General features: G+C 43.0%; 3 protein-coding genes and 1 non-coding gene across 8 annotated transcripts; 1 reads left to right on the plus strand and 3 right to left on the minus strand.

Moving 5' to 3' along the window:
* Nucleotides 1-3,320: 3,320 nt before the first annotated feature.
* On the minus strand, nt 3,321-17,342 carry HINT3 (histidine triad nucleotide binding protein 3). 2 transcript variants are annotated; one of them, XM_050949949.1, is made up of 5 exons: nt 16,894-17,342; nt 15,304-15,421; nt 12,663-12,732; nt 11,381-11,507; nt 3,321-5,046 (listed from the first exon to the last, which is right to left on the minus strand). In XM_050949949.1, exons 1-5 carry the CDS (start codon nt 17,044-17,046, stop codon nt 4,999-5,001), a joined length of 516 nt encoding a protein of 171 aa, XP_050805906.1. In that variant the 5' UTR covers nt 17,047-17,342; the 3' UTR covers nt 3,321-4,998. The 2 variants fall into 2 exon arrangements, with proteins under 2 accessions (XP_050805906.1, XP_050805905.1); XM_050949948.1 differs by lacking the exon at nt 3,321-5,046 and adding an exon at nt 7,483-8,880.
* Nucleotides 17,343-28,773: 11,431 nt separating this feature from the next.
* NCOA7 (nuclear receptor coactivator 7) lies at nt 28,774-188,658 on the minus strand. 4 transcript variants are annotated; one of them, XM_050949522.1, is made up of 16 exons: nt 188,346-188,658; nt 137,983-138,112; nt 107,507-107,760; nt 76,171-76,250; nt 74,803-74,910; nt 73,133-73,246; nt 70,800-70,925; nt 68,446-68,630; nt 65,090-66,102; nt 63,834-64,002; nt 49,881-50,028; nt 35,913-36,038; nt 35,471-35,623; nt 34,651-34,746; nt 33,827-33,900; nt 28,774-31,138 (listed from the first exon to the last, which is right to left on the minus strand). In XM_050949522.1, the coding sequence occupies exons 2-16, from the start codon at nt 138,030-138,032 to the stop codon at nt 31,003-31,005; spliced, it is 2,832 nt and encodes a 943-aa protein (XP_050805479.1). In that variant the 5' UTR covers nt 138,033-138,112; nt 188,346-188,658; the 3' UTR covers nt 28,774-31,002. The 4 variants fall into 4 exon arrangements, with proteins under 4 accessions (XP_050805479.1, XP_050805477.1, XP_050805478.1 ...); XM_050949520.1 differs by having other exon boundaries at nt 65,090-66,135; XM_050949521.1 differs by lacking the exon at nt 188,346-188,658 and adding an exon at nt 188,018-188,239 and having other exon boundaries at nt 65,090-66,135.
* A 12,202-nt stretch (nt 188,659-200,860) lies between these two features.
* Nucleotides 200,861-200,932, plus strand: TRNAE-CUC (transfer RNA glutamic acid (anticodon CUC)). The gene has a single exon. It is a non-coding gene; the product is annotated as a tRNA-Glu (tRNA).
* Nucleotides 200,933-215,067: 14,135 nt separating this feature from the next.
* HEY2 (hes related family bHLH transcription factor with YRPW motif 2) lies at nt 215,068-230,164 on the minus strand. Its single transcript, XM_050949835.1, has 5 exons — nt 230,000-230,164; nt 227,966-228,044; nt 227,777-227,860; nt 225,033-225,114; nt 215,068-222,802 (listed from the first exon to the last, which is right to left on the minus strand). The coding sequence occupies exons 1-5, from the start codon at nt 230,080-230,082 to the stop codon at nt 222,132-222,134; spliced, it is 999 nt and encodes a 332-aa protein (XP_050805792.1). The 5' UTR covers nt 230,083-230,164; the 3' UTR covers nt 215,068-222,131.
* Nucleotides 230,165-288,358: the final 58,194 nt, after the last annotated feature.

A 288,358-nucleotide genomic window follows, 5' to 3' on the forward strand; every position in this document is an offset into this window, starting at 1 on the left:
ATTACAGTTTAGTTGCTGGTACTTACTTTAGCATTAATCTCAAGCTCTGTTCTCAGTGCAGGGGAAAGGAAAATTTACATTGGAGCTTAAGGGTATGCCTAGACTGAAACTGGAATCTGTAAATTCCAGCTTGAGAACACAGCCATTCTAGCTATGATCAAGTTAACAGGTTAAAGCATATAGCCACCTTGGCTGAGGGGCTACTCCCCCAACTATGATCTCAAGAGACTGTAAGTGGGTACTCAGGCAGCTATCCCACCTGCCTCCCATTACACCTCCACCCTTTTTAGCACACTAGTTCAGTCAGAGCTAGCATTGGTATGTCATGTCAAGCTGGAATTTACACCTTCCAGCTCTAGTGTAAAATATGCTCGGTCACAGGACCTGCAAGAAGGTGGTGTTGCTGAATTGCTAGAAGAGCTTTTGATGTTCTGAGTTTGTGACCAAAAGGGTGGTTTTATTCTCTTAGGAGCCAGGGCTAGGAAACCCCTTCACACCCTAGGCCCCTGCAGGCATTAGTAGAACTATAAACATGAGGAAAGCTGCTTCAGTCTCCAGGCTCCCACAGGGGTCCACAAAGGAACAGTGGCTGAGGCAGCTGAGACCACTTCCCAGGCTTCCATGGAGCATACCCATGAACAGAGGTAGCTAGAGTGGTGTTCATTTCTTAGGGGATGAGGGAAGCCTTTATTTCAGTGCTATTAAAGAGGGTTGGAGAAACAAGCGGGGGAGAAGAGAAGGAACAAGCCTATCCACTGTCTTACTAAAAATTAAACCCTTATAAATATCCACAAGGAGCAGGAAGCTTTAAGAAATCAGGAGACTAAAAGATTCTATCAGAAAAAAAATTATTACTTTTTTATTTGTTATTAACACTGACAATGCCCTTTTCAAGAAGCAAACTTACTACTTCCAACAGGTCCACCATGAACTTAGTCAGCCCCCAAAGGAAACAAAGTGAAAATCTACACTGAGAAGTACTTCTCCATGTCTACATTGGCAAGCTTACAGCAGCAGAGCTGTAGCGATACAGCTGTGCCACTAAGATCACACGTGTAACCACATTATGCCAAAAAGGGAGAGCTCTCCTGTTGACATAAAACCAGCTCAACGATTGGCGGTAGCTAGTCGACGGGAGATGCTGTCCCACCAACATAGAGCTGTGCACACAAGTGCTTATACCAGCAAAACTCATGCTGCTTAGAATGTGTTTTTTCACACCCCGAGAGAGAAAAATTGTGCCGACGTGCTAGTGTAGACATGGCCTAAGAAAAGCAGTGTGAAGTTCTGTTTGTCTCAATTTCTGTAGCTCCATTTACAATTAAATGTTAACAGCCAGCCCTGTAAACAATCTAATCAGAATCAAGATGGCTTCTTTCAATCTTGCACATCACAAAAAGGTTTTTGCAGGCAAAATTATGCCCTCATTATACCCTTACAACCCTATTGTGTTGAGTGAGGTTTGCACACATATAACTGGCTAGAATTTACAAAATTCCATTGATGCTCAAGATGTAATAAAATCTAACTCTTGATATGAGGTGCTGATCTTTCAGGAGGTAAAAATTTATTAACTAAAATTGAATAGGCAATTCTAAATATACACAGCTGAGTAAGGCTGTCCTGTTTATACATTGTCTCTTTCCAGAGTAGAGTCTCATTTTACAAGTACAGTTGGGCATACACTGTACACTAAATTCCCAATTTAATTTTACCCTGGGAAGAATGACAGTATGGGCAAGGACCCGTCTAACAGGGCAACAGTAGTGTCTACTGCCACACACAAACTTGACTATGACTCAGCTATAAAGGTTTAGTCTTTAGTTGGTGAAAAGGTCATTCAGTCTTTGACCTTAGTATCTACCAAAAACAGGGAGTCATTGTTAATTATGGTGTTCTTTGTGATGTAAATACCCATCCCCTATGAACTTGATTAAAACTAAATCTTGTTTATGTAAGCCACTGAACAGCCATTAAATGACAATGTGGTTTTGCCATACCAGCCTAGACTGAATTGGAACTAGCAACCCAGAAGTGAAACTTTCTGTGTCCCATTAACAGTTTCCAGCACCATCTGTCTCACTAGAGTTTCATTCTAAGCACTGAATGTGACCCTGTCTACATTTTCTATACCAGAGTTAAGATACTTTTCATTTTCACATTTTAGCAGCACTGCAAAGGTATGACACCTAAGAATAAAACAGTTAAATTCAACCATCTACCTCTGACAGAATTATAAAATATTCCAAGAAGCCTATATTAACATTTACTACTTCTGTTTTTTATTAAGCTTTTCCACAATATTTTAAAACTGGCTCATAAAAGTAGCTTGTAATGATGCATATCAGTTAAGTATAGTTACATAAATTAACTCACTACCACAATATTCATGAGCAGTATTTTTAACACTGTTTTTAAAAAAGATGTTAATATATTGGCATCCTAGTATTTTAATCAAGTCAGGATGTGTGAGTTGACTCCCTAATTATTGAAAGGAATGAGTCAAAGTCTTCCTAGCACCATTCTGAAATAAACCAGACTCCAAAGTACTGTAAGTTACAAGCCAATCCCCTGTAACAAGAGGATCAAGACACTAACACTGCATCTATATTTGGAGCTGAAGATGCGTTTCCCAGCTCCGGTAGATGTACCCATGCTAGCTTTGATCAATCTAGCATGCTAAAAATAGCAGTGTAGCCAGAGTCACACTGGCAGCAGCAAGTGGCAGCATGGGCTAGCTGCCTTGACAAGGTAACGACTGGGTGGGATACAAGCAGGACAGCTAGCTCATGCCACAGCTCAGGCCTCCCCTCCTACCATAAATTACATTGCTATTTTTAGCATGCTAACTTAAGCAAAACTAGCACAAGTATGTCCGGGAACCACACCCTCAGCTCCAACTGCAGAGATAGCCTAAGTGCAATGTCTCAGAGAAAAGATAGATAGAAGTAAGCTCTTTATGGCAGGGAATTTTGTTCTTTGGTCTGCATATTCTTAACACTTCAAGTACTATATACAAGTAAGGTGTTACATAAATAAACATTACAAAACATTGCATCAGTAAGGCAACAGGATCCGCGGCAAGCACTTCAAGACTTCTCAGAGAAACCTGCAGGTGCAATGGATAACCACTACCATGACTGTTAACACGCAGATGCTAAGGGCACTGGTTTCAATTAGGTAAATGCAAAATGGTTTCATAGAAACAAACAAGACACCAAACAAACACAGGATAAAATTATTGTCCTGAAATTTTATCTTCTTTTCAAATAATCTGAATTAATTTGGTGCTTATAAAAATGAGGGACCAACAGCACAGTGCAGACAGGCCCTCTGAACACCTCCTCATGCAACTCTTTGACACCGCATCACATGAATATTTCAGATTTGGGCTTTGCCTGAGTCCCAGATATGCCAAAATCTATCAGATTATATCGTAGTTATGTGTGGTGAGCTCAAGAACAACAAGACCCACCGTCAGTGAACAATTTATCTTGTGACCTATAATAGTTAGGATTCAAATTTAGCCATGGCATAAGTAAATCCAAGTGACATTCAGTAGAACCATATGTTAGGACTTGTTTACCCAGTGTGTTTGTCTGCAGAGAAGGAAGTAAAATTCTAATGCACACTACCATATCGCAAACTAACTGGCCCATGTGAACCTCACTGGCATGCACTAAAACAGTGGTCCCCAACCTTTATCATCTGGCGGGTGCCGGACGACGAGACATCGAGGACCATGGCCGGCAGACAAGCATCTGCCAAAATGCCACTGAGAAGCGGCAACGTCAAGAGGCGTCACCACTGAAATACCGCCGAAAATCAGCGTCAATGCCTCTTGATGACGCTGCTTTTCAGCGGCATTTCGGCAGCAACTCCTCTTGACGTTGCTGCTTTTCGGCGGATGCTTGTCCGTGGGCCAGTAGGCAAGCGCAGATAGATGCCCCAGCGGGAGCCATGGTGCCCGCGGGCACCGCGTTGGGGACCACTGCTTTAAAAGATCCCTAGTGTGTGTGAATGTAATACTGTTTGAAACAGGACTACATTCACACACACTAGGGATCTTTTAGTGCATTCCAGCAGGAGCCACACAGGCTAGTTAGTATGCAACAGAGTAATGTACACTATAATTTACACCCCGCTCTTCTAGTGCTGACTAATGCACTGTGTAGACAAGTCCTTAATCTAGGTTCTAGTTTAAACTTGATTCCCAGAGGCAAGTGTGTTAATTCAATCCATCCAAACTCTTGACAAGACTTTTTAAAATGTACAGTTAAATTATTTAGAGAATTAATATTCAAGACGAGTAACAATCTTAATCCAAGTCCATCATATAAACATTCCTACACACATTTAAACTAAATTCTATGTTCTAAAGCATCATCATATTCTGGGCTCAATACGTTATGTTTAGCACTTGCTCCAGACCATTACCATGCAAGATACAGTGATGGTTTAGCACCAAAAAACAGTAGTGCCTATCCTTAGCACTGTACCTACTAAGAACTAGACATCACCAGCAAGTACCACATGACTCATGCAAGTACTAAAGGAAACCTGTCCGTTTTAAACACTACTGCATTCCCCAATTTTTTTTTTTAAATAAAAAAGCTAGATTCCACTTTTAAGCATTCAACTTGGTACAGTGTACATGCTATTACTAGTTACTGTTGAAAACTTTCCCAGTTTTAATACATTCAAACCATTACTGTTTATACTCTGTTTTACTAGAACTACTGTTTTATATATTACTCTATTTTCCAGTCAAATATTTTGCATCTATTATCAGAAAACTTGAGTATACATACATTAAGAATTAGGTAGACAATGAAAAGTTTCTTGCCCTGAAGGAACAGGCATTCAATTCAAGCTTTTCCTTTTCTTAAAAAAAACCAAAAAACCTAACAAATAGTTGCACCAAACTGTATAATCTTAATCAGAGTTCAAAGAATAAAATCTAAATTGATTTGTGATCCAGAACTAGGCAAGGTGCTTTCAACTGGCAGCATTTTCAGTCTGCAGTCTTTCAATCAGCTGTTCAGCCTGCAGGAAAAAAAAAAGCAAGATATTAACCCTATGACCGATCGATCTCCAGTTTAATAACTAGTCTTCCATAAATCCAGAATATCCCACTGAAAAACACATTTAGCCCTGGACTACACTTTGAGTTCAGGTCAAATTTAGCAGCATTAGATCAATTTAACCCTGCACCCATTCACATGAAGACACCATTTTTGTTGATTTAAAGGGCTCTTAAAATCAGTTTCTGTACTCCTCCCTAACAAGGGGATTAGCGCTGAAATCAACCCTGCTGGGTCGAATTTGGGGTGGTGTCGATGCAATTCGATGGTATTGGCTGTCCCAGAGTGCTCCACTGTGACTGCTCTGGACACCCAATGACTGGAAGTTAGCTAATGTAATGCCAATATTTAAAAAGGGCTCTAGAGGTGATCCCGGCAATTACAGGCCGGTAAGTCTAATGTCGGTACCGGGCAAATTAGTCGAAACAATGGTTAAGAATAAAATTGTCAGACACATAGAAAAACAAACTGTTGAGCAACAGTCAACATGGTTTCTGTAAAGGGAAATCGTGTCTTACTAATCTACTAGAGTTCTTTGAAGGGGTCAACAAACATGTGGACAAGGGAGATCCAGTGGACATAGTGTACTTAGATTTCCAGAAAGCCTCTGACAAGGTCCCTCACCAAAGGCTCTTATGTAAATTAAGCTGTCATGGGATAAAAGGGAAGGTCCTTTCATGGATTCAGAACTGGTTAAAAGACAGGGAACAAAGGGTAGGAATTAATTGTAAATTCTCAGAATGGAGAGGGGTAACTAGTGGTGTTCCCCAAGGATCAATCCTAGGACCAATTCTATTCAATTTATTCATAAATGATCTGGAGAAAGGGGTAAACAGTGAGGTGGCAAAGTTTGCAGATGATACTAAACTACTCAAGATAGTTAAGACCAAAGCAGATTGTGAAGAACTTCAAAAAGATCTCACAAAACTAAGTGATTGGGCAACAAAATGGCAAATGAAATTTAATGTGAATAAATGTAAAGTAATGCACATTGGAAAAAAATAACCCCAACTATACATACAATATGATGGGGGCTAATTTAGCTACAACGAGTCAGGAAAAAGATCTTGGCATTATCGTGGATAGTTCTCTGAAGATGTCCACGCAGTGCACAGAGGCAGTCAAAAAAGCAAACAGGATGTTAGGAATCATTAAAAAGGGGATAGAGAATAAGACTCAGAATATATTATTGCCCTTATATAAATCCATGGTATGCCCACATCTCGAATACTGTGTACAGATGTGGTCTCCTCACCTCAAAAAAGATATTCCAGCACTAGAAAAGGTTCAGAAAAGGGCAACTAAAATGATTAGGGGTTTGGAGAGGGTCTCATATGAGGAAAGATTAAAGAGGCTAGGCCTCTTCAGCTTGGAAAAGAGGAGACTAAGGGGGGGATATGATAGAGGTATATAAAATCATGAGTAACATGGAGAAAGTAGATAAGGAAAAGTTATTTACTTATTCCCATAATACAAGAACTAGGGGTCACCAAATGAAATTAATAGGCAGCAGGTTTAAAACAAATAAAAGGAAGTTCTTCTTCATGCAGCGCATAGTCAACTTGTGGAACTCCTTACCTGAGGAGGTTGTGAAGGCTGGGACTATAACAATGTTTAAAAGAGAACTGGATAAATTCATGGTGGTTAAGTCCATAAATGGCTATTAGCCAGGAAGGGTAAAGAATGGTGTCCCTAGCCTCTGTTCATCAGAGGATGGAGATGGATGGCAGGAGAGAGATCACTTGATTATTGCCTGTTAGCTTCACTCCCTCTGGGGCATCTGGCATTGGCCACTGTCAGTAGACAGATACTGGGCTAGATGGACCTTTGGTCTGACCCGGTACGGCTAGTCTTATGTTCTTAACTCAGATGCACTGGCCAGGTAGAAAGGAAGAGCCCCACGAACTTCTGAATTTCATTTCCTGTTTGGCCAGCGTAGCGAGCTGATCAGCACAGGTGATCATGGAGTCCCAGAATCGCAAAAGAGCTCCAGCATGGACCAAATGGGAGGTACTGCATCTGATCGCTTTATGGGGAGACGAATCCATGCTATCCGAACTCCATTCCAAAAGATGAAATGCTCAAATATTTGAAAAAATCTCCAAGGGCACGAAGGACAAAAGTTATAACGGGGACCCGCAACAGTGCCACATGAAGCCTACCAAAGAACCAGAGAGGCAAATGGCCACTCTGGGTCAGAACCCCAGACATGCCACTTCTATGAGGAGCTGCATGCCATTCTAGGAGGTGCCCCTACAACTACCCCACCGTTGTGCTTCCCTCCTTCCCCACCCCCCCTCGGGCTACCTTGGCAGTTATCCCCCCATTTCTGTGATGAATTAATAAAGAATGCATAAATTTGAAATAATAATGACTTTATTGCCTCTGCAAACGGAGATCAAAGGCAGGAGGGGAGGATAGTTGGCTTACAGGGAAGTAGAGTGAACCAAGGGGGCAGGTTTTCATCAAGGAGAAACAAACAGAACTTTCACACTGTATCCTGGCCAGTCATGAAACTGGTTTTCAAAGCTTCTCTGATGCACAGCGCACCCTGCTGTGCTCTTCTAACCACTCAGGTGTCTGGCTGCACGTAATCAGCAGCCAGGCGATTTGCCTCAACCTCCCACCCCACTATAAACATCTACCCCTTACTCTCACAGATATTGTGGAGCACACAGCAAGCAGTAATAGTGATGGGAATACTGGTTTCGCTGAGGTCTAACCAAGTCAGTAAACTGCGCCAGCAAGCTTTTAAACGTCCAAAGGCACATTCTACCACCCTTATGCACTTGCTCAGCCTATAGTTGAACTGCTCCTTACTACTGTCCAGGCTTCATGAGCCATGGGAGCAAGGGATAGGTGCGACCGGATGGTGCTGTCAACTGGGAGAGCAGCCTGAGGCAGAAGACTCCAGCTGGCATGTTATTCCAGGCAGGACTGAATCTCCATTAGACGAAACTTAAAGAAGAGAATGACCTGGAGTCATTCCCATTTTTGTCCAGGTGCCCCCGACCGACCTCACCAATGCCGGCCAGGAGCACCCACGGGACAAAGATGACGGCTAGCAGTCGTATTGTACCATTTGCCATCCGCAAGGCAAGGCAAGGGGATGCTGCTGTGTAGCACTGCAGTACTGTGTCTGCCAGCAGCAGCCAGGAGACATACGTTGACAGTGAGTTGAGCGGGCTCCATGCTTGCCATGGTATGTCGTCTGCACGGGTAACCCAGGAAAAATGGCGAGAAACAATTTTTTGCCGTTGCTTTCACGGAGGGAGGGAGGGGGGCCTGATGACATGTACCTAGAACTACTTGCAACAATGTTTTTGCCCCATCAGGCATTGGGAGCTCAAACCAGAATTCCAATGGGCGGCAGAGACTGTGGGAACTGTGGGATAGCTTCCACAGTGCAATGCTTCGAAAGTCGATGCTAGCCTCAATACTGTGGACGCACCCCGCCAACTTAATGCGCTTAGTGGGGACACACACACAATTGACTGTATCAAATCAATTTATAAAAAAATCAACTTCTATTAAATCGACCTAATTTCGTAGTGCAGACATACCCTTAGTTTAAGGTGAATATGTAACAGATACATTAAGCAGAACAGTGAGTGCTTCTTGCTTCACATGGCCAGGATGTAAACCAGAAGTTAAATCTGCTAGAGCAACAGAGTCACTAGTTTTCTCCCTCCACCACTGGAAGGTTAGTAGGTCAGCAGAAAAATGAGAAAGTTTTGAGACAATTGGGATGATGACTGGTCAAGTGTGGGTCACCCAGGCATGGTGTTTTGGAAACCTAAGAGGAGAAGTATACTTAGAAACAGCTGAGTTATGAAAGCTGGGGCACAAGGAGCTGGTACTGCTGTTGACTTCATACTTGGACACCTAGCCAAGCAAAGGTAGGGCAGCCTACGGGTGACTCATCAACATGGAAGGACAATGTGGAGGGGGCCCCAATTGAGACATAATGTGGAATTTACTAAAGGATTTCTAGGGATATCCAAATTCCTTTAGCAGACTAAACTGGGGCACATTAGGTATTAGGCATGAGGAGCCCTAAACCTATTTTAGATGGCCCTTAAGAGCCAAGCTAGAAGCAACTCGGTTGACAATTGTAATTGGGAGCCTAGGGTATTTCTGACCTTTTCTGCCAGTCCTATTAAGTTATCCTTTTCATTTGAACATGCGTCTGAGGTCTTACTGAGACTCGCTAGGTACCGGAACCTAAAAACGCAAGCCACTTAAGTGCCTCAACACTTGCCTTCAAGTCATTAATATACTTGCTAACTGTTATGGGACACCAGACCTCTAGCATGTTACCAAGCTCACCTGGTGAGGACAATTAAACAAGGTTAAATACCTATACAGTTCATTTGCTATTAAAGTTACGTAATTAAATTTTGAGTTCTATAATTTAATGTAATTCTGAATCTTGATTTCCATTCTTTCAAAATCAAGTGTCAAACATTCAAGTATGTTTTTCATTTTATGTTATTTGTATTTATCTTTATAATGTCATCTCAGAAAATTAAAGGGGCCCTCTCTTGGCTTTTTATTCACCTTTACAGATCCTATGTCCCAGCAACACTCCCTTAAGCCTAAGGCAAGGCAGGGATTTTTCTAGCACTTATGTGGAGGGTCTGTCTCACTTAACAGGATAATGCTGCTGTACTAAAAGTGCAGATTTTTCTCTTTATTCAGCACAGCTGTAGCCCAGAAGCCTTCTCCACCCTGCCCTGCCAGCATGCCTCAATCCTTATAAGATAACTTCTCAAGATTAGTGAATTATTCAGTCTCCATGCTCTTACCCCTCTCAGTGGAGATTTGGCACTATTTGGTACTTTTGCTAAAACAGAAAAAATTTTGTGAAGTGGACATTTGTGGACTGGACTGAGACCAGGAAAACAGCACATAAGCAATTGAACAGCAGCCATCAGGTGGGAGTAACTTTTCACTCAAGCAGGACTGAACTGGTGAAATGCTATGTATCCCATTAACAACTGAGAGAGGGATAGCTCAGTGGTTTGAGCACTGGCCTGCTAAACCCAAGGTTGTGCGTGGCCTGCACTGGCCTGCTAAACCCAATCCTTGAGGGGGCCATTTAGGGATCTGAGGCAAAAATCTGTCTGGGGGTTGGTCCTGCTCTGAGCAGTGGGTTGGACTAGATGACCTCCTGAGGTCCCTGCCAACTCTGAGATTCTATGAACAGTCTCTTAGACTACCACACTGCTCACAAGTATTTTTTCTTGTTTCCAAGTTCTACTATATTTGCATTTTTAATATAGGCCATATATTAGATCTAAAACTACACAGTAATTTGTACTACTCATATTTTAACACCACATTTGCCTTAAAAAGGAAAAGGCTGTAAACGATCAAGTAAAGCACACTGAGTTTTACCTTGACATTTGCTCAAGGAAGGTATAAGTAATCCTGAATTAAAAATTATACAAATGTCTTCTCAAAATAACTGTTCAAACAGTAGTTTTAACATGGATAACTAAAGATTTTTGCATTGTATTATACATTTCAAACTAGAACCCTGCAATCCTTCCTCTGCAGCACAGGGCATTTGTGGGTTAACTAGAGTAAATTGTGGATTCTCTGTAACTTGAAGTCTTTTAATCATGATTTGAGGACTTCAGTAACTCACCCAGAGGCTACAGGTCTATTACTGGAGTGAGTGGCTGCAGTTCTGTGGCCTACAACATGTAGGTCAGATCAGATGATCACAATGGTCCCTGATGGTCTTAAACTCTATGACCCAAACCCAGTGGGACCTGACTACAAGTGTTAGGTTAGATCTGAAAACAGTCGAAACATCTGAGGCTTGTGTTGAGTAGGCTCTAATCTCCTTCTCCCACCCATGAGGTCGGTGCACCAACAGCTGCTTGCCCTGTTCTTGCTGCCCACTGACACCTAGCTGTGCTGTGTATGAGGATTGGGAATTTCTATGACTCGTTGGCACACTCACTCTACAGCACAGCAACTGTCCCAACTTCATCAGAGATGGATTGCAGGCATGGAGAAAAGCAGCGCTCACATATTGAGCTCCCAGGATGTGGGGGTAACAATAATTCAGGTTTAGAGGGAAGTGTTGGATTCAAGTTGGGCTGGGTCTGAAAAGAACTCTACCTCTGAGGCCTGGGTATGGTTTAGGTTGGCCATGGGGCACATCGGATTTGGATCAGACATTAAAATTAGGCCCGAGCAGATCATTATTTCAAATCATTTGAAAGCTTTCACATTTTATTCTTGCAGCTGGAAACCTACCAAACCAACTGTGCTGCACTTACCGTGATAAACCAATAGGAATTGATTCTGTATATCATCCTGGACAAGAATCCCAACTGACTGGCTGGGGCCAGGACATGAAGATGTAAGTGAGATATTGAGCAGAATGGAGGCCAGTGGAATCCCATCCTTGAGAAGAGTGGGGGAGGGGAAAAAATCAGTTGCATTAATTCAGACAGAGGCTAGAACACCTTGATACTGTGTCACGGGCTGATTGTGTTGAACTGTAGATTTTTGTCTGGACTACCAGAATTACTTCACAGATCTAGCAGCAAACACAAATATTTATGTGACCAAACGTTTTTATTTTTTTAATTTTCACCGCTTTTCCTCCCACAAAGTCATAAAATTGAAATGACAGAAGCTACAATATGTGTTAAGGGGTATTTTTATTTGTTTAAGTCAAGGATTCATACAGTAACATTAATACCCCTTCCTTCACTCAGGCTGTCAAGACAACACCTCAATTTAGGGGATTATTTCTCACTTAATGTTGGCAGTTAAATTATTTTCCTATTAAGAAAAAGAAGATTTTAACATACTACCAAAAATGCATCACATCTAACAGTGAAATCAGAAATAAGCTGTCTCCTAAATGAAAGGTACCCTCCAACTTCTTCAGCCACAAAAAGATGTGCCTATCCATTCTGGGAAACATGGTTCAAGCCCAAAGTATTTAAATATGGTTTTAATGCACTTATAATATTTGAAACACGGTTTTGCTTGTTAGCATGGCAGGGACCCAACTCTTTTCAAATTCTTTAAAACAGCATTTGAGACTAGCATAAGCTCAACCACATTCAAACTCATCTCAAATAGAGACCCAGGGTTCCATATGGATAGGGCCAGGAAGTTCATCTCTACTTTGGACTCCAAAGCATGCTACTGGCACCTGGTCAGGGCAGCCTTTTGAAGTTAGTTTAAAGTTTTCCCCAAGGCCTGGCCATAGACAAACCTCAAACTGCAACACTATTTTGTTACATTCAACATGTTCTAGAAAACAAACAGGAAACTAATTTCATATAGAATCATGCTATATTTTACCAAACAGTCAAATCAAATTAACTCTGCACTAAAAATGTATCAGTGGAAGAACAGTTTATGGTCCCATGTCTGTGCATTCTACCAGAGAGCTCATGCTGTATTTCAAATTCTAATCAACTCTCAAGTCCATTTCTCTCAGACAATTAACAATGCCGCCCTTGCTACCACTATCAGACAAAGTACAGTTGTAAAAAAAAAGTCAGTTGTGTACTAGATATATCCAGAAAGCAAGTTATATACCTTATATCGTTCAGGTCAGTAAAATTATTTTGCTGAAGGATGTTCTTTCCAGCTTCCATCATTTTCTCCACTAAGTAGAAAAGAGGTTAAATTGACTGTAAACTCTAAATGTAATGCACTAAATGCCTCTAAATAACGAGAAATCTAAAAAAAATGGGTACTTCTCTGTAACAGCCCCAAACTCTTCCATAAAATTGTTTTGTAAAATACTATTTTAAAATTTTTAACAATTTAGTAGCAGGGATAAATTGGAAAACTCATGGGATTGATAATTAAATACAAACCCTTCACTGATTTGTATCTAGTGCAGATTGCTAGATGTGGCTGTCTGATGATGAAAGTGAAATGCAAAGTTGGTGTCCATCCACTTTAGTGGTCAAACTTCCACCATCAAAAAACTTCCACCCATATTTTGGCACCATTTTTGGCAGCTTCAGCAAGGCCAAAAATTTATCTTCTCATGCCTAAAACCTCCAGGCCAATGCTGATGAATATTAGTGGGTCAGAATGAGGAAGTATTCTCTGTTGCCCCCAGTGATTATCTGTTTTATAGATAGCTGCTGGACTTCAATCTCTAGGGCCTAGCATTTTTCTTAAAAGTCTGACAGCAGCAAACAGGACAAAGGCCAGCCTACCCTAGTACTCCAAGCTGCACTGGTGTTAGTGAAACAGTAAGAGATGTTAAGAAAAAATGCCAGAATACACAAGGACTAGGACTGTTAATCCAGAATCTTTCAGATTCATTTTTAAAATTCTTGGATTTTTTTTTAACGTTCTTGAAGTTTAACTAGGTTGAATGAGAAACTCAGGACAAAAATTAATGTTCACGTTAACAAGAATAAACATTTCATAGTCTCTCTCTCTGATGCTTAACACACACAGCTAATCAGAACATTTCTTGAAGACTAAAGCAATCATGGAGCGTGGCCAGGATTTTTTAAACTAGAAAATCTTTGACATTTTATGAATACTACAAGCTGATTAAAAAAACCAAACCAAACCAAAAAGAGTAATCTGTTTTCACTGAAACTACACCTAGCTTTAGAAACTGTACTATCTTTCCAACATCATTAATAAACAATATCCCAATTTAGCCCAGGTAGTAAAGCTAATAATAAAATACCTTCCACATACTTATTTCTTCTCTCCATTCTCCAAAGGAAAAAAAGGTTTTATGAAAAGCACTAACAAAGATTCTCAAACAATTTAAACTACATCTGCAACTTCAAACAAGAAGAAATAGCTATATTCTTGGATCTTAGGGCTTGTATATACTGGCAAATTGACTGACATAGCTACAGTAGAATTATTAACCCAAACAGAGTATCCACACAGAGGAGTTATATCACCATAGCCACAGCAGAATAATTATAACTATTCTGCTATAGCTATGCCTGTCAAATTCCCTGTGTAAACAAGCCCTAACATACTACTATCCAGTAATCCTCTGATACTGGGATGGAGGAAAACCAGTGATCTCTTAATAAAACAAAACAAAAAAAAATTGACTTTTTAAATTTAAATCAGCCTTTTCAAATTTAATTTTTAAAGGGTTATTAAAATAATTAAATACACTTTGACAATGTATGTCAAGGCCTTTACCTAAACTTAATATAATCTTTTAAAATAATTGAAATAAATATTCAAGCAGTACATATTTGCTTCCATAGTTTTAAAGAAAAATCAAACCACTGAACTGGTGGAATACATTCATTAATTGCTAGAAGCAGGGTTTGAAAATGTTCTAAGCCAGCTTTTGACAGCATTTGACTCTTCTGCAAGTGCAGAGAGAATATTTTCTACATTTCAGTTTATTCAATTTGCTCAATTCAAGGACTAGTTCATTCAAAGTTGAGAAACCAATCAGAAGCTGAAAAAAAGCAGGAAAGCATGTTTTCTTCTTCCAATCTATGAATAAAAACTAGGTGTGAAAGGATGGTACTTACTAGTTCTAAAATCCTGAAGGACATGGTGACCAGTGCCAATCAGTTCAATGCACTAACTGCAGATACTCGGTTTTGTGTGTAAGAAATCCATTTTAAATGCAAAATTTGTTGTAATAGGCTTTTTTTTAAACAAATGCAGCACAGTTAAGGTTGTTTTAGTTAAATAAAAGTATTTTAAAATATTGTTTGTGCATTTTTATTGAATTTCAATTTCCTTCCAAATACAGTTTGACAAATCAGAAGTAAAATGTATCATCTAGTAAACAAGAAGTGAATCATTCACTAATTTCTAACAAAGAAATATAATAATTAAGAATCTGAATAAATGTGTGATGTCATATATTGAATAAATGTATAGATATAGTGTATCCTTCTGGTTACTATGAAGTACCAAATCATACCAATCTTTCTTTAGGAAAAGAATTCCCAAAAGTACACCTGCAAAACTAGATTTAAATCAATCACTTAAAATCAGTGCTGTTTGCTGATTTAAGTCATGATTAAAATCTGATTTAAAATCAATCTACCCTGACAGTATTACCCATTCCCAGAATATATCTTTATCCACAAAATAAATAATACTGAAAACTACAATGCAATTGACAATATACTGTGGCATGCATCTCTACAGGAATAAACAATGATTCACAACTGTTTTCTTTTGATTCATGCAATAGCCTTAGTTACAGTCTTACCTAGTGGTATGTGCTCTTTCTTTAGAGTCTTGCAGTTTCCCATATGCTCTATTGGCACTACTAGATAATGGTGTGGGGCCCCAGGTCTGATATCTCTAAAACAGACTAGGCCTTCAGACTAATGGAACAACAACAACATATTAATCTCTTATTAAAATTAACACATTAGAAAACAGAAGACAACATAAAATCACTTTTTCTGGACCAACTGGCATTCACACAGTGGAGCACTCTATGGTTATTCAAATCACATTATAGTTCTATAAACTGTAGCATTAGCTTCACAAGTATTTATCTCAGTGATATACAAGATGTATATTGGAATTAGTCCACAAAAAGCAATAATGCTGGTAAATAGTTACATCATCAGCCACTCCCCATCCAGGCCTCCCCAAAGTTCAGATGCTCTCCTACTGTAAGGATACTGCTCAGAACAGTGAGAAATTTTGAGTGACTGCCTTTCTGATGAACATTTCACTAATATCTCCATCATATTAGTGTAGGAGATCTTCCAGCTTTTTAGCTATGCTGGCCCCAAACCCACAAGTAACTCTGTACAGGCAGACCCCTGTGTTTACTTAGAGTCCCATGCAGGTTCAGGACCTAAATTTGTGAATTACTGTATTAGTCCAGTACCACAACATTTAATCTACAGAATGATTATGCATAAAACTAAGAACCTGTCATTTACTGACACTGGGAAATTAAATTTTCCCTATAGAGTAAGTGAAATGATAAAGAATAAACCAGACATTTTAATTCAAATGCACATTTTTAGCTACATTTACTGCCCCAAACCCCAGCCCTACCTCAAAGTTAAGATTGAAAAAAGTTTAGTTCGACCCTCATACTCTACTGTTGGACCCCACCCATCCTACTTTCTGGGCAAGGCAGGGAAGAATGATTTAAGCTAAGCCAGTTTAAATATTGTTCCAAGCAGCAAGACACTAACAAGCAGCAGATGAAGATAGCCCCTGAACTGACTAGTCAGCTAGAAAAAACCGTAGATTAGGTGAGTTACAGATCATTCAACTAGAACTATTGAGATTTGGACAATCCCAGCATTGGCTCTGCAGCACAGACTGCACATCTTTATGTGCTTGTTACTGTTCAGTAATGAGGAGAATGGAGAATAATCTATAAAGTCATGAATCACCACACCTTCCGCAGTGTTTCTGCTCAGTCGAGTCTGGGGCACCCCCTGCTCTTCCCTTGGGAGCCCCTGGGCTCTGTTTCCCAGACCCATGAGAAAATTCTCCTTCTCTCAACTGCGGGATCAGCAGCTACCACTGCTCTTCCCACGGGGACGGGTCAGCAAAAGAGGAGACAGACCCCAGGGTCTGCCACATTGCCCTAGCCAGGTCCCCGCCGCCCGCCCCGGGCTCGCCGCCGGCTCACGCCCAAGCCCCGCGCTGTCACTGGCGGCTCTGCCGGGCGATGCCCGGACACCCCGGTTTACACACGTTCCTCTGTGGGGTTCCCAGCTCCTCACAAGGCCTCCGGGCCGCAGGGCGAGGCGCGGCGCGGCGCGGCGCGCGGGGGCAGCGCTCAGAGGCCGGCAGGGAGGGGTCGGTGCTCGGCTCCCCTCACCTCGCAGGGCAGCAGCGCGGTGCCCGGCTCCTCCCGACGGCCGATCCTGCAGAAGACGCACTTGCCGTCGTAGCCGCCGCCATCACTGCCAGGGCTCGGGTCCGCGGGGGGCTGCGCAGCCTCAGGGGCAGCGGCTCCGTCCTCCCCGGCCATCGCTCAGCGCTGCTACCGCCCGCGATCAGCACCTGCCGCCCGGAGCCCGGCGCAGCCGCCGAGTCGCCTACTACAGCGCCCCCTGCCGGCCCCAGAGAGACTCAGCCACCCCCCACCAGCAGGGCGGGGACACGTGACTCTGATTGTGCTCGTGAGCAGGCGGGGCAGCAGGCGCGCGGTGCTAACGGCACTGAGACCTAGAGGCGCGCGCGCGCTAGGCGGCTCCGGTCGTCTCCCTCTCGTTCTCTGCGGGGGCGGGGCTACGGGCTCTCTGGGCTCGGCCGTTCTGCTCCAGCCTCGGGCCGGGGGGCTGATTCCTCTGCCGCGCGGAGCCCTGCTAGCAGCGCGTGCCCCAGCCTGGCTCAGCCAAGGGCGGGCGGAGGCGAGACGCTGGCAAGGAGCCTGTGCGTGGCTGGCGGCGCAGCGCTTGGGGGCGGAGAGGGCGTCGCCGCGCGCAGATCCCAGCGCAGGGGGCGGGGGCGCGTAGGAGCGGGGCGCCGACGGGGGTGCGCTGGGCCCAGGGGTGTCTCTGGTCACCCCCCCAATGCTGTGGTTACCGGGAGGGGGCCCTGCGCGAATGGCTCACACAGCGCGCTGTGTCTGCGCTGTTGCAGGGCACGTTTCGGACACGCGCAGCGTTTGGGAAAAGCTGAGGAAGGCGGCGCCCGGGAGAGCTGGCAGACAGGAGAAAAGGCACAACTGGAAGCGGTCCTGCGGCAAAGGAAAGGCAGAGGTAGCAGCAGGCCGGTAATGCTCTGAGCGCCAAACAATGAACCCTGCCAAAGAGAACAAAAGACGTGTCCAAGTCATAGACTATTAGGAGTGGAAGGGAGCTCAGGTCACCTAGTCCAACCCCCTGCTCAAAGCAGGACCAACCCCCAGATTTTTACCCCAGTTCCCCAAATGGCCCCCTCAAGGATTGAACTTACAACCCTGGGTTTAGCAGCCCAATGCTCAAACCACTGAGCTATCCCCCTACCCTGGGAAAACAGCAGAAAGGCTGAGGTACAAAGCAAGTTATAGCCTGCACGGGTCGTAGGAAGGCAGTAAGAAGAGGTTCATTATATACACTAGGAATGAGAGCAAGATGAAGGAAGGTGGAGGTTTGTTACTTGGTGGGGAAGGAGAGTTAATAACTGATGGCATAAAAAAGGCTGAAGTATTTAAGGCTGATTTTGCTTCAGTCATTGCTGACAACGGTTAACAGTGACCACATACAGAAGTGATGATCAATAAAGGGGAAGGCATGCAAGCCAAAATAAGGAAAGAACAGGCTGAATATTTAGATAAGTTAGCTGTATTCAGATCAGTAGAGCCTTTGATGAAATTCATTTTGCATAAGGAACTAAGGAAGCAATCTCAGAAACATTAGCAATAATCTTTGAGACTAGGTGAGGTCCTAGAGCAAGGGATCTCAGCAAAATTTTGGTGGCCTCAGAGTGTGGTCACCAACTCTTGCTGGTGTCCGCACTGACACTTTTTTCCTAAAATTTGTTTTTCCTAAAGTTAATAAAGTAATAAATACATCCAAATCGTAAATTATTTATGTAAGGTTTTGGGTTTTCCTCTGCAGACTCAAAAAAAAATGTAGTTCTCTCGCTTAATTACTGGACCTAACAGAATTGAAACAGAAATAAGGTTGTCATAAACAGACAGTTAAGGGTTAATGCCTCTTTTACCTGTAAAGGGGTTAAGAAGCTCAGTGAACCTGGCTGACACCTGACCAGAGGACCAATAAGGGGACAAGATACTTTCAAATCTTGGTGGAGGGAAGTCTTTGTGCTCTTTGTTTTGGGGGTTGTTCACTCTTGGGACTAAGAGGGATCAGACATTAGTCCAGGCTCTCCAAATCTTTCTGAATCAGTCTCTCATGTTTCAAAATTGTAAGTAATAGCCAGGCAAGGCGGATTAGTTTTATTTTTGTTTTCTCAACCTGTAAATGTCTCTTTTTTTGCTGAGAGGATTTTACCTCTGCTTGCTGTAACTTTGAACTTAAGGCTAGAGGGGGTTCCTCTGGGCTATACGAATTTGATTACCCTGTAAAGTATTTTCCATCCTGATTTTACAGAGGTGATTTTTACCGTTCTTCTTTAATTAAAAGCTTTCTTTTTAAGAACCTGATTGATTTTTTCCTTGTTTTAAGATCCAAGGGGATTGGATCTGAGTTCACCAGGGAATTGGTGAAGTCCCTCAAGGCCACCCAGGGAGGGGAGAGTTTTGAGGGGACAGGAAGTGCTCCAGACACTAAAATTTCTGGATGGTGGCAGAGTTACCAGATCTAAGCTAGTAAATAAGCTTAGAAGTGCCCATGCAGGTCCCCACATTTATACCCTAACGTTCAGAGTGGGGAAGGAACCTTGACAAAGGTGCTTTGCACGTTCTTGTCTTTTTTATTATTCTTTTGCTTTTTTTGGTAAAAGTGGTTGTACAACAATTCTGATGTAAAATTAAAAATGTTTTGACATAATAGAAGTCCAAATAATAATAAAAAATCTGCAAATTGTTTCTGAAATGAAAAATTTCCACCTGACAAAAAAAGATTAATCCAATAATAATGACATTAACAACAAATATAATCCTATTATATTGTATGTTAGAAATACAGTGTGACAAAAGTTCTGGGTTTTACCACATTTGTTGTGTGGCTCAGATTACTTGCAATAACAACAGCTTTTTGAAAGGAACGGTTTGCAGGATATTGGATCGCCTGTGAAATTAGAAGAGAAGCTTAGAAGTTAGCATCAGTGAGGCACTTTCAGTACTTGTTTATCAGGAAATGAAGTGCACTGAATGCCCTGTCACACAGCACCATAGTAGAAAACAGGGACAAGAAAAGCAAAGAAACTTTAGCTAGGGGCTTGTAGGTGTCCTCAAACAAGTACACGTTACTCCATAACTCCTGTACTGTAACAGCAGGCTGATAGAAGTATGTTTTCATTCTTGAATCATTGCACATTTTCAGCGTGAGGAACTTGAGATTCCTTAAATCCAAGGAGTCAAAGGAAGCTAATCTATCTTGCAAGGCAGTTTGTAGCCAAAAAATCTGAACCAGAATTGCTGAATGGGCCAGTCACGAAGGTGTACAGTAACTCCTCACTTAACGTTGTAGATATGTTCCTGAAAAATGTGACTTTAAGCGAAACACTGTTGAGCAAATCCAATTTCCCCATAAGAATTAATGTAAATAGGGGCTTTAGGTTCCAGGGAATTTTTTTTCACCAGACAAAAGACTATATTTTTTATATATATATATATATATATATATATATATATATACACACACACACTATGTGTATATGTTTTAAACAAACAATTTGATACTGTTCACAGCTATGATGATTGTGAAGCTTGGTTGAGGTGGTGAAGTTAGAGGCTGGGATATTTCCCAGGGAATGCCTTGCTGCTAAATCAGTGGTTCTCAAACTTTTATACTGGTGACCCCTTTCACATAGCAAGCCTCTGAGTGCGACCACCCCCCATATAAATTAAAAATACTTTTTTATATATTTAACACCATTATAAATGCTGGAGGCAAAGCAGGGTTTGGGTAGAGGCTGACAGCTCGCGACCCCCCATGTAATAATCTCATGAACCCCTGAGAGGTCCCAACCCCCAGTTTGAGAACCCCTGAGCTAAATGATGAGCTAGCACTCAGCTGAGTCCTCAAGAGTTAACACGTTGTTAATGTAGCCCAGGGATCAGCAACCTTTCAGAAGTGGTGTGCTGAGTTTTCATTTGTTCACTCTAATTTAAGGTTCCGTGTGCCAGTAATGCATTTTTACGTTTTTAGAAGGTCTCTATAAGTCTATAATACATAAATAAATAAGTTTAAGAATGTTTAAGAAGCTTCATTTAAAATTAAATTAAAATGCAGAGCCCCCTGGACTGGTGGTCAGGACCTGGGCAGTGTGAGTGCCACTGAAAATCAGCTTGTGTGCCGCCTTCAGCACCCGTGCCATAGGTTGCCTACCACGATGTAGCCTCACACTCTACAAGGCATCAGGAATGGAGGGGAGGGGAGATAGCATAGCAGACAGAGACAGACACACAGCTTGTGTACGGGAAAGAGAGAGAAATACACACTGCCCCTTTAAGTAAGCTTACCCACTCTTAAGTGCATTATCTTTTTAAGTGGATCAGGAAGTTGAGAGAGCAGCTGCTGCCCCAGGCTCTATCTCTCAGTCTGTTTTCCCACCCTGCTCTATATGGAGAAGGGGTAAGCAGAGGGCAGGAGCAGCACATGGCAGTGGGGGGAGTGACAGCTGCAATTGCTATCCTGCTGGTAGCTGCTACACAGGGATCTTAGGGGAACGGGGAGCTGATGGGGGGGCTGCCGGTCCACCCTGGTTCCAAGCCCCCACCAGCTAGCTGCAACAGACTGCTCTTCCTGCAAGCAGTGGACAAAGCAGGTGGCTACCAAACGACGTTAGAAGGGAGCATTGCACAACTTTAAAGGAGCATGTTCCCTAATTGATCAGCAACGTAACAATGAAACAATTTTAACCGGGATGACTTTAACTGAGGAGTTACTGTACTGACGGAAAAAGTTTCCCTCACTGAAACAATTTTCAAGATCCTCCAAGAGGATACTCAGGTATTCGGTTGTACCTAAGCCAACTTTTTGCTGTGTATTCCAACCGACTAAGCTCATAAAAAACTGAAAAGTCCATTCCTCTTGTAGGTGCTGGACTGTCAGTGACAGTATTGAAATAATTAATATATTTAGGATGACAATCAAATATTGTTAGCTGAGGTTTCTGAAGCTTCAGGTTCAAGGAAGCAAGCTTTGGTAAAAATTCTTTCAAAAAGAGCAGGCAGCCATGCACTTCTGGATCTTGTAGTTTTCAGGACAGTTCAGGTGAAATTTTATTCAAAACCTCAACAAGCTCTTCCCAGAGCTCAAAGAGCCTCTGTGCGCTGTCATTAAAACTAAGCCAGTGGACTGGGTTGTAATTCAGCAGCACTTTGTGTCTCTTCAGCCCATTTCACACAGAGTTGCAAATCTTTACTGATACTGCTGGTGTTGACAGCATTGATCCATTTTTTCACTATGGATTCAATCTCATCCATACTTTCCATTGAAGCTTTGCTGGTAAATACTTCTTGGTGGGCAAAACAAAGAAACAAAAAAAGTTTCTCAGTGCACCTTTCCTGGAAACAGTTCAATACTCTACTCATGCAGTTTGCATTGCTGCTGCCCCATCAGCTGTCGAACTGCAGAGATTGTCAAAGTTAACACGGCACTCCTACATTCTCACCTGAATACATTCAAAAATGTATTGGCCAGTAGGCCTATTTCTGAGGCAGCTGACATAAAACACCTTCAGAAAAACAATGGCAATCACAGTCAAAAAGTGAATGCATATGATTAGCTCTGGATTCTTCATGACATCAAGGCTCTCATCCAAGCACAGACTATAGAAAGGACTTGCGACTTTTCCAGCTATTTCATTTTGTAGAAAATTCACCAGATCGCTTGTGCTCCTGTAATGTTTCATTGCTCAGTGGTGAGCGTTCATCAGGTTGATCAAAAACCCTGTATCCTTGATTCTCTTGCAGCACTTTGTCAAGTGCCATTAATTTTTCTTCTTTACTGCTGGTGGCAAACAACACATCATCGACATACCTTAGGACCCTCTCTCTGTCTTCCAAGAAGTCTCACATTTTTGTCACATGGTGATTGCAAATAGCTGGCGCACTGTGGAAACCTTGTGGGATGGGGCAGAATGTATATTGCCAATTCTTGAAGGTGAATGCAAATTTGTACCAGGTTGACTTGTGCAGTGGGATCAAAAAGAAAGCATTTGATGACAAGTCTAAAACTGAAAACCATCTGGCTCTGATGTTATGGTAGCCATTATTTTATTGAATTTAGCTACAACTGGAGTTAAGCGAGGGATTAATTTATTTAACTCCCTGTAATTTAAGTGAGCCTCCAGGTTTTCTGGTCAGCCTTTAAGACTGGCCATACAGGTGAATTGCAGATGCTTTCAGCATCCCTTGGTACACTAGCGCCTGGATGGTTTCAGTCAACCCTTCTGCTGCTGCTGCAGGGTAGTGGTATTGGTGCTGAGGTTTCAGATTGGTGCCTTTCACGATGAGTTCAGCCTTAATTTTCGTGCATTGCAGCTTACTGCTAGCAAAGGCCTCTATGTGTTGAATAGCCACTGCTTTAACTTCAGGTTCCCAATTTGGATTGACCAGCTTCTCCAGTGCCTTCAGTGCTGCTGCATGATGGGACACAGGTATGATTTGGCATCCTTTACCCTCTGGGTCTCGCATTAGTCATCTGTTTGGCAGATCCACTATCACCTTCATTTTTGAAAGTACATCCATTCCCAGGATGCCACTGCCATCCAGCTGTTGGATTCCAAATGTTGTCTTGATAACAAACAGACTGATGTTGCATTCAATAGGTTCAGAGAAAGAAACTATGCTCTCTTTACCATTGAAACCTTGAAGGACCTTTACCTCTTTCACAGGTAAGTTCTTAGCTTTGGTTCAGATTGGATGCCCACTATTGAGATGGTGGCATCAGTATCATCGAGCATCCTCTGCTCAGATTCTCCAAAATCTCCCCTTAGAACTACAGATGTTGTTGGTCTTCCCCATTGATCATTCCTGATTTGTGCCACCATCAGGGAAGAAAGGGGATCTTGGCCTCATCCCAGTAGACTGGGTTCTTCCTGCTGCTGCATCTGGGAGACTGCCTGGCCCTTTTTGTGCTTTACCAGACATTGTAGCAGCTCTCCAGTAGCAGCTTCTTCCACAAAAGCTTCCTTTTCTTGAGAGCTGCCCGTCTGGTCTCTTGTAACCAGAACTTTTCTTGGGAACCTCTTTCCTTTGACTACCTCTCTCAGTCACTACCACCACCTTTTTGTTGGTACCGTGCATGGGAAAAGCTTCCCGCTGAATTTTATAAGCCTTCTTTAGTTGATCTTCTATTTCCCTTAGGGAGATAGTTCTGTGGTTCCCATTGTGACCTTTAGTGCAGGGGTCAGTCCCTGCAGGCAGCACCGCCTCAATGAACTCCGGAGTGTCGCATGACATAGCCCCAGCTATCCAGCCCAGCATTTTTTTTTTGGTTTAAGTATTTCTCAGGCCACTCGTGCTCTCTGCCTTTTGGAATAATACCGGCCTATCAGGTTCCGGTGTGGAAAATAGAACCTGAGCACACCCTCATGTAACTGGAGCGAGGTCTTCGTATCAGCAACCTGAATGTCAACAAGGAGGGAGCCAAAGTCTTCTCCTTGCATGCACTCCTTGATTAGAGCTGCTGCATCCTCCTACTTAATTCTGAGAAGGAAATTTACTTTAGTGAGCCAGTCAAGAAATATTTCTTTATTGAGGGGGCCTAAGGCTTTCCCCATTCCCCTTGCCTGCTCCAGGGTATATGGTTTTATTTCATGCTGCATTTCAGTCGACCGTGATGACCCTGGTCCATAACTGACTATGGTGGTGGTCACCAAGGCCAAAGGCAGGCTTCTTCCATCTTTGGGTCTCTCCATCTCCGGCGGTGCTGACGTCTCTGCATGACATACTGTTTTCCGAAGAACTTCTTCCCCTTGAGATTCGTCAGAGCGGCTGCTGTTTGAGCTTGACTTTTCTGGGTTCTTCCTTAGAGGGTCCTGACTGATAGCATTGAGAAGCCCCTTGGCTTGCTTTAGCTTGTGTTCAAACTTTCTGATCCTTTCCTGGCAGTAGTTGTGTTCTGCCTCCTGGTGCTGGTTTTGGCTCTGCTGGAGTTCTCTCATCAACTCTCGAATCGCTGCCTGCAATTCCTCTTGTTTAATTGTCAGTATGGAGATTTTTCCTTTCTCCTTCTTGGAGACGAGGATGCTTAATTCCTGAACTTGCAGATCTAGTCTGCCTATCTGGGTCACATACCCTTCATTCTGAGCCTCTAGCCATTCCACCCATTTTTCCAACTCAGCATCTCGGGCCTTAACCTGGTCTTTTAGCTGGGCTATTTCAATTTCCGCAGTACCCATTGAGCTCCCTACTAGCTACATATAGTCTGTATATCGAAGCCCTTTTTCTTTCCTTTTTTGTGGGCTTGGGCTTGTCCACTACAAAGCCCTCCCATTTACTACACAAGGTGGCATAAGTATCACCTCCCTTGAGCAAACTCACCGCCCAGGGGTTCTTTCCCTTTCCAAATAAATGCACACACGCATCCAGGGAATTTTTATTTATTTGTGGCAGCCATCCATTCTCCCAACATGTGCGAGTGCTCATCACTGCAGGCTGATGAAACCCCACAAGGCACTTAAGTCTTCTGCTGAAATTCCTAGGACAGCAGTTGCAGTACCCAGCAACGTCTGGCATATTACCAAAAGCACAGTGCTTTTACCAATACCAGTTCAAATCCACTAAGCAGATGGGATCAGATTCTGCTTTAAGTGAGGCTTGCCTTTCAAAGCCTGCTTCAATCAACAAACAAATAACTGCTGCTTTCTGAGACTGCAGTGAATTTTCAGCTCCATCTCAGAGCTGGGCTCTTTGGCTGCAGTCCTTTTGTAGAGCTGAGTGCGTTTCTGGAGTCTACTTCACTTGCTCCAACAAGTGTCCTCCTTTTAGCAGCGCACAGGACCACTCCCTGATAGTGCACAGGGTAAGTGCAATGGGGCACACCAGGCTCTACTCAAACAGTACCACTAGGCCTCTCCCCTGCAGCACACAGGCTCGCTCTCAAGGGGGTTGTAATGATGCACAAGGCCACACACACACAGCACAGAAGGCTGTCAGCACTCAAGGCTGCTTCACTGCTTCAGCACACAGGCCCGAAGCCACCCCTCCTGGACCTAAGCCAGGCAGAGGCTTGGTCCCGATAATCGAGACCTGCGACCAGTGTTCCCTCTAATTTTTCCCATGCATGTCGCAATGAATTTTGTTATGTGCACCATTATAGAGGTGACAAGTGATATATCACCTCCATATTGGTGCACGTAACAAAATTAATGTGGTGGAGGTGGGGCTGAAGGGTTAGGAGTGTGGGAGGGGGCTCAGGGCTGGGGCAGAGGGTGGGGGTGCGGAGCGTGGGGAGTGAGCTCTAGGGTGGGGCCGGGGATGAGGGGCTTGGGGTGCAGGCTGCCCCTGGGCTATAGCAGGGAAGAGAGGACTCACCCCAGCTCTCTCCCTGCAGCAGCATCTGGGCTGGGGGGGTGGAGGCGCCTCACCCCCGGCCCCGGCCCGGCCAGGGCTGGGTTGGAGCCAGAGGAGGGGCGCCTTTCCCCCAGCCGTGGCAGGTCCAGGGCTGGGTGAGGGGCATCTCTTCACGCTGCAGCCGTAAGGGCCTGTGCGGTGCTTAATAGGCTGCTGCACGTCTGCGCTGCTTAGCAGGAACTTAGCCTGTGACCCCCTCCTAGACTCAGGCTAGGTAAAAGTCAATGGCACACAGGCCACCTCTCAGCAGGCTGTCACAGCACCCAGGCCCTACCCACTACCAATCATTACCGGTACTTGTGATCAGTGATCCAACACTGCCAGTACTTGTGGCCAGTGTTCCATCCACACAGCCTGGGGGCTGCAGTTAACAAACCGAGGAAATAAACTTAAAGCAAAATACTAAAAATCAAGCAAAGGGGGTCCTGCCACAGTCACCAAATTTATTGAAGACTTTTACTTGGACTAGACTAGATGACATAGAAGTGGGAGGGGGTACAAACCTGTGATGTCTATCATTGGTGCTTGACAGAAACCTGATGCACAGGTAAAATGCAAACACAAACAGTTTATTTAAAACAAGGACACCAGTACTAATAACATACAAACAAACCACTCTGTCGTTAAACCAGAGGGCCTTAAGCCTAGGAACTGCAAAAGGTATACACATGGTGGGTAAAAGATGTAACAAAAGATTTAACATATCACCATATTTGCAAGAACAGAGACAGGAACATGGGATACCACAGAGGCAGGGATCGATGAGGGCACCAGGATATACCGAGATGGATCTTCAGATGGAACACCGGTAAGGCAATCTTCAGGTAAGCTGCTGTTCTCCTACACTTGTGTCATCTGGGTGGATGTATGTGGACACTAGCCTGATAAGTGATGGTATGCCAGGTGAGTGGGAGCAATGCAATTGCAAATGGAAAACGGGCACTGGTCTGCCACTCTGATTGGCAGCAGCCGCAGGATGGGTGAACCAACCTTAAATACTCTATTACAAGGCAGATTAGGATCATGTGATTTTACCTTTTCCCGCCTTGTGGAGAAAAAGGCACCAAACCTGGCAACAAGAAGGGCACCAAAAATGGAGGGACAACCAACACCCCTTGATTCCAAGATGGCTAAGTAGGGGAAAACAATAAAAACAGAAAAATTTCCTACAAAACCACCTTTGCGGCTTTCTGCTCCTGGAGCTGATGGATGCTGGCACAAGATAGAACAGCTTGGAAAATACAAGCCAATCTCTACAGAGAATCTTCCCACCAAAATCAGACAAGAAAGTAGTTTTAAATTGAGACACTTTGAAAAAGTTCACCTCTGAAGATTATTCTAAGACATTTTCTTGCAAGATCCTAGCTTGAACAGAAACTGGGAGCTAATTTAAATGATTCCCAACACAAAAAACTGTGGTGTGCAACAGCTAAGTATGCACAAGTACAACTAGCAACTCAAATATTAAACAACGTAGAAAATTCAGTTAAGAAGTAGCAAACACACTATATAGCTGCCAGCCAGCAAAAATGCATGGAAATTAAAATCTTAATCATCCATCACACACACTTAAGGAAACCAAAATAACCTTCAACTGTATTCCTGTAGTGATTAAAGCATACGATTCTGAAAGAGCTTTCCATCCATAACAGTTTCAGAATCCTAGTAACATAAAACACTTGACTATTTTACTTCTTGTTACAGTTCTGCAAATTCTGGTAACCATTAAGTTTATACGAAGATGTAAATTTATTAAAAGAGGGTATGCTCATTCTGAGACCTCTGAGTTTCTCCAGTCAGACCAATAATTTGACATGCCTGATCTTTCTGAAATTAAAGAAAAAAAATGTCCAAAAGAACCCCAAAACAACCAAAAATAAAACAGACATCGCAGAAGAGTTTTTCTAGTTTTAATTTCAGGCCTTCTTCATACACTATAAAGCAGCAAAAAAAAGCACAAGTTCCTTTGTAGATTACTTTCACGTTACTAATATCATTTTTAGCTTTATTTTAGTTATTTTTTGTCTGGAAATAAAAGTATTATATTTTGCAAAGTCAGATGGTAAGTTGTATGTGTGCTGCCATTTCATATCTTGAGATCTGTTAGGACTCAGGAATATCATGGCCCTTCTCAAAAACATGAAGTACTTGTAACATGGTATGTGGGCACATACAAAAGTATGAATAAGCAATGCAGAATAAGGCTGATGAGATCCTTAAATTAACTGTTATATTATTTTCATTATTTTTTTTCCCCTAGCAAAAGGAAAAAGTGTTTTTTTCTTTTTTTGCACAGCTTTTCTTCTTGAAGTCCCTTCATGGGTACACTGAACCAACCCAAAGTTAGAAAACAGCATACCAAAATAGATCAGCTTCCACCATCTACTCCTGTATTCTGCCTCCGCTACGATCTGTACCTTTGAAATTCTCAAGGAGGATTCAGCTACTATTGTTACCTGAAGCATTTGTGCCTTAAGGAAGGGCTCATATTATTCCCTCATTTTTAGGAGTATTCAAGGTTTGTAAATAAATGTAAAAGGGAAAACATCCAAAATAAGTATCTGAATGCATAAACTCCTTTATTGAAATATTGTGATAGCACTGCATTACATATATTCAAGATTCATAGTTTAAAGTGTAAAGGGTCACAGAAGTTTGAATGAACAACACTGCTGAATATAGAACACAGCGTTTAGTTATGCTCTGACAAATACAGAGTAATGGAATAAACTGTAGTTAAGTAAGAGAGATAGGTATGTAAAATGACAATTTTTTTGCTTGTTACTAGTAAGTGGTATGCAACTGGCCAAAATGGCAGACATTATTAGACATTCCTAGAATCTCTCAAAGCACTATGCTATTAGCAGTTTCTGAAATATCTTACAGCTAAATCCATCAGAACTTTTTTTTTTTTATGGATAGGCCAAGTGGAAGAAAACAGTGTTAATAGCGTATGTGCACTGTGTTACAGACTTCTTATTTTTACTGTGTCAGTTTTTAACTGCATGGATCCTCTGTGTGGACTTAAGACTGATTGATGCTTTTGGGAAAAAAAACAAAAACACAAAAAACCCCACACACTTAGCATCTAAGTTGTTCCCTTTTATTTCTGGAGGATGGGAGAAGAGGGTGAAGAGTAGTAACTAACTGGAGTTGTACTACTTCAGTGGAATATTCCGAATGTTTACAGTGCTTTTATAAGCTTGGAAGTGCAACACCAGTTCTAAAACCTGACTTCTTTTAAGATTAATTGGATTCAGTATGATGTGGTTACATTTTGCTTTGAACTCTAGAAACAGGACAGATTCCTTTCCTACCAGCAGAAATTACCATTTAAATAAATTTTTTTAAACAAAAACACCCACAAAGCTATGTTTTTTGACAAGGCAGAATTGGTCACATACCATAAAGAAAAATGTATTTTCTTATTTCCTTCAGTTACCTTTTGTATCTATCGATGTTTTCACAGCACTACCTGGATTAGAGTTCAGCTCTGCCTTTCGCAAATGAAATGTCCCTCAAGAGAAAAAATTCTGGTCTGTATTTAAATGCCACTTCATTAAACCAAAAAATAAATAATTAGTTACTTGTAAAAGCATAAGTTAGCCTGTTGGTTCAAGCCTTTTTCAGGAAGGAAACCAAATATCAATTGCCAAGAAAAACAGTTATTATATCAACATAATATGGCCTACTTGGGAAAGAACATTCCTTCCCACTTTTCACATTATATTTCCCCCCCCCTATTAAAGAACAAGATTTTTTTTTTTAAAAAAGGGTAGGGTAAGACTCATGAAACAGAGCTAGTTTTCTGTGCCACCAAACAAGTGGCTGAGAAAAACAACCTGTGTTTCTTTTCAGACATTTTCTTAGTGATGAGTATAAACATGCTGGGGCAGATCCTGAGCTGGTATGAACTGTCAAAGCTCTAATGAAGTCAATGAAGCTATGACAAGTTACACTAACTAAGAATGTGCCCTGCTGTTCCATATATTGCCAGTAGAACACCCAATTAATAGGAAGATGGCAGCAGAGTCAATAATGAATGCCGACAGCACCCACCTCCCTCCCACCATCTGAAAGAAATCCAGAATTATGCACTCAGTGTTTCTGCCAGAAAACAAAAACCCTAAATTAGGGCAACAACAACAAAACAGAAACAAAGTTTCATTTACAAAATAAAAAAAATTATAAAACTAACTTTAGAAATCAAATGGATTTGTTGCTAACACATATGAAAACTACGTCAACAGTATTTTTCTGTCAAATTCTGAGGTTTTAAACATTAAAAGGAAAAAAACATACCTAATAAATTTTAAACAAATGTACTATACAATAACAATAAATAAAAAAGATTTAAAAAAAAACAGTCCCTTTTAAGTGCTGTGTTCATCTATTATTTAAGATGATTATTGTTTTCATGGCAAACAGAAAGTATGTTGTAGAGTTTCTTTTTGGTAGCACTTATATGTAATATAAATACACATGGAATGTACTATATATATATTTTCCACAGTTACAGAAAATAAAAAAACAGTTTTAAACAAATTCATACATCATAAATGTCTTCATAAGCATCTTGTTTCCTTATTCAAGGACTGTTGGTGGGAAGAGAGTAAAAACACTAACTTTTGTTTTCTCCATTTCTGCCTCTTAAAATTGGGTCTTAATGTTTTCGTGTAGTCGTGTTCTGCTACGATAGCAGAAAGAAAGTGTTGCGTTGTGAGGCAGCCTGTGCTGAGGATTTAGCTTTCAGCATCCTCAGTGAACCCAGTCCATAAGGCAAGCTGTATTTCACTCAAATGTCCATACTTCCACATCTTGTATTATGAAATCTTCTTTCTTGGATAGGATGTCATTATTGAAGGTGCTGCAGGAGTTGCTTCGCCCATGATACAAATCAACATCTAGCCATAAACCAAATCGACCACTAAAAAAAAAGAAAAAAATTGTTAAAGTTTGAACTTTATCTGCAGCAGCTAAGCCCACATCCTTATTAGCTGGAAACAAAACAAAAACCCCGCAGCTTGGGCAAAACACATTTACCTTCTTGTAACTGTTGTTCTTCGAGATGTGTTGTTCACATCCATTCCAATCAGGTGTGCGCACACTGAGTGCACGGTTGTCAGAAACTTTTACCTTAGCAACTCCCATTGGGTTGGCTAGAGAGCCCCTTGGAGTGGCACCTTCATGGCGCTCAATATATGACCCTGCCAACCCAACCCCCCCTTGAGGTCCTTCTTGCCGGATACTCCCAACAGACAGGAAGGAGGTGGGTATTGGAATGGATGTGAACAACACATCTCCAAGAACAATTACAAGAAGATGAGTAACCGTTTTTTCTTCAAGTGCTTGTTCACGTCAATTCCAATCAGGCGACTCCCAAGCTCTCCCCCGAGGTGGGGTCGGAGTTAAGAAATCACTGATTGGAGAACCTCCCTGCTGAAGGCGGTGTCCTCTCTAGCATGCTGGGTGATGGCATAGTGGGTGGTAAACGTGTGCACCAAAGACAAGGTTGCTGCTCTGCAGATCTCCTGGATGGGCACCTGGGCCAAGAAAGCGGCAGATGAGGCTTGAGCTCGTGTCGAGTGGGCCGTATTAGCTGGAGCTGGGATCCTGACAAGGTTGTAGCAGGTATGGATGCAGTCCGTGATCCAGGAAGAAATGTGTTGTGAGAAGATGGGAAGTCTCTTCATCTGGTCTGCCTGAACCAACCTACCTGTGCTGCTATGGGGCATAGCTCAGTGGTTTGAGCATTGGCTTGCTAAACCCAGGGTTGTGAGTTCAATCCTTGCGGGGGCCACTTAGGGATCTGGGGCAAAATCAGTACTTAGTCTTGCTAGTGAAGGCAGGGGGCTGGACTTGATGACCACCTTTCAAGGTCCCTTCCAGTTCTATGATAGGTATATCTCCATATTAAAAGAAAAAAAAAAGTGGGACAGACGATTGAGGATGTACAGAGAAGGATCTGGGATATTGATGGTGTCCCTTCAAAATCCTTGTTTGGAGCCTGACAATGACTTGGTTGGGCCCTGACCCTGCCCTGAAGGGGGGTATGAAGGCTTGCACCTGTGATTTCTGCTCTTTCGCCTATAAAAGCCTGCCTCGGTCAAGGAGGATATGGACATTGCTGTTGCAGTGGCTGGGGCTTAACGTGCTTGCACTGGATTGCAGGGGTATGCATCCCCAATGACTTCATGATCAACCTGGAATCTTTCAAACTGTGCAGCTTGAAGTCAGTCTGCTCTGAAAAAAAGCCCTGCGGCCTTGAAGGGAAGGTGCTGCAGGGTTTGCTGCACTTCCGGAGGTAGCTCAGACGCCTGGAGCTATGATATTCCTGAGGAGCGGGTACAGGAAGCTAAATCTGTCGAGTCCGGGGACGCCTGCAGAGAGGTCCGTGCAACTGCCTTCCCTTCCTCGACAATAGCAGAGAATTCCATTCTGGAGTCCACCAGGATCATGTCTTTGAACTTCAACATGGTGGTCCATGAACTGAAGTTGTACCTACTGAGGATAGCCTGCTGAGTGGCTATCCTCAGTTGTAGACTGCCCGTGGCATAGACCTTTCTTCCGAAGAAGTCCATCCTTTTCGCCCCCTTGGATTTGAGGGCTGGCCCCTGCTTTCCTTCACGCTCCTTCTCATTGACTGCTGACACAACAATCAAGCATGGCTGTGCATGTGAGAATAAATACTCATATTTCTTGGAAGGGATGAAATATTTATGCTCGACACGTCTAGCAGTCGGCAGGATTGAGGCTGGGGTCCACCACAGAGTTTTTATATTGTTCTGCACCATCTTGATTAGGGATCAGCCTCCTGTGATGGACCTTCAGGAGCAAGAATGTACATCATGGGGTCCTCAGTCTCGACAACCTCCTCCACTTGCAATCCCACGTTGTGGGCGATTCGCCTGAGGAGGTCTTGGTGCACCCTGTGATCTATTGGAGGTGGCCCCAAAGTTGATGCCCCTGCTACAGTCCCTGCTCTTCCTAGCTGTGATCTTAAGGGCCAAACAGAAGGAACATTTCTGGGACATGTGGAACTCCCCCAGGCAACAGACACACTTGGGAGTGCCCAGTGCTTACTAATATAGCCTCCAAGCAAGAGAGGCAGCATCAGAAGCCTGGTGAAGCAGGCATGCACTGCCAAAAGAAGACAAGTCTCCCCCGAGGGAAAGGGGGAAAAACCACCCACAATCATCTCACCAAAACTAACTATGGTAAACACTAAGTACAACTATCTGTGCAAAGCAAAGAGAAGGCCAATTACGCTCTAGATGGACATGCTAGGTGTTCCATAAGGCTGAGGCAGTAGAGAAGGAACTGAGGGTGGTTTGCGTGTGCATCCCTCTGTAGCCTTAGTCTCTGCCACCAGGAGGCATAGGGTGCCTGCGCAGGCCAAACGGACACCACTGACTAGAAATCTCTGATTATGGGCTCGGGAGGCGTATCTGCGCCTGAGGCGGAGCACCCATAGGGAAACTATTCAAAGAAGGATAAATTAATCTATTGGACTAACCAGTTTTAACTTAACTTTCACACTTACATGTAACAATATCCCTTCTCTCCCAAAGTGTAGTCAATTATAGGATTTCAAAACCAAAAACCACACACTTACCCTCCACCTCCAAGTTCTAGAGAGCCGATATCTCCATTGATAAAGTAGGTGTTTTCTCCAGACCACTTAAACACCTAGAAATGCAAGACCCAAATTTGATTATTGGGAATATAATAAACTAAAAAAGGTAGGCTGGGGAATTATTCTGGGTAATTTAATGTGTGCGTGTCAAGGAGAAAAAAAAATAAAGCAGCATGGTTCATATCTAAAAAAGACACCAAATTGCTTTAAATTTGACATGTGTCCAATCAATACGCCTTTCCTTTTCATAGACTTCTTTAATATCTTCAGTATTTAAAAATTAAACAGTCTATTTACATTTTAAGGGTGTCTCACAGTTGCCCCATTCTTTAGTTTCTTGTTACTATGGCCTAAGCACTATGTGAAATCGTAAACTGCTTCTGTAGTTGCCACCTCTCTGGTTTTATGAGTGTTCCATGGTTTATTCATTACATCTTCCCACACAATCAACCTAGAACCCTCTTCTTACTCTCATGGAAGAGACTGGTCCAGCTTCTCCAGCCACTTTTGCTGAAAGTATTGCAGTTTGGTAGCACTGAATGAAGAGTTTAGTGATTAGCTGCATTCACAAGAAGTTTGTCACACACCTTCAAACTGATGCTTCTTTCTCTGACCAAGAGAGTTAGTCCAATAAAAGATATTACTCCTCCCACCTTGTCTCTCTAATATCCTGGAACCAACATGGCTACCTCAACACTGCAAAAGGTTCTCATGATAAACATGCTGTATCAGTAATGTTTTGTCAAGCATGTTTCACAAGTGGAGCTCCTCCTAGCCTTGGGTCCCCTCCCCCAACAAGTTACCTTGAAGTTTGGACTAAACGTGTAGAGGAAAGTTTCGCCTGTGCCGTAATAGTGGTCACTAAATCTGAAAGGATGTGTTGCATATGCTCCAAATATCTGTCAAAACAAAAATGGTTGTGTTATACTTGGAAGACAATTTGCAAAATTCAAAAGGAGAAAGGCCTTTCAAATATAGTTTCTGACAAATAACTGCACTGATGTTTTAGGTAATAAAGGCTAATTAGTAAAATAGGGGGGGCGGGGGGAGAGAGAGGGAAAGGATTGCTGATCTGGTGTGTGGGTTGTCCACATCCCTTTTTAGTTTTAAAAGCCACATGGCTCCAGATATGGGGATTCTAGAAGCTACTGGAGAACTTCACACCAGTCCCAAGGAGGCTCTCTGCTATTTTATAGCAGATTGATAACTCTGAATTCTGCTAGTGACTGGGATGGATGCTTCGAGAACACTATTACAATTGCAAAGCATGCTCCATAGAAATTTTGAATTGCTATAGAGATTTTACCTCTTTTAGTACTAATATTTTCCTGGGTTTGTATTTAAAGATAAATATGCTAATTTAACAGTACTAAGCATAGTATAACATACATCTTGTCTTATTTTGACTCATGCTATTCCATATAATTGAATTTGGCTGAAAACTGCTGCTTTGCTAACAAGCGTATGCGACTCTTAAAATTGTATGGAATACCCATGTGAAGACTGCACTGCAAATGATAAAGATTATAAATAGATTAAACATAACTATCATAAGGTCTTCTTAAATGGGGTCACTCCAATCAAGGAGACCCCAAAATAAGTGCACTATACTCAAGTCCTAACCTGGTTGTCCATATCTTTGATGACAAGGAGGACTGGACTGTCAAGAGACGCTGATTTCCTGTACAGAGTTTTCAGGCTGGTTCCATGCTCCAATGTGCTATATGCAAGCCGCCATGGATATCCCTGCACTCTTGCTGGCAGACAGCGGGCAAGCTAGGAGCAAAGAAAAGAATGGTGTAAACATTTAATTATATAGGATTTCTCTCTCTTCATCTCAAGTCGACAGCCAGTCGAGTACTGCAATAAGCTGTGCCTGACACCTAGACACTACAGAGATGGGTATTTACAATACACTCAAAATAAAAAGCTGAAGCACTGTGGTTAGAAATTTAAATTTGCGAGTGTGCCAATATAATTTAAAATGTAATGGTTCCAGTGTCAGCAGGGAAGAAAATGAGAATGTGGGGAAGGGATCAAACCAAAACTCCATTACTAATTATACCTGTTCTATGTGCATATTCTCTAGGAGCGCACTGTGGTGCTTTAGGACAGGTAAAGAGTCATCATCATCTTCCTCATAGTAACTGCAAATGCTCTTTCGACGTTTTGCCTCTTCTACAGTGATAATCTGAGACAAGGGGACACAAGTATTATAAATTTGAGTCAACTTCTGGGTTTTCATTAACCTTAAACCTGAAAGAGTGAATTAAACTAATGAAATTAAGTTAGTACCAGGCCCAGATCTTGTACACTGTGAAACAGCCCCAGAAAACTAGTATATCATATGCAGGACCACCCCAACGTAAGGGGATACCCCAGGGACAATGTTACATAGTGAATAAAGAAGTGTTGTTGACCCTGTCCCACAGTACCAAAATCAGGGGTCACCTGATGAAATTAAATAGGCAGAAGATTTAATACAAACAAGAGTAAGTACTTTTTCATACACCACAATTAATCTGTGGAACTCATTGCCATGGGATTTTGTGATGGCCAAAAGTATAACTGGGTTAAAAAAAAAGGAACTGGATAAATTCATGGAGGATAGGTCCACCAATGGAAATTAACCAAGATGGTCAGGGATGCAACCTCTTGCTTGGGGTAACCCTACACTCTGACTGCCATAAACTGAAAGATGGAGTAGATCACTCCAAAATTGTGCTGATCTGTACACTCTCCCTGAAGCTCTGGTACAGTCACTGTCAAAAGACAAGATACTGCTTCAGACCAATAGTCCATCTAATCCAGTATGGCAGCTCATATATTCTTATTCTATGGGTAGCACAGGAAGCATGGACATGTCTTCCTTATGGACTGACAATCCCCTGTTGCTGTATTATCCCCTTGAGGCCATTACGTGGTGGAGTAACTAAGCTATGTTGGGGAACTAGCCCGTTACATACTTAGTTCAACGTCAAAGGAGTGCAAATGCCACTTCCTCCCGAGAGGCACAATGCGCATCTGGGCCACGGGGCTTGGGATGTTCTCTCAAATATGAAGGACACAGAAGCTTCTTCATTTTCCTTCCTGCAGTTAGTCAAGCGCAGTGAACTCTTCTCAGATGCTAATACATAACACTAGTTTAAATAAAGCTTTAAGTTTCACTTCCCATTATTCAAGTATCAGAGGGGTAATGGTGTTAGTCTGGATCTGTAACAAGCGACAAAAAGTTCTGCGGCACCTTATAGACTAACAAGACGTACTGGAGCATGAGCTTTTGTGGATGAATACGCATGTGTCTGACGAAGTGGGTGTTGACCCACGAAAGCTTATGTTCCAATACGTCTGTTAGTCTATAAGGTGCCAAAGGACTTTTTGTCATTTTTTACTTCCCATTTTTGCTAAGCTAACAGCAGCCCTTTCTTGCTTATTTACCAAGAAATAAACATTTATTTATATAAACTGAAATAAAACACCACAACAAAGAACCAAAAAGAAAGTTACATTTGAGCAAAACCTGAAAGAAAAGCACATGCTCTGAAAGCTGCATCATATAGGCAAGCTCTCAATGAAACTATGTGCTCAGTCAAGTATTTAGTCCCAAATCCTTTCTAGTGTAAGTTCTTTCTTGTCTATAAAATAGTAATTTTGGGAAACTGATGCTTATTTCAACAAATTTTAAGAATTTATTCCAAGGTCAAAGGTCTCATGGTATGATTTTTTTAAATACATTTTCAGTTGAAAAACTATCCAATAATTCTTTGGAAGTGTGGAGAGGGATGGGTTACTGATAGTTTTTAAATCTGAGTGTGCTACAACTTTAAAAACAACATTGATCCATATAAAGACTCATTAGTCAGATCTGGATTCAAATGTTCTTCCTATAGTTAGAAGGAAAATACCATGCCCCCAGAACTCCATTGCCTGTTCCAATGGGGCTATAACTTTAGTGAAAACTGACTGCAGAGTCTGTGGCTTCAAATTTATCAGTTATCTCTAAACCACCCTCTCTATACAAACCTATTAGCCTACAATTCCCGCTCTGATGACCTGGAATAATGACCCTAATCTTTGTGCTGAGTGCTCTACAGCCAACTCATAGGTGCAGCTTGAGGCTATCTTTACAGTGCTATGCAAAGCCATTCCCCTCCAGCATCAATTCCCCCCCCCCCGGCACAAAAGCTGTTGTAATTTGCAGAAGCTGCCAAGAATTTCCAAGAAGCCCTCTCCTCCTACTTTAGCCACAGGTAGAAGCTGCCGGGACAGCTATCTGCCACTAGAAGATCCCCCTATACTGGGGCAATTTTCCTCATGGCCAGCTTTGTACCAGTGTTACTCAAAGTGGCTGCATTGCAGTGTGGCATCTACTCCAATATGTTTAAAGCTGTTCAAGGCAGTGGTTCTCAACTAGGGGTATGTGTATCCCTGATGTTATGCAAGGGTCTTTAGGGGGTACATCAACTCATCAGGATATTTGCCTAGTTTTACAGTAGGCTACATTAAACGCACTAGCGAAGGCAGTACAGTAGAACCTCAAAAGATATGAACACCACAGTTACAGACTTACCGGTCAACTGCACACCACGTGGAACCGGAAGTAATCAATCAGGCAGCAGCAGAGACCAAAAAACAAAACAAAACAAACCACACCACACCAGCAAATACTGTACTCATAGACTCATAGGTCAGAAGGGACCAATATGATCATCTAGTCTGACCTCCTGCACAAGGCAGGCCACAGAACCCTACCCATCCACTTTTATAACAACCCCTAATCCAGGACTGAGTTATTGAAATCCTCAAAATTGGTTTGAAGACCTCAAGCTGCAGAGAATCCACCAGCAAGCGACCCATGCCCCACGCTGCAGGGGAAGGCGAAATACCTCCAGGGCCCCTGCCAATCCGCCCTGGAGGAAAATTCCTTCCCAACCCCAAATATGGCGATCAGCTAAACCCTGAGCATGCGGGCAAGATTCACCAGCCAGCACCCAAGAAGGAATTCTCTGCAGTAACTCAGTTCCCATCCCATCCAACATCTCCCCGCAGACCACTGAGCAGACTTATCTGGTGATAATCCAAGATCAATTGCCCAAATTAAACTATCCTATCATAACATCCCCTCCATATACTTATCAAGCTTAGTCTTAAAGCCAGATAAGTCTTTTGCCCCCACTACTTCCCTCGGAAGGCTGTTCCAGAACTTCACTCCCCTAATGGCTAGAAACCTTCGTCTAATTTCAAGTCTAAACTTCCTAATATCCAGTTTGTACCCATTCGTCCTCGTGCCTACATTAGTACTAAACTTAAATAATTCCTCTCCCTCCCTAACGTTAACCCCTCTGATATATTTATATAGAGCAAGCATATCCCCCCGCAGCCTTCTTTTGGCCAGGCTAAACAAGCCAAGCTCTTGGCTGCAGCCAAGGGGGAGTTGGGGGGGTGAGGTCAAGGCTTCTGCCCCACAGGAGCATGAGGGCTCAGGGCTGCAGTCCGGTGGTTGTTCCCAGCTTCTGCCCCACGGGGTGTGTGTGTGTGTGTGCCAGGGCTCAGGGCTTTAGCTACAGGGGGAAGAACCTGTTTCAGCTCCACACTCCTCCCTCCTGTAGCTAAAGCCCCGAGCCCTGGTGCCTGCCCCCCCGGGCAGAAACTAGGAGTGGACCTGTGGGGAGCCCCAAGCCCTGGCACTCTCTTGTGGGGCAGAAGCTTGGATGGGAGCTACGAAGCTGAAGCCCCAAGCCCCAGCCCCCAGAGAGACTGAAACTGGGAGTGGAGCCGCAGGGCTTAAGCCCCGAGCCCCAGCGCTCCTCCCAGATCTAAAGCCCTGAGCCCTGGTGCTCCCATGGGGCATAAGTCCTGAGGGCCACTCCCCTCTCCTCCCTTCCTAAGCCCTGACCACCTCCCACCCCGCAGCTGCAGCCCCAGCTCCCTCGTGGCTGAAGTCCGTAACATTCGGTTGAGAGTTACAGAACATTTCAGATATATGAACAACTTCCATTCACGAGGTGTTCGTAACTCTGAGGTTCTACTGTACAAACTAAAATTTCATACAGACAATGACTTGTTAATACTGCTCTATATACACTGTACACTGAAATGTAAGTACAATATTTATATTCCAATTAGGGATGTCAAGCAATTTAAAAAAATTAATCACGATTAAATCGCACTGTTAAACAGTAATAGAATACCATTTACTTAAATATTTTGGATGCTTTCTACATTTTCAAATATATTGATTTCATTTACAACATTGAGCACTGTACACTTTGTATTCTATTTATATTTATTTTTATTACAAATATTTGCACTGTAAAAAACCAAAGAAATAGTATTTTTCAATTCACCTAAGTACTGTAGTGCATTCTCTTTATAATGAAAGTTAATTCTACATTTCTAAGTTCATGTACAAAAAATAACTGCATTCAAAAATAAAACAAATGTAAAACGTTAGCGTCTACAAGTCCACTCAGTCCTCCTCCTTGTTCAGCCAATCGCTCAGACAAACAAGTTTGTTTACATTTATGGGAAGTAATGCTGTCTGCTTCTTGTTTACGATGTCACTTGAAAGTGAGAACAGCTGTTCACATGGCATTGTTGTAGCTGGTGTCGCAAGAAATTTATGTGGCAGATGCGCTAAAGATTTGTACGTCCTTTCATGCTTCCACCACCATTCCAGAGGATATGCATCCATGCTGACAGGTTCTGCTCAACAATGATCCAAAGCAGTGAGGACCAATGCATGTTCATTTTCATCATGAGCCAGATGCCACCAGCAGAAGGTCAATTTTTTGTGTGTGTGTTTAGGTTCTGTAATTTCCGCATCTGAGTGTTGCTCTTTTAAGACTCCTAGCAGCATGCTCCACAACTCCTCTCTCTCAGATTTTGGAAGGCACTTCAGATTCTTAAATCTTGGGTTGAGTGCTGTAGCTATCCTGAGAAATCTCACATTGGTACCTTCTTTGCGTTTTGTCAAATCTGCTGTGAAAGTGTTCTAACAATGAACATGTGCTCCTATAACTGTTATAACATGAAATATATGGCAGAACGAACGTAAAATAGAGCAGGGAACATAAAATTCTCCCCACCCTCTAGGAGTTCAGTCACAAATTTAATTAACACTTTTTTTTTTTAAAATGAGCATCATCAGCATGTCCTCTGGAATAGTGGCCGAAGCATGAAGGGGCATGTCAATATTTAGCATATCTGGCATGTAAATACCTTGCAACACTGGCTACAAAAGTACCATGCGAATCCCTGTTCTCACTTTCAGGTGTCATTGTAAATAAGATGCAATAAGCAGTATCTCCCGTAAATGTAAATAACTTGTTTGTCTTAGCAATTGGCTGAAAAAGAAGTAGGACTTGTAGGCTCTGAAGTTTTACATTGTTTTGTTTTTGAGTGCCGTTATGTAACAAAATAATAAAAAAAAATCTACATTTGTAAGTTACACTTTTACTATAAAGAAATTGCACTACAGTACTTGTATGAGGTCAGTTGAAAAATACTTTCTTTTGTTTGCCATTTTTACAGTGCAAATATTTGTAATAAAAAATAATATAAAAAGTGAGCACTGTACACTTTGTATTCTGTGTTGTAACAGAAATCAATATATTTGAAAATGTAGAAAAATATCCAAAAATATTTAATAAATTTCAATTGGTATTCTTTTGTTTAACAATGTGATTAATCACGATTAATTTTTAATCAGTTTTTTTTTTTAGTTAATTGAGTGAGTTAACTGTGATTAATCATTAGCCCTAATTCCAATTGATTTATAATTATATGGTCAAACTGAGAATGGAAACAATTTATTAGTAATAGTGTACTGGGACATTTTTGTATTTTTATGTCTGATTTTGTAAGCAAGTACTTTTTAAGTGAGGTGAAACTTTGGGGTTTGGAAGACAAATCAGACTCCTGAAAGGGATACAGTAGTCTGGAAAGGTTGAGATTTACTGGTTTAAGGGATATGAATTTTCTGCTTTGTCCTTTCTTCTCATTAACTGTAGTCTCCCCGGAACTAGTACTTTTTTACATTTTTATTTTTGAATATTATGAGTGACTCCTCTCCCCCTCACTGTAATCAAAACAACCCCCCACTAAGCTTTCATAATGCCTCCAGGTTTCTCAAAGCTTTCATAATGCCTCCACGTTTCAAAAAGAAAGAACTCATACTAAGTCTACTGGCCAAATATGTTTGTAGTGATGTATAACTGAATTTGCAGAGGCCAGCAGCGGCAGATTGTTTCTTCTTAACAAGTCCATCATCAATTCCTATCAGTCAGGAATAAAAGTCAAGCCTCTCCTACCACCCAAAAAAGGGACAGAAATCCAGTTCTTAAGAAGTTAAAACAGAAAGGCATTCAATAACCCTCCAAAAGTTCACCTACTTGTGTCACACGAGATTAATTAAATATCTAATGCTGTAGTCCAGGGGTCGGCAACCTTTCAAAAGTGGTGTGCCGAATCTTCATTTATTCACTTAATTTAAGGTTTCGCATGCCAGTAATACATTTTAACTTTTTTAGAAGGTCTCTTTCTATAAGGCTATAATATATAACTAAACTATTGTTAGGTATCAGAGGGGTAGCCGTGTTAGTCTGGATCTGTAAAAGCAGCAAAGAGTCCCATGGCACCTTATAGACTAACAGACGTATTGGAGCATGAGCTTTCGTGAGTGAATACCCACTACATACAACAACAGATGCATCCGACGAAAAGTTTTTTAAATGTTTAAGAAGCTTCATTTAACATTACATTAAAATACAGAACCCCCCAGACCAGTGGCCAGGACCCGGGCAGCATGAGTGCCACTGAAAATCAGCTCAAGTCAGACCAAAACAGCAATGAAGAAGTCTGCATTACCAACCATTTACAGGTCAGTTCAGGTAGCATAAACATTAAAAACCACACAGAGATCTGAACTGCAAAAAGGTTTTTTAAGTACTGCCATTTTTAGGAACAAAGAAGCAAGCCCTAGCATGCAGAAATACCAAGTAAAAACATATTTTAGTTTACCGGTACAGAGATAGAACATAGGACCACACCATTGTATGCAGTCCAACATACCTGCACAAAAGGCTCCTGGTCAGGTCTGACACAGTAAACAATCTGAATATCCAAAGGTATTTTTCGTACTCTCATTGTTATAGAATTTATTTTCACTATATCAAACTTCTCTTCTGTACTGCCAAAGCTGTTTCCTACACGCTAGACAAGGCAGCTACTGCTTCTGCCACGCTGTGATAATATTGCTTATACACTTCCCTGGTACAGTCTTACTTTCTGTTTCCCCAACATGAAGTATAAGTTTCACAAAGGATTATGACCAAATTAGGACTTCACTCAAAGCCATTTCCTGGTAGATCCACCTTCATGTGTAAAAGCTGTAAGGCCTTTTTTTTTCCTTTGAACCTTTGGAACCATTTCTAGCTATTTCCTTATTACCACCAGCACATATTTAAAATAGAACAATGAGAGTTCTTCATGACAGGAGCAGCGGTTTGTCTCCTGTGCCTTGTGGTAGGCGTTCTGCAGCTCCTTCACTTTGACCCTGCACTGCAGAGTGTCCTGGTCATGGCCCCTTTCTGTCATGCATCCTGAAATCTGTCCGTAGGTATCATAATTCCTATGGGTAGAGCGCAGCTGGGACTGAACAGCCTCCTCTCCTCAAATGCTGATGAGGTCCAGCAGCTTGGAATTGCTGTAAGCGGGGGATTGCCTGGTGCGTGGAGCAAGCATGGTCACCTGGAAAGATGTGCCAAGACCACTGCACGCGTCACTAAGCAAACAGGAAGGGGACTTTCAAAATTCCCCAAGGAATATAAGGGGTAGGGCTCATGGCTGGTCACTGGAGGGCAGGGCAGTAGAGTTCAAACCGATGACCAGAGGCAAGAACAGACTGTAATTGACCAGTGTCTCTACACTGGCACCGCAGTGCGGTAGCCCTGGCACAGAAAGCTCTACGCCTCTCTCTGCGGTGTTTTTTTACAGCACTGCAACTGGGCAATTTTTGCACACTAAGTGGCTTGGCATAGCGTACGCACCTCGGGGTTACAGCACAGAAAGCTGCTTTACTGCACAGAAACTTGCCAGTGTAGAGAAGGTCTAAGTTATTCCATCATTTCTTCCTCTCTTCAGCTTCCCTCAACCTCTCTCTTTCTGTCCTTGGGTTTATTATCCCTCCCCATCACCTCTACTTACACATCATGTGCTTGAACTAACAACTTCACAGTGAAACTTACCGTATATACTTGTTCATAAGCCGAATATTTTTGGTAAAAAAATGACACATCAAAGAACGGGGGTCGGCTTATAAACGGGTCTACACCAACATTCGAGGAACTCTATGGAATTGAATATCTAATGCAGGGATCGGCAACCTTTGGCATGCGGCCCGCCAGGGTAAGCACCCTAGCAGGCAGGGCTGGTTTGTTTACACCTGCCACATACACAGGTTTGGCCAATCGCAGCTCCCACTGACTGTGGTTTGCCGCTCCAGGCCAATGGGGGCAGTGGGAAGCAGAAGCCAGGACATTCCTTGGCCCATGCTGCTTCCTGCCGCCCCCATTGGCCTGAAGTGGCAAACTGCAGCTACAGGATGCTGAGGGGACTCCATGCCTACAGATACTTCAGGTAAACAAAACATCCTGACCTGCCAGCGGCTTACCCTGATGGGCTGGGAGCCAAAGTTTTCCAACCCCTGAAATATAGGGTCAGCTTATGAAAGGGTCATACAGTTTTTGCTATTTTTACCTATCCATTTTGGGGGTCAGCTTATAAACGAACGGGCTAATGAATGAGTATACATAGTAAGAATGATTTGAAATCCACTGACTGTACACTCAGCCCTGTACAAGGCAGGGAACAAAGTCATAAGTTTCCCTTTGCAGAACTGAAATCTGTTTCTTTATACAGCATTTACGCTACAGATTGTAAAGTGGAAGTTATCAACAATTACAGACGGGCGACAGTTTTCCAATGTAAGCCCTACTTTCCATCCCTTTCTCTAACTTTTGAACAGAGCAACTCATTTGTTTGCAGATAGGAATACTTAAAATAGGAGAGCTGTACAATTTTTCTAGAGATGTTTGAAATTTTACTATTTAAATTCTTAAATACTAGATCAATTTTTTTTAAATTAAAATTAAAACTTGGTGCTGGAAGGCTAGCAGTTCTAAGTGCTACACTGAGCTGTGTTCTGGAATTAACAGAAGCTGGGGATGGCAGACTTGGATAATCATGGAGGAACACTGAACAGGGGGTAGGGTGTATTCTACAGGCTCCAAGGAGAAGAGGCTCCAGGCTCTGATATTCAGGGTACTTTGAAAACCAGCAGATCTCCTAAGCTCCAGTCAAGCAAGACTCCTCCTCTTACTCCTGGGGGAAGTCTGCACCAAAATATTAAAAATTATGCACCATAAAATTAAAAATTCTGTGCACAAAATTTTAAAATTCTACAAAATTCCATACATTTTTGTCAAAATAATGCAATATAATCATGCCAGTTTCAATTACTTTGGTAATTTATTTAAACTACAATACAATGGATGGAAAATGGGAGTGGGGAGCACTGGAGGAAATCCCCAACCCCTCACCCCTTTGTCTAATAGTAATATAGCTAGGTTTGACCCTTTATTTCTAGCTATTAGTCAACAAATATATGCAGCCATATGCTCAGTGTTATATCACAGGCAACTGAAGAGCAAGTAAGGGCTGGGGCATCAAACTCACAATTTATATTGGCTACTGACCATCTCCAGAAAGGTAAGTACCAAACAGTTCACGGAGCACATTTTTATAGGATTTTTTTTCAGTCCAAAAATTTAGACCAGTTCTAATCACTAACGCACTATAAGCATTTATACAGCCATACTGTCCTTTACACCACTCGGGCAATGTGAAGGAACCTTAAAACTTTTACATCTGTTTTATGCTCCTGGGGGAATTCACAAAGACAGTGGGAACAATTCAGTAAGCAGGAAGGCTGCTACATTCTGTTCTACCCCACACCTACCTCCTCAGAAACACCCCAAAACTCTGCCTCTCCATGCCAAGCGTGCCACAATAGCGAGTAAGAGGGACAAAGTGTCTCTCTCCCTCTCACACACATGACTGCCCAGCCCCCACATCCCCTCCACTGTCCTAGTGGTGATTTCCGTCTCTACCAGCTGCCCCAGGTGCCTGAACCAACCTACCTACCTACCTGCCTGCGCTGCTGTGGGGGCACATAGCTCAGTCGTTTGAGCACTGACCTGCTAAACCCAGGGTTGTGAGTTCAATCCTTGAGGAGGCCACTTTGGGATCGGAGGCAAAATCAGTAGTGAAGGCAGGGGGCTGGACTTGATGACCTTTCAGGGTCCCTTCCAGCTCTATGAGATAGGTATATCTCCATATATTAATGACTGCTCTTGTGGGCTTCCATTTGCTTCCCCATCAGAAGTCATTTTTCTGCAGGGAAGCAAAGAAATCTGCGAGGAACATGAATTCTGCGCATGCACAATGATGCAGAATTCCTACAGGAGTATCCTCTGTACACCTAGCAGTGGGAGAAGCGGGCACTAGGGATAGGGAAAGAAGCAAGTCAAGGAAAGGGGCTGGCTGGAGAATGGGAATGAGTCTGCAGTTTGGTAATGAGAACCAGCTGGAGTCTAGAATCAGACAGCTAGGAGTGGTTGGGAAACCAAGGCCAGGGACGATTTGTGGGATCTGGGAACGAGGTTGTCTGAGAAGCAGAACCATATAGCTAGTGAGCAATCTCCTGGGGGGTGGGAAATCTTTGCATTATCAGCAAAGCTTTCAGAAACATTCAAGTTTTCACTAGATCACTCACTCTCGCCTGTCACCCACTAGATAGTATACAGAAATTTTCTTGAAGCAGAAGCCTGACATGAGATGAAATAAGAAATTAACAAAAAATAAATACAATGAATTCCAAACTAAACACTATGTTAATTTGCAAGTACATACCAGTTTATGAGATTTAATTCAGGATCAGCCCCTATGTAATATCACAGCCATGAGATATATTTATCATGGAAACTATCTTAAGTTCATCATCAAAAGCTAAGATTTAGGAGATAGTGAATGACGATAATGGAAACAAAGATTATATAAAAAACAAAATCCATACATGCTTTCTAGAGACTGAACTTGGTTAACCCGTTTAAGTTATCTGTCTAAAAGAAGTCTCTTCTCACCTAAAATGTCTTTTATAGTGCTCCCAACCAGGAAAGCTTGGGATCCTTTTTTCATGAATGTAATCATAGAATCATAGAAATGTAGGATTAGAAAGGACCTACTCTAGACCCCAGCACTAAGGCAGGACTTAGTATTATCCTTCCAGTCCATCCTGACAAGTGTTTGTCAAACCTGTTCTTAAAAAATCTCCAATGACAGAGATTCCACAGCCTCCCTAGGTAATTTAGTCCAGTGTTTAACTTCTCACAGTTAGGAAACTTTTCTTAATATCTAATGTAAGTCTCCCTTCCTGCAATCTAAGACCATTCCTGCTTGTCCTGTCCTCACTGGCTAAGGAGAACAATTTATTACCCTTCTCTTTAGAACAATCTTTTACATACTTGATGACTGTGCCCTCAGTCTTCTCTTCTCCAGACTAAACAAACCCATTTTTTTTTTTCAATCCTTCCTTGTAGGTCATGTTTTCTAGACCTTTTATCATTTTTGTTGCCTCCTCTGGACTTTTTTCAATTTGTCCACGTCTTTCCTGAAGTTTGGTGCCCAGAACTGGACAAAGCTCTGCAGCTGAGGCCTTATTAGCACAGAGTAGAGTGGAAGAATTACTGCTTGGGTCTTGCTTACAACACTCCTGCTAATACATCTCAGAATGATGTCCCCCCCGACCCAATAAATTAAAAAGGAGCAACAATTTTACATTGTTGACTCATATTTAGTTTGTGATCCACTGTAACCTCCAGATCCTTTTCTGAAGTACTCCTTCCTAGGCAGTCAATTCCCGTTCTGTACATGTGCAATTGATTATTCCTTCCTAAGTAGAGTACTTTGCGTTTGTCCTTATTGGATCTCATCCTATTTATTTCAGGCCATTTCTCTAGATAATCACATTGCCTGATTATTTCCTAAGGTGCAGGATAAGAAGACGTCCTTTTTGCCGTCTCCTTCTCATGTGCTCACATCCCATTTTTTGTACTTAGAATCAGGGTGATTCCCTGGTGTGACTTCATGCTGAATTCACATCTTTATGACGACTTCCATTGTGTTGGCTTGTAATGCTTAACTTACACACGAACTGAAGCAGGCAGGTAAATATACATCCCTGACCTGGCAGAAACACATTTTTAAGGCCTGCCTTGATTCACAGGCTTTTTTAGAAACAGAATTTTTTAAATACTTATAAAACTTTTTATGTAGTATCTGTACATACATTTCACAATGATATTAATGATCAGTGGCTTTCATTAAAGATCCTACATGACATCATTTATGAATAAACAGATGAAAGCAGTGTACAAGATATAGTTTGTCAGGCTTGTTACGTGTCATTGTTACAGTACAGTGAACTCTTTGTCAACTGATATTGAGGTGTTCTTACGGTTACAATGATGAGAATCAGAAACTAATATTACAAGTTCTACCCTTAGCACAGAGGTGGGCAATCTACAGCCACCTCCATGGCACCGCAGGCCCCGCGCCACCCCCGGAAGCAGCCAGCATGTCCTTGCGGCCCCTGGGGGAGAGGGGGGAAGAGGGCTCTGTGCATTGCTCTCAGCTGCAGGCACCGCTCCTCGCAGCTTCCATTGGCCGGGAACGGGGAACCATGGCCAATGGGAGCTTCGGAGGAGGTTCCTGCAGGCGAGGGCAACACACAGAGCCCTCTGCCCCCCGCTTCCCCAGGGACCACAGGGATGTGGTGCCGGCCGCTTCCAGGAGTGGTGTGGGGCCAGGGCAGGCAGGGAGCCTGTCTTAGCCTCGCTGGCACCCCGGAGCTCCTTCAGGTAAGCGGTGCCAGGCCAGAGCTGGCACCTCTGAACCCCTCCTGCACCCCACACCCCAACCCCCTGCCCTGAGTCCCCTCCCACAGCCCAACCCCCTGCCCTGAGCTCCCTCCCACACCCCAACCTCCTGCCACACTCCTCCCACCCCAACTCACTGGCACACCCACACCCTTCCTGCACCGGGCCCCTTCCTGCACACCACACCCCCTTCCACAGCCCTACATTCATGGCCTTGTATGCAATTTCCCTACCCAGATGTGGCCCTCAGGCCAAAAAGTTTGCCCACCCCTGCCTTAGCACCAAATCCACAAAGTCTGTTGAACAAAAGCCATGTCCCAAAGACCAGCACTCAGACCGCCTTAACTCTGTTCCAGTAATGCAACACTCAAAATAAAGTTCACTTATGCTTCACAGTTATCTGTTCAGCGCAAAGTCTTCGCCCAGAACACTAAAACTTTAATACTTTATCTTCCTTATTCTTTTTCATACAAACATTGTGAAATGGTTGGCCTTTCACACATGCATGTACAATCCACAGACCAGAGATACATCAGCAATGCTGTAAAAGTATTCATTAATGATTTAAAACAGATGCTCAAGAAAGCACTATACTAAATGATATTCTCCTCCTTGGAACTTCACTGAAGCTGACCTGTAAGTGCCTTTTTTGCAACATTTGCAACTATTGTAACATTTGTAAAGTTTCAAATAAGTTCTCTCTAAAAGGCTATGAAATATGGTTTAAAAACTTGTTATGTAAATACTTCCTGCAACTATTATACATTCTATTGATTCTGCTGGAATCAGAAAGTTCCTTGCCTGGCCACTACCTTGACCACTAGAGGATGATAGGAAAGGAGAGCTGTAGGGATGAGAGTAGGTATGTTGGACAGCTACAAAGCCTGAGACACCATAATACAAGGAGTAAGAGTCCTATCAGTAAATAAAGTACCAGAATGTTAGAAAAATTAAAGGAGTGTGTATTTAGATGCTCAGTGGATGAGGCACATTCCCTGTATCATTCTTGAATCTCTGAAAAAATAGAAGACACTTACCTCCCAGCTTTTAGTTGATGGCTCACTGAAGAAGTTGTCTATCATATCAAGCTCTTCCTTTTCCACCACTACAAAACCTTGCTCTTTGGCATCTTTTCCATATACTTCTGGTGACCACTGAACAAAAAATGTATACAGATGATCTACCCTGTGAAACAAAACAAGAGGGGACATGGTATTCAGTTTTCCACAGAACTGACATATGGTATGCAAATGTCACTCAATGGCAAAGAATGAACAACAATTCAAGTTTTTGTCTATATATTTCACACTCAAATGAATGCATTGCACATCTACTGCTCCATACAGCATTTTGAAATTTCAGCTCATGTCATCTTTGTGTTTTTCCCACATTTTACACATGAGGAAACTGAGGCACAGAGAAGCCACGTGGCTTGCCCAAGGTTACACAAAACTTGTGTGTCAGAGTCAAAGACAGAACTTCCACTTCCCAGTCTTCTTTAGTCACAGAATTTAAAGCCAAAAGGAATCAATCATTATGATCATTCAGTATGACCTCCTATGTAAAACACTGGCCAAAGAACTTTTCACCCAATAATTCCCACATCAAGCTCCTTACTTATGGTTGAGCTATAGCGTTACTTTTTTCATTAGAAAGACTTCACAACAACACTGTCCTTCCTCCTTTTATCACAGTGGAAATGATCAGTTGTTGCTGGTTTTCTGAAACTGACAGTATAATAACAGCATCCCGAGGTAGCTGGAGAGCTAGCTCGTCACCGTCTTCCTTTGCTATTTATTAAATATGCCTGAAAAAATTATTGCAGTGTATAAAAATGAGCAAGTTATTCTGTGACCTATTTACACCAAAAATTTTTTGTTGTGATGGTGTTAGAAATAATGCAATCAGAACACACCCTCTCACTAATACTTTCCTGTCAGTAGGGTTACCACTTGCCAGAGGCCTTTACTATTGGTGAAAGTTAAAGTCCTAACTAGAGAACATGCCTATGAAGTTATAAATAATTATACTACATAGGAATATTGTCAACTAGCACGATATTTTACCAGCAGTTTTGATTACTCCTTAACAGACAGACAGTAAAATAAAAACCAAAGATGAAGGGCTCTATTTTTTCCTGGGAATTTATCAGAAGTTATTACTACAACAACAAAAATTGGTGAAAAAAATATTAATAATTCTTCTGGGTAAATATTGGGGTATATTTTTGTGGATGAAAGGACATGTGTGGTGGGGGGGAGTATTCAGTAGATTAATGCTTTAATGAATGGAACTCAATATGGTTTGCTACAGAACTAAAACAGAACTCAAAACTCAACGCCACCTCTGAGTTTAAGAAAATAGATTTCTAATCCCCAATTAAAAATTTTCATTAGAACGAACAATGTACTGTTGTAGACTTAATACTATTAGCCCTATAAATATTTACATTTAATAATTGGGCCACACCATTTGCAGTGCATACACCCAACTTCATGCTTTTCTCCTGTTTTTGTTTTCTTAAAACTTGATTACTTCCTGGTGTTCTGAAACATACTCTAAAATGGAAAGAAAATGAAAATCTGTATCAGCGTGTCAGATCTTTAAACCGTTACCTGCTAACCACTTAAAATGTGTCACGAGTGGGCATGAGATTCATTTAGATGTACATGCACTTCATATATATTATTTTGACAGATATTGATGTTTATTTTTAAGCTTTTTTTATTTTTATCAACTGAAATTTCACAGTTGCAGAGTTGTCAGCCAATTATTTTATGACAGAGACATTGAGATTTAAAAACTTTAAAGTTTTATAGACAATTTGTGTATTAGCAGTTAACGTCACATGTCAAAAATATACAAAGTAAATATCCTTAAAATCAATAAATACTTTTTTACTAATCACTTGCTAAACCATTTGTAACAAGCCTAATTAAATAGTCTAAATCACTGTTTTTCCCCCCAATACAGTCTTACTTTGCCTAGCTATAAATTTCAATCATTATCAAAGGAAATATTTTTTCACCGATTTGTGTGTATGGTGAAATCAATATTTATCAACATTTACCAATACAAATCTAATCCATCCAAGCCTACTTAGAAGTTTCTTTTTACATTACAAATCATTTTAGGATTTATGATGTATGCATGTCTGATCTTGAACATTTTTATAAAACACCAAATAAGCAACATCAGTAATTTCATCCTAAAGTGTGAACACTGCAATAAAACACCTGTGGTCAGGGTAGGTCAGTTGACTCAGGGGCTTAGGCTGCAGGGCTATAAAATTGCAGTGTAGATGTTTGAGCTCAGGCTGGAGTCTGGGCTCGGGGACCCTCCAAGGCCTGAGACCCCGCGAGGGGCGAGGCTCCCAGAGCCTGGGCTCCAGCCTGAACTTCTACACTGCAATTTTATAATCTCACTGTCTGAGCCAGCTGAAAAGGGTCAGCGACAGGTGTTTAATTGCAGTGTAGACATTTTCTTAAGAGTCAGATTCTGCTGATGGCTACTCCAGTGTAAATCCAGAGTAACTGCATTTCAGATAGTGGAACTACACTGGTCAGAATCTAGCCCTTAATCACTTAAATTATCAACCTCCAAATTCTAGACACATTAGTCCCCAATTAGCATTTTGTGTTTAACCAAAAAATTATACCTATAAAAAGGGACACCAATAGTTCGCTGCAAATGCTCTCCCAGATCTCAGCTACATCTTGGGCCACTGGTTCACTTTGGACCCAGAGATTTGGCTGCAACTCCCCACACCCCCAAGCAGAATGAGAGGTGGGTTTTTGTTACATCACAGACACTTCCTTTCCCTATCTCCAGAGGGGGAACAAGCCTACTCCTCTCTTCTTCTCCCTGTCAGCACAGACACTAGCTGCACAAATCCACGTTCCACTGGAGGCCTGTTTTTACTAAATTTAAGTTCTCATTTTAAAATTTTGTAAAAAGTGACTATGGTTGCAAAAAACAACATTCCAAAGGCAAGGCCAAATCCAGTGTAATCTTTCAGAATCTGTGGACAGCCTGTAACAGTCGCCCAGAGATGTATGCAATGCATGGGGGCAGGTAAGAAGAGTGTGTGTGGAGGGGAGTTTAACTCTGAAGTTTAATGGCAATTTACAATGTCCATTATTAACTATTTCACTGCTCATCACCACAGCAGAACTATTTAGCTAAGGTGCTTCTCCAAAGTGGTTGGATAACAGAAATTAGCGATGCAAAAAAGGGGGTGGAAAATAAAAGTTATGTGCACTACACAGACTGAGCAAATCTGGGGATGATCAACTGTAATCAGCGAGGGGAGCTTATGGAAGGCTTATTCTCTAGCTATTGAGGACTCTATTCTCTGCAAATCTGAAGTCACTTGATTAACTCAAACCGTTAACAAAATCTGCTTGCTTATAAAAATATCAAGCTGTGGAGAGGAGCTTGTGACTGTCATAATGGCGGAGGAGATAAGGCTTTTATTTCTAGTTGCAAGATTTTTTCCCATGGACAACTTCAGCAGAATGATCTTTCCCACTCCTGACTTGCTCAGGAAACAGGAATGTAACAATGATCTCTATGCTGAATGGATCAGAAAGTTTCCACATTCATTTGATCAACAGTTTTAAAATTTCCAAAGGTAGCAACAAAATGTTCAAGTTCCTTACAGACTCGTTTTTAGCTTAACCTGTAGAAAACAGTCACAGTTGAGCTAGACATGTCCGACGTGCAATACTCTGATCCAAAGTTTGGGAAGCTAGCTAAATTTCTACTAATCCCTGTGAAGGGACTAATATGCAGAGAGCAACTGTTGTGAAAGCATGTTTGAAAGTATTTATGTTTGTGAAAAAAAATTCTATGAGAGCTAAACAAATTTCACACACTGTAGACCCAAACCAGATTCTATAATGTATGTGACAACCTCAAAAACAAAGCCAGACAAGAGGATGGACTGAGAGAACCAGTACGAGCCATTAATACCAGTTTCTTAAAACATTATACTGTGCATGTACTGAAAAGTGCTTACAGCACTGTCTACTTACAAAACTATGTCGTTAGCATTTGCTAAAATCCCATGTACATTTAATGTAAATTAGGTGCAGTCCTTGTACTAATGGTAGGGTGCACCCATGGTGCAAGAAAAAGTTTTGCATCACTGACCTATTTAAGAGGCAGGCAACTGTGGAGAGGTTTTTTATTTTTTTTAATTATTATTTTGACTAAGGCCAGTTTTACTGTCTAATTCAGTCATCTGCTTTTCAAAGCAAGGTCCTTGTATTAGGCAGTCACTACAAGAAAAGGAGGTCAGTTGTTCAAAAGATGAAATGACGTCCCTTTTGAAGGTAACTGAAGAAGTGATATAAAACACATCACCTCTGCTTCAGTGCATTATAAATGTCAAAATGGAGGAATTTGCAGTTCTTACTTTCTAAAAATTATAACTGACAATTTCCTAACTCAAAAAGTGTGGTATCCAACATGGGGAAATCCTATCTTAGACCTAACTTTGCAGATAAAGAGGACGTGATCACAGAACTAAAAGTTAACGGTTGCCTAGATGCATGCAACGGTGACTGGATTACATTTGTATGTGCACAGAGATAGAGTCTGAGCCAGGAATATATATACTTAGTGCTTTACAAGGGCCACTTCACAAAAGATGAAAATTATAAGTCAGATCAGCTAGGAGAAAGAACAGAAAAATGTTAGTGATAATTGGGAACTGTTCAAGAATGTTTTACTAGATGACCCAAAGGCAAAAAACCCAAGAAAGAAGGCTATGCTGGTTAAACAAAAAAAACCAAACCAACCCCCCCGGACCCATACGCTTGCTTAGAGGGGAACTGAACGCAGCAATAAAAATAAATATATAACAAATGGAAAAAAAAGGGAAACTGATAGCAGTGATTATACATTAGGGGTGAGAAAATGTAAGAAATTGACAGGGAAGCAAAAAGACACAAGACAAAATCCAGGGCCAGCAGAGTTAAGGACAATAAGGAGAGGCATACAGGAAAGAAAGGAATCCTGACAATGGTACTGGTCCATTATGTAGAACTGTCACTAATAATGCAGCAAGGCAGAAGTATTAAAAAATATCTGTGTTCTGTATTGGGTAAAAAAGCTAATGTTTTCATATCATATGAGGATGATTAAATAACTCTACATAAGTAACCTAAGGGCATGTTACACAGTAGCTACTGAAGTTAAACATCTTTAAATCAAGAGATCCAGATAACTTGCATCCAAGAGTTTTAAAAGAGCTGCCTGAGTAGTACTTTTTAAATAGGTCTTGGAACACTGGGGGAGGTTCCAGAAAACTGGAAGAAAAGCTTATGTTATGCTAATATTTAAAAGGGGGAAAACAGGACAACCCACGTAATATCCCCAACTTCAATCCTGGGAAAAATAGTGGAATGGCTGATATGGGACTCAATTAATAAAGAAGGGCAATTGAATTAATGCGGATCAGCTTAGGTTTATAGAAAAATATCTCAAACTAACTTGGTATAATTTTTTATAAGATTTTTGATAATTAATTTAAATCAATAGCCTGATGTTATATACTTGGATTTCTGAACGGCATTTGACTTAGTACTGCACAACATGTTGTATCGTTCTAGTTTCTTAATCAAAAATCAACAAGCACATATTCAATTAATTAAAAACTGGCTAACTGATAGGTCTCAAAATATAATTGTATATAGGGACAGTCATTGAGCAGGAGCATTTATAATTGGTTCCTGCAGGAATCAATTCTTAGTCCTATGCTATTTAATATTTTAGCAATGATCTGGAAGTAAATATAAAATCTAGAGCTGGTTGAAATTCAGAAATGTGGGAAACTCCAACATTTAAAAAAAAAAAAAAAAAAGAAAAATTAGTTCAGAATCACAATGAAAACGAAATTATAAACTTTATTACAAAAAAATCAGTTGGGTTAATCAAAATGGCCTATTTTGATTTTTAAAAATATTTAACTTTCTTTTTATTATATTTTCTTTTATATTTTTATAACTTGGTAACTGGTTTTGAAATAATTGGTATAAATTGGTTTGGTGGTATTCTAACTGACCATCTGTCATTTTTATTCTAATTATTTGGGAACTGGTACTGTAACTGATTAACTAAAAGGAGTTTTTAAATGAAAAATCAAAGTATTACATTTCACCTTTTTCAGAACAGAACGTTTTGGCCCTAACAAAATGCTTTGTTTCAATTTTTTTTTTCCTGAAACCAAATTTCACTGACATCAACACATCCCCATAGAATGTTTAGTTTTCCATGAATCAGCACTTTCTAAGAAGAAAAACACTGTGTTGGAAAATTTTTGACCAGATCTAATAAAATCCGTCACTGATGAAATTTGTGAATGACAAAGATTGGGGAGCAGTAAATAAGGAAGAAGAGAGGTCACTGATACAGGGTGGTCCATCTTGCTTGGTAAGCTTGGCACAAGCAAATAATATGTATTACAGTACAACTAAGGCAATGTCTACACTAGAGAGCTTATAGTGGCACCGCTGTACCGATGCAGCTGCACCGCTGTAAAATCTCTGGTGTACCCACCCGGTCTATGCTGACTGGGGAGAGCTTTCCTGTTGACATAATTAAACCACCCCCAACGAGTGGCAGTAACTATGTTGGCAGGAGAAGCTCTCCAGCCGACATAGCGCTGTGCACACTTTCTCTTATGTCAACATAACTTATACTGCCGGTTTGGGGGGGGAGGGGCTTCCATACCCCTTAGCGACATAAGTATTGCTGACGTAAGTGGTAGCATAGTCATGGCCTAAATGTAAGGGCATACATCCAAGAACGAAGATGCAGACCATACTTGGGCCTTGTCTACACTGCAGAGTTTTGTCGGCATAAGGCAGCTTTTGGCAACAAAACAGTGGAGACGTTCACACTGCAATGCCTGGCGACAAAATAAAACCACCTCGACAAGAGACAGAGCTTTTTGCGGCAAAGTTAATGCAACAAGATGTCAGTATAGACCAGTGATTCTCAACCTATTTATCATTGTGGGCCACACATGCAGCTTTTTATGTATTATATGGGCTGCATCCACACAATATATATACTACCTGTATGGCCTTGAGGCTGTCACGTGGGCCACATCTGTGCGCTGACTGGGCCACAAGTGGCTTGCAGGCTGCAGGTTAAGAACCACTGGTGTAGACACGGCCGTTTGTTATATCGCCAGAGCTGGCCTCCCCTAGTATCCCACAATGCCTGCCGTAACCGTTCTGTTTTGAACTCAGCTGCCCTGCAGGCATATGCCCCTCTCAAAGCTCCAGGAAGTTCTGACAGCTGAGCATGCCTCCAGAGTCCTCTCCCCCTGCACTAGGAACACAGCAGCAGGCAGTCTGCTGCTGGGGGAGGGGGCGGCAGGGACTGCTGTGCTGTGCAGAGCCAGGGAGGGAGGCAGGAGCTGATGGCTGCCCCCATCTAGCTATGCAGTCATGCAGCCCTCCCTTTTCAAAGCTCCAAGAAGCTTTGACATTCCTCAGTGTGGAGAGCTCACAGAGCTGCTGAGGATGTTGCTCCCAGCAGCTGGAGAATCACAGAACCACAGGCAGGCAGGCAGAGTGGGCTGCTGATGCGGGAGGGATGGTAGAAGAGACTGCTGAACTGTGCAAAGCCGGGGGCTGATATGTATGGGGGAGGTCTACACACTTGGTTTCTGTCTCTCCCCACACACACACTACCTGTCACATACTATTTCCCCCCCACCCTCCTATGCCCCACTTCCATTGAAAAGCAGCTGCAATCTACTAGGATGCCCTTGGAACAATGCAATTGAGAAACCTGCATCATGTGACACTGTACCTGCCCCATGAGGCATAGCAAACCATTCCCAAAGCACCCTGCAGCAAGTTGCACAGTGGGATAGCTTTCACAGTGCACTGCTCTCTGTGTCAATGCAAGAGCTATTAATGTGGATACGCTCTGCTGACACAAGAAGCATAGTGTGGACATGCAACAGTGGTTTAATTAAAGTGCTTTAATTAAAGCAGCATAACTTTTTCTACAAAACTCTGTAGTGAAGATGAGGCCTTACAGGATGGGCTACTCTATCATGGGAAGCAGTGACTGAAAAATACTTTAGTGTAATAGTGGATAATCAGCCGAATGCAAGCTTGCTGCGCAATGCTGTGGTTAAAAGGGCTAACATGATCATTTGGAATAGGAAATATTAAGTACAAGTAAGGATGTTATATTACCTCTGTATTTGGCACAGGTGTGATTGCTACTGGAATACTGTATTCAGTTCTGAAATCCACAATTCAAGGATTTTGAAATATTGGAGAGGGTTCAGAGAAGAACCACAAGAATGATTAAAAGGGTTAAACAAAAAATGCCATATAGTGAGAGAGACTGAAGAAGTTCAATCTATTTAGCATATCAAAGAGAAGGTTAAAGCATGACTATAAGGGAACAGATATTTGATAAAAGAGGGCTCTTTAATCTAGCAGACAAGATCCAGTGTATAACAAGATCCAATGGCTGGAAACTGAAGCTAGATAAATTCAGACTAGAAATAAGGTAAAAAAAAAAAATTAACAGTGGAAGGACTTTAAGGGCTGTGGTAGATTCTCCATTACTGGAAATTTTAAAATCAAGATTGGATATTTTCCTTGAAGATATTCTCCAGTTCAAACACGAGTTCATTCAGGGAAGTCTCATGGCTTGTGTTATAAAGGAGGTCAGACTAGACAATCACAGTGGTCCTTTCTGGCTTTAGCATCTATAAAGGATATATGAAAGTGAACATCCAAGGCACCCACTGGCTGCATAACTAGAACACACTGCAAACCTAATGTATCTTTTACTTGGTATCTTGCCTATCTGGAGTTCCAAAGGGCACTGGACATCGGTGCTGGGATTACCCAACAAGTCCAATCCTTAACTTTATCCAGTCTGCTCCATTAATCATATGAATAATAGGAAAGGGAGGGAAATTTTGGGTCAGCCTCTCCAGATGGCCCTAGCACCAATGTCCAGAGTCATGTCAAAATCCAAATGGATCCCTGTCACACCACCCATGATGTACAGTCCTGGTGTATTTGACATGGGACCATGTATGATTCTAGACCATTGCTAGTTAGAATGGAATTCAACTTGTTTGAAATTATTGAAGTTGGATCTCTTGCAAGAAACCACTAATCTCCTCTCAACTGACAGAATGTCACAGTTTGTTTACAGCCAGGGTTCCCATGAACAAAAGACAAACCAGCTAGAATCTCATCTTTTAAAATCAACTGTGTTGGAAACAGAAATCGCCTGTATTCATCAAGCACCAAAACCTATCACCTCTCTTTCCTGAAGCTACTGTCTGCATCAAACATAACAAGTGAGTGCCAATGAGAGAGAGCCTGATTCCTGGATGCTGATAACAAGGCAAAAAATAAATCCATACATTTGCCTGGTGAAAGGCTACTGCAGGTAACTGACAAGGTTTACTTTTTAACATGGAAACTACTCTGAATATTGTAGTAATTAGAAAAAAAATTAGTGTAGCATGCACATGTCTGTTTTGAATTTGTAAGTGTATATTTGGCAGTTCTGGATTCAAGTCTGATATGTGCACTTTAGTCCCTGTAAAGCAGAATTTAAAACAAAAATGAAGAAATTATTGAATAGTGTTTCACCTTGAATCATTTCATACTAGTCTTCCTTAATCTGTGTATCATTGGTTTTTAGTTTAAGGTATGTATGGAAAGTGGTGAAAAAACATTCTACAGTTGTGTTTATTTTCCAGCACTAGATATTTTTCCTCTTAATGCCTTTAAATAAATAATTTTAAGAGTAGCTCACCAAACAGTGTAATATCCTCAAACAACAACTGAGAATCAATTCAGAATTGTAATTCTACAGATTCACTTAGCTCCAGCAAAATATAAAGCCCTATAATACAAGCCCACTTATACTTACTCTCCAACGCTGTAAGCAACACCCATTGTGAGGTCTACCAGCAAGCGAATTAGTTACTCTCAGTCACTGTCCAAAAGCATTAGAGCTACTCTGCCAGCCAGCAGCACAAGAAGTTCCCTTATGTAGTGCAGCTGAGACTTCTTTAATGATTACATCTTCCCAGTTACGTGCTGGAGACAAGGACTGCTGCGATTTTGCAATCAAAGGAGCAGCCTTGGAGTCACCGATTAACTCAACTACATCATCAGGGATAATGGGGAGACGTATTTTTGGGACTTTCTGTAACTTGTAAGTCATGTTTTGCACAAGAAGGAATACACTAGAAGAATTAAGACAGAAGACAAGGTGGATACATGATTCATTACAGTTTTGTGACCCCACAGGAAGCAAATACTGGGTTCTGCACATATTTTTTTTAAAAGTTGTATTAAAAGCTATTAAAACAGCTAAAACTAAGGAATAAATTTTTTTGTGTCTCCACGACTGATGTTTCAGGTGGCTTACAGAAAACACTGAAAAACAGATTAATTCAGACAGGTATATGATGGTATGATACCAAATTTGAAAATCATGAAATAACTTTTTGCACGTGACTTTAGCACTCATGAAAAGTACCAGACTGAAAGACCTGGGTGCCTGCACTAGGTATGCACACAGCAAGTACTACACTAGGAGGGGCAGTTTAAGTCCCCACTATCTCTGCAGCACTGAAATGCAGGCACCTGTGGGGCTAATTACAACAGTGGTTTAACGCACACAGCAACACTATATGGAAGTTTAGGATGGGGTGAACTCAAAGTTGAAACAATGGGGGAATTTAACTAGACAGAATGCCTGGGAGCATGGATACTGATTTCACCACATTCTGGCTACAGTTGCTTTGTTTTTTTGTTTTTTTTTTTAAATTATTTATTCCAAATGTACACTAAGATGTCACACAGGTTACTACAAGGGTGGCCAACCTATGGCTCCGGAGCCACATGCGGCTCTTTAGTAGTTAGTTGTGGCTCCTTGTATAGGCACCAACTCCAGGGCTTGAGCTACAGGCGCCAACTTTCCAATGTGCCAGAGGTGCTCACTGCTCAACCCCTGGCTCTGCCATAGGCCCTGCCCCCACTCCACCCCTTTCTGCGCCCTCCCCTGAGCCTGCCGTGCCCTTGCTCCTCCCCTCCCCCCCCAGCCTCCTGCACGCCACGAAACAGCTGATTGGGAGGTGCTGCAGCAGGGCTGCCAGTGGTTGGGAGGCGCAGGGAGCGGGGGGCGAGAGCTGGTGAGGGCTGCTGACGTATCACTGTGGCTCTCTGGCAATGTACATTGGTAAATTCTGGCTCCTTCTCAGGTTCAGGCTGGCCCCCTCTGGGTTACTATGACTGGGTTGCATGGGGGAGAATTCGGTTTCACTGGTGGCAGGTTGAGAGGGTTTGTATGTGGCTATTGAGCCTATACAGGTTGGGTTTGGGGTTTTTTTGTACATTTGGAATAAATAATTTCATCAGCACCTGAAGTTTTATAACTAGACAATGCTTTTTTTTGATCTATGGAAAGAAACAAAAACAGCCCTACATGATCTGCTGTTCACAGCTTTCCCAAGGAACCGCACAGTGAAACAGACCTGATTATGGACAGCACTGAAACTGTCAAGGTTTTGAATAGCAGCTCTGAAAGTCACCAATCTTGTTGATTTCACTGTGAGGGTCTTTGACAAAGACCAGCAGCAGAGGTATTGGAGCTGTCAGCCTGCAGACTCAGTGGCAGCAGTTCACATTTAGAATGATTTCTTTGTAATCACAAGGGCTAGAAAATTAGTTTAAAAAAAACAGCTTAAATTATACATGGCCACTTCACTCACCAGAAGAGTTTTCTACTCCTCAGTGACAAGGATGCAAGTTATTTTTCTGGTCATCCTACTCAGCATACAGACCTAGGAATATGGCCTTGCACCTACCACCTTAAAAGCAATACTGGCCTTGCATTAAGTTACAGTATCACTCAACCTCTGAAGTGCTGGCTCACATTTTAATCTAGAATTTTCTTAATCTACAATTTTGTGACCCCACTGGAAGCAAGTACTGGGTTCTGCACATAGCCAGTGAATTAAAAGCTATCTTCAACTACAGCTCAAACCACTATAAATTTAACTACTACCAACATTCCAGCTGGATTAAACCTTCATCTCTGAGTCAGCAAGTTCCACACCTCTGCTCTGCTTAACTAACTCCTTTCTAAAATGCACCCAGGGATCAGACATAGCTAATTTTATCTTTGTTTTTTGTATTCTGAAACTACTGGAAGATTAGGAAAATATGATCTTTAAAAAATGACTACAGCTTAAACCCCCTGACTGATATTTGCAACAGTGTGATAATTCTCTCTCCTTAATTTTTTGATCATCAATAGAACTAACTGAGCAGCTCTGCATATTATGCGAGTCCATTATAGCAATACAATTGCAGAATACTAGGGGGTGAGGGGAGGAAGAGGGTAGGAGGGTTGTACGTGGAAAGCGGCAGCAGCTGGAAAAAAGCCCTCTCAAAATATAAGTCTGAAAAAGGCCTACCATTGCAAAGATCATTCAGCAATAAGAAATGAGACTTTAGGTCACTGACTGAATTAAAGCCTTATTTCAACAAGTCTGATGAGCAAATACAGCCAGTTATGTTCTTTTGTCCATCAGTGAAAGCTAGATGTTACTGATACAGTGAAATGCAGGTAAGCAGTTTTAGCAAACTGGTCCACATCTGTCAAGAAGAAGAAAAATCAAGAGCATGGCTTAACGGGTGATTTACTTTGAAAAATGACCTTTAAAATAACTGGCATTGCGGGGTTCTGCATTTATTGCTGCTCACTGACCTACTAGCAAATTACGCTAACTTGCTGCATAAGAAGATAATTTGTGCCAACCCCACAAACTCAATCTGGGGAGTTTAAAGAAAAAACAAAAAAAACCAACACATTGGCTTCCTTTTGGCTTGTACATCATTTTAGTTGTTAGAGATCCTGCAAACCCAATTCTGCCCTAATTTACACCAAAGAAGCACCATTGACTTCCATCCATATTTTGACATCTACGTAAATTGTAACTGCTCAAATGGAACTGACAGGTAGAGCTTGAAATTGAACTGAAAAAATTCTATGTGTAAGCCTAAATAGATCCAGCTCATTCTCTCACATAATTGTGTTGGCTCCATGCTGTTAACAAAACTTTGGTTGGATGACACTGCCCACCTTCTAAAGCATTTGACAGACAATCAGTCTCCAAGTAGAAACTGGGAACAGATGTGAGTAAGAAGATGGCATTTTTACATAACCGCATTGAAATGCAGACCTCAGTATTGCACTCTTGAGCTCTGATGGAAGCAATACCCTTTGAAATGCCCACTTTTGACAGGATTTCTCTGCAGCAGCCACATGACTATCTTCACAAGCTATAAATTCCAGTGGAATAAATAATATTTTAACAGGCTAGAAATTCAAGTGAATCATGATGCTCTAATGAAGTCTCTGGAACTTATTCTATGGCTCTTAGAATAAGTTTAAGCAAGAAATTATTCAACTACTATACACAATATATCCTTACAGCAGAGTAAGTTGTTCTTTTCACAGTGGTCTCCTTCAATTCAGAATACAAGAAACAAAGGCTCAGTGAAAAAGAAAAAAACTAAATCTAATTCCTGTACACAGGAATCCAACCCTCCTTTGTTGAACATTGTTTATTACAATTTATACTCTTCTAAACAATGGAAGCAGAAATAACTGAACTTCTTTGACTGTCACTCCTTCATCCCCACCTCCCAAACACCTCTCTGCTCATATGCTGCTAAGGAGGAGTATGCTTTCCTTTGCGCTTCCAGTCCCTCTTCACCCCATATACTTCCCCTGCATCCTCAAGAACATCACACAGAATCTTTACCTCCTAGCATTCCTGCTGTATTTGGGCTCTTGGGCAAACTTTGGTGTGGGATACAGGATGTCAGGATTTGCCCCTAAAATTGCTGATGTGGTTGATAAAATTAATGAAGAGACAAATGCGTTTTGTATCATGCACTGCAGCCTACCTTTCCCGAGGAACAGCAAACCAGTACTCCGGCTGCTTTCTCCTTTTACCATACTGCTGTGCCATGGTAGTGCTTTGAGTAACAAAGGACTTTCTCATGGGCTTGCCCACTTTGATACACAGGAACATTGGAGGGGTCTTGCTTTTCTCCTCTTTTGAAGGAAGCATATCTGAATCAGAAACAAAAGGAATGATAGGCTTCCAGTACAGTACTGGTAGCTTAGATACAGACACAAAGATCAATCTCCTTCTGGGAAGGAATATTCAACACTCTTGAGTTTACCACATTCACCCTTGGAAGGCTTGAAGGCCACCGTTTCCATAAGACAGATGCCCAAGAATGGTCAGTGGCACACAGCTCTTTTCCAAAAAGGGGAGATTTAATTTCCCTCCTCTTCCCCCCACAGACACAATTTGTGACCTAGACTATGATTCTCCTCTCACCTTCAAGAGAATTCCACATTTTCCAACGTTCTCCTATATTTCATCTATAGTCACATAATAGTAGAACAAACAGAATGGTGACTCAGCAAGACTGTGCTTATACTGCTGCTCAGCAGCACATCTTGGGTGGTCCAGCAGCACAAAAAGGACTAAGAAACAGTATAAACATGTGCACGCCTGTATGCAAGCACGCACACTCACTCTTTTGAGTCATTATGTTGCTATGTATCACTCTGGATTTTTACACATTAGAAGTACATTGGCAGTCTTCAGTGAAACTGCAGATCATGTAAATACATAGCAAAATAATAGTAATCTTTCAGCCACTGCGTGTCAGTCAACACTATACATGGATGACATTTTATTGCACTTCTGGCTAAAATGTTATGAAAAATAGTTACTAAACATGGACAAAGCACGCTAGCCATATGTCAAACTTAGGAGGGTGGTGAAGCACTGGAATGGGGTACCTAGAGAGGTGGTGGAATCTCCTTCCTTGACAAAGCCCTGGCTGGGAATTGGTCCTGCTCTGAGCAGGGGTTTGGACTAGACAACCTCCAGAGGTCCCTTCCAACCCTGATATTCTATGATTCTTTGAAACTCAGTAGCCCAAACTATTAGAAGAGATTCTTTTTCTCATACATTACTTCTGGATTGAGAATTTGTATGGTCAAGTTATCGCCTGGAGATTTATATTGTAAAATACCAAACTACACTGAAAAGGAAATAAATAGGAAGATCATCCTAGTGAGCACTGAATTGATGCTGCCCAGCTCCCACAATTAACAGAATAAGCATAGACAAGAGACCCACCTTCAATTGGTACTTGAATTCTCTGTAACAGCCACAATCTGATTTCTGAATTATTGTCCAATGGTGTTTCTTGACACACATTGTCCAAAGATGGTACTGATGAAGATTTCACAGACTCTTTAAGATCCTTTTCCTCCACTGCATCCAAACAGACTTCCAGTGAAGGCTCTTTCCTTTCAATGCAGCTTGAATCCCCACTTTTAACTTTAAGAAGTTTGTTAACTTGGGACTCTGAACAGCTAAGTGTGAGGTCTACGCCTGCTGCTTTATTATTTTCACCTTCACCGATTCCAGCCTCATGCAGGTTTTCAGAAGACTGTGACCCATCTTTATCTTTACTGAGGTAAAACTCAATAAGTTTGTTTTTATCTAGCTCCTTCTGAATGTCCAGTGTAGTCTCCACCTTACCTGTCGGGGAAATGGCACACTTGTTTACTTCTGGCATGACATCTTGCTTCTCGCATGATTCTGAGTCTAGATCAGCTTTGGGTTCAACATCATTCTTTGTGCCCAAGGAATCAAATGCCAGTAGGTCCTGGACTTCTGAAACAGATTTGGTTACTTGCGACCTGGCTTTCCCCAACTCCTTGGGGTCAAAAGAAAAACTCTCTGTTACTGCATCTGTTCTGTCTAATCTGGTATTTGTAAGAGATGCAGTCTCTTGGAGTTCAATGAAGTCATCATCTCCTCCTTCTATAAGGGAACGTTCTTTGGTTTTGGAGTCTGAAGCAGCTTTTTCCCCAGAAGGTTCCTTGGTATGTGCCCCTACAGCGGACCTTTCAGATGCTTCAGCAGAGGCCATGCCATTGGGAGGTTCCAGTGACTTAGCCTCCATTGAAATAGTGCTGTCAGAAGGCTTAAGAAGTTCAAAATCTGCAGATTTCTCCTTGTCCAAAGGTTTCATTAATTTGGAATCATCCCCATTTTGCTGCCTCTTTTCCTTGCTCAGGGACTTGAATTTGCTGAAAGGGTTGATATCTTTCTCAGAGGAAAGGTCTTCCCACTCTCCCGGCCTGTACAAAGGACAAAGATCCTTTGGAATGTCACTGTCAGGAGAAATGGTGGATGTAGGTGGAATGTTAAAAACAAAATAGAAACGAAACAAAATGGCAAAGAAAACAACTTAAATATGTGAAAATGATTTTAAATGACAAAACCAAACCAAAAATGGCTTCCTTGAAAATAAAACGTAAGCCAGCTGAAATACATGGTATGAAAATGAAGAAACTGTGGGAAGTATAACTTTTAAAAGAGGAGTAATACTGCAGCATCTCTCTCTTGGGGGAAAAAATGGTACATATGTAACTAACATTGTATTCATCATCAAGTATTCATAAGGCCTGCTGGTGTAAAATGGCATTGCTTTACTGAAGTCAAAGGACCTGCACTGATTTGCACCAGCTACAGATCTAGCCTTGTTTATTCTTCTTTTATAAAGGATGAGAAGTGTCTGGGACAATGCTCCAGACTCCTGCAGCATTCCTGCTTCTTTAACTAGTAGAAGTTAATTATTGAAAGTACAGAAAACCACAGAGAGAATCTCCTCTACATTTTTTAAGCACTTACACAACTTTAGAGCTGTAAGTGCCTTAAAAAGCTTAAGTTACTTGTTACTCCCCCAATGCTAAACTTGATCATTTGACTGCAGAATTTCCCCAAAAACTGTAGGGATTGGTGGAGCAACCTATCAAAGAGCATGAAATTAGGAAAATCTTGGAAATAAGGACATATAGCTCAAGATCTTTATTTACTTTGTTATTCACACAGGTCAAGTTTAAAGAGCCTGAGAACAGATAATGAAAGCTTATATATTTTCCCATGAAGATACACTGGGATGCAAAGTATGGTATAGCGGTCTAAACAGCTAAGACAGGAAACCCTATGACTAAGGATCACATTATGCCACAGATTCTGTAACATTCAGAGACCTCTGTCACATTTTCCACTTCAGCCCTAGGGCCCCGGAGATCTGAGTTGTCGTGGGCAGGCCCTGGAGCCCCAAGCCACCCCATTATTTTTAGTAAAAGTCACTGACAGGTTGAGGACTTCTGTGAATTTTTCTTTATTGCCTGAGACCTGTCAGTGATTTTTACTAAAAATCACAGTGACAAAATCTTAGTCTTACCTATGACTATATAACCACTATACATCTCTCCAGGGCTAGCTGCCTTTGTTCTGCATGGCTGAGATGTTATGACTAATTTTTTTGTTGGGCAGGGCAGGAGAGGGAAGATGACACGTTTACTTAAATGGTGAAACCCTGTTACCTCCATTGAGAAGACAGGTTGTTTTCTAGAACAGACCTGTGGACAGTGTTCATCATCAAGGTATAACTGACAAAGTGTAAGTGAAAATACCAGGTAAGAAAACAGTGCTGTGTATTAGAAGTAATTAAATGGGTTATGATCTCTTATTCCTACATAAGAGGACTGATATTTTGGAGGTTTGTGGGAGGTAGTGCTGCAACCAGAAATGTTTAAAAATACCTGTTCCATTCACCAATATAGTCACAATAGCAACAGCAAGCAATCTGAACGAAAACTAATCAGTAACATTCTGTAGTCACCTCCCTTCCATTAAAATTGTGGAACACTTTCTGGGGGTGCCTCAATCAGTTGTAGAAACTAACCAGCAGGAATAAATATCACAAACCTAAACATTACATATGGTGTGCCATCTTTCTCTCTGCCTTTGGACATTTTCACTGTCCTGTCTGTTAGGTTTTGATACCGACTACATGTGTCTCCTTTTCTGCTGTTGAAAAGTTTATTTTCCTTCATCTTTTATAGCAGTGGCTCTCAACCTTTCCAGACTACTGTATCCCTTTCAGGAGTCTCATTTGTCTTGTGTATCCCCAAGTTTCACCTCACTGGAAAAATACTTGCTCACAAAATCAGACAGAAAAATGCAAACATGTCACAGCACAGCAGTACTGAAAAATTACTTACTTTCTCATTTTTACCATGGTATATAAATATTGTACCTACATTTCAGTGTACAGTATATAGAGCGGTATAAACAAGTCATTGTCTGTATGAAATTTTAGTTTGTACTGACTCCACTACTGCGTTTTATGTAGCCTGTTGTAAAATTAGGCAAATATCTAGATGAGCTGATGTACCCCCTGGAAGACATCTAGGTACCCCCAGGGCTATATCTAAACCTGGCTGAGAACCACTGTTTTATAGGACATCATACCTTTCTGCCTTTCTCCAGCTCTCTTTCCTTTAAGGCACTGTTAATGGTCTCTTCCCATGAACTTTATTACCACTCCCACCAAACCTCTCTTTTCTTGTTCTGTTTTCCCCTCCCCAGCTGATAAGATGTAAACACAATCAGGAAAGAACACTCCTTACGATGGCAGCGCATCTTTAATCTTCATGTGTGAGATATCATTGTAGAGGGCTATTGAGACAACCTCCTCCATAGGGCAGATGAGCCCATACTCTTCACAGCCATTCTCAATTACCAGAGGATCCGACTTATGTGGGTCAAACATGATGTTGTTTGGAGTCACTATCATGACACCCCCAACTACACCCTAATAAAAACAAATAAAGAGAGAGTTAACACATCAAATCTAATCACTGACCAGAGGTCACTTTAATGAATAGCTCAGTGTCCACCTTTAAGTTATTTGCCTAGTATAATACTCTCTCTCATGTCTCTTTATATCCCTGTGGGGCAATATTTTCTAACAGAACTCTCTGGCCCCCAACTGCACTGGGCCAGGTATTATAAAGAAGGATAAATAAAAAGAGAACTCTTTGGAACACTCAAAATGCTTAGCTGACAAGAACAGTGTTATAAAGAGGATTCAAGGTACTTAACTTTCATCCCTGGTTGCTATAAACTGGAGCTGCAGCTTGTTAATTAACCAGAAGAAAGAAAAGATTATTTTTTTTAAACCCACCAGCAACTTTTTATTTTGGCTACACCTGCCTGGTAAATCCGTGCTAGCAGCCCTACCTCAACCTGCTGGCACGGATTTCTGCACACATACAGGGCCTCCCAGTTACAGGGACATGGAGATGTTGCTGTACTGACAGCAGATGAATCTAGGGTTCCACATCCCCTTTCTTGAGAGAGCAGTCTGCTACATAGAAAATCTTTTCTTGACCTATTTTACAGGCATCCAACATGGTGATTCCATTCTCCACCCTCCAATGGCACCACTGGCCAAGCTGGCAATTTACACTGCTGTGGAAACAATTTTTAACTCTTGGAAATGACTAGTCCTGGGTTGGATGAATGACTGTCCCCCACAACCGGACATGGGGCTCATGGATGGGGCCTTTTAGTAACCTACAATCATGACCAAAATTGTCAGTAATACTGCATTTGATCAGAAGTCATTTGACAGACAGCTGTCATAGGGCCCAAATGACCACAAGATTAGCCTGCATAACACTGCACGCATCACTAAGAAAAAGGCTAGTCAACCAGCAAGTCATGCCGGTGCAGGCTAGGAAGCCAGAGGAAGAGATACAACAACAGATCGATACTAGGGAGCATGTGTTGCCTTTCGTTTGTGGAGCAAAGGCAAGATATACTTTTCACATCCTTCTTCTGTGTGATCTGTGTGTATAGCAGGAGGTTCTGCCATTCAGACGCACAGGTATCGAAGTCACTGTTCTCAATACAGACAGCAGAATGCCACATATATAGGCCAAGTTTTGTATTTGGGCCAAAGGGGAAACAGGAATAGCTCAGACTCTGCTTGAAGATATATTGCCAAGACCAAAGTCCACACTGGACTGCTGAGGTGTGAAGCTGGTTTTGGCTCATAAAGCATACGTAGGCGTCAGAGAAACTGACAGTTATATAATTTGAAATGGAATCCAGTATCAAAAAAGCTTTACACAAGAAAGCACTGTGTTGTACAAGTTTCTGCACAAGACACACTAGTATTCTGCTACTTTCTACAAAAACTCCAAGTTGGTTAAATGCATATTCCACATCTGTTCAGAAACAGAAAAAGTGAGAGCCCTGAATGTAAATCGTATACAAAACAATAGGACAAAAGGGAAAAAAGCTAAGTTGAAACAATTAGTATCTCAGGTGTTTCCTGTTGGCTCCAAAGAACGTGAAAACTCAAGTGTATAGACATCTTTTATAGGAGACGTAAATGAGAAACAACGAGAGTAGATAAGAAAATAAATAAGTGTAGGAAAACAGTTTTCAAACTTCAGGAGTAAGAGAACTAAGATCTGCCCTGATCTTGTGCATTTACCCCTAGAGAGAGTTCAAAGCCAGTTCAGGTCACACATATACTACAACAAACATTTGTCCATTTTATAAAGTGATCCTGTAATTTGATGGAACTTGGCAGTCTCTGTTCAGGCATTTTGTACATCGTGATTAGTGGAACTATGAAGTGCAATACTGTCTGTACAGGTGTCTTGCAAGCAGATGGGTGGGGCCCCCAACATATCTTCAAAGGAGACCTTTCTAGTAAAAGGCTGTAAAGGAGGAGGAGATGGGTGGGAAGGAAGAGCTATTCTTCCATCAAGCAGTCACTGTAATAGGTAAATGGACGTAAAGAGCAAATATGTCACTATAGTGTGGAGTTAACAAATAGAATGTCCAGAGCACTTTCTTACGTTATGCTTGGCTCCCAAACCCGCTGTTAGCCTCTGACTTACACTAACAACAAAGTTCACTCTCTAAAAGGATCTCAGATCAGACACAAGGCCCAAGCTCCACTTACCTTACCGTCTGTGAAGTAACGGCAGTTCATTTTTAAAAATTTGACAACTATTGGTTCATCTTCCTCCGAGGTAGATGACAGGACTCGCTCAATTGGTTTGAAGGCCTTTCTTGCCAAGTCAGCATCCTTTAAAAAGCAAACGCCTCAGTGCAAAACATCAGGACCAGTTTCACAGACATTTTCATTCTCAGATTTTGAAAAGTTAAAAGACCAAGGTGCATTAACAATTTTCCTTTTGGTTTAAAGGAAGAACACAGCCAGATATATATTTCATACTCCACCAGCATGTCTCCACATTTTGTTTATAACATTATATAAAAAAAAAAATCTCCAAGTAAATGAGAGAAGAAATTAAGACAAAAACAAAACCGCCCCCTACAAAAGTTTCTGATTAGACACCTAAGTTAACCACACTAAGGCCTAAGTTCCCTGTAAACTGCGCAGCCACGCAGTAGCCTATTTAGCGCCACGCAGGGGCTTAGGGAACCCACCTGGGAGCCTGCCTCAGCCCGGGGAGGGGCCAAATCACCCTGCAGCACAGACCTACCGCAGCCAGATCAAGCCCAGATACAGCCCCAGGCGTGGCCGGGGTGGTGTTGTAGTTAAATCTCTGATAATTTTCACATGACTTTACATTGTGCCTCTTCATATAACCTTGCAGTGGGTCTACCCATACGTGACCTCTGTTTTCATGAGACTTTGTACCAAAGCCTCATATAGAAATCTTGTATTAATGAGCCTTGGTATATGGAAACTTTGTATCAAAGCCTCATGTAGAAACTTTGCATTGCCCTTGGTATAATGTTATAGCCCCTAAGGATAGAATAAGATAGAACAAAAATGTCTTTTTGCTAGCAGAAGAACAAGATCTCCCTCCCCCACCAACTCCCTTAATCAATTGCCCTGTTGAATGAATGAGGTGTGAATGAGCAAGGCATAGAAGGCAGCACCTCCAAACATCCTCAACTGTTTGGGGTTGAGGGGCTGGGAGCCAGACCCAAGGACAATAAAACCTGTCAAGTGGGCTCACTAAAGACAAACAGACATACTGAGGGCCTCGGGGGTTAGAAGCAAGCACCTTCTTTTGGAAACACCCTCTTTGCAGCATTGGAACAACACCCAGAAGAAAGCAGGACAAAGAACCAACGGACACAAACACAAATTTTGAATCCGGTATGGATTTGCATAAGAAGGAAGCTGCTATAAAGGTGAAGTGTCTTGCAGAGGACCCCGGGTCTCGTCTTGTCAACATGGGAGCATCTATCTGGATCAGCAGAAGCCTGCCTCCACTCCCTCCCCCATCTAACTCGCCTGGCCAGTGCAGTTAGGGGGAGCAACTAATTGGTAACAACAAGACGGAGTGTGCTTGTGTGTGTGTGAGTGCATAAGTGTGATATATATACGTATACATCATATGCTTATGCTACAATGTTAATTAATACATGTATTACTAATAAATGTGGCATTTTGCCTTGTTCCCCCTGAAAAGATCCTGTGCAGTACTTTAAGTACAACAGTGTGGCCTGGCCAGCCCCAGGCGCAGCACGGCCCGACCCTGGAGCATTCCGGTCCCAGCCGTGGCACAGCCAGCCTGCCAGGGCCGGGCACCTATCCTGCAGCCCCTGCCCCCCGAGCTCCCACAGCAGGGACAGGCACCTCTTCCCCACAGCGCAGGTGCTGCTGCGAGGAGAGAGCACTGGGGGTGGGGACAGGAAGAGTCCTCTCCCCCCACAGTAGCCCCAGAGCACGCTCCTGCATCCTAAACCCATCATCCCCAGCTGAAGCCCTCACCCCCTGCACCCAACCCTCTGTCCCCACCCAGAGCCCCTCATCTCCAGCCCCACCCCAGAGCCTTCACATTCCTTCACCTCAATCCTCTGCCTCAGCCCCCTCCCACAAAAACCGCCCGGTCCCACCCCCACCACATGGATGTTGTTATGTGCACCAATATGAATGTGATGTGTCACACCTCCATAATAACAAAATTCAATCCACACATGGGTGGGAAAAATTAGAGGGAACGCTAAGGCCCAATTCTTCAATTTGATTGACATGGAAAGACCAATGAACACAGCCCCACTGACTTTGATGGGACTCCATTTTCATGGATCAGATCATAGGACTGAGGGGGGGCAAGGGGGGATTGGTTTAATTGTGTAAACACAGTACAGAAACATCTAAACTTCCAGGAACAACTGGCTCAAACCCATCAGCTGCTTTTAATGCCATTTTCTACAATGCCTCAATTGCAACCTCATCAAAAAATAACTATTTAATAGAATTTAGCCTGAGTTTCAAAGAAACAGTGTTCTGTAAACACAAGATTTACTTACAGGAAGTTTATCATATTCAGCATCTGATGATGAAGGAGAAACAGGTGCACCAGGACTGGAAGACGCTAACCTAGAAGCACTGGAATAGTGGTCAGTATCTGGGACATAGAGAACCTGCACAAAGATTACGTTCAATATAAATAACTTATTTGAAAAGAGTTACATATAGAAGAAAAAGAGAGACATATGTAATATAAACATAAACACTATGGCCCTGATTCTGCAATGAGATCCATGCAGGAGTCCCAGCAAAGACAATCTGGTATTGACCACACACATCTCACTGCAAAACACATTCCGGAATAACTTCTATCTCTAAAATTCTATTTGTCAGTCAGCGGGGTTCCATATGAATCTCACTGCAGGATCAGGGTCTATATTTTGTTTTTTGAGAAAGGCAGCAGCATACACCAGTTTTGAAAGAATAACCTCCCTTACCTTGTAAACTACAACCTAGTTACAAGATGAACTAATACAGAAATCATCATAGTATAGTTTATAGAAGTTAATGCAGCAGATGCCTGTTATAAAGGCAAAAATTGGACCCAAAAAAAGAAGCCACTGGAGGAAGAAACAAATGTAAATTTTAGAGCTAGAAGTTACAGGAAATTATGTTTTACAATAAGATGTCTCTTTTCCAAACCATATTTATGTCAGAGGGAAAAACTCTTCTGAATTAAAGAGAAAATATGTAATAGAACACTGTCAGGTACCTTGGAAACTTTTTATTAATAAAAATAAATCTAAAGTCAACAATTTTTTTAATAAAAAAATTAAGCCATGTTTTATTTGGATTTTCACTCTTACAGACTTTCAAGCGTTTAGTAGCATAAGACCCTAAAAATAAAGCTGCAGAGTCATTTGTCAATGTCAAAGCCCAAAGAAGTGCAGAAAGAAATACACTTCAATGGTCAAAAAGAAAAATTAAAACTACATAACTTTTTAAACCCACAGTATTATTTACGAGTACAGACATTTACAAAAAACATTTATTTTTCTTTAAATAATAAAAACTTAAGGCGTCCCTGTACTTGAATTCACTCTGCTGCTGAGTGACCACAGGCAAATCACTTTACCTCTGTGCCTTGGTTTCCCCAAATGATACTTGCTTACTTTATAAGTTGCTTTGAGATCTACTAATGAAATGTACTTTATAAGAGCTAGATATTATCATCATTAGAGCTGGCCAAAACTCAGGATTTCTGGTTAGCGAGAAATTTCAGAATTTCGAGAACGGGCTTTGTTCTGACTCAGAAGAAATCAAATTTTCAAGATTTCTTGCAAATCAGAAATTCTGGTGTTTTCAAATCTAACTATGCTCCCAGGACAGCAGCTGCTCACTGTTAGCAGTGGTGAAGCTGACAAAGATGTCAATTTCACTCAGCAGCTGCTGGGGGCTCCCAGAATCTAAGGTTCTTGGGCAGACCTGCCATGCAGATTGCCTCTGGGACAAGGAACCCAGGGTTTCTTATTCCTGGGCCAGCTGGCTTCCTGGGCTGCCTAATTCCCAAGTAGGCCTAGACTAATTCTTGCAACCATCTGAGCTATACTGCCCATCACAATCATATATTTCTGCCTAACAGACTCATTAAGTTGCGGGGAGAGGGGAGAGTCTTTAAACACATAGCAAAGAATCACAATTTCTGAGTATTTAAAACTTAAAAAATTACCTGCCCTGGAACAATTGTGTGTGTGAACAGCCTATTGAGTTCCACAAGTCGGTTTGGAGTGATGTTAAATTTCAATGCTATGCTGTTTAGGGTGTCCTGACTTCCAGCCTGAAGAAAGAAAACTGGATGTTTAAGATATAGCAATAATCAAGTACAGAATCAGTATAATAGTTTATTTAAACGTTATCGGGTAGACCAGTTGCAGGGTATGGACTTGGTGATCTAAAATATTTTCTATCGGTCTACTTTTTGGGACATGACACAGTTAATTATAAGACAACATCTACTAAGTTAGCAGCACTTTTTCCACTCTATAAAACAGAGAAAAAAGAACAGTTACAATCCCTCTCTCACTGCTTCATCAAACTTAGCTAAATAATGTATCACTACAACTTAGCTCCTTCCAGTTATAACTGGTTAGGAGAGACGAGGAGGGGGGCACATTGTGCACACATTATATATATATTTGACATTCATTACTCTTTCATCCATTCTAGCAGTTAAGATTCAAGCCTATTCTCAGCAGGCCTGGTGGAAACATAGCATACTAGCACATGAGAGCATCATGTTAAGAGTTCCTTCCCTTCCTGAATCTGTAGGGAAAAGGGACATCACAATATGTCCCTGGCACCTTTCAGAAAGCTTTCTCCCAGAACACAACTAATCACTTCTGATACAGAGGCAGTGTATATCAGTGGCATTCCAAAAAGGAAACACTGGCATCTCATGACCAGGGTACAAACATATTCCTGCTAGAGGGCCTAGGCAACACTTAACAGGACAGAACTATGAATATGTCTACACTACCTGCTGGATCGGCGGGTAGCGTTCGATCGGGGATTGATTTATCGCATGTAGTGTAGACGCGATAAATCGATCCCCGATCACTCTCCCATCGACTGCTGAACTCCAGCGAGACGCGGAAGCAAAGTCGAGGGGGGAGCCACGGCCGTTGATCCAGCGCTGTGAGGACCAAAGTAAGTAATTTTAATTTGATGTAAGATACACAACTTCAGCTACGAGAATAGCGTAGCTGAAGTTGACGTATCTTATATCGATTTCTTCCCTCTCCTCCACCAGGGTAGGCCAGGCCTATTTCTCAGAGGAAGAGGACAGGTATTACATGGCCACACTATGGAAATGGAAATACACAAGACAGGCAGCTGGGAGAGGGTGGGTGATGCCTAAGTTGGACGATGGTTGTGGGGTTGAGACCAATTTCCCTTCCTACACATAGAATATTTTGAGGATATTTTTAAAAATAATTAAAGGGTTTCTATATTAGTTTGGTTTCTTTAGATTCTCATTAACCTCGACAACCTCATTTTAAACATTAACAAACGACCTAACTGTGCACCCAGTACTTACAGTATATTCTGTAGTTCCAAGGGGTTTCTGAGTAACCATTTTCTTCTCTTTCTTTTCATTGGTTTTGTTTTGATTGTCATCTGAGGAACAAACAAGTCATTTAAATTAACCAAGTATCAAACCGTTCACCTGTCAACATTTTTCAAGTGAGGATACTTACAGTACACGTGGGACATAACTATGGTTTGATCACATACAACAGTGACACTGCAAAAAAGAGACACTGTAGTTGTCAAGCCCTGAAAAGTATTATATGGCCACCAAGACTAAATCAATACTGTACTAGGTTCCGATTACAATTGTAAAGCCTTTTAAGGTCAACTTATACTCTACTGCATCCCTGTAAAAAATCTTTGTGGATCCTTCCCTTAGTTAATGAAGAACAATTTACTTCTGGGGTAAAGCACATGACTACACGACTTGGGTGATCTCCAGATAAAAAGAGCTAGCATGTGGTCGTATTCAGTAATTCTTCATCAGCAGGTTTATGAAAAATCAGATTAAAACGGAGACCTAACCAATAATACTTAATATTTGAAATACTATTTTCATCCTCAAAATATTTTACAAGCTAAGGCTCTTGTAGACACTTACATGAGTTAATGGAGCTATTCAGGTGTGTGTGTGTAAAACTTTGCAGGATAAGAGCTTAATTCATTAGAATTCTCAAATTCAGTGTTAGGTAGGTAGGTACAGCAAGTATTATTATCCTTATTTTTTGCAGAGAGTTTAAGTACCATGCCCAAAATATGAGAGACACAACAGGTATCTGTCAGTCAGTTGCATGCCCACAGCTCTTACTGACGTCAAGGATAACTGAGTAAAGGTACTGGAGGATAAATCAATGGGACTCTGCCTAGGTTGATCCCTTTGGAGGACTGAAATTTGATTTTGAAAACAAGTATTTTTTTCTTAACTACATGGTTTATTTCTTTGGAAAAATAAAGTTACTGCTCAATTACTTGGAAATAGTCATGCAAACACTGCAGCTACGTAAGAGATAAACCACCGTTTACTAAATATACACAGCTAAATGATTAGATAATTGTATTGATTGTAAAGGTACTGTCAGCAGCATGTCTTTTCTTGCTAATCTATACTCATGAGCAAGTGCTAAAACCAAAACATGGTAAACACAGCATGAATAAATCGGCCGCTAAAAAACAAAAAGACCGTAATGATTTATCTGATGCATCTGGGAGTTTTGGATGTGAAGAAACAAGCCACATCATCGGCACACAACATGGGTATTAATTTTCACATTATGCCATTACTACAAAATAATCTCTGTACATGTTTAATGGAAACCAACAACACACATTTAGCAGCAAAGATACAATTATCTGCTATTAGAGATAGCAAATACACCCACTCACTTAAGATTTCAAATTGATTCAGCCCCTTAACCTCCTCCCCCATATTCTAACAAGTAAAGTGACCAGCGGAAGGAAACAGGAATCAAAGACTGCATACCTAGCAAAAGGTAAGGCTGTCTGTAGTCAACACACCAGGAGAAATGCTTGTGAACAGAAAGACTGTGCATAACCTCTAGCGGGTTGTTCAAACTGCTTGGATCACAGGCCACAACTTCAGGTAAGGACTCACAGCTGTCTCCATTTGCCGAATTGTACCCAGAAGACAAAGTCTCATCGCTTTCAACACTGCTGCATTCTTGGGGAAATTTGCATACAGCTCTTTTGTCTGTGGCAGCCGCAGCAGCGGGAGAAGGGCAGATGTTGCAACATTCACCTGGATCGTGGACACAACAACACTCCACTGCAAACATCTCCGGGCGGGGAACGAGGGCAAATTACCTAATCACACGCAATGTGTCGATAAGAAACGTGGTGGCTCATACCCTGCAAAGAAATGGTGACTTCTGAAAAGCACAGGGATCCTGCTGTTCTGTTGCTTGTCCTGCAATCTTCTAGAAAGGACACGTCTCTTTTCTTTCCCCGCCTCCTCCTCCCAAGGCAGCTCGGCTGGGGACAGGCAGATCCAGCAGAGCTTCTTGCTGCTCTGAGCTGTGGGGGTCTCTCCCTTGCAATGAACCCTCTCCCCTACAGACGGAGGCCTCTCTCCAGCAGTACGTGCTTGTTGCTCGAGGAACTAACGCCATGAAAAGAAGCTGCTCCTGCCCACCCTCGTCCCTTCTCCGAGCAGCATGAGAAGCGCTGGCCGGGGGCAGGGCAGCTGAGCTCTCCCAGTGCTCACTGGGGAGGGGGCTTGCTCTGCGCAGTCCAGTTTCAACCAGACTAGAGCAGGAGCAGAGCGAGTGCTGGCCTGCACGTACCGCCCCCAGCCCCAGGATTGCAGGTTTTGTCTCGAACAAAAGTATAAGGGCCCTCCCTGGTCTTACACATGCAGCACGTACAGCCCCAGGCACTGCAATAAAGCACAGGAAGGAGCAGGGTCAGTAGTGGGACAAGGAGCACTTTGTCTCCCTCTCCACTCAGCAGCCACTTGTGCAGGTAGTCTGACACTATTCTTCACAAATCAGTTTTAACAACACTAGCAGCTGTTTTTACCAACCCACTAAAATAAATTCCTGCTTTGTGATCTAACCCCACAAAGAGGCCTAAACATTAAAAGTTTAAGCCTGTTTAACAATATCTTTTTCTTTAAGGTAATCAGTGGCTGATTTATTTGTTCCATCCTGCTTTGTGATTTGGAGAATAGGTAACCAAATACTGCAAAGCTGGACTTCTGGTACTTTATATTAATATTTTAGAGTGCTTGTGAAATTTAACCTACTTGTAGGAGGGAAAAGACCAAAGAATCCTAGCACAATAGCATTAACTTCAAAAAGAGAAACTATACAAAAAAGAGCAGGCTAGTTAAACAAATTAAAAGAAACACTCATAAGAGTTAAATGCCTGCAAGCTGCATAGAAACTCTTTAAAAACACCATAATAGAGGCTCCAGCTAAATATATCCCCCTCCCCTCCAAGTACCCAAAATGCATGGTAGCTTTGGCTTGTGTGACTGTTTATGTATTTACTTAGTAGGGTTCCAAACAGCTGTCTGATGCAATACAGAAAAGTGAGCTAGATACTTGTTTTTAATTTAAAAAGCCTAAATAATGCAAACAGTATGGAAGCTTTGCAAAAGTTCACAAAATCAGTTTAGGCTAAATATAGATTCTAACTGAGGCAAAAAAGACACTGTCAAAATTAATTATACCCAATTTTTCAATAACTATTTTAATTGCATCTAGCACCTTTGCCAACACATATGTTCATCTTTCCAAGTGCAAGAGAAATAGCATACACGAGAATAGACCTTATATAAAATTATTTTATTTTAAATAAGTTTTAAATTTAATCACCTTTATAGTCTCCTTTCTTCTATAAGATGGACATTTCCAAAGAGATAAGTTGCATGACTTATATGACCCAGTACTTAAAATATAAAGATTGCCAAATAGCCTCGTTTACAAGAAATAATGGGACGTATGTTATAAACTGTCTGAGTTTCTTCTTAATGTTGCTAGTGAATTCACATTGAGTTGCTGGTATGTGTTTGTTAGGGCTTTTGTAACCAGTTGTTTTTACAGAATTTGAGGATACACTCCCTAAGGTGATCATAGCATTTTAGGCCTGAAAGGGACTTTGAGAGGTCCTCTAGTCCAGTCCCCTGCACTCATGGCAGGACTAAGTATTATGACAGATACCTGTTGACTCTGTCATATTTTGGGCATGTTACTTAAACTCTCTGCAAAGAATAAGGATAATAATACTTGCCGTACCTACCTACCGAACACTGAAGTTCTAGGTCTTTGTTACCGAGGTAATTCCATGTTAACTTCCTCAAAAGTGGTCGTTTGTCTTTTTCATTTTGATATTTTCAGGGCATGTGGCATAGAACACTGAATATTTTTTTTAAAGCTGCTGGTTTGAGCAGGACTCTTCCAGAAAATGACATGAGCCCAGGATGACATAAAACAAATCTTATTGGGCCATGTTATCAGAATTGAAGGCAGGGCTGGCTCCAGGCACCAGCTCAGCAAGCAGGTGCTTGAGGCGGCCGAGGGGAAGGGGCGGCACATCGGGCTCTTTGGTGGCAATTCGGCGGAAGGTCCCTCGGTCCCCCTCGGAGGGAAGGACCTGCCACCGAAGAAGAAAGTGGCGCGGTGGAGCTGCTGCCAATTGCGATCATGGCTTTTTTTTCTTTCTTTTTTCTTCGCCACTTGGGGTGGCAAAAACCCTCGGGCCAGCCCTGATTGAAGGTAGTTTTCACAACTGATGTGCCTGAAGACCCTCGGGGGAAGGTGCTGCAAGGCAGAGTAAGCTATAGTCACCACCCATCAAAATTAAGGAGAAAGCTGAGACCATCACTTTTTTGAGATAAATGAAGACTGATGGTTCAGAACCCCAGGACTAATTACCTCCAGGGAAAGAAGTCATGACATCAATACACGGGCTACACCAGCTTTTGGCCAGTCTCCCAGCACCTGAAAAGCCCTCTACTGTGAAGTACTGTGCCAGCTACAACACCATCTACTTCCTTGACTGCAGCTATAGCTCCTGACCCCTGAAAGTCCAGAAGACTGCAAGTGCAGAAGAGTTTGCAAATTCCCTGTTATCTTTTTCCTTTTGTTTTCATTATCTGGGGGCGTCCCAACATTTTCATTAGTTTAGGATGTGAAGGTCTGGTTGTGTGTGGATGTGTGCCTGAGTGCCTGTAACGCCCTCACAGGGAAGGCATCAGAAACAAAGATTCCCTCCTCCTCTGGTTCAAAACAACACTAACTGCTACCTCTTAAAAGATATTTAGTAATGTGTATTCCGTATTCCATGTAAGCATCCTAGGAAACTTAAGACTGTCAGCTGAAAATTGTTGAGTACGATTTGTCAAACTTCTGCTTACCAGAGTGTTCTGCTAAAAGTCTGTAATCCTGACTGGGCGATTGGAAGCAGGAGAGAAGTTTGGAAATCAGCTTAGACATTAAACAATAGTTTGGCTTGAATATTAAAATAGCCAACCCCCTCCAAGCCCTGATTTGAATAACAGCCTCCTCCTTAGACTGTCAGTAAGGACTGATTGTGAGCCCCAGCACTGTTAACTTTTTTTGGGACACTCCTTGGGATCCAGAGAAGAGGGATGCCATGAAAAAGAGAGCTATGACCGAGTTTTCTGAGTAGTGGAGGAGAGAGATAAACACAGCCATTCCCATCCAGGCATGGACTTGAAGGACACCATTCAGGTCATGGTCAGCCCTATTAACTAACAGATAGTAAATCTAATAAACACAGAAAATACTTTGTGTAACTATGACCAATAGTAACAGACCTCTTTTGTAATAGGCATATTTATTAGTCTTCACTGGTTGCCTGTCCATAGTATGTAATATGGAAATTTGGAATAGGGACATTAAAAAAAAATTGCTAGAAGAAAACCAGGATCCTTGCTTTTGAAGAATTCATTTGCTCCTGCTACTTATTCCCTACCTAAAATGACAATCCCTCAATTGTGATTTCATAATCAGTTTTGATGACAGAAAAAGTATTAAGACATCAGGTACGGAATTAAATAACAGGAACAGATGAACACTTAAAGATTCAATTTTCATGCTTCTGTCCTTAATAATAAAATTGGGAATTGGCAGAGAGAGCAAAGACTAGAAAGAAGAGTGAAGCTATCTAGGCAAAACAGTCTCTAAACAGATTTTCAAAGTTTTCCACCAGGCATCAACAGGGCTGCAAGTACTATATCGGGTGTGATGGAATGGGTGGGGAATTCTTCCTTGTTGTGGGCTTCATGCATCTTCTCCCCTGCCTACCTGGGAAGGGGCTGGGCTAGCACAGCCAGAGGCACTGCAAACCCTAAAGAAGGCATGGCTGAGTGTGGTGGGGCCATGCTCATATCACCCCTTGTACATCTGCTGGAGGTTCGTGCTGATGGGAGCCCATACTGCACCTCTAAAAAAGGTGTGAAAACTGCTTCTTACCAAAGGCATGATCCATGCCTCAGTGCCCTCATGCTGGCAGTGTGCCCTCCCGCAACTTCATCTATCATCTCAACTCTGGCTCTGAAAGCCATAAAAAAAGGGCCCATATCTTTGTGCTTCTAAACATATTTCAAAAACAAATGTGAAATCTTTAGCCATATTTTCTTTGTTTAGGGCTATTTATTTTTACCCTGCAAATACAGTAACTAAGTCGAGATAAAATCCTTAGAACAACCCCCCACCCACTTCATTTGACAGTTTTTTGCCATTTAATTATTGCACTTCCACTGGTGGAAAATATTGGTATGTAGGCATGAGCTATTGCTGTACCTTGCGTACACAGCTTAAAAAAATTAACCTTTCATCTGAAAACCTGAGGTTGTTTTAAAGAAATCCAACTAACCTAAATCCCAGGGGGACCTACTAGTGTCACTTTAGTGTACTTGTAACCACACTTATATGTTTAACTTCACAGAGGTCATAAATTGAACTGTGCACAAAAATATTTGTATATATATGTTTTTCATTTCCCCCATCACCACTACCCTCATTTCTCCCTGAAGGAACCAAAGTTTTCTTCTCTGCGCATGAATTGAGGACAATAACACTTGTGTCCTGTTTGCTCCAGCAGAGGTCCCAGGCACCTAGTAAATATCAGATGGTGGAGTTCAGCCAGGCAGTTTCTAGGCAACTTCTTCATCCCATGGTAGTATGGGCAATCACTCTTTTTTGAGTCAAATAGTATTTCAGGCTCAAATAAAAAAGGCAACCAGCATCTGTCCTTTGAACTTGGACATTTGCTTAGTGCTGAGATGATACATTCATGTTCTCAGGTTTTTCTGTAGTGCCTATTTGCCCAAAAGTTGGTGGCTCAAACATCTGAGAATTCTAAGATGTTAATACCATTTGTTAATTTGTGGTATGTGCTGAATAGCATTTGCAGGAAGGGGGAAATTGGGCGTGGAGAGGGAGCCATCCACAAATCCAACACACATTGACAGTAGCAAAATAACAAGAAGCAAAATAAAAGTATATAGAAAATGACTATTAATAAAGAACAATGAGAATGAATGTTCAGAGAAAAAAAAGCAGTAAGAGAGATCAGCTAAAAAAAAAAAGATTGTAGCAAAGAACTACTGACTCCTTTATGCCTCTATCTTTGAATTTATACATAATTCCTGAGTTACCTGGAAGATTATTCTGTTTTTTCTTTTCTGTGCTGTGAGATCCTTAAAAATGTGCAAGGTCACTTTTTGATGGTATTTTGGTAAGTGAGAATGAGTGCTAAATGAAAATGATGCTAAAAGAGCAACTATCATCCTGGTAGCCTTGTGGAATTATAGTAGAATATTACTCCAGCAACTGAGTAAATATTTGTGTAAATGGAGAAAAAGCCAATAAAATGCTGAGCTGTATACACAGAAGTATCATATCTGGGTGCTGTAATGTACTATAAACAGTACTTTCTATGGGTCTGTTCCTGCTCCCAATGAGAGCTAGACCAGTTTCTATATAGCTTTGTCTGTACTCGGTTTTTCTGCAGAAAATCTCCCACCTTTGCTATCACCCATTCAACATTCTGGACAGTGGTACTTAGTGCTCAAAGCCTTCAAGGATTGATTTTAATCAAGAAAAGTTAAAGGCATTAAATAATGATAGCTTAGCTAAACTACAAATAAGGAATGGATGCATGATTGCAGTCCACAAGTATTTGAAGAGCATGAACACACAGGGGCGAGATGAAATGATCCAACTATAACACTAGAGGTAATGGGATAAAACAGAGTTAACAGCTGAATCTCAGGAAACATTCCTTATCAGTGAGCTCCTGTTTAGAATATGAAACTGCACAGTCTCCATGAGGATGTGGTACAATAGCCATCCTGTGAGTCATCCTAAAAGAGACACAGAATTTAAGAATATAGAAAGTAGGGAGCAATCCTCCTTCGGCCAAGGTAAGCGTGGGGGAGACATGCGAAAGGGGGAAGATGCATAAGATGACATAACATGTCTTTTCTATCTCTAGGTTCTAGGATGTCATAGTAGGTTAAAGCGATACTGGCATGTGGAGGGGGTGATTTCATTGTATGTCTGTGGGGGTATCATCATACCTACTGTTGGCTGTTTCAAGTGGAAGTGGGAGGGTTTGTTTATGAATTCTTTCAGCACCTTTATTTTTTTTTCTAGACCCCTGTAATTTAAGTGTCTTCTGCCGCCACTTCTCTCCCCCGCACCCTGTCCCCATCTTGATTCCTGTATGTTTCTTCTCTGTCACCTTGTTCTTTCCGCTCTCTCTTGCAGAGGGTAGCTGAGGCTGTGTGTGGGCTGGGGAGTAGATCAGGGTGCAGGCAGGGGTAGCTAGGGGCTGTACACGGGCACAGGTTAGCTCAGGGTGCAGGCAGGAGGTAGCTAGAGGCTTTGTGCAGGCAGGGGGTAGCTATGGGTTATGTACAGGCAGGGGAGTAGCTAGGGAATGCACAGACAGGGGAGTAGCTCAGGGTGCAGGCAAGGGGGTAGCTAGAGGCTTTGTGCAGGCAGGGGAGTAGCTAGGGAATGCACAGACAGGGGAGTAGCTCAGGGTGCAGGCAAGGGGGTAGCTAGAGGCTTTGTGCAGGCAGGGGGTAGCTATGGGTTATGTACAGGCAGGGGAGTAGCTAGGGAATGCATGGACAGGGGAGTAGCTCAGGGTGCAGGCAAGGGGGTACTCAGGTTGAAGGATAGTTAGGGGCTATGTGCCAGGAGGGTCTGTGGCAGCTGCTCCCGGAGGGCTCTGCTGGCTCTGGAGCAGGGTCCCCCCACCAGGGTGGCTCTTACTGGCGGAGCTGAGGAGCAGCCGCAACCCCAGCCACCAGCAGCAGATGTGGCAATGCCACAGCTGCCCACCCCATGGCACTACCAACCAGAGAAGCAGCTGGCCCACACTGCCTGGCTCTGGCTTCCCACCTACAATGTGGCCGGAGGGGGGCTGAGGGAGAGGAGGAGGTCTGTGGGGGTGGAGCTGTCCCTGGACTACCCCAGTCTGGGTAAAGCAGTGCAGTTTGGGGGGCCAACACCCTTGTGCCCCCCCAACTCTGCCCATGGGCTCAGGGTTTCTGTCCATGGGGAGCGCTGGGGCTTGGGGCTTCAGTCACACATGGCTCCCAGCTCCAGTGTGGGAGGAGAGGCAGACTGGGGCTCCCGGCTTCAGCCCTGTGCTGCTCCCAGCTTCAGGGGGTGCTTCCAGAGCAGGGCTGCTGACTTCAGCCCCAGGCCACTCCCAGGGCTCCCGGTTTCAGCCCCATGGGGGGAACCAGGGCTTGGGGCACCTGGTTTCAGCCATAGGGCTCTGCAGTCCCCCTGAAAGAGCTCATGGCCCCTCAGGGGGCCACATACCCCCGGTTGAGAACCACTGGACAGGGTCATTTGAGAAAGTACTTGGTTTTCAGGCAAAACCTTAGCAGAACATCTAATCCTATTTTAATAGCCTTTTACATCTAATCAAAGTATTTTTTCATTAGCAGAGCACTTTATAAAAATTAAAGTAATTAATCTTCTGCACTTCTCTGAGGGAGATAACTGAGGCCTGGTCTACACTACACGGTTATATCGATGCAAGGCACCCTAGTTGTGCATGTGTCTCCCACCGCTGTGAGCTCTGACATAGTAACATCACCTTCCCAACCGGCATAGAGCCATGGCCAATGTACTTAAGTCCATGATGTGCAAGTGTAAACACTGCTTTAGTTATGTCAAACCTAACTGTCCTCCAGCGTCTCCCACTAACCTACTCTGGTCACCATTTTGAACTCCACTGCCCAGTGGTCACGCAGACCAGAAGTCCCTGTCCACCCTTTAAAGCCTCACAACATTTTGAAATTCCTTTTCTTGATGGCCTGGCTTGATGGGCACACCTAGGTTGTGCAGAGGAAGAGGAGAGGCATGGGGGACAGACAATCAGGGGATCCAGCTGTGCCGCAAGCCAGGACCAGTTTTTGACTCCACTGCAGTCCAGGCAGTCGAACCTGATGCAGGGGAAGGAACCTTGGGTAAATGTGTAGGTACATTGTCAGATGGCACTCCCAAAGCAGCAGGACACATCTTTTGACTTTTCATGACTTTACTCATGCTAGAAGAGGAAGTGGTACAATCAAGAAAGGCAGAGTTGCTATACCTCTATCCCGATATAACGCTGTCCTCGGGAGCCAAAAAATCTTACTGCATTATAGGTGACACTGTGTTATATCGAACTTGCTTTGATCCACTGGAGTGCGCAGCCCTGCCCCCCCGGAGCGCTGCTTTACCGCATTATAACCCAATTAGTGTTACATCAGGTTGCATTATATCGGGGTAGAGGTATACCTGCTTTTCATTCTCCTCTAGAGTTGGGCGGGGGGGAACAAGCAGGTCAGTTTGTTTATGTACACAGGGATGTCCCTTGAATCTCCTGAGAGAACTTGATGAAACTTTCATGGAGATACTCTGCAGTCCTCTGCTGAAGGTGTCTACGGAGGTCTGCTTTCTTTCTTCCTCTGTGGTAGGATACTTTTCTGTACCATTCAGTGATACCTGAAGCAGGTATCATTGCAGTAAACAAGTTAGTAACCTATGGCTCAGGCATTTTGGGATGCCAGCAGCTCCTGTGCTCTCCCTGCCTTTGTGACTCTCAGGAGTGCGATATCAGCTAAAATCACCACCATATGTGGAAAACGGGGCCAGTATTCAGTGCCATTGCTCTCAATTATTAGACTCATACAACCAAGCAATTCCCTCCTCATTTCTCCTATCCTTGGTGGGCCATACTCACCATGGCTAATGCCATGACTGCCACCGTGCACAAGCAATCCCAAGCAGAAGTGAGACTGTAGTGCTTAATACTTGACGGGAGCGAGGGGAGTGACTTCAAAATCTTAAGTTTTACTTTCTGTAGTGAATGCACTGACAGTGATACCCCTTTGTTTCATCTTCAGCTGCTACCACTGCGGCCTTCACCACCACACAACGCCTGAGCCAGATAAGGAAGAAAAAGTCGAGGACTGGAAAACCTCTTCAGCAAGATCCTGCAAGCCAGTGCTGCATCAGACCATGAGCATGAACACTGCAATCAGCATGAAAAAGGAAAGAGTGGTGAGGAGACAGGAGTCCCAGCAGGAAAAGGAGAGAGAGATGCACCAGGACACAATGGGGCTTCTCAAGCAATAAGCACAGATGCTGTAGACTCTGGTGGACCTGCAGATTCAACAACCCAGTGCTTGCCTCCCTCTGCAGCCCACTGAGAACTGAATATTGGGATCTCTGTATACATTCCACATGGCATCAGGGGTCACTGCACTACCCCTACCACTCCACTCCAGGGAACATTAAAGACAATCACATCTTCACATACACTAACCCCTGAAAGCCATGATTGGTGTACATGTTGCTAAAATGGACATAATGTTTTTTCCCCTTCATAAGTTCTGTTCTCTTAATTTATTAGGTTTTTAGGGTATTTGTTTGAAAAAAACCCTGTGATTTTAATTTATTTTGTTCCAGAATAAAATTCTATTTGGAGCATAATTCATCTTTATTAGTACACAACATATGCTGCTGAGCGCTCAGCAGTTCTGAAAATATGTACCTCTTACTCCACAATGTCACACCGCTAATAGGATCATTCACAAACAAAATTAATAGGTGCATTGACAATGTTACATTCCTACATGTACAGCAATCACCACACAATTCCTACCAGGCTACAAAAGCGCAAGGCCAAGTAGAGTATACTACAACACACACTACTGTGGCTTGCTGTTAAAATGGTCTTTCAAAGCCTTCCTGAGCCTTTGAGCTCTTCTAATAGCCCTTGTTCAAATTCAGCAGACAGCCATTCCACCTCCACCCTGGTGGAAACATTTCCCCCTTTGCTTTACATACATTATGACAGACACAGCAGACAGCGATAACCATTGGGATATTTTTCCCACTGAGTTCCAATATTGTGAGTAAACAATTCCAGCAACCCTTCAAACAATCAAAAGGACATTCTTTGGTGCTGTCAAGATGGCTGGTATATGGCATCATGAGTAAAGGGTAGATTGGGTCCGCCAGGATCACTATTGGCATTTCAACATTCCCAATGGTAATCTGACAATTGGGAAATAAGTCTCTGCTTGCAATTTTCTGAACAGTCCTGTGTTCTTAAAGATGCAAGTGTCATGCACCTTTCCTGAGCAGCCCACACTGATATCAGTGAAGCATCCCCAGTGATCCACCAATGCTTGCATAACCACAGAAAAGTAGCCCTTTCTGTTGATGTACTCTGTGGCAAGGTGGTCTAATGTGAAAATAGGTATATGCCCTCTATCGCTCCACCACAGTTTAGGTGCCCCATTGCTGCAAATCCATCCACTACTTCCTGCATGTTGCTCAAATCACATCCAGCTGGATGTGATTAATGGCCCTGCACACTTGCATCACAACAGCCCCCACGGTGGATTTCCTGACTCCAAATTGATTCTTGACTGACCAGTAGCCATCTGGCATTGCAAGAGTCTACAGTGCGATAGCCATTCGCTTCTCCACTGTCAGAGCAGCTCTCATTTTGGTGTTCCTGCCCTGGAGGACTGGGGCAAACTTGGTGTTAGGGTGTCCAGATGTCCCGATTTTGGGGGCTTTTTCTTATATAGACTCCTATTACCTCCATCTCCTGTCCCAATTTTTCACACTTGCTATCTGGTCATCCTACTCGGCGTACAGATCTAGGAATATGGCCTTGCACATCTGAAAGTTCTGCAGCCACTTCTAATCATCCCAAACCTGCATTATGGTGCGATCTCACCAGTCAGTGCTTGTTTTTCACCCAGGAGTGAAACACCCAGGTGTTTTTCCACCACCTGAAGCTGCTCTGTGTATGCCACCAACAGCCATGAATTGGTTCTCGCTATGTCCAACAGCAATCTGTCCTCCAAGAATTGTCATGTTCCCCACTCATTCAGTTCTTACAGCTCTTCAAATATTCCAGGAATGTGCGCCCTGTGCTTCCAACGCTCATAACAATAGTGCAGAGCTGTGCAGGCTCCATGCTTCTGTCAGAGATGGTGGACAGTGAGGAGGGCAGAGTAGGTTTGTAGGATTTTGAAAAAAAAAAATGTGAAAATTATAGGATACAGGTACCCTTATGGGATGGAGACAGTTGCAAACAGGGAAGTTGACCCCAGGTTTCCAGTCACCCCTGCATGACTTGTTTTGGCCCTATTATGTAAAAAACAGTGTGCTGGATGGTGATGAGTTGCACATCACATGGGATTCCTACCCATGGTGTATTGCACTCTACAAGCACTTCTGGTGAGGAAATGCACTGCTAGTACAAGGAGCCAAGTATGCATGTGCATAAATGATATATCAACTATGGCGGCTGTATGCCAACGTAACTTGTGTAGATATGTTTGTAGTGTAGACATGGCCTAAGTATGAACCCCATTTTACTGATCAGGAAGCTAAAGCAGGGAGTAAAAGTCTTGTCCACACCAGCCTACTTCTAGCAAACATTTCCCACCGTTGCTACAATTAGTACAGGTGAAAGCATGAGCACTAGCTGAAATAAGCTTTTGAAGATGCAGATGTTTAAGCCCACTTTATCGAACCTGCTCAGAGCAGGTGTAACTGAAATGGCATTGGGAATGCCAGTTGCTGTTGCATATTGGATAAAAATTTTAAAAGCACCTAGGCTCTTAAGTCACTTGAATGTCAATAAAATTCAGGTTCCTAGGTGCCCAAGTTTCTTTTGAAAATGGAACTTAGGAGTCTAAGGCACTTAGGTGCTTTTGAAAATTGTACTCCTTTGTCTACTCTACCACTGGATGCAATGGTCGGAATACTAAAGATTCACTGGTGTGAACAATATTGGAAAATGTTTGTCAAAACCCAAGCATACAGAAGGTCTCAATCCTGCACTTATGCATGTGCTTAATTTTAAGTGCCTGAATAGTGTCATCAAGACCAATAGGACAGCTCAGGTGCTTAAATCTAAGCAGGCTTAAGTGACTTGCCCAAAAACATAGAAATAAGAGCTGAGATTAGAACTCAAGATGGCTTTGTCTAACACTGTTTAAGATTCAAAGGTCTTACTTTGCTAACTAGGCAATGTAGAGAATTCGCTCACTAGCATCCACTCATATCCCAGAGAGGAACCTTTTTATGAGACCACACACTGGAAGTCAGTTTCATACTGTGTGGTTTTCAGAGACAGCGTTACTCCCAGAATACAGCAACCTTAAGGTGGGGAGGCAAAGGGGGAAAAAATACATGAACTGAAAGATTAATATTAGAAAATAATAGTTATAGAACAATAGAAAAACCTTGGCGTATAAAAAGGAAAACAAACAGGCAATTCGAAATTGAAGATATTTAAAGCATTTTTAAAGCAATTGTAAAAGTTAACCTAAAACTCTTGAGTTCAAAGGGACACATGAAAAAAGCATCTTAAGTAAAAGCCTGTTGAAGTGGAGGAAAACATTTACCGGATGAACCAAACCCAACTGTCCCCTACATGCAAATACCTCACAGAACAGGAAAGAAAACAGGCATCAAGAACTGCTCGGTTTGAGGTTGGGGGATTTAATGCAGTTTAAAAGCCATAGACAATTGACTGCATTGGGAAAGTACAATTTCATCCATTTTCCTATCCATTAGATCACAGAGCTAGTAAAGATGTAACGATATGGGCGTCTTACTAATGCAGAAAAGTATCATAGTGCAATTATGTAGGTATGCACAGCCTCTCAGCTTCAAATTACTTTGTACTCAGCCCTTGGGGAGATGTGTGGCATAGCTTTCTTGTGCTCTGGGTTTTCCTCATTCAATATTACTGTTCATACGCTTGCCAATTTCACTTTGGATCAATATAAAAAAACTGCAGTCACCACACAGAGATAGTGCTATCTAGCTCCCACTTCAGCTACAAACTTCGGGCTTGTCTACATCAGAAAGTTGCAGCGCTGGTGAGGGAGTTACAGCGCTGCAACTTAGGAGGTGTACACATCTGCAGGGCACCACCAGCGCTGCAACTCCCTGTTTGCAGCGCTGGCCGTACTCCCGTTTTGTCTCGGGTGTAGAGGATCCAGCGCTGGTGATCCAGCGCTGGTAATCAAGTATAGACACTTACCAGCGCTTTTCTTGACCTCCGTGGAATAAGCAGGTATCCCAGCATACCTGAGGAAGCCTCTGGTAATCAAGCTGGTCTCCTTCCCCGTCTTGCTCTCGCGTTCCCCGAACCCCGAGCAAGCAGGTCTCCTTCCCTGAGGTTTGCTGGGTGGTTCCGGGAACGCGAGAGCAAACCGCGGCGAAGCTGGTCTCCTTTCCCGGTTTGCTCTCTCGTTCCCCGAACCCCCGAGCAAGCAGGTCTCCTTCCCTGCGGTTTGCTGGGTGGTTCGGGGAACGCGAGAGCAAACCGCGGCGAAGCTGGTCTCCTTTCCCGGTTTGCTCTCTCGTTCCCCGAACCCCCGAGCAAGCAGGTCTCCTTCCTTGCGGTTTGCAGGGTGGTTCGGGGAACGCGAGAGCAAACCGGGAAAGGAGACCAGCTTCGCCGCGGTTTGCTCTCGCGTTCCCCGAACAAGCAGGTCTCCTTCCCTGCGGTTTGCAGGGTGGTTCGGGGAACGCGAGAGCAAACCGCGGCGAAGCTGGTCTCCTTTCCCGGTTTGCTCTCGCGTTCCCCGAACCCCCCTTGAAGCCGCCCAACAGCGCTGCAGTGTGGCCACATCTAACACCACTTGCAGCGCTGGTTGCTGTAAGTGTGGCCACTCTGCAGCGCTGGCCCTATACAGCTGTACTAATACAGCTGTAACAACCAGCGCTGCAAAATTTTAGATGTAGACATGGCCTTCAAGTGAAAACCACCACCCATGTAAAGCAACTGAACAGATTGCTCCTGCTTACTCCTGCTGGCATGCCAGGCTGAAAGGCTCAGAGAGAGAAATTTCAGATGGAACAGTCAGGAAATTCCAAAGTTAAAGCTTCTTGTGGCTGAGGTAACTTACTGTGTTGCCTCTGAGCGTATTTTATAGTGTACACATAAGAATATGAACAGTAACATATGAAGTTATATAATCAAACACCACCAAAATAAGAATATCACATTTGTCCAACGAGGCTGAGTTTGTGAAGTTGTACAAAACAGTCATTTCCCAACTTCCTGCCTTTGGGGGCTTAATTTCTTAGCCGTAGCTTTGCATTTAATTTCCCCTCTGTGGGACCCTCCCTGCAAAAAGCAGCACTCTGGCTTTAGCTTCTGCCCTCCCCTTTGCTAGCCAATTCACTCCTGAGTCCTCTCCCTCCCTCCCTCCCTCCCGCTAGTTCAGAAGACGATGGTCAACAAACGTGGACAAGGGGGATCCAGTGGATATAGTGTACTTGGTTTTTCAGAAAACTCTTAACAAAGTCCATCACCAAAAGGTCTTAACCAAAGAAAGCCGTCATGGGATAAGAGGGAAGGTCCTCTCCTGGATCAGTAGCTGGTTGAAAGTCAGGAGACAAAGAATAGGAATAAATGGTCAGTTTTCAGAATGGAGAGAGATAAATAGCAGGGTCCCCCAAAGATCTATATGGAGACCAGTGCTATTCAAAATGATCTCCAAAAAGGGGCAAACAGTGAGGTAGCAAAGTTTGCAGATGATACTAAATTACCAAAAATAGTTAAGTCCAAAACTGATTGCAAAGGGTTACACAGGGATCTCACTACAGTAGGTGACTGGGGAACAAAATGGCAGATGAAATTCAAGGTTGATAAATGCAAAGTAATGCACATTGGAAAACATAATCCCAACTATTGGTACAAAATGAGGTTGTCTAAATTAGCTGTTACCTCTCAAGAAAGATCTTGGAGTTACCATGAATAATTCTCTGAAAACATCTGCTCCATGTACAGCAGTCAGTCAAAAAAGCTAACAGAATGTTAAGAGCCATTAGGAAAGGGATAGTTAAGCAGACAGAAAATATCCCAGTGCCACTATTTAAATCCATTCTACACTCACACCTTCTGGGAGCCCCATCTCAAAAAAGATGCATTAGAATTGAAAAAAGTACAAAGAAGGACAACAAAAACAATGAGGAGAGATTAAAAAGACTGTGACTGTCAGTTCAGAAAAGAGATGACTAAGGAGCAATGTGATAGAGGACTATAAAATCATGAATGGTGTGGAGAAAGTGAATAAGGAAGTATTTACCCCTTCACATAACACAAAAGCCAGAGGTCACCCAATGAAGGTAATAGACAGCAGTGTTAAAACAACCAAAAGAAACTACTTCTTCACATAATGCACAGTCAACCTATCAAACTCGTTGTTCTGAAGGCCAAAGTACAACTGGGTTTAAAAAAGAATTAGATAAATTCATGGATGATAGGTCCCTCAGTGGCTATTAGCTAAGATGGTCAGGAACGCAATCCCATGCTCTGGGTGTCCCTAAACCTCAGATTGCCAGAAACTGGGACCAGACAACAGGGGATGGATCACTTGATAGTGCCCTGTTCTGTTCATTCCCTCTGAAGCATCTGGCACCAGTCACTGTCAGAAGGCAGATTACTGGCCTAGACCATTGCTCTGACCCAATAAGGCCATGCTGATGTCTCCAGCTGGGTGAGACATGTGAAAAGTAGGGCAGGCTTCTTTTCCCTCTGTGATTAAACACAAACTTCCTCTTGGTCCAGCCTTCATCTATCATCATTAAGGCTAAGATTTTGTCACGGATATTTTTAGTAAAAGTCAGCAACAGGTCAAAGTCAGGGACAGGTCACGGACAATGAAGAAAAATTCACGGAAGCCTGTGACCTGTCCCTGACTTTTACTAAAAATATCCTTGACAAAATGCAGAGCGTGGCTGCAGGGTCCCCAGACCACCTGCAGAAGCTGGGCAGCTGCAGGGGCTGCTCTAAGCTCTGGGGGCCCCCACCACCTGTGGGGGCTCAGAGTTTTGGAGTACTCCCACCACCCGCAGCAGCTGGGAGCTTTGAAGGACCCCCGGTGCCCACGGCGGCTCAGAACTCCAGATGCCCCACTGCCCTTGGCTCCCCCCAGAGCTCTGGGGTACCCTCATCAGATTTGGGGTATCCCTGCCCCCCACAGTGGCCAGAAGCTGTGGCCCCACTACCCACGGCAGCTCAGAGCTGTAGAGAGCCCCACTGCCCACAGTGGCTGGGAGCTGTGGGGGGGCCACTGCTGCCAGATGCTATGGCCCCATCGCCCTCAGTGGCTGGGAGCTCTAGGGGGCCCCTGGCTCCCATGGCCATGTGGAGCTGCAGCGTCCCCCCCCACAACAGGCAGACCCTGCAGCTTCTGGCCAACAAGGCTGAAATCATGGAGGTAGCTGGAAGTCACGGATTCTGTGACTTCCATGACATCTCTGAAAAAATCATAGCTTTCATCATCATTTAAAAAACAGTATATTTGCAGTTCATAAAATAATAATAAAGTGACCTCCTGTGGACTGTCAACAAGAATGCCATACATCAGCCCAATAGTTTGAAAGACTGGGTGATAAAAAGCATTTCACATTAAGGTGGAAGAAGGACTGATAGGACTCAAACTCTGCAGTCCCAAAATAGCTGGGTGTTTCTGCTAAAGTAATCAGCAGTCAAATACTTAACAATGTTCGATATTTAAAATATTAGAATTTCAGGGGTCACGTTTCACTGAGCAGGGCCCATCCCAGCCTCTTAGAGCATTTGCTTCAGTTTGTTTCTCTGTAGATTTAGGAAGACATTGAACCAAATTATTTTATACCTATTCTGACTTGCTGTGATTTACAGAATCAAAATGTTCTAAGCCTTGATCTGATGGACAGTACACTGACATTCTTTATTCGTTATATTTGTTATTTAAGTCTTGATGAGTTTAATTATGTACGTATAAAATATTAGGCTGCTTAACAAACCAGCCAAGAACCCAAGAAACCACCTAGAGTGAAGAAGTAATTAGTGTACTGAAAGACCTGCTGTTAGGGGATATTTACCCAGACATCACAAAAGAAGGTGTATGCTTTTTGAAAGACATCAAGATGTTAACAGTACGTAAGATGAATTGGTTATTATATAAAAGCTTATCTATATCTTAAAATAATTAGTTTTAAATAATTGTTTGAAATAGGCAGTTTTTTTGAAATGTTCATTGTAATCCTTGATTATTTGCAGGGAATTATGAGGTTGTGAATTAGAAACCTAAATATGATGTGAACAACGTGTGAATGAACAGATGATGTTAACGTCCAGTATATTGTTAAGGATTTTTAGCACTTCAGGATTTTCAGGAACTATAAAACAGAGACACTCAGGTTACGCACACACTGATTTTGGATGCAACCTGATGAGAGTCACAGCACACTCACAAAGGCTAGGACTCTAGAAAACTGTCAGCTTAGGAGCTGGAAACAAAGCTTTTCCAGGATATAAAGCAATCTTCTTGCTTAACTTATACTGTAATTTCTACTTACTTTTATACTTATACTGATATTAATGTGGGTCCCATCACATCCATTTGTCACAGTACTTAAATATGAATTCCATCACCTCTATTTTTCACAGTATTTAGTCTAACTGCTCATATTGTGCTTGAAAGATGGGGCAAAGAAGCTGGCATAGGCTAGTGTGATCATAGGGTGAGATGCAAGGCCATGAGGGTGTTCAGTCTGTTTACACAGAGGAATGAAAATTATGCTTCAGTATCTTGTGGGTCAATGTTCTCTAAATCTTACGACATTTAGCATTGTTTGTAGTTTTGCCAATCTGAGAAAGAATGAGCGACTGTTGTAAGGGTTGCTTATGTTTTAAAATACTAAGAGATTTACATCCAATCTGCTTTTAACAGAAAGCAAATCAGCCAAAACCATATGCAAATTCTTCAGTACATTTATATGTGCAGGGAGCTTTTAGTTACATTTATTAATACTCATACCTGCAAATGTAAAAATCCATTCAACGAAGGGAAAACCCAAGACCTCTTCATAGGCATAGGGCCCCAGTAGGCAGCTGAACTGCTAGGGTTCCATTGTGCGGAGGAGGAGGTGTGACATAGAGAGACTTAGGCCTTGTCTACACTGCCACTTTACTGTGCTGAAACTTTCTCGCTCAGGGGTGTGAAAAAACACATCCCTGAGCGCTGAAGTTTCAGTGCTGTAAAGCGCCAGTGTAGACAGTGCACCAGCTGTGGGAGCCGCATTCCCAGTGCTGGTAAATACTCCCCTCATGAGGGGTGGGTTTTTTGTAGTGCTGGTGCCGCAGCAGCACTTTAACGTTGCTAGTGAAGATATACCCTTACACGGAATATGGATATAAATCTCTTAGTGTTTTAAAACATAAGCAACCCTTACAACAGTCGCTCATTCTTTCTCAGATAGGCAAAACCACAAACAAAGCTAAATGTCGTAAGATTTAGAGAACATTGATCCACAAGATACTGAAGCATAATTTCCGTTCCTCTGTGTAAACAGACTGAGCACTCTCATGGCCTTGCATCTCACTCTATGATCACATTAGCCTATGCCAGCTTCTCTGCCTCATCTTTTAAGCACAATATGAGCAGTTAGACTAAATACTGTGAAAAATAGAGGTGACGGAATTCATATTTAAGTACTGTGACAAATGGATGTGATGGGACTCACATTAATATCAGTATAAGTATAAAAGTAAATAGAAATTACAGTATAAGATAGTGAAGACATACCCTTACACAGAGTATGCACGCATCCAGTGCCCAGTCCTGCTGGCTCCCAGAATGTTGTCACAAAGAGATCTGAGGGTGAGGCAGGAAGGCTAAGGATCTGCCTCTTTATGGATCCATGATTCCCTACATAATGAGGGTGCAGGATTGCAGTAGCAGCCACTGAACAGCTCTGCTGCTACACTGCAGCCTTGGATGGAGGATGATTCCTTCATCTCCAGCCCCTTCTAGAAACCTCCGCTACCCCCAGTCCAGCTAGTTGGGCTACATGCTAGGGAACAATTTGCCCCACTAGGGCTTGATTTTCAGAGGTGCTGAGTATCTGCAACTTCCACTGGCTACAATTAAGGATGGTGAGTGCTCAGTACTTCAGAAAGTCAGGTAGTCAAGGGGTGGCATAAGGGTGGCAGAATCAAACCTTTTATGGTTAGATCTGCTGTAGAAAGCAGGCGCTATGCCAGGGACAGTTTACTTGGGTTTTGTTTTTTTAAATGTACCTCACCTTCTTCAGGTCAAATTACGAGAAGCACTTTATTAAATTATGCCCTCAGCTTCTTATCGGTGTTAAATAAAATCATGAAAAAGCAGCAAAGAATCCTGTGGCACCTTATAGACTAACAGACGTTTTGGAGCATGAGCTTTCGTGGGTGAATACCCACTTCCTCAGATGCATTCCTCAGATGTATTCACCCACGAAAGCTCATGCTCCAAAACGTCTGTTAGTCTATAAGGTGCCACAGGATTCTTTGCTGCTTTTACAGATCCAGTCTAACACGGCTACCCCTCTGATAAATAAAATCATATATTTTAAACAAAGAGGTTTCGAATACCAAATGATACCACCACATTAGCACAGTAACGCTTCAGTTTTAGGTCTACTCTTGTGACAAATGAAGTAGGGGAGGAGCTCCGTTTTACAGACACCCAGCCAGCCAGTTAGCTAAAAAGTCCCTTTTGGTGGCTGCATGCTTTACCTGTAAAGGGTTAAAAAGCACCCAGGTAAAGAAAAGGGAATGGGCACCTGATCAAAAGAGCCAATGGGAAGGCTAGAACTTTTTAAAATGGGGAAAAAAGCTTTCCTTTTGTCTCTCTGTTGTTCTCTCTGCGCTCAAGGGATGGGGGAAGCTGGAATGCTGTGTAAAGTTTGAACCAGGTATTAAAATTCATCGTTCATACCTAGAAGAATTCATACCTAGACGCGATTAGGGTTATTTCTTTTATTTCCTATAAGGTTTGTGGACTACTCTCTGCTAACCCCAGATGCTTTTGTTTGCTTGTTACCTTTAAGCTGAACCCCCAAGAAAGCTAGTTTGGGCGCTTAATTTTTGGAATTGCTCTTTTAAAATCTAGCAAAAGCTTAAGTTCCAGATGTATTTTCTTTCTTTTTGTTTTTAATAAAATTTGCCTTTTTTTAAGAACCTGATTGGTTTTTTGTCTTAAAAGGTGTGTGCATATGTGTTTCAATTAGCTGGTGGCAACAGCTGGGTTTCCCTTTTGTTGTTTTCTTTCTTGGCTTCCCCAAGGGAGGGGTAGAAAAGCCGAGGGGCCTCAGGGAAAACTTTCCAAGTGAGTTTTTCCAGGATTTGCAAGAGGCAGTTTTTCACTTGAGTGGTGACAGCATTTACCAAGCCACGGTCAGAGAAAAGCTGCAACCTTGGGAGCTTAATATAAGCCTGGATTGGCCAGTATTAATTTTTAAAATCCTTGTGGGCCCCCACCTTCAGCACTAAAAGAGCCAGAGTGGGGAATCAGCCTTTACAACTCTAAATTGAAAATTCCACAATAAAATGTCATTTTTATCCTGTGCTCTGACATTACTATACATTTTTTTTTAATTTGCGCATCCCAGTTCAGAAGAGTGTCTTAATAGGATTATGTCTATTTAATAAGACTGTCACCAATAAAATACATATTTGAAGTGTATCCCCAATGTACCATGCAGTATTATGTATTATGTATTTAAGTTGTCTAACCTTTTCATTAACAAAATTCTTCCAGATTATGAGTTTGACAGTGGGATAGTCTTGGTATTAGGGAGTTACCTTCTGCTGGTCCCATGTAATCAGTGCAGATTTGGCTGTGATATGAGCTATTGAACATTGTCATTTCCTTTCTGTGTTTTACTTACTACAGCTTGTTCTCGGCCTGCTGACAAAAACTCTGAACATTCTATTAACACTGCACGTGCACTACCCTTCAGGTGGCCTCAGAGCACCTTTAGATACGACGCAGACAAAATGAATCTTCCTCCTGTTTTCCCCCATTAAAATACCCTTTGGCTTAGGGGAATATACATGTGCATTACAATAAGATCTTTAATTACATGATCACACATAATTTTTCCCACAAGATCCTGCCTCATTCACTTTACTGGATGGACCTGCTATAGTGATGAATCAGGGTTGTGTAATGAAGGAGGCCCCTCTGGCATCTCGCCACATTTACTGAAAAAGATGGAAGGTGTGCAGTGAATGGGACAGGGGATTATAAGAAGAGAATGGATGGCCTTGTGGTTAAGGAAAGTTAAATGCCACTCTGCAGAATTGGATTTGATCCATGCCTTAGCATTCCTATCTGATGCTAAACCAAACTTTTGACAAAAGTTGGCCCCTAATTATGCGTTCCCCACTTTCGGGGTGCCCAAATTAAGACACCTTATTTTCAGACATATGAAGCACTCATAACCAGCTTTAGTCAATGGTCAGCCTATCTGGTCATGAGACAGAATGTGGTGTGGAGGAATGAACACAGGGTGGTGAGTCAGGAGATTCCGAGTCTGAATCCTGGCTTTGGCCGTCAACTCAGCCCACGTCCAGACTAACCCGCGGCATCGGCGGGTTAAAATCGATTGCTCGGGGATCGATATATCGTGTCTAGTCTGGACGCGATGTATTGATCCCCGAGCGCGCTTACATCGATTCCGGAACTCCATCAACCCGAACGGAGTTCCGGAATCGACACGGAGAACCACGGACATCGATGCCGCGCCGTCTGGACAGGTGAGTACCTCGATTTTAGAAATTCGACTTCAGCTACGTTATTCACGTAGCTGAAGTTGCGTATCTAAAATCGATTTTAATACCCTAGTCTGGACGTGGCCTCAGTGTATGGCTTCAGAAAATCATGTTACCTTTCTGTTTCAGTTTCCCCTTTGTAGAATGGGGCAGAACACTAAGGGTACCCTGAGGGTATACCTACACTGCACTTGGGAGCATGCTTGCCACTGCGGATAGACAGGCCTGTAGGAGCTCTGCTGGAATAGTGTTCTAAACATTGTCAGCATGTGTGTAGCACAGGCAGTGGATAGGGCTAGCTGCTCAAGTGTGTAGCCAGAGGGTCCGGAAGGGTTTGTATGTAGGCAACTGGCTCGAACTGCTGCCAGTGCTATCCCTGGCTACAGTGTTATTTTTAGTGTGCTAGCCTGAAGTGGCACACTACTCCAGCTGGAAGTAGTGTTGGTCTACAGACACCAACTGGGAAGCGGAAGCACGCTCCCAGCTGCAGTGTAGATGTACTCCAGGGCTCCCGTCCTAGTGCCAGACTCTCCCCTTAGCAGATATGCCTGCCTGGACTCAAGGAGGCTGCTGGGGAAGATTACTCCTGGGGGGATTCTGCGTGACTGTGCGCCCACAGAAAACACCCTATCCCCATAATTCCTGTGCTACCCTGCAGAAAACAGCAAGGTCTTCAATATACTAAATATACTACTAAGTCACACAGACTAGGGCATGATCCTGAAGGGGCTGCTATGAGTAGCAGTCGCAGAAGCAGCCTTGGAAAAACCACCATTGAAAAAGACTATGGGGCAGCAAACGTAAATCATGCTGTCTAGCCATTGCTGAGCAAAGTAGTTAGCCACTGCTGAAGTCTACTGACTAAGGGACTACTGCTAAAAGGAGGCTTAGTAGTAGGAATTTCTAGAAGAGGTCACAGCCAGGAATCACAGCAGAGGAGGCAAGAAGGTACTGCATGAAGTCTAGAGGAGAGGGTGGATCCCAAAGGTCGAGGGAAGGGGCAAAATCAGGAGCGAAGTGACAGTGTCTCCACTAACACTGAGAGCAGAGACAGACAGAAGTTGCCTAAAGGCTGAGATGCCAAGAAAATGGGGGTTGAAGATTCAAAGCAAGTTTTTATAGGGTTAGATTTCAATGTCAAAGAGAAAGATTTTATAAGTCTATTTCAGAGCTATAGGTCCAGATTGGAGGTTGCTAACTTGCATGAGAAATAGCAAGAAGAGGATAAATAATCAGGAAGGACTGCCTGGCAGTGTAATCTATTAAACCAGGGGTGGCCAACCTGTGGCTCCAGAGCCACATGCGGGTCTTCAGAAGTTAACATGCGGCTCCTTGTATAGGCACCACCTCCAGGGCTGGAGCTACAGGCACCAACCTTCCAATGAGCCAGGGGATGTTCACTGCTCAACCCCTGGCTCTGCCACAGGCCCTGCACCCACTCCACCCCCTCCCCGATCCTGCCGTGCCCTCGCTCCTCATAAGAACATAAGTGATCTCTCTCCTGCCATCCATTACCACCCTCTAACAAACAGAGCCTAAGGACATCGTTCCTTACCCATCCTGGCTAATAGCCATTAATGGACTTAACCTCCATTAATTTATCCAGTTCTCTTTTAAACCTTGTTATAGTCCTAGCCTTCACCACCTCCTCAGGCAAGGAGTTCCACAGGTTGTCTGTGCGCTGTGTGAAGAACTTCCTCTTATTTGTTGTAAACCTGCTGCCCATTAATTTCATTTGGTGGCCCCTAGTTCTTACATTATAGGAACAAGTAAATAATATTTCCTTATTCACTTTTTCCACATCACTCATGATTTTATATACCTCTATCATATCCCCCCTTAGTCTCCTCTTTTCTGAGCTGAAAAGTCCTAGCCTCTTTAATCTCTCCTCATATCGGACCCCTTCCAAACCCCTAATCACTTTAGTTGCCCTTCTCTGAATCTTTTCTAGTGCCAGTATACCTTTTTTGAGATGAAGAGACCACATCTCTACGCAGTATTGAAGATGTGGACGTACCATGGATTTATATAAGGGCAATAAGATATTCTCCATCTTATTCTCTATCCTCTTTTTAATGATTCCTAACATCCTGTTTGCTTTTTTGACTGCTCTGCACACTGTGTGGACATCTTCAGACAACTATCCACAATGACTCCAAGATCTTTTTCCTGATTAGTTGTAGCTAAATTAGTCCCCATCATATTGTATGTGTAGTTGGGATTATTTTTCCCAATGTGCATTACTTTGCATTTATCCACATGAAATTTCATTTGCCATTTTGTTCCCCAATCACTTAGTTTTGTGAGATCTTTTTGAAGTTCTTCACAGTCTGCTTTGGTCTTAACTATCTTGAGCAATTTAGTATCATTTGCAAATTTTCTTCCCTCCCCCCTTCCCGGCATGCCAGGAAACAGCTGATTGGGAGGTGCAGGGAGGGAGGGGGAGGCTCTGATCAATGCAGGTGGGCCAGACGTGCTGGGAGGGGGGAGCTGATGGGAGGCTGCTGACATACTACTGTGGCTCTTTGGCAATGTACATTGGTAAATTCTGGCTCCTTCTCAGGCTCAGGTTGGCCACCCCTGTAATAAACTGAGCAATCTTCTTTCCAAGGATGTGGTGGCAGCTCCCTAGCCTGGGACATTTAATAATAAACCAATCAAAACACTAGAAAATGTACTGTGGGGAACAACCCTGCACTGGGAGAGGTCTTAGGTAAACTAAGAGGAACTTTTCATTTCCACTTTCTGATTCTTTCCTACAGAATCAAAAGGTGCAGCAGCTATTCCTTTTTGGTTCTGATACGTCACCTACTGGCCTCTAACAGTAACAACAATATAACATCATATTTCTTCTTCATATATACTACTCTAAGATTTCTCATTCCCATGTCATATTTGGAACATCTTCCGAAGACAGAAAATGTCAAAATCAATTCCTTCTAAGAACCATCTCCTCCTCGAAATCGAACAGAAAAGAAACAGTGCCTAGTTAATATGCATCTCCACTCCCTTAAAAAGCTGCATTATACTCATCCTAGTGTAAGAAGTGGCATTCGTTGAGACAGTGAAATTGTGCTGACCAAAAATATTACATATTACACAAATCTATTAAGGGGACTGACATACAAAGTGAAAGAATGAGAAAGTCACTGTCAGCATTTACAAATTAACATAAGCATGCAGATTTACATGTTTGCAATGAAGATTCATGGAGTCTAAGTAATGATTTATAGTGAGATGTGGTGCTCCTCCCCCTTCTTCCCAATAGCAATAAATAAAGAAGGCTTTATGACCCTGTAAACCATGAAAGGGAGATTATTAAGAGGACAAATTTCTGATAGACTGACAGACTTGACCTTTCTAGACTCAAAGCACTTGTGATAAAACTTCCATTAAGCCATGTTATATATTATGCATCCACAATCATATTAGCACACAGATGAGGCAAACTGCAGTGCCGTTAATACATCTAATACATTTCTTTCTTTTCCACAGAAGCACAAAGGAGTACTGGAAAAACATAAACTATTACTGAGAGAGAATCTCAGAAGTACCACTCAGAAACCATTAAATGTTAAAAGTCTAAAGTGTAGAGTTAAATTATACGGATATTCCTCAAGCTAGCAGCAACAACAAACAACCAACAACAAAACATACAAATGTACCCAACACTAGATATATGGATAGGCAGAAGAATAAGTGAGAGTGAGGTTATTGGGTTTAGTCAAAGCACTGCAGGGCCTGTCTAGAGAATACTGGTCAAAACTACTTTAGATTGAATGAAATATAACACGAACACTCTCCATTAGCCTGCTTGTTAAGGAAGTCCTCTGATACTTCAAATAAGCATGTGAATTGTTTGCAGGATATGTTTGTCCATATTATTGACTGGGCAGAAAGTATCCCCTTATTGGTAGGGTCCTGTGTGTTCTGCCTCTGCAGAATTTCTGAATACACCCCTTTGTATAGAACTGCACTCTGGGATCTAATTAGCTTTTTAATTAATTAATTAATGTTTATAGCCCTTATGGTTGTGGAGATTACTTTGAAAATGTTAACTAACGTAAGGGCATATCTACACTTAAAACGCTGCAGTGATGCATCTGCACTGGTGCAAATGCACCACTGTAGCACTTCAGTGAAATGCTACTATGCAGATGGGAGAGCTTCTTCTGTTGGTATAGTTAATACATCTCCCTGAGAAGCGGTAGCTATGTCAACAGGAGAAGCCTTCCCGTGGACATAGCAGATGTGGATTTTTCATGCCCCAGAACAACATAGTAATACCGATGTAAGTTTATAGTGTAGACCTGGCCTCAGTGATTTGTCTGCTTGAGTTTGCAGAGCTTAAAACAAACTCTGAGAGATATGAGCTGCCTCTCCATTCAACTGATTAAATCTTTAACTTTAAGATGATAATTTCAATGTCAACATTGCTATCTACTACCTCATGCTGATCATTAGCAGCAACATCTAGCCATTGCGCTTGTCTCACAATCTCAATCTTCCCATGCCTCCCAGCTTCCCCTCCAACAACTTCTACAACCCGAATTGGTAAAAATCTTTGGTATTCTGAAACTGTGAAGCTAGTGTAAAATACACCTAATTTAGTATGAGGATTAATAATAAAGGGACAACTGTATGGATTATATTAGTCATTTTTATATTTAATCTGATAACACATTTGAAAATTGAGTTTTATCTGAAGCTGCCCAAAGTTTTCCGCAGAGTGCTGCAGAATCCAGAGATCCTGAATTTGGGCGTGGCAGAGAAACAGCTTTTCAGGTCACTTTTCAAGATACACCAGTCCATTTTAAATATCTCATCACATATGAGACAAATTTTGTTAATATAAATTCAATCTCTGCATTCTCAGTTTACTCAGATTGAGATACTAAAAGCTCTCCTTATAAAGGCTCAGGGGGCATATTTTTTGCTGGAAAGAACCAACTTGCAAAGACACTCTTAAGAGAAAATGATGGCACGGAATGTGACCACAGAAGAGCCTTGAAGGAGTACAGGTGTACAGGGAGAGAGGAGGGGAGCATCATGATGTTTACATTCCTAGCAACTTCATTTTTGTGTTTGTCATGTTTTTCCAAGGAAGTTCCAATGGTTCTTCAATGTTTCACAAAAACTCTGAAACACTAAAACAAATTCCAGCCATTTCACATAACTCAGAACTTCTCCAGATTGTCATTCTCTATTAAAAATGATCTTTTAGAGAAAGGGTTAAGATTTCATCTAAATCATTTTAAGTAGAAACACTTTTAATAACCACAGTATTTACTTTGGTGTCTTTCAATTATTTGTCAGTTATAAATACTTGCAGAAAGGTTTGCCAGAACAACTAAACAGAAGTAACTTAACAGATTTATTCTTCAGTCCAAACACTTCAGTGTTCTTATACTAACCACGCTATTGCAAATACATTGTTGATCTGAGGCAGTACTCAAGATAAACTGAAGTACAATTTTTTTTAAACTTCTAAATTGTTGATCTCTTTGGGTACAGCTCTGCCAATGCTTTACACACAAGGAATTTTGCTTAAATGAGTGAAGTTACCAAAAAGCAAAAGAGTTTACAGGATAGGGTCTTTTTAAAAAAAAATAAAATAAAAAAATAAGTCACAAATTACCACAGAAGAGCTTGGGTTAATGTACAACAGAGATTCTAAAACTGTTGACTAATCTGCACATGCTGCTCACAAGGCGCTAGCTCCTTTTTGGTTTCTGATTCTTTTATTACAATGTAGGATATTCGGAGTGAAGTGGGTTTTCATGCATGTGCAGGGCACAATTTGTAACAATATATCATGTAACACAAAAGGCGGTCATGTCTTTATGATATAAAATGTACAATATTCTTTTTTTTAGAGACAGCTTTGTGACAGCAAGTCCTCACAGAACAGGACTGCTGTGATGCCATGTACTGGCACCATAAATTAACCATTAGTTAATGGTTACTTTTTCTATCAAATTCCCACTACAACATTTGGAAGACAAAATATATTATCAGAAATCATAAATCGTATCTGAAATATATTCGTCCTGTGACTACAGGAGTGTTAACAGGACACTTCACTTTGAACGGTCTCTTAGAATATGTGCTACTTACACTAAACTATCTGTTCAATCTTGTGTTTAGCTGTGACACTCTTAGTGCCTTTCCCAATCCTGAGGAAGAGCTCTGTGTAGTTCGAAAGCTTGTCTCTCTCACCAACAGAAGTTAGTCCAATGAAAGACATTACCTCACCCACCTTGTCTTTGAAATGATTTAGGTAGGGTGATCATACGTCCCGTTTTGACCTGGACAGTCCCCTTTTTAACCTCTGTCCCAGACGTCATGACTTTTTTGCAAAACTGGGCATTTGTCTCATTTGCTCTTGCCCTAAGGGGGTGCAGAGGAACGTTTGGGCAATAGCAAGTGGGACAAATGCCAAGTTTTGCCAAAAAAGTTGTAACATCCGTGACTTCAGCTTGGGAGAGCAACACCACCAGGTGGTTCAGGCCAGCCCACTGCAGTGGGGCTCAGGCAAGCAGCAACACCAGGTGACACGGGTCTGACCCAAGCCGCCTGGCATTGCTGCTTAGCCAGTGTCCCGTTTTCAGTTTAGGGAAATATGGGCACCCTAGATTTAGGGCATGTAACAAAATGTAATCCAGACTAACTGACTAGACGCTACATATGGACTCTGATCTTGCAAACACTTAGATGCGAGCTTAACTTAGAGGCACAAGCTAAACTTTATTTCAATAGGATTATTCACATGTGTAAAATTAATAAGTGATTGTGAGACCATGGACTTTTTTTAAATCATTTATCAATGTCTCAGTGCCATATCTTCGAGACTGTGGGTGGATTGTTTTAAACACTTATTTCATGGCATTGCAAATAGAACAGGACTTAAATTTAAAAGCAACACACTTCTAAATTGATATATATTCGGTTGTCAGTATGCAAAAAACACAACAAAAACTGAAAAACAATATTGAATATACACCATCAATTTAAAAAATACAAACCACATGTCTAAAAATGTTTAAGCCTATTATATAGTTACAAACACCACCTAATATTTCCACAACTGAAAAGGACGAAAATTATTTCTATCTTTTCATTTGTTTACTTCATAATACTGACAGTACATTGTCTACAGTCATTTTCTTCTGTGTGCGTGGGCACTTCACGCAGAAACAGGGAAAAGAAAAAAAAAATTTTTAATTAAGAAACCAGTGATTGAAACACCACAAAAGCTGGCAGAAGGGAACTAGCTATGTCTGTATTATGAACTAGGGGTGTGGTTTCCCAGCTCACATGACAGCTCTCATCGAGCAAGCTCAAGTATACATAGCAGTGTAACAGTGGTACCACTGGTTGGTATGTAGTCAGCACAGCTCAGCCGTGCCTCCACTGCCACTACCCGTGCTACTGTGGCTACACTACTACTTATACTCATGCTATCTCAGTGACAGCTAGTGTGAATATCCGTAAGTGAGTAGAGGAATCACACCCCTAGCTCATAGTGCAGACACAGCCTTGGGGACAGGTGTAGTACCTGAAACTATTTTAACTTAATTTTTAGATTTTACAAGATTTCAAGTTAACAATCCCTTTAAGGAATACCTAAGTCAATCACATGAAAAAAAGATATTAAGAACTACCAAAACAATCCTGCGTCAAAATACTGTAGTGCTAACATCACTCACCAGTATTATAGTATCTTTTCAGCTCTGTGCGCCTGATATCTTTTAGTTGATTATATTTTTTCTTTTTCTTCTCTTCTTCAGTGACACACTCCTCCTTTTCCTCAGCAAGTTTGCAGTTGTCTTCAGAACTGATTTGCTCCAAAATGACCTTACTGCCATCATCCTTCCCAACATGAGTTCTGGAAGCAGTGGTTCCACGAGAATTAGAAGTGACTGTCTCAGCATTTTGTTTGGCTTGCTTTTTCTTTTTCAACCTAGATAAAATATAAATTACAAAAAAAAGAGAGTGAGATGTGGTCTCTTACTGTGAACTGATTAACTGAGTTGGCCAATCTTATTTCTGCAAATGAATTTATTATATGGTAACTCACTACAATCACACACACACACACTTCACAAAACAGCATTCTCTTTTCTCTACACAGTGTGACAAAGTTCCTCCTCTGCTTTTGTGGGTCCTGCGCTTATTGGCAGATTTGCTCACCTCAGTGATCTTCCCCATAGTCTGGATCAACTCCTCCTGTGTTTGAGCAGGAGTTCAGAGGTCTGGGGGGAATCCGGGCCCGCCCTCTACTCTGGGTTCCAGCCCAGGGCCCTCTGGATTGCAGCTGTCTATAGTGCCTCTTGTAACAGCTGCAGGACAGCTACAACTCCCTGGGCTACTTCCCCATGGCCTCCTCCAAACACCTTCTTTATCCTCACCACAGGACCTTCCTCCTGGTGTCTGATAACGTTTGTACTCCTTAGTCCTCCAGCAGCACACCCTCTCACTCTCAGCTCCTTCTGCCTCTTGTTCCCAGCTCCTCACACGCACTTCCTCTCTTCTGGCTCCTCCTCGCCTGACTGGAGTGAGCTCCTTTTTAAACTCAGGTGCCCTGATTAGCCTGCCTTGATTGGCTGCAGGTGATCTAATCAGCCTGTCTGCCTTAATTGGTTCTAGCAGGTTCCTGATTACTCTAGTGCAGCCCCTTCTCTGGTCACTCAGACAACAGAAAACTACTCATTCAGTGACCAGTATATTTGCCCTCTACCAGACTCCCGTACCCCACTGGTCTGGGTCTGTCACATATCTCTCCCCCCTGCTCAACACCAAGGAGTTGGGCAGCTTAGGAAGCCAGACAATGCACACATGACAAGCCATCGGCATTGCTGTGATGGCTCCCTGCTCTATGTTGCACATGGAACTGGAAAGGTTGGAGGGATAAGAGCCACCTGGTCACTCTTGTGTTCTTCTCCTTGTTCCGCTGCATCCATTGGAGAGGGGCATGGTCGGTCACGATGACAAATCTGCGCCCGAGCAAGTAGTAGCGCAGTGCTTCCATGGCCCATTTTACGGCGAGGCACTCTCTCTCCACCACTGCATATTTTTGTTCCCTCAGAAGGAGTTTCCTACTGAGGTAGAGAATTGGGTGTTCCTCCTCCCCGATCTTCTGTGATAGAACTGCCCCCAACCCTACTTCCGATGCATCTGTCTGCAGGATAAATTCCTTGGTGAAATCAGGGGCTATCAGTACAGGGTTACTGAAGAGGGCAGTCTGTAGGTCTATGAATGCTTCCTCTCCTGCGTCAGACCATCTCACCAGATCAGGTCCACGGACTTTCACTAGGTCTGTCAGGGGGCTTGCCCTTGTGGCAAAGTGGGGGAAAAATCGTCGGTAACACCCCACTACACCTAGGAATGCCCAGACGTGTTTCTTGCAACATGGTCAGGGCCAATTTTGGATGGCCTCCAACTTGTTCACTTGGGTTTTACCAGACCTTTTCCCACAATGTAGCCAAGATATTTGGCCTCTGTAAACCCTACAGCGCACTTGGCAGGGTTTGCTGTAAGGCCAGCTCGCCTGAAGGTATCAAGGACTGCCTCCACCTTCTCTAGGTGGGTTTCCCAGTCTAGGGTATGAATGACCACATCGTCCAAGTAGGCAGCAACATAACTGTTATGCGGGACTAACAGCCTGTCCATGAGGCGCTGGAAAGTAGCTGGGGCCCCATGTAGTCCAAAAGGGAGGACACTATATTGAAAAAGACCCTCTGGTGTAGAGAACGCAGTCTTTTCCTTGGCGTCTTCCGCAAGCGGAATCTGTCAGTACCCTTTGTCAAGTCTAGAGTAGTCAAATACTGGGCATTACCCAGACGGTCCACTAGCTCATCTATGCGAGCTATGGGGTACGCGTCAAACTGGGATACTTCGTTTAGTCGCCGGAAGTTGTTGCAAGACCTTGTGGTGCCATCAGGTTTGGGCACCAGCATGACTGGGCTGGACCACTGACTGCGGGATTCTTCAATGATCCCCAACTCCAGCATTTTTTTTATTTCTGCTTTGATTTCCTCCCTTTTGGATGCTGGCACCTGATGGGGCCTCATTGTTGTTCTGGCCCAAGGGTTCGTGATAATGTGGTGATATGCCTCGGTTGTTTGACCTGGTTTTGTCGAGAACACATCTTGGTTCCAGAAGATCATCTCAGACACCTCATACTTCTGGTCTGGTGTTAAATCAGGAGACATTTTCACCTGTCTGGAAGGCTTGTTTTCCTGGGTTAGGTCTTTTTGGACAGTTATGCACGCCTCTTGTGCATGCCAGGGTTTCAGAAGGTTGATGTGATAAATCTGTTCTTGTTTTCGGTGTCCTGGCTGCCGCACCTTGTAGGTTACTTCCCCCATGGGTTCAACCACCTCATAGGGTCTCTGCCATTGGGCCAGAAGCTTGCTTTCTGCCGTGGATACCAACACCATCACCCGATCCCCTGGTTGGAACTGTCGGACTTTTGCCTGGTGATTGTAATGGGTTCTTTGGGCCTCCTGTGCCTTTTCCAAATGACCCAGGCTATCTGGTCTCGCATCTGTATTACATGTTCTATTATATTTCTCCCCTCATTGGGTTCCTCTTCCCAGATCTCTTCGGCGATATCTAGTATGCCATGGGGGGACGACCATATAATAACTCGAAGGGGGAAAACCCAGTTGAGGCCTGAGGTACCTCCCAGATAGCGAATATAAGATAGGGTAGTAGGGTGTCCCAATCCTTCTCATCCCGACTTACTATCTTCTGTATCATAGCCTTGAGGGTTTGGTTAAACCTTTCTACCAACCCATCAGTCTGCGGATGGTAGACTGAAGTTCTCAGAGTATGTATATAGAACAGCGTACAGAGGTCCTTCATTAGCTTTGACATAAATGGGGTTCCTTGGTCTGTTAATATCTCCTTTGGTAGCCCCACTTGGGCAAAGATCCCCATCAGCTCTTTGGCTATCGTTTTAGAGGCTGTGTTCCACAGGGGGAAGGCCTCTGGGTAGCGAGTAGCATAGTCCAAAACAACAAGTATACATTAGTGGCCCCGAGCCATCTTCTCCAGGGTCCACTAGGTCCATGGCTATTCACTCAAAGGGGACTTCTATGATGGGAAGGGGTACTAAAGGTGCCCTCAGGTGGCGACGGGGACTGTGCAGCTGACACTCCAGGCAGGACGCACAGTACCTTCGCACTTCTTCATGTACTCCGGGCCAGAACAACTGTTGTAGGACTCGTGCCAGGGTCTTATCTACCCCCAAATGCCCCCCAAAAAGATGACTATGAGCAAGACTTAATACAGCGTTCTGGTGTTTTTGAGGTACTAGGATCTGCTGTACCTTCTGCCTCTGTACTGGTGCAACCCGGTATAAGAGATTCTTCTTCATTATGAAGTAGGGTCCTGGTTCCTGGGTTCCCTCTTCCACAGGGACCCCATCTATTTCAGTCACCTCCTTCCTAGTGTTGTTGTACCTTGGGTCTTCAGCCTGGTCCCGTCCAAAATTTCCTCTCTTGGGGCTAATCTGCCCAAGATCTAGGGACCCAGTCTCCGTTGCCTCTACTGGTTCAGAAGCGTTAGGATGGGGGTCAGACTCGGGTGCTTCTCCCTCCTGGGTGGCCTCCTTTTCAGCTGCTTGGGTCCGCCTACCTACGAGAGCGACCCTCTGGCTTTGAGTCAGTATTCGGATTCCCAAGGCCTTAGCTGCCCTCCTTTCCCTTTTTGACTTTCTACCCTGTCTGGGAATGGAAAATAAATCTGGGGATATTTCAGAGAAGACTGGGGGTTGACAGTCTACTGTGGATGACTCACTAACTTCAGGGTTCCCCTTTTCCTCCAATCCTCCTACTGGGAATAAGTTTCCAAAGCCTGGGAAGTCCCTCCCTATGAGCACCGGGTATGGGAGTTTAGGGACTACACCTGCTGCTATCTCAGTGTTCCTCTGAATCTCAAGTTTTACTGGGATAGTGGGGTAATAACCAACTGTCCCATGGACGCATGTTATCCCCGTACGCATAGCCCGCAGCAGCTGACTACACTTGACGAGCTTCCTCGAGACACGCATGATAGCACTCCCCAAATCAATCAGTGCTGTGGTCTCTACCCCATTTAGTTTCACTGGTCTGGTGTACATATGTGGGGTTAGTGAGATCCCCACAAGGTGGATTAGGGAGCATGGGTCTGCCCAGGTCCCCAGGTTACACTGCATCGGCTCCTCAGCATTGGGGCACTGTGCAACTATATGTCCCCACTCCTCGCAGGCATAACATCTGTATGGAGCCCTAGGCATCCCCGGTCTCTTGGTTTGGGCAATCTAACATCATGATCCTCTTCTCCCTCCATGCTCCGACTCTTTGTGGCCTCTGGTGGGCCTTCAGCCCCTCTCTTTTTCCACCTGGGCCCTCCTGATGGCCCAGTCACCCGAGCTCTAGGACTTTGGTGCAGCTAGTTTAACCAGGGTGCCTCTTCCTTAACTGGTCGGGTCAGCTCCCTAGCCGTCCTTCGCCTCTCTACCAGTGCAACAACCTCATCATAGGTGGAAGGTTCGTTCTGGCTTACCCAAGCACGAAGGGTACCAGTCGATGACCAGAAACTCTAGTATCTCTTCCGGACTCCGGGACTCTGTTAGCAACCACTTTCGTGAGAGATGGATGAGGTCATACAATTGGGACCACGGGGTTTTGTTTTCCTGGTACCTCCACTCATGATACCATTGGGCCAGCACTGCGGTCGTTACCCCAGATCTGGCTAGGAGCTCTGCATTCAGCTGAGGGTAGTCTGCTGCAGCCTCTTTAGGCAGATCATAGTAAGCCTTCTGGGCCTCCCCACATAGGAATGGGGCAAGGATGCCAGACCACTGATCTCGAGGCCAGGCCTCCCGTAGGGCTCTCCTCTCAAAGGCCAGAAGGTATGCCTCTACATCATCCTCCTGCGTCATTTTCTGCAGCCAATGGCTGGCCCATATGATCTGCTTCCCATCATGGTCGGGGTTCAGCTCTGTAAGGGTCTTTACCTGGTTTACCAGTTCCCGCAACATAGCCCAGTCTTGAGAAGCCTGGTCCATCAGCAGGCGATTAGTCTCTTGCTGCAGCCGCACTGCCTCCTGTTGGGCAGCTGCCTGGACATGGGTAGTCTCCTGCTAGGCCGCCATAGCTTGTATCAATGCCTGTACTAAGTCATCCACTGTGGTGGGAAAAAAAATAAACCCTCTTTTTTTTTTTTAAATCACTCTCCTTCTTCTGCCGTGCTGTGCACACCAAATCCCACCTCTGACACCAGTTGTGACAAAGTTCCTCCTCTACCTTGGTGGGTCCCGCACTTATTGGCAGATTTACTCACCTCAGTGATCTTCCCCACAGTCTGGATCAACTCCTCCTCTGTCTGATCAGGAGTTGGGAGGTTTGGGGGGAATCCGGGCCCGCCCTCTACTCCAGGTTCCAGCTCAGGGCCCTGTGGATTGCAGCTATCTATAGTGCCTCTTGTAACAGCTGCAGGACAGCTACAACTCCCTGGGTTACTTCCTCATGGCCTCCTTCAAACATCTTCTTTGTCTTCACCAGAGGACCTTCCTCCTGGTGTCTGAGAGCACTTGTACTCCTTAGTCCTCCAGCAGTACACCTTCTCACTCTCAGCTCCTTGTGCCTCTTGCTCCCAGCTCCTCACACGCACTTCCTCTCTTCTGGCTCCTCCTCACCTGACTGGAGTGAGCTCCTTTTTAAACCCAAGTGCTCTGATTAGCTGCCTTGATTGGCTGCAGGTGTTCTAATCAGCCTGTCTGCCTTAATTGGTTCTAGTGGGTTCCTGATTACTCCAGTGCAGCCCCTGCTCTGGTCACTCAGGGAACAGAAAACTACTCATTCAGTGACCAGTATATTTGCCCTCCTCCAGACTCCTGTATCCCACTGGTCTGGGTCTAACACAACAGTTATAAGGAGTAGGGGGAAAACAAAGCATGGAGTAATGTTTTCTAGATGAGACATGGGATCAAATCAAAACTATTCCAGGTCTAAATGTATTATAACACAACAGCTAAAGTTATAATTTCACAGTTGACTGCCTCTGCTTTATGAGCTAGCTTGTTTTGATATAAACTTGTTATTTATTTACATTTTGTTCAAGGTTATTTATCAGCAGCCACTCATATTCTGTTCTATAAAGGTTTTTATACCACCCTCGCCACCACAGTTTCTGATTGCCTATTGCATTAAGCAATATAACTACGGGTCTGTCAGGACTGTTCATACAGGGCAATGTTCTCAAGCTGTCATAGTTTCTACAAGAGAAATCTTAATGCCCTGCCTGTAACTCTCTACAAAATCTTTTATCATAAGAGATTTTTTTTTCCAAAAATGCCTTAAAATATACCCAAAGTGAGAGATATGTGGCAGGTGTCACAACTACTGTTCCAGTCGCCATCTTTGGCACTCAATTTCAGTAAGAACAGTGCTTAACTGAGAGATCATCACAAAGATTATCAATGGTAATGTAATCCTTACAACAACTCTCTGTTACCACTGGTTTACAAATCACTGACACAAACAGTACAAACAGAAAAACAACTAACTTCAAATGAACTTTCCCTCTAGTGCATTAATAGCTTTTCAGTTATGGGGATACTAAGGAGGATGCTATATGTTGTTCTCTGCGGCTGATAACAGTCATTATGTATGTGCATTGAGAGAAGATAGCCATAAAGCTACAACTATTAAGGATCCATTACAGTTATGAAAATGTTTCATGAGCTTGCACAAATGGAATAGGATGGGAAGGGAAAACTCAACATACATACAAATATCAGCTGTGTTAGTCTGTATCCACAAAAACAACAAGGAGTCCAGTGACACCTTAAAGACTAACAGATTTATTTGGGCATAAGCTTGCGTGGGTAAAAAATCTCACTTCTTCAGATGCATAGAGTGAAAGTTACAGATGCAGGCATTATATAATGACAAGATCTAAATCTGGTGCAAAGGCAGCAGTACGCTATGATCAGATTGCAGATATATGGCTATACAGTACTCAGTCCTTGGGTAAACTTGTGGAAAGCTACTGTCTATGCTGAAACTGCAACCTCTTACATCATGGTTGATCTTGGCTCCAGACTCTTAGCCCACGTCCAGACTAACCCGCGGCATTGGCGGGTTAAAATCGATTGCTCGGGGATCGATATATCGCGTCTAGTCTGGACGCGATGTATCGATCCCCGAGCGCGCTTACATCGATTCCGGAACTCCATCAACCCGAACGGAGTTCCGGAATCGACACGGAGAGCCGCGGACATCGATGCCGCACCGTCTGGACGGGTGAGTACCTCGATTTTAGAAATTCGACTTCAGCTACGTTATTCACGTAGCTGAAGTTGCGTATCTAAAATCAATTTTAATACCCTAGTCTGGACATGGCCTTAGTGACTTGCATTTTCTGCTATGGAGAAGGTGATGAGCTTTATTAGTGTGTGTAAGATGGCATCACTTTCAGGGAGACTTGAATCATCTGGTTCAGTAAAAAGTAAAACTAACAACAGCCTACTAATGACCCATCTACAATTCAAATTCACCAGGGCCTTAGTTTTCAGATTCGCAGTTTATTTATTTTTATCAAAACCAGATGAGTAAGTTTTGAGCTGCGTATGTGCAGTCTCAAAACTAAGAACGGTAAATTACAGAAGATTCCTAACATACACCCACCAACTAACTTTATGAAACCCTCAACATGTACACTGATCCTCAGAAACAGAGTTTCATATAAAGGACACTATAAACAGATTCCTCCAATTGATACTTTTGTTTATAATATTCTTGTGTCCTTATTTAGATAAACTGTAGTTAATAAAAAGAAAAAAAGACATAAACCAAAGATTATCAGGCCTGTTCTACAGGCGGTAGCAAAGGCGAAAGCAGTAGCATGAATACAGAGGTGATGTGTATTTTTAACACCACATGTAATCCTGAGTCCTGAGCACTGTACTATAAGTGCATGATTCGTACCAGTTTGGCACATAACTTCCTTTGCAAATGGGATAGTTTAAGAAAGACACTGTAAGATTAAAAATAATGGCCAAAATTTCCAAAAATGACTAGTCTTCTTACTGAATGCGGAGCGTGCCAAGCCAATGTGCGACAGCCTCATCAGCGAAGCATAGAGCCTTCAGACCACCATCAAATCTGGGCAGAAGGCAGTGATTTGGGGTGAGTCACATTTTGAATTCCCAATCTTTGACACCTTAGAAGTGCTTGCTTTCAGACAGTGCTGAAAAGCAGAGACTTTTAAGGTGTCTCAAGCTTGGCATCTAAAAACTGAGGCACTACAAATCATGAGTCATTTTTGAAAATCCTGGTCTATATATTTAAAAAAAAAAAAACAACAAATCCCTTTGCCTGGGCTAGCAACACTACCTAGCATTATACACAACAGATTATTTTAAAAATCTCACTTTCTTTTTTCCCTCTATGATTTTGTTTACTATTTGCATTTCTCTCAGCCTGGCCAATAAAAAACGCTATACAAGTGCTACGTATTATTATTATGCACCAGCACAGTGCAGCAGAATGTGTTTGCAACTCTCACCGTTACAGGCCTAGCTTCACTTTTGACCCCTCTCTAGTCCCTTTGGGTATGTCTACACAGCAACTAGACAGGTATGGCTGGCCCATGCCAGCCAACTCAGGCTCATGGGGCAGGGCAGTTTCACTGCTTTGTAGATTTCTGAGTTCAAGATGGAGCCTGACTTCGGGGACCCTTCCCCACTCACAAAGTCTTAGAGCCCAGGTTTCGGCTTAAGCCCAGAAACCTATACAGCAATGAAACAGCCCCCCACCCTGAGCTCCACAAGCCTGAGTTGGCTGGCATGGGCCAGCTGCAGGTGTCTAGTTGCTGTGTAGACATGTCACTTGAGTGCATGCATTTAGGTGAGTAGCCCTGAGACTTCGCTTCACTCAAGGTGGAATCCTTCAGTTCTCCCACTCAATGCTCAGCAGGTCTGACTGGGACCAGCTACCTGTGGTTCTTCCCATTGGGAGCAGTGGTGAACACAGTGACCTAACAGAGCCTTTTCAAAACAAAAGTATTGTTTAATCTCATCAGGAGGAACAAGGCCTAATCAGAGAAAAGAGTGTGTAACACAATAAAAAGTCTATATGCAGGTCTATGTTACCTAAAGAATAAGTGTAGTTTATCCCAAACACTTCAACCTCTTGGGATTGGAGTTTAGTCTGCTCCCCAGCAGTTTGCTGCCTACTCTCCCCAGTTCTTCAGAGACTATCATAAAATCATACAATATCAGGGTTGGAAAGGAACTCAGGAGGTCATCTAGTCCAACCCCCTGCTCAAAGCAGGACCAACACCAACTAAATCAGAGGTTCTTAAACTGGGGGCTAGGACTCCTCAGGGATTTGTGAGGTTATTATCTGGGGGGTCGTGAGCTGTCAGCCTCCACCCCAAACCCCACTTTGCCTCCAGCATTTATAATGGCGTTAAATGGATTAAAAAGTGTTTTTAATTTATTAGTGGGGGTCGCACTCACAGGCTTGCTATGTGAAAGGGGTCACCAGTACGAAAGTTGGAGAACCACTGAACTAAATCATCCCAGCCAGGGCTACCTTTTCATCCATGCAAAAATCTTTGTTCCAGTTTTTCCTATGTAGAGTTGGATCTCTCTGTGGATACAGGCTGGGACCCAGCCCACCCTGCCAAACCAGACTGTTGAGCTGAGCATGGTTAGAGGTAACACCTGCATTGTCCTTTAAGTATCGGTAAATGGGAGACTATCTGAAGCTACTGTCCTTTTCCTGGGTACATGCCACTAACTCACACTGCCCTTGTAATCAGACAGCAAACACAAGAACCATCAATAAGATGGAACATATAATATTCAATAAATATTACAGATCACTCCCATGTCCTTCACAGCAACCACTCAGGGGAAGATTTATTTAACAGACAATGTTTCCTTTGGAATAATTTGATAGAAACATTTTTACCGTTTTCAACTTTGCAGAACTTTCTTTTTTTTGTGTGTGAAAAAACAAAACTTGGGGCCAGATTTGAACTCCAGAATCCAATCCAGAAAGTTACTCTTGAAACACATTGAGTAGGAGCACTGTACAGCAGGTTTCTGTGGTTAAACAACAGACTTTGGACACAGCAGTACATGGCCTTTCTGGTGAATGAATAAATTGCTATTACAGGAGATACCTGGTTAGCCAGATCACACTAATGGATAACCTATCATGTTGCATTGGGCAGGCTGGGAGAAGAGAAAAGATGCCACTCAGCAGACAAAAAGAGTTTTCGCTATGTGTATTTCCATGACAACAGAACCCACATCACTCAGATGAGCGTCTTTCACAGCTTTCTTTGGGCTGGGCCACACTACGGGGGGAAATCGATCTTAGATACGCAACTTCAGCTACGTGAATAACGTAGCTGAAGTCGAATATCTAAGATCGGATTACTCACCCGTCCTCACCGCGCGGGATCGATGTTCGCGGCTCTCCCTGTCGATTCCGCAACTCCGTTGGGGTTGATGGAGTTCCGGAATCGATATAAGTGCGCTCCGGGATCGATATATTGCGTCTAGATGAGACACAATATATCAATCCCCGAGCAATCGATTTTAACCCGCCGATACGGCGGGTAGTCTGGAAGTAGCCTTTGTATTTAAGCACCAAGAAAAGTATTTCATAGAAGGCAGTCCTGACATACAACAAAACTATTTTATTTACTTACTTACAGGCATCTCTGTAGTGCTTCTGCACCGTGGGCATTTGCACATCGTGGCATTTGAGTAACAATTGATATTCTATTTCCCACGTCTATCTAAATGCATAACTTAATGATTTTCAAGCCAAAGCCTCCAGTCTCCGTTGGTTTCCACCAATTTTGATGAGGGGGGCTGGATAAATTCCCGCTAAAATAAGGGAAAGATTCATATTGATTCCTGCATGAGTTAGCTATGGTTAATTTTCTGGGGGCGCAGGGGGGAACCTTATAAACAGTGATAGGGGAGCAGAAAAACTCTTACAATTACATTTTTGATATTATATTATATATCTATACATAATAAAAACAGAAACTCTCTTCCATTTTCACTCTCCATACATATCAATTAACAAACAAATAAAAAATCAGCCAGTCAGAAACAAATCTCCCTTTAAGCCCTCAAACAGATATGGAAAGAAAAATTAGGCACAAACTGCTTTGTTCCCCAGCACAGATACAGCAAAGCAGGATTAAAAAAAACTTCAAATATTCTTGCTGGAAGGCTGCAATGTAATATTACTTTTATTAGTAGAATCCAGAACAATAACACACAGTAATCAAAATCAGAGAGAGAGAAAACAAAGAGGCACAACTCACTCCAACTTACTATATAGGCCAGGGGTAGGCAATCTATGGCACATGTGCTGAAGGCAGCACATGAGCTGATTTTCAGTGGTACTCACACTGCCCGGGTCCAGGCCACTGGTCCGGGGAGCTCTGCATTTTAATTTAATTTTAAATTAAGCTTCTTAACCATTTTTAAAACTTGATTTACTTTATACACAACCATAGTTTAGTTATATATTATAGACTTATAGAAAGAGACCTTCTACAAACATTAAAATGTATTACTGGCACGTGAAACCTTAAATTAGAGTGAATAAATGAAGACTCAGCATACACTTCTGAAAGGTTGCCGACCCCTGATATAGGCTGTCTGTTGGCAGACTGAGTGCTGCTAGGCCAAGATCTCACATGTCCCTGCAGAGCCCCTAGCCCACAAGTGGAACCAGAAAAAAACCTTGATATTTATAGTGTCAGCTTACAATTTTAACACAGCTCTTAGTAAATCACACAAACCTTCCCTCTTCATGTCACTTTTAATGGACATCCTTTTCCCATTGGGAACAGTTTCACAATGTGCGTCCTGTAAAAGTTTCCTTGGCAACTGGTATACGATCAGCGCAACATCCTGTGGCACATGCACATTATGCTCCACAGATGGGGTCACTTACAGCAGTAAGGTGTTTTGTTTTTTTTTTAATTAAGCCAATAGGCATTTAAAATCACTTTAAAAGGATCTTTATCTGTTTGTGCCCACACATGGAGACATGAGATTACTATAATAAGAATATTATCTTAATTATTTTGTATCATCTCACAACAATATAATTAAAAGAATACTCATCCTAACTATATTAATCTCACCTCACCACAATATTAATGTTAATTCTCCTCTCTAAGAGGAGTCCCTCATAAACTTTACACTATCCAAATATATTGCACAGAATTATTCTATTAGAAGCCTACATTAGATTTCACTAGACAGACATTTCCCAGGCTTTCCACTCCAGCCTGCAGAACATCTCCCCTCCATTCAGCTCAGTGCCACTGCAGCTCAATCAGCTCTGGGCACAGCTACCCTCTCATTGGATCTGATGTAATCTGATGAATAAGTGATTTCAAGCTAAATAAATTATAGCTGCTTGCAAAGCTAAGGGAAGTCAGATGCTTTGCCAAAGCATCACGCCTTGCTCCAGACTTCCATTGCAGAGCCAGCAATCTTTCTTTTCCGATCAAAACTGGTGCAAACAATTCATCTTGGATGAAATGTCTTCATAAATCCATGTATCAGCCACCCTGCAGGAAAAGAGCTCTCTGAAATGGCAACAAGTGCCCACACTGTTACACATCCTGCAGCAGAAACAGAAAAGTCAAGAAGCTTGGTATCCCTATGCTTAAACTGACTCAAGGCAAACCTGGGGGCCAGCACACTATTTTGTACTTTATTTAAAATAATGAACATGTTCAACTACCACTGAAACACATCTATAACGATAATCTCTACTAGCTCTTTCAATTTTCAAAACAAACCTTATTGTAATTCAATTAAACAAACTCAATTATCTATTAAAATGACAAAATACACTAACTATGTAAGAATACATTAGCAGCATAGGTCATTATAGGAAATTCCCTCCTCTTTAGTGGAAATTAATGACTAATCTACAGAAACAGTCTTCACATAATTTGATTTTTTTTTTATTATTTTGATGGATCCTGTTTGTTTTTAAGCTTTTTTGATATTTATACATTTAAATGTTTACAGTTGCATGGAATTGGGAAGATGTCAGACAACAAGGGTGTCAGAAAATAATTATTTAATAAGAGTAGACACAGATTCAAAATTTTCAAGCTTTATAACCATTAAAATACAAATTGTCAACATCACATGTCAAAATACACAAAGCAAATATCCTTAAATCAAATACTAATAAGTTCTCAAGCACTATTTTTCTTACTTTGCCTATCTGTACATTTTGATTATCATCTATGGAAAGACCTTATCAGTTTGTGTGTGTAATGTAAACATCGACATTTATCAATAAAAATCTAATCCTTCCACGCCTAAGTAAACAGCAGATTCAGATTTCACACAGTCACTCATCATCATCATCAAAAAGGCAGCATGATCCAATGGATATGGCACTGCACTCATGATACCTCAGTTATGACTGATCAAGTCACTGCACCTCTGGACTTCAGTTTCCACATCTGTGAAATGGTGCTACGGATATTTACCCTCCTTTGGAAAGAGCTTTGAGAGCTATGAACTGAAAAAAGATGTATAAGAGCTCCTAATTATTACTTTAGTAAGGCCATGTCTACATCTAAAGTTTTGCAGCGCTGGTTGTTACAGCTGTATTAGTACAGCTGTATAGGGCCAGCGCTGCAGAGTGGCCACACTTACAGCAACCAGCGCTGCAAGTGGTGTTAGATGTGGCCACACTGCAGCGCTGTTGGGCGGCTTCAAGGGGGGTTCCGGGAACGCGAGAGCAAACCGGGAAAGGAGACCCGCTTCGCCGCGGTTTGCTCTCGCGTTCCCGGAGCCACCCAGCAAACCGCAGGGAAGGAGACCTGCTTGCTCTGGGCTCCGGGAACGAGAGAGCAAACCGGGAAAGGAGACCCGCTTCGCCGCGGTTTGCTCTCTCGTTCCCGGAGCCACCCAGCAAACCGCAGGGAAGGAGACCTGCTTGCTCTGGGCTCCGGGAACGAGAGAGCAAACCGGGAAAGGAGACCCGCTTCGCCGCGGTTTGCTCTCGCGTTCCCGGAGCCACCCAGCAAACCGCAGGGAAGGAGACCCGCTTGCTCTGGGCTCTGGGAACGAGAGAGCAAACCGGGAAAGGAGACCCGCTTCGCCGCGGTTTGCTCTCTCGTTCCCGGAGCCACCCAGCAAACCGCAGGGAAGGAGACCTGCTTGCTCTGGGCTCCAGGAACGAGAGAGCAAACCGGGAAAGGAGACCAGCTTGATTACCAGAGGCTTCCTCCTTCCACGGAGGTCAAGAAAAGCGCTGGTAAGTGTCTACATTGGATTACCAGCGCTGGATCACCAGCGCTGGATCCTCTACACCCGAGACAAAACGGGAGTACGGCCAGCGCTGCAAACAGGGAGTTGCAGCGCTGGTGGTGCCCTGCAGATGTGTACACCTTCAAAGTTGCAGCGCTGTAACTCCCTCACCAGCGCTGCAACTTTCTGATGTAGACAAGCCCTAAGACTGAAGAACCTAAAAACTCAGTATATGTATAAAAACTCTAACAATCTATTTGGAAACTTATAAGATAACCCAACTTTTGGCTATGTGTACATAGCAGCTGGCGGTGTGTGATTCCCAGCTTGCGTAGACATACATGCGCTAGCTATGCTCCAGCTAGCACGCTAAAAATCATTGAGTGGCTACAGTGGCACAGACAGAAGCTCAGACTAGGCACCTCTAAGTACACACATAGGACCTCAGATGGGATGGACTTGGGCAGCTAGCCCAAGTCACCTCGCATGCTACTACGAGCATATTGATATTTTCATCACATGAGCACAAGCAGAGCTAATGCATATACATCTACCATAGCTGGGAGTCATACCTCCCAACTGCAGTGTTGACACACCTTTTCTGTTTACCTTGCTGTGGCCACAAGAAAAGCCCGTGGCAGCGGCCATGCATTTGAGAAATGCTGCTCTAGACACTAGTGTCACACTTCAGGCCAACTGCTCCTGCATTCTCCCATCGTGGTCCACCAAAGGCACCCATTTTAGGCTCCTGGCTGCTTAGCCAGCGTCACCTCTCTTGGGTGGAGACCCATGTCTTTTCCTTCTTACTGTTTTTCCAGATTGTACAGTTTCCAGGAGGCCAGACTTCCTAAAAGGCTAGTGCCTGCTCTTTGCTTTCTTTCCAGAGACTGTGCCGAGGATGTTGCCCACAGTTATAAGTTACCACACAGCTCTTTATAAACAAGCACATTTATTTTTAAGGTGAAACATATTAAAACAACAAAAGAACCTATACGCATGCTAAAAATCTTATCAGAGGTTGTCCCAGCTCCAGCCTCAGGATGTGGTAGCTGTTAGTTCTTTAAAACCCACAACTAGGTTTTCCCCATGGCTACAAGTTTGTAAGGGTCTTGGATTTAGAACCAGAACACAGGCTAGCAGAGTAGCCAGTTTCTTTATATGGCTATTGATTGTTACCTTTGATAGCAGGTAATTAGCAGACAAAGACCCTTTCCTTAGGGCATAAATTTTAAAAAGGTTGAGATTTTGCATAACCAAAAGGTGGGAAAAAAATTTAGTCTTTTTAAAGTTATTTTACAGGAAATTCACTTAACACTTATTGTTCCAAAAGTCCATTTTTGTCTGGTACATTTTTAATATAGTTCTTTGAACTTTTAGGCCTTACTCCCTCCACCCCATCGCCCCTGCTAGAGAGGTTGCATGCAATCCCAGTCCACAATCCACAATAATACATAAACTTTGCATTTAATACAGAGGACTCCAAATATATTTTAATTCAGTGTAATAAGTTTTTCCGAGGATATGCGGGAAACTGCCATATTTGTTATTTAGCATAATACCACCAAATATTTAAGACTCACTATTATCATGAAGCCTATGATAGTAGTGGGTCTTAAATATTTGGTGGTGTTATGCTATTATGTCTTTTCTGATTTTTGACATAAAAACCTAAAACTGTCACCAGCTTTTCACCTAAAAAGAAATCATAAAAATGTCACTTGACATTAAAATTTTCTAGGCAAACATTCATTCTGGGAAAAAAACAATTTTCCAAGAAAATATGTCACAATTAAATTTGTTTTGACCACCTCTGAAAAAGCAGGAAGAAAATAGGGCCATAGCAGTGGCAGTGTTCTGCACTAGTACATAATATATATATGCTTTCCTTTCCTGCATAAATTACTCACACGCGTAACCATTTGCAGGATCAGAACCATATTCTGCATTTTGTAGAAATCTTATTAGGGTTGTCTAGCTGTGCTTTTGGCAGCATTAATACTATGAAAGCTACCCATGGTAACAAAAACGTTGCTCATTCTGAAACAAGTTGAGATGTGATAAGCAACCCATATTTTGTTTAGAAAGAATGAAAAACTGCTACTTTTAATAACCATATTGGACACACACAAAAATCTGAGAAATTTTCAAAATTAGTCAGAAGTGTTGTGATTTAATATCATTAACATATGAGTTAAGTAATCAAAGCCATTTTATGCAAATACCTGTTACAAGCAAGTTGCACTAAAAAGTCTTGTATTTATTTTTTAATCTTATTTTAAAAAAATGTTTTCATTTGGACAATGACTGGCAGGGGCGGCTCCAGGCACCAGTGTTATACCGATTATACTAGACCAGTAAAAACCAGCAGGATCTTATTAAAGGGGACAAGACAAAGATGCCACATTTATTATGATAACAATTTATGACTAATAACTAATATCTTAATTCTTATCCATACACATTATACCTATTACCTATACACACACACACACACACATTCACATTATACCTAATACCTATACACACACACACACCCACATTCATCAGGTGTTCTGCAGCTGCTGCATAGTTACCAGTCCTGAAGATAGCTTAAGTTCATGGCTTGATTTTGCAGCTTGGGTTCGTAGCTTGTGGCAGCTAACTGGCCAGGAAAGCTGGGCACAAGGCTGAGCTGGATCTCTGTTGGGCAGGCACCGATGTTCTTCCATGTTGGCAGCAGAATGTTACCCAGAGTCTCTCATCTCACCCTTCTTTTTTATAGGCTTTTAGTTTGGATTCAAAGTCTAGGTTTTGCTGTGTCACGCTGCCTCTGGGTTTAGATTGATCACCCATCAATTGCAGGTGTGACTTTCAGCCTTGGACCTGGCTTTGATCTTCCTTCTGTTGTTCTGTTGTCCTTTTCTTTTTAGGGTGGATGCTTCTTACTTTTGTTTAGGGCTGTTGTCTAGGTCTTCAGCCGTTGGTATTTGAACTTTATCTCATCAGGACAGGCTGGGGCTGGAGGTTGATTCCACCATTCATACATACCTCATTCACACATCTAAACTAAACTAATAAGATTACAGCAGGGTTTGCAAAAATGAAGGTTGGAGGAAGCTTTTACAAAATGGAGTGAGTGTTTTAAAATGGGGTTTGAATTACAATATGGAACAGAAGTTACAGTGCAGGCAAGTGTAGTGAATGGTGAACAGAAGTTAACAATTGAAAACAATTTCATTTATCAGTTCTACACCAGCATGCCAAGTGCATGCCTGCGGCAGCAAGCCATGGGGGGTGCTCTGCCGGTCGCCGCGAGGGCGGCAGGCAGGGTGCCTTCGGCAGCATGCCTGCGGAGGGTCCGCTGGTCCTGCGGTTTCGGCGGACCTCCCGCAGACATGCCGCTGAATCCGCAGGACCGGGGACCCCCCGCAGACAAGCCGCGGAAGGCAGCCTGCCTGCCGTGCTTGAGGCGGCAAAATACCTAGAGTCGCCCCTGGTGACTGGGTGTGCTCCAAATTCCAGCCTAAAGAAGAAAACCCACCCAACTACCAGAATGGATAAGAAAGCAAACATTTAGGTATTGTTAAGGTGCCAAGTGAGCTTGGTTCTTTAGAAGTAGAGTGACTATAAGTCCCGTTTTTAAGCCCTGTCCCAGCTGTCCTGACTTTTCTGGCAAAACTGGACATTTGTCCCATTTGCAGTGGGGTGCGACCCCTAGCAGGGTGCGGAAAACGTATGGGGCAGGAGTGCCAAGCAGCAACACCAGCCCCACACAGGAGGGATGGCTTGGGAGAACGGCTTGCTCAGGCCTGCCCTATGGTTGGGCGAGCAATAGGGGGGCATCAGGACGGCCCCGCGCTGGGGGGGGCTTGGACCAAACCCGCGGGGGAAGGGGGACCTCAGGCTGGTCCCACACAGGTAGGAGGCAGGGAGGGCTCTGGCCAGCCGCACAGGGGGCGGTGGGGGACTATGGGAGGCCTCGGGCTGGCCCGTGGGGTGTCCCATTTTCCCTCTTGAAAGAGACAATCTCTGTGTTTGCAATCTAAATAGACAAACACACGACACACTGGGGCACCCAGAAGGCTAATATTAATTTAAGGCTTTCTGGGGTGTAAATCTATCCCACACTTGCAAGCTGGGGTGTAACTCTATCCCACATTAGCCTGCCATGCACTAAGTGCCGGTGTGGATGCTGCTGCCACATGCTAAAAGTTCCCTACTGCACTTTAATGTCTCCTGCTTAAAAACAGGAATAGATTAAAGCAGGGGTCGGCAACCTCTCAGAAGTGGTGTGCCGAGTCTTCATTTATTCACTCTAATTTAAGGTTTCACATGCCAGTAATACATTTTAATGTTTTTTAGAAGGTCTCTCTCTACAAGTCTATATATAATATAACAAACTAGTGTTGTATTTGTCTGAGACCAATGCAGGTTCGAGTAAGTTTTTCATCGAGTGAGGAAAATCAAAATGTAAGAGATTGTAATTCAAAACCAAGTGGTTTTTTATTAATGGGGAATGAGTTGCAACTTGGGCTGGCGAGGAGCGCTTTTACCAACTAACAATACTATTAGAATGAGAATATTTACACAACTTGAAACAATCTATTTACAACCAACAACAGGAAACCACATGATCTGTGATTAACTGCTCACCAGAAATAAGAGCAGATACCAAACTGAGTAAACTATATACATGAACCAAATATTGTAAAATACATCAATACAACAATTTAACTTTCATATACTATATACATAACTTGGTACTAAGTAAAAGAGGGGAAAAAGGAAGAAGCTAAGCAGACAGAGTATTTACAGCAATTAGAATGCATATACCTCACTTCTGGTGCAGCTGACCAGCAGCACAGACACCAAGGGCATGACGAACTGGCGGGAAATAAACTGTAACGACACGACCCGAGCCAGCTAAATCCGCAGGAGACCCTTCTGGCTGAAAGAGTGATCAGGCCTTCCAGCTAACATGCGGATACTCCTGCAGATTTTGGTCCAAGACATGGTTTTATTTGAAGGCTCTTACTCATGTCAGCATCTGATTGGTCCCTAGCTCCTTCACCTTCCAGGTTCCGAGCTGGAGCCCTCCACGTAAACAGGATCTGCACACGGCACACTACCCTTATGCACACGGCACGCTGGTATTTTTGCACAAGGCACTAGCGTGACCCCTAGGTGATCAGGCAAAAAGAGTGGGAAAATGCACATGGCACTATAATGTAGCACACCGCACTATGGTGTTGCACATGGTACCAATGTGACCTTTTGACCGACAATTGGCCAAACAAACGCCGTGTTTGAGCATAGGCTTAGGGCTGCGACAGTATTGTAAAATAAACAAGGTTTTCAAAATGTTTAAGAAGCTTCATTTAAAATTAAATTAAAATGTTGATCTTATGCCACCAGCCCACTCAGCCCACTGCTGGTCTGGGGTTCTGTTCACTTAGGCTAGCAGTGGGCTGAGTGGGGCCTGCGGTGGGGACCCCAGCCGGGAAGGGTCTGGCAGCCAGAATCCCAGACCAGCAGCGGGCTGTTCAGGGCCAGCAGCAGGGACCCCAGACTGGCTGTGGGCTGAGCGGCTCAGCCCACTGCCGCTCAGGGGTTCCATCCTCTGGCTCCTGCCAGCCAGGATCCCGGCTGCTGGACCCGCTCAGCCCGCTGCCGGTCTGAGGTCCCGGCCCTGCCACATACAGTGGGTACCTACCTTCTCCCTGGTTCTGGCCCATTCTCTTCCTCTCTCTGCACTGAGCTGAAGGTGGGAGTGCACTGAGCACAGGGCTGGGGGTGAAGGGTCTGGCCAGGAGCTAGAATGAAAGAGGAGGCTCAGGGTTGGGACAGGAGGTTTGAGTGTGGGGGCACTTACCTGGGCAGCTCCCATTTGGTGCGAGGGGTTCAGGTAGGAATGTGACTCCTGTTTGGTGCTCAGGGTGGGGGTGGGGATGTGTGGGGTACATGGGATGTAGGGGGGCTGGGTATGTGTAGGGGTGCCAGAGTCAGGGCTGGGGTTATGGGGGTGTGTGTGTGAAGGAGTCAACAGAGGGCCAGGTGGTACAGGGCTCAGGGCAGGGGCGTGGGGGGAGGGTGTGGGGGTGCAGGGCTCAGGGCAGAGGACTGAGTGGGGGGGGGGCAGGTCAGGGCTCAGGGCAGAGGGCTGGGTGACTGCTCCCCCAGGACCCTCCTTGCTCCCTGTTCCCTGACTACCCTGACCCCATCCACCCCCCAAACAGACCCCAGGACTCCCATGCCACATCCAACCCCCCCCTGCTCCCTAACTGTCCCCATCCCTAACCACCCCCCCCGGGATCCCACCCCTACATCCAACCCACCCTGCTCCCTGTCCCCTGACTGCCCCCACCCCTTACCCAACCCCCCCCCAGCCCCCTTACCATGAGGCTCCTCATTCATCCGGAGCCCTGCCGCCGCCGCCCCGTGTGCAGCCCAGCCCCACCCCACCCTTCAGAGAGATGTGCATGCAACAGCAGGGTTCCGGATGAGCGGGGAGCGTCTTTACCTCTCCAAGTCTGCCCCGTGGGAGCGCACAGCCCCAGCCCCTAGAGCGCTGCACGTGCGGCAACAGGGCTCTGAGGGAAGGTGGGGCAGGGGCCGGCGGCTTGCTGCACTTGGCCAGCGCTCCGGCCCGGGACCACGGATCCCACGGCTTGCCGCGTCGGGAGGATTTTTAATGGCATGCAGAGTCCCAGCAGGCAGCCGCGTGCCATTAAAAATTGATTTGCGTGCCATCTTTGGCATGCGTGCCACAGGTTGCCGACCCCTGGATTAAAGCATACCAGGGAACTGTTGTTGTGCAGCAGCAGACACCACGCAAGTATTGTGTGGGGTAGACTTATACTCCAGCTTGCCATGAACTAAATGTTTGTGTAGACAAGCCCTTTGGGTGATTCTCTCCTATCCAATTCAAGGGCAAAACTGTCACTAACTTCAATAGTGCAGCTTCAAGATCCTACAGCATATTCCTAAATCCTATTGCATCAATGGGATTTAATCACATGCTTAAATGTAAGTACATGCTTAAGCATTTCCTAATGTAGGGTCTTTATTATTATTATTTTAATCATTCATAATTATACAAATATAACAGTCAAATTTTAAGACGTTAGCCAACCACTAATTAGTGGCTGTGGGGGCTAAGGGGAAAGAAATACCTTCCTCCCTGGGCATGCTACTGCATAATTGTTCATGCAATGCAAAAACAGGAGTTTTAAGTCTTAGGGCTTGGCTACACTGGAGAGTTGCAGCGCTGGTGAGGGGGTTACAGCGCTGCAACTCAGGATGTGGCCACACTTGCAAAGCACAGCCAGCGCTGCAACTCCCTGATTGCAGCGCTGGCTGTACACCTGGTCTGCCTCGGGTGTAGCAATTCCAGCACTGGTGATGCAGCGCTGGTCAGCAAGCGTGGACACCACCAGCGCTTTTATTGGCCTCCGGGGTATAAGGAGGTATCCCAGAATTCCTGTCCACAACAAACAAGAAGAATGGCTGAACTCCGATCTCCCCGTAGCTACTTGCTAAAAAACAAACACAGCTGCTCTTTGCTCCAACGAGCGAACCAGCGAAGGCAGGAGAATTGCTTTGGAATGTTCAAAGCTGTTTGCTTGAGGAGAGAGGGGGGAGGGGTAATGTTGAGCAACTGTTTATGTGGTCTGATGGCTATTTAGGAGTGCATAATTAGCATTTAGTGAATAAGAGACAGGTGGGGGAAAGGTCAAAACTTTTAAAATGATTGAAGGTAGGCACTGTGTATCTTCCAGTCCTTAGAACTTGCAAGGCAGGGAGCTGAGAACAGTGTCAGCTCCAAAAATCCATTCTCTCTGTCTCCCCCACGCTCCCTGTCACACTCCACCCCACCCCTCTCTTTCGAAAAGCACGTTGCAGCCACTTGAATGCTGGGATAGCTGCCCACAATGCACCACTCCCAACAGCGCTGCAAGTGCTGCAAATGTGGCCACACTGCAGTGCTGGCCTACACAGCTGTACGAACACAGCTGTAACTACCAGCGCTGCAGAACTGTAAGTGTAGCCATGGCCTTATACTGAAACATCTGGCATGGGCCACTGTCAGAAACCGGATACCACACTAGATGGAGCAATGGCAATCCCTAGTGAAGGGTGTGTAAAATTTTTAGGACAGCAAATTTACTGGCAAAGGATAATATTTTTGGAACAGATATACATTTCCACAGGAAGTATTTCAGTTTCCTACCAAAACAGGTTATTCTTGCATGCACATAATTTACTGTTGCAGACCAGTTTGATGCAATCTCTGTTGGGTGAGATTTACAGGCATATTGCCGTGCTTGTCAGGAACAGTCCTGTTTTTTGGGACTTTTTCTTATAGAGGCACCTATTACCCCCACCCCCTGTCCCGTTTTTTCACAGTTGCTATCTGGTCACCTACCATTATCATGTGCGAAAATGGCCTTAAAGATTTTATTCCAAAATAAGAGATCTTTCTATCTGTTTGTTTTATTAGATTAAAAAAAAATCAGGTATGGATTTCCCTCTTTTTCCCTATATTCTTTTGGCATTCTTTAGCAGACTGGGAACGACCAGAGGCTGAAGCCTGAGCTGCAGTGATTCAAGACCCCAGCTGAGGGGAAATAAAGATCTTGAGTTAATTTAATTTACTGTGGGAGCACAGGAAAGTTTGTTTAAGGTCAACATTCCCCCCACCACCACCACCACTATCCCCTTTCAATTGAACGCCAGGGCAGGGGCGGCTCTAGGTATTTTGCCGCCTCAAGCACACCAGGCAGGCTGCCTTCGGCGGCTTGCCTGTGGGAGGTCCCTGGTCCCGCGGATTCAGCGGCACACTTGCGGGAGGACCGCCGAAGCCGTGGGACCAGCAGACCCTCCGCAGGCATGCCGCCGAAGGCAACCTGCCTGCCGCCCTCGCAACGACCGCCAGAGCACTCCCAGTGGCTTGCCACCCCAGGCACGCACTTGCCGTGCTGGTGCCTGGAGCCGCCCTTGGCCAGAGAAGCTGCAGCTCAAGTTTTAGGGTTCTGCAATGTCACATTCACAGTCCTCCTAAAGTTTGCAAAGTCCTCCAGGAAAAAAACGGGAAGTCAGGACCTGATCATTCTAACGTGTGAAGAAAAATCAAACATAGAACTGTATGTTGATTTTATATATCACAAAGAGCAGTAAAGGATATACATGATTTGGTGATTTGGCTTGGTTTACAATTCATTCTTCATGCCTCTTCTTATTAGGTTGTCATCATAGCACTACCAAAGCTTGTATGCCACTGCAAATATTGTTAGGTAAATTGTGGCTTCGCAAAATATTTGATTGAATGAGAAGCTAACAACAAAAAACAGAAGAAACAAGCCAAAAAAACCCCCCCACATCCCTACCACAACTCTGTACTACTAAATGCTTGTTTATTAAATTGCATTTCTCAATGCTAAGATTTAAACAGCTTCATCTTGAATTTAAATTTCATGGAGGTCAACAGAGTTGTTTGTGGAGTTCCCTACTGTAATTTGGCTGCACCTAGTTTTCTGTAAGGTGAAGTTAACAGGACAATAGTACACTGGGAAGGCTATTTTCAAAACTGAAAAAATGAAACTGTAGTATTTTAAAATTAAAATCTTAGATTCTGCAAAGTACAGAAAGAGCCTAAAACTGAGGAATCAAAACAGGTCTTGCCCTATTGTTTTCCGGTGTCCTCCCTTATTTTCCTGAGGGTCACTAAGATGTACTGCTATTTAACTATCCCAATGACAGGATCAGTTAAATTGTGCAATATTACACAACCTTAAGAGATCTCCAGGGTCAGCTCCAAGACCCTTCCTATGGTGCAGGAAAATGAAGACATAATATATTATGACTACAATACCACCAACTCTTATCAGAACAGTACAGACTTCTGCATCAAAGCTGCATTATGCACACTGTTTACACATTAAAGGAGGGACAAGTTCGGTTTTTTCTAATGCTTTCTTTTTAAAGACAGATAAAAGTCACCAAAGGTCCACCTTACAAAGGCAAATAGAAGGTCATTGTACACTTACTGCATAACAAGTTAGTACTTCACATATTTTTCAGGATAAACAATTTGTGAAAATCAGCTATGAAATATCTAATGTACCACAGTATGTTTTGAAATTAAGTAATCACACACTTTTTACTCTGTATGTTTATAATGGTGCCCCAACAGAATTCAAAATACTCTTCATTTTAACTTTCTTCCTTCTTCCCTTTGCTAAAATCTCTGTACTAAGGCGGACTATTCCCTGGTCTCTCTTCCTTCACTCCTCTCTCACTGTGCATGGTGACTAGACATACAGCACGGAGAAGCTCCTCTCTTCCAGAAAATGGCCCAAATGACCTAAATAAATACTCCCACTATCCCCGCATCTGGTAACAATATTTGTTCTGCACTCTTATAAGGTACCTACTCATATGAATAAATACATTTGTTAGTCTCTAAGGTTCCACAAGTACTCCTGTTCTTTTGCGGATACAGATTAACACGGCTGCTACTCTGAAACCTACTCAGTGAAAGCACAGATATCAGTATAAACTCACTAAGACTGCACAAATCACTGTTGTTGCTTGGTCTGCCCTGAAGAAAAACATGTATGTTGGGAACATTGTCCTGTGATGATTGCACAACTAGTGTTTAGGTAGTTCTTATACATACTCTTATCCTGTCTTACATAAAGGATATCACAGAAATACAAAGAGCTCCATGCTGGTAATGTAAAACGTCACCTATAGTTCAGAAATCACAAGGACACAGTTCCCAAGCTAAGTGCTGCCTCAATACCTCCTAAAACCTTCACATTCCATATCTACTTCCATAACAGATTTTTTTATGCAGTAATTAGATAACTGCAAACTGTCACACTTTTCAGATTTACACATACAATAAAAGCTATTCTTAATAAATGCAACAGCAGCATGAAGTGAGCAATGAACTGCAGATACCACCTATCCACACTAGAGGATCTTCTCAGTTTAGCAAAGCCCCTAACAAAAATCTAAGAATTTCTTATACTGTTTGTGCAGTTATAGACATTCTTCAATGTCTGAAAGCTAAAGCCATTGTGCAAGGGAATCAAAATATTAAAATTAGATTTCATTAAAAAAAACACCCTAAAAAGTTATATAAAACTTAATATAGTTACATAAAAGCTCTGGAGAGATGTATTGCTATAAGGCATGCTAGCAGGCAGAAAACCAGCTACAATCATTGACATTTCTGCTCCCCATATCATAAAGGTCTAAGTCCCAGAAGTTCCTTTATGGTATCTCTTAGGCCAGGTCTACACTAGGAAATCAGGTTGGCATAACTACATTGCTCAGAGGTTTGAAAAATCCACACCCCTGAGTGTTCCATTTAAACTGACTTAACCTCCGGTTTAGACAGCACTAAATCACATAGCTACCGCCTCTTGGGGAGGTGGTGTACCTACGCTGAAAGAAGAAGCCTGTCAAGTGTAGACCTGCCCTTAGCATCCAGAGCTTTATCCACCACTACATGGAGAAATCTTTAGTTATAGGGCAGATTACATGGGTTATAAATATTCATAAATCTGAACCAGTTACACACCGCTACCTCGATACAACGACACCCAATGTAACACGAATTTGGATATAACGTGGTAAAGCAGCGCTCGGGGGGAAAGAGGGGGCTGCGCACTCCGGTGGATCAAAGCAAGTTCAATATAACACGGTTTCACCTATAATGCGGTAAGATTTTTTGGCTCCCAAGGACAGTGTTATATCGAGGTAGAGGTGTATATCTGTAGTTATTTTTTTGAGAATGAAGCTTCTTTGGCATACATGCCATTGGTCACGACAATGGGACTAAAATATAATACTGTTTATAGTCTAAACAGCAGGATGCTGAGCTAACACTTACATCCCTGCAACATAAGCGAAAACATTTTCATTATATAAGTAAGCTGATAAAAGACAATATTTCCCCCAAAGTAATTTATAAATTCCAACTTCTGCTATATGTTGGCTTTGAGACTATTCATACTGCAAGGATAAACCACCTAGTCACTATGCCTTAACAACATGTGGAAACTTTCCCTTCTGAAAACACATAAAAGACTGAGGACAAACAGATGATAAAAAATACCCAAGCTTGATATACCTGTGTAGATGCATTCTATACAGTCAGTTTCTGAGTTTTTCCAAGAAAAGGTGTTAATGCTAGAGGATGAATATGAAAATCTAACCACTGATTTAATATTTCTCAAATATTTTAATTACACTGTTGGATACTATTATAAAACAGAACTATCTAAATAATCAACTCTTTCTTTACTTACAGATTCATAGATTCCAAGGCCAGAAGGGACCATTGTAATAATCTAATCTGGATAACACGGGCCACAGAATTTCCCCAAAATAATTCCTTTTGAATTAAGCAAATCTTTTAGAAAAACATCTAAACTTGATTTTAAAATTACCAGTGACAGAGAATCCACCATGACCCTTGGTAAATTCTTCTAATGGTTAATTACCCTCACTGTTAAAAATGATCACCTTACTTCCAGTCCGAATTTGTCTAGTTTCAACTTTCAGCCACTGGATTGTGTTATACCTTTCTCTGGTAGACTGATGAGCACTTTATCAAATATTTTGTTCCCCATGCACGTATTGACTGTGATCAAGTCACCCTTTAACCTTTTCTTTGTTAAACTAAAGCTGACTGAGCTCCTTTAATCTATCACTATAAGTAAGGCTAAGATTTTATCATGGATATTTTTAGTCAATGTCAGGGACAGGTCACGGGCAATTAAGAAAAATTCATGGAAGCCCCTGACCTGTCCCTGACTTTGACTAAAAATATCCATGATAAAATGGGAAGGGGCTGGGCAGCTCTGGGGTGGCTGAGTGCTCTGGGCCTCCATTACCCATAAGGAGTTAGAGCTCCAGGTCCTCCCGTTCCCCCGTGGTGGCGGAGAGCTGCAGAGTCCCCCTCCCCCATCCCCAGTGGCGGGGAGCTGCAAGGATCACCCTGCCACTGTCGCCACCATGGCTGGGGATCATGGGGGTCCCCCTGTTGCCTGCGAGGTACCTGTCACCCGCAGCGGCCAGGTGCTGTGGGTACCCCTCCTGTCCACAGTGGGTGGAAGCTGTGGGGTACCCTCATGGCTGCTCAGAGATTGGGGGCCAGCTGCCTCAGGCAGCAGGGGCATCTCACAGCTCCCTGCCCTGTGGGAGGCAGTGAAATCCTTAAGCTCCCAGCCACCAGGGCTGAAGTCACGGAGATCTTTGGAAATCACGGATTCCATAACTTCCGCATCCTCCATGACAAAATTGCAGCCTTAACTATAAGGCATGTTTTCTAATACAGTAAAAGCTGTTTTATCTGGCACTTCACCAACCGGAAACAGGGCCGGCTCCGGGCACCAGCTTATCAAGCAGGTGCTTGGGGCAGCCACTCCAGAGCAGGGCGGCACTTTTAGGTATTCAGCGGCAATTCGGCGGAGGGTCGCTCACTCCTGCTCGGAGCGAAGGACCTCCCGCTGAATTGCAGCAGATTGCGATGGCTGCTTTTTTTTTTTTTTTTTTTTTTTTTGCTGTTTGGGGCAGCAAAACCCCTGGAGCTGGCCCTGACCGGAAAGCTCTATAAACCAGCATTTCTGATCTTCATTGAAATTCCAATTTATAGTCCAGTTGGTGCGGGGCCAGCAGGGGGTTGGGGCATGGGAAGCAATGTGATGCGCGGGCTCTCGGAGGGAGTTTGGGTGCAGGAGGGGGTTTGGGGCATGAGAGGGTATGCCAGATCCAAGGGTCACTCACCTGGGGCAGCTCCCCGCAAGCAGTTACCTGTCCTGGCTGCTCCTAGGTGGCGGTGCAGCAGGCAGCTCTGCGCGCTGACCTCGCCCTGCCTTTAGTGCTAGCTCCACAACTCCCATTGGCTGAGAGCTGCAGCCAATGAGAGCTAAGGGGGCGGCATCTGTGGATGGAAGCAGTGCGCACAGCCTTCTTCCGTGCCTAATGAACCCCAAATCATTTTCATCCTTATCCTAGTTTAAAAACCCCTGTGGGGACTCTCTTATTTTGGTTGAAGAGTGGCTTATTTCAGATTAGTTTACACCATGTCCCCAGTCAATTTAGGCTATTTCTTTCTGTAGAGAACTTACAACTGCCATTTCTTGTCAATCTTCTCCAAGTTCTCCTCAGTGTCACCATTCCTCTCAGTAGAGGAATGGAACTTGTAACTCCCTCCACAGCCGTCCCATGCATCAACCAGGATTTGGGAGAACAGAAGCTAGTGTAACTATTACCCTAACAATCACTGCCTCTTGCAAACAAAGAGGATTGTGGCATGTGGAACACACAAAGCCTTCATTAATTTAAGGGGTCCTGAGAGTAGTTCCAGACTTTGGGAGAGGAAGAAGAGAACTACTGCCATAGTCACCACTTAGATACTTTTCAAAGTTGAAGCTCTCAAATTATCACTACTATGAACTTCCACATTACTATTACGTCTACATTCTTACACCCTTTTTCCCACTCCTGTTATTAGGGAGGGGACCTACTTTACTAGAAGTCCACAAAACACCTACCACAGTTTTGGTGCAGTTGGTTAACAACAATTAGGCTTGGCAGAATTTGATTTTTATTTTTTTATAATTTCAACAGATAATGTCAATGTTTCTTTTAAGTATTTTTTTATTTTTATTAATTTAAAGTTGCGCAGAATTGTGTATTTAAGCATTTGTTCCTGATTTTTATCCATTTAAATTTTCAGAGTTGCGGGAAATTATCAGGAGAGGTCAGACAATAATTATTTAATGTCAGTAGATGCTGAGATTCAAAAAGGTAAAACTTTACAGACATTAAAACACAAACTGTCAACAGCCAATGTCAAAATATACACGGTAAATATCCCTAAATCAAGCTCTAGTATGAATTTTCTTATTAGCATTTTTCTTACTATGCCTATCGGTAAATTTTGATTATTATTGACAGAAATATTTGTTGATCAGTTTCTGTACAGTGAAACAGACATTTACTGATAACAATCTAATCCTTCCAACCCTAACAATAATTAAGTACAGACTGGAGAGGGAAGCTGGAAAGGCACCTTTGTGGTGTATTTTCCTTCCCAGTAATGTTACAGCAGCTATTTTTATATCTCTGTTTGAAAGCAGAGTGAAGACTTTTTCTAACTGAACTTTGGCACTTTTTCTCCCATACAGCTCATCATGGATGACTATTTATAAAATGTTTATTATATTAACAAAGAATTAATTTCCCAGCAACTCATTTTTATCCTTAAAAATCACATGCCATGGCTCCCAGATAATAAAAGTAGTTGGCAAAAATATAATGCTGTCTTTATAAATAGTAATCTAATCCAACTACTAGGGTAGTTTATAAGTATTAGCATAGAACATCATCTCATCTTTCAAATTATTAGGGTGATGGTCTCCCATAATTTACCAACCTTCCCACTATGAGAATGTACTGCTGAATCATTGTCTCTTTAGGAATCTGAAGCTAACAAACTTCTGTTGTGTTGCAGATTTACAGTCATTGCAGGTTTATCCAGTTCACCTTAAACAGCAGCCAGGCAAGGTGCTGATATGCGATTCAGAGAATATTGCAACTAAGTTCAGTAACAGCTCTGTACCGTAAGTAACATTTGTAACTGGTATTGCAGCACTGCCTCCATTACCGAGAAACAGCAGGAAAAGGACAACAAATCATTACTCAAACTCAAGGGGAAAATGCAGATAGAAATCCAGCTCCCACTGATGCACCGTGGATTCATAATGTACTAGATTATAATTTTAAAATGTGAAACACAAGCCTATTACCAATGGCAAAGTCCACAGGTACATTTTTATCAGCACTGAAATACTAATGCACACTTACCGGGCAAAATAGCCTTGTCTCCGCTCCTTCTTCTCCTCCTTAGTCTCCATGGTATACAATGAAAAGTGCCAGGTGAGTGTTTGGGGTGTGTTTCTCTTTTTCGCAGTGCCTCATACCCATGTATAGTTCCCTGTATTTATCATTTAAAAACAAAAAGGAAGTTCATAAATCAAAATGTCAATAACTTCTGCAGCAATTTACAGTGCGGAGATAACACACATAGCCCCATGACAAATGGCAGTAAACTTTAACCAGTGAAAACACGTCACATGATACAGACCTATTGTACCAAAAACACAAGACTACGAATATGATTGGGCGAGTCACTACAGAAAAATCATATCTGAGATTTGTTTTTTTCTTTTTTTTTCTGAGGGAGAATCAGAGGGAATCTGAAGAGAATTTGATATGAAAATCAGTGACATAATTTACAGTGGCATACTACAGGGATTAATTCAAAGTGCTGTGACAATGTCTTAACAGCCTGTAAATATTTTATCCTTTACAGATCTGTAAATTGGTTGTATATACCAAAAAAGCCCACCTGCCTTTTGTTTCCCAGTTATGACCCTAATGATCCCAAACTGCCTAGAAATCCTATAATATGAGAAGCAAAACCTGAAATTATAATTTAAATTGCATTTACTGAAAAATGCTGACAAAATCAACAAACCGGAAAGTTTGAGTAGGTACCCACTGACAATTCAGCTTGAAATAGTAAAAAGCAATCTCTTTTCTCTTTAACAGCACAGGTATTGTTTTTCATTCCTCATTAATACAGAAATACAGAAAATCACAGATAACGATGGTACAGGTTGAACCTCTCTAGTCCAGCATCCTCGGGACCTGACCGGAGCTGAACCAAAGAATTTGCTGAACCACGGGAAGTCAATGCAGGTTCCAGTGGGTCTCCATAGGAGTGGGAAGTAGGGGTATGGGAGGTGCTGCAGCACCCCCAGGCTTTACGCCCAACGTAGCCCCCCGCCCAGGGGCCCCACTGCCACCCAGGCTCCCAGCCACCTGCCCCCTGCCTGGGGGCTCCAATGTCGGCCCCAGATCCCAGCCGCCAGCCCCTCGCCCGGGGTCCTAGCCACTAACCCCAGGTCCTCTCCCTCCCTCCCTCCCAGAGCTTGAATGCCACAAATCAGCTGTTCACGGCGCTCCGGAAGCGCTGGGAGGAAGGAGGAGGCGTTGGGGTCACCTGCGCACAAGAGGCACAGGGGGAGAGTGGCAGAGGGGAGATCTTGGCACCGGTGGATGCTCTGCATTCACTGATTTTTCCCCATGGGTGCTCCAGACCTGGAACACCCATGGAATCAGCACCTATGCCGGACTATGGATGTTGCCGGACTAGGGAGTGACGGATTAGAGAGTTTCAACCTGTATGCTGCTTGCAGATGAATTGTAGCCACCTTGAACAAGGAACCAGTGACTTTTCTGGGCTATATGAGAAATGAAAAATATACCTGAAGAAGGTCAAAGTAACATCAAAAGTTTTAAACTATTGCAGATTAACATATCAGTTTTGGCTAGATATCTGTTTATTGCATTATGCATTGGATCACAGCTTCTTTACACAATGCAGGACCAAGGAACTTTTAAGCCAGAGAGTAGGATTTTCAAATGGGTTCTGCACTAGAGCTGGGCAAAATATTAATTGGAGCAGGGACTCAAACACAGGTGTCCTCCCCGCCCCCTAACTGCCAGGCTATAGAGTCAATGAATATTTAATTATTTACACAAAATGGAACCGCTTCTATGAAAGAGGTTCAGAGACACCTATCCCAGACTAGCCAACAAATAGCTTGGAGGTTAGGGCATTCCCTGGTGACATGGGAGACCTGGTTTTAAATCCCTGCTCCGGACTTCGAAAGTGAACCTGGGTCTCCTGCATCAAAACTGAGTGCCCTAATCACTAAGCTATTAGATATGGGGGGAGGCCTACACTGCTACTCAGCACTGGTCTAACACTGCTCCCGCTGAAGTCAATGATAGGCTAATGCCATGCGCTTTTGAAAATCCCATCCAAAGCATCTCTGGAGCAACTCTTTTCCAAGAGGCTATTCTGATGGACATATGCTCACTTTTGCACACACACATACATAGATGGAAGTAGTAATTTAATTGGGAGTAACTTTCCTGCACACTAGATTAGATTTTAAGGCCAGAAGGTACCATTAGATCACCTAAGTAGTCTGATTTCCAGTATAACACAGGCCGTAGAATATCATCCAGTTACTCCTGCATTGAGCCCAATAACTTGGGTTTATAGCTAAAGCACATCTTCTACCAAGAGATGGAGAATCCATCATTGGCCTTAGTGATGGGAGACATACAAATGATCTCCCATGCAAGCAACAGAAAATTTACCCCTTAGCATAATCTATTCCCACCAGTTTTGTTTCTGCATTAAAATCACACTCCTCAAACTAGTAGGCATCTAAAAGAGGTCAACTTGACTGAAATACCAAAGAAGAAATTTGGTAGTGTGTAATATTATATTCTATCAAAAAAATTGGAATAATTTTCCCATCCCCATATGATGAGCACTGAACATCATCAGCCCATGTTCCTCAACATGTACTGCATCAAAATGCACTTTCTATTCTCACAAACTCTTTGTGGTTAACTGAACATATTCCAAATTAAAATCTTCTTTCTATACAGTTATCTTATGCAGCGGTCATCACTGCAGTCTGCTAACAGGAATCATTATAAACCCTAAATTGAATTAGATAGATTAGACAGATTTACCATTTTAAAAAATGCTGGAAAATCCCAATCAAGTGCTCTGCAAACTAAAATGATGCAAAGTCTTCACTAGGATACTAGGAGGGTCTATGTGACAGTAGCATAGGAAAAACACCATAACATGCCATTCTGTCCCAGATACTTAGGGCCCAATTATGCAAGATGCTGAGTGTCTCCTGAAAAATTAGGAGCACCCTTACATCCAGCCGCTTTGGAAGGCCCTGAACAGCTTTCAGAACCAAGTCCTCAATACTTAGATGTTTAAATGTAAGGCAATAACAGTCACTTTTTTTGCTTGTGCTATATTTGGAGTCAAAAGCCTGCACTTGGAGTTCAAGTGCCACCTATCCAGTAAATTTCAAGAAGTTCAAGTGCAGAAGGAGCCTATTCCTCTTCTCTAACTTTGACCACACATCAGGCAGTAAAACCAAAAACATTCTGTGCAGAGTGTCACATAGCAAAGCTACGCATGAGAATGCAAGTCCACAGGCTACAATTTGCTTCCCATTTCAGCTCCATACAACACAAACAAAAGCAGCAGAATCTATCCCTTCGGGCAACTTCAAAATCAAGACTAAATACAATAGAAGTGCAGTATTCTATTCAGGATAAATGAACTACCCAGAAAATGGGAACATAATATATAATGTGGAAGTGAAGTGAGGGCATTCAGATAAAATTGAGGAATTCTTAAAAGAGAAGTAAAGTGTCTGTTCTTTTTTGTCTTATTGTACTGAGAGGGAAATAATGAGCTCATCTCAAACATTGTTAAGAATTGCCCCGATCAGTGAAAGTTCACATATAACTGACTTCACATTGTTTAATTTCTTATTCTATTGTTTTGTTTAGTTTTAAATCTTAGCTCACTTTCTCTGAAAGAAATTTGAGTAATTCCAGACAAAATATTAATGCATCTTAAAGGTATGTTGTAAGGTTAAAATTTGTAGTTAAAAAAATTTCTTCTTGATATTACTATAGAAACAGATATTAAAATGCATATTTTTAAAAAATCCAATTTAGTTTTCACCATTTACGTCCAGAGTTTTAGTGTTTCACTTGAACAAGGAAAACTAACTAGGCGAGAGGTTCTGAAACGTTTTAATAGCACGGATCACATCACAACAGCGATAGCATCTCATGGACCATCTCCCATCATGACCACATAACAATCTACAGTAATTACTACCAAAAAGTAATAGTTGGGAAAGAAAAGCTTCCATTTCTGGTTCTCATGCACTAGTTCAATGCTGCAATGCTTTGGTTACAAACACTAAAGGGGAATATTTAGTGCTAAATAATACAAATTTTTACTTGAAATTTAAAAACATCTGAAAATTTTTTAATAAATTTTTATAACTTTTATTAAATAAAGAAACTCCATATTTTTCATGGATAGTGTCCCTCCAATACTGTCAGAAAAGAGATTAATTTAGGTTAGGACAGATATTTAAAAATCCACCTCTTGTAGTAACCTTTTCTGTACTACAGATAAAGATTGGATCATGAAGCTTCTATGGAGGTCCAAAGATAGTATTTTTATTAGGGAGAAAAATACTCATATTCCCAAATACTGCCAGCATGGCCCACGCTCAAAAACACAGGTATGACAGAGTTGAATTTGTCTTTATAGATATTTCAGGTTCAGTATTATTTCCTACTAAAATGAACTTTCCAAAAGATGGGAGAAAGTTTCTATTTAATGACTCTGATGATGCTAGGGTATTTTTGCTTTGTTTTTGTTTAGTTTGTTTTTTGGACGCAATTTTCTAAAGAGGAAAGATCTGGTTGAATGATCTTATACACTGGATCTCAAGATGAATTATTGCTAAACTCCATGTTGAGAACAATTAAATCAGTGTTAAATAACATAGCCAAATAAAATAAATACCAATATGAAATATTTAAAACTATACTATAAATTTGAGTTAGTTATGTGTTTAGCCTTCTTGCTTTCGATTTATTTTCGTAATACCTAAATAGTCCTCTAACCCTTTTCATTGACAACTTTTAACTGAGTCGTAGGGACTCTTATTTTCTTCCTTTTCACCTCTCAATCTATCAAGATGAACTGATTTTAACAACAAATTAATTAAACATTAAGAACATGTTGTTATTTGTGTTCCAAGTCATTTGTTTTCTTTAAATAAGTCTGTTTGGTGCACACCACTGTAACAGCCTATTATTACTTTTTGACTGGCTCTGCGGCAGCAGTTCTCAAGCATCAAGTACTATTTTCCCTGAACTGTGCACAGTGCTGATAGTATATTCAACAATATTAGTACACAGATGAGCATGAAACAGATTCTGGTATTTTGATATGACATTCAGTTTATCTGGTGCTTGTCACTGTATGCAACAAGTTTAAGAATCACGCATACAAGAAGTGTCACCATACACAGACATCCCACAGAGAAACTGTGAAAATCTAAGGCCACATCTACACTACAAAGTTAAGTTGACTTTATGTAAATCGACATCAGCCTCCGATTTAAGCAAGTTGATCTTGCGTGTTCCACACTACGCTCATTGTGTCAGCGGAGTGCATCCTCATGAGCAGGGCTTGCATCGACACACGGAGCACTGCACTGTGGGTAGCTATCCCACACAGCACGTAGCAGAGTGGAATTTTGGGTGGGACTCGCAGTGTCTTCTGGGACCAAAACATTGGCACGGGTGGTTATGGGAACATGGCGTTAGCCTCCGATGATGCACTTACCTATCTCCCTCCCTGAAATCAATGGCAAACAAACCAACCCTTTTTTGCGCCTTTTTTCATAAACCTGGATTACCCACACGGACGCCATAGCATGATAAGCATGGACCCCGCTCAGCTGTATGCTGTTGTTTTGAGCATTACAAACACCTCACACCTTGTCCTGCAGTATTTACACAGCTGATACAGGAGCTGCCGCATGGAACAATGTGATGCCATGCAAGCAGCCCTGTTGGAAGACACAGAGCGGAGCACATCGCAGTTGCTGGTGACAGTCATGCATCACCTTGACACAGCTGAGCGCTGTTTCTGGGCCTGGGAAACAAGCACTGACTGGTGGGAGTGCATCGTTACGCAGCTATGGGATGATGAGCAGTGTCTGCAGAACTTTTGAATGTATAAGGCTACTTTCCAGGAACTGCGTGAAGAGCTTTCCCCAGCCCTAAAGCACAGCAATAATGAGAGCTGCTCTGACAGTGGAGAAGTGAGTGGCGATAGCTCTGTGGAAGCTTGCAGTGCCAGACTGCTACTGGTCAGTGGGGCATCAATTTCAGAGTGGGTAAATCTACCGTGGGATCTATTGTGATCCAAGTTTGCAGGGCCATCAACAGACTACTGCAAAGAAGGGTAGTGACTCTGGGAAACGTGTAGGACATAGTGGATAGTTTTCCTGCAATGGGATTCCATAACTGCAGCAGGGCGATAGACAGAACACATATCCCTAGCTTGGCACCAGACCACCTTGCCAAAGAGTACATAAACCAAAAGGGGTACTTCTCAATGGCGTTGCAAGTGCTGGTGGATCAGAGGGGCCGTTTCAACAACATCAACATGGGATGGTCGGGAAAGGTGCACGACACACACATCTTTAGGAACACAAGTCTGTTCAGAAAGATGTAAGCAGGGACTTTCTTTCCAGACTGCAAAATAACCACTGATGATGTTGAAATGCCACTCGTGATTCTGGAGACCCAGCCCCTATCCCTTGCTCCCATGGCTCATGAAGCCGTACACAGGCAGCCTGGACAGCAGTAAGGACTGGTTCAGCCATAGGCTGACTAAGTGCAATTGAAGGTGGAATGTGCCTTTGGATGTTTAAAAGATTGCTGGTGTTGTTTGCTTACTAGGTTAGACCTTAGTGGAAGCAAGCTCCCTATTGCTATTGCAGCCTGTTGTGTGCTTCATAATCTCTGTGAAACAAAGGGAGAAAAGTTTCTGCTGGGGTGGGCGGTTGAGGCAGATCGCCTGGCAGCCAATTTTGAGCAGCCAGACATCAGGGCAATAATAAGAGCACATCAAGGGGCTCTGCGTCTTTGCGAGGCTTTGAAAACCAGTTTCAGCAATAAGCCAGAATAATGTGACCCTTATCTGTGTTGTTCCTTACCAAACTGTCCCCTCCATTGCATTTTCTCTCCTGTAAACTCCACCCCCACCAACCACCACGTGTTGAATGAATAAAGAGTCTTTTCTCCTCGATCCGTTACGTTTTATTATGCACACAAACACACAGAGACAGCAAAGTAAAGTAAGATAACCTGGGGCAAAGGGCTGATAACACTGGGAGGGTGCGGGGGCAGAAACAAGGGAAGTTTGCTTGTAAGTGCACTGCAATAACAATCAAAGGTGTGGGAATTGGGCACCTTCATAATCCGCAGAATCCCTTCCTGTGTGGCACGCTCCTGTTCCCTACATGCTCTCCTGTCCTCCCTGTCCATGTCCTCGGACAGTGTAATCCTCCATGCTCTGAGCTCCATCTTGTCACTCTCAGAGGCGCGCATTAACTCACTGAACATGTTCTACCGAGTCTTCTTTTTCCGCCTTCTAATCTGGGAAAGTCTCTGTCTCGGTGTGGAGGATGCACCAACAGAGAAGATATCAGCTGCAAGGAATGCAAAGCACAAAGGTAGCATTGAAAGTGCATATATTGTTTCTGGTGCAAGGTTAATTTTTTTTAGTAAAAAAACACCCCTCAATACACTTCACTGCAAGCCACAATATAATCACAACCACTGACTATTGCAAGAGTTGGTTTGCTGCTCCAGGTTAGAACTTGAGAAAAGCCCTTTCCCCTACCAACCTGCATGGTGCTTGAGGACAGGCACCAGTGTAAAGCCTTCTCCAAATAGATTGTTTTTTACGAAGGCAGCAGCAAGGGATTGAGGGGGTGAGGCTGGACACAAACAGGAAGCCGCCCACCCGCCCCCAACCCCCTGGGTTTTTTTTGGTTTTTTTTTATAATGCAGCTTGCAATACATGGTGATCCCTTCCAACCATAACCATGGTATGTTTGGGAAAATGTGGCTGTGTGACACAGATTTCACCAAACAAGGGGAAGATTACTTATTGAATTGTTTGCAGTTTAAGGGCTAGCACTGAAAACTTCCCGTTTCCCCTTGGTGACCCTATGCAATATCACTCTCCTGAGGGTAACAAAGTCAGCAAAGGAGCAGATTCTGCAAGTGTCTGAGTACAGACCTGGTCCTTATGCTCCAACGCTGTTTGCTGCAATGATGCCAGCAGAGTTTAAACTGGAGTGGTGTGGGAAAGTGTCCTACCAGGATGAAATAAGGCAGCCCTTTCCAGAAACTTTCTGCAAAAGATTGCAGAGTACCTCCATGAAAGCTTCCTAGAGATCTTCATGGAGGATTCCTGGGCCATCCCTGTGCACATAAACAGTCTTTTTTGGCGAGCACCCTCTGCATAGCTGGACTGGCCATCGATACCCTCTACACCTACGTTTTTGTTCAGATTAAACATAAAAAAAGATAGCATGTAACCTCTATGGTTTGATTGGAAATGTGTACTCACCAGAGGTGCCTTCCCCGGCATCACACGCCGTTGCCAACTGGTCCTGTGTAGGGATGGGCTCCAAGGTTAAAAACAGTTCTTGGCTGGCAGCGAAGAATAGATCTTTCGCTTGCCTGCCGCGCATTCTCCTCCTCCTCAACAAAATCCTCCTCATTGTTGCTCAAGGCCACACAGGGCTCCTGGGAGGTATTCACGGAGAATTTTGAGGTAGTGGTGGGATCACCACCAAGAATTGCATGCAGCTCCTCATAAAAGTGGCATGATTGTGGGACAAAACTAGAATGACTGTTCACCTCCCTTGTCTCCTGGTACACTTGCCAAAGCTCCTTTATTTTCACACGGCACTGTTGCATGTCCCTGGTGTATCCCTTCTCCCCCATCATGCCCCGTGAAATCTTGGCATAAATGTCAGCATTTTATCTGCTGGATTGGAGCTTTGTCGGCACAGACTCTTCTTCCCACACAGCAATAAGATCCACCACCTCCTGTGTACTCCATGGTGGAGCGTATTTGCGGCCTTGAATCTCCAAGATCAGCTGTATTGGTGGGCTCTACATGCAGATCAAACGGGAAATGAAAATTCAAAAGATCCTCGGGCTTTAATAGGGGAGCAGCTGTTTCCTCTATACCTGGCTGACATGCAGTGGAGTTGAAATGCTCTCCAGAGCACTCACAGGCGAGCACTGTGGGACACCTTCTGGAGGCCAATTCATTCAAATTAAACAATGCAGTGTCTACACTATCCCATGTCAACTCGTGGATGTCAAATCAACCGCTATGCCCCTCACAGAGGTGGAGTACAGAAGTCGACTTTACAGGCCACTTAGGTCAGCGGAAGGGATTCGGTAGTCTAGAAACACATTACTAGATTGACTTAACATGGCTTATGTCAACCTAAGTTTGTAGTGGACTAGGCCTAACGCATACAAGAGCTAGCACTTTTCTCTTGTCCATGTCCCCCATTACTGTAATATGTACACGTTTCACAATCTTTGTTGCATGTTTCCTTACAGAATTCCTGAGAGGTAGGAAAGTGCTATTATTTCCATTTTACAGATGGAGAACAGAGGAACATGGAGACTAAATGACTTGCTGATGTCATTCAGGAAGTCTATAGCAAAGCAGGAAACTGAACTCAGGTCTCCAAAGTCCCAGGTTAGCATGCTAACCACTGGACCATCCTTCTCTCTCTAGGTTCTCCAACAAACAACAGAAGACATAGGAGGTCTGAGCCTACATTTTAACAGCTTTCTGAATTTCTAGCATAGAATAACCATTATATTATTAACTAGAGGACAGATACATTTGATTGCTTCCTATTATTTGTTAGGAGGCCTGAATCAGGGCTCTACTGTATTAGTTATTGCACACACGTAACATAGAAGAGAGATTCCCTGCTCCAAAGAGCTTACAATCTAAACATATGGTTCTGTTTGAATCTGCTTCCTTGGAGAGGACTATATTTGAAATGTAAGAAAACATGCAGGGTTTTATTTGTTTTAATATCAATTTGACACATATAAGGACACAGTGATAGCAGCAAGGACATTGCCAATAAAACAGCCAGAAAATAGGTAGCAAAAAGGACTCAACGTCATAAAAATGAAGTACTAGTGTGGGGGGGGGGGCTGTGGTGGGTTCTTAAGGAAAAAATATATATAGCACTTTGAGAATGATCTTGAAATATGGATCAGAGTGAAAAAGAGAAGAGTTCAGCAAGCTAGAGAAATGCAAGTGGAAGTATTTACTCCATTTTACTAATTAGGGACCTGATCCTGCAACTGGCTTCAAGAGGGCAGATCTCTGTGCCCACATGGAACCTAGTAAAGTCAATGGGCTCTATGCGGGTGCAAGGATCCACCTACACAGTTTCACAATTGTGATATAAGCAGTTTATTCAATACAGATTTATTGTGAAGCAAGTAAGTTTGGAATGTGAGGATTCTGATTTGTTATCAAGTCATGGAAATGAGAATAAAGTTTACATGCTGTGGGTTACTGGGCTGAAGTACATATATTATCAAGTATTTAAAGAAATACTCATTTTAACATGCCTTTCCATTTATTCAAATACTACAACAAGCAGGTGTATTTTAACACTATACCTGCAAAGTGAAAGGAGATGCTAATTTTCATTAAGTTATTCAACAATGACTGGACCAGTCAGGTTTACTTTGAATTACTGTCATGATCAACTAGTTCATTTCATTTGCTGCAATCATAAAAACCCAAGTAGAAGAACAACACTGCAGTGTCTCAGGATAAAAAGGCAACAGAAATGCATAGCCAGCAAAGATTACAGTAAGCCACAGCTTATTTAGTTCTTTCTTCAGGTAGAATGCTGCAACTACAAATAAGACTGGAAGCTTATAAGTAAGCTCCAGCACAGCCATATAATTTAGCCTGAGCTACATTTTATTAAATTAGATTTAACTGCTTTGAACAATAAATGCAGAAGTTATTAGAAGGTTACCTTAAGAAAACCAGGGAATTTTTACCCTCAATTATGTAATCAAGGTACTAATTATCATGTGGATTTTAAAGAAATTTCCAAAACAAAAATATGAATAAGCTCTTTGTCTTTGCAAAAACTCATGGTCCAATCAGCTTACTAGCCAGTTTAGATTACACATAAAGCTTCCTCATTGTGGTGAGATTGAGTCTGCTCACGCAATCCTTGCTCATGAGAGTAATCCTTACTTATGTAAACAGTTCCACTGATTTCAATGTGTTTGGGCGAGTAAGAGTTGAAGCAGCAGGGCCTAGTGCTTCTTGCACTGATACTGCACTTTTAAAATCTAATAAAGAGGTTTTCAATCTGTGGTCCACAGACTATGTCTAAGGGGTCTGCAAAAGATCACCATTATCATAGAACAGTGGTTTTCAAACTGGGGTCCGCAGACTATGTCCAAGATTTCCAAAGGGGTCCATATCTCCATTCAAAAATATTTAATAGGTTTGCAAATGAAAAAAGATTGAAAACCACTGATCTAATATAACTCGAAAACACACAGAGATATAAAAGACTTGAAAATTAATACATGGAAAAGATTTCTGTGGGGATTTTATTCAAAATAAACCTAGCTGGGTATCAGACCAATGCAGACTTGTATTTCTAAGGCTAAATGAAGACAGAGATTTTCTATGGTAGCTCCATCTTGTGGGACTGCTATGCCTTCTACTGAAAACCAGAATAAAAAATATGTCGACACTGTTTCCAATCCAAAGACATGATCCTGCTTCCAGTGGACTCAGCAGAAAAACTCCTATTGACTTAATTGGGAGTAGGATTGTGCCTCAAACCAAATCACTATGTTTCCTCACAGAACATGAGTAAGGGAATAAAAATGCAAGGAATTCCATGTTGTGAGTAACGATGGTATTTGTCAAAGATAAAAACATCTTGATTTGGTCTCCTGTGCCCTTAATACTTGGCAATCAAACGCCATCAAGTTATTTTCCACGTGGTGCAATACATCATGATGTGCAATTCAGTTATTTCAATTAGAAAAAAAACCCTGGAAAATAACATGGTAATTCATTAATATGGGGTAAGTTGTATAATATTGAAGGTTAAAAGTAGCTCTCAACAGACTAAATTGTAAGGGTTTTGGCAAGTCTTATTGTACAAGTTCATTCCCATATAGGTTTCAAGGGAATCTTCACTCCCTTGCATCCTGTGTAGACAAGCCCTCGGTAGTAATGCAGCTAGACCTTTCATTCTTCCATTGAATACTATCTAGAGATGGTCAAAGTTTTTGTTCAATATTGAATATGTTCATGAAAAATTGTTTTTCAAAACATGTCATGACATTATCAAAAATAATTTATCATTTGCCATTTTCAAGATAAGTTTAATGATTTTTTAAAAATGTAATTTAAAAACCCACTCTGTGACTAAACTGACACATTCTTAAGTATTAAATATTTTAAAAACAATAGAAGATAAATGAAAAATTCCAATTAAAAATGTTTTTAATTTCCTACTATACACCTATTTTTCAACCAATCCAAGTGATGTATTTTACAACCTATTGTACTCAATTGTGCAATTCTAAAATTCTCGTCTTTTTTTTCCTCCTTCTTAGATACAAGGAAAGGAATCCAATGAAAAAAATCTACAGTAATGCAATACACGTTTCATATTTGATCACACAAGTTAGGAGAACCAAATTTAAGGTTTCCATAGCAACATTATTTCTGCCACATTGGACAGTAACTGAAAATACTATATAAGAATAATGTGGGAGACTTACCATTGCTATGGAAACCTTAATTTTGTATTTCTGAACTTGTTGAAGTTGCATTAGAGCGTTTTTAATACTGTATCACATAACCCTTGCTGCTCAACAGATGCTCAGATGCAGCAGTGTTGGATGCATTACACTCAAATACTAGAGAGTGAATCATATCATTTACACACTGTGCACTCTGACACTACTCTTAAAAAAAAAAAGAAAGACTTCTAATTATTTCCCTCCTCTTTGCAAAATTCCTCTGTGTATTATAGCCAATAATAAAACACATTTAGTTCTCTTGCCTTTCTTCATGAATCCATTCTCTCTAAAGCCTTTATTAGCCTAGCAGTTTTCCCCTCTATCTTTCCATAGTAGAGGGCTGGAAATTGCATGTAGTATTCTAGGAGTGGACCTGTGCTGTGTATAAAGAAGACACATCTCCCTAGTTGGAAACTTCATTCACCTAGTTATATAATATATTGTATGACTGCATTTGCTTTAATAACTATAGTGTTACACTGAATATTAATTCCTTTAAGAATAGATATAACTAGGTCTTTTCCACTTTACTGCTGTCTAGCCACTTGTACACTGCAGCAAACTGCATTATATTACTCCTCTGAATAAGTGTTTGGGGGGCCACAGTTCTGCTATGATATTTCTTTGTAGCTGAGGAAGACAAACAACCATAAATGCTTTTGAAAGCTGCTCTTGTACTCATACCAGAAAAAGCATGAAGAGGGACTGCAGGCCTAAAAAACAAATAGGATATTTACATCTGAGTCAGTGGGTTATCATACTTTTTCTCCCCTATTGCTTCCCCCTTCGGCATTCCCCCTCATTTTCTGTGAGCTACAGAGTAAAGTTCTTACATTGAGAAGAAATCCAGCAAATCTCTACATGGTTTATTTTTTAATATCTTGTCTTCAAAAACAGTCCTAATTTTAACTTTTTAAAAAGCATTTGAAGGGCGACCTGAGTCAGCTGATTCAGGTCGCAGTGTAGATATACCCATAGGAGCTAAACCCAACTGAGTGGTCTGCCAAAGGTATAAGCACCCTGAGGCCAACAAGGAATTCCATTTGGAAGGAAAAGATTAAAGTTGGAAGCAAGCATTTGAGGCCAGTTTATGGGCAATACATATGCAACTCCACTGGAACTAAATAAAGTGCCACTATCAATCACACTGGCAAAAGAATCAATTAGTGTAGGAGTTTAGCCAATGCAAGCAGTATGAAATTGTTCTATCATGAAAGAACAAAAAGTGTTAGGTACAATAGAAGCAGGAAGCTTACTAGTCAGTCACTTGGGCCATTGGATGATCGAGGTGCTAAAGGAACACTCGGAAAACAAGGCCATTGCAGAGAAGCTAAATGAATTCTTTGCATTGATCTTCACTGCAGAGGATGTGGAGGAGATCCCCACACCTGAGTGATTATTTGTAGGTGATAAATCTGAGGAAGTGTCTCAGATTGAGGTGCCAACAGATGAGATTTGAAATAAACTGATGAACTAAACAATAAGAAGTCACCGGGATCAGATGATATTCACTGAAGAGTTCTAAAATACGAGATTGTAGAACTATTAACTTTGGTATGTAAACTATCGCTTAACTCAGCCTCTGCACCAGGTCACTGGAGGTTAACTAATATAACATCTATTTTTAAAAAAGGCTCCAGAGACAATCCTGGCAATTACAGACCAGTAAGCTTAACTTCAGTACCAGTCAAACTGGTTGAAACTACAGTAAAGAACACAGTTATCAGAGACATAAACAAACAAGATATGTTTGTAAACGGAAATCAACCCTCACCAATCTTATTGGCATTCTTTGAGTGAGCCAACAAGCATGTGAACAAGGGTGATCCAGTCAATATAGTGTACTTGGACTTTCAGAAAGCCTTTGATGAGGCCCCCACTAAAGGCTTTTAAGTAAACTATGCAGTCATGAGATAAGAAGGACGGCCCTCTCATGAGTTAGTAAATGATTAAAAGAGAGAAAACAAAGAGTAGGGGAAAATGGCCAATTTTCCCAACAGAGATAGTAATAAGTGGGGTCCCCCAAGGATCCGTACTGGGACCTGTGCTATTCAACATATTCATAAATGATCTGGGAAAAGGGGAAGAACAGTGAGGTGGCAACATTTGCAGACAATACAAAATTACCAAAGATAGTTAGGTTCAAAACTGACTGCAAAGTGTTACAAAAGGATCTCACTAAACTGGGTGACAAAATGACAGATGAAATTCAATGCTGGTAAATGCAAAGTAACGCACATTGGAAAATATAATCCCAACTATATACAAAATGAGAGGTGCATAAGTTAGCTGTTACCATTCAAGAAATACGTTGGAGACATTGTGGATAGTTCTCTGAAACCATCCACTCAATGGGCAACGGATGGCAGAAAAGCTAACAGAATGTTAGGAACCATTAGACAAGAGATAGATAAGAAGACAGAAAATATCTTAATACAGCTATATAAATCCATGGTATACCCACACCTTGAATAGTGTGTGCAGTTCTCATTGCCTCATCTCAAAAAAGATATATAAGAATTGGAAAAGTTGCAGAGGAGAATGAAAATGATTAGGGGAAAATCAAAAGAATGGGACTGTTGAGGTTAGAAAAGATGACTATGGGGTGGGGATAGGACAGAGGTCTATAAAATCATGAATGATATGGAGGAAATGAATAGGATAGAAATTTACCGTATATACTCAATCATAAGCTGGTATCCAAGACAGATAAGTAAAAATGTGACCTGTTCATAAGCTGACCCTATAATTCAGGGGTCGGCAAACTTTGGCTCCCGGGCCATCAGGATAAGCTGCTGGCGGGCCGAGATGGTTTGTTTACCTCGAGTGTCCGTAAGCACAAAGGTAAACCTAAGTAAACAAAGTGTCCTGAAGCGCCAGCTGCTTACCCTGACAGGCCAGGACAGTAACTGGTATGGAAATTGGGGGGGGGGGGGGAGAAGCTAGGGGTCAGGGGAGTAACCTCTGTGACCACCGCCCACAGGATCCCACTCCTAGCCTCTACACTCTCCCCATCTCATCTCTTCTCACCTTATCTGGGGAGGGCCAGGGGAGGATGTCTCTCGCCTGGCTGGAGATGCTCTGGCAGGCTGGGCAGTGTGGTTGCAGCCTGCTCTGCAGGCCAGACCGGGCGGTGTGGCCATAGCATGTTCCAGCAGGCTGAGTTGGGCAGCACAGCTGCAGCATGCTCTGGTGGGCTGGGCGTTGTGGGCACAGCCTGCTCTGGGGGGCGGGGCCACGCAGCACCGCTGCAGCCTGCCAGCCCTGGAGCTGCTTTGTAAGCTGGGGGGAAAGCAGCATGGCCAGAAGCGGAGAGACTCTGGCCCCCCCTCTTCCCTTCTGGCTCTGCTGCCTCTCCTTGCTCCCTCTGTTTAGGGGAGGGACTGTGTCCCACCTCTCCCTCTCAATACTCGTTCATAAGCCGACACCCTTCTCTGGTGCTTCCCTGTTTTACTAAAAAAATTCAGCTTATGAGTGAGTATGTATGGTAATTTTCAAGCTGTCAGAGTACCTTTAAACTTCTCCACCAGGCCATTGGTTTATGTGCAATACACTGAAATTCAAATCAACTTAAATTTTGTGGAAGTTCCAAAACTCCCGCATTAAGTGAAACAAAGTTAGTTCCTTGGTAAGTAAGGACATCAGTGGGTAGTCCAGCAGGCCAGGAGAATTGTATTAATTCTTTGGCTTCGCTTGGGCAGTACTTACAAGGGCAGCTAACTACTGCAAGGCTCCATAGCTGTATGGAGGCTACGCAGTTCTGATGTCATCTGTTTTCTGCCTGTGTACCTACATCCCATATAATCACACTCAATAACCAGGCACACCCAACTAATGGAACCCAGTGTTCTAAGCTGAAAATAAATTATTGGTGGGTCAAATGGACTTTCCTCGGCCTCATAATATGACTTCCTTAGACACTGTAGCTAATGACTCCTTGTGAGAAGCAGAAGTGCACCCAGGGCTCTCTTTGGTAGTCCATTGTTCTTCTCCTACCAACTCTGACAGCTCTTCTGATTGTCTGGTATTCAGTTCCTCCATTCTCACTATATGGCAAGGAGAGTTGCTAACTAATCAGTTATTGGGTAGTTTTCAGTCACCAGGGGTGGCAGAGCCTGCCCAAAAGTGGGGTGGCTAGGGCCCTTCGCCCCTCCTCTTCTGCCTGAGGCCCCACCCCCAGCCACGCTGGAAGCTGGAGCAGGCCGGGAGCCACGGACCCAGGGGCTCCTCACCCTCCAGAGGTGGCAGGAGGTCCCGCACTTTGTGTTGAGGCGGGACACGAGGATGAGGCAGTGAAGTGTGTGGAGCACGAGTGTGTAGAAATGTTTTCTTGGCGTGGTTTGGAAGCGGACCGGCTGCAGGTCGTGCAGCCGGCTTATGGAGAAGGGGCAGGGGGGCCAGTTGGATCTCTTGGGGCACTGTAGCAAGGCAGTTACCCTGCTCCTAGGGGAAAAGGTTAAAGGCAGCTCAAGTAGGCTGATTGGGGAGGCACTCACAGCTGTGGCCACACCCAATCAGGCCACAGCTCACCCTGATATAAGGGCTAAGGGAGGCACTGGGTCAGTCTCACTCCAGCTGGGAGTGGGAAGAACTTAGCTGCCTGGGAGTACAGGATACCTGGCACAGAGCAGTACTGGAGACAGGCAAGAGGAGCAGGGGAGCTCCAGCCTAGCAACTCCCCAGGCTGAGGCCTCAGTTAAGGCCTAAGCAGGTACTACAGAGGTACAGGCTGGGGATAGCAGAGGCAGCAGCAGCTGGTCCAACCCCCTTGCCAGTAATGAGTGGCCATTACAGACTGCAGTCTGCCCCAGAGAAAGGGGCTAGATGATGATTGGCAGTAGCCACTGAGGCAAGAAGGGCATAGGGGTGAGGGGGTTCCCCTGGGAAGGGAGACCCAGAGTGTGGGGGGTGCTGCTGGGGGGGAAGAACCCCAAGGTAAAAGGCACTGGGGTCTGGAAGGGACATGGGGGCCCAAGGCAGGAGAAACACCAGCCAGCAGGGGTGCTCCGAGTGCTGGAATCAAGCTAATTCCTGGATAACCAGCAGGAGGCGCTGTACCAGTGACTCAGCCATGCTAAGGGCACTCAGGACTAAGGGCTTGGCTACAGTCGAAACTTCAAAGCGCTGCCACGGCAGCGCTTTGAAGTGTGTGTGGTCGCAGCACCAGCGCTGGGAGAAAGCTCTCCCAGCGCTGCACGTACTCCACCTCCTCATGGGGATTAGCTTGCAGCGCTAGGAGCCGCGCTCCCAGCGCTGCAGCACTGTTTACACTGGCGCTTTACAGCGCTGTATCTTGCAGCGCTCAGGGGTGTTTTTTTCACATCCCTGAGCGAGAGAGTTGCAGCGCTGTAAAGCGCCAGTGTAGCCAAGGCCTAAGAGTCACTTTTTGTTATCCCCTGCCTCTCCGAAGAGGTAACCTTCACCATGATGGCTAGGTGTTAGGTCCCTAACACCACTAGCCTGTCAGCCACTCAAGCACTTCTCTGGGTAATGCCAGCCCTGTTTCACCTTGCAGGTTAACAGTAGGTGCACCTGAGTCTCTTTGAAGTGTTCCCCTGGCTATCCAGCCCCTGACACTGTCTGCTCACAGAAATCCCAGATCCACTGTTCCTGTTCCCAAGTTTACTAGCTTTACCTTAAACTCTCGCTCTTGTATATCACACAGCACTTGTAATAGAACAAAAGAAGATTTATTTAAGAAAAAACAGATTCAACTCAAAACAAGAGTGATGGAAACAAATGGTTACAATACAAAACAATAAAATGCAAACATGGGCCTACACTTAATATATCACGTTCCCAAACACAAAGTTTGGACTATTGCAGAGCTGTCTGGCTTCACAGGACCTGAGATCTAATTTTTAATGACAATGCCTCTGTCCCTCAAAAGATCTGCTCAGTGAGTGGATACAGTGTGTGTCTGCCCCTCAGTGTCCTACAGAAAGTCTTTTGTCAGTATTCATAGGGTGATTTCCTGTTTGTTGTAATGTTCCTTCTTCACCTCCAAGTGGTTGTGACAGTTTGCAGCTGATTGGTAAGCTTAAGTAGGTGCTTAGATCTTTTACTGTTTTATTATACATTTCATCTATAATGTTTTAGGACAAAAACTGTGCTCTGTGTATGGCTCTCTGGTCTCTGGGAAACCATTGTCTTTCTTTATGACAGAAATAAAGAGTGAAACCGCAGGTGCAGAGCTAAGTCACACCTAGTGAGATAATCACAGTAAGTTGCATGGGGCTGCAGCCTAAAACCCTTGCCTAGAGGGAAATGGGCATAGGTCCCTGTCCAGAGGGACGTGACAGTTAGAGGCCTGAGACCTTAGGGGGCATCCCTTGAGCAGACCACAGATGGGGTCAGAGATGTATTTACCCCCAAACTGATAAAACATACCTGGACATGTGCCAGCAAGTTCTTCCAGAACAAGAGTCTAAAACAGGGGTCTCAAACACACGGCCCACGGGCTGCATGTGGCCTGCGAGGTTATTTTCTGCGGCCTGCGAGGTCCTTGTGGCCCCCCCGCACTTCCCCAGCATTTACCTAGAGTGGCTCTGGCCTGGCGCACACCACGGGCCCCTGTGCCACTCTAGGAAGCGAAAAGAACATGAGGGAAGAGAGGCACAGGAGTGTGTGTTGCTGTTGCTTCAGGCACCGCTCCCAGCAGCTCCCATTGGCCACGGTTCCCCGTTCCCAGCCAACAGGAGATGCAGGGGGCAGTGCCTGAAGCAACAGCAACACACACCCCTGTGCCCTTGCTCCTCCACGTTCCAGCTGCTTCCTGGAGCGGGGCAGCACGGGGACAGGGCAGGCAGGCAGGCAGGCAGCCTGCCCTGCCCCCGATGCGTGCTGGGCCAGAGCCTGCCCCTGGTGCGTGCCAGACCACAGCCCGCTCCCCAAGCCCCTCCTGCAGTCGAACCCCCTGCCCTGAGACCCTTGCTGCACCCTGACCCCCTGCCACACAACTCCTGCACCCCAACCCACTGCCCTGAGCCCGCTGCCGCACCCCAACCCCCTGCCATACCCTGCACCCTGACCCCCTGCTGAGCCCCCTGCTGCACCCCTCCTGCATCCCAACCCTCTTCCGAGCCCCCTGCCGCACCCCAACCCTCTTCCCTTAGTCGCCTGCCGCACCCTGCACCCAACCCCCTGCCGCACCCCAACCCCCTGCCCTGAACCCCCTGCTACATTCCACACCCTTCCTGCACCCCAACCCACTGCCGAGCCCCCTGCCCCACCCCACCCCTCCTGCACTCCAATCCCGTGCCCTGACCCCCACCACACCCCTCACACCTCCTGCATCCCACACCCCAACCCACTGCCCTGAGCCCCCTGCTGCACCCCTCCTGCACTCCGATCCCCTGCCCTGACCCCTGCCACACCCCTCACCCCTCCTGTACCCCACACCCCAACTCCCTGCCCTGAGCCCCCTGCCATACCTCTCCTGCACCCCAACCCCCTGCTGTACCCTCAGCCCTCCTGCACCCCACACCTCAACTCTCTGCCCTGAGGCCCTGCCACACTCCACACCCCTCCTGCACCCCCTGGGGCAGGGAGGGGGTGGAGTTGGGGTGGGGATTTCAGGGAAGGGGTTGGAATGGGGGCAGGGAAGGTGTGGGAAGTGCCTGGGCCTCAAGTAAGGAGTGGAGCAGGGACGGGGCAGAGGGCAGCGGTGGGGGGAGGTGTCAGTAATGCAGCCCTCGGGCAAATGTACTAGTCTTCATGTGGCCCTTGTGGTCATTTGAGTTTGAGACCCCTGGTCTAAAAGGTCTTTTACTAGGCAGTTCTCTGGCCAGTGCCACCAAGTGGCCTATTCCTTCAAGTGCTGGGCAATAACTCATTGTCAGAACCCTGGGGAGTAGGGGAAATGGTTCTTACTGGAATTAACATCAGTAGCTCTCACTTGTCCCTAGTCAGAAACGTACTCCCAGGTTCAGACTCTCTCAATTGTTAGCAAATTCATCATCCAGTTGGATGGCTTGGTTGGTAGCTTGAGTTTTGCCAGTCAGGATGGGTACCACTTGAGGAACTCACCATACCCTTCGCCCACGGTAGCTACCTGCACAGAAAAGACTGGGTAAGCATCCGGATCATCATAATATCCTTGCTGGACAGGGTGGGGCTGGGACTGGCAGTTAGAAGGTAAGCTGGGTTGGGCTGATGACCCAGTGAAGTAGAAATTCTTGGAACTGTTGCTCCTACTTCTGCTAGATGGCCAAATGACCTTGCTGAAACTATTTTGGGGCTCTTATCAGGGTCTAATCCTGTTGTGCCAAATACTTTGTGAGACTTTCCATTTTTCCTCGCTTGTGTAGAGGTGTCTGCAATTCCACTTCTAGTGCAAGACTGTGAGAGACAAGTAGTCTGAATAGCTAGAGCAAGGCAGTTCAAGGGAGATTCAGCTAGAGAGACAGTTCAGAGTTTGTGTAAACACACGAAATGTTCTCTGGGATTTCAGTTTTATCTCAGAAGTTCTAGTTTAACCAAAACAACACATATTTTTTTAAATATATAAACCAAAAGTCCCTGTCTGTGTTCTCCATGCAGCTCAACACTCAATAAAACTCAGAACAACATTACCAAACAACCAACAGGTATTCTATTCAGATGAGGGTGACCAGAGGTCCTGATTTTATAGGGACAGTCCTGATTTTGGGGTCTTTTTCTTATACAGGCTTCTATTACTCCCCATCCCCTGTCCCAATTTTTCACGTTTGCTGTCTGGTTACCCTAATTCAGAGTCTTCTGTCTCCTCTCCTCCACTGGAGTAACCCAGACTCCCTTTAAAAGATGATGCACACAAGAGGGAAAATGACTTTTGCTCTTTTTTGCTTCTTTGTGAGACATAAAGCCGGTCTGTATTTTTTCAGAAAGGCGAATGGAGAACCAGTAAAATGGTAACTCCAGCAGAAAGAGTGAAAACTAAACTGACAGATAAGGAGTTTTAGCCAGATTGTTTAAAAATGAAAAAGAAAAGGTTTTAATTCAGGGGTGGGCAAAGTACGGCCCGCAGGCTGGATCTGGCCTTCCAGCCATTTTAAGCTGGCCCTCAATCTCCCACTGAGGAGAGAGGTCTGGGGCTTGCCTTGCTCCGGTGCTCCAGCCGGGAGCCACTCCATGCGGAGGCAGACACATGGCTCCGCTCCAGCCAGGGAGCCAAGGGCCACTCCATGCGGCTACCAGAAGCCACGGCATAGCCCCTCTTTCGGCTCCTACACACTGCACTGGCCCCCTCTGGCATGCCAACAGAAAAGGGACATGCCACTGTTTCCAGAAGTTGCTTGTGGTAAGTGCCGCCCCAAGTCTGCACCCCTGAGCCTCTTCCCATGCCCCAACTCCCTGCCCCAGCCCTGATTCCCCTCCTGCCCTCTGAACCCCTCGATCCCAGCCTGGAGCACTCTCCTGCACCTCAAACTCCTCATCCCCAACCCTACCCCAGAGCCTGCACCCATTCCTGCACCCCAACCCCCTGCTCCAGGTCTGATCCCGCTCCCACCCTCCAAACCCCTCTGTCCCAGCCGAGCATCCTCCTATACCCCAAACTCCTCATTCCCAGCCCCACCACAGAGCCTGCACCCTCAGCCAGAGCCCTCACACATATACCCCCGGACTCCCCTCCCCCGCCCAAGCCCGGAGCCCCCTAGTGCATCCTGAATTCCTCATTTCTGGCCCCACCCTGGAGCCCTCACCCCCTCCCGCATCCCAACCCCAATTTTGTAAGCATTCATGGCCCGCCATACAATTTCTATTCACAGATGTAGCCCTCGGGCCAAAATGTTTGCCCACTCCTGTTTTAATTAACACCTGTTTAACTTACATGACCAATGGCTTCACTAAAGAAAGCCTTTTTTTAAGATTCAGCGCCCTCATCCCTTCATTTAATGTGTTACAACTCAGAGTAAACGTCCCTAAGACTTCCCCAAGCTCCTCCAAGGAAACCAGACAAACATTCTTGACATTTATTTCAAAGGTAAAAGAGAAAGATGGGGGGATGAGAGGGGAAGAGCCATCAAGTATTCTTTATGTACCACAAAGGAGTAAAAAAAGAGCCCAAATTTATTTTAAATCCGTTATAAGCCACCTTAATGTTTTGAGACCAACTGGGCTCAGCTGAACTTAATTAGCTCCTTGCTGGTGTGAAAGTAGAATGAATTATATTGTAAAAATATGAATGGATTAAAGAAATGTGTATGCACCTTTAAGCAGAAATAAGAAATGTTGAAATACAGGTGCGAGGAAAAGAAACATTAGGCATAAACAAGGGTGCTAATGGCAAAACATTAACAGAAGATCGGTAATAGTTAGTAAAGAAATAAGATATGCATGCCTAGCCCAGGTAAACTTATCAGATTCTGCTTCCTTTGTTATCTTGTTAAGTACTCGCCCTTTTACTTGTATAAATAAGATAGTCTGTGTCTCGCATGGTGCTCACATTATCTGGGGGTATGGCTACACTTACAGTTTTGCAGCGCTGGTAGTTACAGCTGTGTTCGTACAGCTGTGTAGGGCCAGCGCTGCAGTGTGGCCACACTGACAGCTACCAGCGCTGCAGTGTGGCCACATTTACAGCACTTGCAGCGCTGTTCGGAGTGGTGCATTGTGGGCAGCTATCCCACAGAGCACCTCGTCCCATTTTAGCTTGTGGGAAGGGGAAGGAAGTGTGCGGGTCTTTCCGCTTCCTGTTCCAACGCCCCGTGGTGCTTTGCTACACATTCTGAGCAGTTTGGCAGCATTGTGAGTCTGCAGCGCGATTTCTGAGATTTCTGTTACAAATGGAGCCTGAGCTGCCAAGGACCTTGCTGATGAATGTTGCCAGCACATCACGCATGGCAGTGGAACTATTCCTTCAGCTGCAAAGTGACAGTGAGGAGTCAGACGATGATATTGAAACGCCTGACGCTCAAGACACTCAATTGCTTGTGGCAGTAACAGACGTGCTCAGCACCATGGAACGGCGCCTTTGGGCTCGGGAAACCAGCACTGAGTGGTGGGATCACATCGTCCTGCAAGCCTGGGATGACGAGCAGTGGTTGCAGAACTTTCGGATGAGAAAAGCCACTTTCATGGCACTGTGTGCTCAGCTCGCCCCTACCCTGCAGCGCAGGGACACGAGATTGAGAGCTGCCCTGCCAGTGGAGAAGCGGGTGGCTATTGCAATCTGGAAGCTGGCAACTCCAGACAGCTACCGATCGGTGGCGAACCAGTTTGGAGTGGGAAAGTCCACCGTTGGAATGGTGCTGATGCAAGTTTGCACAGCCATTAATCGCACCCTGCTAAGAAGAACTGTGACTCTGGGGAACGTGCAGGACATTGTGGATGGCTTTGCACAAATGGGTTTCCCTAACTGTGGAGGGGCAATAGATGGGACACATATTCCTATTCTGTCCCCACCCCACCTGGCATCAGAGTACGTTAATCGCAAGGGGTATTTCTCCGTGGTTCTGCAAGCGCTTGTGGATCACCATGGGCGTTTCACTGACATTTACTCAGGATGGCCTGGAAAGGTGCACGATGCACGCATCTTTCGGAACAGTTCCCTGTTCAGGAGGCTGAGGGCCGGGACTTTTTTCCCAGACCGCAAGATCACAGTAGGTGATGTCGAAATGCCCACTGTGATCCTTGGAGACCCCGCTTACCCCTTAATGCCATGGCTCATGAAACCGTATACAGGGAAGCTTGACAGGAGCAAGGACCGGTTCAACTACAGGCTGAGCCGGTGCAGAATGACTGTGGAGTGTGCTTTTGGCCGTTTGAAAGCCCGCTGGAGGTGTCTTTATGGGAAGCTAGATTTGGGGGAAAGCAGCATCTCCGCTGTTATATCCGCGTGCTGTACCCTCCATAATATTTGTGAAGGGAAGGGTGAAAGATTCAGTGAGGAATGGACCTCTGAGGTTCGACGCCTAGAGGATGAATTTGCACAGCCAGAGAGCAGGGCTACTAGGGAGGCCCAGGAAAGGGCTTCAAGGATTAGGGATGCTTTAAGGGAGCAATTTGATGCTGAGAACCAACAGTAACGTTTGGTGCCTTTGCTGTGCTTTGTTCTACCTTGGGGTACAATATTTACCACTTCCTGCAATAAAACGTATTGTAAAAGCCATAAAATCCTTTATTCAAAGTACAGTACATAAAAGGCCAGGGGGGTTAGGGTGGTGGACTATACATTCAGAGGTTTGAATATGTCCTGTTTTGATTACTGTTCAATGTCTGCTGCACTTCAGGATTACTATGCTGCAGGGTAATGGGGGTGGAGTGCACAGGGTAAGAATTACAGTTATCAGGGCTGGTAGGTGATCGTACAGGTGTTGGGGGCAGCTGGGGGTAATAAGAAACTGGCTGCTGGAGAAAGGTGTTTTGTGCAAATACTGGGGAACAAGAAAGAGAGCTTTGGGAGGGGTGTGGGTTACCACGGTACAGATCTGCCTGCATGGCTACGAGAGACTCGAAAGACTCAGTTTGGCGAGCCAGGAGGCTTATCATCTGCTTTGAGGTTTTTTTGATAGCCAATTCCTTTCTCCTGCTTTCTGTTTGCCTCCAGTCATACATTTTCTCTCTCCATTCATACATTTTCTCTCTCCATTCCTGCGTCTTCCTACTTTCTCTGTTGTAGTGAATCATAACTGCTTTAATCAATTCTTCTTTTGATTTTCGGGGATTTTTTCTCAAGTTCTGCAACCGACGTGAGGCCGGTGATCCGGCTGCATTACTCAAGGTCACTAAAAAAAACATAGATAGAAACATGTAATACACAGAGGCTACATTGTTTATTATCACACAGTGAAGGAGTTTCTAGACTTTTTGCAGCATCCTTCCCACATACCTCACATAACACAGAGAGGCCAGGGAAGCTAAGGCATGGCAAGCAATGGGGTGAGTGTTTCTGCCCCGAGTGCACCTGGGAGTGGGAATTGACCGATGGGTCACTGGGGTTTATCTGCACTGGGTACAGGAGGTAGCTGGTGTCCTGCACAGGGGACAGTAGTGAACAGGAAGGTGGCGAGCTGCTGGCGGGGGGGGGGGGGGGGGCGGTCCACGTAACTGCCGGCCTGTTGGTGAGGGAGGGGGGGGAACGCACAGCTGTGCTGGCTGCCTGCTGGGAAGGATGGGGAAAAACCGGAGGGCACCGCGGGGCTGGCTGCCTGCTGGGAGGGGGGGGGGAGACCGGAGGGCACCGTGGGGCTGGCTGCCTGCTGGGAAGGTGGGGGGAGACCAGAGCGCACCGCGGGGCTGGCTGCCTGCTGGGAAGGGGGTGGGGAGACCGGAGCGCACGGCAGGGCTGGCTGCCTGCTGGGAAGGGGGTGGGGAGACCGGAGCGCACCGCGGGGCTAGCTACGTGCTGGGAAGGGGGGGGGGGGAGACCAGAGCGCACCGCGGGGCTGGCTGCCTGCTGGGGGGGGGGGAAGACCGGAGCGCACCGCGGGGCTGGATGCCTGCTGGGAAGGGGGTGGGGAGACTGGAGCGCACCGCAGGGCTGGATGTCTGCTGGGGGTGGGGGGGGAGACCGGAGCGCACCGCGGGGCTGGCTACATGCTGGGAAGCGGGGGGGGGGGGAGACCGGAGCGCACCGCGGGGCTGGCTGCCTGCTGGGAAGGGGGTGTGGAGACCGGAACGCACCGCGGGGCTGGGGGGGGAAACGCGAACCTGGCGCCCTGCACTCAAGTATCCCTAAATTCTCAACAGGGTTTCCTACTGCCAGATATATCACTGCTGCATGTTACCTGGGAAGAGAGGGAGGGTCTTCTACAGCAATGTGGATTCCGCCCTGGCCCCTATGCAGCTTGCCTGTGTGCAGCCATGGTCCCCCCACCCCCCGCTGCACAGTGGATTGGACGAGTTAGCCTGACCGGGACAAGGACCACGGTGGCTCTCCCGATAAACTTGAGAAAGCACATTGCGCACGCTCTGGCTGCAACTTTTCAAGAGATTACCGACGCAGATTACAGAGACGTGATAGAGCAAATCAATGGGCTATTCCACGTTTAGGCATGCATGCAGGCAGCCACAACCCAAACCCTCCTCTCCCAAAACATAAAAATCTGCTTACCCCGAGCACGCTCCTCAGTTTCTTCCTCACCAGCAACTTCCAGCTGCTGCAACTGGCTAGCCTCCTCCTGTCTTGAGAAGAGCTCCTGGCTGCATGCCTCCTGGGACTCCGGGGTGTCTCCCTCCACGCCAGTAGCCTCACCGTCGGCTTCCTCTACACCCTCCCCCACTTCTCCCTGCTCTGAACTCTCCATCGTGGTCCTTGGATTGGCAGTGGGGTCACACCCAAGTATGGCATCCAGCTCCTTGTAAAAACGGCAGGTTGTGGGGGCAGCTCCTGAGCGGCGATTTCCCTCACGGGCTTTGCAGTAAGCACTCCTCAGCTCTTTTATTTTGACCCTGCACAGCAACACGTCCCGTTCATGGCCCCTTCTCAGCAAGGACTGCGATATCTGCCCATAGGTATCATAATTTCTCCTTCTGGAGCGCAGCTGTGCTTGCACAGCTTCCTCACCCCAAACACTGATGAGGTCCTGCAGCTCGGAATTGTTCCATCCTGGGGCTCGTTTGGGGCGTGGAGGCATGGTCGCTGATTGATTGAATGATTGATTGCACTCCACACCTGGCTGAGCAAACAGGAAGGGGATTTTTAAAATTCCCGGGGCATTTAAAGGAGGGGTCAGCTGAGCCCAGGGCAGTGGAGTGTGCATGATTACCAGAGAGGCTTCTAAGGTATGCTGGGATACCTCCTTATACCCCAGAGGTCAATAAAAGCGCTGGTGGGCGTCCACACTTGCTGACCAGCGCTGGACTCCCTACACCCGAGGCTCGACCGGGTGTACAGCCAGCACTGCAACCAGGGAGTTGCAGCGCTGGCCGTGCTTTGCAAGTGTGGCCACATCCTAAGTTGCAGCGCTGTAACCCCCTCACCAACGCTGCAACCCTCTAGTGTAGCCAAGCCCTGGGTGTTATTAGCAGAGCGCTGTGCTAATAAAACAGAGTGGTCTGACAAACTGTGAGTCCTGAGTCTAACTTTGACACTGGGCATGCCTACTTGAGGCATAACTGAACCTTTACTGGGAGACAATCAATAAAACCTAGGCAACTATCTGGCTTGAAAGGGCCTCTTCATTGGGGCACTGCATGGGTGGAGAGTGGCAGGGCTATAGGATCCTTGCTAGGGAACACCAGAACACCTGTACACCCCATCAAACTCAACTTTATTAGAAGTCCCATGGAATTGGAAATAAGCACAGATGGTTAAAAAAAAAACACATTGTTTTATCTCTCAATTTACCATCATGTTGGGGCATTCCTTACTCAAGAGATGATTTCTTACTACATGAAACAAATGCCACTTACTATTTTATTTACCCGATGTTTTCCACAGTGCCCATCACCACAGTACTCACATATTGCTGAATCATCAACTCTTCTTAGCAGTTCCTGGCATGTGTCCTGTCCAAATAATGGCCAAGCCTGACCCCATTTAGCTTGAGATCACAGAACCAGCTGGTATGGCAGCAAGCCACACCAGTTCCCCTTGAAACTTAAGTGACAGCACTACTCTCATAAATATGAATGGTTTTAGTCTTTTCCATTATTATGCTAGTTTGGAATATAAGAAAAACAGAAAATGAGACAGACGGTGTGTGGGACAGAAAGTACAGAAGTGAGAATGACTGCAGAAATGGAAAATGCCATTGCTAGAAAACATTAAATTTAGTTTGAAAATGAGTCAGGAGCTGGTTGACATTTTCTGGAGATAAGCAGATGCCTGTGCAATTAATCCACATCAGGCTGGAATTCCACTAAGTATTCACTCTTATTATGTATTTTTGTGAGACAGCCTAAACAGTATCCTCTCTTCTCCATTTAGGCCTTGCCTACATTAGACAATTAAGTCGGTTTATGTTTGGTCAACATACAGCCACCACAGTAAATACTGCAGTTTTTCATGTCCACACTACCCTCCTTCTGCCAGTGGTGCATGTCCTCTCCAGGAGAGCTTGCTCCAACTTAAGTGGAGCAGTGTGCAGGGCCGTCCCTAGCCATACACAAGTACGCAGCTGCATAGGACACCAGGAAATTTGAGGACTGAAGCAGGGCCAGGCATACACTTACTGGCGGCAAGTGCAGCAACCTGGCCCCAGCCATGCCGCTAGTGTGTTCTGGGGGCAGTTTCCCCTGCCCCCCAAGCCAGCCCCACCCCGTGAGGGGGCTGCGTAAGGCCCCAGAATAGCTAGGGATGGCCCTGGAAGTGTTAGCCCTGCTGTCAGGTGCTGGAGCCTCACTGCTGGGCGCTGACAGACCAGACAGCAACCAGCAGCAGGGCTCACAGCTGCGCCTATCAGCTCCGCATAGAGGTCAATGTAAGTAATGCAGTGTCTACACGCATACTGCATCGCTCTAACTACATCGACCTAAATGCTACACTGCTCATGGAGGTGGAGTTACTTGGTCAGTATAGTGGGGAACTTACATCAGCGGGCGCAATGCTGCAGTGTAGACACTTAGAGCTGCCTTATGTTGACCTAACTCTGTAGCGTAAATCCGGCCTTAGTCCTCGTCTTCTAGGTTCAGGAGCTGGTTCTTTGCCTATATCTGAGGAAGGACCATAGGGGATCCCTGGCAATTGAGATGGTAAAGGGTTCTGAATGAAACTATTTCCCTCTCTTCTCTCCTCCCAGAGAACTGATACTACTCCATCAGAATCATATAACTGACTGTGTACAGGGGAAGATTCAGAAACAAGCCATAATTTGGGGAATCTACAGAAAGAGGGATTACATCCTGAAAATTAATTAATCTGAAAAAAGACTCAGGGATCCTGGTAGATAACCAGCTGAACATGTCTTCCCAGTATGAGGCTGTGGCCAAAAGGGTAATGACAACTAACTGAAGTTTCCAGATCACAGTCCCTGGTTCTAATGGGGAACTTCAATCACCTTTACATCTGCTGGAAGAGCAATACAGCAACGCACAGACAATCCAGAAAGTTTTTGGAGAGTGTTGGGGACAACTTCCTGGTACAAGTGCTGGAGGAACTGACTAGGGGCCACACTCCTCTTGACCTGCTGTTTACAAACAGGGAGAATTAGTAGGGGAAGTAGAAATGGGTGGCAACCTAGGCAGCAGAGACCATGAGATGTTTGAGTTCAGGATCCTGCCAAAATAAAGAAAGCAGAGTAGCAAAATATGGACCTTGAACTTCAGAATAGAAGACTTTGACTGCCTTAGGGAACTGATGGGCAGGATACCCTGGGAAGCTAATATGATGGGAGAAAGGCGTCCAGGAGAGCTGGCTGTATTTTAAAGAAGTCTTATTGAGGGTGCAGGAACAAACCATCCCAAAGTGCAGAAAGAATAGCAAATATGGCAGGCAACCAGCTTGGCTTAACAGTGAAATCTTCGGTGAGCTTAAACTCAGAAAGGAAGCTTACAAGAAGTGGAAAATTGGACAGATGACTAGGGAAGAGTATAAAAAATATTGCTCGAGCATACAAGGGTGTAATCAGGAAGGCAAAGGCACAAGTGGAGTGGAAGCTAGCAAGGGATGTTAAGGGTAACAAGAAGAGTTTCTACAGGTATGTTAGCAACAAGAAGGTGGTCAGGGAAAGTGTGGGAACCTTACTGAATGACGGAGGCAACATAGTGACAGATGGATGTGAAAAAAGCTGAAGTACTAAATGCTTTTTTTGCCTTGGTCTTCACAAACAAGATCAGCTCCCAGACTGCTGCACTGGCAGCACAGTATGGGGAGGAGGTGAGCAGCCTTCAGTAGTGAAAGAACAGCTTAAGGACTATTTAGAAAAGCTGGACATGCATAAGTCCATGGGTCCATACGTAATGCATCCAAGGATGCTGAGGGAGTTGGGTGATGTGATTGCAGAGCCACTGGCCATTGTCTTTGAAAATTCATGGTGATTGGGGGAGGTCCCAGACAATTGGAAAAAGGCAAATATGGTGCCTATCATTAAAAAAGTGAAGAAAGAGAACCTAGGGAACTACAGACTGGTCAGCATCACTTCAGTCCCTGGCAAAATCATGGAGAGGGCATTAAAGGAATCCATTTTGAAGCATTTGGAAGAGAGGAAGGTGATCAGGAACAGTCAGCATGGATTCACCAAGGACAAGTCATGCCTGATCAACCTGATTGCCTTCTATGATGAGATAACTGGCTCTGTGGATATGGGGAAAGCGGTGGATGTGATAGATCTTGACTTTAGCAAAGCTTTTGAAATGGTCTCCCACCGTATTCTTGCCAGCAAGTTAAAAAAGTATGGATTGGATGAATGGACTATTAGGTGGATAGAAAGCTGGCTTGATTGTCAGGCTCAACGGGTAGTGATCAACAGCTCACTTCTAGTTGGCAGCCGCTATCAAGCGGAGTGCCTCAGAGGTCGGTCCTGGGGTCCATTTTTTTCAACATCTTTATTAATGATCTGGATGATGGGATTAATTGCACCCTCAGCAAGTTTGCAGATGACACTAAGCAGGGGGGGAGGTAGATAAACTGGAGGGTAGGGATAGGATCCAGAGTGACCTAGACAAATTGGAGGATTGAGCCAAAAGAGACCTGATGAGGTTCAACAAGGACAAGTGCATAGTCCTGCACTTAGGAAGAAAGAATCTCATGCACTGCTACAGGCTGGGGACCAAACTGGCTAAGCAGCAACGAAGAGTCCTGTGGCACCTTATAAACTAACAGACGTATTGGAGCATAAGCTTTTGTGGGTGAATACCAACTTCGTCAGACGCATGTAGTGGAAATTTCCAGTGGCAGGTATAAAGATGCAGGCAAGAATCAGTCTAGAGCAGTAGTTCCCAAACTTTAACAACCTGTGAACCCCTTTCACTAAAATGTCGTCTCACGAACTCCCTCCTAAAAATGAGTACTTCCAGGGATTTGATCCTTTACCTGAGTATAAATTATAAAAGCAGTGATCTTGGAAATATAAAATTTGTTTTTACAACATGCTTATTATACACTTTATTATTAACTATTATTTATCATTACAGTATTTTTATTACATTATGAAAACGGCAACACTCTTCCAACATCTCACTTTCGTAGCTTAAATCACTTTGAATAAGCCTGTTATAAGACAAGGCTCCTATGTTTCATCAAGGAGTATCAGATGTAAAACAGCATGAAGGTATTTAAGAAGCCAACTCAAAGAGTTCCTCCTACACAAGCATTCAAGTCTTGAGCAGTCCAGGAAAACAACGCACTTTACAACAAAGTTTAGCTGCCTATTTAATTTTTAAAAACAGCAATATATATCCACCTCCCTTTCCATTTCTTATAAGGCATCTTGAAGTTTAAATCTCCTCAGTGTGATAGATATGCTTGCTTTGATCTGCTTAGCCCTTGGAAGTTCAGGGGCTCCGGGCTGCTGGCCCTGTACTGCCCATAGGGGCAGCTCTGTCCGCCATTAGGGAATTTTTTCCCGAGAACCCCCTAAAACATTTTGTGAACCCCCAGGGGTTTACGAACTCCAGTTTGGGAACCACTGGTCTAGAGATAACGAGGTTAGTTCAGCCAGGGAGGCTGAAGTGTTCTCCTACAAGATCTTCACCAAGCATTCTCAAAACTACAATACCTGCACGAAAAGAAAGGAAGCAAATCAACAGAGCCAGATGTGTACCCAGAAGTCTCCTGCTGTAAGACATGCCCAGGAAAGAAACCAACAGAACTCCGCTGGCCATCACCTACAGTCCTCAGCTAAAACCCCTCCAATGCATCATCAGTGATCTAGGACCCATCCCTCGCTTTCACAGGCCTTGGGAGGCAGGCCAGTCCTCGCCCACAGACAACTCGCCAACCTTAAGCATATTCTCACCAGCAACCACACACTGCACCATAGTAACTCGAACTCAGGAACCAATTCATGCAACAAACCTTGATGCCAACTCTGCCCACATATTTACACCAACGACACCATCACAGGACCTAACCAGATCAGCCACATCATCATCAGTTCATTCACCTGCACGTCCACCAATATAATATAGCCATCAGGTGCCAGCAATGCCCCTCTGCTATGTACATCGGCCAAACTGGACAATCCCTACGTAAAAGGATAAATGGACACAAGTCAGATATTCGGAATGGCAATGTACAAAGGAGAACACTTTAAACTCCCTGGACACACAATAGCAGATTTAAAGGTAGCCATCCTGTAGCAAAATAACTTCAGGACCAGACTTCAAAGAGAAACTGCTGAACTTCAGTTCATTTGAAAATTTGACACCATCAGCTCAGGATTAAACAAAGACTGTCAATGGCTAGCCAACTACAAAAGCAGTTTCTCCTCCCTTGGTTTTCACACCAACTGCTAGAAGAGGGCCTCATCCTCTCTGACTGAACTAACCTCGTTATCTCTAGACTGATTCTTGCCTGCATATTTACACCTGCCTCTGGAAATTTCCACTACATGCGTCTGATGAAGTGGGTATTCACCCACAAAAGATTATGCTCCAATATGTCTGTTAGTCTATAAGGTGCCACAGGACTCTTCGTCACTTTTTACAGATCCAGACTAACACAGCTACCCCGCTGATACTTGGCTAAGCAGCAGTTCTGCAGAAAAGGACCTGGGGAATACAGTGGATGAGAAGCTGGATATGAGTCAGCAGTATGCCCTCATTGCCAAGACCAATGACAGATTGGAGCATCACCAGCAGATAGAGGGAAGTGATTATTCCCCTCTATTCGACACTGGTGAGGCCACACCTGGAGTATTGCATCCAGTTTTGGTCCCCCGACTACAGAAAGGATGTGGACAAATTGGAGAGAGTCCAGCGAAGGGCAACAAAAATGATTAGGGGGCTGGGGCACATGACTTACAAGGAGAGGCTGAGGGAACTGGGCTTATTTAGTCTGCAGAAGAGAAGAGTGACGGGGGATTTGATATCAGCCTTCAACTACCTGAAGGGGGGTTCCAAAGAGGATGGAGCTAGACTGTTCTCAGTGGTGGCAGATGACAAAACAAGAAGTAATGATTTCAAGTTGCAGTGGGGAAGCACTCTAATGGGTTACCTAGGGAGGTGGTGGAATCTCCATCCTTTGAAGTTTTCAAAGCTGGCTTGACAAAGGATGATTTAGTTGGTGTTGATCCTGCTTTGAGCAGGGGATTGGAACAGATGACCTCCTGAGGTCTCTTCCAACCCTAATATTCTATGATTCTATGTGTTCCTTGGGTGCATCAGCAAAGAAATATCAAGTATAAATAGAGTAAGGATTTGACTGTAAACAGCACTAGAAAGACCATTACTGGAATACTTTGTCTTGTCTCAGTGTCCACACTTCTAAAAGGATGTTGAAAAATTGGGAAGGTTTCCAAGAAGAGCAACAACAACGATTTGAGAATTTGAAAACCTTCCTTACAGTAAGAGATTCAAAGAGCTCAATCTACTAAGCTAACTGAAGAGAAGTTAAGAGGTGACTTAAGCAGGTTTGTATATACTTACATGGGGAGAAAACACCTGATGATAGAGAGCTCTGTAATCTAGCAGACAATGGCATACCAAGATTCAAGAGTGGGAAGATGAAGCTAGATAAATTCAAACAGGAAATAAGGCACACATTTTTAATAATAAAGGTAAATAACCATGAGAATAGCTCACCTAGGATGTGATAGATTCTTTATCACTAGACATTTTTAAATCAAGACAAGAAGTCCTTCCAAAAGATACGCTGTAGTTCATTAGACTTGATGCACGAATTTCTGGGTAAAATGTTATGGTCTGTGCTGTGCAGGAGGTCAGACTAGATGATCACCACAGTCCCTTCCCCTCTTTAAACAAACAAACAAAAAAAAAAATCTAGGAAACCTCCAAAGGAGAGCCAAGGTGTGAGAGTATGCCCTTCTGGTACCTACACAAACAGAAGTTGCAGACCCATGATCAGTTTAAGAACGCTGAACAAGTATATGGTGAATTACTACCTTCAAGATGGAGCAAATTCAGTTGATAAGTGACACTGTCCAGTGGCAGACTGGCTCAGTTTCAGCAGCTTAACCCTAAATGACATTCCAATCAGCAGCCAGCACAGGAACAGAGGATATTGGGTGCGTTTTCCTCATGGACACAGAAGCATTTCTGATTAATAGGAAAAATATACATGCTGGAACCCACACTGAGAACAGCTTCCTTCAGATTCAATGTGGACTTTACCATGGCCCTGATAAATCTCTCCAGGAACAAACTAGAGGAAATAAGGAAGAAGATAAAGAGACTCCTCAGACTTCAAAAAATTCCTCAGATATTAGGCTCGAGTTCAGGGGTTACTATCTCTACCATTCAGTCAAACCTTCTAAGTCTGGATTCGTAACTGGGCCATCTGAAAACTGAAAGCTAACCTGCCTCACAGTAGTAGTTCATATGACAACATCTTTAGTGGAAAGTTGTCATAAACAGATAGCTAAGGGTTAATGTCTCTTTCACCTGGAAAGGGGTAACAAACAACACCTGACCAGAGGACCAATCAGGAAACAAGACTTTTTCAAATCTGGGTGAAGGGAAGTTTTGGGTGTGAGTCCTTTGTTCTTGGTCTGTTCTCTTTCTCGGCTCTGAGAGTGACCACAGGAATCTCCAGGCTTTCTAATCTTCTGTTTCCAAGTTGTAAGTACAAGGATAGTAAGACAATAGGTTTATATTGTTTTGGGTTTTTTTTGTATTTACATGTGCGTAGTTGCTGGAGTGTATTCTTTTTGGATAAGGCTGTTTATTCATTTTTTCTTTTAAGCAATTGACTCTGTATATTGTCACCTTGATACAGAGACCCTTTTATGTCCTTTTTCATTCTTTTTATATAAAGCTTTCTTTTTAAGACCTGTTTGAGTGTTTTCACTGGTTAAGGCTAAGAAACGAAGGGAGGGGGGAAATCTCTTTGTGTTAGATTTACTAAGCCTGACTTTGCATACCCTCTGGGTGAGGGGGGAGAGAGATTAGATCTCTCGGTACTTGTGTTTCAAGGACTTGAAGCAGGGAGTATCCTAGGGTCCCCAGGGCGGGGAAATCTGGGAGGAGGTAAAGAGGGTGGAATCCCTTTGTTTAGATTCACGGAGCTTGAATCTGTATCTCTCTCCAGGAACCCAGGGAGGGAACACCTGGAGGGGAGGAGGGGGAAGGGAAATGGTTTATTCCCCTTTGTTGTGAGACTCAAGGGATCTGAGTCTTGGGGTCCCCCAGGGAAGGTTTTGGGGAGACCAGAGTGAGCCAGACACTGGAATCTTCTGGCTGGTGGCAGCGATATCAGATCTAAGCTGGTAATTAAGCTTTGGAGGTCTCATGCTAGCTTCTCATGTTCTGAACTCTAAGGTTCAGATCTGAGTAGGAGAGTTATGACATGAGTGGCAGTGGTGTGAAAAGAGAAGAATCCAGAAGCCAGTAGGAACATTATTTTCTTTTTCTCTGCTAGGGCTTTTATGCAGAGAGAAAGGGTGGTTTTAAACAGAGCCAGAGAGAATTTTTTTTTCTGTTCTCTGGTTGCAGTTTGGCTTGCATATTAAGCAAGGAACTATTAAGGGTCTTTTGTTAAACTATAGCACTCCCATTGAGAGTCAAGTACCCAGCACAATACACATACAAATAAAGTGGTTTTTCTGGTTTCCTTTACATTTAAAAGATTAGCTAGGAAAAAAAAAAAGGCACTGTTGCTAGGCAGACCCCAGGAGGCAACAGAGAGCCATCAGTTCCAACAATAAACACCAGAGGGCACCTCAACACAAGAAAACAGGAACCATGACTTCTAAGACAAAAATGGAGGCAGAGGTACAAATCAAAGACGCAGAGCACAAGCGAGATATGGAAAAAAAAATACAAAAACTAGAAATAAAAGAAAAACAGATGGAGCTAAGGGAAAGAGAAAAAGAGGCTACCCACAGGAGAGAGTTGCAACTCCTGAGGGAAACCCACCAGCAGGCCCTGGAATTAGAAAAGGCTAAGCAACAGAACCCAGCCAATCCTAACAACCCTTCGCCAATAATGGTTCCGCAGCACAAGAAATTTCTCACATACAAGGCAGGTGATGACACTGAGGCCTTCTTAGAAAATTTTGAAAGAGCCTGCCTTGGGTACAGCATCTCTGAAGACCAGTACATGGTAGAATTGAGGCCACTGCTCAGTGGACCCTTAGCAGAGGTGGCGGCTGAAATGCCAAAGGACAGAATGAATTATTATAAACTGTTTCAAACCAAGGCCAGATTCAGAATGGGGATAACCCTGGATCATGCCCATCGGCGTTTCAGAACCCAAAAGTGGAAACCAGATGTGTCATTTCCCAGACACGCCTACTACGTTGGGAAAAATTGAGGCCTGGATATCAGGAAACAATGTTAAATCCTTGGACGAACTGCACTTCCTCATACAAATGGAGCAGTTCTTGGATGGTGTTCCTGAGGACATAACACGGTACATACTAGATGGAAAACTCAAAAATCTCACCGAGGCGGGGGAGATTGGAGCCAAATGGATGGAAGTGGCAGAAAGCAAGAAAGCAACTGTCAAGGGGAATGAATACCCCAGGAGGCACACTGACAATAAACCCTACAACCCAGGGCAACCCAAGACCCCTCCTACAACCCAAGGAAAGCCACAGACACCCTATTCTTCCACCTCGTCAGTCTCCAGTAACCCACCTCGACACAGTGACCAGTCAGCTGGAAGATGCTTCAAGTGTAATGACCTGGGACATATAAAGGCCAACTGCCCAAAGAACCCCAACTGAGTGCAAGTCATTACACCACCATCACACCGAAGATCCCCAGGCCCAGATGCCTCTCAAATACCCTTGGAGAGAAGGGAAACTTTGAGAGTGGGCGGAAAGAAGGTTACTGCGTGGAGATACATGGGGGCACAAGTGTCAGCTATCCACCAATCCTTCGTTGACCCCAAATTCATCAACCCAAAGGCCCAAGTGACAATTTACCCCTTCATATCACAAGCTGTAGACTTGCCTACAGCTCAACTGCCTGTCCAGTACAAAGGCTGGTCAGGAATGTGGACTTTTGCAGTCTATCACAATTATTCCATCCCCATGCTACTGGGGGAAGACTTGGCCAACCAGGTGAAGCGGGCCAAGAGAGTGGGAATGGTTACACGTAGCCAAACCAGGCAAGCTTCCAGACCCATTCCTGTTCCTGAGCTGTCCACAGGGGCCCCGTCTGTGTTACCAGAGACCCAGACAGAGGTAGTGGACCCGGATCCCATGCCAACAATGGAAACAGCCACAGTGTTTCCAGTCCCAGACCAGGAACTGGAAAAGCAGCCAGCACCAGAACCGTTGCCAGCATTGACGACAGTGCTTGCAAATCCATCTTCAACCCCAACGCCAGAGGGCGCCAGCAAGCCTGAACTGGCAGAAGCAGCAGACAACCATACCCAAGAGGCTCAGCCAGAGCCTGAAATAACCCCTGGTGCACCAGCAGAAAGCGGCTCACTAGCAACGGAAACAATTCCATCACCTACATCGCTTCCAGAGGGACCAAGCCCAAGTCCACAGTCTAAGGAAGAACTGGTGTCCCCAGCCTCAAGGGAACAGTTCCAGACTGAGCAGGAAGCAGATGACAGCCTTCAGAAAGCTTGGGCGGCGGCACGGAGCACCCCACCGCCTCTCAGCTCTTCTAATCGATCCCGGTTTGTTTTAGACCAAGGACTTTTATACAAGGAGACTCTTTCTGGTGGACACCAGGAAGACTGGCATCCGCAAAAACAGCTGGTGGTTCCAACTAAGTACCGGGAAAAGCTCTGAAGCTTAGCCCATGATCATCCCAGTGGCCATGCTGGGGTGAACAGAACCAAAGACCGGTTGGGGAAGTCCTTCCACTGGGAGGGGATGGGCAAGGACGTTGCCAAGTATGTCCGGCCTTGTGAGGTATGCCAAAGGGTGGGAAAGCCCCAAAACCAGGTCAAGGCCCCTCTCCAGCCACTCCCCATAATTGAGGTCCCATTTCAGCGAGTAGCCGTGGATATTCTGGGTCCTTTCCCAAAAAAGATACCCAGAGGAAAGCAGTACGTACTGACTTTCGTGGACTTTGCTACCCGATGGCCGGAAGCAGTAGCTCTAGGCAACACCAGGGCTAAAGCTGTGTGCCAGGCACAAACAGACATTTTTGCCAGGGTAGGTTGGCCCTCCGACATCCTTACAGATTCAGGATCTAATTTCCTGGCAGGGACCATGAAAGAACTATGGGAAACTAATGGGGTGAACCACTTTGTTGCCACTCCGTACCACTATCAAACCAATGGCCTGGTCGAAAGGTTTGATGGAACTTTGGGGGCCATGATACGTAAATTCGTCAACGAACACTCCAATAATTGGGACCTAGTGTTGCAGCAGTTGCTTTTTGCCTACAGGGCTGTACCACATCCCAGTTTAGGATTTTCACCGTTTGAACTTGTGTATGGTCACGAGGTTAAGGGGCCATTACAGTTGGTGAAGCAGCAATGGGAGAGGTTTAAACCTTCTCCAGGAACTAACATTCTGGACTTTGTAAGCAGCCTACAAAACACCCTCCGACACTCTTTAGCCCTTGCTAAAGAAAACCTAAAGGATGCTCAGGAAGAGCAAAAGGCCTGGTATGACAAACATACCAGAGAACGTTCCTTCAAGGTAGGAGACCAGGTTATGGTCCTGAAGGCGCAACAGGCCCATAAGATGGAAGCATCATGGGAAGGGCCATTCACGGTCCAAGAGCACCTGGGAGCTGTTAACTACCTCATAGCATTTCCCAATTCCTCTCTAAAACCCAGAGTGTACCATATTAATTCTCTCAAGCCTTTCTATTCCAGAGACTTACAGGTTTGTCAGTTTACAGTCCAGGGAGATGATGCTGAGTGGCCTGAAGGTGTCTACTACAAAGGGAAAAAAGACGGTGGCGTGGAAGAGGTGAACCTCTCAACCACCCTGGAACGTCTGCAGCGTCAACAAATCAAGGAGCTGTGCACTAGCTTCGCCCCATTGTTCTCAGCCACCCCAGGACGGACTGAAAGGGCATACCATTCCATTGACACAGGTAATGCTCACCCAATTAGAACCCCACCCTACTGGGTGTCTCCTCATGCCCAAGCTGCTATAGAACAGGAGATCCAGAACATGCTACAGATGGGTATAATACGCTCATCTACCAGTGCATGGGCATCTGTCATAAACAGATAGCTAAGGGTTAATGTCTCTTTCACCTGAAGCACCTGACCAGAGGACCAATCAGGAAACCGGATTTTTTCAACTTTGGGTGGAGGGAATTTTGTGTCTGAGTCTTTGTTTTCTGTCTGCCTGCTTTCTCTGAGCTTTGGAGAAGTAGTTTTTGCTTTCTAATCTTCTGTTTCTAAGTGTAAGGACAAAGAGATCAGATAGTAAGTTATATGGTTTCTTTTCTTTGGTATTTGCATAAATATAAGTGCTGGAGTGCTTTGATTTGTATTCTTTTTGAATAAGGCTGTTTATTCAATATTCTTTTAAGCAATTGACCCTGTATTTTGTCACCTTAATACAGAGAGACCATTTGTATGTATTTTTTCTTTCTTTTTTATATAAAGCTTTCTTTTAAGACCTGTTGGAGTTTTCTTTTCTGGGAAATTTCAGGGAATTGGTGGGAGGAAGAAATCAGGGGGAGATCTGTGTGTGTTGGATTTGCTAGCCTGATTTTGCATTCCCTCTGGGTGAAGAGGAAAGTGCTTTTGTTTCCAGGACTGGGAACAGAGAGGGGGAGTCACTCTGTTTGGATTCACAGAGCTTGTGTCTGTGTATCTCTCCAGGAGCACCTGGAGGGGGGAAGGGAAAAAGGATTATTTCCCTTTGTTGTGAGACTCAAGGGATTTGGGTCTTGGGGTCCCCAGGGAAGGTTTTTCAGGGGGACCAGAGTGCCCCAAAACACTCTAATTTTTTGGGTGGTGGCAGCAAGTACCAGGTCCAAGCTGGTAACTAAGCTTGGAGGTTTTCATGCTAACCCCCATATTTTGGACGCTAAGGTCCAAATCTGGGACTAAGGTTATGATATGGTGTGCAGCGGTTACGGGATAGACAAAATCCAGAAGCCAGTAGGAATATTATATTTTTCTTTTCTCTGCTAAGGGCTTTTTTAGCAGAGAGAAACAGTTTGGTTTTAAAAGGGAACCAGAGAGAATTTTTTTTTCTGCTCTCTCTGGCAGTTTGTGGCTTGCATATTAAGCAAGAAGCATTAAGGAGCTGTTACAGGTCTTTTGTCATGCAATAGCTCTCCCATTGAGAGTCATTACCAGCACTATATACATGCAAATAAAGTGGTTTTTCAGGTTTACTTAACATTGAAGATTAGCTAAAAGCATTGTTGCTAGGCAGACCCCAGGAGGCAACAGAGCCTGCAGTTCAGAAGAGAAACACCGGAGGGCACCCCAACACAAGAAAACAGGAATCATGACTTCTAAGGCAAAAATTGAGGCCGAAGAGCAATTCAAAGAAGCTGAACACAGGCGACAACTGGAGCTGAAAGAAAAGGAAGAAAGCATCAAACTGGCAGCCTACCAAAGAGAACAGGCAGCCAAAGAGGCAGCACACAAAAGAAAACTAGAAGAAGAAGAGGTGGCCCACCGAAGGAAACAAGCAGAAGAAGAGTTGGCCCATAGAAGGAAGCAAGAAGAAGAAGAGGCGGCCCACCGCCGAGACATGGAAAAACAACAAAAAGAAATGGAAAAACAACAAAAAGAAAATGAAGAGAAGGAAAAACAGAGAAAACATGAACTGGACTTGGCAAAAGCTGGGCTGCATGTGCCAGCCAACCCTAACAACCCGGCGCCAATTATTGCTCCACAGCACAGGAAATTTCCCACCTACAAGGCAGGTGATGACACCGAGGCCTTCTTGGAAAATTTTGAAAGAGCCTGTCTTGGGTACAACATCCCCGAAGACCAGTACATGGTAGAATTGAGGTCACAGCTCAGTGGACCTTTAGCAGAGGTGGCAGCTGAAATGCCTAAGCAGCAAATGAATGACTATAAACTTTTTCAAACCAAGGCCAGATACAGAATGGGGATAACCCCAGATCATGCCTGTCGGCGCTTCAGAACCCAAAAGTGGAAACCAGATGTGTCATTTCCCAAACACGCCTACTACGTTGCAAAAAATTATGAGGCCTGGATATCAGGACACAATGTTAAAACCTTGGAAGAACTGCACCTCCTCATACAAATGGAGCAGTTCTTGGATGGTGTTCCTGAAGACATCACATGGTACATACAAGATGGAAAACCCAAAGATCTCGCTGAGGCGGGGGAGATTGGAGCCAAATGGATGGAAGTGGCAGAAAGCAAGAAAGCTACTGTCAAGGGGAACGATTACCCCAGGGGGCACACAGACCATAAACCCTACAACCGAGGACAGCCAAAGACCCCACATACCACCCAAGTAAAGCCACAGACACCCTACTCTTCCACCTCACCAGTCTCCAGTAACTCACCTCGGCCCAGTGATCCATCAGATGGAAGATGCTTTAAGTGTAATGAACTGGGACATATCAAGGCCAACTGTCCAAAGAACACCATGCGAGTGCAATTCATTACACCACCATCACACCAAAGATCCCCAGGCCCCGATGCCTCTCAAATACCCTTGGAGCGAAGGGAAAATTTGAGAGTGGGCGGAAAGAAGGTTACTGCGTGGAGAGACACGGGGGCACAAGTGTCAGCTATCCACCAATCCTTCGTTGACCCCAAATTCATCAACCCAAAGGCCAAAGTTACAATTTACTCCTTCATGTCACAAGCTGTAGACTTGCCTAGAGCTCAACTGCCTGTCCAGTACAAAGGCTGGTCAGGAATGTGGACTTTTGCAGTCTATGGCAATTATCCTATCCCCATGCTACTGGGAGAAGACTTGGCCAACCAGGTGAAGCGGGCCAAGCGAGTGGGAATGGTTACACGTAGCCAAACCAGGCAAGCTTCCAGACCTATTCCTGTTCCTGAGCCGTCCACAGAGGCCCCGTCTGTGTTACCAGAGACCCAGACAGAGGTAGTGGATCCAGATTCCATGCCAACCACTGAAACAGCCACAGCACCTCCAGTCCCAGGCCCGGAACTGGAACAGCAACCAGCACCAGCAAGTGCAACCACATCTTCAAACTCAAAGCCAGAGGGCGCCAGCGAGCCAAAACTGTTAGAAGCAACAGACAGCCATACCCAAAAGGCTCAGCCAGAGCCTGAAATAACCTCAGGTGCACCAGCGGAGAGCGGTTCACCAGCAACGGAAACAACCCCATCACCTACATTGCTTCCAGAGGGACCAAGCCCAAGTCCACAGTCTGAGGAAGAACTGGTGACCCCAGCCTCAAGGGAACAGTTCCAGACTGAGCAGGAAGCGGATGACAGCCTTCAGAAAGCTTGGGCGGCGGCACGGAGCACCCCACCGCCTCTCAGCTCTTCTAATCGATCCCGGTTTGTTATAGACCATGGACTTTTATACAAGGAAATTCTTTCTGGTGGACACCGGGAACAATGGCAGCCGCAAAAACAGTTGGTGGTTCCAACTAAGTACCGGGGGAAGCTCTTAAGCTTAGCCCATGATCATCCCAGTGGCCATGCTGGGGTGAACAGAACCAAAGACCGGTTGGGGAAGTCCTTCCACTGGGAGGGGATGGGCAAGGACGTTGCCAAGTATGTCCGGTCTTGTGAGGTATGCCAAAGAGTGGGAAAGCCTCAAGACCAGGTCAAGGCCCCTCTCCAGCCACTCCCCATAATTGAGGTCCCATTTCAGCGAGTAGCTGTGGATAGTCTGGGTCCTTTCCCAAAAAAGACACCCAGAGGAAAGCAGTACGTACTGACTTTAGTGGACTTTGCTACCCGATGGCCGGAAGCAGTAGCTCTAGGCAACACCAGGGCTAACACTGTGCGCCTGGCCCTAACAGACATCTTTGCCAGGGTAGGTTGGCCCTCCGACATCCTTACAGATTCAGGGTCTAATTTCCTGGCAGGGACCATGGAAAAACTGTGGGAAACTCATGGGGTGAATCACTTGGTTGCCACCCCGTACCACCATCAAACCAATGGCCTGGTGGAAAGGTTCAATGGAACTTTGGGGGCCATGATACGAAAATTCATCAACGAATTCTCCAATAATTGGGACCTAGTGTTGCAGCAGTTGCTGTTTGCCTACAGGGCTGTTTCACATCCCAGTTTAGGGTTTTCACCATTTGAACTTGTGTATGGTCACGAGGTTAAGGGACCATTACAGTTGGTGAAGCAGCAATGGGAGGGGTTTACGCCTTCTCCAGGAACTAACATTCTGGACTTTGTAAGCAACCTACAAAGCACCCTCCGACACTCTTTAGCCCTTGCTAGAGAGAACCTAAAGGATGCTCAAGAAGAGCAAAAGGCCTGGTATAACAGACATGCCAGAGAACGTTCCTTCAAGGTAGGAGACCAGGTTATGATCTTGAAGGCGCAACAGGCCCATAAGATGGAAGCATCATGGGAAGGGCCATTGACGGTCCAAGAGCGCCTGGGAACTGTAAACTACCTCATAGCATTTCCCAATTCCTCACTAAAGCCTAAAGTGTACCATGTTAATTCTCTCAAGCCTTTCTATTCCAGAGACTTACAGGTTTGTCAGTTTACAGTTCAGGGAGATGAGGCTGAGTGGCCTGACGGTGTCTACTACGACGGGAAAAAAGGCGGTGGCGTGGAAGAGGTGAACCTCTCAACCACCCTGGAACGTCTGCAGCAGCGACAAATCAAGGAGCTGTGCACTAGCTTCGCCCCATTGTTCTCAGCCACCCCAGGACGGACTGAACGGGCATACCACTCCATTGATACAGGTAATGCTCACCCAATCAGAACCCCACCCTACCGGGTGTCTCCTCATGCCCAAGCTGCTATAGAACGGGAGATCCAGAACATGCTACAGATGGGTATAATCCGCTCATCTACCAGTGCATGGGCATCTCCAGTGGTTCTGGTACCCAAACCAGATGGGGAAATACGCTTTTACGTGGACTACCGTAAGCTAAATGCTGTAACTCGTCCGGACAACTATCCAATGCCACGCACCGATGAGCTATTGGAGAAGTTGGGACGTGCCCAGTTCATCTCTACAATAGACTTAACCAAGGGGTACTGGCAAGTACCGCTAGATGAACCTGCCAAGGAGAGGTCTGCATTCGTCACCCATGCGGGGGTGTATGAATTCAATGTCCTTCCTTTCGGCCTTCGAAATGCACCCGCCACCTTCCAGAGGCTGGTAGATGGTCTACTAGCTGGACTGGGAGAATTTGCAGTTGCCTACCTCGATGATGTGGCCATTTTTTCAGACTCCTGGCCCGAACACCTACTACACCTGGAAAAGGTCTTTGAGTGCATCAGGCAGGCTGGACTAACTGTTAAGGCCAAAAAGTGTCAAATAGGCCAAAACAGAGTGACTTACCTGGGGCAGCAGGTGGGTCGAGGAACCATAAACCCCCTGCAGGCCAAGGTGGATGCTATCCAAAAGTGGCCTGTCCCAAGGTCAAAGAAACAGGTCCAATCTTTCTTAGGCTTGGCCGGATACTACAGGCGATTTGTACCACACTACAGCCAAATCGCTGCCCCACTGACCGACCTGACCAAAAAGACCCAGCCAAATGCAGTTAAGTGGACTGATGAGTGTCAAAAGGCCTTTACCCAACTTAAGGCAACGCTCATGTCTGACCCTGTGCTCAGGGCCCCGGATTTTGACAAACCATTCCTAGTAACCACGAATGCATCTGAGCGTGGTATAGGAGCAGTGCTCATGCAGGAAGCAACGGATCACAACTTCCATCCTGTCGTGTTTCTCAGCAAGAAACTGTCTGAGAGGGAAAGTCACTGGTCAGTCAGTGAAAAGGAATGCTATGCCATTGTGTACGCCCTGGAAAAGCTACGCCCATATGTTTGGGGACGGCGGTTCCAACTACAAACTGACCATGCTGCACTAAAGTGGCTTCATACTGCCAAGGGGAACAACAAGAAACTTCTTCGTTGGAGTTTAGCTCTCCAAGATTTTTATTTTGAAATTCAACACATCACAGGAGCTTCTAACAAAGTTGCTGATGCACTCTCCCGTGAGAGTTTCCCAGAATTCAGTAGTTAAAAAGTGTTCTTAAAATGTAAAAGTCTGTTAGTTATATACTTAGTGGTATATGTAAAGGTGCATGTGTTGTATTACTCTGTTTATTTTAGAGTTATAGGAAGAAATCACCGCCAGTGAGATTCCCCACTGTCTGTGATTTGGGGGTGCGTGTCATAAACAGATAGCTAAGGGTTAATGTCTCTTTCACCTGGAAAGGGGTAACAAACAACACCTGACCAGAGGACCAATCAGGAAACAAGACTTTTTCAAATCTGGGTGGAGGGAAGTTTTGGGTGTGAGTCCTTTGTTCTTGGTCTGTTCTCTTTCTCGGCTCTGAGAGTGACCACAGGAATCTCCAGGCTTTCTAATCTTCTGTTTCCAAGTTGTAAGTACAAGGATAGTAAGACAATAAGTTTATATTGTTTTTTTTTTTTTGTATTTACATGTGTGTAGTTGCTGGAGTGTATTCTTTTGGATAAGGCTGTTTATTCATTTTTTCTTTTAAGCAATTGACCCTGTATATTGTCACCTTGATACAGAGACCCTTTTATGTCCTTTTTCATTCTTTTTATATAAAGCTTTCTTTTTAAGACCTGTTTGAGTGTTTTTCACTGGTTAAGGCTAAGAAACGAAGGGAGGGGGGAAATCTCTTTGTGTTAGATTTACTAAGCCTGACTTTGCATACCCTCTGGGTGAGGGGGGAGAGAGATTAGATCTCTCGGTACTTGTGTTTCAAGGACTTGAAGCAGTGAGTATCCTAGGGTCCCCAGGGCGGGGAAATCTGGGAGGAGGTAAAGAGGGTGGAATCCCTTTGTTTAGATTCACAGAGCTTGAATCTGTGTATCTCTCCAGGAACCCAGGGAGGGAACACCTGGAGGGGAGAAGGGGGAAGGGAAATGGTTTATTCCCCTTTGTTGTGAGACTCAAGGAATCTGAGTCTTGGGGTTCCCCAGAGAAGGTTTTGGGGAGACCAGAGTGAGCCAGACACTGGAATCTTCTGGCTGGTGGCAGCAATATCAGATCTAAGCTGGTAATTAAGCTTTGGAGGTCTCATGCTAGCTTCTCATGTTCTGAACTCTAAGGTTCAGATCTGAGTAGGAGAGTTATGACAAAAACTGAAAGCTAACCTGCCTCACAGTAGTAGTTCATATGACAACATCTTTAGTGGAAAGTGAATAAAGAAGTCCTATGGTGTCTAAACCACATGAAGATATGGAACAGCAATGTAATCTGTCTGTCTTCCCCAGTGGGAAGGTAGAATCAGATGCCAGTCTGTCAGGTTAGGGAGCAAAATCTGAAAAATATCAAAAAGGGGAGAATGGTCCCTTAAAGAGTCAAACTGGTACATACACTCACTGAAGTACAATGACTGGAGTGTTTGCCATCATGATTTTTGCATACGACTGAGACAGATTCTGGGTCCTTCTAACAGAGGGCAATGCAATCAATGTATGGTATATAAATTGCCTCAGGTTGGTCCAAAATCCTAGACAATGTCCAACATTGCTGGAGGCTTTGGATCTATACTGTCTGCTGTGCCAAATCCCCTGGTTCAGGTCCAATATATTTCAGAAGCAACTAACCTAACAGCAGACTGTTATTCTTACCCTCAACATGATGCCTGGTGGAAACTCCCAAGTTATTAATACAAGTCTTGGGCCCAAGCAATAGTCGAATTTGCATCACATTAGCTCTACTAACCCAGTGAAACAAGTATAGTAATTCCAGAATTAGAAGAATAAAAAATCTCTTCCCCTTAATGACCAGTAAGCAAACCTTGGCTATGCTGCTTTGTCTGGCATAGGATCCTCCTCTCTAAGACAAAGGGAGTGGTAAAATTTTCTCTTATCAGTTGTGTTCCAACCTTCCTTCAATGCCTACGAGAGTAAAAAGGGAAACTGGGCTCTCCTGTCCTCTATTTAGATCACAATTATCCTTTTGTAAAAACCTCTTCTGCCAGGATCAGCAATTAATAGGATCAGACAGATCATGTTTCAAGCAATATAGATACTTCCATGTATGAGACACCCTTTGGCCCCGCTTTGGTCATCCATTTAAAGGAGATGTATCAAGTCGGACAATTAGGTCACAGAAGAGGTCCTGCTTGAACAATGTTATCATCTACTCTATTCTCCAAATGAATGCAGCTCTGTATCAGCACTGAAAATAGAAGCTCAACCCCTTGCCTTAATATTTGATGCTTGCTGGCACCACACTGTAGGAAAATCAGGACTTAAAGAAAGATATGGAGGTGAAATATTGTATACCATCACTCCCTAAGTAATTCTGCTTGTATTCTCCAAATCTTAAACCTGGAATATAACAAACAGAAGCATTTTTATTGATTCACTTCAAGTTCAAGGGATGATTTAACACTTCAACATTAGAGATGATGAATCAAAGTCCTAGCGGCATCAAATGAAGTGCTGCAACTCATAGGAACAGGGACATCACAAGGGAAGAGCCAGACTGAGGCGAGAGAGGGACAGTGAGGCATGTATATACATGTTTTCTGAAAATGTTCCTTGTCTGATGCTGTGCTACACAATGAAGAAAAGGAAGGCACTGAATATAGAGCCTCCATATTCTTTAATAAAGAACAGAATTTCCTGCAAGATCCTTTTGCAAAATTCACAATACTGAATCACAAATGAACTAAATAGACATGGACTCAATCCTGTAAAGTTTTATGCCTGGGAGTAATTTAGCTCATGGGATTGCTCCTGTTGCAGTCAATGGGACTACTCACAAGAGCAAAGTTACTCAAAGGTATAAAACTTGCAAGGTTGAATCCATTGTCTATTTAGTTCATTTATGGAAATCTTCCAGGTAAGAGGATTTGAGAGAGAAAGAGGACTGGAAAATGGAAGCATTTTTACTTTGGCTTGCTTTCAACTTTCAAGATCTGCGTGGCTGCTTATTCAGTTTTTCAGATGCAGTATATATATTTCTTGGTGTTTCCTTTTGCAAGCTGCAGTAACTTTTTTTCTAATGTTATATTTTGTACATATAATACCAGTATTCATTTTTTAAAATATGTAAATATTTGTGTAAGCAATAGACTGGAAAGACTTCTTCAATATGCATGCAAAATATTATCCAAATACAGGCATTCAAAGTCGTTCAGAGCAGCTTCCAACAAATCATAATCGATTAGTGCGTAAACATCACCCATTTAAAAGTCCATAATTATGTATTAAGACAAGCATGTAACATGACCTCATGGAAGTGCAGTATTTACAGACCATTAAGTAAATAACACGTGATAAAATTACATTACTGAGTATTTACTCTAACAAGACTAATGTCAAGAAGAGAGATGTTAAAAATCTGTAGCCTTAATACTGCCGGTAGATCAATACAGGTGAATCTTTGTATTCACTCAAAGGATCGTACTGAAATCAGTAAGGATGTGAACAGGTGTAGGGGTCCAGTTGCTCAAATGAAATTGAAAGATCTGGGCCCAAAGTATCCACTCTCATACACCCAGTATTGCTTATTAGCTACTGTCTTCTCTTCTGTTTAGAAAAGAAAATTAAACCATAAAATATGTTCTGATAGCAAACCATCAACAGACAGGAAAATCAGATGTCAGGACTATAAATCTAGGATAACAATCCATCCACACTTAAAACTGTTTAAAAAAAAATACAATGGCACAAGTCTGAGTCCAGATTTGTAATGTGAACTCAAAGCTGCCTCTATTCTCTTGGTCAAATCTTTAATATGTTTGTGACTAATGTTATTTGATAGTTAAAATACATCTATTTGTTTTAAATAGAACTATCACAACCAACCTCATTTTCCAATAATTCACATGCTGGGAATCTTACAACTGCCCCAAAACCAGACTGACAGAAGAAAATGAAAATCAGCATTTGTTCTTTATTTTGAAATTATATTTGAAACCAAGTTCCTAGCCCACCAATTTCCCTGAATAACAAAGGAGATCAGGTACAAAGTTATGTCAAACACACTGGAATATGATCGTTGCCTATTGCTGGATGCTTCGGTGCATCACTGCAGTGAATACCTACCCCACATCACCCAATAGCTACGACAGATTTCATGCTCCGAAAATCTCATTTAAGGCCCTTCCCTCAAATTACTACCATCACCTCCTCTTCCTCCTCCTCAAATTACAAAAAATGAAACCTACTTCCTGGAGGTATATGTAAAAATTCCATAATCCTAACTGAAAATATATTTCAGAACCTGTTAAAGGTGGGAGAAGAAATAATTACACTATTAGCAACAGGATTTTGATTGCAGAGAAATAAATAAAAATACTTGGATTGTAAAATCTTTGAAGCAGGACTACAGAGATTGAAAGCAGCTACCTCACCCTGGGTGTTACCAAAACATAACCAGTCCAGTGAAGAATTCAAGCGAACTGAACCCCCCCTTCTCCAAACACAGGCTAGCTGTACATCCACAACACCCAATCTGCACCTTTCAGTCCCGCCGCCTCTTCTCTAAGCAGCTTCCTCAGCCCGCTGTTCCCCCTCTGGTTGTGCCGTCACAGACAAGCCAAGGGACCCAGCGTTTCTGAAGCCAGCCAAACTAACGCACTTCCCCCTCTGCCCGCCTCCTTCTCGCCCGCCTCCTCCTCCCCCCCGGCCGGCTGTGTTGTTGTGCTGTGCCTCGGAAAAGGCAGATTAATTGTTATGAGGGCTGCAAAACGTGAGCCCCCGATGGCGCCCCCTTCCCCTCCTCAGGCTGCTGCTGGCTCACCCCTACCCCAGCCCGAGAGGGGCATTTGCCGCCCGCTGATACCCACCCAGCTGCACCGGTTCCTTCAGCTGCGGACCGGGCCCTTGCGGTTTCGGCTGGGTCGGATCCTCTCAGGGATGTTCAGCGGGGCCCCCATGCTCCCTGGGCGGCTTCAGGAGGAGGGGGTGGGGGTCGCTGCAGAGGGGCGGATGCGGCAGTCAGGGAACATCCACGGCCGCCGAGGAGAAGTCCCCGGAGAGACCCGGCCGCTGCAGGCAGCTCAGCCCGCTGCAGAGAGTGCGCAGCGCCCGGCCTCCGCCAGCAGCATGGTCGCCAGGCAGAGGCCGCCCCGCCTGGCCTGCGCCGCACTCACCCACCCAGCGGCCCCTCTCCCACGGCTCTGCCTGCGCCGCCAGCACTGCCCGCAGCTCCGCCCTGCCGGGCCCCTCCTCCAGCCCCGCGCTGCGCATCGGCTCCCTCTCCCCCGAGGGAAGGGGGCAGTATTAGCCCCCTCAAATGTCACCCGCAGCTTTCGGCCCCACCGCCGGGCCAAAATTTCCCCCATCTTTCTGCTGCCCTGTGGTTTGTCCCCTTGACCACACCAGGGAGCTGGCCCCTAGGTTGCTCATTTTCTAGGCAATTTGACTTGTCTGAGTTTTTTGAGGGGAGCGGGGAGGGCGAGAAGGGGAAACAGTCTCAGATGTTGTAACATAAAGGGTTGACACCCTGCCCCCCGTACCCCATAGAGTCCATGGCAGGGTCAGCACCTTAATCTGAACAAGTTGGTGTTCGCTTAGTTCCCTTGGAACTCCCCCCCCCCCCAAAAAAGGTACATATACTCCTGCAATTTGATCCAAACAGTTGACCCCTTGCACCCATGAGGAGCCCTATTATAGAATCAGGGCCCAAATTTTAAAATGCATTGAAAATTGATAACATTAATTTCAGTGGGAAAATGAAAAACCTGAGATACTCATATTCCAGGCCTCCCTACACTCCCAGCCTCCACCTTTCTTCTTAAGACAAAAAAGTGTTTTGCTTTAAAATCAGGAAAATAGATATATCTTCCTGCATTATTTGACTTTGGCCAACAGCAGGTCTTCAGCACACATGATTTGTAATCTTTGCAGACATTCCGCCTTTAGACAGTGTAATGTTCACTCCATCTATTCCTCCCTTAGTCTCTTTCACATTCACAGTTAGTCTGCAGAAGAGAAGGAAGGGGGATTTGATAGCTGCTTTCAACTACCTGAAAGGGGGTTCCAAAGAAGATGGATGTAGACTGTTCTCAATGGTACCAGATGACAGAACAAGGAGTAATGGTCTCAAGTTGCAGTGGGAGGTTTAGGTTGGATTTTAACACTATTTCACTAGGAGGGTGAAGCACTGGAATGGGTTACTTAGGGAAGTGGTGGAATCTCCTTCCTTAGATGTTTTTAAGGTCAGGCTTGACAAAGCCCTGGCTGGGATGATTTAGGGTATGTCTTCACTACCCGCTGTATCAGCAGGTAGCAATCGATTGCTCGGGGATCGATATATCGTGTCTCATCTAGACACGATATATCGATCCTCGAACGCGCTTATATCGATTCCATAACTCCACCACCCCGAACAGAGTTGCAGAATCGACAGGGGGAGCTGCGGACATTGATCCCACACCGTGAGGACGGTGAGTAATTCGATCTTAGATACTTCGACTCCAGCTACATAAATAACGTAGCTGAAGTTGCGTATCTGAGATCAATTTTCCCCCATAGTGTAGACCAGCCCTTAGTTGGGGATTGGTCCTGCTTTGAGCAGGGGGTTGGACTAAATGACCTCCTGAGGTCCCTTCCAACCCTGATAATCTATGAAAGTCCTGAGACTTCAGAGGCAGGGCTGAAGGCTTTAGTAAACCCACAAAATCATGAGCTGCAGACTAAAAGCCTGAGGTTAAGCAGTTATATATAAAAACATCATGAGTGCCTGGTATCATAGACTGGGGGAGGCTGTGCCTCCCCAAACAGCCGGATGTAGCCCTGCACACACTCCACCCCCAGGTCCCCTCACCAGCTTCCACTAGGTGCAGCTCCAGTCTCCCTATGGGGTGGCCCCATCTCGGGCTGCACCACCCACTCTCTTGGCATTCTGGGCCTTGGGAGGCTGAGAACACGCCACTCACCCTCCTGGCACCCTGTGGCTCAGGGGGCTGTGGCCATGCCACCTGCCCTCCCGCCAGGTGCTCAGGGTGGCTGCAACTGCACAACCTACCTCCTAGTGCTCTATGGTCAGGGAGGCTGCAGCCGCACCGCCCACTCTAGGACTGTGAGGGAGGCTGTGGGCACTCCGGGGCTGGGGGCTTTAGCCTGGCACAGATGCTTGCAGCTGCCATGGTGGAATGGCTCTGGCAGGTGGTGTGGAAGGGTTGGGGCCTCAGGAGGAAGAGGCGGGGCTGGGAGCTAGCCTCCCCCAGCCAGCAGTTCACACGCCACCCATGATAAACACACAATAGTCCCTACACTTGTAAAATGAGACTCTCATAATGAAATGCCAGATAAAGAATAAAGTGCCATAGCACGGCAGCTCTTTTAAGATAAGAAATATTATCACGACTTTCATATGGGCCAGGCCTATTAAGCCCCATTCTTGGTTCGTCCCCAGGCACTCCCTAATAAACATAATTCACAATGAAAGGGAAACACTGTGAAGAACAAACTGGGACATTTTTTTCCCCTCTTCTTTGTTTCCATTGAAGATGTACCTCTCCCACTCAAAATGAAGCATCTTTGACAAGGCAGAGTTTCAGCACCCAAACCACCCTTACTGTGCATTTCACCTTAGTTTTCTGGATTTTTTTGCAGTTTAACCTTAGCTGTTAGTTTTCTAATTTATAATGTTAGATTTGGGGTTAATTACAACATTGGGCTGACCAGATAAAGGCAGTGACTAGCAACACATTTTTTCAGCTCCAAGGAAACTTCCCCCCTTCCTCTTGGCCAAGGACCTAGCCATCATGATCCATGCATTTGTCACTCTCAGGCTATATTACTGTAATTTACTGTATCGGAAGCTGACTTTAAAGAAAATGCAGAGGCTCACAAGATGTAGCTGCCCACCTTTTTGTGGTTTAGGTTGTTGTGAACATATATATCCATGCTCTATTACTAATAGATTTCACCTAGAAGGTGCTCAGAAACTACAGTGATGATAGGGAGCTGTATAAAACCTTAGTTAAAGCATCCTGAACATTATGGTCTCACTCCTCCACAAAGATCCAAGAGGATATACCCCGTACCCCCACAAGACTCCTTGTAAGAGCAAGGTCTAAGACTCCACTTAACCATATACTGGGCTTCTACAGTTAAGAGATAGTAGCTCACATTAGCAGCTACTCAGATACTGTGGTGATGAGGTTACATAAGAACTAAGGGCGTGGCTACATTCGAAACTCCAAAGTGCTCCCGCGGCAGTGCTTTCAAGTGTGAGTGTGGTCACGGCGCCAGCACTGGGAGAGAGCTCTCCGAGCGCTGCAGGTACTATATCTCCCCGAGGGGATTAGCTTACAGCACTGGGAACCGCGCTCCCAGCACTGGGGCACTGTTTACACTAGCACTTTACAGCGCTGTAACTTGCTGCGCTCAGGCGGCTGTTTTTTCACACCCCTGAGTGAGAAAGTTGCAGCGCTGTAAAGAGCCACTGTAGCCAAGGCCTTAGATATCAATTTTATTTTTGTCTTTTTTCCCCTACCACATAGGATAGAAGATAAGTCTGAACTCTTCCCTTATCATGATTATAGGGACTGTGGCATTCACTTGCACACGACCAGGTCACGGGTGTAACTTTGATCAGCTCATCTTCTGTAGCAAATGGCTATTAACAGTGGACAAGTTTTCACCTGTAAAAATCCCCAATTCCTGTGAATTGCTTCTTTTAGAGTTAGACAATTTGGTTCCATTAGTGGTTACACTAGTTTGAAAAATATACATAACTATTTTTCAGCCATTGACAAAATTATTCTGTGGATTGTGGCCTTGCTGGGATATCTCGGGAGATTTGTACCAAGTCAGGACAAAACTTTAAATTACTGCTTTTGATATACTAACATGCAAAACAAACAAACAGCATAACTGGGATGCTAGAGTCTAATTTTGGATTTAAATTTCTCTTTAGGCCCTGATGTTTTGGAGACTATTACTGGAAATGCATACTTTGCACAGAGTTAAAGCCACAGGTTATATTTTGTGTTAGTTGGAAGTTTTAACTATTAACAGTTAAGGCTGCGATTCCGTCACGGATGTTGTGGAAGTCATGAATTCTGGGCAGCTGGTCCCGGGGACTGCCTGAGCAGTAGCCAGTGCAGCTGGTCCCAGGAAGGGCCCAAGCTGTGGTCTTAGGGGCTGCCCTGGAGCCAGCTGCACTGGCTGCTGCTGGAGCAGCCCTGTGGCCAGCTGCTTGGGCAGTCCCTGGGGCCATCCACACAGACTGCTGCTAGAGTGGCCCTGGGGCCAGCCACTGAGGCAGTCCCTGAGGCCAGCCACACTGGCTGCTGCAGGAACAGCCCCAGGCAGCTGGCCCTGGGGAGCACCCAAGCAGCAGCCATCTCCACCTCCAGGGAGAGCCCAAGCATTGGTCCCGGGGACCGCCCCAGCAGTAACGGTCCCTACATGGCCAGAGCAGCAGCCCCGGAAGCCATCTGGAAAGTGGTACCCAGAGACCAGCGCCCGCTGGTGGGGGGGAGGGGGGAGCAGTTAACCCCTGGCACTGGAGCAGGAGCCCTAGAGCAGGACCCCACCACAGAAGAAGAGATTTAGTCATGAGTCTGTATAGTAAAAGTCACGGATGGGTCATGAGCCATGAATTTTTATTTATTGCCCGTGAGCTGTCCATGACTTTTACCAAAAATATCCATGACTAAATCTTAGCCTTATTATCTGAATTACTATTGTCATTAAAAGCCTAATCCAATGTCCATTGAAGTCAACAGGACTCTTTCTATTGATTTTAATGTACATGGGCCCAAGCATTTAGTAAAAACTAGAATCATATACATTTGCACACTAAATAACTTAAAAGGCAATCTGGGACTTTGAGGTACAGAAAACGGCTTCTCACGTCTAACACAGTGAGGGAGAAAGAAAAATAGGAAAAAGCATTAAAAAGTCTTCACAAGAATAATTTAGCTGAGACTTCCTTCCTCCCCTCCCCCAATTTTCTTTTGTAAAAAGGCTAACAATTTTCTAATCAGCTGTAAATAGTAGCCATACATTGTACATGAACATGATTTTCAAACTCTCAGATAGCACCCTCTAGCTCAGTTGAAGTTTAACAGCATGTAATAAAAATATAAAGGAAATTAAACTACAGGAAGATACTGTTAGCCAACTCACAGCTCATAAACACAACATTGGGGGCAGAGGGTGGAACTTGCTACAAAGCTCTGGACAATGTATTTTGATGTTTGTTTGTTTTTAAAATCACCTTTATGATTAAAGAAAGTATAACACACTTCAGATGTAATGGTACTTTTCAGAGAGTTATAAGGGCCTGACAATGAAGTCTCTTCTCCAGCTATCTGATAAAAGAGGCTTAGAATGAAAGGGCAACTGTAGAAATGTCACTCAGAGCCCCTGTACAAATCAGGATATGTTAGTATTGAAGTGGGTACTTAAAAAGCACTATATAGACAACACACCAGAAATCTACAGAAAGTCATCTTCTACCTAATGTATTTTATCTAAGAACATCAAAATAATTCTTTACTTTGCTTAGGCTTTTTAGGAACCACAATCAAATTAGAATAATAACTTAACTCATATATTAACTTATAACAATCACATTAGTCAAAAGTGGGTACAAAGCCATGTGAAAATAAAGTCACTTATTAGGTGCCCGTATGTGAATTTGTGTACCTAACTGAACATTTTGGCTACAGTGCCTTTGATAAAAAGCTGGGCTTTATTAATTTTGATTGCTCATGGGCATTTCCTTTTTAAAATTAATGGATGGAAGTCTCTTTTTCAGACTTTATTCCTCCCCCTCCACCATCACCCCCCCGGTTCAGGAAAATTGTACATCTTTCTTGGGTGTTCTTGAATGCTAGTTGAAACTGAAGAGACACTGAGCCCAACTGGCTGCTTCTGTGCCAGTAGGAGCTGAGAGAAACTGAAACACTGACAGAACAACACATAGTGAAGCGATCTTACATAAGGAAGGGGGAAGTGAAAGAATAAAGAGGAGTCACATGAGTTAGTCCCAGAAGAAAAGGAAACCTACATATGTAAACAAAAGTTTACAACCAAGTGTGTAATAACATTATAATTTTTCCCTAGTGGTCTAGTAGTCAGGATTCATTGCTTTCACCACTGCAGACCGGGGTCCATTCCTACTCAAGAAAGTATTTTTTCTCCCCTCCGCTCCTCTGCTAATCTTTCACTATAAGTATTTTTCACAATTCACATCGCAAAACTAAAATCCTCACTATAAGTAACTAAAGTTTATATATATTTGGAATATCACTTCTTTTGAAAAATACTCTGTTTGCTTATTGTGAAAGATGCCAGTGAGATAACGTAACATTTTTACTTTTAAAGTTTCCCTAAATACACACATCAAGATCTTTGTAAACATACAAGCAATCAATTAGAGCAAGTTAACTGTACATCAATTAATCATTCTTGCTCAAGCTTTCCAAATGTGAAAGCTTGATAGCTTTGGGATGAAGCAAACTATTGATTCTTTAAAAAACAGACAAGGCTGGTACTGTGATGCCAAACATTCAATATTGCCAATCATGAGTCAGGCCCCAAAACATCATTACATTTCATTTGTAAGTTGCTTGGACCGTTTTATATGCCGTTTTATCCAATTCACATTTTTAAGTTATCCTCCACAACTATGAGCAAGAAACCTAGCTTTCATTAAAAAGAAAAAAAAAGGGAGGGCAGAGGGTAAGATGATCATACAGTCCCTTAACTTCAGTAGAAAGGCCTCTAAGGCCTAATCGATATTAGAAAAGGTTTGCTGGCATAGTTACATCAGCAAGCCCTCCTAGGGTAGACAATTTATATCTGCAAGAGTGCTTTTGCCAATATAATTATGCTAGACTACAGCTTTTGCTGGCACAGAAATGTTGCAAAAATAAATAAAATCATAACTCTACCTAAAAATGCTACGCTGACAAAAGTTTCTAGCGTATTCCTGGCCTAAGAAAGCCACCACATAGTATAAGAATTCACAATACTAAACATGCGCACTAGGCTTCCATTCTTTTATGTATAGTTCCCCACTGTTAGCCTGTATGATCCGGTCAGTTTCTACCAAAAGACTGGATATGGAAATATACAGGATTCATTTTCTCTACGGTCCCACTTCTGCTTCCACTGACATCAGTGGCAAAACTCCACCAATATCACTAGTAGCAGGATCATACTTATACTTCATTTCCACATTGTCTACTCACAAGGACAAAATAATTACCTGCATGCACAGTTCGTGTGGGTTTGTGTTGTAGGATCCCTCTGCAATGTACACATTAGTTGGCTATAAAGTTTTACTGCATATTAAATATGCATCTTTGAAGTAAAGCTAATTGTATCATCAATGTTTAGGATGAGATCATATGAACATCTAGGCAGTGCTTCAGGAATTTGCTCTCCTAGTATTATGGAGGCAGCAGTAGCGATTCCATAATAAAGGGTGAGTTGACTCTTGCATGTAACACACAGATTTCAAACCTTTTATATATGAAAAAGACAATATATCCTTCCCCAAATTAAAGCACTTACTCTCTGAGCACAGAATAGCTTTTCTGAGAATGTATAAGTACCATTGTTCTTTGCTGTGTTGTATCCATGTTGGGCCCAGAATACTAGAGAAACAAAGTGAGTGAGATAATGGACAACTTCTGTTGGTGAAAGTGTGTAGCTTGAAAGCTTGTCTGAGTTCTTCATTAGGTCTGGGAAAGGTCCTCAGTGCCACAGCCAAATAAATGAACTTACAAAGGAAAATGATAAAAGACAAAAACACCATCACTTGTGGGCAAATGCTTTCCACAAACAATCACTCCCTATCTGACCTCTCAGTCCTCATCTTCAAAGGAAACCTGAACAAAATTTTCAATAAAATGAACCTAGGAACTTAAATTCATAATTCTGCTAGGCACTAAGAATCATGGTCTTAATAAAGACACTGGATTTACAGTTTATTACAACAATCTGTAACCCACTAATGTCCCTACCCCCTTTTTTTGTCTTATGACTGCAGAGTTGTTAACGGGGTTCTCACTTTGAACGCTCTCTTAGAATATGCAGGGCCGGTGTAAGGATGTTTCGCACCCTAGGCGAAACTTCCACCTTACGCCCTCCCCCGTCCCCTGCTCTGAGGAGCCCCTCCCCTGCGGCAGCTCCCCACCCTCCGCCACCCCCCCTGCTCCGCCTCCACCCCGAGCACACTGTCACCACTCCACTTCTCCGGCCTCCCAGGCTTGCGGCGCCTAAGCTGATTGGTGCCGCAAGCCTGGGAGGCAGAAGTGAAGCGGTGATGGCGTGCTCAGGGAGGAGGCGGGGCAGGGGTGAGCTGGGGCGGGGAGTTTCCCTGAGTGCCGTGCCCCCTCCCACTTACTTGCTGCAGGCAGCCCTCCCCGCGCTCCCCTGCCCCAGCTCCCTCCGCCTAAATGCCGGCAGCGACTGGGGCAGCCAAAGATCCGGCCACTGTGGTCGCTGCTGAAGAAAATGCCGCCCCCGCCAAATCCTAGTGCCCTAGGCGACTGCCTAGGTCACCTAAATGGTTGCACTGGCCCTGAGAATGTGTGTTAACTACTTATGCTGAACAGTTTGATCCATTTTGTATTTAGCTGTGACAAATCCGAGTACCTTTTCCAGACCTGAAGAAGAACACTGTGTAACTCAAAAGCTTGTTTCTTTCACCAACACAAGTTGGTCCAATAAAAGATATTATCTCAGCCAGTTTTTCTCTCCAGTGTATAGCTCAGTGGTTTGAGCATTGGCCTGCTAACCCCAGGGTTGTAAATTGAATCCTTGAGGGGGCCATTTAGGGAACTGGGGTAAAAATCTGTCTGGGGATTAGCCCTGCTTTGAGCAAGGGGTTAGACTAGATGATTTCCTGAGGTCCCTTCTAACCCTGATATTCTAAGTATATCTGTTAATTTAGGAATTCAAGTTACTTTAAAAAATGGGTTCTTTAAGGAGTTTAGCACCTACCATTAGGCTCCCCACCCTCTTAATTTCAGTAATAGAACATAACAGACTCTTCAAGCTTCCCATATAGTTAAAACTCACTAGAATCTTATGCACAGGCTACACCTGAACTTAAAATCAATGGTCTTTTTTCCTGTTATCCTTCATATAAGTCTCTTCCTCAGCAGAAGCTGTGAAGGACACAAATGGTCTACTTCAGAATTCCACAAACTGCCCTCTTTCACAATGGCTGCCATTTCCCATCGAGAACAATGGGACTGAAGCCACAGCTGGTGGCCATTTTGAGAAAGTGTTCTCATTCTCTCACAATGTTCTCAATGGAACTGAATGTCTTCCCGTCTTTGCAGTCCAGGGGAACAATCATGTTCCCCTGCTGGCAGCTGTGGCTTCAGTCCCACTGAGGAAAAAAACAGCAGGTTGTGGCTATTTTGAAAGGGGGCAATTCTTTATGGCAAATTTTCAATTATGGAAAATAATGGCAGTGACCATCATCTTAAATATCTTTAAAAACAAACAAAAAAAACCCCATACCACACCAAAACTACTTAAGAGGTAGGCAAGTGGAAAGGAAACATAGGATGAGTAGGCACATGTGGAGATAAACATAAGGTGAGGCAAAATGCAGCGTGAACTCATGCTACTTTATGTTGCTCCCCCAACACAAAGCAACTGTTAACTCAGTTTAGTTGGTCCACATGCTCTGACTGCTATACCTCACTTTGGGGCAGCATAATATACCAATGAATCTGTCCATAAAAGTTTTAAAAAATGATTTGAAGTTGATGCTTCATATCTTCAAGTTATTAGGAATATTACATGATAGCATTCTTTCAATTTATTGTTTATTGTTCATATATGACATTAATAAAAATTCCCAGAAAATTTTTTTAAAAGAGTTACAGCTGAGTATATAGCTGTAATTTAAGGTAAACTAACCTACATTAACAGCTGTTGTAATCATCCTAAAACCAAGCATTATAAATTCAGGAAACCATCAGCTAAGGATAATTTGAAAAGAAATCAAAACATGTTCAGGTATGGAAATACAGTTAAGGAACAAAAAAGCAACTTAACTCTGCCTCATCACAAATATTTCAAACTTTAGTGAACACTTGCTTACCTTTGCTTTACTCCAAATTGAGATTTCTGCCTTATGTCACTATAGGACAGAGTTGAGGTTTCTGCTGAAAAATGATTTTTTGATTATGAAGAATAATGGAGGAAAGATTGACCATTAATTCTTTTTTTTCTAATTAGTCTATGCACAATATTTCAGTGAATGTTAACTATACAGGGAGCTTGAAGCATCTTTGACAAGGCAGAGTTTCAGCACCCAAACCACCCTTACTGTGCATTTCACCTTAGTTTTCTGGATTTCTTTTCAGTTTAACCTTAGCTGTTAGTTTTCTAATTTATAATGTTTGATTTGGGGTTAATTACAACATTCCTGTACCACTGGTTTATCTTAAGTCACTCTTAACTCCATTTAACTTTTAGTTATTGTCAGGTAATATCATACCTGACATACCATAGTGTGCTTGAAAACCATTAAGATGAAAGATCTCTTATTAGCAAACCCTCAGAAAAGATATTACAGTCTTCATGAGCAACCAGAGGGATGTCAGCTAACTACTTCTTCCCGAACTGTAGGGAAGCAACAAGAACATTAAAAGAATTCTTTAATCCAGGGGTTTTCAAATTTCATTACACCACAACCCCTTCTGATCACCAAAAAAAAAAAAAAAAAAAAGAACAAAAAAAGACTATACAACTCCAAGATGGGGGACCAAAGCCTGAGTCTGCCCAAGCCTAGCTGGGGGGAGGAGGCAAAGCCTGAGCCCCACCATCCCGGGCGGGAAGGGAGGGACAAATCTAAATCCCAAGAGCTTCAGCCTGTACTGGGACCTGTAACCTGAACCCCGCTACCCAGGGCTGAAGCAGTCAGCCTCTGACTGATCAGGGTGGTGGGGCTCAGGCTTTAGCTTCAGCCTCAGGCCTCCGCAAGGATAATGCTGGCCCTGGCAACCCTATTAAAATGGGGTCCTGACACAGTTTGAGAACTGCTGCTTTAATCAAACTCGACTCATTTTTTACATCTGACTTTTCTCCATGACATCCTCAAAGCCTAGCTCTGATCAGAGCCAGGCTTTAAACTTGTAGGCGTACTCAGCCTTAAGCCCCCACAGTGAATTTTCCATCTCAAAATAACTTAAAGATATTTTATGAATTCTGGCTGCAATCCTGCAAGCTATGTGAAAATGATGTTAACGTCAATGGGAGTTCTGCATGCAGAGGACTTGGTGGATCAGACCCTATATGTGTGGCATTTTACCCATCACTGAAATTCAGCTACCTCTGAGGTCAAGCATTTAACTGCATATACCAATACTGCACAATAGTTTCTTATTGGAGTGATGGAGAAACTTCAGCCCATACAATATACATGGCCAAACAGAAATACAGCCAGGTGTTTATCATTACACTTGTCATTAAGTAACACTGCAGTTTAAAAAAAAAAGACAATCAGAAATCCAGTTTGTTTTTTTTATGTACTCCACCTGCAGCTTCCCAAGAACCCCTTGATTTTGATTTATTTGTGGATTTATAACCATTTTTTCTTATTTGTCAACACGGTTTCCCCCTTCTCTCTCTCAAGACCTGCCCAGCTTCCGGACTATGCAGAGGAAGCAATAAACTTAAGAACTGACAATTACACATCACAGGCGGAGAATAAGCACAATGAGGGAGGAAAAGATTATTTCCCAACCCCTCAGATCCCTCTCACTTCTAGTCGTCTCAGGCATTTACCCGCGACGGACCCACGAGTTAAACGACCGCGAGGGACAGCAGCTCTCTCAAATTGGCACGCGCCCTATTCAGGTCTCAACCCAAACCCTAGAGCAGCGGAGTGACCTGGGCTGCGCCCCAGGAGCGATGCAGGTCACCCACCCACGCGCCTCTCTACTGCCCCCGCCACACGTGCGCAGCACACAGCGCCGCCAGCCCCGAACACTCGCCACGCTCGCGCCCCAGGCTCGGCGGCTCCTCGCAGCCTGTTTATCACAGCCCGCCCCCTGCATCCCACCGGGCCTCTGCGGGAGGGAATGGACTCTCCCTGGCTCGGTCCGTCACACACCCCCTTCCATCCCCGCAAGGTGGTACCGGCCGGGAGGGGGACTGCAAAGGGGTAGGGCTGCGAAGTGTGAGTGATACGAGTTACGTATGGGCGTGTCTACGTGTCCAGACGGGCGGGTTTTACGTGAATAGGCGGCGTTAGGAATTCGAGCAAGGCTCGGCGTAGAGTGGCCGAGGCGGGTGTAGTGAGAATGCGGGTAGAACGACTTACGTATAGCACTTACAGAGATGCTGAGAGAACGTGTTTGTGAGCTCCCTGGTGGTCTAGTGGTTAGGATTCGGCGCTCTCACCGCCGCGGCCCGGGTTCGATTCCCGGTCAGGGAAGCAAGGATTTTTTTCCCGTGCCTTGCGGCTGGTTTGGAGCTGAAAACAGCGAACAGCTGGATCTTGCGCAACGTCACAGCCGCCCACCCGTGCCATACACGGCCCTGGCAAATGCAGGCGTGGTGGGCATCGAGCCTGGAAGGTGGTTATCACCCGCAAACTACAGACCCTCGGAGTGCACCAGCATGGCTTGGCCTGTTACACCAGCGTGTGCAATATGGCCTGTGGGCACTCGCAGGGGCCTGGTACTCTCCTCGCCAGGCCTGGGTCAGCCCGCTGCGCCCCAGAGGCGCCATCGCCCTGATACGTGTCACAGTTCTCCCTGTTTCTGTCATTTCACAGGCTCAGTGCTTGGGGTCACTTCCTGCACCCAGCTTCCAGCCCTGGCACGTGGGCTTGGATTGGTGGGGCCCACAGCAGCGGGGCGAGGAACAGAAATGTCCTGGCTGCTCCTTGATCCATTCTGCATCGTCCTCTAGCCTCTACACCAGGGGTCGGCAACCTTTCAGAAGTGCTGTGCTGAGTCTTCATTTATTCACACTAATTTAAGGTTTCGCATGCCAGTAATACATTTTAATGTTTTTAGAAGGTCTCTTTCTATAAGTCTATAATATATAACTAAACTATTATTGTATGTAAAGTTAATAAGGTTTTTAAAATGTTTAAGAAGCTTCATTTAAAATTAAATTAAAATGCAGAGCCCCCCGGGCCAGTGGCCAGGACCTGGGCAGTGTGAGTGCCACTGAAAATCAGCTCACGTGCTGCCTTCGGCACGTGTGCCATAGGTTGCCTACTCCTGCTCTACAAACACACAGGGGAATGTGTCACTTGGTCGTAGGGTTACTACCTGAGTGGTATTTGATCAGCCTGGCCTGTTTTTTTTATGATTTGCCAGTTGCCAGCAAAATCTACAGTACTGGGTTTTTGGTTTTTTAACATGGTTCTAAAGATTTGCCTTTTTATCACAATAGACTGAGATACCTAGTGTTAAAAGTTTCTTTGTCCAGCTAAAGATGCTGAGATATTCCCACATCTTCAGTTTAAGCAATAATAGATCAAAACTGTTGAAAATACGGTAGTTGGCTGCCCACCAACCAGAAGCACCAACTCCGTGGGTGCTCCGGGGCTGGAGCATCCATGCAGAAAAATTGGTGGGTGCTCTGCACCCACCGGCAGCTCCCTGCCCCGCCCCTCGCCCCAGCTCACCTCCGCCTCCTCCCCTGAGCGCACCGCATGCCCACTTTTTCCCCCAGCTCTCAGAGCTTGCGCCGTGAATGCAGCGGCAAGCCCTGGGAGGGAGGGGGGAGGAGGGCGCTTGAGAGAAGAGGCGGGGCCGGGTGGAGATTTGGGGAGGGGTCCAATAGGGACGGGGTGGGGGAGCTGGGGTGGGGACTTTGGGGAAGGGGTTGGAATGGGGGCGAGGCAGGGATGGAGTTGGGGCAGGGCCGGGGGCTGGGGGGGGGGCATGACCACCCACCAGTGCTGGGAAAAGTTGGTGCCTATGCCACCAAAACGGAAGCACAGCGCACGTGTGTGTGAGAGAAGGTTTCACTCATGCGAGAGTGAGGAGACGTGCTAGGCGTATTAAATAATGGACAATCATGGTGATGCTGTGAGTGATCTTAGTACACTCCCACATTCAATGACAACACATTCAATGACAACTAGCTAAATGAAACACTATGAAGACTGGCTGGCAAAAAATACGCTGATAAAATAAACACCTGTTTTTGTTATCAATCTTATCTAGATGTATTATCTCTCTACATACTAGAAGTGACTGTTGAAGTAAGGGTTGCAGAGTTGCCTTATGGCTGGGGCTGTGGCAGGCGTGCCTTGTCGGGTTGGGGGGTGCTGTTTTCTTTGCATTTCAAAGGTGTAACCCTAATTGGTGGGTTTATACCCTCATGGATTCACTGACTATGCCCCAAGCAACCAGCTAAGGCACATGGCACTCCCCACACCCTGCCCTCCTGATTGCAGTGCTTCTCTACCCATTCTACTGCCTATTGAACAATATGTGCTCATAGAACAGGTGGAGGCAAGATTTGTCCCCTAGGGCCCTGTCTTGACTGGCAAGAAGTGTTTGTTTTTCAATTGAGTTAGCTCAGTTGAGTTAGGTTAATAAGATTGAAAAGCTACTCAACACTTCTTAAAACACAGGTTAACACATTTGGAGCTTTGCTAGCTGATAGTGTTTTAGCACGGCTCCTCCCTGCCATTGGCCTGTCACTGAGGTAGCAGTGCCAGTGCAACTCTTTAACCTTGACAGGCAAAGCCACTCTTTACACTGAGGGAGATTGAAAGCACCACTACAAATAGTGGCTTTGCCTCTCCAAAAATTGATGTAATGGGGACACATCTCTAGTCTAGTTACATTGTGTATATGTTTAGTTAAATATATTAACCTACTTTTATGACAAGGAATCACGAAGCCTGAGCAAACAGAAGGCTGGGATCTCCTTCACTTTTCTACCCCAGAAAACAGGTGCAAGCAAAAAAAAAAAAGGGGGCTGGTTGCAACAAAAAGAATATGGGCTTTCCGCCATTCCCCCATTTTACTCTTTTTCTTTTGGGCACTTGCTTCCAGATACAGTAATCTACAATTTACTCCTGCTACCTCTATTAGAGTGTCACATTTGTAACATCAGGGATTGCAAGGTGGCTCCCATATTCCACTCTCTCCTTTGGATCTCAGTGCAAAATGACTAATGTAATGGTGTAGTGGTACTTCCTGCTTTTCACTTCAGGGAATGATGGTTAGTTTCAGAAGTGGTTGAAGTGATTTCCATCTAATGACAGCTCTCAGCAGAGATGGTGATATATGCTATATATTTTACAGAATAACTAGGGTAGAAATATTTTAAACATTTGAGCATTATTGTTATTGGTATAACTTTCACATACCCAGTGGTAAAGAGTCCAGCTTTACAGGCATCAGAGAGAGACTAATTATAACAAAGAGACCTTAGACATTTCTAAAAAAAAAACCCCAAATAGCTTTTGCATGCACAAATGGTGCAATTTTAAGGCCAGATATTTTGTATTTTACTAGGGCTAGAAATTTATGCCTCTAAAAAGTGAGATTCCTTCCTTTCTAATGGTATAAAGCTTCTCTTTCGAGCATTAATGAGTTACAGAGTATCAGACCTTAAACTTATTACAGGTCCAGGCATGAATCTAGACCTTGAGCCAATGTCATTGCATCTAAACCTTGGGCCAATGTCATTCTGGGAGGAAATTCCACATTTGGCAGTAAGAGAAGGAAACATTGTTCTGGCATGTTTTTTGTTTGTTTGTTTTAAATGAGTGCATCATGTCACTGGAATGTTAGAATGGGTCCCAGAAGAACTGGCTAATAGAGCAGGGAGCTCAAGAGGCAATCAGTGATGAAATAAATTGATTACATGGCTCTGCAGTTTAGCATATGGATATTGCCATCATGTAGAAGATGAACAGAAGTTTTAAACTAATTGAAACAGCAGATTCCCAGCATTCAAATGAAATATACAGTACTTGTTTCTAACCCTGATAAATTCTGAAGTATTGGACTTTAACACTGCAAGGTGATTATGTATAGAAAATCTTTTATGAGTATTTCTAAATGTTTTTAAATGTATCATTTCAATTTTTCTCTACATCCAAAGCCTATACAATTGGGCATCATGGAACCACTATAGCTGGCAGATGCATAGGATGTAAGGCATATGAAAATGGAGTTAAGGAAGACCGGTAAACTGGTGGTATAAATCTGTAAAGATCTAATTAATTCAATGGCTGAGAATCTGGCCTGGATTTGGATGACTACCTTAACTCTTCCTATACATACTTTCCAATATTTCGGGATCGGGGGGTAGAGGCTGTTCAATGGGACCTTTATTTTAAATGTCCTGGTATTCAGGGTTTTGTTTGTCTCTTTTTTGGGGTTTTTTTTTTAAAGCTACAGCCTTCTACTAATTTCCCCCCCCCCTTAGATTGTTGGTATATATTGTGATGGTGCACCCCATAAGGCTTTATGGAAATATGCTTATGAATGTATATATATGACATAACTGGAATATGTTTTATGCTACATATGCCATGTAACATATCTCTGTAAAGGTTACGATCTACTGAAGATATTCATCCTATTTGTATGCATGTGTCATTGTTGTATTCGAACTTGTGAATATTAGCTTTGTACTTGCTTGATTTCTAAGTAGCCTTAGTAAAGCATTTGGTCAGTTTCTTGAGAAAGTCATATGTTTATTGATAAAAAATATTGTTTTAGTATACCACAAGGTGGCATCCTAACTGCAGGATCTCCAGATCTACTCCTATTCACACTCTGTACAGGTTGCTGTTAAGGGGAATACTCATTAAATATCATAAAGTAAAATAACTTGGTTTAGCGAGCTATGCACACAAAGTAACAAAGCAGCTATTCCCATGATATTTCCTGGTAAAATACATTAAATACTAACATATATCTGTTACCAAACCCAAACACTTCATGATAGTCATCAGTTTTCTTGACAGCAACATACATAACAATGTGCGTAAACATCAAATATTTCTCCTGAACATTTTTTATTAGAGGGTATTGTTTATAAAAAAGAAAGTACAAAAGGTTTTCAGGTGCATTAGTGTGTTTCTAGAACAAATGAACCTAGTCAAGGTACTTATATGGCCCGGTTACCCTAATATCTGAGAATCTCACAACCTTTAAGGCATTTAGCCTCACAACAACTCTTTGAGATAGGGAGCTGGTAGCATCCTCATTTTACAGATGGACTAAAAGAGACTGTCCAAGACCTCACAGGAAATCAGTGTCAAAGCAGAGAAGTGAACCTCAGACTCGGCATTCCAGGCTAGCATAGAATCATAGAAGATTAGATTGGAAGAGACCTCAGGAGATCATCTAGTCCAACCCCCTGCTCAAAGCAGGACCAACACCAACTAAATCATTCAAGCCAGGGCTTTGTCGAGCCAGGCCTTAAAAATCTCTAAGACTGGAGATTCCACCACCTAACCCATTCCAGTGCTTCACCACCCTCCTAGTGACATAGCGTTTCCTAATATCCAACCTAGACCTCCCACACTGCAACTTGAGCCCATTGCTCCTTGTTCTGTCATCTGCCACCACTGAGAACAGCCGAGCTCCATCTTCTTTGGAACCCTCCTTCAGGTAGTTGAAGGCTGCTATCAAATCCCCTCTGACTCTTCTCTTCTACAGACTAAATAAACCCAGCTCCCTCAGCCTCTCCTCATAAGTCATGTGCCCCAGCCCCCTAATCATTTTGGCTGCCCTCTGCTGGACTCTCTCCAATTTGTCCACATTGTTTCTGTAGTGAGGGGCCCAAAACTGTATGCAATGTGGCCTCACCAGTGCTGAATAGAGGGGAATAATTACTTCCCTTGATCTGCTGGCAGCGCTCCTATTGATGCAGTCCAATATGCTGTTAGCATTGTTGGCAACAAGGGCACACCGTTGACTCAGATCCAGCTTCTTGTCCACTGTAATTCCCAGGTCCTTTTCTGTAGAAATGCTGCTTAGCCAGTCGGTCCCCAGTCTGTAGCAGTGCCTGGGATTCTTCCGTCCTAAGTGAAGGACTCTACACTTGTCCTTGTTGAACCTCATCAGATTTCTTTTGACCCAATCCTCTAATTTGTCTTGGTCATTCTGGACTCTATCCCTACCCTCCATCTTATCTACTTCTCCCATCAGCTTAGTGTCATCCATCCCGTCATCCAGATCATTAATGAATATGTTGAACAAAACCAGCCCCGGAACCGACCCCTGGGGCACTTTGCTTGATACCGGCTGCCAACTAGACATCTAGCCGTTGATTACAACAGCTGTTAATGTAGCTTAGTTTACCTTAAATTACAGCCATATACTCAGCTGTAACTGTTTTTAAAAAAAATTCTGGGAATTTTTATTAATGTCATATATGAACAATAAACAAGAAATTGACAGAATGCTATCATGTAATATTCCTAATGACTTGAAGATATGAAGCATCAACTTTAAATCATTTTTTATAACTTTTATGGACAGATTCATTGGTATATTGTGCTGCCCCAAAGTGAGGTACAGCAGTCAGAGCATGTGGACCAACTAAACTGAGTTAACAGCTGCTTTGTGTTGGCGGAGCAACATAAAGTAGCATGAGTTCACACGGCATTTTGCTCAGTTAAGGCCCAGCTGGCCCTGATCAGAGCGCTGTTGGCCAGAAGCTGGAGGACTCTCTCTCCAGACCTTGAGAGAGAGGGCTTAGCTGTTGGGGAACATACAGTACATACAATACCCAAAACTGGTGCAGTGCTGAGGAATAGTGCAAGGGAGCTCCAGACTGGTAAACCCCTAGGCTTCAGGCCTTAGTAAAGGCCTACACAGGTACTGGGGTTGCAGAGGTGCATCCCAGGGTTAGGCAGAGGCAGCTCGTCCAACCCCTTTGCTGATGATGAGTGGCCATGACAGACTGCAGTCTGCCCCAGTGAATGGGGGCTAGATGATGACTGGCAGTAGCCACTGAGACAAGGTGGGTGAGAGGGTTGGGGGTTCCCCTGGAAGGGGAGACCCAGAGAGTGGGGGTACTGTTGGGGCAGAACCCCAGGGTAAAGGGCTCCGGGGTCCGGGAGGGACATGAGGGGGCCTAAGGCAGATGAGCCACTGGCCAACAGAGGGCGCTCCAAGCTGGACAAGAGCTAATTCCCAGGATGACCAGGAGGAGGTGCCACACCTGTGAGTCTCGGTTTGCTGCATGGATGCACCTAAGGATGAGGATGAGATGAGGTCCATATCAAAGAGAGACCACAGTCTCTTTGCCAGACAAATATGAAAAAAAGACTACGGTCTCATCTCCCTCTGCTCTGACCTATGGGAAGCGAGGGCCAGAGTGAGCAACATCTGCCATAAAGTGACATTGATCCATAAAGGGATTTAGGTTTTTTTACATTATTAAAGAAAAAATTAAATGGTATATTGATATATTAGAGAAAGCAATTACTGTGGACTGGGCTGATTATTTGTATCTGGTCTGATTACTATATTGCCTGATTACCACAGTGCTGGGTATCTAGATAGTGCATATGCTATAAGTGGATGCTGCTGATATAATAAGATAAGCTAAATAACATTTTAGCCTTATATACCCGTCACTCTATGGCTGTAGGTTGGAGAGTTGTTCTGGTGCATGAGGAAAAAGAGTCAGGACGCACTGATTTTGATTAAACAAAATGCATTTTATTTAATCTGACATCATAAAAGAAGAAAATGTTGTAGCCATGCTGGTCCCAGGATATTAGAGAGACAAGGTAGTGAGGTAAAATCTTTTATTTGCCCAACTTCTGTTGATGACAGACAAACTTTTGAGCTTATACAGACATCTTCTGTCAGAAAGCTTGTCTCTCTCACCAACAGAAGTTGGTCTAAAAAAAGATACTACCTCCCCCACATAGTTTCTATCCTAAAAGAAAGATGGATTGAATAACCATACATAAAACCAAGTAATACAGTCCAAGCACTATTTTCCAAGAGATCCTTCAACAAGTCCTGTCAAGTTACTCCAGAGTTCTGATCCTTTCAAAGGCCTAAATTGACTTTGCCTTTGGGCTGAAAACCTATTTTATAGGTTTCTGTTTCTGCCTCCTTTTGGCTTCAGTCAGCCCCTTCCACCTTTCCCTGCTTTGTTTCCCCCACAACTTTTTTCTGTTATGTATTTATTTTTTTGTAAACCATATTTAAAAATTAACATGCCCTGCCAATCTTTGCCTGGCTTTCAGAAAGCCAGGAAACCAACACCAGCTATACAAGAAAAGACAAAGACAAAGTAAAACATGAACTGATAATATATGACATGGGAAGGCAGTTTCCCATTCAGTGCTGCAGTTTCCTGTTTGTGGCAATGGGAGACTACAGTACTGCATTCCTGCCACTGAAGTGATGCTGAGGGAGGCTATGAATCTTAGACTGTCACAGATGCCTTTATAGGATTCAAAATGGTGTCTCACACATGCAAGCTAGTTTTGTGAACTTTTGCATATGGCATACAGCACAAATAGATGGCTGATTTCCTCTCCCCTCAGGTAAGAGACTACCTGGGTGTAACTGAAGTAGCAAGAAAATGGCAAAGACTAATTTTGCACTAGGTAGTCAGTAGTGGGTTCCTTCTTCTCTATTTCCACCTTATTTCAAATTCAGGCCTGCGGTATCATGAATATACCTAAGGAGGCTGGTACAATGGAGAGGATGCAGGCCTGGGATGTCTGGGTTCTGCCCCTGGCTCTGCCAATGACCTGTTAGATGACTTGGGCATGTCACTTTACCACTCTGCGTCTATATTGGGCAGGTGAGGCTCATCAGCTATGACAACAAAACCATCTAGGAGAAGGAAAATTCTGATATCAAACCAAGAACATCAGACCTGGCCCGCTTGCTTGTAAAAAGTTTTGCCAATCCCACATCCTTTATGGGTCTGCACTGCTAACCCTGGCTAATGGGACAAAGCAAAGCCGTCCACATGGACAATCCTGAATTAACTCTGTCATTCCTCCCACCTGCTTTCTATTCCTCAGTAAAGGCTGAACATAAGAATGGCCATACTGGGTCAGACCAACGGTTCATCTAGCCCAGTATACTATCTTCCAACAGTGGCCAATACCAGACAGTGGTGGATTAGCCACTGGGTGGCAACAGGGCCTATGCCCAGGGGCCCTGGTCAACTGGGGTGACTGTGTGTCTCTACCCACTCCATCTGCCTGGCACTCCTGCCGGGGAGTGGAGTTGGTGCGCGGGGGCTTGCCCTACTCCCTTTGTTCAGCACTTCTGCTGGGGAGCAGGGAAAGCCCCTGCACCCTAATCCCACTCCCTGGCAGGAGTTCTGGATGGAAGCAGGTGGACGGCAGGTGGAAGGCGTGGGGAGGGGCTCAGGGCTCCACAAACCCTTAATCGGCCTCTGATGCCAGAGGTTTCAGAGGGAGTGACCAGACCAGGGCAATTATCAAGTGATCCATCACCTGGCATCCAGTCCTAACATCTGAGGGTATGGCTACACTTGACATTTCAAACGCTGCCACGGGAGCGTTGCCGCGGCAGCGCTTTGAAGTGTGAGTGTGGTCGGAGCACCAGCGCTGGGAGAGAGCTCTCCCAGCGCTGCACGTAAACCACATCCTCTAGGGGTGTAGCTTGCAGCGCTGGGAGCCGCGCTCCCAGCACTGCGGCACTGATTACACTGAGGCTTTACAGCGCTGTGTCTTGCAGCGCTCAGGGGGGTGTTTTTTCACACCCCTGAGCGCGAAAGTTGCAGTGCTGTAAAGTGCCAGTGTAGCCATGGCCTGAGAGTCAGAGGCTTAGAGACACCCAGAACATGGGGTTGCACCCCTGACCATATTGGCTAATAGCCATTGATTGACCCATCCTCTGTGAACTTATCTAAAGCATTTTTGAACTCCACAAAAGACCTAATAAACCACATATGTGGCATGTGTTGTATATGGCAACAAATAATTCAGGGATGAATTTACTGGCTTTTGTGAGCATTATTGTAGAACTGATAAATGAAATCGTTTTTAATTGTTCACTTAATTAATGTAACTTCTGTTCACCATTCACTACACTTGCCTATACTGTAACTTCTGTTCCATATTGTAATTCAAACCCCATTTTAAAACACTCACTCCATTTTGTAAAAGCTTCCTCCAACCTTCATTTTTGCAAACCCTGCTGTAATCTTATTAGTTTAGTTTAGATGTGTGAATGAGGTATGTATGAATGACGGAATCAACCTCCAGCCCCAGCCTGTCCTGATGAGATAAAGTTCAAATACCAAGGGCTGAAGACCTAGACAACAGCCCTAAACAAAGTAAGAAGCATCCACCCTAAATAGAAAAGGACAACAGAACAACAGAAGGAAGATCAAAGCCAGGTTTAAGGCTGAAAGTCACACCTGCAATTGATGGGTGATCAATCTAAACCCAGAGGCAGCGTGACACAGCAAGACCTATAGACTTTGAATCGAAACTAAAAGCCTATAAAAAAGAAGGGTGAGATGAGAGACTCTGGGTAACATTCTGCTGCCAACATGGAAGAACATCGGTGCCTGCCCAACAGAGATCCAGCTCGGCCTTGTGCCCAGCTTTCCTGGCCAGTTAGCCCCCACAAGCTACAAACCCAAGCTGCAAAATCAAGCCATGAACTTAAGCTATCTTCAGTACTGGTAACTATGCAGCAGCTGCAGAACACCTGATGAATGTGGGTGTGTGTATGAATATGTGTGTGTATAGGTATTAGGTATAATGTGAATGTGTATGTATAGGTATTAGGTATAATGTGTGTGTGTGTGTGTATAACAATTAAGATATTAGTTATTAGTCATAAATCAAATTATCATCATAAATGTGGCATCTTTGTCTTGTTCCCTTTAATAAGATCCTGCTGGTTTTTACTGGTCTAATATAATTGGTATAACATTTTGCAGTCTTAATATATTTTTTTTTAAAGTTAGCCTATAGATACACACATACACACATAAACTAGATTTTAAAGAGTCTACTAATTCTATGTGCCTCAGTTTTTGGGTGCCCAACCTGACACATCTAGGGTTTGATTTTTCTAAGGTAGTGAGTAAGTATAGTTGCCAATGACTTCGCTTATAGTTGTAGGTACACAGCACTTCTGAAAACCAGGCTTGTGGTGACTCAAATTCCTCTTTAATTGATGGTTATCCAATCTTGTTTCTGAAGAAAATGTTAAAAATAAGTTAAAGGCAATAATCCCCTACTCCACTTCTGCGGATCTGAGGACCATTCATTCTATTAACAGGATCTCCAATTCAGTTTTTTCATGGCCAGTTCCCACTTCCATTAGAAATTTGTTGGCTCCACAAAAACAAGGAGTAAGAGTTTTAAAAAATACTTTCAAAAACAACCCCTCCATCACGCAGACTGTTTTCATCAATCCGACTTCTGTGTCTATGGAAATAAGAATAGAAAGCCCAGCTGCAGCAACTGCAAATGAAGTGCTTCATTTTTAGATTTTAGCTACTTGCTCACAGGTTAGATCTAAAAGTGCTGGTATTGGCTTACAATTTTAGAACCCATAAATAATTTAAATGATAGGAAAAATTAAAAAGGGAGGGGGAAAAAGCAGGGAAAATATCCTAATGTCTTTCCCCTTCGTGTATAATTTTCTGGGAAGGCTAATTGTTTAATGCATTCCAATATATTTCGATATGACAGATAAGCACACTGTCATAACTTCATGAGCCAATAAGACATCTTTTTCTAAGATCCATATTTTATAAATATTCACGTGCACTTACATAAATAAATAGCAATATTATATATTGATAGGGCCTATACTTGACTCCATTTGCATCCTATTATTTCAATTTGCTCCTTTTCCCCTCCATCCTCCTTTATGCCAGTTAGGAATTGGCCTCCTTTGTTGGGGATGGCTTGCCTTGAGAGTTGCTGTTATCCTTTATTAGTGGTAACGTTACAATAAACAAACAGAGTCTCCAGCTGATCTTAGGACCATTCGTCTGACAGTCATTGAATACACACATAGTACGAGATAGTCTCTGCCCCCAGAGCCTGCACTCTAAATTGGCAAGACAAAGGATTGGATAAAGGAAGTCGTGTTATCCCCATTTTACAGATGGGGAAACTGAGACACAAAGCCTAAGCTCATACAGGAAGTGTGTTGCAGAGTCTGAAACTGTACATTCAACTCCTAAGTATCAGTCCAGCTTTTTAATCACATGCTGATCCTTTGTGGGAAGATTCCTGACTACTGGGTTTCTTCCTGTGCTAGCTTTCTGGGCATTTGGGCTCCTGTTTTGTTTGTTTGTTTGTTTTATACTTTAGTGTTTAGTATTTTGCTTTTCCTTGTTTATGGCAATTAGATGCCCTGAAATAGATGTTCTATTAACATGTATCTGACAGTCAGAATTGCACACTAAGTTACATACATTATAAAAATACAGAAAAATAATGTATTCTCCCTACCTCTGAGCAAGCACTTAATAGCAGATGCTGTAATGAGATCTCATTACGATTTTTATTTTTTTTTTTTACAAAATACGCTATATTACTTTAGTAGTATATTTTTAAGTCCCAATCCTGCAAATACATGTGAGCAGAGCCAGAGAAATCAATAGGGCTACTCACGAGTAAAATTACTCATGTGTGTAAGTGTTGACAAGGTTGTGGCTTACCCTATACATTTTTAGGGTCAGGGACTGTCTTACTCTGCGTTTGTGGAGGAAGTAACCAATCCTTTGCAAACGACTGCTGTGAAAGTAAAAATAATAGGTTTATGAAGAATTATAATAAAGTTGAACTACAATATATTTAAATTCTTTATTTACTTGCTAGCTCACAATAGATCCCCTGGCCGTGCAATTTAGCATGGTTCTGCTATGTTTATGCATATGTCTATGCTGAACTGTACCAATACTGTACTTGTCCGCATAGGAAAAGCAAATAAGCATTTCTTCCTTGAAGCTCTGGTCCTACAAAGGGTTAAGAACATATATAATCATTTACAAGAGTAGTCCTAGTGAAGTCAATGTGACTACTTCTCTGAGTATTGTTGCCTGTGTTCTTAAGTCTCTTTGCAGGATTAGCCCTAAGCATATTGTTACTTCAAACTATTCGATTGATATTAAAAAAAAATAAAATAAGTGTGTGTGGGGACACATCCCCTCTTATGAAAGTCATGGATATCCATTATGGCTGAGGAAGATTGATACAATATGTGCAGCCTTTCTTCTCTTAAAGGGTTATCCACAGAAAATACTGCAATTACCATGAACTTTATTTATCCTTAATCTCCAATTTCATATATCCAGGGAGACGTGCCCTGCTGCAAAAGCTGAGCATTTTGGGAGGCAGGCTTTACATATGTATATTGAATTATTACTTCTCTATTGTTTTGTCTGTGGCTATTGCTTTTGGGCATCCTTGGGTTTTGATGGTCACATCAAAGGAGCTGCTCTGGCGTGAGAACCGGTCAATGTGAGCCAGATAATTCATGGATTTATTACCGAGGTCGGTTCCCATGATTGTCAGTGGGCAGCAGGCCTTGGGTGTCATAATCCTGATTCTCTGAGTAAAGCACATACTGGCTTTAAAAGGTTTAATGATCCAACAGTGATTTACTAATGGAAATCTTTCTTCTGAGTTTACTAGGCCTTGAAGGAGGACAGGGTAACATATAAAGGTCACATTACCAGCAGTATCAAAAAATGTTTTCCACAACAGATAATTGCTGCCAAGAGTATCTTATCTGCACAGATCAGTGTGCACAGCTTAATTTAAATTTTTTTTAGCAGCACATATATTTGGAAGCATTATAATTTGCTTGTTTTTATGTGGTGTCAGATCGGGGAGGGGGGCGGGGAATACGGTGCAATTATTGAAAACATACATTTATTTCATAACAGTAAAAGAAATAAAAAATAATAATGGAGAGACACATAAGCTTCTAGGACAGCCTGGCACAACTGCAAACTTATCAGTGGCTGGCATTTAAAACTAGCTGGTATTTAGGGTTATGGCTAAAACTTTCTAGTGTCTGGTTGGATCGGCAGTTTTACTGTGGTTTCAGCAAATTTTTGGCTTTCATTTTTGCCAGCAATGAGGGTTGCATTTTGGAGCAGCTGCCCAGAAAGGGGTAAGGTTACGGTGAAAAAGAGGAAGTATTTTTAAACTAACTGAACAGTGCAACAGGAGAAGACTATTTTCATGGTTGCCACTTCCTCTTACCAGTGTTGTGGTGTTTCAGAATAACACCACTAAATGCCCCAAACAAAATAAACTCCAGGGTCTTTGTATCAAAAATACATTAAAAAAGTAATAGGACTGTGGGGGGGAGTAAGGATGTTTTCAGGTTTGTATATATTACAAATGTTGTCCTGGAGAATATCATGGAAATGTTAAAACCATTTAAACTTTCCATATGCAGTGTATATACCGGTGTTCATCTGATTACAAATATAAATCTTAAAAAATAACCATTTCTTTTAAAGCTCCCCAAAGGAGCACCTCCAAAAAGAAAAATTCCCTGGATCCCTGATATATGCAAAAAATGCAGCATTAAAACTGAGAGTTTAATCAAAGTCAGAAAAATTAAAGTATAGGTCCCTAAAATAACCTTCATTCTGCCCCTTTGGATAACCAAAGTCATTTATTGATTTGTCACATAATATGCAATAATATAAAATACATGTCCATATATTACAGAAAAAACCCTTTCCTTTATTTTTGCCAGAACTATATTGTTTCCTGGATTAGTGTGATCATTTAATAGAAGGGACTACTGTAGTTAATGCACATGATGATAGAGCAGAATTAGAATTTCCTGGCTCTTTTGTGATTATAATCAACTGCAACATTACATTAATGTATATTTTCCCCTTCATTAAAACTTTTCTTTAAAAAGGTACCCAAAATGGAATACATAAAAAACAAAATACAACTAACACATCATAAAAGGTTCTATAGATTAAACAATGGCTCAGTTCTAATGCACAAAAGCTACACATTGTCTATAACCTTCAAGTTTGCTTGAAGACAGTATTGCCAGCCCCAAGGGTTCAAATATGAGTCTGGTCTCCAAAATCATTAAATCTGTTTTAAAAATTCCAAGACTTTTTTTAAAAATAGTACTTTTGGGTTCATTTTATTTGCCTTCTGGTTTCTGAGCCTTTAAGGTGCACTCAGTTCACATTTTGAGACTATTCTTTGCAACCAGGAGAGCTAGAAATTTACTTTTCCCCCTAAGACTCCAGCAGCAGGGGATTTAAGAAAAGCAGCAAATACTGCTGTAAAGGTGCCCCATTCAAGTGCAACCAGGCCTTCTCTTGCCAAGGGCAACATATGGCAGCAGATGGCTGCTGGCTAATCCTTTTTTATGTTCACTTACTCCTCTGAAAACATAAGAGCAGGAATCAAATTCAGGTCTTCCTCCCACCCCAAGATAGACACATAAGTACACTATATTATATACAGTCTTAAGGATAAATATGGTATGGTATTATTCATAGTAGCCCTTTAGCAGTAGCCATTAGTACCACAGAAGCAACAAAGCCTTTTCTCAAGTGATACCTACTGAAGCCAGGACCAAATCTGTTTAGCTTATCAAGCTGGTTGGGAATTTTCTGATTAAATGCTTTTCTTTGGAAAATGTCAATTCATCAAAACCAAAACTGTTTGCAGGAAAGGGTCAGTTTTGAAAAATCTTCTGATTTGAATTTTTTTTTAAATAAAGTTTCAGAATTACCAGACTGCCCCATTTGACGTTTTCAAAATGAAAAGCTTCATGTTCTGATTCAAACTGAGCTTTTGTTTAAAAAGTGTAGTTAATTCAAAATAATAAAAAGATTAAACAAAAAAAAAGTTAAAATATAAATCAAACGTTTTAAGATGACTAGAATGAAACTTTTCAATTAACCCAATCAGAAAAAAGTTTTCAGATTATTGGGTCATGAAAAAATTCAAGAGACACTTTTTCATCCCAATTTGGGACAGGAAAAAGTTTTAAACTCTCAAACCCTCAGGAGACAGGAAGCTGTATTAGCTTGTAAAATCAGGAAATATTGGGCATATATTTAGACTGATAAAGCCCCCTGCTGCCAAAAACCCAACTACTGCTCCTTTATTTACAACTTACTGTGATTCTTATAATGGACTCATTCAGGGTACATATATACATCTACACTGTTGTTCTTTGAAATTTTTAAAGCTAATTGGTGAAACAAAGTACAAATCTTTACAAACATGTGAAGTTGAAAAGGTTAAAGAGACTTGTAAGTGGGCTGCAGCCGGTTTGAGTAAAAATTACACCCAAACTATTTACAAAGTGTATAAAACTCATGGATAAAATATAAAAATCCTTTTATCATTTTGTAAAGTTGAACAAAACTGCCTGTGGCTGTTAGAGTGATCACTTAATCAAATTCTCTTAAATGTAATCTTTAAAATATCCAAATCTATGGGAGTGGATAGTTCAGGGGACTAGTAATAATAGAGAGAGTAAATAACCCCTATATTTAGTTTTCTTAACACTTTCTTTTATAAAATATGCTTGCAACTTTTCGTTGTTGTTGAGAAAATGTAACACCTTCACTTTTTTTTGCAGAAGTCCTCTGAAAGTCCTGGGGCTAAAGACATGACCTTCATTTAGCTCAGGAAATTTTGTTCATGTTTGGTTGAGACACAAAGTGTTTAAAATTGCCATTTCTCTTCTGTTATTTGTGTTCTGCAAGAAAACACTGTCAGACTGGTAAAATAATCATTGAATGTGAATGTTCTAAAAAGTCAGGCCCATGCTCCTGCTAAAGCAGCAGCAGCAACATGCACTGAACTGAGAATGTCTGGAACAGATGTAGCTGCAACTGAGCCAGGCACAACTTCTTCTGACTATACCTGCCCAGAACATGGCTCCAGCTTCTGAGACACTACATAAGGGAGGAGTTCTCTCGACTCCCAAGGGGTGGGGATGGGGAGATGGGCCAAGCTCCCCCTAATTTCATCACTTGACCTAGTCCACGGCCCCAGCAGCCCATCTCCCTTCAGTAGGAGAGTAGCTTTCCCTTGCTGCCAGTTAATGCAATTAGTTATACAGCTCAAGTGGTATGGGTTCAGGCTGATGATGAATGACTGGGGGAGGCTACAGTCGTACATAAAAGTATCTTTTTTAACACCTTGTTTTCTCTTAAGAAACATCTTAGGAAATTGCATGCAATCCCCCCTTCAATCTTTAAAGAACATGAAGGTTGCAATGTTGAGCACTGGAAAACTCAGAAAAGCCAGATTTACACATGATCATACAACCTTAATTCATCCCCCTTGTATTATGTGTTATGAAACCATCTCTGATTACATGAGCATGTTGTTTTTTTCCACACGACCACTGCCTCTTGCAGTACATAGAATGGATGGGCAAAAGGACAGAATTAGGGTTGCACAGACAAGCATAAATCTGGCATTTTTTAACTTTTGAGTGCTTTATTTTGAAATCCAAATAGCTTTCTTTTACTGTATTTTTTTAATGTAATAGCTATATGGACCCTTTAACTTAGCTATATGGATCTTTAACTTATTAGTATGAACGGAACGAAAGTCACCAGACACTGGAAATTATTACTCTCTGCTGGCTATTAAGCAATGTACATAAAATGATTGATTTCAGTTAAGTTCTCTCTGGGCAAATGTCCACATCACATCACTATTGATGGCACCCTTGTCAGCATTCTAAGCAGAGAGGCCAAAGACTAAATGGGCATGAAGACTGAGCTAATGTCTCATCCCCAGAGTTGGTCCCTCCATGTCAGCTTTCACAGTGGTCCTATTGAAAATTCCAGGGGAAAAGGGTGGGCATAAGCCCCCCCACAGCTAAAGACCCTCCCCCAGCTTTTGGGGAGGATCCACTGAGCCTGGGAACTCAACTGATTACAGGGGACAAAAAAAAAAGAAAACAAGGGTGGGTGTGAAGGTCAAAGGGTCAAAATGAGAGAACCTAAAGGGGACACTGAGCAGAAAACCCTGGACAACACCCACTGCTCCTCAAAGGTGTCAAGGGAGCCAGCGGACACTGCCCAGAGGACCTCCGCCCGGATGCGTGAACGGAGGGCGGACCGGAAATAGGCCCCACAGTGACAAAGAACCCCCTCAGCTAACATCCTCTCCCTGGTGTTATAGATGGCCACTTTGGCCATCACCAGGAGGAGGTCCCACGACTTTGTGGGGCCATGAATAGGCTGGGTGTAAATGAGACGATGGGGCGAAAAGTGCAGCAAAAATGTAATAAAAGATCTAGGAGGAGCCGGAGTAGGGGCTGTAACCTACTGAACTCCAGATAAACATGTGCCAAGGTTTCCCTCATGCCACAGAAGGGACGGGTGAACCGCGCCAAGTACACACCCGTGCTCATGGTTCCATGAAGGAGCTGCCAACCGATATCCCTGTCAGGCTGTGGGACTAAGATTGAATACAGGCTGGCCCACTGGGGTTGCCCACCCTCAATGGGTGCCATTAGGTCCCGCCGTTTGATATCAGGGTGGGACATGAGGATGAAGAAATGAGAGTATGGCGCATAAGTGTGTATAGGTGCGCCCTTGGCACAGATTGAAAGCATACCAGCTGCAAATCTTGCAGACAGCTCAGGGTATGTGGGTGGGGTGGCCAAGGGAACTTCACAGTGGTGCTGGCATGGCACGGTTGAGCACTTTGCACTACCATTGCCTGTACCATTTTTGTTGCATGGCTCAGAAAACCAGGATTGAAACACACTGAAACTGGCACTTCACACGAGCTCATAAATCCATACCTGCTTTATTTCTGAAGTTAAGATAAATATGCTGCCTGTGCTCAGTTTATTTTAAAATATTCATAACTAAAATGTAAAACTCAATTTCTTCAAATACAGAAAAGGAGATATTTCTGATTCAGAAGCATGTATTCTTATCTATGATTTGGAGAGCACAAAATGGTAGTGGTGGAGAACCAAAATGAAGCCGCAGGGGCAAATGAAGCCACTGGTTGCTTTCATTTCTAGCATGCTCGTGTGACTTGAGGGATACTTAATGTCCCGCATGGTTTGCCTGGCAAGGCTAATAGTTTCTGCATTAAAAACATGAGTGAGATGCTGCAATCTGCTCTGTTCTATGCAGAAAAGATGCAGCCTTCCACCTCCTTGTAAACTGGCATAAATTTACTCAATTTAGAGGAAAATTCAAGCTACTGGAACTGAACATTGGTAAAAAAATACTTGGAGCAGAGCTTGTGCTTCCATAAGGAAAAATCTGATTCCCTCCTCAAACAGAAGACCTTGAAAGAACATCCAGTATGCTATTACATGTCAGAGATAAAATGTCTCAACCACCCTTTGTTCATTCTTTCATATTCTACCATCCAAGCAAACAAAAAATCTGCATAATAGGCTAGTTTATTCTCTTTAAGATTGGAAGTGTTTTTTACTGCTTGGGCCAAGGGCCAGGCACAGTGACTTAAGGTGGAGGAGTTGTAGTTCAGACTCTGATACTGTCTCAGGCTGTTTGCCCTCGGACATGTCATGTCTCTGTGCCTCAATCTTCCTATCTGTAAAGTGGGCATCATAATACTTTCTCCACTTCACATGGATTTTGTGGCTTAATGTTGGTTAAGTGCTTTCAGCACATGAGATTAAATGTACTATAGAAGTTATATTCTTGATTTGAGATTAAATGCTAGGTACAGCAAACTCAGGACAGTGGCTACTTTACTAATCCATGAGGATCTGCAAAATGGAAGACTGGAAAGTAGTGAAAAACACTACGCTCTATTAACATGTTTGTGGATCTTCTGGGGTTAGTACCTGGCCACTCATTCCAAATAATACCACATCTTTAGTGTTTTAACAAAAGAGACATCTACAACCCACAGCTGTTTCTTGTTGCTGCTGGGGGTAGGGTGCGGAAAACGGACAGGACTGGTTCATATTGTAAGGTTTACTGTTAACGGACACTGAGCCAGTTTACAAGTCTGAAAACAACACTGTTTCAGTGGAAGGATTATTTTTCCATTCCCATTTCAAGCACACTACGTAGCAGATGTGCTTTTAGAACAAGCAAAGAGGTCAAAACAAAACCAGCAACTTATGGATGCTTGTTATCAGAGGTAGACACTGAACTTCAAGTCCATTTAGGCTTTCCACTTCCCAAAGGCAAGCAAAAAAAATTGCAACAAATCATCTATAAAACGCAGTCAAAAAGGACTTCGTTTAATTAGTGATACGTAAAGACTTTTGCATAGAAAAAGATTAACAAAGTAATGCACAAAAAAGCAACTAGGTATAGTATTTTTAAAACAAATATTTTAAAGTATATTTTGCATAATGTTTAACATTCTCCATGTTTATTGCTTTCTCCACACAGCAGAGAAATCAAGTGCATAATACATGCTGTGTTTTATTTTCTCATAAAATCTCTAGTTCTTGAGTCAATGTACTAAAATATTGGGTTATTTTAAGTCACTGTAATAAAAAAAAGAAAGCAGAACTTTGAATGCAGCACTAGTTGTCTGGGTACTGACAAAATAATTTACTGATATGCCCTTTAGTACATTCGTTTTGGTTTGGAATCAAACCCACATTTACAATGTTGGCACGTAAAAAGCCAATTTAAAATAGTACTCCCTCAGTAACTTCATTCAGACCCAGAGAAATCGTTACCTCCAGAAGCTGATAGTGAAGAGAGGACAGATCTTGCACAGAATCAGGAGGCTGCTAAAAATAAATGTCCAAATGCAACTAAATAAGTTAATCTGAACTCTTTACAACATTGAGTCTCTTGTATGGGCATGGATCAACTGTCTTGAGGTGTGCACGCTTTTAGTAGGCAACTACTTCTGTGTGCACTATAAATTCATTGCTTGTACAGAGACAAGCAAGCACCATAGTCTAAGCCATTTAAAAAACAAAACCAAACCAAAGTGCCTCAAGGCTCACAGACAGTGCTAAAATGTTCATCAATCCAAGCGCTGATAAGATAATTGCTTTTACCAGTGCTATGCTAGATGTCACCATTTGGCAAGTCTGTACAAAGAAAGTCAGCTAGGTAAGATAAAAACTAGGCCTGTCAAGCTGAACATTCTTTCTCAGCAATCCTTTTGGCTAAATAAGCCTGTTGGTGTAGAGCTCATTCTTTCCTGGAAATGTATCAAAATGTCTGTAGCTTAATGCAGGATTCTCTCCCCTTCTGCTCCCCCCAATCTTTTTTTTTTCCCCCTCATACTTGCGCAGTATGATTTGCTTCAGAAGAACGCATATGCATGTCAGGCACTTATGAAACTCAAACTTTTTGTCCATCTCAGGAGAAATTTAGAGGTGCTAGCCCCCATCTGTCTGCCAAATAATGGTGCATGGCTGGAGGATTATTGGGTCTAGAGTCTACCTATTTCCCAATAAACTTCTAAATGGTCACTGGGGTACGATGTTTCTGAAAGCCACTGTTGCTCAATGTGCCTTAAGCAAAACAAAGAAAAATATACCCAATACTGCCATATGTCCTCTTTGAAGTCTGACCCTAGAATAGCTTTACTGTTCCTTGATTGGCTTGCAGGCATCTATAAGGCTATTTGTGTGGATACAGACCTTCAATCTGACTGAACAGGAAGGACACTGAGTTACCACTGCATGAAGTCCAAAGACAGCTTGTGTGTTTGTGTGTGAGGCTTAAAAAGCTCCAACTTCAGTCCCCCAAGGTCGGTAGGGTTTACTATTTCCACCACTACTAGTTTGCTGAGGACTGGAAGCTGCTGATACACATAATGGTGGGCTGATTGCTGTTGCAGCTGCCACTGCTGCCGCTGCACTAGGTGGAAGCATGGGGAATGCTCCAGCAAAAGACAGAGGGAAACTCTGAGCAGCTGCAGCAGCAGCGTGTACAGTGGCAGAGAGCGAGAGAAGAGAGGTAGAAAGAGGTGGGACACAGGGAGCAACACTGCCAGCAGAGGGCACTCTGAGTGCGGAGTCAGCATGGGCAAAGGTGGCTGTGAGAAGAGCAGAGCCATGAGGAGGTACTTCCGACGCTGTTGAAAGTCTACAAGGAGTGGTGTCAGAGGAATGAAGTCCATTCTGCTGCAGTAAAGCGGCAGGGAGATGGTGAAATGCTGCTGTCCAGTGGTGAGGATGCAACGGATGATGGTGATGAGCCATGGATGAGGTCATTGCAGCAGCTTCCCTTTGAGACGCACAAGAGCTGAGATGAGACACAAGTCTAACTCTTAGCGGATCAGATGTGTCCAGACCTTCCACTGAGCTCAGATATCTTGCAACTTCAGTTAAACATTCTCGGAATCCAATGCTCATGAAATCCATGGCCAGTGTGTGAGCATCAAAATAACCTGAAAGGAAAGGTAAAAGATGCATGAGTATCAGATGATTTCCTAGCCTATCTTAGCTAGGAGTCAGCTAGCATGATCCTGGCTAAATATCTGTATCTCCTATTTATGGTTTGAGATTTGGTGGGAGGAAAGTTTGCTTTGTAAATTGTGTGTGAGATTATCTCTGGTAATGTAATATGCTACAGTTGTTCTTGCAACCAAATATTACAGTGGAGAAAAATTAAGACCATCAGTTTTTGAGGTTCTTCAAAAAGCTTTATGATGCCTCTCATCTTGTATTGTGGGAAACTGAAATTCCACAGCAAGCTTTTCCATGGTAACACTGACCTAGAGTCTGTGTGTGTGTCTCACGCACATATGCACAAAGGAATGGGTTGAAGATTAAAGGGCTTGTATATAATATCCTGCCTTTTCTCCCCTACATTGGCATTTATAAAATAGTTCTTAAAATCTACCACTTGACAGTTTGGAGACAGTCTTTACAAACTCTGCTAAGTAAAATCATAAAGGCTTCATGACATGTGTTATTTAACAGCAAAGTAAAAACATCTTGTCATTGCTTCTGCATGAAAAGGTTTGCAGTAAAAAATGCTTTACATAAAATGTTGTAATCACTTAAAGACATACTACGTAGGCACCATGGTCATCTGACCTCTGAGGCACTTCAGCAAATGATAGCTGAATCTATAGCACATTGGACAGAAAGAGAGAATTAAACAAGTATCTAATTAGGTGACCAGAACATGGTAGACACTTTCTAAACACAGAGGAAATGACATTCTCCTTCCCAAAGAGTTCATCATCAAACTCAATTTATAGCCTACAACATTTTGTTTACTGAGAAAAACTATTGCCCTTCAGCCGTCAGTGGGAAATAATGCCCTATGGCAGTAATACCCATTCAGTATTATACCAGCATGGTCTCCTATTGTCAATCGCTTTCAGTTCAAAACAGGGTAGTTTTTCGCTATATATATCAGTTCGAGTCAGAGTATTTAAGGTAGCCCTCAGGGCCTTTTATTGTCCCATGAAGGGTATGACTTCACTGCTGAGTAAACTTGGGCTTTTATTCTGATGTTGCCTCAGACCCCTTTCTTGTCCACACAACACCTCGCCTCCTAGTTTAGTGATGCTTTCAACCTGGGCTAGTTGGCTTGTCTGTGGCTGTAGGCTAAAACCCATGTGAAGCTTTCACTTAGTCTGGTAACCCATCCACTGAGCAGCAAATACACAGGCTAAATCACTCAAGTACTGATAGTCCTCCAATGCCTTCCTATAATTCCCCATGTGCCAAGAAGACTAGACAAGTTCTCCCACAATTCACAAGGTAAGACTCAGAGCAACACAGGGCTTACTGAAAGAAACACAGACAACCATAGGCTGTGCCCCCAGAAGTCCTAGCAACACACATGGGGGTGGGTAGCAACAGTGAAGATACAGTAACTCAAGTGGGGCTTTGTAGTGTGGCTGCTCGGGAGTTCAGACCTGGGTGCATATCACCTGGGTTAACTATGCAGTGAAGACATACCCAAAATTACATTAAGGTTGAGCTGAGTTATAAATTGTTGGAAATTGCCATTTCCGGTTTCTTACTTTCCAGCCCCAACATCATCTCAGTGTCAGCTAATAAGGAATAACTGAACACCCTGCTGTGCATTACTGCCTGCATAAAAGTACGAGTCTAAATATGTATTATCTTTCTATCATCTGATACCCAGAGATGCATGTAATAAGATTAGATGTTGGTCTAGTGAATGAGACAGTCTAATCTTGAATTTAAAAGAGAGTCTTTCAGAACAAAGAAAATATATAAACAATAATGAACGTTCCTCTGGATCCACTTCCTTTGGTATAACTGCTGTATAATGAGTTTTAACATTTTTTTTGTGTGCTGCACAATTGTTGCCACAAACCTCCTGTTTATGTTTGGATGTTTGTGTATTTGTTTTGTCTCCCTGTACAGATTTCAGTGCTCTTTGGAAACCCCAAACAAATCTCTGACTGGGCTGCCTGTGAATGAAGCCTTTACTCCCACAGTGTTATGAAAGCAAACACAAGCCCAGGGTCAAGTGCTTCTTTTGTCCCAGCAGTTCTTTCCCACGAGTTCAATCCTGACATTAGCATTGATTTCCACTTCTTTAATCTGGAATCGCCTATCATGGCTCGTCAAAGGACTGTTTGCTAAGATTTCCCCAAATATTAGAAAAAAAAAAAAAAGTCAGCTCCTTACCTTTACCTCCTGTTGCTTGGAGCATTTTCAAATGATCCACTGTCATTTGCAGTATTTCTGCTTTTTCTAATTTTGCAGATCCCTTTGAGATAAAAGGTTCAAATAAATAGAGGCTTACAAGTACTGTAAGCTTTAATTTGGTATACTTTCCTTTGAGTTCAGTCTTATGGTTTCAATTTTCCCTACCATTAGAACATTCTCAGCTTAATGCTTTCACTGAGCATCTGCATCCCAGACTTTATTTAAAGACAAATACCATATCACGTCTAGTAATGTGTATGTGTCTAACACATTAATAAAGAAATAGTGATACCACAAAAAAAATTACAGTTTAGGGAGTTCACAGTCTATTTATGCAACAGAAGGGATCATTATTAAAGATGCATAAATAATAGAATTGCTTGACAAGGGGATTGGCCTAATGTATCTGTGGACTAAAGTCAGTGCAGACATGTCACATATTACACTGTTATGCAATGGATTAAGTAGGTGGCTCTTCAGAGGTTTGTTCCCACAAAGACACAGAAATATAACAAACGACAAGCAATGTGCAATTATTGATGGGAGCCTATCACAGCATTGTCTTCCGCTTTTACCAGTAGGTGTCACTGTGTACACCTAGAAAAGAGAATCCAGGAATTAGACTTTTTTTTAAGATGACCCAACAATTTTTTGATCAGTCATTTGGATGATAAAAATTCTATTCTCATCCTTTATTGAAATATGGTCATTTCTGCATATACACATACATTGTCCAAAATCTTCTGGATTAGGAAGAGGCCTTGCTTATAGGAAAAGGAAAGACCATCACTGTTAACAGAGAGCACAATTTGCTGTGCCCATGGGACTTGGCTATGCTGGTTCATAGGCTTGTAAATATTGGGAAAATATAAAATTTAAGTTTTATAATACTGAGATAATTAATTTTGTTTGTAGATAAATTTATGAATATTTTTGTGGCTATTAGCATTTCCTTACACATTTGGAGGATGCCTAAAGAACTACACTCTCCTTTAAATATTATGGGTCAGATCCTCAACTGGCATAAATCAGTAGAGCTACAACAGAGCTATGTTGATTTATGCCACTTGAGAAACTGGCTCCATGAGCCAATTCTTCTCTCCGTTATATCCATACAACCTCACTGACTTCAGTAGGTATAAAAAATCCACTGATTTCACTGAGGTCATATGGTAGAAATGAAATCAAAAGTTTATTTCTCTGCAACTAAGTTTTATGACCTACAAAACTCTACAACTGAATCTCTAACGAACAGAGACTTTGATTTTGTTGTTGTTAAATTAAGACTACTGACCCTTTACAAGTACAGCAATTGCAGTGATCTGAACGTCAAGAAGAATACTAAAAACTGATGTTTTGTGGTTAATATATCATGGAAAAACTTTAAGAACCCACTATATGCTACTTTTTCCACTTATTTTTTTCTTACTAAGTTAATATGCTCAACATCTCAGTATACCAAACTTTGGTGAATTTGTGACTATTGTTTGTTAGAATGGAAATATAAATTTCTGTACATTTCTCAATCTTAATCTTTTTAGAATACAAGCTGTCTCAATGAGAGTGACTAATAGTTTAAAACTGTATGTTGCTGGGTAATTTCCAAGACTTTGTAGGACTTGTTTTATAATGTATGTGGTTTTCAAGATGTAAACAATAAAATGGAACACACAATTGCCTGTAGCCTGTTTTGCCTAGCTGAAAATGCCTTGGTCATGCCATGTTGCCAGAGTCTATGAAATGGCAATGTTCTGACTATGAGCTATTAAAGGCACATTGCAGGTAGCACAAGTGCACAATAGCTTAAGTGTTAGCTTTTGTTTAGTTCAGAAATAGTATAAGGCCCAATCCTGGGAGTAGCTAAGCACTCTCAACTCCCACCAAAATCAATGGGAGTTGAGTGCAGTCAGCACCTTGCAGGAGTTGGCTCATTGTTTGTGTTTGTTTGTTTTAAATGTATTTAAATTACTAAGAGCTTTGTTTTTAAATTTTAGTTGTTCCCCTCTTGTTGGAACACACTAATTTAAATTAGCAACTAGTTTTGCCATATTTTGAGTTTGGGTTTTATTCTAATATGCCCTAGCATTTCATTGTTAGCTGGGAAGTTCGATACAGATAAAAACCTAAGGACCTGACCCATAGCCTACTGAAGTCAAGGTGAATCAATGGGAAAGTCTTCAATGGAAAGAAAGCCTTTGAAAATCCCTTTGATTTCATTAGGAGCAGGACCATATTCCTACAATCCAATATGCAGCTACTAACTAGACATTTAAACACTGAGTAACCTAGGCAATCTGTTTACTTTTTAGGAACCAGTACTGATTACATTATTCTGGATTTGTGAATTTTGTTTACAAGATAGCTATTTTAAGAGGTGGGGAAGTGGGATTTTGTTAGAGATTTAGACAGATGGGTAACCGGCCCACAATTTTTTGTAAGTATATGGAATAAAGCACATTTTTTTAACAAAACCACTACTGGAATTCATCGAAAGAACAGAGACAACATGAAAACTGTGACCCTTAAGGGAAAAACAAGCTAAAGAATGGAAATGTTTTTCAGCTTTACGGTGGATTATGTTTTTAATAGTTTTGCCACAACAAAGCATTTTGTTGAAATGCCTGCTCTGTGCCAAATCAGGACACATACAATATTATTTTAATGAGCTTTATAAGAAAACCAACACTGCCAGATGACACAGGTATAAAATAAGAAAAGCTTACTTGTTTTTCAAAAGCAGTTGGCACAAGCCGCCTCAACTCAGATAAACTGTTATTTATACGATCACGGCGCCTTTTCTCTATAATCTATCCCCCAAAAACAAAACAAAAATGAGTTTATAAAACCATGAAGGACAAAAATCAGAGGACACATGCAAATATTACATGGGAAATTAAAAAAAAAATCCATACCCCTCTTCTTTTTTTTCTGGCCATAATCTGAGATGCTGTTGTTGGGGAATTTGATCGAATCACAGAACCACTACTTTGCCTGTGAAATAGTAAAGGTAAGTCAGGTGTTGCATAACATAACACTATTGCCTTGTAAATACCTAGTGTCACCACAATAAATATTCACAGCTATTTCTGTGTTGTTCTACATGTTTGGAAGAGGTGCTTTGTACAACATGGTTAAGTCTTTCCTTCTTACCAAGATTTCACTTTCTCCCTACCCTAGCATAGCGTTTGAAGTGGCTGGCAGATAACTTTGTTAGGAGTATCCCTCCCAAAGACACATCATGGTACCAGCTCAGTTGTTTTGGCTTCCACCACGACAAATTCATGTATATAATATTCAGTCTAAAAAAATTCAATAAAGAAAACATGATAAATTCACACACTTTGGATTACACTTGTTATGAAAGGTGTTTTAATATACCAGCCATAACCACAGACTGTCTCTCTGTCTAGGTTCTCACACGGGTGTCTATCACAACAGTATCTAATGGCCACTCACATAAGTAGAAATATGTCCTAATTCCATTCCCTTGTCCAGCTCCAGAAAAAAAAAGTTTAAAACGTTTGTTTTTAAATCTACCACCACCACCAAGTGTTATACATTTCATTCGGTCAGGAGTGAACAGAAATCATTATGGTCTTTCAAAGATACATAGAGAGAGAGATTTTTCACATATCTGCAGACACAAATGGACACTGAGACCTGCTTCTCAAAACTGGCAGTATCTTCCAACTTTCAAATCCAGCCCTGTCTCTGCAAACTCTGGGAAACTTCATCCTCATTTTACGCAGGGAGCGAGAGAGTGCTTGTAGTGTTTGCTCCATGACTGGAATATCACTTTCTAAAAGTAGTTTCTGATAGGTACTGAGGTATTTGAGACTACTTATACTGATCACTTTTCAGGATATATCTGTTATATTTTCAATCAAATCCTTACAAGTAATCATTAATTAATTAAAACAGCGCATTTTTCTTTTTTTTAAGTTCCAAAATCTTGGAAATAATTTTGAATCTCATAGGTGATATACAACTTTAGATAAATCATGGAAAAAATTGTGGGAATGCAAATTAGATTAAAGTATAACTTGACCTGCCTGGGCACTAAAATTCCTAGTAGAACTTGATTAGTCTTTTTAAAAACAGAGATATTAATTCATGTTTGAATGTTGGTAGCACATGATTTCATGACTCCACCTGTACTGATCATTCGGCTATTTTATATATATATATATATATATATAATATATATATATATATATATATATATATATATATATATATAAAATCGTGAAAGAAATCCTTAAAACAGAATACCATGGTCTAAATCAGAGGGTGACTGTCATTCCCCAAAACACACAACAGCAAGACCAAACACACTGAATTGATTTAATTTCTATAATTCAATATTAGCACTTTTATCATTTCATTTTCAGATTGTGGACTGTTCAAGTGTTTATAATTAGATCAGTAGTGAAAAGAAGCTACTACACTTTGTCAGCTTGAAGCCTACCTTGGCCTCCGCTCCGCCCCCTTCTACCCACCTATGGGGGGTGGTGACAGTTTGGGCTCAGGTAAGCAAACTACTCCGAACCACATGGGATCGCAGGAGGATTCTTAATTCTTCCATCAGCTACAACCCCAACCCCAGTCTTTCCACAACTCCCCACTGACCAGAGGCTGGCTCCAGGGGCCGGGATGCTCCACACCAGAACAGTTCCCCCATTGAGGAAAAAAAAAAGCCCGGACAAGCCCAGAGAAACGGGACGCTGGAACTGCCAGCTCACAAGCCCCCATGTGTGTGACCCCGCCTGCCCGGGCATTAGCCGACATCCATCTCCCCCCTCCCCCAGCACAGAGCGCCTGGGTGCCAGCCCCTCGCTCGGGGGGCTGAGAGCCATTGAACCAAATGACAAACTCCGCGTGTGAGGGGAACCATTCCAAACCTGGGGGTGCAGCAGCCCCCCTGGCCCCCGCCCCTAGGTTCTTACCCCGAGTAGTTATTCTCGCTCCCCACGTCTATGGTCTCGTCCATGTCGCTGTCGGAGGTAGTTTCCTCGCACGGCCGCTTCATGGCGGCAGCACAGCCCCTGCCACGGACGGGGAGCGCGCACCGAACCGACGCGTGACCCGCACCGCGGCGAAGCCCCTCCAGAACCAGCAGCCCGCAGCGCTTCTAAGGCGCTTTCCCACGCCGCCGCTCAGCCTCAAGCGCCCGAACCCCGCCCACCGCCTGCCGAAGCCGCGCCCCGTAGGGAGGAGGGCGCCTCCCATTGGAGGAAAAGGTGATTGAGTGACAGCCTCGCCCCGCCCCGTTCGGGCTTGGCCCTGGCTGGAGCCCCGGGGGCGGTCCGGCGGTGGCGGCGGAGCGTGGGAAAGCTCGGCTTGCCGCGAGCGCGGGGCAGGGGGTGCCGGTCCGGGCAGCCTGGCCGGGGCTACGCTGTGCAGGGACACGTGCCTAACCTGAGGCGGGCCGCTCCGTGCAGCCAGTAACTGAGAGTGTCTCGCTTTGTCCAGGTGCGCGGCCGCCAACCCCGTTCTCCAGTGCAACTGAGCGCTACCCTCTCCCCTGGCCAGAGCCAAAGCCAGAGCCCTCCGACCCCGCTCGCTCGGTCACGGGCACGACTTACGCAATAGAAAGAGGATTTGATCCCCCCCACCGCCCAGCGGTGTTTCCATTCCGATGCATGATCCGTTTCACCCTGTGGCACGTGATGCTGGATTAGTTCACCCCTCTTTTCGCCCAAAATCACAAATGAATGTTTTCCCTTTTGCAGGTAGTTTGAAGGGAAGGTTTAAAAATGCATCCACAGGTCCTGCCTGAATCCGTGTGACTTTGCTGCTTTTAGGCTGCTGTGATCTGAGGAATTTTTATTGTGGGAAGCTCGATCCTGGTGTTGGGGATTATTTCATCTCTGGGGAGATTTCAGCCTGGGCTGGGCCTTCCCCGTCCTGCCCCTCCCTTCCAAGACGTAGTGGTGGTGAGTTGAGATGACCAGTAGCTGCTTCCTGAGTGACCAATGTGTTTGTCAGGTGTCTGACATTTTAAAGGACAAGGGAGACAAAGATGACAGGAATAAGTGTTGAAAAGGATTGGAGGAGGCTGTGAGGCGGTGGATTTACGAGAGACAGGGTTTGCTAATACCGGAAACGCGGTTTGACTAGATTTATTACACAATATACCATTGGAAAATCTGTTTTTCATAATTTCAAGTGCATTTTAACAGTTTGGTTATTCTTCCCCCGCCCCCTCGTTTTCCTGAGATCATTGTTCTGCAGTCATTGTTTCGAGTCGTTTTCTCTTCAGGAGGGAGACCTGGTCCAAACAGCATGCTGGGGATTGTAGCGCCGCAAGGTTGAACTCTTTTGTGTCCGTTTTGTAGTGGACAGTTGCCAGCCGAAAGCTGCCTGCGTGAAGCCCAGGGGCACTAGACCTGGCTGCTTTGGATTGGACACACGGAGTCAATTTAAGAAAATAAAGTGCTTAAAACAGAAATAGTCTTATGCCCAGCCTGGCAACCCGAGGGAGAGAGGAGAAGGGGTTTGCTTTTTTCTGAGGGCGGGAGGCGAGGGAAAGGAAAAGAGGAGATGGAAAGAGGTAAGAAGAGATGCGGGGGAGTGAAGTGGGAAACCTATGGGAGCAGATGAAAGTGATTTGGGCGGGGGGAGTGGAGAGATGCAACGAGAGAGAGAAGTGGCCGAAGCTCAGGGGCGTCGAGACTGTTCAGCTGGCGAGTTAAGCTGTCTCATCGTCCCCCGGCGGCGGCGGGGCTGGGCTGGCTCCCCGCGTGGACAGAAATCTGAAACTTGTCATCCTGGCTTTTGAAATGTAACCTGCGCCAATTACACGGTGTCAGGGCTGGACAGGGCGGGGAGCGGGGGGGAGCGGGGGGCTTGAAGAGTGTGGCGAGCTCCCGCTATACTGTAACAACTCCTCACTAGCGGTAGCTTCTCATCTGGTCAGGGCTCCTCAGAGATCGGGGTAGTTTTAAGCACATCGCTTCTTGGCGGAGTTGTGTGATAAGACTGGAAACCACAGACAGGGACAATACCAGGGTTTGTTGAGCTTCGATCTTCCTTTCCCTGAAAACTGGAGCAATTGTACTGACCAGGCTAAAAGAATTAACTGGCGCTTAGGTTAAACAGATATACACAAGCTATTCACTAGAGTCTGAGTCCAGACGTTAAGCTGAGTTATTGGTGAAGGGCAAAATCGATATATTGATTTTATGTTTGTTTACATCTCTCTATTTATTTTAAAGCATAAGAATAACAGTAGGCTAAAATATCCAATGGAATAAACAGATTGAAAAAACAGTCGTTTGGTTTTGTTTAAAGTTAAAGTATCACCAGTGATAATCTAGAAAATGTAGTAATTTCTTCCGCACCCCTCCAAGCGTCTTAAAAAGACTACAAAGGATGAAACAAAGGAAAAGAGAGCCGAGTAACTGCGAAATGTTCTGTTACACCAAAGTGCTTTTTCAAATTAAAAACAAAATTAAAACATTTAACAATAAACTGTTTTTCTAATTAAAAAATAAAAGCTTGATTTCCCTGGAATATCAAGTTCCAGCACCTACACACTTACTGATCATTCTAAAGAGAAGCTATGCTGAAGAAGGTTTGTGAATCTTTAAATTAGAACGCATTACCCCATTTCTTTTTAGAAGAGTGCTCTTTGCTTTTTTGTTTTTTATATTATTATTATTATTATTTTATTTTAAGATCTGGAGCGGGTGGGGAATATATCCAACGAAAGGAAGAAACACTGAAGCAAATCATACCCGCCAACTGTATTTAAGGATGTGTGAATAGACCAGAGGACACTGTTGGAGGATTTCCATTCGAAAGTGTATACTGTAATTATTAGTTAATTAGACCCCGTTCCTGTAGTTTTTAACCAAGCAAAATAACCACCCGGGTTTGCTTGGACTTCAGTCTTATTTAATATATAACTCTACAAACGACTAATTTCCCCATTCAGCTATTCCCCCTCTCCCCCTGCGGGGGAGAGAGAGAAAGAGAGAGAGAGTGTGTGTGTGTGTGTGTGTGTGTAAGAGAGAGAGAGAGAGAGAGAGAGGGAGGAATACACTGAAAGAGAAACCAGCCACAGCTAATTTTTTACGGACATTTCCAATATGTGTTATTGTATCTAGTGACATGGTGTGTGCTAGTCTTCCATGTGGATATTGTTATTGTGTAAAAGAGCTGCGGGATTTCATACTTCGTTGCCCTACAGGCTACAAGGGCATCCTTTTCATGCTAATGTTCGACACAACAGAGGCAAGCACCCACAGGAAAAACAAATTGCAGTTCTCAGGGATTTTAAAAAAAATTCTCTACAATGGGTTGATTTAAGGAAGCAGACAGAAAGGTATGAGGGCCTTTCAGGAAAACTGAAATAGTAGAAAGGATAACGCGTGGAGACTGTCTGAGCTCAATTGAAGGAGGCGATTTAGAAATCTTGGACAAGGCTGGGCGTTTCTTCTCCAATGTGCAGTTTTCCAGATTGTTTTTTTTTCCTTTACAGAGCTTTGACAGTTTGAATGTGATATATGTAGACCTGCAGGCATATGCTTTTATTCATTTTAAATCTATCTGAAACACCGACAAAGAAAATAATGGTTCGTAGGAGTGAGAGCACTTTAAGAACGGCACGAACATTAATCTAGCTGAACGTCTCCCTCCAAATAAATGAGACTACTATTGTTAGACACTCTTGTAGCTGCTTCAGGTGCTTGAGGAAATACAGACTTGGTTTATGGGGGTGAGTGTGTGTTTCCATTGTGCCCCAGAATTTTGTACATTTTTTAAAATTTAATTGGTCAATGTTTCTGGATTTACACATTTGCTGTATTAATAATAGGTCCCTATTGTGTTTTTTAAAATTTCTATGGCAAAACTTTATTCTGCTGCTTCTGTGGAAATTTGGATGAATACCTTTTTATTTTCCAATGCTGATTAGTTCTATTTACTGTTTATGGGGCTTCTGAATCAGACGGTATTTTGTTTGCAGTTAATTCAAAAAATGTATTGCTGTTGTCCAGGCTATATAGCAAGTCACTCATTCTGTCTCCATTTAAATGGATTTACCCAAATTTAAAATAGGATAGATTTAAAGAATTAACTTTAAATGCTCCTTTAAGAATAAAGTCCATGATTTAAACCAGCCTTTAGGAAAATCACATGTAAAACATCTAACAGCTTCTTGAGAGAAAGTGTATCGGTTTCCCAAATTGCATTGCTGCTCGTTAAAATGACAACTACCCCGCTGGGCGACCTGCCAAGAGCAAATCTAAAGAGCTGGTTTTGTTTGCTTCCGCAGGTATGTGTACGCTGGCATGACATAAGCACTCTTGTGCTCATCACGCCATCCCTCTGCTTTATCAGTCGCCCAAGTCATTGTGAGCAGGCAGGATATTGAAATGTACAAAGAACTCCACACTCTGCTAGCAGCATCCAAGGGCAGGATTCTTGTACTTGTCGTTACCCTGCCTGCTCGAAAGAATGGAGCCGACACAGGTCAGCATGACATGCACTCTTATGCTACCAAACCAAAGCAAAGCGGGTAGAGTGTCGTTTTAGGCCTGCCATTCCAACATAACGGTGTCTCTTTGACGGTTAGATCCTGCAGTCCTTATTCAGGGCATGGGAGTCAATCAGTTAGTCTAAGTAAAAACTGCAGAACCAGTCCCTAGAGAGGGTGCAGATCAAGGAATTATATTATAAACCGCTCCATCTGTACAATGCATTGCTTAACAATGTGTGCCTGTTAATTGCTGTTTCTTTTAGGTCTCAGGGGGAGAGAAATTTTAAGACACCAATCACCACTTTTCTCAGTTAAAAAACTAGCTTCATCTCTGTTAAAGATTTACTGCTCAGACCTTTTACTTTTATGTGGTTTCCACATAGTAAATGTACATTGATGAGCATTATTTTGAAATGCAGCAAAATATTATCTTCCCAGGGTATTGTTTCCAAGTGGAAAAGTTGCATCGATGTACAAAAGTGTACCTTACTTATTCAAGAATTATTTATTTTGCAATGTCAAGGTAGCTCTTTTGCCAACAACACTTATCATAATTGCATTAACACATATTGAACTAGAATGGAAAACTAGTGAAGAGATTACATCAACATTAATGTTAAATGTGTTCTTCATGCTTAATTTTTTTTATATAAACCACATCTTAACAATTACATAACAATGTAACAGCCAGCAATGTCTATACAGCTGCCTATTCGCAAACAAAAATGCTTAAAAAGATTAAGTTGGAAAATTTGTTTCTTTGGAGTCCTAGTAACACTAAAACAAACAAAATCCCCCAAACCCAGCCCCCCCCCACAACAGGCACTTTTAACAAAACTTCTACACCTTTTAAAACATTTTAAAAGCTTGGAAATGAAGTGCTGCACAGCCTTAAATTAGCAATAGATTAGTTTATATTTCTAAACATTTACAGCAATTTGAGCATTACCCTTTACACTTGTATGGTTGTAATTTATCCATGCCCTGACCATAGTTACAGATAATAGGAAGGGGGGTGGAAGTGTAGAGGGACAAAGAGAAAGAAAATACTGCACCCTAACACTTTAGTCATAAATACTCCTGCTCAAGTGTTTCCCAACTCTGGCCCCAGGAACAGGGAGTTCTTCTATCTGTTTTTTAAACAAAAAAGGTGAGGGAGAGGGAAGGGAAATGGATGTCTTGCTTCAGCTACGTAAAAAACAAGCTTTCCATGAGGTACAGACAGCCGTATTGTCTTTTCCCAGTTCCTCTTGGTGCTTGGTCCTGGGAACTTGCTGAACAGAGTGGGCAGACACAGAGTGAGAGAATGCACATGTGCAGGAGAGCTTTCCTCTGCCCCTCTACAGCCTGTTAGTTCTGGCATTTACTTAGGATGTGGGACACCCAGATTCAAGGTTTTGCTCCAATAGTTATAAAAAGTGGAACAGATAAAAGAGGGAGGGAATCAAACTAACCAACCCCCCCAAACACAGAAAGCCAATGGGCTGACAGTGTGTTAATAGTAGGGAAACCAATAGAGAAGTCAGGGCCTGCATTCTCAAAAGGTGAGACTGTGTTACCTGCCAAATATTTTTATGTAGTTTCATGAGGAGACATTTTTATTGGGTCTCCAAAAAGAGCTGTGCTGAAGACTCAGAATCCTTATCTCACAGAGACAAATTCTGCTCTGATATGCACAAGAAGGTGAACGGGAGCTATGCATGCACAGCTGAGGCAGAATATAGCCAATAAACTTATTTCATTTTTCAAAGTGTGACAGCTTGTCCAGATTGACCTGATTGGACACCCTCCGGAGAGGCAGTTTGCTTAGCAGCCTGTTGAGATACAGGGACCAGAGAAGGCCCAACACCAGTCCAAATACACTGTGTTACATTGCTACAACTACTGGGATGAGATGGTGAGATTAGCATATAGACCAGCAACAATCTTCACAGCTTTTGAAAGTAAAATTTGTGAATCTAAAATGAGCAATGGGTTTACAACTTTATGTTTGATTGACAATTTACAGTATCTGAGGGCAATTATGACAGAAATAAAAACTATTGGCCATGGGGAAGGAAAAAGGTCCTTTACTTTTGTATGTATTCTCTTTAAAAATGCAAAATAACAAGTCTTAGGGTATGTCTACACTATGAAATTAGGTCAAATTTAAAGAAGTTGGTTTTTTAGAAATTGTTTTTATACAGTTGATTGCGCATGTCCCTACACAAAATGCTTTAAGTGCATTAAGTCGGCAGACTGCATCCACAGTACAGAGGCTAGCGTCGACTTCTGGAGCGTTGCACTGTGGGTAGCTGTAGGTAGCTATCCCACAGTTCCCGCAGTCTCTGCTGCCCATTGGAATTCTCGGTTGAGATCCCAATGCCCGATGGGGCAAAAACAGTGTCATGGGTGGTTCTGGGTATATGATGTCAGGCCCCCCTCTCCCTCCCTCCTTCCATGAAAGCAAAGGCAGACAATGGTTTCCCGCCTTTTTTCCTGGGTTACCTGAGCAGATGCCATACCACGGCAAGCATGGAGCCAGCTCAGCTCACGGTCACTGTACATCTCCTGGGTGCTGGCAGACATGTGACTGCATTGCTACACAGCAGAAGCTCATTGCTTTTTGGCAGCAGACGGTGCATTGCGATTGGTAACCATCATCGTCATACTCCTGGGTGCTCTTTTAGCCGACCTTGGTGAGGTTGGTCAGGGGTGCCTGGGCAGACAAGGGAATGACTCAGCCAGGTCATTCCCATCTTCTGCTGAGCATCCAGGAGATGACGATGGCTAGCAATCGTAATGCAGCATCTTCTGCCGAGCACCCAGGAGATGACGATGGCTAGCAGTGGTACTGCACTGTCTGCTGCCAGCCTAAGATGTAAAAGATAGATGGAGTGGATCAAAACAAGAAATTGACTCAATTTGTTTTGTGAAATCAACAGCCTGCTAAACCCAGGGTTTTGAGTTCAATCCTTGAGGGGGCCATTCTGTTTGAAAGTTGTTTGTGTTTCTCCTTGATGCAAAACCACTCCTTTTGTTGATTTTAATTCCCTGTAAGCCATATTATCAGTCATCCCTTCCTCCATCAGGGCAACAGCAGGCAATTGTTTTGCGCCTTTTTCAATGCAGAACCAGAAGCTGCAAAAGCAAAACCAGGCGAGGAGGCGACGACTGCGTGGTGACGAGATAGATGAGAACATAGACATGGACATAGACTTCTCACAAAGTACAGGCCAGGCAATGTGCCCCAGTAATGTGCACATCATGCCCATGAGCTCTGCATGGTTACCTGTGCTGATCAGCTCGCCACGCTAGCCAAACAGGAAATGAAATTCAAAAGTTCACGGGCCTTTTCCTGTTTACCTGGCCAGTGTATCTGAGTTGAGAGCGCTGTCCAGAGCGGTTACAATGGAACACTCTGGGATAGCTCCTGGAGGCCAATACCATCAAATTGTGTCCACACTACCCCAAATTTCACCCGTCAAAGCCAATTTCAGTGCTAATCCCTTCGTCGGAGGTGGAGTAAAGAAATTGATTTAAAGAGCCCTTTAAGTTGAAAAAAAGGGCTTCGTCATGTGGACGGGTCCAGGCTTAAATCAAGGTAACACTGCTAAATATGACCTAAAATTGTAGTGTAGACCAGGATCTAGTCTGGATGTTAGGTCTGAAGAAATTAAGAAAAATGTAGGATTAAACGTGTCTATTAAGGTAACCCAAAATATAGAGTCAGCTTCTGCTCTATTATATTGTTGCATTCCTATTGAAATTAAAGGGTTTGATTAAATGTAACAGAAAGCTTAGAGATCTCTTTGAGAGATAAGGGAATAGAGTGTGTTAGGACATTTCCCACCAAACCTCTACAATTTGTTTTTGCCACATAGGGTGCACAAACCTACTATATTTTCTGAGGCAAAATTCCTCCATTGGATGTGATGGTAGCTTTGCCTGAGTAAAGAACTAAAAAAGAGCCACCGTGGCTTAACAACCATGTAAAAGAAGCAGAGGGAGATAAAAAGGTATCTTTTAAAAAGTGGAAGTCAAATCCTAGTGAGGTAAATAGAAAGGAGCATAAACACTGCCAAATTAAGTGTAAAAATGTATAAGAAAAGCCAAAGAGGAGTTTGAAGTACAGCCAGCCAAAAACTCCAAAGGTAATAACAAAATGTTTTATAAGTATAGCAGAAGCAGGAAGCCTGCTAAACAGCCAGTGGGGCCCCTGGATGATCGAGATACAAAAGGAGAACTTAAAGATGATAAAGTCATTGTGGAGAAACTAAATGAATTCTTTACTTCAGTCTTCACGGCTGATGATGTTATGGGAGATTCCCAAACCTGAGCCTTTCTTTTCTAGATGACAGATCTGAGGAACTGTCACAGACTGAGGTGTTATTAGTGGAGGTTTTGGAATTAATTGATAAACTTAACAGTAACATGTCACTGGGACCAGATGGCATTCGCCCAAGAGTTCTGAAAGAACTCAAATGTGAAACTGCGGAACTATTAACTATGGTTTGTAACCTGTTCTTTAAATCGGCTTCTGTACCCAATGACTGGAAAATAGCTAATGTAACACCAATATTTAAAAAGGGCTCTAGAAGTGATCCCGGCAATTGCAAACGGGTAAGTCTAACGTCAGTGCCGGGCAAATTAGTTGAAATAATCATAGAGAATAAAATTGTTAGGCACATAGAAGAACATAAATTGTTGGGCAAAAGTCAACATGGTTTCTGTAAAGGGAAATCAAGTCTTACTAATCTATTAGAGTTCTTTGAAGGGGTCAACAAACATGTGGACAAGGGGGATCCAGTGGACATAGTGCACTTAGATTTCCAGAAAGCCTTTGACAAAGTCCCTCACCAAAGGCTCTTACGTAAACTAAGTTGTCATGGGATAAAAGAGAAGATCCTTTCATGGATTGAGAACTGGTTAAGAGACAAGGAACAAAGGGTAGGAATAAATGGTAAATTTCAGAATGGAGAGGGGTAACTAGTGGTGTTCCCCAAGGGTCAGTCCTAGGACCAATCTTATTCAATTTATTCATAAATGATCTGGAGAAAGGGGTAAACAGTGAGGTGGCAAAGTTTGCAGATGATACTAAACTGTTCAAGATAGTTACAACCAAAGCAGACTGTGAAGAACTTCAAAAAGATCTCACAAAACTAAGTTATTGGGCAACAAAATGGCAAATAAAATTTAATGTGGATAAATGTAAAGTAATGCACATTGGAAAAAATAACCCCAACTATACATACGATATGATGGGGGCTAATTTAGCTACAACCAATCAGGAAAAAGATCTTGGAGTCATCATAGATCATTCTCTGAAGATGTCCACACAGTGTGCAGCAGCAGTCAAAAAAGCAAACAGGATGTTAGGAATCATTAAAAGGGGGACAGAGAATAAGACTGAGAATATCTTATTGCCCTTATATAAATCCATGGTACACCCACATCTTGAATACTGCATACAGATGTGGTCTCCTCATCTCAAAAAATGATATACTGGCATTAGAAAAGGTTCAGAGACGGGCAACTAAAATGATTAGGGGTTTGGAACGAGTCCCATATGAGGCAAGATTAAAGAGGCTAGGACTTTTCATCTTGGAAAAGAGGATACTAAGGGGGGATATGATAGAGAGATATAAAATCATGAGTGATGTGGATAAAGTGAATAAGGAAAAGTTATTTACTTGTTCCCATAATATAAAAACTAGGGGCCACCAAATGAAATTAATGGAGAGCAGATTTAAAACAAATAAAAGGAAGTTCTTCTTCACACAGCGCACAGTCAACTTGTGGAACTCCTTGCCTGAGGAGGTTGTGAAGGCTAGGACTATAACAGGATTTAAAAGAGAACTGGATAAATTCATGGAGGTTAAGTCCATTAATGGCTATTAGCCAGGATGGGTAAGGAATGGTGTCCCTAGCCTCTGTTTGTCAGAGGGTGGTGATGGATGGCAGGAGAGAGATCACTTGATCATTACCTGTTAGGTTCACTCCCTCTGGGGCACATGACACTGGCCACTGTCGGTAGACAGGATACTGGGCTGGATGGACCTTTGGTCTGATCCAGTACGGCCATTCTTATATTCTTATTTGGTAGTTCATGATACCTCATGTAACATTAAGCAAAATGTTTAAGGGCCAGTGTCAAAGATTTTACGTGAATATCACAGGATGAATATGGTTCTCCAGAGTAATGTGTAGCTCCTAAATAATGACTCTGTTCTATGCCATGCAGGTTTGCCAGTAGCTCCTATTGACTGTACCGGTCATTAAGGATGCATAGAATCTTTTTGGATATGGCTTTATAGTCTGTATTTATTGATCTCTCTCTCTCTCACCCATTTGATATAACTGAAGAGGGTGAGGCAGGATAATTTTCAAATTACAGTGTCTGCTCTACTAGTAAAATAGAGTGCTTTCAGTACGACCATTTTAGTCATTAAAAAACACAGGACTGTAATTCACCACTTATTTTTAAGTGTCTATCTTAAATATCAGTGGCATGATACAGCCCAAAGTTAAGATAAAAAGCAAAGACCAATTTTAGCTACTACAAAATAGTTAAATAAACATTTTTATAATTTTCCCTTGAATAGCAAATAGTAAAGAGCCTCAAGTTGATACACAAGCATTTTATTACCTTCAGTTTTCCTTTCTTTTATTAAAAATGTAGTAAAAAGTGATAGCCAAGACTAGTGAAAGGAAATTACAAACCTAATATAATATGGAGAATCAAGTTATCCTCCCTGAGCTGGTTCTGGTGTGATCACACCTAGAAGACTGAACTCATTTCTTTGCTATCTCCTTACTGGAAAGGTATTGACAAACTGGAGGGGCTATGGAGAACAGCAAGAAAAAATATTAAGAGTCTGAAGGAATTGGTGCATGAAGACAGATTAAAAGAGCTAAATGTATGTAGCTTGCCTGGACAATGACTGTGTGTAGGAGTGTGTGTGCATAAGAATCCACAAATATTTGAATATGTAGGAAGAGAAATTTAGTGTGATACGCAGGGCAATCTAGCTAGAACTAACAGATGAACGTAAGGGCTGGTCCATGCACAGTTTTTGTACCACCATATCAGTATAGAAACAGATACAACTCCCTAGTATGGACTCCGTTATCCTGTACTTATATTGATATCGTTTATTTACATAGATGCATAGCAGTAGGAAAACTGTAGACCAGCCTTAAGAAAGGAAAGATTTAGGTTGAATAACAGGAAAAAAGCTTTCTGACAGTGAGATTTATCAGAGTGAAGCATAGCAAGAAAATATTTGGCATTGGCAGGCAGAAGGGTTGGATAAACCAATAGCTTATACTTTTATGGTTTTATCATTCATTTACATCTCTGCAAACCCAGTGACATCAGTGGGGTTACTGAGAGCAGAATTTAGATCCATTGTTGTAAACAGAACCCCATATCCCAGGCGATGTGTCATTCAGTTTTACATTTTCTATACATAAAATCTGTATATTTTCATGGTTTATAATGACCTTCAGGTTGTTCATTTTCTGGAGGCAGTAAATAGATGGCTTAAGGCCCTTCCAGTTTTCTCATCAAATGCCAGAAATGCTCTCCCCACTCATTGTTATTACTTGACATATGTTGTTGGAAGGATAAGAGTTTCTTTTCCAGTCCACACAAGAATGAAGTTTATGCCTTTCTTCACATATATGCATAGTTTCCAGTGTCATTAATTGGAATTCAACAGGCAGGTGAAGGATGAGGAAAGATAGGTCAGTGGTTAGGGTACTAGCCTGGACTTTAGAAACCCAGGTTCAGTTTTCTGTTATGTCACAGACTGCCTGTGTGACTTAGGTGAATCCCTTAATATCTCTGTGTTTTGGTTCCCCATCAGTAGAATGAGGATAATACACTGTTGCTTATTAAGATTTTTAAGTCTTTGCACATGAGGGGCAATGGAGCACTCAGTAATTTCAGAGTTTTGTCTAATATTCAGCATGTGTGTTCTGAAAAAGTCAGGTCCTGATTCTCCACATCCTTGCACCTGCGCACAGAGTGTGCAACATAGCAGTAAAATGCTACCTTTCTGGCTTGATAGCCACATTGCACATGACTACACAAAGCTTTGAGCAGTGGAGGTCAGGACCTCAATGTACATTTTAAAATTTCACTGCACATTTACATAATGCTGATTCTTTATTTTTTCCATATGACACTGGGCCAATATTTTTTAAAGGAGTACAGCTCTAGGCATCTAAATAAATGGCCTGATTGACTTTAACGGGAATTGCATTGTGCTCAGCACTTTTGAAAATCAGGCCTAACGAGGGGGTGGGCTTCACAGATGCAAATTCAAAGCACAGTCTATACAGCTATTATTAGAGCACTAATGCCAGTCTGTTGACCTGGGGTGGGAGGCTTGCTGCCGTGGGCTGTGTAGAAATACCCTTATTTACGTGCCTACTTTAGGCATTTATTTTTTAATAACTCAGCCCTGGATTACTTCTCTTTATAAGGAGCCCTCCGTAAAAGAATTCCAGTAGTTATTGTTGGCACCTGCAAGTGACAATGAAAATGGAGCTCGCCGCCACACTAGGCAAATAAAAGGACATGCCAAATAACTCACAGCACATCAGTTTATCAGTACGCTTGCTAAGCTTTAGAAACAGAAAGTGAAAAATACTAATAAAAAGTAGGTCTAGCACCAAGTTTAAAAGTCTTTACTATGAAACATTTAAGGCCAAGGTGAATATTTGGACTCAGGGCCAAATTCAAACCCGATGAAAGCAGGCATAAGGCCAATCAAGTTAGTGGAATTGCAGCTTCTTACAGCAGGGCTGAATTTGACCCAGGATCTTCAGCCAAAAAGTTAAGTTGCTTTTCCCAAAGCAAGAGTTTGAAATACTGCCATGAATGGCAAGGAGGGGAGACACTTTAAACTAGCCAGCATGGTCTGTAGTAAGGTTCCTTTTATCAAAGATCAGGCAGTTTCCCTCAGGAGAGAAAGTAGTGTGCGATGAGATGTTTATCTCCTTTGGTCTCTTTGTCTTGATTGGATTCAGTTCAGTACTTAGACTTGCAATTGCCTGTATGCAGACAAGCATTTGTACAATTCTTTAGCTAAAATAGGACTTCATCCTGCTGTACTTATTTAGGGAAAAATATGTTGATTTTAATATGAGTTTTGCTTCAATATTATAGAAAATTGGACATAATATGTACATAGTCTAATTTTTTCCACATATCCTACGTAAAAAGACACAATCTAGATATTTTTCATATACATTGGTGAAAATATATCCCCCTCCCCCGTGAAATGTCACTTTAGAAATAACTTGAATCTAAAATTGTTTTACTAATCATTGTATTTCTTGTATTTTGGGTACATATTTGTTTGGTTTTTGTAGGGTTGTTCATAAATATGATTGTCAAGGTATAGGAAAAAAGACAGCAGTATGGTTAGGTAGGAATCTGGATCTGTAGTGCTCTGGAGGAAAGTGCTCTGTTATTTGAGTTTGGAGGATGGCCGTCTTTGCTGAAGCCAGTGACTTAAGAATTGTCCATGACTCTTTACAGCTTTTCCCTGCTGTTCCAATGCAAGAGCTAACAAAAGTATGCAGACTGAAACCTTGCCAAAATGTTACACTGCTTTCCGTTGTTCTGTGAATAATGAGTTACTGCCTGATGGGAGATGCTGATTTAACTAATGAACATTAAAAAGTATTATTGGTAAGAGAATGCTTTGATTCTTGGTAGATCACCATTTTATGTGGTCTAGTAAGAAGGCTTTCCACCTTCTAAAAGCTGGACTTCCTGCAAGGATTTCTGAGAACCAGCAAATGAATGCTTGCATTTTCAGAAGAACCTCCAGGTCCCAGAGGGGTATTTTCTGGTATTAATGTTTTAACAAGTCTTGTGTTACTCTCCTTTAACTCCATCCCAGATCCCTTGCAGATGGACTTCACTCCATGGAAATTCTTCCCAACAAAATTTCCAACTATGTTTTCCTAGTGAAATCTAGAATCTCTATTCAATCATCACCTTCTGAAACTCTCCCTGCTGTCTTTAATACCATCAATCACATCCTTTTGCTTGAAACCTTGTCCTCCAGTGGTGTTTGTGACTTCATTCTCTCCTGGTTCTCTTCCTACCTCTTTCATTATTCCTTTACTTTGTCCCCTCTAGCATTCTTCAAGGGGTCCCACTGGACTCTATCCTGGGTCCCCTCCTTGTCTCTCTTTGCATTCTAACTGTGGGTAATTCTCTTCTGTTCACACTACCATTCTTATGCTGATGGCTTACATATCTTCCTTTCTGTTCATGACTAGTTTCCCTCCACCTAATTCTGCACCTCATTCTTTCTGTCTGACAACTCTTCCTGGATATGTCTCTCATCCTAAATGTAACATGCCTGAAACTGAACTCCTTATCTTCCCTCTCCAATTTTCCCCACTCCCTTGCTTTATCTGACACCACCACCATACTTCTAGTCATTCAGGCTCATAATTTGGGTGACATCTTTGATTCTGTCCTTTCTCTTACCCCAAGCATTCAGTCTGCATCCAAATCTTGCCACTAATTTTTCCCCAAAACTGTTAAAATCTGACATTTCTGTCCAGGGAAAACTTTGTTCAAGCTCACATCTCCCATCTTGATTACTGTAACTTCCTTCTCTATGGTCTCCCCAGCACCTCCGATCCAGTCAAAAACCAACTTCTAAGTTCATCTTCCATGTCAGTAGCTCTGACCATATCACTCCCATCTTTGAATCCCCACTGGCTCCCAGGGCTGACCTTACCATGAGGCAAACTGAGGTGGCTGCCTCAGATGTCAGACTGGGGGGCACTACTAGGACCCACAGTTACAAAGTTTTGGCCCAAGCAAGGGGGTATGGAGGTGTCATTTGAGCTCCCTGCCTCAGGTACCAAAATGTTGTGGGCTGGCCCTGCTGGCTCCCTCTCTTTCACATCCCTCTCTCCCTCCAGCTTGGCCACTCTTTTCTCTTGCCAAGTTGCCTTGCCCACTAAGCCAATAATGGCTCTCTTGTCTGCTCACTTTTTAGCTTCTCACACCAATGTCTCAGTATCTCTGTATGCAATCCTTCAGGTGCTCCGGAGGCTTCTCTCTTTTTCTTGAAAGTCCTGATCAGTATCCACTTCTTCTGTGATGCCTGCAAGAAACTGGGTAACTGATGCTCGCTAGGTTGCGCAGCAATCAGAGGTAGTTGGGGTAATGCAGGGCCCTTAAAAGCAGAGCATTCTGAGAAGTCAGCTGTATGACTTGTGCTTAGAGCTATCCCTGCACAGCTCCCAGGCCCAGCGGGCAATCCCCTTCACAGAATAACTCCAGCCCTTTCATGGTTAGCAGTGCCACTTCTAATACATTTCCCATACTGCCTTTATTTTTCTTCCTAGCTTAGGGGTAGACACTGCAGGACCAGGATGCTTCTAGGACTAGTTTGCATATAAGGGTCCCTAAGCAGACCTTTCACCTTAGAGCTACCTTTCCCACCAGACACATTGCTTCTGAAGTCTGTGAGCCTGACTTGGAGGTACTGCAGAGGGCCAGATTTTCAGAGAGTGACATCACAGAGTAGTAGCACTTAGACTCAGTCACTTCCCCACCTCTGCTGTTGATTTGGTTTTACATAATCAGTGAGGATTTTTCTTTTCTGATAGGGGAATTCCAAGCATTAGCTGCAGCTCTGTTGGTTCTGTCACTGAAGAGGTGAGAAGAACAAGCTCCAGAAGCCTCACTCTTGCTGTTCTTCAAAAGCTGTTAGTGGGAAGGATGGTTGTACAGGGCTAGTATTCTCATGGCTACTTCTTTAATTCAACTATTCACTCACAGGGGCCAGTGTTTGAGCTGGATAAGAGTGGATGGTGATGTTCCTGCTGTGGCAAATGGTTAATAACAAGAAAAACAAAAGGCTTGATCCATTAAATTACTCAAGAAGAAGGTGGAATGACAATCGGTCCCAATGGTGAGAGCAAGGGTTGTGCACAATACAGCATTACAGGTAAGCAAATGTCCTTCCTGCTTGGGTGAAAAAAGTTATCACTTATGTAATAGATAAAAGAGCATTGAAATTGGATTTCCCACTGTCAACAGGGCCAGTCGGTACGCAACAGGGGTCAAGTGCTGACCGCACATTGCATATGATGTGCTGCTTCTGATGTAATCACAAAGTTAGGCTGAAAACCTGTTTTGCTTTGAGTAGCCTGTGTGAAGTCAATGGGATTATTTATGTGATTAAAGTGACCAGGATGCACAAGGGGAATGTGGTAGATGTATTTGGATTTTAATAAAGTTTTGGATAAAGTGTCTCAAAGAATCTTAACTCCAAACTAAAATTGGCTTAGATAAAATCACTGCCATGAAGATTGAAATCAGTGAGTGGCCTGTAAACAGGAGGAAAATGATAGTGTATGGTGTGGTATGTGGGAGGTGACTGAAGAGGTACTGTAGGACTTAGCATTTGGACCAGTTTTATTTAAATCTTCATTAGGGATCTGGAGGAGGCAGTATACAGCACACTGCTGAAACACTAAAAAATGCACACTGGATAGTATTAAATTGAAAAGAGGTGAAAAGAACAGTGAGGTTAGAGAACTAAGGCAAGGGAGACTAGAAAGCTTAGCAGAAACTTGAGCAAAAAATAAAAATAAATTGAGATCCTGTTTGGGAAAATGCAAACTAACCCATCTGGGGAAAAATAAACCAAAACACACATGGGAAATGGACACCTGGGCAACAGTCCTACTAAAAGAGGCCTACAGGTGGTAGTGGGCAGCAAACTAGACATGTATTTTCAATGTGATAGGGCAGGAAAAAAAGATCAGTGAGATTTTGTGTTTCATATGTAAAGGTATTATGTTAAAAAGCAATTAATAGTTCCTCTCTAAGGCTATGTCTACCCTCTAAGGTAGGGCTCTGATGCCCCTGCTTGTGTACACATGTTTGTGCTAACTCATAGCAATGTATGCGTAGTAGCAGTAGAGGCCTAGCTTAACCATGCTGAATACGTACCCACTGGTCACAGGTGGGTTTGTGCTCAGTACACCTAAGCTGTGCCTTAGTTGCTGCTACCCATGATATCATGAGCTACGCTGCTATTTATACTCGCCCTAACTCCCTGAGAGCTAGCTTGAGTACATGTACATGAGCAGGGGAATCAAACCCCTAGCTCATAGGGTGGATGTAGTCTTAGGGTCAGATCTTGTGGTCTGGCTGTGGTAGCGATGCAGGCAATAGCTTAGGGCTAGCTGGGGATTGAGCATGTCTCTAGTATAACTTAGAGCAGCATTAGGGTAGCTCTAATTTATGCCTGACTGCCTACTATGGCAAAGGGTGGTTCCAGCAGCAGTTGGGGATCTTTGAGGCACAGGAATGTGCTGGGAATGCCACCTACACTGAGAATCAGGGGTGATATTGGCATGTGAGCCATAACATGCCATCTAAGGATTCCCCTAGACAGTGGAATGCTCAGGGAACCAGATCTACTGGCTTTATTTCTGCTTGGTACTGTCAAACCACTGCAGAGATACCTGAATGGGGCAGAGGATCTGGTCCTGTGTCTCTGGTGCACTTGGGACATTGGTTCAGATCTTCAACTATGGTCCAACTGCACTGAATAAAAGATGGGGGTACTGTGCAAAGGCTGATGAGGTAACTTCTGACAGGAATTGCAACTGGATGCAATGTCTTTGGGGACCATATTGTGTTAAGTTTATGAATCACTGTGGGCCAGGGATTGTATGGAGCTCCCGTGGGGAGCTCCTCCAGATACCAAAAACAGTAGGGGGTGATTAAGGTGAATCACTCACGTTGTAAACATCTCCAGAGATGCTGGTGTATACTGGTTCAAGCTGGGTTTTCTGGAGGCCAACAGACAAAGAATGGGCTTTACTAACACAGGACTTTTTTTAAATTCAGCAAATTGACAGGACCTTCTGTCCAAAGGGGGCCGGGGATTGAATCCGTGTGGAAGAAGGGATGGACTTCAGCTTCCTAGGACCCCCTAGGACTGATGGGTAAGCTTTTAACTTGCATCTAACTTGATTGTTTTATATGCTTTTCTGCAATGCTTTTACCCTAAGAATAAATGTCTTTTGCTTTGTGAAGGCTGGTTGGTAATTGCTATACAGTGTTGCAGCCCCTGCAGAAAGGTTAACCACAGGTGCTGGACTCTGGTCACACTTCTTGAGGAAATCACAGTGAGGTACAGATGGACTGCAAGCTCTGGAGGGGGAGAGATGAGAGGTTTCTGCCCCAGAGAGATGATGGCAGGAAGTCTGAAAGTTTAAGGTGTCTCAGAGGCGAAGTTACCTCAGAAACTGTGACATAATGATCATGGTTCTATCTCTGTGTATCAAAACCCTCTTACATACGGTGTCATAGGTGGTTGCCTATTTAGACAGTGCCCAGTACTGCTGCTGCTAAGTGCAAAACTAGCAGAGGGAAGAATATGTTTTGCCTTATGCACTTCATTTCATCCCCTCCTGCACTATCCAGAGCTGAGGCTTGGGTTTGCTCTTGCTGTTATGGGGCAAAACCCGTAGCTGCAAGTGATAGGAATGAAGCGTCTCACTAAGGGAAGGGGAAACCCTCCACTTTCCTCACACAAGCATGGAGTTTGTCCTCTTTAGCAAGTGCTCATTGCTCAACTAATCAGGGACTGTAAGCCAAAGACATATCTAGGAAAGAAGGGTGTCCAGCTGCTAATGTTGCCACGTCACAAGACCAGTTTAAAAGGGGTGTGAACAAAATGGGGTTTAAAAATCACCTTGATATGTCATGGTTAGCTCTTCAGAGGGCTGTTAAACAGGCCACATTTAAAAGCAAAGCTATGAGCAGGAATGTAAAGGGAATATACTGTTGAGACTATAACAAGCAGTGATGTAGCTGTGCCAAAAGTGTATTCCAGTATCTTTTTACAGGCCAGATTGTTTTAATCAAAGGCAGCCTTCCACAGGAAAGGAGTTTTGAGACAGGAGAGAAATAAGATTCTAGAAGGCTTCCAGAGGTATCTCCGAGGAGATTGTACAAGCTTCTATATCACTTGATCCTTTATATTCCTTTATAGCCACTTAGAAGAGAAGTGTTTTTCCATCCAACCCCTATTTTTTTTCATTAAATGGCAAGCTTTGTTGTTAGAAAGTTTTATATGCAGCAAAGCAAGAGATGGTTAATATTCAACAAGAGTAATTCTTCCCCCTATATTCTCTCCCTAGATTTAATGGACTAGTTATTTTATGTATTCAAGGGGAATAGAGTTCCATATGTCCCTACATCTTTTATTAACTTCTTGACTTTCCCTCTATTGTGCTGCAGGACTCATTCATTTCCACTAGGGCTGTCAAGTGATTTAAAAAATTAGTTGCTATTAATTGCACTGTTAAACAATAATAGAATGCCATTTATTTAAATAGTTTTGGATATTTTCTACATTTTCAAATATACTGATTTCAATTACAACACAATACAAAGTGTACAGTACTCACTTTATATTTATTTTTATTACAAATATATGCACTGTAAAAAACAAAAGTAATAGTATTTTTCAATTCACCTAATACAAGTACTGTAGTGCAATCTCTATCATGAAAGCTGCACTTACAAATGTAGAATTATGTACAAAAATAACTTCATTCAAAAATAAAACAATGTAAAACTTTAGCGCCTACAAGTCCACTCAGTCCTACTTCTTCTTCAGCCAATAACTCAGACAAACAAGTTTTTTTACATTTTTCAGGAGACAATGCTGCCCACTTCTTGTTTACAGTATCACCTGAAAGAGAGAACAGGCATTTACATGGCACTGTTGTAACCAGCATTGCAAGATATTTTGTCTAGGTCCCTCTGTGTCTTATCCCTACTCTCCAGCGTATCTACCACTCCTCCTAGTTTAGTGTCATCTGCAAATTTGCTGAGGATGCAGTCCATGCCATCCTCCAGATCATTAATGAAGATATCAAACAAAAACAGCCCCAGGACTGACCTTTGGGGCACTCTGCTTGATACAGGCTGCCAACTAGACATGGAGAATTGATCACTACCCTTTGACCCTGACGATCTAGCCAGTTTTCTATCCACCTTAAAGTCCATTCATCCAGCCCATACTTCTTTAACTTGCCCGCAAGAATACTTTGGGAGACCATATCAAAATTTTTCCTAAAGTCAAGGAATAACACGTCCACTGCTTTTCCCTCATCCACAGAGCCAGTTATCTCATCATAGAAGGCAATTAGGTTAGTCAGGCATGATTTGCCCTTGGTGGATCCATGCTGACTGTTCCTGATCACTTTCCTCTCCTCGAACTGCTTCAAAATTGATTCCTTGAGGACCTGCTCCATGATTTTTCCAGGGACTGAGGTGAGGCTGACTGGCCTGTGGTTCCTCGGATCCTCCTTCTTCCCTTTTTTAAAGATGGGCACTCCATTAGCCTTTTTCCAATCATCCGAGACCTCCCCGATCACCATGAGTTTTCAAAGATAATGGCTAATGGCTCTGCAATGACATCTGCTAACTCTTTTAGCACCCCGGATGCAGTGCATCCAGGACTTGTGTGAAGCACAGGAATGGGTTACCTATGGAGGTGGTGGAATCTCCTTCCTTAGAGGTTTTTAAGGTCAGGCTTGACAAAGCCCTGGCTGGGATGATTTAGTTGGGGATTGGTCCTGCTTTGAGCAGGGGGTTGGACTAGATGACCTCCTGAGGTCTCTTCCAACCCTGATAGTCTGTGATTCTATATTCATGTGCCAGATGCAATAAAGATTCATATGTCCCTTCATGCTTCAAGTACCATTCCAAATGACATTCGTCCATGCTGATAATGGATTCTGCTTGATAACCATCCAAAGTAGTGCGGACCGACACACGTTCATTTTAATCATTTGAGTCATATGCCCCAGCAGAAGGTTGATTTCCTTTATTGGTGGTTCAGGTTCTATAGATTCCGCATTGGAGTGGTGCTCTTTTAAGGCTTCTGAAAGCATGCTCCACACCTCATCCCTCTCAGATTTTGGATGACACTTCGGATTCTTAAGCCTTGGGTCGAGTGATGTAGCTATCTTTGGAAATCTCACATTGGTACCTTCTTTGCGTTTTGTCAAGTCTGCAGCAAAAGTCTTCTCAAAACGAACAACATGTGCTAGGCCATCATCCCAGACTTCTATAACATGAACTATTTGGCAGAATGCGGTAAAACAGAGTAGGAGATGTACAGTTCTCCCACAAGGAGTTCAGCCACAAATTTAATTAATGCATTTTTTTTAAAATGAGCATCATCAGCATGGAAGCATGTCCTCTAGAATGGTGGCTGAAGCATGAAGGTGCATACAAATGTTTAGCATATCTGGCACATCAATACCCTGTCTCACTTTCAGGTGACATTGTAAATAAGAAGTGGGCAGTATTATCTCCTGAAAAATGTAAACAAATTTGTTTGTCTTAGCAACTGGCTGAACAAGAAGTAGAACTGAGTGGACTTGTAGGCTGTAAAGTTTTACATTGTTTTGCTTTTGAGTGCTGTTATTGTAACAAAAAAAAATCTACATTTGTAAGTTGCACTTTCACCATAAGAAGATTATACTACAGTACTTGTATGAGGTGAATTGAAAAATCCTATTTCTTTTGTTTGCCATTTTTACAGTGCAAATATTTCTAATAAAAATCACAATAAGAAATAAATAACAAAAATTACAAATAAAAAAGTGAGCACTGTGTACTTTGTATACTGTGTTGTAATTGAAATCAGTATAGTAAATATCAGTAAAAGCTGTTTTATCCAGCATGTTGAAGGAATGAGGGGGTGCCCGTAAGTGAAAAATGCCAGTTAACTAAGATGGAGGGAGTTTGGGTGTGGGTGGGGATGCTGGGTACCGGATCTGGGTGCTGCTCACCTTGGATGGCTCCCTGCAAGCAGGGACCTGTCCTGGCTGCTCCTAGGCTGAGGTGTGGCAGACGGCTCTGAGTGCTGCCCCCGCCCTGAATGCTGGCTCTGCACCTCCCATTGGCTGGGAATCATGGCATCCCCTCCCTGTTGAAAAATATTTTCTGCTGTCAATGCCTCCACATTAGGCATGATTTATATGTCCTGCCTATTATCACAGCTGCGAAGGGGACAGGACCCTAGTATTCTGCAGACTGCAGTTCTATTGGGTGAGACAAATGGAGCCTTTCCCTGGGCATATCAGTAGTAGCTATGCAAAGCTTGTGTCAGGTGGAGAAAGCTTTACCTTACCCAGCATAGCATGAAGTTCATGCATTTAGTTTCTTTGCCAATCTGTCAATTTTTTTTTTTTTTTTAAAAAAGCAGTGATGAAAGGAGCAATTCCAGTTCTGTCATGAGGGAACACATTTTTCAAGCATTCCTTGTGAGGTGGCGCACTCTGCATTTTACTTTCCTTTGTAAAACACTTTCCTCCCCCCTGCTGTCGACTTGGCTGACTCTGCAATTTGTTACATCCAGCAAGTGAGCTAGTCCTTCTTCCCAGAGCCAAACTGGCACTTGGAAAGCCTTTTTTGTTTGTTTTCTTAAAGTCTGTACCCAGTTGAAAATCATCCGAAAACCCTGTGAGGAGGAGGAGGTGCAGCACAGAGCAGACAGCGGGGAAGAGGTGGAGAGAGAGATAATGTGATGTGATTGCTTTGCTGCTGTAGCTTGGATTGGTGTAGAGGCAGGATACTTTCAAGAGTGTTTAAATTGCTTCATATTTTGGTGGTTACTGCTATGTTTTGGTATTTGTGGTGATTATCCCTTTAGCTTCAAGGACCAGAGATTCTAATTGTCTGTCTCTCCTGCTGGTTACCATACACAGTGTATGGAGAGGATGGTGAGAACTGAGAAAAAAAGAGAAGGAGAATCAACTGCATTTAATAAAATGTGACAAGTATACATCATATCTACCAAGAAATAAACAGCCATGCCTTCTTAGCACTATGATAACCCAGTTATACAAAGATCAATGTATTCAAGATTTATATCTATAAACTGGAGAGAAGTCACATAAAAGAAACAAAAATCAGTGAAGGACTTCAAGGACTGGTTTATGGGAATGATTAAAATAGCTAAAAATGTCGGTCTGTCTAGATGTTTATATCACATTCATCACTGTCATGTACTATGCTTCTGGGCCTATGACTAAACTGGGGGTGAGGGATCTGGTAACCATCTACAAGTATTGCAAGTATATCAAGTAGCGTGAGAAATTGTTTAGGAAGGTTCAAGGAGTACAACCCAGGAGTAATAGGATGAAGTGAGGGGAAAATTAGGCTAAATATCAGGAAATATTCCGCCCAGTGCGAGCTGGTAGACTGTAGCCAGAAGTAGTAGAAGACTCATCACTTGAGTCATTTCATATAGGACTGGAAGAATCACTCTAGAAAAAATATTGTAGTAATAATCCTGCATCAGCAGAGGGACAGTGTAGATGATAGGTCGTTTTTGTCTATTATTCTGTGGCAACTCATTACCAGTGTAGTTAAGCAAAATAGTACCCATCACAGTATATTTGATTTAGAGCAATGGAGCCCAAGCTACAATGGCCTCTGAGAACTGCCAAATGGGGTATGTCTACACTACGAAATTAGGTCAAATTTATAGAGGTCGGCTTTTTAGAAATCATTTTTATACAGTCGATTGTGAGTGTCCCCACACAAAATGCTGTAAGTGCATTAAGTTGGTGGACTGCGTCCACAGTACCAAGGCTAGCGTCGACTTCTGGAGCATTGCACTGTGGATAGCTATCCCACAGTAGTATCCTACAGTTCCCGCAGTCTCCGCTGCCCATTGAAATTCTGGGTTGAGATTCCAATGCTTGATGGGGCAAAAACAGTGTCATGGGTGGTTCTGGGTACATGTTGTCAGGCCCCCCTCTCCCACCCTCCCTCCATGAAAGCAACGGCAGACAATGGTTTTGTGCCTTTTTTCCTGGGTTACCTGAGCAGATGACATACCACGGCAAGCATGGAGCCCGCTCAGCTCACTGTCACTGTACATCTCCTGGGTGCTGGCAGATGTGGGACTGCATTGCTACACAGCAGCAGCTCATTGTCTTTTGGCAGCAGATAGTGCATTACAGTTGGTAGCCATCATCGTCATACTCCTGGGTGCTCTTTTAGCCAACCTCAGTGAGGTTAGTCAGGGGTGCCTGGGCAGACATGGGAGTGACTCAGCCAGGTCATTCCCATCTTCTGCCCAGCACCCAGGAGAGGATGATGGCTAGCAGTCATACTGCACCATCTTCTGGCAAGCAGCCAGGAGATGATGATGGCTAGGAATCGTAATGCAGCATCTTCTGCCGAGCCCTCAGGAGATGACGATGGCTAGCAGTTGTAGTGCACCATCTGCTGCCAGCCTAAGATGTAAAAGATAGATGGAGTGGGTCAAAACAAGAAATTGACCCAATTTGTTTTTTGAAATCAATGGCCTGCTAAACCCAGGGTTTTGAGTTCAATCCTTGAGGGGGCCATTCTGTGTGACAATTGTTTGTGTTTCTCCTTAATGCAAAGCCACCCATTTTGTTGATTTTAATTCCCTGTAGGCCATGTCATCAGTTGCCCCTCCCTCTGTCAGACCAATGGCAGACAATTGTTTTGTGCCTTTTTTCAGGGCAGACACCATAGCACTGGGATCATGGAGCCTGGTCAAATCACCGTAGCAATTATGAGCATTGTAAACACCACGCGCATCATCATGGAGTATATGCAGAACCAGAAGCTACAAAAGCAAAACCATGCGAGGAGGCGACGGCAGCACGGTGACGAGAGTGATGAGGACATAGACATGGACATAGACTTCTCACAAAGTACGGGCCGGGCAATATGCCCCAGCATTGTGCACAGCATGCTGATGAGCTCTGCATAGTCACCTGTGTTGATCAGCTCGCCACGCTGGCCAAACAGGAAATGAAATTCAAAAGTTTGCGGGGCTTTTCCTGTCTACCTGGCCAGTGCATCTGAGTTGAGAACGCTGTCCAGAGCAGTCACAATGGAGCACCCTGGGATAGCTCTCGGAGGCCAATACTGTCGAATTGTGTCCACACTACCCCAAATTCGACCCGGCAAGGCCGATTTCAGCGCTAATCCCCTCATCAGAGGTGGAGTAAAGAAATGGATTTAAAGAGCCCTTTAAGTCGAAAAAAAGGGCTTCGTCATGTGGATGGGTCCAGGGTTAAATCGAGGTAACGCTGGTAAATTCGACCTAAAATCGTAGTGTAGACCAGGCCATGATCTGTGGAGCTCCTTCTAAATCAACTATTGCTCATTGTAGTCCAGTCAATAACTCTCTTAGGCACTCCAAAAAGTTTTTTAACCAACTAAATTAAAACAAATAAATAAACAAAAAATCCAAACAAAGTATCTCTTTGCTCCCAGAATCAGGGGGTAGCCGTGTTAGTCTGTATCCACAAAAACAGCAAGGAGTCTAGTGGCACCTTAAAGACTAATAGATTTATTTGGGCATAAGCTTTCATGGGTAAAATACCTCACTTCTTCATATGCATTGCTGACAGAGTGGCTGCTTTGTGCCTTCCATTTTGGGAGTTATTTTGGTACAAGTTCAGAAATGATCATATTTGCTGATGACACTGAAATTGGAGAAGCATCAGTGCAGACAAAGGGGGACAGAACCAAACTGTATATAACTCAGCCTTATGGGCTTAGGAAGAAACTTTCTCTGTGGGTAAGTTATTCCATAACTGCTGACACAGGTTTTCTTGCACCTTCCTTTGAAGTGTCTGGTACTGGCCACTGTTGGAGACAGGATACACTCTCACACAAATAGTCCCCCTGAAGTCTGTCACACCAATAAGCAGTAATAGAACATACATTATTATAGTGAATCAAATCTAATCCTAGGTATATTACTGATCAACCCAGAGAGGAATAAGGAGAAGAGTGGAAGCAAGCAGTGGGATCTACAACTGCCACTCACGTTGGTCAGTGTTTTCAGTGTCCCTTATCACATGATCATTCATAGTAGTGGAATGGAAGAGGTAAGCAGGAGAAATGCTCAGGCTCGACTCTTTTCTTTTCTTTACTCCTCCCTACCCACCAGAGGTTTCCTTTGTTTGTATTCGAGAAGAAAAACAGTTGAGCTGTCACACTGAACATTTTATGTTTCCATGTTCCCTCCCTTTCCTATTTTGATGAAGCAGGAGTTACTGCGACCTGAGGGAAAGTTCCATGACAGATGGAAGAAGCTAGTCTGAGAGAAAAGAACAATCAGTCATTTCAGAGCCACCGAATCAAGCTGTGAAGAGAAGGAAGTTGTTCCTAGAAGCTTTACAAAGAGTGTTTCTGTAGCTTGCCAGTCCTACCCCTGCTGAGGTCTGAGAAGATTCTGGAGTGGCCATACAGAACTCCACAGTAAGTGTTTGTTGCTAGATTTCCCATAAGGGCCTTCAAAATCTCAGATTCCTGTTAGACACATCCCTCAAGAAAGTGAGAAAGGAGAACTGAACATGAAGAACTGAAAACCCCCTTGAGAGAAAACTCCCTTGAGAGAACAGAAGCTGCTGCCCCTTTTCCTTTTATAACAACAGTCATGGCCGGCTCTAGGCACCAGCATTCCAAGCACGTGCTTGGGGCGGCCCTTTTCAAGGGGCGGCATTTCAGCCTTTTTTTTTTTTTTGCTTCAGCGGCAGCACTCTGGCTTTTTAAATTTATTTATTTTTTTGCTTCAGCAGTGGCACTCAGTCCCCCTTTTTCTTTTTTGCTTGGGGCGCCAAAAAACCTGAAGCTGGCCCTGATAACAGTAGTGATTGCTTGGGTAAACAAATGACTAAAGTTGGAGGCCTGATGCTTTACTGACCTATTAACCCTGTCTTTTGCTGTACTATTGTGGACTGGCATGTCTTCTAGTCCCCAAAAATGTAACCTTACACTGAGTGCTTCCGATGAATTTGCTATTCTTAATCATAGAGGGTTAATTCTAAAGAAACAAATCCTTAAACTCTGAGGCCTTAATCTGCTGTCTTTGTAGTTTTGCCACAATAAAAGCTGTTACTCTTACTGATCAGACTTCTGAGGTCAGGATTATTCTAATAACGAAAGGGATTAGTTACCAGAATGGATGGGGGGCAGGAGGGGGAGTCAATAGTACCAGGCTTTCTCTGTGATAGTCATAATTTTGGGGCCTCATTTTTGTTAAAGGGTCCTCAACCTGGTATCCATTTTTGCAGGCACCTTAATTGTGGATGGAAATACTACTGGTGTGTAAACATCCATTCCACATCATATCATTTTTCTCTTCCCATTTCCTAACCTTTACCCCACACCATGACCTTCCTCTGATTCATCGAGTTATTTCTGTCTGGAGAGTGAAGTCAGAATGTAATCTACACAGTAAATACTGTCTGCATTGCTGAGTTCTATCTATGGTATTTATAGGATTCCAATCATCCCATGTGGGAGAATGATATAAGAAAGAGGGAATGCTCCTTAGCCTGTGATCTAGTGGTGATATACAGAGGCAGCCACTTTCCCAAAAGCACCTTTCTTGTGGACATCCTGATTTCTACTATCTCTTCTCAGTTCAGGTTTGTCTTCTTATAGGAACTGTTTTCCTGACATGATATTCTGGGGCTGATCCTTTAAGTTGGGCTGAGCCAACCAGCTGCAGACCTAAAGTATCCATTTTGCAACTGGCTTTTACTCGCAGCATCTTAAGCCCTTTCTTATTGTTGAGGAGATGGCACATTCTCTCAAGACCCTTTTACTTAAAGTGCACTCACCTTTTGAGAAGTTCTGTTGAACACTGAACACTGCCAGCCTACTGTAGCCTCCCAGGGCGAAGGAAGGAAGAGATCTGTGGATTGGTGGAAAAATTCAGTCTTATGTATTACCTCCCAGTTCTGTGATCTGCACAGCCTGCCTGTTGGTTTCTGGATTGATATTAAGATGTTGGGATTGCCCTGTAAAGCTTTAAATGGTTTGGGACCTAACAGACCTCTCTCTAGGAGACCCCGTTTCTCCCTGTGACATACTGCCACAGTTTTGGTCAGCAGAAGTGCCTGAACTAGAGCCACACTGGTATGTCAGATAGAGGAGGCTGTTGGCAAGATGTTCTCTGACAGGGCCCTGAGGGTAAGTGTACACTGCAATAAAAAAAACACAGCACCAAGTCTGGGAGCCCGGGTCAGCTGACTCAGGTTCCTGGGGCTCAGGCTGGGGGATTAGAAATAGCAGTGTAGGCATTTGGGTTTGTGCTGGAGCGTGGGTTATGAGATCCTCTCACCTCACAGGACCAGTCACCGGTTCAAGTGCTCTGAGAATTGCCTTCTCTCTGCTCTCTTTCTTGCTTCAACATAATAAAAAATGAAAGATGCCAAAATGCAGTGATGGGGTTAAAGACGGAGTGGATGGTAAGGTGCACATAGAGGTGTCTGTATGGGGGAGACACAACATGCTGTTTGATTGCAAATACCCAGCGAGAGGAGGAAAACCAAAGATGTTCTCACACTAGCTGAGATGTTAATGGTCACCACAAGTTTATTGGAAAATTAGTTGGAAGGAGACAGGAGGAAGCCAAGAGCCCACTTAGCTTTTGCCAGAAGTTTCTTTATAATAAGTTCTCTTTATATGGGAGTCATCCTGTGCCAGTTGGTAGTCTGAAAGCATTTCCCCATGCATTTTTTAGGAATGTTGGAATCTTTTATGCTGCCCAAGAAACACAGATTCACAAATTCTAATTGTCACCTCATGCCCATATTCTTCATAGAATTATGCTTATGATATGAATATGGCATAACTAAGTTGTATTTGATGCAAGATGGGTCTTGTGAGATATCATTAGAAAGGTTATGATTTATCAAATATGATCATCCTATTTGTGCATGTATCATTGCTGCACCTGAAATTAGGAATATAAACTCTATATCAATTGCAAAAGTGTTTCCATCTGGGAAATGCTCACCAGACAGGAGGCAATCAGCCTGAATCGGCCATTAGGAAGAACAACAAGAATCTGAAGATACTAATCTCTCACCTTCCCAGGTTGCTGCTTTAACACTTCAGGGTCAGGTGATTGTGTCACCTGGTACTAGACCCCCATCTTGGACTTCCAGTGTTTTTGCATTAAGAGAGGTGGGGTTGGGGGTCAGACTGGGAAACAAAAGATTCCTGCCATATGTAAATTCTGTTTAAGACTGGAGAGTGAGTTAATCATGGTTGCCAATTCTTCATGGAATCCTTGGCCAGGATGACTGCTGAAAACTCCTAAGACTGATCTGGGGAGAAGGACTGGGACCGATACTGAGAAAGGTCAGCCTGTGAAGGGTATACCTGGAGATTTAAGCTGCAAGCAGTGCAGAGTTTCTTGAAGGTAAACTGCAACCTGCACAAAACAACATTTAGCATGAGAAATTACTATTTGTAGCTAATTTATTTAATGTATCAAGCCTAGTTTGTGTGTTTTGTTTTATTTGTTCAATAATCTGCTTTGATCTGTTTGCTATCCATTATAATCACCTGCACATCCACCAATGTAATATACGCCATCATATGCCAGCAATGCCCCTCTGCTATGTACATTGGCCAAACTGGACAGTCTCTACGGAAAAGGATAAATGGACACAAATCAGACATTAGGAATGGCAATATACAAAAACCTGTAGGGGAGCACTTCAACCTCCCTGGCCACACTATTGCAGACCTTAAGGTGGCCATCCTGCAGCAAAAAAACTTCAGGACCAGACTTCAAAGAGAAACTGCTGAGCTTCAGTTCATCTGCAAATTTGACACCATAAGCTCAGGACTGAACAAAGACTGTGAATGGCTTGCCAACTACAGAACCAGTTTCTCCTCTCTTGGTTTTCACACCTCAACTGCTAGAACAGGGCCTCATCCTCCCTGATTGAACTGACCTCGTTATCTCTAGCTTGCTTGCTAGCATATATATACTGCCCCTGGAAATTTCCACCACATGCATCTGAAGAAGTGGGTATTCACCCACGAAAGCTCATGCTCCAAAACGTCTGTTAGTCTATAAGGTGCCACAGGATTCTTTGCTGCTTTTACAGATCCAGACTAACACAGCTACCCCTCTGATACTATAATTACTTAAAATCTGTCTTTTGTAGTTAATAAACTTGTCTTTGTTTTCTATAAACCAGTTCGTACAATTCATATCGGGGTGCGGAGGGGGAGGGGAAAGCTGTGCATACCTCCCTCTACATTGAGGGACAGGGTGATTTTTATGCGTTTGCACTGTACAGATCTCTCTATACAGCTCAAGACGTTATTATTTTGAGTTTACTCCCCAAAGGAGATGTGTATGTGAGTGCTGGCTAAATCCCCGAGCTGAATCCTCCTACACTGAACTGATCTCAGTCTGTCTGCAGCTAGCTGTGGCCTTACCTGTGTGTGTGTGCTGGAGAAGGCTTGAGGGCCTGGCACAGCAAGGACAGGGTGAGGAAGCCTAGGCTGATAGAGCTGGCAGGCTCCGTGGGACCCCAGTATATCAAGTGACATTCCAGACAAGGGAATCCAACCCGTCACACTAATGTTAAAATAAACTTCTCTCTGTCTCCTGTGATTTCGTTCTGCTGTTTTAAAAATGAAATGTTTATAGTTTGTTTTAGTTTTAACTGTGGCTGTCTTCATGTTATAGTAACACGAGTTCAGTTGCGTGAGAAGAGCAAACCAACTCATTTGAAACTATTGTATTTACCCCAGCAATTGTGCAGATTTCAGCAAGCTGAGAACAGGGAAAAATTTCTTTGAGAGTTCAACCCCTATGTTTATGTCCTTTTCAGACATTTCCTATCTGTCCTTATGAACTATGCAACTAGCTAGGAAGTATCTGGTAATGAATAATTCTAATTTTTTTGGACATCAGTTAGATGGAAAGCAATCCCTAAGAATTCTCCTTACACTCATAGAATTTGCAGTTGGACGAGCCATTGACAACAAAGACAGCAAAATAGACAGTTCAGAAAAACCATATCTAAGTGACCTTAACCTTAAATTCCTTTTGAACACTAAAAAGTTAGTAGAGCTGGTCAAAAACTAGAATTTCCATCCTATGAGAAATTGATATTTCTAAATTTATTTTTGTCCTGAACTGAGACAAAAAGATAAAATATCAAAATTTTTCCCAGAACAGAAAGTTTCACAAAATGATTCTATATTCCTGAATCAAAACACTTCACACTGGTTTGTTGAACTGAATCAAAACATTTACTTTTGACTTGGTTTGACATTAATCTGTATTTCCCTGGGCTGCTGCAGTGCCTCCTGGAAGTTGTAGTCTAAGTGCCACATGCCACGACTCTTTTCTATTGGCTGAGTTCCCTGGCCAGACTACATGTTCCCTGGTACACCATGGGACATGATGCACCACATTGGTTCAACCAGGGATGGAAATTGTGATGCCTCATGGGTGACATAGTAGAACCAGGTAACCCAGCCCATATTAGAATTGAGCATGAGGCACTCAAACTACAACTCCCATGAGGTGCTCTGGCAGGTTTGGTAAATACAGAATTGCTACCACAGAGCTGGACGTGCCACCCTTTCCCCACGGCCACCCCAAGCACCTGCTGCTTTGCTGGTGCTTGGAGATGACCCTGAATGGGAATAAGGGAGAAATCTACTTCACAAAGAAATCTTTAATGTATAATATTTGTCACAGAGATACCACCCGAGTACACCCCTTCATGGCCAGAAGTGGCATTGTGTCGGCTGTGCCTTCCACAGTGTCTTCTCAGGACACAGTGACCTAGCCTGTTGCCCAAGGCATGCAACAGAGTGCAACCTCTTTCAGGGCTTCACAATCTTAAAGTCCAACAGAAAATAGCAAAACAACTGTACTTTCAGCTCAGCTTGGCTCAGCTGCTGGCCTCCTTCTTTGCTGGCTAACCCCAGCTGCAATAAACTGTCCTAACACCAACCTCAGTTTCTGGGCTCCAACCTCACCACCTAAGGGCAGGCACACTCTCCTCTGACCCAGGATTTTCAGACAGGCTGTAGTCCCTGATCAGCTCCTGTTTCCATGTAGGCTCCTTTCCCATTGCAGGACAGCCTGTCTGTTCTACTTCACCCACCACTGCATCACTGCTCTGCATCCTTCCTCTGAATCACAGTCCTGGACAGGTGTAGTGGGCTAGGCTAATTGAACAGGGCTGACTGGCCCAAGGCTTCTGTCACACTTTCTTAATTTGCATTTGTTATTTCCAAAGATATTTTTATTTTATATTTATTTTACAGTAACATACTTGGTTTTGTTTGTCAGTTTTCAGGGGCAACCATGTCCCCCTCAAATCAAGACATGGCAACCAAAATACAGAGAGATATACCATGAAATAATATTTTGACTCTGTTTGGCAGGGATATTAAATGTAACATTCACAAAGCTGACATTCATTGTATTAGATTAACATTAGAACTGGTTAAATGGTACTAACAATTATTCATGAATACACATGGTGAGTTCACTTTGCTGGTAGTTGTAGGAGGTCAAATTAGTTTTTCATGCGTAGTGGGATGACTGACAGTTTAGTCATGAAAATGTTTTCAAATCCAGGAAATGTCACAAGTTTTGGCACAGATCATTTGTTTTAAAAAAAGAAAAATCACAGCAGATGTGAATTATTTGGTACTCTTTATTCTCCTGTTTAAGAGTTCAGTCATCCAACAAGGAGAAGAAACTATACCATGTTATTTAGGAGACTTGTCATGCACTATGACTACTAAGGGAACCATTTGGAAAGAATCTATAGGCTGAAATTTGTTTGCATAAACTATTTGATGAATATTTATAAATAAGAAATAAATGCGTAGTAATCAGGCTCACCTTTCCAACAGAAAAGCATGTAACATTCACAGTCAATATTATTTGCAATAAATAATTTGAACAGCTCTACTTACTATGAACACATTAATGTAACCCATGGAGTATTTTTCTTGTCTTTGTCTAGGATTCAAGACCACAAATTTTTCAAATATGTCGGTAAAAAATGTTGCCTTTTTTCTCTTACTAAATTCTACTCTGCTTGTGCAATTGATATCATGTGGCCAGATGTTTGTTCCTCCATTGGAGCCCAATTGTTGTTTACAAGACTCCATGTGTATGCAGCAGTCTGACCACATTCCGTGAATTTCACAACCAGAGCCTAAACTTGTAAAGCTCTGGAATGGATCATTGAGCCCAGTCCTGCTTTCATTGCAATCAATTGACTTCAGTGGGAACAGGACTAGGGTCATTATCTGCTAGCATAAATGTGATTGAACTGTCTAGAGTAATTTACTGTAACAAGGAAACAGTGATGTGCTGTAGGGAAGAAGCTATGGAAATTATTCTCTTGGGACCTGCATGCTTAACTTTACAGATGAGTAAAGCACATGCTTAAATGTTTGTAGAATTGTATCCTAAACTATTTTCCTGGGCTCTAGACAGTCAATAAGTTCCCAGATAGGAAATGTCTCTGTCCCCTCAGGCAGCAGAAAGTCTGTAATGATAGTTAATTAAACAAAAGAGAAAAAGAAGAAGAGTAGGTAAAGAGGGCTATCCTTTCACACAAATATTTAAAGAAACTGGTAGTTTGAAAAGACTGCTGGAAAATAAGAACAGCAGAAAGCTTTATGAAACGGGTTTTGTTTTGTCATTCAAGTCTGCAAAGCAGAAACAAGGAGTTAATTGTCAAACAAAATTTTTATAAAGCTGGCTAATGTGTTAATGAGGCCAGTTATTTTAAAATGGCATCAACATGTTAAATATTAAATTGAAAAAAAAATGAGGCTGAATAGCTGGCCAAAAAAAAATCACTTGGGCCTCTTTTTTTCCATGGGTAAATGTAAAGTCTGTGATCTTTGTTCAAGAGAATGATCAAGAAGTGAGGCTTGGGCCCAAGTTAAGTTACCATGAACAGCAAAATCCAATAGGAATAGAAGTAATTTATTCACTAAACTTTGATAATCCCTTTGGAATTTTTCTTAGACTGGTAGAACTTTCATCTTCAAAATCTCTGTGACACAAACACCGCTAGTGTATAGATTAGAAAATTTAAAAAACAAAACAATGTGGTTAAGATACCACCTTAGGAGGGAGGGATAGCTCAGTGGTTTGAGCATAGCCTGTTAAACCCAGGGTTGTGAGTTTAATCCTTGAGGGGGCCATTTAGGGATCTGGAGCAAAAACCTGTCTGGGGATTGGTCCTGCTTTGAGCTGGGGGTTGGACTAGATGACCCCCTGAGGTCTCTTCAAACCCTGACATTCTATGATTCTATATTAATTTACAAAAAACTAGCAGCTTCAAAATAAAGGTTAATACTCCATCTTTGGGCTTTGATCCTGCAAAGATTTATGCAAACACTTCACTTTATGCATTGATTTTCCACTGTGGCTGATATCCTGAAGCCAAAAGCAAAACTCCCATTGACTTCAATACGACTACTCACAGTGCGTAAAGTTAAGCATGTGCATAAGTGTTTGCAGGATCAGGCCTTTATTTTGTGCCATTAGGAGAATGAGATAAAACAAAATATAGAAGACATAGCAGCAAGACTTAGAGGAGAAGGCATTTGAGTGTCAAACACTTCAATGCTGAATTTCCTGGATTTATCAGGTTGTTTGACATCATCAGTATAACTAAATATTATGTGTCTGTAAAGCCTTGACAGGGTGCTTAGTACTACAGAAGCCATCAAATGCAGAGAGAATCTGCCCCCAAAGACTTAACAGTTTCTTGGCAAGGCAGACCAAGGAGATGGGAGACACTAGAAAGCAGAGGATAAAAATATAGTAGGATATATTTATATTTAAAACTTAAGTAGCTTATTTTATATTAACTAACTTCTCCTGGGCAACAAAGTAGTACTGAGTCATCAGGAGAGCTGTGAATGAAGAGAAGGCACTAGCATTGTGGAAGGACTTCCTAGCTCCAGTCCATGCACTGGGAGAAGCCTAGAAGGCATGCTGCTGGCTGGGTGAGAAATAAGTGAACAGGGCCTCCTGGCTGATATTGGCAGAGTACAGGTGATGGGGGAATGATTCAGTACGAGGCAAGGTTTGAGATGAAGGCTGAGGCAGATTTTTGTTTTCTTGTCAAGTAAGGATTTGCATGGGAAATTTTTTGGGTATCTAGATCACTTAGTATAGAAAGGCAGACTTTTCATATAAGATTATGGAACATTTAGGGCTAAAGTCTACCCTGGGTATTTGCAGTGGGATTCCATTTCCCTCAAGGAGAGTTGCCACATTCATCTGGATCTTGAAAATTCTCTGCCCTCTTTATTTCTCCTTCCTCGACACTCTAATTTGTACACATCATGTTTAAAAAGAAATCATGTGACAAGTACCTCCTTGCTCCCCCCAATTTATTATGCGCCTTCTGACTAAAACCCATTCTGAAATATCTCATCTTATTACATAAAAAAACCAAAAAGAGTAAGAGTGCACATTATGATCAAATAACCTGAAAAGTTTTGATTTAAAAACAAAAACCAAAGACCCCTACAGTCGGAGGTCTGTTCCATTGACTTCACTGGATGTTGGATCATAGAGTCATAGATTTTAAGGCCAAAAAGGATCATTTTGGTCATCCACTTTGCCTCTTGCATAGCAGGCCATAGAACCCCACCCAGTAATCTCTGTGTGAGGCCCATATGTTCCTAACTGTCAGGATAGTTAAACGCTGGAATAAACTGCCTAGGGAGGTTGTGGAATCTCCACCTCTGGATATATTTAAAAGTAGGTTAGATAAATGTCTACAAGGGATGGTCTACACAGTATTTGGTCCTGCCATGAGGGCAGGGGACTGGACTCAATGACCTCTCGAAGTCCCTTCCAGTCCTAGAATCTACAACTAATATATCTTTAGAAAGACATCTAGTCTTGATTTAAAAATTCAAGCAACAGAGAATCCACCACATCCCTAGGTAAGTTGTTCCAATGGTTGACTACCCTCATTGTTAAAAATTTACACCTTATTTCTAGTCTGAACTTGTTTAATTTCAGCTTCTAGCCATTGGATCTTGTTGTATCTTTTGCTGCTAAATTAAAGATCTGTCCGTGATCAGAAATCTCGACTCCATCTAGGTACTTGTAGACCAGGGATTAGCTGTTAAAGAAGAGAGGAAAAACACCTGAGCTTTAAATAGATAATTAGATTTTGATTTAAATTTTGTAATATCTGTTAAAAATGTATTCGCTTCTTGGCCAATAGCAGCAGAAAGTCAATTTATAACCAGTTCTAGGCTTCATCAAACAGGGAATTTAGACCCTTGTCCTGAGACATGTGCTAGGCCATAGGAGTTGAGCTCTTACAATTTCCAGTCAGACTTTTTATAACAGAAATAAGCATTAACTGATGTTAATGTACCCAATGTAATTATGACAGAATATTGGAAAATAGTCCTAGCAAAATTATTTTATCAAAGAAATCCTATTTACTCCTATACAAGCAATCATACACCTCTCAATTTTGCTTCCATGGTGACACAAACATTAGAATATCTAAAATAATTTGGTTATGAACAACTACAAAGTTTTACCCATCACCTGGTATTTCTTATCCACTCATGGGCTATTACAAATTTTGGAAGTAATGTTCAATTTTGAGGATATGAAATCTTGATTTTCAAAATGTATTTTAATGGTAACACTGATGAAAGTGATAAAGTTCAGATTTATTCTGAAACTCCATCTTTAAAGGACTTCAGATGCATTAATTAAGCACACCTTTAAGTGCTTTGCAAGATAAAGGCCTTGGTGTTTAGTCACTTGAAGGATTATGGCCCTTGGTCCTCAGAGCCCAGATTTTGTTTGCACGGCTGTCAGTTGGATCAAATGTTTTCCTTCTTGTAAGCTGAGTACATTTAATACAGAAATAATGAACACAATAAACTTGGAACTCTGCCAGGCCATTATTAATGAATCTCCTTTCAGAACAGAACAGCACTTTAGGGTATGTAGGAGAAAATCAGAGTCCTTCTCCCTTCATCCCATCCCAGCAGCCAAATATGCCTCAATGGGAAGAGTTAAAAGATTTAAGAAATCCAATCTGATTTTCCTTTTAATGGGTTTGAGGACAGAGGAATTTTATATACAGGATAAGTTGTATGGACAATAGGTGAAGGACTTCATGGGAATTAAATGCTTGCCCAACTGGCCGGATTTCTGAATTTTCCTCTGCTAGAGCTTACTGCTCGCATAGTGACTAAATGCACCTCTTTCCATTTGAATGTTTGGCCCAAAATGTTTTCCTGGCTGCCAAAACTTTGACAGGAATATAAGTGTCCTAAAAGAATGCACTTGATGGGAAAAACGTTCCTTTTGTACCCTGAGATTAAACTACTGAAGGTGAACAAAGAGGAAGACATGTCTAGAAATGCAGAAATAAGTTGAGTTAATTAAGAGAGCTCCCACTGCCCCCCTTCATATGCTTTTGAAACACTTGAGATGGTTTCACTGTGAATTTGTGAGGTTAGGATACAGCTGGGATGCTGAGACTGTGGGCTGGGTGGTATGTATAGAATGTGTTTGATCAGTTTCCCCAGTTGTATTAGATAGAGATGGCATTAAACAAATGTAGTAGAAATAGGCAAAAAGGGATGAGCAGATTTCTATGGGATAAGACTGAACTGATTTAGATTTTTGGAGAATAATTTTTCTGTTCAAATATTATTTGCTTCAAAGACTTCAATGAGAAGACTTTTCTAACCTCTGTAAATGACACAGGAATCATTTCAGTGCTTCCAAAATCAGGCTCAAACTTTACAGGATATTGCTAGAGATCAGTCACTAGCGCTTCAGTGAGAGTATTCTGGGTATTAAAATACAGGTGAGCACACCAAGCCTTCCATTGTCACGCCAATAGTATTTTCTGTAACATACACACCAACAGGTACCTTAGCATTACACATATGCTAAATATGCATGCTCATAGTACTTTGAAATAGCACTGTGGGTGAGCCAGAACTGAGTTCATCCAACCATATGTAACTGGAGATAAATAATCAATTCCAATTGCACTCCATTAAGCCCTCCAACACTAAGGTTACCAAATAGGTAAGTGTCCCCTTCAGCCTGATTCATAAACAATAGCTCCCTCATAAATACAGTATGTATTATAAGAATGAATCATTTACTTTGTCCTGAAGTATATTACAATCATTCTTTCCTCTCTTTTCCCTGCAAGTTTCATTCTGATCATTTGATTCCAGATCCACTGTGGAAGGATTTCTTTTTGTAAAGAACCATGGACAAACTTGGCACCACATTCAAATGTAAAACCACATTAAAAATAACAGATGTAAGATGTTTTCCAATGTTTGCAAGCTCTCCTGCCAGTTGCTTTTTGTGCCTTTCACATAGCACTATGGATTGATTTTCATTCAATAAATATGTGATCAAACATTAAGGGAATAACCCAAAACTGTCTAAAGAAAGCAAAGAAGTTCGGTTTTGTTTGATAGATTCCGTGACCTGACCAGACTCTACACATTGAAAACAGGTACTGGATTAAATGGGGGACAGTCTAATTTTGTCTTGTGAACCGCTCCCCCAAGTTCCGTCTCTGATCCTGGAAATAATATTTTTTGAAAATGTGAGCTCCATTGGGGTTTCTATGGGGATAACATTACTCATTAACTCTAAGGAAAAATAAACAGTCGAAGCTAGAAGGCACCGAAATCTTTTGTTTGTAGGAAAAGAGACAATACTGCATTTATAGCTGGCCTGTCCTCTTTTTTTCTTTTTCCTTTTTTTTCTTTTTAGTATCCCTTCACTCTGGCTCTGGTTCAGCAAGGTAATTAAACATCTGGTTTATCTTATTCAGGGAACAGATTAAGTTTCTTGTGGTCTTGGGGGTCTGTAGATGGTAGTGGCGGTCAGCATGAGTAAATAATTGTTGGTGTTAGAGCTGTGTGAGATTTTTGTAACAAAAACCCAGGAACTCCACGATGAACGCAAAATACTTTTGAGTTTCACACAAACTTTTCACTAAGTGGGTCTATGCCAGTGTGTTGTACACTGGGGGTATCTGACTTCAGAACTAGATAAGACAGAGGTTCATTCCCTCCAGTTTTCTGTGGATCATTCGTGGTTGATTGAGCAATTGCTGCTGGTCCATGGAGAGCTGAATTTTCTGGGCCCATGTAGAAAGAGGGAACAGGTAACACAATATCAGTGGATTAAGTGGAGGAAATGGATTAACTTTGCTTCCTCTACCCCCAGGGGACATAAGGCTTGCTGGCTAACCTCTTTAATTATCGGGATGGTAAGGAGGCAGCCATCAATCCCCTGAAGACTGCAGAGTACCAGAGCATGTAGCAAATCACCAGTTCCCTCTTACTCTTCCAGAAGACAGCATCAGGTAACAGTTGTAGGGGAAAGCGGAGTAGGATTTGTGCAACTTTCCTCTCAAACCGAGACCCATCTGTTTTGCAGGTTTCATTTGAATTAACATATTCACATCAGCCTGAATTGTAAGGTACTAAAACCATGTATACTGAATTCACTGAAACCCACTGAACCAAAACCAGCAGGTTTCCCACAGCTCCATGTGGTCTGCATAACACAGAGAGCAGAACAAAAATAAAATGTAGAAAATATTGTGCAAGTGCCCATATTTCCCTCTTACCCTTCCTGTATAGGTTGGATTGAGGCTGAAGCCTGAACACACTGCTTACAGCTCCACTGTTGATCTGTGTTAGATTATTAGGGCTATACTTTCCAGTTGCTGATTAGCTTTCTGATGTGCACTCTGGATAGCCTAATACTGGGAGAGGTGGAGCTATTACCAATGGCAGAATAAACACCTGAAACAAAGTAAATTACTGCCCTGGATGCCAAAATGATGGATGTTTTGTTTTAAAATCTTCTTAAAGGAAATCTAGCAGTTGAAACATCAGGTTGTTTGAAATTCCTGAAAATAAAGTGATCACACTTTTGTTATGCCTTCTGATCTGAATAGAAATGGTAAAAACGATCCCATAGAGTTTGAAAAAGTATACAGGATTCCACTGTGACCATCCAACTAGGATTTCAGCCCAGGAAGCCTGCTGCAGAGAGAAACCTAATTTTGCTGATGGCTGTTGCCACCAAAAGTTTTGATGTGGATGATAAAATGATTTTCTTCATCCTGGAATGCAGTCTGATCACACAGTCCAAAAGAAAAGAGCATGCTGTGCCTTCGGAAGAGCTTTCAAGCGGAGGATGATGAATTTACCATCGTATTTCCAGCCAACTTTAGAGTAGTACATACCCTTTCTGGGATTATGTTAGAGCTCTCAAATTGTTCAAAAATAGTTAAGTCAGCCAGCAGTTTAGGAACTTGGAGGCAGAGGAGAATATGAATCATCAGTAACCGTATTATTTGTGTTAGGTTTTTTGCCTGATTTTAAAAGAAAAATACTCTGGTGCATTAGGCTTTAGTTCTTTTAAAGCAAGTTTCTATGCTATGCTCCTTGTCATTTCCTCTTTGGACTTGTCCTTTCAAAGCTTAACCCTCAACCTCCAAGAATGGGGTATGAAGGTTTGTTGCCTGCAAAGTAGCCAGAGATAAATTTATTCATGAGTGATTGAGCACCCTGTGTGACTGCAGGTATTGCATGAGCCCAAAGCTTCACTTGAAGTGAAATTGATTTGGTGAATTTGGGGTTTAGTGAAATACTACCCTGAGGCTGGTGGTCTTTGGGGGGGCATGATATATGGTATTTCAGAAGAAGGATTTTAAATAGAGGGCACAGTTTTCAGTATACAATAGGGAGGGTAACAGAAGTTCAGTAGTTAGAATAGGAAACTGAGAACCAAGACTTCTGTTTTTTCAGTGTCCCACTCACTTTGTGACATTGGACAGGTGACTCAGTTTACAACTGGTAATAACGGAAGTGCCCAGAGGTCCCACTCAGGATGGGAGCATCAGTGTGCTCAGTGTTGTACAAATGTCAAAGAAGACAATGTAAATAGTAGAGCTGGTCTAAATTTTCCAACTTCTGAAATTTGGTTGGAATTCTTTGTCAAAATCTTAACTAAGAAAAGGAGGATAAAATGTCATGAAAATGTTAATAAACTTTTCTCACCCAGTTCTAATAAATAGCATGACACAAAGAGGGTGTAGAAAATAACTGAGTGAGGAGGGAGAAGAGAAGAGCAACAGTAATAGGAACATTGGAGATTTTTACCTATTTGCTACAGGGTGCTGAAGTATAGTTAATTAACATAAGTAATGTGTTTCAAGATCCTTGGATAAAAGGTGCTATGTAGTAGCAAGATACTATTACTTCACTTGCTAGCTATCATCTTCTCAATTGTGTCTGAGCCACAGCCAATGGATGAACGGCAGGCAAAAAAAAACAACACTTCAGTCACCCTCAAAGCCAACATAAAGAATTGCAATATTGACATAAACTCTCGAAAAACCCAATCCCTCAACCAACCAAAATGGAACAGGAAATGGAGAAACTGGAAAGGAGTAAATAATGCAGCACACTCCGACTCAAAAATCCAGATCCGCCCCATCCATCAGGAAATGTCTGCCCCAATTGTGACAAGATCCATGGATTCTGGATCAGTCTCATTAGCCATCTGCAGATCCACCAGTGATAACTGGCTATCATTTATGGAAGACAATCATCCTTGAACTCCGAGGGATTGCCAACACATCATCTTTTATCTTAAGCATTCAGCTTCTTCTACTGAACTTTTGCTGTGAAATCCCACAATCGAGTTCATGCAAAAAAGGAATGAACAGACCTAATAATGAAATCAATAATTGTCTGTCTCTCAAGAGAGAAAAACACCTGTTTGGCCTGACAATAAAGATTTAATTGGCTTGACAGACTTCCCAAAGATAGATAGATAAAAAATATTAGCTAAATCCTAAAACAGAAATGGTCGTAAGCCAAAGCTCTGGAATAAAGCCCTTAATTCCCCTTGCTAGGAAAGTCTGGATCTGGGTGTGTATATAAATGTTGTGACTGGCCACTACGAACTGAAATGGTGTGGCTGACCACGATTGACTAGATCAAACTTTAGATATGAAGAATCCCAGACTTCGGTACTTTGTGTCCAAATTTTGAAACTCAAACCTATCTTTGTCCTAAAGCAACAAATGTATGGCCTAATTTGAGGAGGTGATGAGCACTTGCAGCTTCTATTGGTTTACGGAGGCTGATCATCCCTGATTAGTGGTGTTCTATTAGGATAACATTTTATTAGAAGCATTCTTAGGCCTGTCTATTGTCTGCAGTTGGACTGGGCCCTCTGCTTCCAGGTCCCCGCACAACCCCCTTTTCCCATCTGCACTCAGACCAGACCTACCAGCTAGAACCCTATACTTGATTCCTCATCATGATCCTCACTGATTCTTAATGTTATTGAATTCTGTTACTGCCTTCTCCTGTGCCCTACTTGGAATGTGGCACTTTGGCTCTGCCTTCTAGTTTCCTGATCCATCCTATGCTCTGAATGAGGCAGGGTCCTGTATGCAATCGTGTCATAAGGCTGTAGCATAATGCATACACACAAGGGGTCCGAATTAAAGTTGTATGGGCAACCTTATTTATTGAATTTCCTAAATTTCGAATATTTGACTTTGCAACCTTAACATTCTTTCTCTGTATGGAAATATGAGGGTCCATCTAGTACTACAAGCTGTACTGACATGCTACAGGTGACTGGGAAATGTATTGATTTGTTCCAGACTGCACTTTACTTATCACTGTCACTTTCAGAAGCCAGCATTTTAATGCTGGTTTGCAAATAGCTTTGGCATGTTACAAGCCACAGTTGTGTGTAAGTACATCTGTGTATGCTGGTGTATTGTAGATAGAGATGTGTGTATTGTACGTTCAAAAGGGCCACTTAAGAAACTTGAGATTTTATTTAGGTTTTGATAACCTGATAAGTATTTGTTTTAGCTACATTTTTATAAGGTAACAATGACATCAAGACTTTTGTTAAACTAACCACAAGACCAGTATGAATTAACTATGCTTTCTCAGGGGATAGCCAAAGACTCTACTCCTTCCAAAAGGCAATGTTCTGAAATATTGCAGAGAGAAAGGAGGGTCAGGGCAAAGCTGGGAGGCAAAATCAAACCAGTATCTTAGATGCCTTTATACAAATGCAAGAAGTATGGGTAATAAGCAGGAAGAACTGGAAGTGCTAATAAATAAATACAACTATGACATTATTGGCATTACTGAAACTTGGTGGGATAATACACACGACTGGAATGTTGGTGTGGATGGGTATAGTTTGCTCAGGAAGGATAGACAGGGGAAAAAGGGAGGAGGTGTTGCCTTATATATTAAAAATGTACACACTTGGACTGAGGTGGAGATGGACATAGGAGACGGAAGGGTGGAGAGTCTCTGGGTTAGGCTAAAAGGGGTAAAAAACACAGGTGATGTCGTGCTGGGAGTCTACTACAGGCCACCTAATCAGGCGGAAGAGGTGGATGAGGCTTTTTTCAAACAACTAACAAAATCATCCAAAGCCCAAGATTTGGTGGTGATGGGGGACTTCAACTATCCAGATATATGTTGGGACAATAACACCGCGGGGCACAGACTATCCAATAAGTTCCTGGACTGCATTGCGGACAACTTTTTATTTCAGAAAGTTGAAAAAGCTACTAGGGGGGAAGCTGTTCTAGACTTGATTTTAACAAATAAGGAGGAACTTGTTGAGAATTTGAAAGTAGAAGGAAGCTTGGGTGAAAGTGATCATGAAATCATAGAATTTGCAATTCTAAGTAAGGGTAGAAGGGAGTACAGCAGAATAGAGACAATGGATTTCAGGAAGGCGGATTTTGGTAAGCTCAGAGAGCTGATAGGCAAGGTCCCATGGGAATTAAGACTGAGGGGAAAAACAACTGAGGAAAGTTGGCAGTTTTTCAAAGGGACGCTATTAAGGGCCCAAAAGCAAGTTATTCCGATGGTTAGGAAAGATAGAAAATGTGGCAAAAGACCACCTTGGCTTACCCTTGAGATCTTGCGTGACCTACAAAATAAAAAGGCGTCATATAAAAAATGGAAACTAGGGCAGATCACGAAGGATGAATATAGGCAAATAACACAGGAATGCAGAGGCAAGATTAGAAAAGCAAAGGCACAAAATGAACTCAAACTAGCTATGGAAATAAAGGGAAACAAGAAGACTTTTTATCAATACATTCGAAGCAAGAGGAAGACTAAGGACAAGGTAGGCCCACTGCTCAATGAGGAGGGGGTAACAGTAACGGGAGACTTGGAAATGGCAGAGATGCTTAATGACTTCTTTGTTTCGGTCTTCACTGAGAAGTCTGAAGGAATGTCTAGTATAGTGAATGCTTACGGGAAGAGGGTAGATTTAGAAGAGAAAATAAGCAAAGAGCAAGTAAAAAATCACTTAGAAAAGTTAGATGCCTGCAAGTCACCAGGGCCTGATGAAATGCATCCTAGAATACTGAAGGAGTTAATAGAAGAGGTATCTGAGCCTCTAGCTATTATCTTTGGGAAATCATGGGAGACAGGGGAGATTCCAGAAGACTGGAAGGGGGCAAATATAGTGCCCATCTATAAAAAGGGAAATAAAAACAACCCAGGAAACTACAGACCAGTTAGTTTAACTTCTGTGCCAGGGAAGATAATGGAGCAGGTAATCAAAGAAATCATCTGCAAACACTTGGAAGGTGGTAAGGTGATAGGGAATAGCCAGCATGGATTTGTAAAGAACAAATCATGTCAAACTAATCTGATAACATTCTTTGATAGGATAACGAGCCTTGTGGATAAGGGAGAAGCGGTGGATGTGATATATCTAGACTTCAGTAAGGCATTTGATACAGTCTCGCATGATATTCTTATAGATAAGCTAGGAATGTACAATTTAGATGGGGCTACTATAAGGTGGGTGCATAACTGGCTGGATAACCGTACTCAGAGAGTAGTTGTTAATGGCTCCCAATCCTGCTGGAAAGGTATAACAAGTGGGGTTCCGCAGGGTTCTGTTTTGGGACCGGTTCTGTTCAATATCTTCATCAACGATTTAGATGTTGGCATAGAAAGTACGCTTATTAAGTTTGCGGATGATACCAAACTGGGAGGGATTGCAACTGCTTTGGAGGACAGGGTCAAAATTCAAAATGATCTGGACAAGTTGGAGAAATGGTCTGAGGTAAACAGGATGAAGTTCAATAAAGATAAATGCAAAGTGCTCCACTTAGGAAGGAACAATCAGTTTCACACATACAGAATGGGAGGAGACTGTCTAGGAAGGAGTATGGCAGAAAGAGATCTAGGGGTCATAGTGGACCACAAGCTTAATATGAGTCAACAGTGTGATACTGTTGCAAAAAAAGCAAACGTGATTCTGGGATGCATTAACAGGTGTGTTGTAAACAAGACACGAGAAGTCATTCTTCCGCTTTACTCTGCGCTGGTTAGGCCTCAACTGGAGTATTGTGTCCAGTTCTGGGCACCGCATTTCAAGAAAGATGTGGAGAAATTGGAGAGGGTCCAGAGAAGAGCAACAAGAATGATTAAAGGTCTTGAGAACATGACCTATGAAGGAAGGCTGAAGGAATTGGGTTTGTTTAGTTTGGAAAAGAGAAGACTGAGAGGGGACATGATAGCAGTTTTCAGGTATCTAAAAGGGTGTCATCAGGAGGAGGGAGAAAACTTGTTCACCTTAGCCTCCAATGATAGAACAAGAAGCAATGGGCTTAAACTGCAGCAAGGGAGATTTAGGTTGGACATTAGGAAAAAGTTCCTAACTGTCAGGGTAGTTAAACACTGGAATAGATTGCCTAGGGAAGTTGTGGAATCTCCATCTCTGGAGATATTTAAGAGTAGGTTAGATAAATGTCTATCAGGGATGGTCTAGACAGTATTTGGTCCTGCCATGAGGGCAGGGGACTGGACTCGATGACCTCTCGAGGTCCCTTCCAGTCCTAGAGTCTATGAGTCTATGAGTCTATGACTGGGTACCTGCAGTGCATCTGATTTAAACTTCTGTCGGACATTAGGGTCTGGTACAATTGTGTGTAATTCAGGATTATTGTTAACTATTCTGCAATGTCCAGTAAGTGGCATACTAATTTTGTGTCACTATTCTAGAGATACAGTGGGCACTTGGATATCTAGCCCTGGATGTTTAGCAGATGCAGTAGAGTTTACATTGCATGTATATTCCCTTCTACCATGTAGAATTAAGGTTAAGTATTAAGAACTACTGACACAGTAATACCATGCAAGGCCAAATTGCTCTCATTTTGTGAATACCCATGCAAATCTATATTTGTTGAAAAGTTTGAACAGAAGTGACAAGCCCTCTACCAGCTTATAAAAGTTTCAGTCAACCAATCAGGTAACAGAAAAAATACCATGTAAGTTAGGTGACCTGTCACGCAGCACAAATAGAAACACCTCCAATTGATAATTATAGCAAAGTATTAAAGAGCAACCTGTACTCTGGAATTTCTTTGCGTAAATTATTTGTTGAATAAGTTAATGCATAAAACCTACAGTCTGAGAATAATCTGTGAACATAAAAAAGCCTAAATTTGTTCTATTATTAGTGGTCCAATTCTAATGCTGAGTCAACAGTTAAGCTACTTAGATTTGTTATTTATGTCTGTTCAAATCATGCCAGACTCCAAAGACCCCTGAAACTACGCTGAGTGCAGTGAGGCTCTGCACTAATCTTGGTGAACTCCTCTGACTTACATCTCGCAACTGAAAACTGCCAGATCCCAGCATGCCTGCAGCCTTTGTTATGGATACACAGAGTGTTGCTGCTGAAAGCAAAGCTGCTGATGATCCTTAACTGGAGCCAGCCTGTGAAAAGTTGGAGAGTTTGGGATGCAACTTGTGGTGAGCCTTATTTCACCATTCAGGAGCCGGACAAGCTGGCACAAAAGAAAAACAGCACATTGTGCATTATACAGGGTGATGATGTTCTGATGGGAGGTAGAAGAAGCAGAGTGTGGAACTAGATCTTGCACTTCAATGCAAGGAGGACGAGGAGGAAATGGGAAAATAGAATGAGGGAGTGTGGAGAGGGGAAGAGTGCAGCACAGCAAAGTAGTCTCATGGTCAAGTATTTATCATCTTTTCCATCTCTTCCATATGCCCATCCATTTGGTTTGAGCTTCCCTTGTCATATCTACTTAAATTGTAAGCAATAGGGAGCCAGGATTGGTCTTATACTATAAGCACTTATATATTACACTCCCAAAAATATGCTAACGAACACATCAACAAACACAGAAGTTCATATTCTCTCCTATAGCCTTGGTCTCCTAAGGGAAGATGGGAATAGCATTGTGGAACTCCACATGCATCTTCTCTCTGATGATGAATCTTTTCATTCCCTCCCATGCCAAGGAGGGATTTGACTGAGTGGGGCAGTAAGGCAGGTGTCATGTTAAGTTTCTTGATTTTTAAAAATCTAGAGACTTCGTTATATATTGTGCATTTAAAACATGCATTGCAAAAAATAATGAAGCTTCGTCTCAAGAAAAGAACAAGAGTACTTGTGGCACCTTAGAGACCAACACATTTATTTGTTAGTCTCTAAGATGCCACAAGTACTCCTGTTCTTTTTGTGGATACAGACTAACACAGCTGCTACTTTTAAACCTGTCTTAAGAAAATATCCCTTCCATTTTGAAATGTTTGGAAAGCTCAGTAAAATGTCTTCTCAAAAAATGAAGACTTTTTTTTTTTTGACAGTAAGTGAAAAATGATTCAGTCAAAAGACAAGGGCTATACGTAATCTACACCATGGACTACAGTGTTTACTGTAATAACAACACAGTTATGGAAGATGATTGTTTAGCAGCTCTATGTTTCAATTGGCCAGAGAAGTTATATTTACATAAGTAATAACACATGACTAAGAATGCGCTTATACCAGGCATGGGTTATTACCTCTGTAAACACAATCTCTCTGGCCAGGTACAGCAATAAAAATACACCCAATAAATAAATATGTATATATTTTTAACAGCATGTGATGCACCCACATTTTTTTTATATTGGGTGTATTTTTATTGCTGTATCTGTTCCATGGATGAATAGATTTCAGTCTCCAGAGAGATCAATCTGGCATCTTCCATGATCATTCAGTTCACTCAAAGGAAATAATTCCTATATGTTCTCAGAGATGTTCAACTCTCATAAAAAAACCTCCTTAATATCAAATTCCTGCATGCAGGGAGAGGAAAGAAACATGGAACCCATTTCATTGAATGCCATACCACAGTGTTTCCTGTTGACAATAATAGAATTACTTAGTAAAACAAACAATAATTAATCTGCAGTAGTGCCCAAGGATTCTGGTCAGAGATCAGGGCCCCAATGTACTAGGCATGGTACAACCAAAAATCTCAAAGGACAGTCCTTCCCCAGAGAACTCACATTCAAGGATTTAGACAGTAAGCACCACATGACCAACCCAACAAATGGAGAACAAGGTAACAGTCAAGACAGACGCAAGGTGAATATGTAATTTTCATAGATTTTAAAATCAGAAGGGACCATTATGATAATCTAATGTGGCTTCCTACATAATATAAGTGATAGATATGAGATTATGAAGGGTAATTAATGAAATTCTGGCCAACCTGTTTTAATATCACTTTCTTTATATCTCATAATTTAAATGACAAAGTGGCAGAATGTGCATCTGTTACAAATGATCCAATTTCCAATTGGAGATGTACAGCTATAGGTCAGAATGATCCCCTGGGTTACATATTGGGATCTCAGCTCTTACTAGCTGCTTTTCCTGCATGCAAGGATCTGCCTCTGGTATCAGTGTAAGTCCCACACATGTAGTTAGAGCACAATGTTAGAGATGAGATCTATCATGTGGATCCGAGAGAAGAATTATCTCTCTGTTCCACTGTGCCTGTCATCAAAAGGACCTCCCCTGCTTTTAATTTTTTAGCTACTCTTTTAGGGATGACTTAATTTTAGCAATTCTTAGACATACAATTGTGTTGTAAACCACAGGACAAATGATGATGTAACCCACACAAGTCTGGGGTATGGTGCTCTGTTCCCTCTAGAGTCTGCTGTAGCCTTAGCTAGTAACCATATGGCTTTTAGCTCATTCTGTAGAAGCTTATATACTAGACACATATACTAAACTTCAGAGGTCCCAGGTTTGATCCTGCCTACGACTAGGGTCTCTTGGTGCTACAACAGCATCTAGTTATTTTAATTATTTTTTACAGCTGTTAGATTTTTTCTAAAGCCAAACAAAAGTAAACAAAAATCTATTGTTGCTGTTTCCCTTCTTGGGTGATATATGTGAAACTTGACAAACAGGGCTGATGTAAGTGTGACTGCAGCTGCAGATTTTGTCTCCAGGATGTAGTACACTAGAATGTAGGAAATAGACAGGAACTGGCCAAAACAGCATCTTGTATCTCCAAAAATGTGTAGAAATCAGGAGAAATTATCTGAAATATTTCAAAGAGCCTGTAGGCATCTTGAACATGTGTGACAAGTGTGTACTCAGCAGTTGACCTTAGGTCACGGTGACCTTGTCAACAGCAAAGGTTGAGAGAAGGAATACTGTGGAGAGATTGTTAAGAATTACTTATTTGTTTTACTGCAACATAGCTTTGTGAAAAAAAAAACATGAACACGTTTACGTTTTCTTGAACAATTTTTCCCAGTGTTCTAAGCTGATATTTGATTTTTTTCAATATAAAGGCACTAGGCACTGATTTCTGTGGTTTAACAAGCAAATACTTGGCCCCTTCCTGCATGACTTTCACAGGCAACACTCCCATTAAAATCACTCAAAATTTTGACTAACTAGGAGTGCAGGATCAGGCCCATTGAAAGGAAAATACCACTTCCCTTCCATGTCAGTTTTATTATACTCCCCTTATAGCATTTCCTGGCAATGATTAGAAGTGGGAGCATCCCCTATTTATTTTTAAAAAAGGATAGTTTCCCCCCCCCCCTTCTATGGTCTCCAGCTTTCCTCCATAAGAAACACACCAGATCTGAAAGCTGTTGTTTGGTATGTCAAATCCTGGTCCCTTTACCTCCAGTTGGTGAGCTAAGAGGAGAGAGTGAGAAAGAAGACAAGAGAATAGGAGAAAGAGAGAGTGAGAGTGAGAGTGAGAGTGTGTGTGTGTGTGTGTGTGTGTGTGTAGCCTAAACAAAAATTTATAGAAATAGTGTTGAGCCAAGAAAAGGAGTAAAGGACAAAGACAGGAGTGAGAGTACAGTCAATTTAGCCCCTAATCACGCTAGATGTTCCCCTAAGAACATAAGAATGGCCCTACTGGGTCAGACCAAAGGTCCATCTAGCCTTGTATCTTGTCTACTGACAGTGGCTAATGCCAGGTGCTTCGGAGGGAATGAACACAACAGGTAATCATCTAGTGATCCATCCCCTGTCATCCACTCCTAGCTTCTAGAAGTCATAAGCTAGGGACACCCAGAGAATGGTTTTGCATCCCTGTCTTAACCAATAACCATTGATGGATCTATCCTCCATGAACTTATCTATTTCTTTTTTTGAACCTAGTTGTACTTCGGCCTTCACAACATCTGCTAGCAATGAGATTCATAGGTTGACTGTGTATTGTATGAAGAAGTGCTTCCTTTAGTTTGTTTTAAAACTGTTGCCTATTAATTTTACTGATCTCTAGTTCTTGTGTTATGTGAAGGAGTAAATAACATTTCTTTATTTACTTTCCCTACACCATTTATGATTTTATAGACCTCTATCATATCCCCGTCTTAGCTATCTCTTTTCCAAGCTGAAAAGTCCCAATCTTTTTAATCTCTCCTCACAGGGAAGCTGTTTCATACCCTTAGTCATTTGTGTTACCCTTCTCTACACCTTTTTCAATTCTAATATCTTTTTTGAGATGGGTTGACCACAACTGCATACTGTATTCAAGGTATGGGTGTACCATGGACTTATATGTGGCATGATGATATCTCCTGTCTTACCTGTCCCTTTCCTAATGGTTCCTAATATTCTGTGGTAGATCCTGGCATAGAGCCCCATGGAAGTCAAGGGGGCTCTGTGTAAGCACAAGGATCTACCCAGGAGGAACAAGTTGCAGGATTGGTGCCTGAGAGGGGAGTAATTAAAATATAAACATCAATAAGAACTGAATAAATGAAGTAGAGGAAATACAAATCAAACAGGGAGAATAAAGACACTCATGTGTCCTAAATACAGAATGGGGACGAGAAAAAGAGTTAAGCAAAGTGTTCTGTAACTGACTTCCCATCTAGGGTAAGTCACTTATTCAATCTGTGCCTCAGTTTCCCCACATCTAGAATGGGTTAAAGTATTTGACATCTGTGAATGAAATGTTTGGATTCCTGTTAATATTTATTAATGAAGACAGAGAAGAGGAACTCTACAGAGGTGGAGTCATCCTTGGGAAAACCAAGTCAAAGACAGGTTTATCATAGAAACCAATATACAGTGTTGAGGTGCAGGGGAGAAGGGAAAAGAACAGAGAACATTAAGAAATGTGTAATAAATGGGAGCCTAAATGGCAAGTAAAAAAAAAAATCAAAGCTTTTACCTATTACTATATCTATCAGAATGTTAATATTTTCCCTGCTATATTGACAAAGGTTCTAAGCACTGCCGAGTTAATCTAACCCTTTCATTGAGTTCTTGGTCATCTTGAACAGTTTATCCACCCAGATTTCCCATCTCCAAAGTGTGTATCATAAGGTCTGCATGTTCTGTATCTGTGATGCAAACTCTCCAGAAAGCAGTGTCATGGTATCGCATGAAACAGCCATTATAGCAAATGTAATTACAGCCTGACAGTCTTGTGTTGTATAAGTGATGCATGTGAGTATACATCAATGTGCTACAGAAAGCAGTTTGTCTGGCAAATTATTGATCCTTCTTTTGTGTGAAATTATAAATTTGTGAAGGGGTTTGTAGTGGCAACAGCTGAAAATTGTCATAATCTCTTTCATCTTTGACATCACTGGAAAACGCATGGCTTGTTTCTGTTGCAAAATCCTAATGGCGGCTGTCAGTTGTTTGAAACTTCTCTGTGGCTGGTTATTGATAAATCTTTCTTCCCTCCTTGCAGTATCTAATTTCATCACCATCTCCTATGTAGTTACATTTTGCAATCTATTGAACATGCTTATAACTTGTACAGAAGTGACTATGCCTCAAACTCCACCAAATCATTGGAGAGTTTGACCATACAAGATAACAAAGTCAGATGGATTTTACATTATATAGGTCTTAGATGATATGTGGTTCTGTTATAGCTAGGGTCCTACCAAATTCAGTCATGAAAAATCGTTTTTACAGATTACAGATCGTGAAATCTGGTCTTCTGTGTGTTTTTATCCTATACCAGGGGTTCTCAAATTGGGGGTTGGGACCACTCAGGGGGTTGCAAGGTTATTACATGGGGGATTGAAAGCTGTCAGCCTCCACCCCAAACCCACCTTTGCCTCCAGCATTTATAATTGTGTTAAATATATTAAAAAACTGTTTTTAATTTATAAGGGAGGGGGTTACACTCAGAGACTAGCTATGTGAAAGGGGTCACCAGTACAAAAGTTTGAGAACCACTGCTCTATACTATACAGATTTCATAGGGAGACCAGTGTTTCTCAAACTGGGGGCTCTCTGACCCAAACGGGAGTTGCCGGGGAGTGTCACAAGGTTATTTTAGAGAGGTTGCCACCCTTACTTCTGCACTGCCTTCTGAGTTGGACGGCTGGAGAGTGGCAGCTGTAGCTGGGCATTCATCTCTGAAGGCAGGATCCCACTAGCAGCAGCACAGAAATAAGGGTGGCAATATCCTACCATGCAACCTTACTTCTGCAAAGCTGCTGGCAGCGGCTCTGCCGTCGAAGCTGGGCTCCTGGTCAGCAGCCACCATTCTCCAGTTGCCCAGCTCTAAAAGCAGTGCCGCTGCCAGCAGCAGTGCAGACGTAAGGGTAACAATACCGCAACTCCCCCGCCCTACAATAACCTTGTCACCCTCCCACAACTCCTTTTTTGGTCAGGACCCCTAAAATTATAACACTGAAATTTCAGATTTAAATAGCTGAAATCATGAAAATTTATAATTTTTAAAATCCTATAACTGTGAAATTGACCAAAATGGACCATGAATTTGGTAGGTCCCTAGTTATAGCCAATGAAAACTGATGAGTGGAGCCTATTCAGTGGCTAGCAGCTAAAATGAGATACAAGAAGAAGAAATGTCCAACTCTAGGGCTATATGTGGATTTCTCTGGGGCATTAAATATGGATTGTGATGACTGAAGAGCAGATCTGAGATCCCCTTCCACTACTAGATCCCATAACTTTGATAATCAAAGTCTAGAATATGTTATGAGTAGGGCTCCATGTGTGTCACGGAGGTCATGGAAGCCACAGAATCCATGACTTCCGATGACCTCTGTGACTTCTGCAGGGGTCAGTGTGGCTGACCCCAGGGCTGCCCAAGCAGCTGAGTCGGGGACCAGCAGCTTAGGCAGTCCACCAGAGCAGCCACGGTCTGCTGGCCCTGGCCAACTGGTGCCACTAGGCCTGCGCGCCCCCCTCCCACCCATCAGCAGCCCCTCCTCTTTGCCCCCTCCTCAAGATTTAATTGTGTAATTTTAGTACCAGTCATGGACAGCTCACAGGCCATGAATTTTTGTTTATTGCCTGTGACTTGTCCATGACATTTACTAAAAATACCCCTGACTAAATTGTAGCCTTAGTTATCAGTTTTACTGTCCTGGTTGCATATAGACTTAGATATGCCAATAATTTGAGGGTAAGCATTCTGGTCTTCAAAAATTTGGATTTAAGCTATAAAGTTTGGGAAACCTGAGAAGCATGATGAAAGCAGTTGTCTTCAATTCTGTTGTATATGGTTTCTTACTGCACTTACCATAGTATCTGAGCACCTTTCAGTAGTGCTTTCTCTAATCCTCCCCGCCCCATCCCTTGAAGGAAAAATTTATGTATTTTGTTTTCTTCAGGATTTTATTTTATGTACATGTTGCTGTGTGCTTATGTTAGAGAAGGCAGGGTAAGAAAGTGCACCTTGAATTTGAAATGGTCTATGATCCTCCTTAACATCTGTTGGAGTTTGTTCCAGTCTCAGACTGCCCCCTCAAGAACGTTCTATTTCCTGCCCAGATGAGCTTATGATAGCAAATGCCACTGTGCCCGAGAGAGGAAGTCATCGAGCACAGTCTTCATCCCAGAACTTTAGGCAATCTTTCAGATATGCTGGGCGCAGGCCATTGAGCACCTTTAAGGGTTTTTCTACATAGGAATACTCAAGAAAGTTAATCTGAACAAACAAAAAGGGGTGAATTTCAAGTGGATCCATTTAACCCCTAGGTGAAAATTTCATTCAGATTTCTAGTGTTACTTCAGTTTAGTTTAATTCACTTCCAAAGTGAACTGAATTAAGGAAACTTTAATTCTATGAGAGTGCCCGTTCAGGGGTTTAATGAAGTTTAACTAATCTTCTTTAAATTCATATCTGTTAATTTGATTAACTTTGAGTGTTCCCATGTTAGAGTGACCAGATGTCCTGATTTTATAGGGACAGTTCCAATTTTTGGGTCTTTTTCTTATATAGGCTCCTATTACCCCCCACCCCGTCCCGATTTTTCACACTTGCTGTCTGGTCACACTATTCCATGTAAACAAGGCCCAAATTAAGACTGAGACCTTGAACTTGACAGTCTATGGGAATCTAGCATAGGGAGCAGAGGACAAATCTGATACGCTTGTGGATACACCTATGCTACTAAGACATGTTGCAGTGTCCTTTACTAGGGGAAGTTTTGTAAGGGCTGGTGGCTTTCTGCCCACGTATATTACATTGCTATAGTCCAGAAAGAGCTAAGGCCATGTCAACATCTACTGGTTTGGGACAGAGACTTCTAGCCAACCAGAGGTGACAAAAGCATTTTTCAAGAAAGAGAGAGATGAACTGCAAAAAACTTGTGTTTGAACTGTGATTAAATATACAATCTGAATTTTACTTTACAAACACTTAAAAGGCTCTAATTTCTAGCAGTAAAATCCCCAGCGTTGGCAACTGGGCCCTGTTTTATGTAGCAAAATAGTCCATGATTAATATTGTGGGAATTTACTGGAAGAACTGAATGGCAAATTATTTTCATTGAAAAGAAAGGATAACTCACAAAAACTAGACAAAATGCAACATGCCTTTCAACAGCACAATAATTTGGGATCCAGCAAAGCATTAATCTATGGAAAGTGGTATTACAGCAGTATGAGAATTTTTAAAATTTGCAATATTTTAGAAGAAAGCAGCAGTACTCTTGTAATGTCAAATGGACACAATTTCATAAAGATATGGGCAAAATTGGGTGGTTTTTGTTTGGCAAAAACAAGGCCAAAAGCAGAGATGGTTCAGATTCTTGATCCATCTATCTGGAAACTCTTGATCACAACATTCGAGGATTCAACTATCTGGTTCCTGTTTGCTTGTCTCTAGAGCTGCTGTATAATTCGTTTTTCATTCACTGACAGTTGAAAAAATTGGTTTGGGCCAAACTGAATCTGAACATTTTTAGTGAATTGAAAAATGTCAGTTTCCAAGCATTAGTGAATCTAGAAGATTTGTAATTAACAAGCAGAAGGGCAGGGGGGAAGCACCATTACGTTTAGCTCAGTGGCTAGGTCACTCAGCTGGGATGTCTTCCCTCTCCGAGGTGAATGCCTTAACCACTAGGACACTGAGTATTCTGGCCTGGGTCTCTCTCAACCGCTCCTGTTGAAGCTGTTCCACTTAGTTATTTATACAAAGTAACTATTAGAGCAGGAGGACTGGCACTGGGCTATAGTCATTCTCTCTCTGGCCTAATGAGCAACTTCAACAGGAGAGATTGAGAGATGCACCTGAAATACTCTAGCTGGGTGTGAGGCACTCTACTGGTAGTAGGGAGACCTGGGTTCCATTCCCTGTCTCATAGTGGAGATCCAAACCTGGGTCTCCTACATCCCAGGTGAGTGCCCTAACCACTGAGCCAAAAGCTAAAAAAAAGGGGGCACTGCTACTACCACCACCACCTCTTCTGGTGGTTTTGTGAATGGTGCTCAAGTCCCATGGTGAATCTAGCCTGACAAAAAAAATGTGGGGTTCAAAATTCTGAATTTGTCTCAAATTTACAAATAATTTTGGGTCAATGGAAACTGCTTTTTCTGGTGAATAAACTATTTATTCATTCCCCTCCCAGACAAATCACATACAACTTCAGCCTTGAGCAAGGAAGGTTAGCTCAGCAAAGTAATTTGTTCCCTTAAAGCATATAATAAAACAGAGGGAGAAGGTGGGTGAGGTTAGAGGTTTGTTATAGAAGTGGATGGGTAGGGTTCTGTGGCCTGCTTTGTGCAGGGGATCGGACTAGATGATCACATTGGTCCCTTCTGACCCTAGAATCTATGAGTCTATGAGTCTATATCGTTTATTGGGTCAACTTCTTGGTAAGAGACAAGCTTTCGAGCCACACAGAGCTCTTGCTCAGGTGTGGGAGAGGTACGCTGAGCATCACAGCTAAATGCAAGATTTATGCTAAACAATCTGTTCCACCTGGCATTTAGCTGTGATGTTTGGCATACCTTTCCCACATCTGAGGAAGAGCTCTGCATGGCTCGAAAGCTTGTCTCTTACCAAGAGAAGTTGGCCCAACAAACAATATTACTTCACCCACCCCATTCCTCTACTGTCCTGGGACTGATACAGCTACAACTATGCTACGTAGAATAAAACATCTTAACTGAGATACTGCAGTGGTCTTCTGGTTAAGGACCAAGGCTGGGAATCAGGACATATTGATTAAATTCATGGCTCGGCCACAGAATTCCTGTGTGACTTTTGGCAAGTGACTTAACTTCTGTGTCCTGATTTCCCCATCTGTAAAAAAGGAAAAATAGTTAGAGCTGGTATTCACACATATTTGCTTTTCTCTTGGACAAAATGTGCTTGTTCCCAAGTTCAGGAGATTTCAATGCAATTTGAGTAAGTTTACAAAATATTGTGGTAGAGTTTCATATTAAATATTCATTATACAATGTAAAGTTGAAATGCCTCTTCTCTCCCCCAGGTTATCATTGTTATTACTTTCAAATATCAATTAACTGGGTCATGTCATGTGAGCTGTGTAGTGAGGGGCTGAGTGAACCGTTAGTTTTTTTGTACCCCAAAATCCCATTGCAGAAATATAGGCATCTAGCCCCAGGATTGTGGCCATATTGATTACTATAACAGTATTGTTCATAACTAAGATGGGAACAAGAAAATTGTCTGGAAATATTGCTAAAGATAATAATTAAGGGTCTAACTCTGAGGTAGTGCTGACTGTTTTTATCTCCCATTAATTTCAACTTGGCTACTGTCCCCAGATTACAGGCTTACAGTTAAAATATATTGCTGTGATGTTACTAATGAAAAATCTCATTCAATGGCAAAAAGCTACATTAATGCAGACTTAAGGTTGCTTGGTGGTAAGGTGCAGAATGCTAAATTGAGCGAAACTCAAGTCTCTGAGAACCAGGAAATGCACAGTTGAGGTTGCCCATGCAACCTGAACTCTGGCCTCTTTCAGCAATGCCCAAATGCACCCTGTTAACACATATACCTTTACTCTGCCAACCTCACAGTTGTACAAGTTCTTCACCTTTTCACAACCCACTCAGTCTCATCCACTGGATTCCATCTAATATTAAGGGGGAAAAAATTGCCTAGGCCACCTTCCTTCTACCCTCCTTGAGCAATGCCCCCTCAATATGCACACAGTACTGTAACTCCTCACTTAACATTGTAGTTATGTTCCTGAAAAATGCAACTTAAGTGATGTGATGTTAAGCAAATCCAATTTCCCTATAAGAATTAATGCAAGTGATTTCCAGGGAATTTTTTT

Source organism: Gopherus flavomarginatus, chromosome 4, assembly GCF_025201925.1.
Source record: "Gopherus flavomarginatus isolate rGopFla2 chromosome 4, rGopFla2.mat.asm, whole genome shotgun sequence".
Classification (NCBI taxonomy): Eukaryota; Metazoa; Chordata; order Testudines; family Testudinidae; genus Gopherus; species Gopherus flavomarginatus.

What these genes read in the sequence shown, in the direction of transcription:
- HEY2 (XM_050949835.1), bottom strand. Translation starts at nt 230,082, where the DNA reads ATGAAGCGGCCGTGCGAGGAAACTACCTCCGACAGCGACATGGACGAG. An exon ending in CAACTGCTTTTGAAAAACAA is followed by an intron (nt 225,115 to 227,776) that starts GTAAGCTTTTCT and finishes TTTATCTCAAAG; the next exon opens with GGATCTGCAAAATTAGAAAA. An exon ending in CCAAGCAACAGGAGGTAAAG is followed by an intron (nt 222,803 to 225,032) that starts GTAAGGAGCTGA and finishes CTTTCCTTTCAG; the next exon opens with GTTATTTTGATGCTCACACA.
- HINT3 (XM_050949948.1), bottom strand. Translation starts at nt 17,046, where the DNA reads ATGGCCGGGGAGGACGGAGCCGCTGCCCCTGAGGCTGCGCAGCCCCCC. An exon ending in CCGCGCTGCTGCCCTGCGAG is followed by an intron (nt 15,422 to 16,893) that starts GTGAGGGGAGCC and finishes TTGTTCCATTAG; the next exon opens with TCTGAAGGCCTAGTCTGTTT. An exon ending in ACTGACCTGAACGATATAAG is followed by an intron (nt 11,508 to 12,662) that starts GTATATAACTTG and finishes ACTCTTCTCAAG; the next exon opens with GATGGGATTCCACTGGCCTC.
- NCOA7 (XM_050949520.1), bottom strand. Translation starts at nt 138,032, where the DNA reads ATGGAGACTAAGGAGGAGAAGAAGGAGCGGAGACAAGGCTATTTTGCC. An exon ending in ACACAATTGTTCCAGGGCAG is followed by an intron (nt 73,247 to 74,802) that starts GTAATTTTTTAA and finishes ATCTTTGTGCAG; the next exon opens with GTTCTCTATGTCCCAGATAC. An exon ending in GTTACTTCACAGACGGTAAG is followed by an intron (nt 68,631 to 70,799) that starts GTAAGTGGAGCT and finishes TGTTTTTATTAG; the next exon opens with GGTGTAGTTGGGGGTGTCAT.